This window comes from Hyperolius riggenbachi, chromosome 11, assembly GCF_040937935.1.
Source record: "Hyperolius riggenbachi isolate aHypRig1 chromosome 11, aHypRig1.pri, whole genome shotgun sequence".
NCBI classification, from domain to species: Eukaryota; Metazoa; Chordata; class Amphibia; order Anura; family Hyperoliidae; genus Hyperolius; species Hyperolius riggenbachi.
In genome coordinates this window covers 27,486,844-27,775,201 of record NC_090656.1, presented here as the reverse complement: position 1 = coordinate 27,775,201, position 288,358 = coordinate 27,486,844, and the positions used below count along the sequence as shown (strand labels likewise).

At 45.5% G+C, this 288,358-nt stretch overlaps 1 protein-coding gene across 1 annotated transcript in view; it reads right to left on the bottom strand.

Annotated features, from left to right (window-relative positions):
* Positions 1-875, bottom strand: part of LOC137538675 (uncharacterized) — a 3,081-nt gene extending 2,206 nt beyond the window's left edge. Inside the window, exon 1 of the mRNA XM_068260961.1 lies at positions 526-875. Coding sequence (XP_068117062.1) covers positions 526-811 — 286 coding nt within the window. The 5' untranslated portion in view covers positions 812-875. The remainder of the gene's footprint in view (positions 1-525) is intronic.
* Between the last annotated feature and the right edge of the window lie 287,483 nt (positions 876-288,358).

Here is a 288,358-nt window from a genome sequence, read left to right as displayed (position 1 = left end):
AAGGCCACATGTGTTTTACACAATTATGTAAGAACATTAGATGGCATGCACACAGAGGAGGAGGAGGAGATTCCACCCTGTGCTCTTCAAAATGTTGCCCCTTCTACCTTACGTGGGCCTATTTCTGCCATTCAAATGCGAGATAAACTCGCAGATTACTTTGTGCCATAACCGATAAGTATGTAAATATTACAGGTTGACATTTAATTTGATTACATTATGATCTTTACTTTACTATTAAAAAATAGGTCAACCTCTTTGTATGTGTTAATCTATGATCATGTTCTTTACTGTAATATCACAACCGCATGCAGAATACATGTGCATACATAGACACACATGTACGTGCTGTTCCGATTGAGAGATGCCTATACAGAGACACAGACTGCAAGAGAGACATGTGGTAATGACACTTAGGATTAGCTAATTAACCTTTCAGGGGAGGGGTCTTCACATATTGTCAGCACAGTGCCAAAAGAGTCAACCTAAAAGAGTTAACAACACATGTTTAACAAATACACTCACCTTTTGCTTCTTGAGTCTTTGGTGACAATTTTTCCCATTTTTCACCCAGGAACTCATGGGCAATGTTTCTCCAGATGTCATGCAGCCTTTGATGATCTTTGTGTCCAGGCAATGTCTTGTCATACAGCTCTGGACTATTCTGTATTTTAATTATTAAATTTTCTGTGGTAAACCACGTGCCAGACATCTTGCACAAACCTTCTCTGCAATCCCTCATGCAAAGCAGAACAACAGGAAGTACACTTTGACCTGGAAGAGCAGATTCTGACAAAAAACGCATCTGCATCCGCTTCCAAAAACGCTATACCAAGCGGTTTGACAGGCGGTTTGCGTTTTTCCTATACTTAACATTGAGGCAAAAACGCATCCGCAATCCAAAATCTGCTGCAGCCCGGGAGTATGCGTTTCTGCAAAACGCCTACCGCTCTGGTGTGCACCACCCCATTGAAATGCATTACCCTAGCAGATCCGCACCCGCAAGCAGATCGCAAACCGCAGCGGAAACGCTCCGGTGTGCACTAGGCCTAATTACTGAAAATGACAGTAACACTGGAAAAAATACAGTTATAGTTCATTTTACTCTGGCTATTCCAGCCTACATGGGGCACATTGGGTTAAAGAGGCTCGGGAGGGAGAACCCATGTCATTTTTTTAAAATATATTTTCCACACTCTGAACATAAATAAGAAAAAAAATACATTTATATCCATGTTAATACATGATTTTAGCACAGTAAGTGTGCTACTTTTTTCCTTTAACTGTAACATCGATTTTCTCCAAAACTATAAGGTAATTTTGATTAGTTTTTACTCTTGTTCCCACTGTTCTTAACATAACCTGCAAATTTGGTGTTTCTAGCACTTACGGAGACCTTGCTATTAAAGCAGTTTAAAACCCTGACATAATATTCAATAAGGGTACAATGGTTAATTTGCATATATTCAGCAGTGATGCACTGGGAGACATCTCAAGCTCACTCCAACCTGAATTATCGCAAATTCTTTCTGTTTTAAGAAAGCAAACTTTTGTTTTTCTTAACATCTTAGTAAGGGGGCTTTTAGGACCATTGTAGCCCCTTACACACTCCAATGAGTTCTGGGTCACCATGAGCTTGCTGGTTAGTCTGTACCTCTCGGATTTACAAGCCCTACTCCATAGAGCCAAATTAATCCATGCCATGCACTGATGAGGATCAAACAATCCGAAACAGTCTGTATGCATGTTGGATTATTATGGCTCTGTACAAATTAACAAGCTGACACATCATTGTATTCCAGCGGTTCTGGAGGTGTGTTTAGCTTCTAAGGGTACAATGGTTGATTTGCATGTATTCAGCAGTGTTGCACTGGGAGACATCTCAAGCTAACTCCAACCTGAATTATTGCAAATTCTTTCTATTTTAAGAAAGCAAACTTTTGTTTTTCATAATATTCAATAAAAACATGTTTTTCTACTTTTTATATGCCATACGGTTAGCATATTTACTTTTGTGCATAAGTATTATTATTCATTTATAAGTTATAGGTTCCCAAAAGTACAGTTTTTTGCTTTGTGAGCTGACTTTGCATTTTATTAATAACTGGTTGTATTCATTCAGTCAGGCAGACAAGCTTTGACTCTCTCTCTGTGTCCACCAGCTTCTGCACAGTCAGAGAATGTGTCACATTCCTCACTTGATACATTTAAGTAAACACAAGATTACATTGTTTAACATTTGGATGGCAGCTCTACTGGCAGGGGAGCTTCTAAAGCATGTGAAGAAAGAAAAAAGGGAAAAACCGAGAGCCCCCAATAGTGTATTATTGTTGGTTTGATTGACGTGAACGAAATAAATGGTAAAATATACTCACAAATATGGGTTGCTGGGTCAGGCAACCACTTGTATCACAGACGCGGAAATTAGACCTGTCCCCGCTCAGGCTAAAAAGTCGCTCTCTGTGTAGAAGAAGAAGAGGGTGTCCACACCCATCCACCAGGTGGATATCACGTAATGAGAAAATGGTGGACTTGCCTACCCCACAATAAGCAAAAGACCACTTTGTACAGAGGCGCCACGCCAGTACGGACTACTACTTGGTTGCTCCTGCCTGTATGTGCTTTGCCTGAGGAAGCGGGCTTGTGTCCCGTGAAGCGCGTTGCAAAGTAATTGTTTATTTGGAGTACTAAAACTGATTACATTTATATTGTTAACCATACAAAGTGGTCTTTTGCTTATTGTAGGGTAGGCAAGTCCACCATTGACACCCACATTTTAATTGGTTTTAATTGGAATCATATTTTACTCTATTGGCGCCTCTGTTTTTCTCATTCTAAAGCATGTGATTAACCCTTTGAATGATGTTCTAGTAAAAAAAAAAAATGCTGGTTGTATATAATATGCTGTGAATATTCTATTAGAGCAAAGAAGAAATTCTGGGTTATATTCCGCTTTAATTGCTAAAGTCGGTGGCAACTGAAACATTTCCCACACTCTGCACAAGGACTTTAAAATTGATTTTCTCAAAAACTAGAAGGTCTTTTTGAAAAAGTGTTTTCCCTCTTGTGCAGACTGTCCTCCTCCGCATACCCTGTAAATTTGGTGTCTCTAGTACATAAGGGGGATTTGCTATTAACCGCTAAAGTCGGCAGCCAGTGACTTTAATGTAAGAAATGCAAATAGGTGCAATTTTTTTTTACGCACGCACACGTAAATTACGTGTAATTACAGGCGTAATCACAATTCATAATCATAGTAGGCTGTATGTAACGTAATTGCAATTATGCAATGCTTAAACGTGAAACATTACGCAAAATGTTGCGTAATCGTAATTGACCCATTACAAGCACCACCATTTGCTAGCATAACCCTCCTTCCTCTCCCAGCATGTGTATCTGACTTGTCTACGTAATCTCCCACATGCAACCTTTCCATTTTCAACCCTCTGTCCAACTTCAGCAAAACCTTCTAACATGTATTAAAGGGAACCTTAACTGAGAGGGATATGGAGGTTTCCTATTAAACAATATCAGTTGCCTGTCAGTCCTGCTAATCCCTTTGGCTGCAGTAGTGGCTGAATCACACACCTGAAACAAGCATGCAGCTAATCCAGTCTGACTTCAGTCAGAGCACCTGATCTGCTGCATGCTTGTTGAGGGGCTGTGGATGAAAGTATTAGAGACACAGGATCAGCAGGCGATTCAGGCAACTGGTATTATTTTAAAAGGAAAAATCCATATCCTTCTCAGTTTAGGTTCCTTTAAGCTTGCCTCATCAGTGTTCAGCACCCCCAACTGCAACACTGACCCTAGGCCACTGCCCATGTGACCTCTGTAAAACTCCAGCCAGAATAGGGTTAACAAGGCTTCTTCCCTTATCTCTGTGCCAAGCAGGAGCTGCAGCAGACTCTTCTAGTGACGACGATGCTCTCTTCTTAATCACAAGACTGACTGCACTAAATTACAAATCTTGTGGCGTAGAGATAGCTGATCTAGGCTGCGTGTATGTCAGCGGTGTATTTAGCAGTCTGCCTGTCATGATACGGCTAAAGCTGGGCTCATTGGTGAGTATTATCCAGCGAAGCTCAGGTCATCCGACTCCGCCATCTAATCTTGATGACTCTTCTTCATCGGAACTCTCCATCTGTATGAGCTGCAGATTAATTCCGCTGGTAAGACAGATCAGAGCCTTTTCGGCAGGTACTCTCATTTCCTATTCCCGATATTAATTCAGTGTTTTTAATGCAAAGCCACGCGCGGCGCCTGGCCCCTCAACACGCAAGGTTACAGAACAGAAACCTGCAAAATCTGACAGGTACCGCTGTACTTTTGTAAGGTCGTGCCTTCCTTATCAAGCCAGGCGCAGATGAAATCCTCACACTACCCACCAAGTTTCAGATTTTAGAATTGCTTTTTTTAAACTACTTACAGAACCGCTGATCCTCCAAACATCTGCATTGATGCCAGTAGCGTATCTGAAGAGCTTTGGGCCCCAGTGCTAGTTTTACATGGGGCCCCCCCAAGCGCTCTATACATAACAATTGATATGGCGTACCAAAACCTGCCAAGGACAACCACAGTATGAGGGGTGCAAGAAGGGGATAGGAACTGTTTGTGAATTCTTACCACTATTCAAAGCGTAAATAGACGTCATCACTATCAGCACAGGGCAAATAAAGTTAATACTGTGGTTGAGGGAGTGCCCCTCTGGCCCAAGGTCCCTGATGCATACTGCACCTACGCAGTACGTGCCTGATGACGTGGGTGTGTTCGCGTAGAAGCGCCGCCCATTTATGGGCAGCCAGCGTGACACTGGGGAGCACCGGAGGTGTGAAGAGGGACCCAAAAGACTTCTAGGGCTAGAAGAAGACCCAAGTAAGTAAATATTGATTGCATTTTTCACCACGGGAGTCCATTAACCATTTCACTACTGAGGGGCTTTTCCCCCTATGAACCAGAGCAATTTTCACATTACAGCACTCCTCCCATTCAATCGCCAATAACTTTAACACTACTTATCACTACAAAACGATCTACCATATATTTAGTTTTTTTGCCATTAATTAGACTTTCTTTGCGTGGTATATTTTGCTAAAAATTATTTTATTCACAATGTATTTTAATGGAAATAAATAATCAGAAAAAAATTCTCAGTTTGTGGCCATTACATGTAGTTTTAAAGTAAAACGTGCTGCTGTGAATAAAATCCACACATTTTATTTGCCCATTGTCCAGATTATTAATTAATGTTTAAATTAAGTCCCTAGTGTTTAATTTTTATAGCGATGAGAGGAGAGGTAAGGGGTTAATTTAAGGGGTGTTTTATGTATTATTAAATGTAGTTTATGTAGAATGCATTTTTACTATTTGGCCACTAGATCAGCCACCACGTTATCTTCTGGTGCTTACTGTTAGTACGCTTACAGGAAGTAATGTGAGTATGCTTTTACATTCAGTTTGTCAATGACCACAGCTTCTCATTGATGTGGGTGATCATTGATCACTGGCACTTAGATTGGTGAATGGGAATTGTGTTCCCATTCACTAATCTGTGTACTAATGGGCGGCAAGTGGAACGCGCGGGAGCGCGCATAGATGCGTGCGGCGCTCGATTGCTGTGTCACCCGTATAGCTATGCCCCAGGATAGGAACTTAAGTCATGGATATACTGCTGCAAATGGCATAAATGGTTAATACAAATTATGTGCAGTTTCAAACTGGGCTGTTCAAAGTTATTTTCTGGTTGAACTCAATGGGCGCTTGTCTTTTTTTCCAACCCAAATGAATATGCAAAGTCAACAGTAAGTGCATTTAATTGGAGGAGATCCAAGCTGCATACAATCTGCATTAAATGTGCAGGCAAGTTAGAATTCTTAGCTTATTATTAGATTATCTTATTGAGCAGCAATTTGTCAAGTTGGAAAAAAACTTTGATGGATTGCTATATTGTTTCCTTGTTTCAGGTGTGATCCAGACACTATGGAAGCCAAAATAGATCAGCAGGGCTGCCATGCAACTGGTATTGCATAAAAGGAAACAAATATGGCAGCCTCCATACACATAGTTACGTAGTTATTTGGGTTGAAAAAAGACATACGTCCATCGAGTTTAACCAGAAAATAAAGTACAACACCGCAGGCATGGTCCAATTAGCCCCAAAAGGGAAAAAAATTCCTTCCAGACTCCAGATGGCAATCAGATAAAATCCCTGGATCAACACCACTCGGCATTACCTAGTAATTATAGCCAAGGATGTCTTTCAATGCAAGGAAAGCATCTAAGCCCCCTTTAAATGCAGATACAGAATTTGCCATAACTACTTCTATGGCAAAGCATTCCACATCTTAATCACTGTTACTGTAAAGAACTCTTTCCTAAATAAATGGCTAAAACGTTTTTCCTCCATGCGCAGATCATGTCCTCTAGTCCTTTGTGAAAGCCTAGGGACAAAAAGCTCATCCGCCAAGCTTTATATTGCCCTCTGATGTATTTATACATGTTAATTAGATCTCCTCTAAGGCGTCTTTTCTCTAGACTAAATAAACCCAGTTTATCTAACCTTTCTTGATAAGTGAGACCTTCCATCCCACGTATCAATTTTGTTGCTCGTCTCTGCACCTGCTCTAAAGCTGCACCTGCTCTTTCCTGTAATGTGGTGCCCAGAACTGAATTCCATATTCCAGATGTAGCTTTACTAGAGAGTTAAACAGGGGCAATATTATGCTAGCATATTGAGTTTTTATTTCCCTTTTAATGCATCCCAAAATGTTATTAGCTTTAGCTGCAATGGCTTGACATTGAATACCTCTCACTTCAGTTGTCCTTTAAACTTACATGCAAACAAGAAGTATACTGTAACAAACATGGAAGAGACAGCTGCGGTGAACAGTGATACCACCGCAGCTGCCTCCATCTCCCTGCCTAGCGATCTATCCGTGCCTCGGGCGTCTAGCATGCCGAGGACGGGTTTGTCAGCAGCACATAGGGTCGCATTGTCGCGTGCGCTCGCGCACAGATAGGACCTTTATGCGAGGAGGTAGCGCGTCAGCTGACCGGCCGGTCGGCTGACGTCAGAGGAGACGCTCGCCACTCCTCATTGGTTGATGGGAGTGGGTGTGCCGGAGGGGTCTTCTCTGCTTCTTAAGCCTTGCCGAATCACTCGCAACTTGTCTGCTGTTGCGAATACTTGGTGTTAGCGCTCAGACCTTAGCTAGATCCGGTGTGCTTTGATCCGGGAGGAAACCAGGGATTTCACACAGTGATAGGAATTGTTTGATAGCTATAATTATAATTGATATACTGTATATTATCTGTGTTTGACTCTGGCTCGTTCTGACTACTCTTCCGCTCAGTGATTCTGTACTTCTGCCCATCTGATCTTGCTGCCGACTCTGCCTGTTATACCTTCTTGCCTTTGCCTTCTGATTTTGTACTGTATCTGTCTGTCTGTTGCCGAACCCGATCTTTCTGACCACTCTACTCTCACCAGAGGGCCCTTGTCTCTGGTGAGGGGCTCTGTACTGTTAGTACCCACCAGCTCCTCTGGTGAGGTATAGCTAAACTATCAGTACTACTGTTGCACCAAGCACTACACCTTGTTACTTGCTACCACGTTAGCTGTCTTGTATACTTGTATTATTGGTGATTCTGCAGATCACCATATAATCAGGTATATATCTGTATTATAGGTGATACTGTAGATCACCTAATAATCAGAACTCTGTTACTTGCTGACACATATCGTTACATATACGCATCTCTTTGACCATCTCTGTTGTAGAGGACTCTTATCAGGTAGAACAATGACACATAGTAGACTGTCACCTGAAATGATCGTTAACAATCATTTAGGGCGATGGAATGGCACAGTGTGTACATAGCCTTCATCTGCCTACCTACAGCAGTAACCTAATAAAATATCTCCTGGCCTCTCTGGGGTCCAAGGAGTAATAGTGGATCTCTTCATCTTCCATATTCAAAAGTAAAAAGAAAAAACGCAAAAAACTGTAAGTTAAGTGGCCTAAAGTATATTTCATTTGCCTGCTCAGTTTTTATTTATAACCCCTATTTTTAAAGCCTATGTATTCCTCACTTTGAACATCGCCATCTGTTCTCTTCATTGCCTTTCTGTTCCAGCGAAAAGAGCATCTAAGGGATTTTCTTTTTTGTCTTTGTTATGTTACATTTCCCTTGTTTTATGCTCTGCATTTCAGCACTACCAACTGATGGACAGCTACTATATAAGCCTTTAGTCTCCTTCCGCTGCATCTCCTTGTTGACTTTTAAATCGTCTTTTTCTGTAGACATTGAATTTTATTTTTTCTTTTCTTTTTTTTTTTCATTCCCTGCTATGTTCGGATAATAATGTCATCGAAAGGAATACAGTTTCTCCCCCCTCCTGATCGCTGCCGAGAAGAATACAAGTCCTGCTTTCGATTGTACTGCAGTATAAAGAGACTAAAAATAGGTTTGTGTTACTCATTGTCTGAGCCGAATGAATTTACATACTGCTTAAGCCCTGCTTCCCCTTAACCTTCCCTCAATGACTAGCACAACAAAACCAGGAGGTTACGCTGCGCAACAGAAGGACGAATAAATATTTACAGCTTATACTCTTGCGCGTGTTACAAATGGCAGTTTATTTTTAATTGCTTTAATGGTTGTTGTTTTTTTTTTTTTTCTGTGAAGCCCGGAGAACTTTGGTTTCGACCTTGAAATTTTTACTTTTTTTGGCAATTAAACACCGCATTGTTTTGCATGCCTTTTTTTTTTTGCCGTGCCATTCTCTCAGTCATCCTACATCACGCTTTGACGGTAACGAAGATCGACTCGGTGTTCATTCAAATTTAGCCATCCGGCCATCACTTTCAGGCGGCGTTTTTTTCATTCGAAAATTCCTCTCCGAAAGGGAGCATGCCTCATCTTTTTGACAAATAAGGGATTGCTGCGATTTCGCATCCGAGTTTCCTACTAGGCTTGTCAGAACATAGCCGGAGATCTAGACAAAGCACGGTGATGAATCAACGGTGTACAAAAACAAGATGGTACAAGCGAATGTAAATTGATATTGACGTGAGAGGAACGGGGCAATATAGACCAGATTTTACTTGTTAGAACTGCAGGGGACTTAGATGCAAAGCAACCATTTGTCATCTTGCCATAAAGCCTTATGTATCATTTCAGAAAAGTACGTCTACCAGGAGCCCTTGTTCCTGCATGTGGGACTCGGCATCCCAGGCGCTATAAATATTATCGTAGCTGCAGGCGCACAGAAGTCATTCCTCTTGAAGTGTTGCAAATGTCGTTACCACCAGCCCAGCGATACGTGCTTTTAAGACGGGGAGCATGTCCTTGGCATTTAAATCAATGCAATAAAACAACAAAATTTCAAACAAATTCCCCTGAGCAAAAATGTTTAGGCTCTGGAAATTGAGTGTGGGACATGCCGTGCTTTCACAGATGACTGTAAGGGAGGGAAGGAACATTCAGTTTCTAAATAAAATAACTTGAGGCCTTTGTTCACAAGACGGTATTTACTTTAGACTGTATATTTCTTCTGTTTGTGACTTTGATTTTGTTTATAAAGGGAGAAGACGGTTTCTTAGGTCTAAATGGGTTCAAGGGATGAAAGGAAGAAGTCTACCGTAAGGTCTAGCAAGTAATGGTGCAGGAATGGCTGAAGACACCTGTAAGGTGCAGGGGTGGACTATAGGGGGAGCCATCAGTCCCAGAACTGTGGGGGCTCTACTTTTCCTCCCTCTGATGCAGGGGCTTATCCTCCAGACCTGGTATTGTCATGGCCAAGCTCGTTTTGGACCCTTGGCAGTTTTGCATCAAGGCTGTTGGGGTCACCACATGGAGGTAGGTTACATTTTTTCTGGGGATCTCCATGAAGACCTTAAGTTATGCCCCTAAAGGAAGATACTTCAACTCTCCACAAAACTCACTCTAACACAGAGTCAGACCAATCAACGTGACAAACAGTACAGAAGGCTCATGGATATCAAACCAGCAAATGGTCCTTAAGGGAACCCCGAGGTGAAAAAAAACTGATGAGATAAACAATTGTACTCTATCTATTATCCTGCTCCTAAACATGCTTTTTGTAGAAACCCAGATTTATTATTGATACAGTTTTTCCTTCAGTCTGAGTGAGTTCTAAGCCAAAATGTATATACTATTGTCTTTTTTTATCTATCCCCTACACTCAGAAGCTGTTCTCTGCTAGGAAGAAGATTTATGACCGTAATTCCTTATCAGTGCGTATTATACTATAGTCTAACTGGATCCTGACTGGAGAGAGGCTGTCACTGGCTTTCCGGCAGAAAAGGAAGACAGCCTAGTTATTTATATGCTTGGCACTGTACATACTCATGTTTATCGCATCATACCACATGTCACCTCAGGTAGACTGTAATGATAGCTTATGAGACTGTATGTTAAAGTGTATCTGTAGTGAAAAAAAGTGCCCCAAGGGATACTTACCTTGGGGGTGGGGGCTCTAGATACGAAAAAGAGGCTTCCCCTGTCTTCATCACCAGAGGGGATACAGCTTTGGCTCCCCTGAAAATCCCTTTGTCAGGGAGCCTCGTGCAGGCACAGTAGACTCATTAGGATCCAGAGGTTTTAAGTTCACCTCCGGCATTAAGTATCCTCAAGAGCTTTTTTTCCTTACATATTTACTTTAAAGAGAACCTGTAACAAAAAATCCCTCTGGAGGATACTTACCTTGGGAGGGGGAAGCCTCAGGGTCCAAATGAGGCTTCCCTGACCTCTGAAGCTTGGAGGAACCTGGCGCTGTGTCCCTGAAACCTCCCCCGATAAGCTTGACCAGTGGTGATATTTTTACCTCTCTGCGATCCTGTGCAGGCGCAGTAGCGGCTCTTTGTTTGGGCTAGGCAGAAATAGCCGAACCCGATCTGATTGTATCCTCTCTACTGCACATGCGCAAAGGACTCGTGTCTGCGCAGTAGAGCGGATACGATCGGGTTCGGCTATTTCCGCCTTACCCGAACAAAGAGCTGCTAGTGCGCATGCTCAGGATCGTGGTAGGTAAATATTTACCTTGCCGCAATTTGGGGGGTCCCGGCACTTGAATGGAGGGATAAAGGAGAACGGGGAGGCCTCGTTAGGATCCAGAGGCTTCCCCCTCCCAAGGTAAGTATCCCCCAGAGGTTTTTTTTTCCAGTTTCAGATTCTCTTTAAAGAGGTATGTTATGGAGAACAGTGGGAACAAGAAGGGAGACGGCTTCCATTAGTCCCCTAAACTTTCTCCAGGCTAAACTTATTGCAAAAAGTACAGGAAAATGTTAAACATTATACATGCTCACTAATGTACATTTAACATCATAAGCATTAAACAAAAATGGAGGCTAAAAAGTGAGGACGAGCTCTGCAATGGGGACTTCTCCGAAAAAGTTTTGAACACCTTTTTGCTTTATTCTAAACTAAAATAGAAAAAAAAACCTGAAGATGTGCTGTAAGCAGTTTCCAGTATCTTTCATTTTTGTGTTCAGTTCTTATTTATAACCCCCATTTACAAAGCTTGTCTATTGTCTGTTCTTTCCTTTGAACACCACCATCTGTTGTCTTTATTGTCTGTCTGTTCCAGCGTGGGGAACATCTAAAGAACTTTTTTTTTTTCTTATATTTCCCTTGTTTTATGCTCTGTCTGCACTTCAGCATCACCAACTGATGGACGGATTCCATATACAAGACACAGAACATTTAAATTGCGCTGCTCCCCTCCTGCTGGAGGGACACCTGCCTACATATATTTGGGACACCTATAAACCTGGCTATACTGGGGACACCTATACACCTGGCCACATACACTGGGGACACCTATACACCCCGCTCCCGCTGACGTCACCGGGAGCGGGGACATGGCCGCGCGGGCGCAGTAGTTTTACGACTCTAAAGTTGGAAATTCCAGAAGTGAAACAGAGGCAGGGACCAGAGCATTGGTGAGTGGCTGCGCGGGCACAGGACGTCTGCGGGGCACATTACAAGCCCCAGGTAAGTTCAACTCTTTTTCCCCGTACAGTACTCCTTCAAGTCTAAACTCAAACAAAAACCCTAGCAAGGTGTAGGCAGCACATCGCAACTGATTTCAAAACTGGCGGCTCGCAGCAAAGCTCCCGTCACAGCTCAGGGTACATCATTAACAGTTATTTTCAGCATAGTCAAAATGTGCACAATATCCATTCCAGCACCCATTGCTATTAATATTATTTAGTATTTATAGATCACTGACATCTTCCGCAGCGCTGTACACAGTGTAGATAGTCTTGTCACTAACTGTCCCTCAGAGGGGCTCACAATCTAATCCCTACCGTAGTCATATGTCTATGCATGTATTCAGGGGTCTAGTCCTGCGTGAACGCTAGTGGACGATGTCCACCTACTTTTTTTGGAGAGTGAACGTTGTCCACCCTAGCATGTGGAGGGGAGCAGCGCAGAGAAGAGGGAGCAATGGGCACAGCGGTGGGGAAGGGGGGATGTCTCCTCCCCTTCCCTCACCTTGGGGCTCCCCCTCCCTCGCTCTCCCTTCCAGAACTAAACAATTGCGGTGGTGGGCATCAGCGGGCGGGGACTTACCACCTCCTCATTCCAAGCGCTGGAAGAAGTTCTGTGTGCCGCTGCTCTGGTCTTGACGAGACCAGACTAGCGGCACGCACAGCTTCAACTCACGCCGGAACGAGGAGGAGGTAAGTCCCGCACGCTGATGCCCGCTGCCAGCCGCCGCAAATGTTTAGTTCTGGAGGAGAGAGCCAGGAAGGGGAGTCCCAAGGTGAGGGAAGGGGGATGAGATGTCCCCCCCCCCCCACTGTTCCCAATGCTCCCCTTCACTGCGCTGCTCCACTTCTGCTTGAGGGAAATCTGCCTACATATATTTAGGACACCTATAGACCTGGCTATACTGGGGACACCTATACACCTGGCTACATATACTGCTGACACCTATACACCTGGCTACATACACTGGGGACACCTATACAGCTGGCTATACTGAGGACACCTGAAAACCTGGCTACATATACTGGGGACACCTATGCACCTGGCTATACTGGGTACACCTGAACACTTGGTTACACATACTAGTGACACCTGAACACCTGGTTACATATACTGGGGACACCTATAGACCTGGCTACCTATTCTAGGGACATCTATACACCTGGCCACCTATTTTGGGAATATCTATACACCTGGTCACCTATTCTGGGAATATCTATGCACCTGGCCACCTATTCTGAGGACATCTATACACTTGACTACCTATTCTGGTGACATCTCTACACCTGGCTACCTATTCTGGGGACAACTATACACATGACTACTTATACTGGGGACACCTATAGACCTGGCTAGCTATACTGAGGGTACCTATTTTGGGGGAACTGCTGTCAGATCTGTATTTTTGGGGAACCGCTGCTGCCAGATTACGTGTATTTTGGGGAACTGCTGCCAGATTGTGTATGTTAGGGGATCACTGCTGCCAGATTACATGTATTTTGGGTATTACGTGTATTTTGGGTGATCCACTGCCAGGTTTCGCGTATTTTGGGGAACTGCTTCCAGATTATGTGTATGTTGGGGGAACTGCTGCTGCCACATTGTCTATTTTGGGGGAACCACTGCCATATTATCTGTATTTTGGGGGAACCACTGCCATATTATCTGTATTTTGGGGGAACCACTGCCATATTATCTGTATTTTGGGGGAACCATTGCCATATTATCTGTATTTTGGGGGAACCACTGCCATATTATCTGTATTTTGGGGGAACCACTGCCATATTATCTGTATTTTGGGGGAACCATTGCCATATTATCTGTATTTTGGGGTAACCATTGCCATATTATCTGTATTTTGGAGGAACCTCTGCCAGATTACGTGTTTTTTGGTAAAATGCTGTCAGATTACATCTATTTTTTGGGGATACACTACGGCAGAGCTCAAACTTCCTCCGGCAGACCTTTTACACTACTGGTAAGGTCATGTGTATTTGGCCCCACCCATGACCACGCCCACGCTATGCTTGACTGCTCCCATTTTTGGCGGGGGTATTTAGGGTGAGTCCACTCACCTCTTTTCCCAGAACTAGACCCCTGTATGTATTGTGTAGTCTATGTATCATAGTCTAGGGCCAATTTAGGGGAAAGGCAATTAACTTATTTAGAGGCGTAACTAGAGGGCAACAGCTCCAGCGATCGCAGGTGGGGCAAGAGCAGTGGGCGGCCCCAACTACCAACCTTCCCTTCCTCTGATACAGGGGACTATACTTCAGATCAGGAGTTTTAGTAGCTACACTTTTTATGGGTGTGAAGATCATGATGGCCACACCTTCTTTTATGACACTTGTGAGATGGGCCTCCAGGCTGTGAGGGCCGGGCAGGCAAGGGACAGCATGTGAGCATTTGGGGGGGAGGGGGGGGGGAGGGCCCATTAAAGTTTTACTAGGTGGCCTCATCATTTGTAGTTATGCCAGAGACAGGACAAGGTCCTCCAGCACCCAAGGCTGAGACACCAAAGTGCTCCATCCTTCCCACCCCAGCCATCACACACTGATTGCTATTAGACTAAAAGGCGCCCCAGTTCCCCCAACACCTTAATCTCTAGTTATCTGGCTTGCAGTCACTGCCATGTATCTCCTTTTCTTATTTCTCTCTGCTTCAAACACAATAGGGGAATGATAGCTGAGTGAGTTGTGCACCCCCTCCTACACTGCGTCCTGAGGCTGGAGCCTCTCTCGCCTCTGCCCCAGCCCGCCCACTCCTACACTGCGCCCTGAGGCTGGAGCCTCTCTCGCCTCTGCCTTGGCCTTGCCCTGAGTTACGCCACTAATCTTATCTGTATGTTTTTGGGATATGAGAGGAAACCGGTATGCCCAGAGGAAACCCACACATACAAACTCAGTGCAGATATTGCCCTGGCTGGGATTTGAACCAGGGACCCAGGGCTGCAAGGTGAGAGAGCTAACCTCTACTCCACCGTGCTGACGCATCCCACCACAACGTGATGATGTGAATGAGGCCATTGTGGTATTCCTATTAGCGTGTTGCTAGGCAATTCAATCCTGCGTCACACCCCATAGCGTGAGTGTACCCCAAGTGCCCAGGATTGTTTCAGTAGCAGGGAAGAAGAGCCCAGAGCTGATCATTTCTTATTATATAAGTCAAACTGCTTCTGGGTTACACCGGCAGGTTCCTATTTATAAGTTAAGATTAACGGGATGTGGGGGGAAAAAAAGAGAAGAGAAAAAAAGGAACCAATTAGAATGAAAGAAACCAAAGCCATTTCATCAGGCCGATAAATATCTCTGTAATTTTGTGCTTGTGTGGGAAGGAATAGGATTAATCCGGTGTGAGCTAGTTTCTTTTAATAATAACTTTCCAGTAGCTTTGCATCTTTAATTAAGTACCTACTTGCAGGAGAGTCAGGGGATTTACATACTTATTTGTGGCAAAAGAAGAAGAAAGTTTCCCCCGGCCTGAACTTTCCTGCCCAGCATTGTAATTTGCTTCTTCTGTTTGCAAATGTTTGGCTTGTGCCCGTAAGCCGGGTGCTATTCAGGGAGGCTGGCAGGAAAATCCGTTACTTTACACTGAAATGATTGCTTTTATGTTTCATGGAAAATAATAGCATCGGGATGATGATATTTAAAGCCAATGTAAGCAGTCAGCTAAAAAAAGAAACCGGCTACTTACCTAAGGAGAGGGAAGGCTCTAGGTCAGGCATGGGCAAACTTGGCCCTCCAGCTGTTAAAGGATACCCGAACTGAAATGTGACATAATGAGATAGACATGTATATGTACAGTGCCTAGCACACAGATAACTATGCTGTGTTCCTTTTTTTCTTTCTCTGCCTGAAAGAGTTAAATATAAGGTATGTAAGTGGCTAACTCAGTCCTGACTCAGACAGGAAGTGACTACAGTGTGACCCTCACTGATTAGAAATTCCCCTTTTAACCTCTTTCTTGCTCTCAGAAGCAATTTTCTGCTAGGAAAGTGTTTTAAAGTTGGAATTTCTTATCAGTGAGGGTCACACTGTAGTTGCTTCCTGTCTGAGTCAGGACTGAGTCAGCCACTTACATACCTTATATTTAACTCTTCCAGGCAGAGAAATAAAAAAAGGAACACAGCATAGTTATTTGTGTGCTAGGCACTGTACATACACATGTCTATCTCATTATGTCACATTTCAGTTCGGGTATCCTTTAAGGAACTAAAAATCCCACAATGCATTTGCCTTTATGAGTCATGACTGTGACTGTTAGACTCCTGCAATGCATTGTGGGACTTGTAGTTCCTCAACAGCTGGAGGGCCAAGTTTGCCCATGGCTGCTCTAGGTCCTAATGAGTCTTCTCTCTCCTCTGCCGGTGCCCTCGGTGCAGCACTGGCTCCCCCGTTCACATCCCCTGCCGCGGGGGACTTCGGGAGCCAAGTCCTCCTGAAGACAGGCGGCTCCATACTGTGCATGCGCGATTGCGCAATAGAGGGCGCTCGCGCGGGCGCAGTGTGGAGCGGCCCGTCTTCGGGAGGACTCGGGCTCCCGAAGACTTTCTGAAGTCACCTTCGCCGGCGGAAGGAGCAGTATTTGACCAATTTAGTCAAGTACTGCTCCAGGGGACAGCGCAGCACCAAGGGCATCAGGAGAGGAGCAGGAGGGCTCATTAGGATCCAGGGCCTTCCCTCTACTTAGGTTAAGTATCTGGTTTATTTATTTAGCTGATGGGTTACATTGGCTTTAAAGAAAACCTGTAAAGAAAAAAAATCCCTCTGGGATTATCTGGGATAACGAGGCTTCCCCCATCCTTCTCGGTCCCGGCAATCCAGCACTGCGACCCCCGAACAGTGGCGAGGTAAATATTTACCGTGATCCTACGCAGGCGCACTAACAGCTCTCTGTTCGTGTTAAACCGGAAAAAGCTGAACCATTTTGTATCCACTGTACTGCGCAGGCACGAGTCCCTTGCTCCTGCGCAGTAGAGCAGATACGATCGGGTTCAGCTATATCCGCCTTTACCCGAACGGAGAGCCGCTAGTGCATCTGCGCAGGATCGCGGTAGTTAAATATTACTTGTGCAGGCGCACCCTTGTCAGTATTTGTCAAGGGACTTTTGGGGGAGCCAGTTCTGGATTCCCCCAAGCTACAGGTAAGTATCCCCCAGAGGACGTTTTTTTTTTCTGTTACACGGTTTTGTAAAAGGTCTGATATAAATAAATATACTTGCAGTATTTGTTTTTTCTTCATTTTAGAATACAGGCATATCAACTGTAGTATGAACAGTATAAGTTACTCTGTGAACAGAGGGGCACCTGATGAGTCATAACTGACGAAACATGTTGGGCAGAGCCTGGATGCGGAAATGAGAGCTCACGTGTAGAGGGAGAATTGGAGTAGCGTCTGCTGTCACTGAGGTAGGTTGGAAACGTTGAAATCCATCTAGGGTGAGCAGCGACAGGGCAGCCGGTGCCCACACACAGGGGAGAGCCCGTTTTAAAAATCTATACAATACTTAAAGGGAATCTGAAATGAAAATAAACGTATGATATAATGTTTGTATGTGTGGTACAGCTAAGAAATAGAACATTAGTAGCACAGATATGAGTCTCATATTGTTTCCAGTACAGGAAGAGTTAAGAAGCTTCAGTTGTTATCTATGCTAAAGAGCTTCTCTGATCTCTCTGACTAATTTAGACTAAGAGAGCAGTGCTATTTTCTGAAGCACTTATCTCAACCTGTCTCACTGTTGCTCCTTAACCGCTAGACTCATCAAAGTTTTTTCAAAAAGACCTTATAGTTTTGGAGAAAATCGATTTTAAAATTATGACAGATTATGTATTAACGTAATGGTAGTGTAAATTTACATATATGAAAAGAAAGCAATACATTTCATGATGGGGTTTCCAGGGAGTCCGTACTAGTGATGTTGTGAACTTCAAATTTTCGGTTCACTAAGGCAAATTTGCCGCAAACATTTGCGAACCGTGTGAACGGCATAGACTTTAATGGGCAAGTGAATTCTAAAACCTAGAGGGACTTTTTCTGGCCACAAAAGTGATGGAAAAGTTGAAAAGTTGTTTATAGGGGCCTAACACCTTGACCGTGACATGCCGGAGGGGGATCCATGGCAAAAGACCCACAAAAATTACATAGTTGACCCAAAGTTGTGTTTTAATCTCTAAAGGGCAGAAATCACATTACATTCCTAAATTTGTGGAATAAAGTGCTTTAAAACGTCTAGTTTTGCCAGGGATTTTTATACAGGGGTCTTTTGCCATGGATCCCCCTCCGGCATGCCACGGTCCAGGTATTGGGCCCCTTGAAACTACCTTTCGATCACTTTTGTGGCCAGAAACAGGTTTTAGAATTCGCTTACCTATTGAAACATATGGCGGTTCGCACGGTTTGCTGGTTTGCGAACGTTTGCAGCAAATTCGCAATAACGAACCAAAAAGTTTGCAACATCACTAGTGTGGACCCCCTGGAAACCCCAACATTAAATGTAATGCTCTTTCTTTTGATATAAGTAAATTTACACTACCGTTACGTTGCTACATTATCTGTCAGTTACCGCAGTTAGATGTATACTTTTCTCCTACTGTAACTTTAAAATTGATTTTCTCCAAAACTATAAGGTCCTTTTTGAAAACTTTTTTTTCTCTTGTACCCACAGTTCTCCCTAACATATCCTGCAAATTTGGGGATTCTGGCTGGTAAGGAAGCTGTGCTATTAACAGCGAAATTTTGCAGCTATTAGGAAAAAAAAAAAACTAAACTATTCGGGCAAATTTTCGCTCGTTTTCGCAAAAATAAGGCGAAAAGAATATTAAAATTTTCGCTCATCACTGGTACATACCGACATTGCTCCGCAACCTCTGCAATGACCTGTGGTGATTGTGTGCGGTGGACTGGAAGTCATGTAAGTCTATGGCGATGCAGGAATTTAAAGGGATACAGTAGGGGGGTCGGAGGAAAATAAGTTGCACTTACCCAGGGCTTCTAATGGTCCCCCACAGATATCCTGTGACCACGCAGCCACTCCCCAATGCTCCGGCCCCGCCTCCGGTTTACTTCTAGAATTTCAGACTTTAAAGTCTGAAAACCACTGTGCCTGTATTGCTGTGCCCTTGTTCCCGCTGATGTCACCAGGAGCGTACTGCGCAGACACAGACCATACTAGGCCTGCGTAGTACGCTCCTGGTGACATCAGCGGGATCGAGGACACTGCAACGCAGGCGCAGTGGTTTTCAGACTTTAAAGTCTGAAATTCCAGAAGTGAATGGGAGGCGGGGCCGGAGCATTGGGGAGTGGCTGCGTGGTCACAGGATATCTGTGGGGGACCATTAGAAGCCCCGGGTAAGTTCAACTCATTTTCCCCCGACCCCCCTACAGTATCCCTTTAAGAAATGATGGCGGAGTGCGGAGCACATGCGCGGAAGCGTATTTCTGCAATACGCTTCAGCACACTTCTGTATTTCTAAAACAGGGAGTAACCGTTGTGAGCCAGAAGGGGATTGCCCCGTATTTATGCAGTAATCCCCGAAGGCCTGTTTTTGGCAGTGCGCACCAATCCACAGTCTGCAACCGGCCTCAGGTTAATAACTTATTCTAAACCTTCAGCTCGCAATTACTTTAAAGCATAGCTAAAGTCAGTAACACAAGACTACAGTTTTACCAGCAGGGGCGCAACTAGAATTCACGGGGGCCCCCTGCAAAACTTTGGATGGGGCCCCCTCCCGCCTTCTCTCCGTGTCCAGACTCCTCCAGCACCACTACAGTACACAGCACTTGGGAAGTGGTGGAAAGGCTGGAGGTAGAACAGCTGTACACATGCTGCACACTGAATAGGGACTGTTTACAAACCTTTGTCTGCAAAACTTTGTATTATTCCTTATCAGTGATAAGTGAGTAGATGGAGTCATTAGAACAACTGAGTAAAGAGCAGAACGTTTCTTTCTCTCCTAGCCCTTAGTTGTCAGTCTGTCAGGATGGGGCCCCCTGTGGCTTCTGGGCCCCCCTGTGACTGCATCTCTTGCAGGGTCTATTGTTACGCCCCTGATTACCAGGGCCGGTTCTAGACTTTTTTGCTGCCTGAGGCAAACTTGTGAGGATGCACCTCCCCCCCATTTGGAATGATTACACTGTACCTGACAATTTACTATGCTCAATTTAATGTTCTCACTTGACATGCTGCAGCACAACACAATAGCACACTGACTGGCTGCGAGTCTGTGACAAACAAACTGCTCACTCTCAGCCACTCCATTCCTCCTCAGTCAGGACAACAGTGCCACCTCCTCCCTTCTGCTGTGCAAGTCAAATACAATGCTGCTGCTCTCCAGCCTCCCCCTCCTCACTCACTGTCAGACTCCTCACACAGCACAACAAGCTGCTTTTCCCCAATGATGACCTCTTCATCTCGCTCTCCTCTCACGTCTCCTCATACTCTGACTGCATGCTGTTAGTGTAAACACAGTAGAAACATGTCGCCCCTGTAATCTCTACGCCTGATGCAAGTGTTTCACCTTGCCTCAGGAGAGAACCGACCCTGAGTATTACTGATCAGAGCCTCCTTTTAAGAGATTTTAACTCCCATGAATATAAGCATGTTAACACGCTCTCCTCTCACGTCTCCTCATACTCTGACTGCATGCTGTTAGTGTAAACACAGTAGAAACATGTCGCCCCTGTAATCTCTACGCCTGATGCAAGTGTTTCACCTTGCCTCAGGAGAGAACCGGCCCTGAGTATTACTGATCAGAGCCTCCTTTTAAGAGATTTTAACTCCCATGAATATAAGCATGTTAACACTTTAAAACAGTAATAAAGATGTAAAATGATGATGATATTAATAAATTGATGTCGTGCAATCATTAGAAGGAATTGCCCTTTTATAACTTTGAAAGTTTGCAGAAAAATGTTGTTAAGCAAACTTCAGCTGACACTAATCGTCTTCAGAAAATAATAAGCAGTGGCATTTTGCTTAAGGGTAGTCAATAAATCACCGGGCTGCAATGGCGGATGTTTGTACATTGCAATGAATGCTAATATTAGCAAGCAGATGTGTGTTTGCTCTGTGTATTCATAATTGCAGCAGCCAGAAAGAGGACTCAGGAGAGGAAGAAGAATCTAGGTTTTCCTATGCTGGCCTAGTTTCATGTCTTCCGTGTGTAAATCTCTGAACTCGATTTTCACGACGAGTGTCAGGGAGGACACAGACATCTCCCACAGCAACCAATCAAATCTCGCCCCTCATTTCAATATCTGCAAGTGTGGAATGAACAGCTTCTTGGCTGAACTTAACACCTGTCGGGGGGTTCAGACTTCCATCTGTCGGCCATTAGGTGCCTTCACAACGGCAGCATTTGTAACCCCATGTGTGTCAATGCCGGCAGCTAAAACCCAGTCTAGTCTTAATAGTAATAATAATACGAACATTTGTATAGCGTTTTCCTCCTGTTGGACTCAAAGCGCTCAAGAGCTGCAGCCAATAGGACACGCTCAAGAGGCCACCCTGCAGGAGTTCCAGAGGAATCGCCTGGAGACTTGGGAGCAGGATACAGCTTATCCTGCTCCTGCACAAGTTCCCGGCGGCGTCAAATACTATTCCCCCTCTAGGTTCACGTGGATAGTGGGAGAATGAAATAATTCGGCTTCCAGAAATTGCTGGAGGCCGAATTATAGTGTTTTATAAGTAACTTCAGCGTCGTCTTCTGATGGCGCTGAAGTTACTCACTGTGCTAATTCCTATTACGGTCTATGATGACGCCGGCTCTGCCCAAGTCTTCTGCGCTGGATTGGAAGTGTTCGCCCTGCAGTATTAGGAAGTCTTGCCTTAAACTCCTTAGGACCTATTTCCACTACACGCAGATTCTGGATGCAGAAAACTGCCTCCAATGAATGCCTATGGGAAATCTGCATCAGAAAAATCGCGTTTAGTGGAAACAGTACCATAGGCATACATTGGAGTCAATTTTTCTGCATCCCTGAATAGTTACTGACCCTAGCCAGGATTTGAAATTTGGTCTCCCATGTCAAAGGCGGTGCCCTTAACCAGCACACTATCCAGCCACTCTTGCTGGACAGCTCATGAGCCTCACTATATATTTCAGCATTTCCAACCCATAGAAAATCCAGTCTAGCCTTGCCAGATCACTAATGGACCTCACTGTTCTCCAATGTTCTCCAACCTTGGCAAAACCATAGAAAATATATTCCAGCCTGCGCCAGGTCACGTATGGGCCTCATCCTCCAGTGTTTTCCAGCCTTGGCAAAACCATAGAAAATCGATTCTAGCCTGGATAAACTTCACTATTCTCCAGTGTTTTCTAAGTCTGTCAAATCATAGAACATCCAGTCTAGCATTGCCGGATTACTTATTGTCCTCAATATTCTCCAGTGTTTTTCAGCCTTTCCTAACTATAGAAAATCTCTTCCAGCCTTGCCAGATCACTTATGGGCCGCACTGTTTTGCAGTGTTTTTCAGCCTTGGCAAGCCATAGAAAATCTATTCTAGTCTTGCCAGATCACTTATGGACCTCACAGTTCTCCAGTATTTTCCAGCCTTTCCAAACCATAGATAATCTATTTTAGCCTTGTCGGATCACTTATGGACCTCACTGTTCTCCAATGTTCTCCAACCTTGGAAAAACCATAGAAAATCTATTCTAACCTTGCCGAATCACTTATGTGCCTCACTATCCTCCAGTATTTTCCAGCTTTACCAAACCATAGAAAATAGACTCTAGCCTTGCCAGATCACTTAAGAGCCTCACTATCCTCCATTATTTTCCAGCCTTTCCAAACCATCAATAATCAATTTTAGCCTTGCCAGATCACTTATGGACCTCACTGTTCCCCATTGTTTTCGGGTCTTTTCAAACCATAGACCACAGGTGTCGAACTCCATGCCTGGAGGGCCAGATCCATGCCAGTGTTTAGGATGGACAGAGAAAGAGAGGAATGTGTTCTACCTGATGGACCACACCTTTCCTGATTCAGGCCCATCAATTAATTTGAGCGGTGTAAAAAATGTGTGAGGACCTCGGCCCTCGTAGGACCGGTTTGACATCCCTGCCATAGACAATCCAGTCTAGCCTTGCCGGATCACTTATGAGGCTCGTTACTCTCCAGTGTTTTTCAGCCTTTCCAAACCATAGATAATCCATTCTAGCCTTGATAGACCTCACTATTCTTGAGTTTTTTCTAGGCCTGGTAAACCCTAGAACACCCAACCTATCAACACCAGATTACTTATGGGCCTCACTAATCTCCAGTGTTTCCCAACCTGTCCAAACCATAAAAAATCCACTCTTGCCTTTCAAATCACTTATGGTCCTCAATATTCTCCAGTGTTTTCCAGCTTTGACAAAGCATAGAAAATCCATTCTAGCCTTGGCGGATCACTTATGGGTGGTTTTTCAGCCTGGGCAAACCATAAAAAATCAGGACTAGAGTCTCTGAGGAAAATAAGTTTACTTCTTTTATCATAAGACGCATTCTGAGTCGCAGTTTGAATATTCTGGAGAATGCGAAGCCTACGTTTACATAAGCGATCAAAGGAATGTGTTTTATTGTCCGCTGCAAGCTACCATTTTTTAACCATTCATAAATATCCTTTACTGTGATATTTAAAAATTTGATTTCTTTTTATTGCCGTGTTACCAAAATGTCTGCAACAGAGAAAGTTTTGTGTCAGGCGCCATAAAACCCCATCTAAAAAGCTGATTTGTTTTTCATTTTAATACCAATTAGTTTGATCTCCTCTGGATGGAGAGAAAGGGAAGGAAGGGGAGATTTAGAGCCGGGGTGTGGAATTTGCTTCTCGAGTTGTAAACAGTAAATGGCAGCCGTTATAAACGTCCCGGCTTTCCAGAATCAGCGGCAAAGCGCGCTTTATGGCGTCTGCAAACAAGCATTAAAGTTACTTTACCCAGACAGAAATACTAGATCGTTTAACACGTGTAAATTTATGTGGTGGAGAGAGCATGAGAGTCAAAATTACTTTTATAGCTCAAGAATGAAAATAATTTCAAATGCCTTGTAAATACTATATAGAATAATAAATAACAAAAAGTATCTCTTATGCTTTTGTTAAAGGATCTCCGAGGTAAAAAGAAAAAGCACCAGAAAAGCGTGCATGTAGCAAAGTACCCGTTATCTCAAACTCAGGCACCTGGAAATCTCAACTAATTGGCATGGCTGAGGGATAACGTAGATTTTGTTATTTGGGGTGTGTTTGCGGCCTTTTGAATACTCACCTAGCCTCCAGCGATGTCTTGCAGCCTTCCTCTTGCTCCTAGCGGTTTCCAGCATCCGTGCAGGGCTTTCGGCATTTCACGTGACCCGATGCGGGTCACATGACATGCCAGCTTCAATGCACGGATGCTGGAAGCTGCTAGGAACCTCATAGGAGCAAGAGACAGCCAGTCATTTCTTGGGCAGTGCAGGCAAGGAGACTGCCCTAGGCGCACACCCGCAAGAAGGGGGGCGCAGGCAGAAGGATATAACTGCTAGGGAGCTGGTGACACACAGTGCAGCCAAATGGAAGATTACCAACTCGATCTCCGTCCTTGACTCCTCCTAGGCTGCCTACGCCAGACATCAAGTCATCATCACGTCACCACCGCATGATGACACCTGATGTCCTGTAGCGGTACTGCAGGCTGTCAGCGCGTGGCGCCTATGGAGGAGTCTACTTTCCGGGCTCTCTTCACCTGTGTGTTCTCCTGGTCCCTGCTTCCTCCTGGATGAGCGGCTGGTCACTAGTAAGTAGGCAGATCTGCTTGTGACCTGTGGATGTGTGACTGTCCCTAAAGAGTAAGGGTTCGCAAGTCAACAGGGGTCGGGGGGAAGGGGGCACACTTTTTACACCTTCGCCCTAGGTGCAATTTGGCTTAGAAACTGCCCTGGCAAGAGGAATACTGCAAGTGTTCACTGTAGGCTCAGTGAGTATTTGAGGGGGAGGTTAGTGCTTTTTCATCTGGTTGCTCTGGTTCAAGGGTCCTGACCACTTCTAGTTGGGGGCCTAGTATGGAATGAATGGTAGACGATTTGAGCCTGGGGGGGGGGGGGGGGGGGGGGGGGGCAGACCACTATTTCCAGGAAGGGATACCACTCTGGAGGTAACTATAAACTCTTTTTGGGTCGTTTTTTAACCTCACATAAGGTCCACATCACTAATTTGTAACACCCCCTCTTCCTTGCACCCCACTGAAACGCTTAACAGAAAAGTAGGGTCCAACGCTCAAACTTCCCCCACCCCCATACTCACTTATTCACAGGGACCTCAACTCTGAATGTAATACTAGCAGACCAAATTCCTCCTCCCTGCAGAAGTGCCAACTTCCTGTATCCACATGCTGCTTCCATTCCCAGACCATGATCTCTCAACAGGAAGGCGATTGAGTGGACAGTAAGCCTGCCCTCTCCCACATCATTCTGCCTTCCATAATAGAGGGAAAGGAGACTGAGAGCCCAATCTGGTGCAATATGTTATGATAAGAAAAAATAATTATTGTTTGAGTAAGAGTAATACAAGTGTGGGCTACCACAAAGAGCAAAACGTTGCTCTCTGCAGCTGGAAGGATTTCGGGGGCTACACCCATTCACCAAGGGTGAAAAACAGTAGACAACAATAGTAACAGAGGCGCCAATCAGGATAAAATATGTTAAAAATTGTTTAAAAGGGAGGTAGTGGGGGACTTACCACCAGGTAATTGGACACTCTATGTCATACCGCATTTATTGGAAAGAAAGAAGAGAAGTAGAAGGTTAGATTCTGGAACAACACTCCCTTACTACTGTAGTAGCCACTGGCGTAACAATAGGCCCTGAAGCCCCTGCTCCCGTTCGGGGCTCGGGGTCGTTTTGTGGGGGCTGGAGGGGTGGCAGCATGAGGGGAAAGCCTTGGCCACAGTCGGCGGGGAGAGGGGAAGTTCCCCCCCTCTCCCTCACCTTGGGGCTCTCCCCTCTGCGCTCCCCTCCAGCTTAAGTTACAGTGTGGGCAGCGGCGGGCAGATACATACCTTTCTTGTGTTCCACTGCATACTCCTTGTTCTATCGTCTGACGTCACTTCCGCAAGTGGCATCACTTCCGGAAGTGACGTCAGCCACTAGAGCGAGGAGTATGCGGTGGAACGCACGGAAGGTATGTATCTGCCCGCCGCCCGCTGCCCATACTGTAACTTAAGCTGGAGGGGAGCACAGAGGGGAGAGCCCTGAGGTGAGGGAGAGAGGGGGAACTTCCCCTCTCCCCGCCGACTGTGGCCAAGGCTTTCCCCTCATGCTGCCACCCCTCCAGCCCACACAAAATGACCCCGAGCGTGCCTCAGAGAGGGGCACGCTCTGAAATTCTGCAGGGGGGCCCGGTGGGGCCTAGTTACGCCCCTGACTGTAGATCTAAGACAGAGGGTTCGTGGCATCTGAGCCATGGCCTCCTTCTAAAAAACACTGACGATGACTGAGGCAACCCTCTTCCAGAAGACATTGGGCACCCAGGTGGTAGCAACACTGTAATATCATCATCAATAGAGCTCCAGGAAGATATTGGAATAGGTGTATTTGTGGGGGATGAGGGTTCCTTTGGGAGTTTAGGGTAAGTATGATATTATGCCACATGTATATCCATAAGTATATTGGCAAGTATATTGGCTCCCATGTTGTCTTTGCAGTTACCCTGTGACTGGCGGGGGCTGAGTCCCAGCTGCTATGGGGGGTGCAAGGGGGAGAAACTACGCTATTGCGGGAACTGGGCACCTGTGATCTTATGCAAAAAGTATTTGGTAACAATATTTTACATATGCATTGTTTTAGCCAATGCTCATTAACAGCATTCATAGAAAACTGAAGCTACTGTTTATTTTTTGCTACAACTGTCAGGGACCACCTCCTGACAGTTGGAGCAAAAATACAGTACCCGTGCTGGGAGTAGATGTAGGTTAATCTTTCTGTCATTTCCATGTTCAGGCCATTTTTGCCTCAAATTTCTTTCGGATCATTTTAATGAGCATGTTGGGTATATATTTAGCTCAGTAAACACTTAAGTTAATTAATGTATATTTCTGGAGCCTGCTAATGGGTGACCTTTTAATATGATTTAATTTAACCTAATGACTTTATATGCTCTTAAGGGATTTCTCTTCCAATGGGTAAGGCAATCTTGTTTCTAAACATAGTTCCTGTATCTTGTAATTTATATCCTCTATGCATCCTCTAATAAATTAGTACAGTAGTATCAGTGTCTGCATTCCAGCATGAGAGGAGGTGCAGTGTTTTCCCTCCATCATCCTATACTACGGACCAGATTCACTAAGTGAGCGCTGTTAATACAGCGCAGTAGATTTGGTTGCAGCTGTCACCCCCACAGGCCATAATAGGAATTACGGATATATCGGAGCTCAGTGAGTAATTTGGGCACCATCAAAAGACGGAGCTCAAATTGCTTTTAAGAATGCCAGCAATAGCTGGAAGCTGAATTACTTCTTTCCTCCACTATCCATGGCGGCCTGGAGGGGGAATAATATTTAACGCCGCCGGGACTTGTGCAGGAGCAAGGTAAGCCGTATATCGGCTTTATCCTGCGCCTAAATCTCACTAAGGCATCTCCAGTAATTCCCAAAGGTGCCTATTGAAGGAGATTGTATAAGTGGTTCAAAAATCTGGACTGTTTTTTTTTATTTTTATTTAAGTGTTTGCTTGTTTGCACCCTAAAGGTGGCCACACACAACATAACTAAATGATCTGATTTTATAGCAATTCGATAAAAACATTCATTTCTACAGAAAAGTTGGAAGCTTTTTTTTTTATTATTCAAGGGAACATTCCGACAGGATTTCACGTTTTTTTCCGATGTTTCTTGATCGAGAGTGCCGGAAATTTCTGATCAATTTTTTTGCAAGATCTTATGGTGTGTAGTAGATTGACGTTTTCATAATGCAAGCAATTTTTTTTCATAATCCGTGAAAAATTGGTTTGGTACACTGGGCAGATTTTTTTTAAATGAAAAAAATGACTGGTACTATTAAACCCTTTTAAACATTAGAATTCTCTTCAGCAAAGGGTCCAATAGTTATTTAAAGAGACACTGAAGCAAAAAAAAAAAATTATGAAATAATGATTTGTATGTGTAGTACAGCTAAGAAATAATACATTAGGAGCAGAGACAAGTCATTAGGCAGCCATACACTGGTCAATTGCCACCAGATCGACCAGCAGATAGATCCCTCTGTGATCGAATCTGATCAAAGAGGGATCTATTGGCTGCCTACACTGCAAACAGATTTTGAATCGATTTTACTATGAAATCGATTCACAATCTATGGAGCTGCCGCTGCCGCCACCCCCAGCATACATTACCTGATCCGGCCGGCGCAAGTCCCCCGGTCTCCGCTGTCTCTTCTCCGCTCTGGGCTTCAGCTTCACTTTACTTCCTCTCGGGGGAAGTTTAAACAGTAGAGGGCACTCTACTGTTGAAACTTCCCCCGACAGGAAGTAAGTGAAGCCAGCCGGAGCCCAGCGCGGAAAAGGAACCGCGGGGATAGTGGGGACACGTGCCGGCGGAACAGGTAATATATTGCCGCTAGCATCGGTTGTCGGACATTCGAACGCTGCTGTCGACGCACTCCCGACCTGCCGGCGATCAAGCGAAATTTTCCGCGCAGACAGATTGACAGGATCGATCGATTTTGGATGGAAAATCGATCGATCAGCGTGTGCACATCGATTTCACAGCAGATTCGATCACAGTGATCGAATCTGCTGTCTATCGGCAGGAATTCGAGTACATGTATGGGCACCCTAATATTGTTTCCAGTTCAGGAAGAGTTAAGAAACTCCAGTTGTTATCTATGCAAAAGAGCCACTGAGCTCCACGACTTTCAAAGTCACAGAGAGCTCTGTCTTCTGAAGCATATTTTATCAAGTGTCTGGCACTGTAATGTTTTTTTTTCCCTGCAGAGAACAGTTCAAAAGTTCACTAGCCTGCTCTGTGAAATCATTTAGAATACTGAGTAGTGTTTAAATTGCAAATATTAGCGAATGATGCAATGTTAAAAAAAACTCTATATAACTGAAAATAAAAATATGAGAATATTTGCTTTGCTACTAATGTTCTAGTAATTATCCATACTACACATACAATTCATTATATCATATATTTTTGTCCCCCTGCTTCAGTGTCTCTTCAAGTCAAGTAGTTATTTTGTAGCAGCTCGTTGTTCGAAAGAAGCACCACCATCTAAGCAGAGGTGGCGTCTCTGTCCCCGGCGATGTCGCACTGCGTGGGATGCTGGGAAGCGCTCTTTGAAAAGTGCAGCCGTGCGTCTGTCTGCCTCATTAGAAAAATAATCCCATCTTGGTGTTTACGATCACAGATTGCAAAAATCTCCCAACAAGCACATCCTATCGCCCTCGTCACCCGTGCCTTTTTCTCAATTTCGGTTTAGCGCCGACGTGTAATTACTGTGATCTGGAGAGTCAGAATATGAACAATTTTATTTCCCTCCTCCGCCCGGTTTTTCATTTTGCCACCAAGATTCCCTTAAGTCTCCGGCTAAATGAAGGAAATGAGAGAGACAAGTGTTCATCAGGAGGAGATCACGATCTGACATTTGTGGAAGTGCTTGACAAGAGCCGAACGCCCGGTGAGGCTTTGTCTCTGCCTAAGAAGCTATATTATATGTATTGAGCGCGGACGCTGAAATTCACACTTCTCTTTATTTCAATCAATATTTCCTCTTTTTTCTCCCCTTTCTATCCCGAGAGCTCTTGTGTTCAGCCCTTTTTGTCTCTGGCGGCCATTGACGTGCTCTGCATTAATAAACGCTGCCATTTTTGTTTGTTATTGAGCTCTTCGAACAAAGACTTATCCAGGAACTTTTTATAGCCAAGGGGCCACTTGAGCAGACTGAGACAACGAGAACTCTCTGAGGTCATCACCGGCAGACTAAAAACAGTTATCCCCTGGATTCTGGTGAAGAGTTTGAGGATGGGGTACAGGGTGCAGCTTCTTGGGGTTGTCCTACTACTAGGTTTAGTCAACTAAACTCTAGTAGACTCCACTCACTGTCCAGCCTTCTGAAGGTCCGTACAAACTGCCAACAAAAGTCACCAAAAACAAATGACCTTACCTCCCCAATAGACAATCAGACACAATCCTGTTATTTTAAATTACAAAGTAGCAATAATTGGATACTTCACATTGCAACGTGTTTCGCAGGTTAGATCCGGCTTCATCAAGAAAATCAAGGAGAAAAAGCTAGGAATATGGCAGCCTCCATATTCTTCTCATTACAGTCGTTCTTTAAGTTTTACAAGTCCCACCTACAGTAAGTATCACTATGGTACATTTTGCAGCAAGTAAATTTATTGCAACAACGTTGCAACAACGTGATCAACTACTTTGGCCCCACAAGGGTGAAAATGAAAATTTTAGCTCACACGTACCAAAAGGCTAATCCTGACACATCTGATGAATACAAAATCTGTTATACATCAGGAATATGATCAATACTTCCCAGAAATCTATTGTTTCCCTGGTTTACCAGTTTGGGCCACATTATACCACTTTTGCCGCCATTTCCACAAATACGAGTAGCTTTGTTCTGTCCAATGCAAAGCTGAATGAAAAAACACTAGATAAACCTTATTCGGAGATTGGTTATAGTTAATAAAACGTAGCTTTTAATAAATTCGGGTTAAAATAAATGGTTCGAACAGATTATACTACTCCTTAGTGCAAAACGTGATACATTGGGTTGGGGATAAAGGTCATTTGTCTGTCAGACTCTCCTCCAAACTCACAATGCATGTATATTAACAACCCCACACACAACCCTACATGGTTCGTTTCCTTAATTGGAAACATCGTCAGGGGTAACCAAAGTGCTAAGTGCCTAGAGTGCCTAAAGTGCTAAAGTATATACATTATAAAACATCACATATTACACATATCAAGGTAGCTTAATAAATAGATTAGGCCACTACCAGCAGCCAAAAATGCAAAGCTGGGTGTTGTGAGGGACACTTGTAAAGAGGAGCTGTCAGCCATACTATCACTATTTCAGAAAAAACACATATATAAGTAGATAAATACTTGCTCTGCTAACATAACATATGTATTAAACTGTCCACATTTTGATTTTAGTGATTTTTTTATAGTAAAAAAATAGAAAATCGTTCTTAGGATTTTCCATTTTGACTGTGTCTGTCTTGAAGCCAATCCTGACATAATTTCTTCCCTAATCTGTCTGTGTATCATTGCCCGCCCTCCTCCCAGTCTTCAGACACTCCCACCCAGCTCTGCAGTAGAAAGTGTCTTGTCTCAGCATGAGAAGTATTGGCCAATCAGAGAGCAACAGAGATGTGGGAGGGGAGGGGAAACAGGAGGGAAAGAGGCTTCAGCCAATCAGGTTGGATTAGTTATGTCTAAGGGGAAAGTAAAGAAGAAAAAAAGAAAACCCAGCATGCCCTGCAACTTCCCTTGTATGTCAATGTACCAAATAAGAGTTAGGGAAACTGGGAAATGATCATATATCAACAAGAAAAGTAAGAGTGACTTTTAACTTTTAGATTGCCTGGTTACCATCCTTATTACTTATTTACCAGATAAAAATAAAGAATTGATTTTTGATTTTATGTCTGACAGTTTCACATTAAGTCACACTCAAGCCACACTTCTAATCATACTAGAGATACTTTTAAGACACCCTGCCATACCTCTAAACACACCCCCTGCCACACCCATTCTTGTGTGCATGTTTTGTTCTGCCCAATGCAAAGCTAGATCTTGTGAGGGACACTGTTAAGACACTGCTCTGCCACACGTTTAATCACAGGAGAGACACTTTTAAGACACATATCTGCCAAAAGGCTGATCACATCCCGTGCTGCACCCATTGTCATGCACATCTCTAAGAATTCACAAGCAAAAGATTCAGGCTAGGTTCACAGTGGATGGAGACTGGCCATAGACTTTCATACAAAGTCTGCATGCAGCGAGTTAGAATAACACAATCAGTTACAAAGCAGTACTGTGAACAGCAGGAGACATTGGCAGCGCTTCCAAACAGAGGCTGCACCTGAATTGACTACCTGCAATAGATGTGCAGAGCTCCACAATTGTGGACTAAAATACACAACTAGCATTCAAAACAGGTACAGCAAAGTAGGACGTTAGCTTCAGTATAAATAACATGTGCACAAATTATTCCCTACTAGACTTCCCCACAGCGGTGACGAGTCCTCTCGGGGAAGACCTACCGCTAGATAAAAACACATTTTTTTCCTAGTGCTGCTAGTCATAAATGGTATACACATTTCTCTCAGACATCAAACAAATGACAGTGCTCATAGGCTGCAACTGAATTGTAGACCAACAGAGGCATGCAGAGCCCCACAGGGCTAAATACATGCCTTGAATGCAAATCAGATGCAAATTATGTACTAGCCCCTAATCTATAATTTGAATGCAAATTGATGCACATGGATGCAGCTAGCCATAAGTATACTTACATGAGTTTTGTACAGCAGGAGACATTGGCAGCGCTTCCAAACAGAGGCTGCACCCGAATTGACTACCTGCAATAGATGTGCAGAGCTTCACAGTACTGTAAACAGGCCCATAGAACTGTATGGGCAGTAAGCGGACATGTAGAATTATTCTGAAACGCAACTGATGATCACTGTGAACAGGTTCTCAGTTTTATAATGTAAACCACACCGGTCCTTTCTATCATTAAACATTTCCCTTTCATATTATTATTTGAAAATAAGAAATATATTAATTAAAAGGATGGGAATAAAGTTAGAAGTCAATTAAACACATTTTTTCAGTAGACAAATATATATTTGAGCGGTAAGAATGCAGTAAATAAATAATAGTAGTCTTTAACTGTCTTCCATAAGTTAGGATAGTCTTTGGAAGATTTTTTTTGAGGAGGGGAAGGTGTATTTGATTATGTAGCTACCTATGTAAAGTATATTACTTATTTATATATAAAGTATATATATAAAGTATAGGCATCGCTTGTAAACTGATCGGTAAATTATGTGCTAACATGCCCCCTAATTTCCACGAGAATACCTTTTTGGTAAAATGTATGCAAATTATCGCAGAAATTACAGCATAATTTACCACATATCGTAATTCATGACTAAAATTTACAGCATGAGGTAAAACATGACTAAACCCTACCAGAATTGCTAAATGTCATTACCTCATGAGATAAATTACCGTACATGAGGTAATTTGTTTGAAAACCCTACTAGAATTGAGGCCATTGTTGTTAAATTTGACAAGATGTGGTTATTTTGGAAACAATCAACCTCCCCAAAATTTTAAACTTCTCTCTCAATTCTGCATAATTCTATTAGAGATGGCCCAAATGATTCGCTGGCGAACGGTTCCCGGCGAACTTCCGGGGTGTGCGATCGCGGAGAACCGCAAACTTTTCCGGATGCTCAGTTCGCCCCCATAGTGCACCATTAGTGTCAACTTTGACCCTCTACATCACAGTCAGCAGGCACATTGTAGCCAATCAGGCTACACTCCCTCCTGGAGCCCCTCCCCCTTTATAAAAAGGCAGGCACCGCCGGCCATTTTACTCATTTGTGCGCCTGCAGTAAATAGAGAAGGGACAGCTGCTGCTGCTGCAGACTCCCATAGGGAAAGATTAGTTAGGCTCTTGTAGGCTTGTTAGCTTGCTCCTTGCTGATTCTTATTGCTAAAATAGAACACCACAACAGCTCTTTTGAGAGCTAATCTTGTTTTTGTGATCTATTTTTTTTTCTATGTGTCCCACTGACACTTGTGTTGCATAGACAGCCTTGATAATTCATACTGTGTGTGTGCCACTGCCAGGCCCAGCACATTCAGTGACTACCTGTGTGTGTGCCAGGTGCACATTGTGATACCCACTGCATATACCTACCTACCTGTTGTTCACAGTGCACCCACCTACCTACGTGAGCGCACGCAGTGTCACTGTGCCTGTCCACTACCTGTCTGTGTGTGACAGGTGCACATTGTAATACCCATCACTGCATATACCTACCTGTTGTGTTCAGTGTACCCACCTCATCACTGCATATACCTACCTGTTGTGTTCAGCGCACCCACCTACCTACGTGAGTGCATGCAGTGTGATATACCACTCCGTGCATACCTGTTAACTGCACCTGTGTGACTGCACATTGTATTAGTCAAGTCAGTGCATACCTTTCACTTGAATGGATGGCAGACTAACCCTCCATAACAGATTCTCATTAAAGGATTTAAAGTTGATTAATCTCACATATACAGCAGGGCCTCGAAAGTCCTCCTCCTGTATTGTTATTTTTGGTCACTACCTCGGGACGTGCATGTCATGCCTGCTGCCTTTCTTGGATGTGTGTGGTAGGTGTTCCTGCTCCTTTGCCCACAGCGTGCCTGCTGGCTGCTGCCTTCTTTCGATGTGTGGTGGTGGTAGATGTTTCTTAGGCTCCCACTCCGGACCGGAATCAAACCAGGCTTTCCCAGCCATTACCCGTGGTCACTCGCAATGGCAGACTTGCCCTCCATAACAGATTCTTGTTAAAGGTAGTACAGTCTACAGTATCAGTGTCATATACAGCAGGGCCTCAAAAGTCCTCCTGTATTGTTATTTTTGGTCACTACCTCGGGATGTGCATGCCATGCCTGCTGCCTTCCTTGAATGTGTGGTAGCTGTTCCTGCTCCTTTGCCCACAGCATGTCTGCTGCCTTCCTTGGACGTGTGGTGGTGGTGGTAGCCATTTCTCAGGCTCCCACTCCAGACCGGAATCGAACCAGGATTCCCCGGCCATTACCTGTGGTCACTCACAATGGCAGACTTGCCCTCCATAAAAGATTCTCGATGTAGGTACTGAACAGCAAGCGGAACAAGAATTTAAAAAAATAGATGTAAGCTTTAACAATGGTAGAGAAAGAACTATCGAAAGTTGATAAGGCAGTCAGACATTACCTGACATCACTGAGTGAGGAAGAGCAATCTCGCCATGTTGCGCACCAGTCCAGCACGGCCGTCACTACGCAAACAGCTGTTTGCGGTGCGTTACACAGTGAGTTTGGTGTGTCAGTGTGAAGCAGTACTCTAATTACACTCCCTGATTGATGCATACACATGCAAGATGTTTTAAATCACTTTAGGCCTGCAATTTAGCATTCAATGTGATTTCTGCCCTTAAAACGCTGCTTTGCATCAAATTCAGAATTTCCCCCGGGACTTTTGGCATCTATCCCACTCATCCATGCAAAAACTCAGATGTTAGACCCCTTGAAACACCTTTTCCATCACTTTTGTGGCCAGCATACATTTTTCTAGTTTTCAAAGTTCGCCTCCCCATTGAAGTCTATTGCGAACCTAAAATCGGAGGTTCGGGCCATCTCCAAATTCTATGCATTACCTTAACTAGATATAGGGCATAGCTGTTTTTCTTATTATTTGTTTGTACTTTTGTAATGTATACCTAACTATATCCTTTATCCTTTTTCTCACTGCTGACAATTTAAAAATACCTGAATTTAATATTGGTTAGTTGCCTGTCCCATGAGTACAAACTGAAATATATGGGAAACAATTTTGTGAATAGTATATTTGGGGAGGCTTCTTGAGAGGCAGAGTTGACCCCTTACATCACCCACAATTTTCAGGGTGACATTATGGATCAACTAAAAGTGCAAGTGTAACGATGACGGAAATTTCTCCGTGATCCGCGCACAACGCGTGCGCTGACACGGCGGAAATCCTCCACAAGCGTGTAATTGCAGGCACCCAGCAAAAGGTGCTACGCACCTGTAGAGGGAAATTCCTGCCGGCAGATGGCGCTGGGGAGTGCAGAGGAACCAATCCTCTGTACCTCCACAAATGCCAGACAGGAATTGTACGAAGCGCAGAACGCAATCGCAAGAGAGGCGATTGCGAATGAGAATGAGCAAAGGGACAGGTTGTATGTGTGTGCGCCAATCCAGTCGCCACCCCGCGACCGCGCACACACAACAGCAGATATGAAATAGGAACGCGATGGCGAGAGGTGCGATCGCCAGACGTGACACAAGGCAGATCAGGACAGAATACGAGGGTAGCAAAGGCACAGTAAATAATACAATGAGAAGATGCGGAAAACAACAAACGCTAGCTAACCGCGAACACCGCACTCATTCGCAACAGTGCACGCGGTTATGCGCGGTCTCCACATGATAAGCACAATAGAGACAAGCACGCCTAACTAAACATCGACAGACAAACATGAAACAGAGGACGCGAACGCTTGCTTAACGGTTACCTCACCGAGCCTCCAGCAAGCGGTCGTAGCAGATAAGACAGACACACGAAAACAGGGACAAGCGAGAGATAGGATCCACAGCACTAGCGAAAAGTGGCTAGCGCGATCCAGGTACAAAGTAGCAGAACAGAAGGATCCCCAGCGCTAGCGAAAAGTAGCTAGCGCGATCCCAGGAGACAGAACAGAAGGATCCCCAGCGCTAGCGAAAAGTAGCTAGCGCGATCCCAGGAGACAGAACAGAAGGATCTCCAGCGCTAGCAAAAAGTAGCTAGTGCGATCCCAGGAGACAGAACAGAAGAGATAGCTGGTAGCAACCGCTGCACCAGCTATACTCCAAGAACAGAGATCAGAACCATTTCCTGTCAACCACCATAGGGACAGGACAATGGCAACAGGCAAGACAAGACAGAACAGGCAATACAGATAATACAATCCTAACTGCACTAGGGAAATCTGCCTAGCGCAGATTCAGGAATTACTCTAAGCTGATGTTCAAACAGAGAGCAAGGCTGACACCCCACCAGGAGTGTTACATAGAACGAAATCCTTATGAACAGCCAAGCATTGTGGGAAAGACATAGTACTTATAGTACACGCCTCCAATGAATATGGCCAGGCAATTTGCATGACAACGTATGCAAATTCCTCTGCAAGCACAAGCTGCAAAACTGACAGAAGCTCTTCTTTCCAGAGTCCTGCAGCATGCAAACCTACACAATGGTCAAAAGGCTGGCTGCCTGCACAGGCAGCTGAGCAAATCATCACAGCAAGTAGCTGAATCAGATGGCCTCATAACCCCACCCACAACAGTTTCCTGGTGGGTAATGCCCTGACAGGTAATAAACAGGTAATATTAACTCTGTAGTAGTAGATTGAACTGTAGCTTTAAGGAAAAATACTTGCCGTTATGGGTTGCAAGAAAATGATACGTTCTCATAAGTTTCTTTTGTAGTAGTACTCCATTCTAAAAGGTACGGCAAGGTTAGAATCATCATTAATTAATTTGTTGTGACACACTCTCAGAAGTAGTGTCAAGGATAGGTTACTACAGAGTATATTAACAGTTGTACGCTATAGCATTAGTGGTTTTAGAACCAGGGAAGAAAGTAGAGAAGCTAGTGAAAGAAGAAAAAGAGACTAATAAAGTAAAAATGATGGAATGTTATAAAAAAATGGCCGCCGTTACGCCACATTACACACTTCCTTTATATCATACGTGTTGTCAACATAACAGATTCCCAGCATAACAGGTCCTCATAAAAATATTTCTCACAGCTCCATGGAAATGGAATGTACAGCTGGGGGTGGCTTTGCTGTCTTGTAGATAAAACACAACACAGTGGGCTCGATTCACAAAGCGGTGCAAAGTGTTTGCACGCTGGTGAAAAGGCCCTTATCACGCCTAAACTCACTTTAGGCATGATAAGAAGAAACTCGAGCGAAGTTACCGCGCGAAGCTCCCATTAAGCCCTATGGGACTTTGCGCGCGCGCGTACGCGCGGTAACTTCGCGCGAAGAGCAGGAAAAAGCGGTGATAACTCAGTGGTGAAAAGGTCATCACGCCTAAAGTCTTTTAGGCGTGATAACTGGGTTATCACCGCTTTGTGAATCAAGCCCAGTGTGTCTAAACTGTCTAACAAGCTAAATGACCTTGAGTTACAACGGACTATTGTCCATAACACATATCTATGAACCCTAACAAGCTTACCTACTTAGATATTCATAAATATTCATGTATTCATGTGCATATTTTTGTATCATCCAATGGGCTCGATTCACAAAGCGGTGATAACCCAGTTAAAGACTTTAGGCGTGATAACCATTTTTATCATGCCTAAACTCAGTTTAGGCATGATAAGTTTAGGCATGATAAGTTTAGGCATGACAAGTTTAGATAAGTTTAAATTGCGCGCAAAGTCCCGCACGCAAAGCAGCGCCATTAAACTCTATGCGAAGTGCACCAGACTTTGCTAGCGCAAAACTTTTGATCAGCTGTGCACTGCGGTGCTAGCCCAGTTGGTGCTTAAACTTATCACACCTAAAAACTTATCACACCTAAACTTATCACACCTAAACTTATCACACCTAAACTTATCACACCTAAACTTATCACACCTAAACTTATCAAGCCTAAACAGAGTTTAGGCGTGATAAAGGGCTTTTCACCACGGTGCTAACTGTTAGCACCGCTTTGTGAATCAGGCCCAATGAGTTAGTTAGCTCCTATGTTGAGGATCCAGCCGGGGTCGTGGTAGATGGAATAATTATAATCTGTAATTCATTCCAAAGTGATTATCCATCTGTTCCAAGCCTTCTTTGGGCAGACATTGCTATTCAGTGTATGTCTGATGTACAGTAAATAAACCTGACTATACTTCCAAGAGATTGATTTGTGTTTTCCTGAGAACGACTGTGCAGTGTGCAATGCCGAAACTGGTAGGGGAGAGAAAGTGGGCATTCTCTATTGAAATGAGTGACTCTTATGACTATATGCATACTGTGGTTATGCTTGAGGCTATTTTCAACTGCTGAGTCCTTGTCAAAGAGGCCCACAATGTAAGTGTTCTGTACATTGTAGTTTAGATGCTTAAAGTGAACCTAAAGTCAAAAAAAAAATGAGATTAACTTATCTGGGGCTTCCCTCAGCCCCCTGCAGACGATCGGTGCCCTCGCAGCTCCGCTCCGATGGCCCAGGACCCGCCGGCGAACACTTCCGGTTTGGCCGTCACCGGCCGACAGGCATGGGAACGCGAGTGATTCTTCGCGTTCCCAGCCTGTATATCGCCCCCTATGCTGCTATTATGGCCAGGAGGCCGCAATAGCAGCATAGGGGGCGATATACAGGCTGGGAACGCGAAGAATCACTAGAAACTTTACATGGGGCCCCCTCCTGCCTTCTCTCCACACCCAGACTCCTCAAGCATCACTACAGGATACAGCACTTGGGAAGGGGTAGAAAGGCTGAAGGTAGAACAGGCTGTACACAAGACCCTGATGCACACTGAATAGGGACTGTCTACAAATCTTTGTATGATTTCTTATCAGTGGCTGAGCAGATGAAGTCATTAGAAAGATCAGAAATATTTTTTCTCTCCTTGCCCTTAGTTCAGTCTGTCAGGATGGGGCGCCCTGTGGCTTCTGGGCCCCCCTGCAGCTGCATCCCTTGCAGGGTCTATTGTTACGCCCCTGATAAAAATGATAATAATAATGGTAGGACATTAGACGATGACTGGTAGGATTAGGTTGTGAGCTCCTCTGGAGAACAGTCAGTGACATGACTATTTACACAGCCGTATAAATGCATAGTAATAAAAAGAGGCCACCATTTTTACCTCAATTTTTTGATCTTTATTTTTCTGAAACCTAGAGCTAAAGGAAAATGTAGCATCCAGTCGGGTGTTGTAGTACGCCTAAAGGCAAAACATTTCAATCAATAATCCTCATAAACAGACCCTTTAAAATCAAATGGCAGAATAGAAAGCAGAGGCTGGCAGTGTCGGGCGCAGCAATTTATAGCGGTAAGAAGTGCCAACCAAAAATACATCAAGGCCTGGCAGCGGCACGTTGATAAATAAACAATGTTTTCCCATCTGTAAAATTAATAGCATTATGTATAAAAACAATACAGTGTCAGGAGAGCACAGTGACATTACCGAGCGCTGCACTAAACCTTTACAAACGGATTGATGTTCCTCTGTTAAATTAGAGCGCAACAGGTTTTTAACGAGCGTAGGAGCGTGGAGGGCGGGTGCTGGCGGAGGAGCTCGGCCCGCCATGGCTTTTGTTAAGATGAAATATGTTACGTTTAGCGGCTCTTTAACGTCTGTTCGTGGGGCTGTGCCCTCTATGGCGCATCCGACTAACAGCCGGAAAAGATAGAGAGCTGTGATTTAAAAATAAATGTATTGTTTACCGTTAACGGCAGAGGGAACAATAAACCGGATGGCAGCACAAGGGCCAATAAGAGGCAACGGACAAGGGCTATTTGTGAGATAAAAGACATAGGAATTGTGCATGGCTTACGCCTAACCATAGTGTGCCTATCATCTTTCCCAGAAGAGGAAGCGGGCCTTTTTCTTTGCAAAAAGTTGTTTGAACCCCTCCGCACCACACCCCCAGCCGTGCATACTGTGTATTCAGAGCTGGGACAAGGTTCTCCAGCACCCAAGGCTGGGACCAGTCATGATCATAATCAGCTAATTACGATTACGCTAAATGTCATGTACATTTTCGCAATTACACCTATACGTAATTGCGATTTGTAAATTCAATTGATTTCGTATAGTGATTCATAATTTTGCGTAAAAATTTTGTTTCATTTTCGCGTAATTTCGTGCCGACTTTGGCAGTGAATAGCAAAACCCCCAAACATGCTGTTTAAACCAACATTTCTACATATGTTAAGGAAAAAAGTGGGTACAAGTCAGAAAAAGAATTTTCTAAAAAAGACTTTAGTTTTTGAGCAGGGATGGTCGTAGGCAGCCAACTTCGCTATGCTGGAACTACGCGTATTTTTACGCAAATACATTTCACATCTACGGCTCTGAAATCAGCCACTTCGCTACGTTAGCATACCGTAGACTACGCATTAAAATACGCAAGCTTCACGCAGTGCGTAGCGTAGTTGATGCGACCGCTTATGCCCTTATGCAGAAAAATTTCCGCAATAATCTGCTAACTATGCGCATACACAAACTAATATAAGCATACATTCCACCATCCAATGCGGAATTGTATGCGTATAAAGGGCAATCAAATTTCTGCGCATGCGCAATGAACCATATAAATGCAGTTACCGCACGCGTAGTTGACTTCGCAATACATACGTCAACTACGCGTATCGGGCGAAGCTTCGCATAGCGGGACTATGACTACGCGGAAATGCGTACGTGTAGTTCTTAAACTTCGCCTACGAACTACGATGCGTAGTTGCGTACTACGATGCATAGATTCGCGCTAGAGTTGTTTTCGAGAAAATCGGTTTTAAAAATGCAAAGAAAAAATGTTTTTTAAACTCAGAAAGATGACATTTAAAGAGACACTGTAGCGAAAAAAAATATTATGATATTATGATTTGAATGTATAGTACAGCTAAGAAAAAAAACATTAAGATCAGATACATCAGTCTAATTGTTTCCAGTACAGGAAGAGTTAAGAAACTCCAGTTGTTATCTCTATGCAAAAAAGCCATTAACTCTAGGACTTTGAAAGTTGTGGAGAAGGATGTTTTCTAACTTTTTTATTATCTCAACTGTTCCTGAACTGTTTACTTTTTCTCTGCCAGAGGAGATGTCATTAGTTCACAGACTGCTCTGAAAGAATCATTTTGAATGCTGAGTGTTGTGTAATCTGCACATATTAGAGAATGATGCAATGTTAGAAAAAACACTATATACCTGAAAATAAAAATATGAGAATATTTTCTTTGCTGCTAATCTTCTAGTAATTATTCATAGTACACAACCAATTCATTATATCATATATTTTTTTCTGCTTCAGTGTCTCTTTAAAACCCATTTTTCTTAGCTTTTTGAAAAATTCTTTTTTTGTCCTGTTCCCACTATTCTCCTTAACATGTGTAGCAATTTTGGTAGCAATAGCACTTATGGGGGGCTTTGCTATTAACCGCTAAAGTCGGCACAAAATGAAATTTCAGGAAAATTATGTGATATTGTATGTGAAATGATTCAATATTACTATTACATATGAAATGAATTATGATTTTCTCAGAAATTTCGCATTACGATTATGATACATAATTGCAAATTTCGATGCAAAATTTCGCAAATGCGAAATTTCGTCCCACCACTGGCTGGGACACCAAAGTGCGCCCCTCCATCTCTCCCACCCCAGTTGTCACACACAGATTGCTATTAGACTAAGAGGCACCCCAGGGCCCCCAACCCCTTAATCTCTAGTTATCTGGGTTGCAGTCACTGCCATGTATCCTCTTTTCTTGTTTCTCTCTGCCTCAAACACAATAGGGGAATGATAGCTGAGTGAGTTGTGCGCCCCCTCCTACACTGCGTCCTGAGGCTGGAGCCTCTCTTGCCTCTGTCTCGGTCCTGCCCTGTATGTATTATTCATGTTCAAAAGACTATTTCATTTTTAAAATCTAACCTGGTGTTGTGTTTTATCATTAGCACAGTGTTTCCCCAAAAATAAGACATCTCTCCCTCATCTGTGTCTAATATTAATTTTTGCTCTAAAAGATGTGCTAGGGCTTATTTTCAGGGGATGTCTGTCTTCTCAGCAGAACATTTCCTGTTCCTTTGTACTTTGCTGTTCCTGTGCTGTGTGTCCTCCGGAGTCCTGCCTTCCTCACTGTGCCACCTCTTCATCTGCTGGATCTGAGGGTATGCTACTGTACTGATTGGGCACCTGCCCTGTCCCTGCACACAGCTGATAACCTTGCTATGTGGTTGGATGACAGGACCGGTGCCCGTTCAGCAGTGGCATAGCTAGGGTATTTGACACCCAGTTCGGATAATTTACCGACACCAGTCCCCCCTCCCACACACACACACACAAAAAGCTGTGTAATAGTTAGGTAGAGGGCTAATATAGGTAGCCAGAATAGTTGCCCCAGTTTAGGTTAGATAGATAGGTGCCCCCAGTATAGGTTAGTTAAGTAGGTGCCTCCAATATAGGTAGCCAGTATAGTTGCCACCAGTATAGGCTAGGAAGGTAGGTAGGTGCCTCTAATACAGGTTAGATAAGTAGGTACCCCCAGTATAGGTTAGATAGGTAGGTGCCCCCAGTATAGATTAGATAGGTAGCTGCCCCCCAGTATAGGTTAGATTGGTAGCTGCCCCCCAGTATAGGTTAGATAGGTAGCTGCCCCCCAGTATAGGTTAGATTGGTAGGTGCCCCTCAGTATAGGCTAGATAGATAGCTGCCCCCCAGTATAGGTTAGATTAGGTAGGTGCCCCCAGTATAGGTTAGATTAGGTAGGTGCCCCCCCAGTATAGGTTAGATAGGTAGCTGCCCCCCAGTATATGTTAGATACAGGGCCGGCCTTTGACCTGAGCGACCGGAGCGGTCGCTCAGGGCGCCGGCTTCCAGGGGGCGCTCCTGGCCGCATACATTATCCGGCTGCAGCTGCAGGCTCCAGATGGGGTCCGTCTCGCTGAGCGTCTTGCTTCGCCCCTTGGTGCCGCTGGGGGCGAAGACCAGCAAACTGCCGCTGTGGGTTTCAGAGCATGCCATGCCTCCCCTCCCGATGCCGCCTCTGCCCCCGCCGCCTGTCCCCGACAGACCTCAGACCGCAGCGACAAAGAGTTGCTGGCTGTGCACGCTATCCACTAGTGATGGGTCGTTTGCGAACGAGCCGGCTCTAAGAGCCGGCTCTTTGCTGTGAACGACAAGAGCCGGTTCTCAGTTTTTAAAGAGCCGATGCCTCAGCCGCCCCACACAGCTCTGATTTGCTGTGTAATAAAGGGCGCTGAGGCATGCTGGGAGATGTAGTCCTGTAGTTGCAGCTTGTAGGTGTGTATGGGGCAGAGCAGAGCAGTAGCAGGAGGGATTGCCCCAGTCAGCGAAGCAGTCTGGAGTTGTCATGGAGACGGGGGCGGGGCTTTTACTCCGATTCTGAGTGGTGTCCAGTGATATTTAATGAAGAGCCGATTGAGAGCCGTAAGAGCCGGCTCTTTCATGGGAGCCAATTCAGATGAGCCGATTCTCCGAGAAGAGCCGGAATTCCCATCACTACTATCCACGTTGAATATATTCCAAATGCAGAAGTGACGTCATTGACCTCTGACGTCACTTCCGTATTTGGAGTACATTGAGCGCGGGTAGCGTGCACGGCCTGTGACTCTGCTGTCGCTGCCATCTGAGGTCTGGCAGTCACCATGAGAAGAGCGGGGACAGGCTGCGGGGACCGGTCGCCGCGAGATCTGAGGTCTGTAACAGCCACAACTACCCACCCTGCCACAGCTGCCCACACTGCCCGAGCTGCCCACCCAGCCACAACTACCCACCCTGCCCCAGCTTCCCACCCAGCCACAACTACCCACCCTGCCCCAGTTTCCCACCCAGCCACAACTACCCACCCTGCCCCAGCTGCCCACCCAGCCACAACTACCCACGCTGCCCACCCTGCCCCAGCTGCCCACCCAACCACAACTACCCACCCTGCCCCAGCTGCCCACCCAGCCACAACTACCCACCCTGCCCCAGCTGCCCACCCTGCCCCAGCTGCCCACCCAGCCACAACTACCCACCCTGCCCCAGCTGCCCACCCTGCCCCAGCTGCCCACCCAGCCACAACTACCCACGCTGCCCACCCTGCCCCAGCTGCCCACCCAGCCACAACTACCCACCCTGCCCCAGCTGCCCACCCAGCCACAACTACCCACCCTGCCCCAGCTGCCCACCCAGCCACAACTACCCACCCTGCCCCAGCTGCCCACCCAGCCACAACTACCCACCCTGCCCCAGCTGCCCACCCTGCCCCAGCTGCCCACCCAGCCACAACTACCCACCCTGCCCCAGCTGCCCACCCTGCCCCAGCTGCACACCCAGCCACAACTACCCACGCTGCCCACCCTGCCCCAGCTGCCCACCCAGCCACAACTACCCACCCTGCCCCAGCTTCCCACCCAGCCACAACTACCCACCCTGCCCCAGCTGCCCACCCAGCCACAACTACCCACCCTGCCCCAGCTGCCCACCCTGCCCCAGCTGCCCACCCAGCCACAACTACCCACCCTGTCCCAGCTGCCCACCCAGCCACAACTACCCACCCTGCCCCAGCTGCCCACCCTGCCCCAGCTGCCCACCCAGCCACAACTACCCACGCTGCCCACCCTGCCCCAGCTGCCCACCCAACCACAACTACCCACCCTGCCCCAGCTGCCCACCCAGCCACAACTACCCACCCTGCCCCAGCTGCCCACCCTGCCCCAGCTGCCCACCCAGCCACAACTACCCACCCTGCCGCAGCTGCCCACCCAGCCACAACTACCCACCCTGCCCCAGCTGCCCACCCTGCCCCAGCTGCCCACCCAGCCACAACTACCCACCCTGCCCCAGCCACAACTGCCCACCCTGCCCCAGCTGCCCACCCAGCCACAACTACCCACCCTGCCCCAGCTGCCCACCCAGCCACAACGGCCCACCCTGCCCCAGCCCCTGCTGCCCACCCTGCCCCAGCTGCCCACCCTGCTCCAGCCACAACTGCCCACCCTGCCCCAGCTGCCCACCCTGCTCCAGCCACAACTGCCCACCCTGCTCCAGCCACAACTGCCCACCCTGCTTCAGCCACAACTGCCCACCCTGCCCCAGCTGCCCACCCTGCTCCAGCCACAACTGCCCACCCTGCCCCAGCTGCCCACCCTGCTCCAGCTACAACTGCCCACCCTGCCCCAGCTGCCCACCCTGCTCCAGCCACAACTGCCCACCCTGCTCCAGCCACAACTGCCCACCCTGCCTCAGCCACAACTGCCCACCCTGCCTCAGCCACAACTGCCCACCCTGCCCTAGCCTCAACTGCCCACCCTGCCCCAGCTGCCCACCCAGCCACAACTGCACACCCAGCCACAACTGCACACCCAGTCACAACTGCACACCCAGTCACAACTGCCCACCCTGCCTCAGCCACAACTGCCCACCCAGCCACAACTTACCACCTTACCTCAGCCACAACTGCCCACCCAGCCACAACTGCCCACCCTGCCTCAGCCACAACTGCCCACCCTGCCTCAGCCACAACTGCCCACCCAGCCTCAACTGCCCACCCTGCCCCAGCTGCCCACCCAGCCACAACTGCACACCCAGCCATAACTGCCCACCCTGCCTCAGCCACAACTGCCCACCCAGCCACAACTGCCCACCCACCTGCCTCAGCCACAACTGCCCACCCAGCCACAACTGCCCACCCTGCTCCATCCAAAACTGCCCACCCTGCCCCAGCCACAACTGCCCACCCTGCCCCAGCCACAACTGCCCTAACCAGCACCCTGTCCCATCCTGCACACTGCCCTAACCTGCACCCAGCAAACACCCTGCACCCAGCTAGCAATTGGGGGTCCGCTATGGCTACCTAACATCTAGGGGCACATATTTCTACCTACTGATATGTATGGGCACATAGCTATCTAATTATTTTATTTGGTGAACATGGCTGTTTAATTTATGTATCCAGGGTGGACTTGGCTACTAAATTGTTTTATCTTGAGGCATCTGTCTATGTAATTTGTTTATTGTGAGGTACCTGGCTACTTAATTATTTTATCTGGTTGACTGTTACAGCTTTATTTTTATTGGGCAGCATGTGACTACTTGATGAATTACCTGATGGCATGCCACGATTTGATGAATTATCTGATGGCATGTGACTACTTGATGAATTATCTGATGGCATGTGACGACCTGATGAATTATCTGATGGCATGTGACTACTTGATGAATTATCTGATGGCATGTGACGACCTGATGAATTATCTGATGGCATGAGACTGCTTGATGAATTATCTGATGGCATGAGACTGCTTGATGAATTATCTGATGGCATGTGACTACTTGATGAATTATCTGATGGCATGTGACGACTTGATGAATTATCTGATGGCATGTGACTACTTGATGAATTATCTGATGGCACTGAGTCTGCAGACTGCTCTGCAGACAGTAAGAATATAAGACCAGCAAAAAGTAAGGCTCCCCAACCTCCCTACGCTAAAGGGGGAATATGCCTATGCTAGATACACTAAGACGGGAGGGGGGGATCGGCTGCCTAAATACACTAAAAGGGATCTGTAACTGCAAGACTAGTAGCCTAAGCCTATATGCACTAAGGGGGATCTGCCTATATATACATTAAAGGGGGATCTGCCTACATATGCAAGACTAGTAGCCTATATACACTAAGGGGGGATCTGCCTATTATATGCACGCAATGCGATGGGGATGAATGGGGGGGGCGCCAAAATCTGGTTACGCTCAGGGCGCTGAAAAACCTAAGGCCGGCCCTGGTTAGATAGGTAGCTGCCCCTCAGTATAGGTTAGATTGGTAGCTGCCCCCAGTATATGTTAGATAGGTAGCTGACCCCCAGTATAGGTTAGATTGGTAGCTGCCCCCCAGTATAGGTTAGATAGGTAGCTGCCCCCCAGTATAGGTTAGGTAGGTAGGTTGTTCGGTAGGTGCCCCCCCCCCCCCCATAATGGCAGGGGGGAATCAGCCGCGGCTTGGGCAGCCCAACCTCTCCCTCCCTTCCTCTCTGACTGCAGAGTTAGCGCAGGGAAGCGCTGTAAATAGTCAGTAACTCACCTCCCTGGTTCCAATTGCTGATCGCTTGCCGCTGGTCTTCTCCAGTACATAGACGCTTAAACACACTATACTTCTTGTTCAGCAGGAAGCAGCATGTGTAAAAGTATCTATGCAGAGGAGGAGACTAGCGGCGAGTGAGCGGCGATTGGAACCAGGGAGGTAGGTTGCTGACTATTTACAGCGCTTCCCTGCGCTAACTCTGCAGTCGGAGGGGGAAACACAGAGGGCGGCCCGGGGGAAAGGAAGGAAGGGAGGGAGAGGTCGGGCTGCACTCCCCGCGGCTGACTCCACCTCCATTACAGCGCCCCCCCCTCTCTCAGCGCGGCCAGGGTCACCCCACCTGGTGCGGGTCGTACTCCCTGACCCCCCGACGATGTGCCGCTGTGTTCCCCACTTGCTGGCTTCCTCTTCCTCCTTTGCAATGTAGTGATCAGGCACCTGCCCTGTCATCCTTGCACTCAGCTGATAACCTTGCTGTGTGCTGGGATGACAGGACCTGGACCTGATCAGCACTGCATCACTGTGCTCCTGCTTGCTGGTCGCCTCTTCCTCCTATTTAACTTTCGCTAGGGCTTATTTTCGGGGTAGGGGTTATATTACAAGCATTCTCAAAATACTAGCTTGGGCTTATTTTCAGGGTAGGGCTTTTTTTTCAGTGAAACAGGATAGTGGAATATTGATGCTTGGCGGTTTTCAGTAACCTCTGAGAATCTGCATGATTGAGAGAGACCTGGAGCCCAATGGTGCAATATCACTAGTAATGGTTGGTATAGTGTGAAGATAACTTGCGTCCTTACTAGGCAACCATGTGGGGCGCCCGTGTATGGACAGTGGACGGAGTGAACCCGGAGCAGTGGAGGACAAGCACAGGCCCAGCCAGGACAGGTAATGTATCACTGGGCACCGGGGGGGGGGGGGGGGGGGGGGGCATTTAACATTAGGGGGGACAGCGCCAGGGATTTTGTCTCGTTTGTTGATCGTCCCGAAATTCTACGTTGTTATCGCCGCACTACCGATCAAGCAAGTCGGCCCAAACAAGTGGTGGTACGCAGCACTGGAACGCAGAAGGAAGAGGTGAGTAATTACTTCCCCGTCCGCTGCCTGATTAATTAAATACTGCGCACATAGCTGGAGGTGGAGAGCGGACAGGGGGGAACCATGTGAGAGACGGGTGTCCAACCCCCCTCCCCGCCGCTGTACCTGGCTGCTACCCCCTCTAGCTCAGTTCACCCTCCCCCACTTTGCTGCCTAAGGAACCTGCCTCACCCCGCCTCATGGGCGGCCAGGGTCTGTGTAAGTCCATGGGGCTGTTGAGCCCACTGGAGCAATTGCATTTAGGGCTTACCACCAGCGAAGATCGTAATCAGCAAAATTACGATTTCGCTAAATTTCGCATAATTTTCGTAATTAAGCCCATATGTAATTATGATTTGCAAACTAAATTGATTTTGTAGTCATTCGTAATTTCAAATAAAAATTTGCGTAATTTTGTGCCGACTTTGGAGGTTAATAGCAAAGCCCTCATACATGCTACTGACACCAAAATTGCTACCTACAGTATGTTAAAGGGAATAGTGGGTACAAGGGAAAAAAATAATTTTCCAGAAAGACCATAAAGTTTTTGAGAAAATCAATTAAAAAAATGCAAAGAAAAATGTTTTTTAACTTGGAAAAATGACAGTTATAAACCATTTTTCTTTGCATTTTTAAAATCGATTTTCTCAAAAACTAACTAGGTCTTTAAAAAAAAAAAAATTTTTTGACTTGTACCCACTATTCTGTTTAACATAGGTAGCAATTTTGGTAGCAATAGCTTGTATAGAGACTTTGCTATTAACCTCTAAAATCGGCACAAAATTATGCAAAAATTACGCAAATGAAATTATGAAATGCTACTATTACATACAAAATCAATAACAATTTTCCCTGAAATTTTGCATTATGATTACAATGCAGAAATGCGAATTTCGATGCAAAATTTTGCATATGTGAAATTTCGGCCCATCACTGCTAATCGCAATCGCAGAACATGCAGAATTTTGTGAGCATTTGGGCTCAATACAATGCCTAAATCACCAGAAAATGCACCTCAAATCGCTTACAAATTGCTTACACAAATCGCTAGCGATTGCAATAACTCTTTGCGATTTGTAATGGGTTCCTGGCCTTATACATTGGAACAGTACTTAGTAGTGTACTGGTTAACAGCGCTGCCTCTGACACGGGACACTTGGGTTTGAAGCTCAGCTCTGCCTGTTCAGTAAGCCAGCACCTATCCAGTGAGGAGACCTTGGGCAAGACTCCCTAACACTTCTACTGCCTATAGAGTGCACCCTAGTGGCTGCAGCTCTGGCGCTTTGAGTCTGACATGAGAATAAGACAAAATAAATATTTGTTTTTTTTCTCCTTAGCTCCCCTTTTCAGTGTAGCTTTCCCCTATGCAGCCAATCACCATGTGGCTCCCGTCATGTGACAGGCATCATGAGCCACATGGTGATTGGCTGCCAGGTGTGCAGCTACACAGCAGAGGACTGAAGAGAACCTGTCTTGCCACCGTAAGCAGGCAATGTATCACATCTGCTGACAGGAGCAAACAACCTTATCTCTCCGACCCTCTCCCTACAATTGAGAGTCCCCCTACTGACATAAGGATGAAATGTGTTTTAAAGTGTAACTGTTGGGCATAACATCAAAAATCAATTCTTTATTTATATCTGGTAAACAAGTAATAAGGATGCTAACCAGGCAATCCAAAAGTTAAAATCACTCTTACTTTTCTTGTTGATAAATGATCATTCCCCAGTTTACCTGACTCTTATTTGGTACACACAAAATTTGGTACACAAAAAGAAAGTTGCAGGGTATGCTGGGTTGTCCTTTTTTGCTTCTCTACTTCCCCTAAGACTTAACTAATGCAGTCTGTTTGGCTGAAGCCTCTTTCCCTCCTGTTTTCCCCTCCCACACCTCTGTTCCTCTCTGATTGGCCAATATTTCTCATGCTAAGACAATGCACTTTCTATAGCGAAGGGTGGGCAAATCAGGCAGAGAGGAGTAAGGGAGGAAATGACATCAGGATTGGCTTCAAAATGGCCACATTTAAGATGGGAAATGCTAAGAAGTATTTTCTCTATTTTTACTGTAGAAGAATCGCTAAAATCAAAATGTGGACAGTGCAATACATATGTTATGTAAGTAGAACAAGTATTTATCTACTTAAATATGTGGGATTTTTTCTGAGATCGTATGGCTGACAGCTCCTCTTTAAAATCACTTTCAGGTTAACTTTAAGCATTACTGGGAGGATATGGCTACATACCAATATACAGCAATCTATATATACTGTATGAAATCAGATGAGTGTATCTGTGTATGTACGTGCCGCAATCACTCGAAAACGTCTTGCAACAAAGCTTGGTATACAGATCCCTTACTACCTGGGATCATATGTTCTGGGAGTCTCACATACATCCATCCCCTGCACACCCGGGCGGAATCACAAACAGCCAAACAGATTTCATCCATTCACATTTATGGGAAAAGTTATAAGGCTGCCATTCTCACAGTAATAAAGCCAGAGTCCCCAAATTTGACATAATTGGTCACTTGGTGACTGAGGTTAACAAAAAAAAAAATCAGGAAAGTGGGCAGGGCATAAAACAGCCAATCACATTTTATCCATTCATTTTAAATGGGAAAATGTCAACTGCAGCCTTTCTTAGTCTGTTAATGACAGGGTCATAAACTTGGCACAGTTGGTGACTGGGATTACTATTCAGGAAAGTGGGTGGAGCCTACAACAGTCAATCAAATGTCACCTATTGAGTTTCAAGGGGAATATTTAAACTGCTGCTATTCTTATGCTGGAAAAGGCCTCAATCCTGCTACAGTAGGACTGGGTTTAAAAAAAATCAGAAAAAGGGGGGGGGGGGGGAGGGGAGCATAAACAGCCAATCAGATTTGCTTGATTGATTGATTTTAGTGGGAAAATGTAACTGTTTCCGTTCTCACATTATTGATGCCAAGGACCACAAAGCTCACAAACTTGGTCATTAAGCGACTAAGTGTCAAGGTTAGAAAAAGTGGCCGGTCCCAACAACAACCAAATGCATACCTGGGCAACGCTGGGTCATCAGCTAGTATATAGATATAAGAATAATTTCTGATGCTGAAATCAAAATTATCAAGGTAAAAATGGGTATCCTAATAATGTATTATGTTTTGTCTTATGGTTCCTCTTTACTCCTAGCTGCTAGCCATGTCTGCCTTACTTACTTGACTTTAGAGATCTGTTTTTCGCATTTGTATTCTGCAGATCACAGCACCTCCGGATGTTTCTGTTCATCAGTTTTTTTTCACTGAGGTGGACTTTGCTTGCCTTATAACCTGTAGGCAGATGTGGTCTTTATGAAGATTGTATGAGGATATGAGGAACACTCAGGTCAGTAGCAACTAATAAGAAAGGAAAAAGTCTTTACTTGTGCACCACAATGGGATAACAGCAATAGAGCAAGAACATCTCCCGCAGGGGAACAGAAGCAATTAAAAACTGAGTTGCACAGCAGCATATAGCACTGAACATGCAGATTAAATATGTGCAGTGTCATTTTGTGACCTTTTAATATACACAAAGTCTAAGCATGAAAGCTGTTGCATGCAGGGATGAGCAGAGACTACGCCAGTGCGAATTTACGCATCGTAGTTCGCATCTACGTAGTTCGTAGGTGAAGTCTCAAAACTACGCTTACGATTTTACGTGTAGCGAAGTACTGTTACGTGTAGTTTACGCCCTTACGCGTAGTTCTCATGTGTATTGCGAAGTAAACTACGAATGCGTTATTCGCGTCTATTTTTCCGCGTACGATTGTATGCATACAAAATTACGCATTGGAAAGGGGAATGTACGCATAGAAGAGATACTAGTACAAGCATTTGTAGAGGAATTCTTGCGTACATTTTTATGCATAATGGCATAAGCGTCCGCATGCACTACGCTATGCACTACGCGTAATTGCGTGTTTTTAACGCGTAGTCTACGAAATGCATACGAAGCAAATATTTGATTTTGAAGCCGTAGTTTGGCGAAGCGTAATTGCATAAAACTACGCGTAGTTCCAGCATAGCAAAGTTGGCTGACTACGACCATCCCTGGTTGCATGGATATATTCCAAAATCTTACCTCACCCTGATTTACATAACATTTTTACGAGGTGACTAACTGGAATTTTTGTCCCCTCTGTGATGTGGGCAGGAACAGAAGCTGGGCTCCCAGAGTGCTCTGGGGCAGAATGCTGCATGGCATCATTACCTAGCCTAAAAATCACTAGGGTGGAACTATATACAGACTAGCTGATGGCCCAGTGTTTCCTGGGTATGTATTTGGCTGATGTTGGCTCTGCCCACTTTTTCTAACCCTGACACACCATTACTCAGTTACTCAATGACCTAGTTTGTGAGCTTTGCGGTCTTTGGCATCAATAATTTGCATTGAAATGAAACATATCTGATTGACTGTGGCTCCACCCCCTTTTCTGAATTTTAACCCCAGTCACCCAATGACCAACTGTACCAGGTTTGAAGCTTGAGCCATTAGCAGTGCAAGAATGACAGCAATTAAATATTTCCCTTGAAAATTAATAGGTGAATTTTGATTGGCTTTTGTAGGCTCCACCCACTTTTCTGAATATTAATCCCAGTCACCCAGTGACAAACTGTGCAAAGTCTGAGAACCCTACCATTAACAGTGTAAGAATGGCTGCTGTTTACATTTTACCAGTGAAATTTGTATTTGTCTCCACCCCCTTTTTGGTTATGTGGATAAAAAGTATCCTATATGTTATTCCAGGTAATGTACTATGGGTGTGCCAAATGTCATTTAAATCTGTTCAGCCATTGTTGTGTGATCGAGTAACAACAAACATCCAAACATTCAAACTGTTGCATTTATATTAGTGAGATATACAATAATATATTGCTTATAATATTATAGTACTGATGTTCTACTATTACACACCATAACCTCTATTTTTACATCTTAAATCTAGTAAAACGACCACCATGAAAAGTGATAAAATGTCAGTTAATTTACCAATATTGTACGACTTCATTTATATAGTAAAACATTAGTAATAATTGCCTATATTGTACTATGACCTAACTTACTCTCACACAGAACCCCCACAGTGGTGCCAAACCTTGCCAACCCCTCAATGGGGCCTAACTTTAACCGCCCCTGGTGGTGCTTATAACTTTAACCCCCCCTTGGTAGAGCCTTACTGTACCCTTACCCCTCGATGGTGCCTAACTTTAACCCCCCCCCCGGTGGTGCCTAACCATAACACTCCCCCCCGGTGGTGCCTAACCTTATCCCCACCCATGCTACCTTACCTTATCCCCACCCATGCTGCCTTACCTTAGCCCCCCAGGTGTGGTTCTTAATCAGGTTTTTTTTGTTCAGGTGTGATTGAAACACTCTATACATGCCTGGGCACCTATCCCAAACCCTACTACTAAATTGCTTTACAACATTTGAGCATGCGTCACGGAGCAGCCCAGCAGAAAGTGCTAACAGCGGGCTCTTTGGTGAAATGCTGTTGCTCCTGCTGGGTTCAGCCTAATGATGCTGCTCAAGCTGCTGGGGGGGGGGGGGGGGGGGGGGTGGAGGGAAGAGGAGGCATGTACATCTCTAAAAAGCTCACAGCCTGCTGCCCTGAAAGCCTGCAGTACAAGAAATGGCAGTTGAATATAATCTTGATCAGATATTGTTGAAGCTATTTATTTGATGCTGTCTACATTAGGATCTTCGGTGCAGCTAACTACAAGCTTGGCCACAGAAAATGCTTGGGGGGGGGGGGGATCTTTGATTGTAGCTTCTTGAAAAGCTCCCATGATGATGCCTGGTCACCTGACCTTCTGGCGGTAAATGTCAGCAATGAATCAGCGGTCCTCCAGACAGAGCCTAGCGGGATGGGGAATAGCATTAACTACATACATTAAAGTGCATTTCTTCATCACGAATCGATTTCAGCACAGGAATCATTTTTCAGATCCATCCTCTTCTCTCTCCCAGCCAATATCAATAATTATACCGCCAGACCTATTTATTATCCTTATAAACAGATACATCTCAAGTCACGCTCCTCACTTATTTCCAGAACAAGGGGATTTTGTGTCTTGCCATGAATCATGATACAGTGTCTTCTCATTGCCTCTACTTTATGCCATGATACAGTGTCTTCTCATTACCTCTACTTTATGCCATGATACAGTGTCTTCTCATTGCCTCTACTTTATGCCATGATACAGTGTCTTCTCATTACCTCTACTTTATGCCATGATACAGTGTCTTCTCATTACCTCTACTTTATGCCATGATACAGTGTCTTCTCATTGCCTTTACTTTATGCCATGATACAGTGTCTTCTCATTGCCTCTACTTTATGCCATGATACAGTGTCTTCTCATTACCTCTACTTTATGCCATGATACAGTGTCTTCTCATTACCTCTACTTTATGCCATGATACAGTGTCTTCTCATTGCCTCTACTTTATGCCATGATACAGTGTCTTCTCATTACCTCTACTTTATGCCATGATACAGTGTCTTCTCATTGCCTTTACTTTATGCCATGATACAGTGTCTTCTCATTACCTCTACTTTATGCCATGATACAGTGTCTTCTCATTGTGTCTACTTTATGCCATGATACAGTGTCTTCTCATTGCCTCTACTTTATGCCATGATACAGTGTCTTCTCATTACCTATACTTTATGCCATGATACAGTGTCTTCTCATTGCCTCTACTTTATGCCATGATACAGTGTCTTCTCATTACCTCTACTTTATGCCATGATACAGTGTCATCTCATTGCCTTTACTTTATGTCATGATACAGTGTCTTCTCATTACCTCTACTTTATGCCATGATACAGTGTCTTCTCCTTACCTCTACTTTATGCCACGATACAGTGTCTTCTCCTTACCTCTAATTTATGCCATGATACAGTGTCTTGTCATTGCCTCTACTTTATGTCATGATACAGTGTCTTCTCATTGCTTTATGCCATGATACAGTGTCTTCTCATTGCCTCTACTTTATGCCATGATACAGTGTCTTCTCATTACCTCTACTTTATGCCATGGTACAGTGTCTTCTCATTGCCTGTACTTTATGCCATGATACAGTGTCTTCTCATTGCCTCTACTTTATGCCATGATACAGTGTCTTCTCATTGCCTCTACTTTATGCCATGATACAGTGTCTTCTCATTACCTCTACTTTATGCCATGGTACAGTGTCTTCTCATTGCCTGTACTTTATGCCATAATACAGTGTCTTCTCATTGCCTCTACTTTATGCCATGATACAGTGTCTTCTCATTGCCTCTACTTTATGCCATGATACAGTGTCTTCTCATTGTCTGTACTTTATGCCATGATACAGTGTCTTCTCATTGCCTCTACTTTATGCCATGATACAGTGTCTTCTCATTGCTTTATGCCATGATACAGTGTCTTCTCATTGCCTCTACTTTATGCCATGATACAGTGTCTTCTCATTGCTTTATGCCATGATACAGTGTCTTCTCATTGCCTCTACTTTATGCCATGATACAGTGTCTTCTCATTGCCTCTACTTTATGCCATGATACAGTGTCTTCTCATTACCTCTACTTTATGCCATGATACAGTGTCTTCTCATTGCCTCTACTTTATGCCATGATACAGTGTCTTCTCATTGCCTCTACTTTATGCCATGATACAGTGTCTTCTCATTGCCTCTACTTTATGCCATGATACAGTGTCTTCTCATTACCTCTACTTTATGCCATGGTACAGTGTCTTCTCATTGCCTGTACTTTATGCCATGATACAGTGTCTTCTCATTGCCTCTACTTTATGCCATGATACAGTGTCTTCTCATTGCCTCTACTTTATGCCATGATACAGTGTCTTCTCATTGTCTGTACTTTATGCCATGATACAGTGTCTTCTCATTGCCTCTACTTTATGCCATGATACAGTGTCTTCTCACTGCCTCTACTTTATGCCATGATACAGTGTCTTCTCATTACCTCTACTTTATGCCATGATACAGTGTCTTCTCATTGCTTTATGCCATGATACAGTGTCTTCTCATTGCCTCTACTTTATGCCATGATACAGTGTCTTCTCATTGCCTTTACTTTATGCCATGATACAGTGTCTTCTCATTACCTCTACTTTATGCCATGATACAGTGTCTTCTCATTGCCTCTACTTTATGCCATGATACAGTGTCTTCTCATTGCCTCTACTTTATGCCATGATACAGTGTCTTCTCATTACCTCTACTTTATGCCATGATACAGTGTCTTCTCATTGCTTTATGCCATGATACAGTGTCTTCTCATTGCCTCTACTTTATGCCATGATACAGTGTCTTCTCATTGTCTGTACTTTATGCCATGATACAGTGTCTTCTCATTACCTCTACTTTATGCCATGATACAGTGTCTTCTCATTGCCTCTACTTTATGCCATGATACAGTGTCTTCTCATTGCCTCTACTTTATGCCATGATACAGTGTCTTCTCATTGCCTCTACTTTATGCCATGATACAGTGTCTTCTCATTGCTTTATGCCATGATACAGTGTCTTCTCAATGCCTCTACTTTATGCCATGATACAGTGTCTTCTCATTGCCTCTACTTTATGCCATGATACAGTGTCTTCTCATTGTCTGTACTTTATGCCATGATACAGTGTCTTCTCATTACCTCTACTTTATGCCATGATACAGTGTCTTCTCATTGCCTCTACTTTATGCCATGATACAGTGTCTTCTCATTGCCTCTACTTTATGCCATGATACAGTGTCTTCTCATTACCTCTACTTTATGCCATGATACAGTGTCTTCTCATTGCCTCTACTTTATTCCATGATACAGTGTCTTCTCATTACCTCTACTTTATGCCATGATACAGTGTCTTCTCATTGCCTCTACTTTATGCCATGATACAGTGTCTTCTTATTACCTCTACTTTATGCCATGATACAGTGTCTTCTCATTACCTCTACTTTATGCCATGATACAGTGTCTTCTCATTGCCTCTACTTTATGTCATGATACAGTGTCTTCTCATTGCCTCTACTTTATGTCATGATACAGTGTCTTCTCATTACCTCTGCTTTATGCCATGATACAGTGTCTTCTCATTGCCTCTACTTTATGTCATGATACAGTGTCTTCTTATTACCTCTACTTTATGCCATGATACAGTGTCTTCTCATTACCTCTGCTTTATGCCATGATACAGTGTCTTCTCATTACCTCTACTTTATGCCATGATACAGTGTCTTCTAATTGCCTCTACTTTATGCCATGATACAGTGTCTTCTCATTGCCTCTACTTTATGCCATGATACAGTGTCTTCTCATTGCCTCTACTTTATGCCATGATACAGTGTCTTCTCATTACCTCTGATTTATGCCATGATACAGTGTCTTCTCATTACCTCTACTTTATGCCATGATACAGTGTCTTCTCATTGCCTCTACTTTATGCCATGATACAGTGTCTTCTCATTACCTCTACTTTATGCCATGATACAGTGTCTTCTCATTGCCTCTACTTTATGCCATGATACAGTGTCTTTTCATTACCTCTGCTTTATGCCATGATACAGTGTCTTCTCATTACCTCTGCTTTATGCCATGATACAGTGTCTTCTCATTGCCTTTACTTTATGCCATGATACAGTGTCTTCTCATTGCCTCTACTTTATGCCATGATACAGTGTCTTCTCATTGCCTCTACTTTATGCCATGATACAGTGTCTTCTCATTACCTCTACTTTATGCCATGATACAGTGTCTTCTCATTGCCTTTACTTTATGTCATAATACAGTGTCTTCTCATTACCTCTGCTTTATACCATGATACAGTGTCTTCTCATTGTGTCTACTTTGTTTTCCGGTCAGTAAGAGATACTGTATCTGGAGCTAAATGCCGACAAAAGGCCGCCATCTCAAGATTATGCTACCCTGATAAGGCATGTACACTTTGATAAGGCGTGTTATCTTTGATAAGGCGCACTATCTCTGATAAGGTGTGCTATTTGTCATAGGTAGCACTGTTTAGGGAATCAACCCCCAAGTGTTCTAAAATGGCAATGTACAAATAATATCTAAGTAGCTGTGTAAACATTTTCCTACTATTCATGTATCTTTTGTAACTCTCTTGCAACTGGCAGAGTCCCAGTGGATTGGTGTACAGCCCACGTTTTCCCATTATTTAGGAGGGGCAAAAAATCAGATCCCGGAAATTATAGACCTGTAAGCTTAACATCAGTTGTATGTAAACTATTTGAGTGGTTACTAAGAGATACTATACATGACTTCATAGTAGAAAATAATCTTATTTCTCAGCATCAACATGGGTTTACTAAAGACAGGTCCTGTTTGACTAACATGCTCAGCTTTTATGAGGTAGTGAATGCTAATATGGATATTGGGAATGCCGTAGATGTGATATAATTGGACTTTGCAAAGGCCTTCGACACTGTTCCCCACAAAAGTCTGGTGCAAAAGTTGAGGATGCAAGGACTGGGGAAGAGTTTGTGTGCATGGATAGGGAACTGGCTAATGGACAGAAAACAAAGAGTTGTGGTCAATGGATCGTACTCAAAATGGGAGACTGTTAGCAGTGGGGTCCCACAGGGGTCTGTACTGGGTCCAGTGCTCTTCAATTTATTTATTGATGACCTAGCAGATGCAGTAGTGAGCAATGTTGCTATTTTTGCAGATGATACAAAATTGTGCAGAATCATCAACTCTCAGGTAGATAGTGTCATATTGCAACAGGATCTGGATAGGATGGCTATATGGGCACATACATGGCAGATGAAATTCAATGTTGAAAAATGTAAAGTCATGCATTTTGGTCGTACCAATGGTCTAGCACCATACAAAATAAATGGGATACAGTTGGGGACATCAAACTTGGAGAAGGACTTAGGAGTACTCATCGACAACAAGTTCAATAATTGTACTCAATGCCAAGCCGCTGCAGCTAAAGCTAACAACATTTTGGGATGCATTAAAAGGGAAATAAAAACTCGAGATGCTAGCATAATATTGCCCCTGTTTAACTCTCTAGTAAGGCCACATCTGGAATATGGAATTCAGTTCTGGGCACCACATTACAAAAAGGATATTACAGTTTTAGAGCAGGTGCAGAGACGAGCAACAAAATTGATACGTGAGATGGAAGGTCTCGCTTACCAAGAAAGGTCAGATAAACTGGGTTTATTTAGTCTAGAGAAAAGACGCCTTAGAGGAGATCTAATTAACATGTATAAATACATCAGAGGGCAATATAATAGCTTGGCGGATGAGTTTTTTGTCTCTAGGCCTTCTCAAAGGACTAGAGGACATGATCTGCGCATGGAGGAAAAACGTTTTAGCCATTTATTTAGGAAAGCGTTCTTTACAGTAAGAGTGATTAAGATGTGGAATGCATTGCCACAGGAAGTCGTTATGGCAAACTCTATACCTGCATTTAAAGGGGACTTAGATGCTTTCCTTGCGTTGAAAGACATCCATGGCTACAATTACTAGGTAATGCCTAATGATGTTGATGTTGGAGTCGGGAAGGAATTTTTCCCTTTTGGGGCTAATTGGACCATGCCTTGTAAGGGTTTTTTCGCTTCCTCTGGATCAACAGGGATATGTGAGGGAGCATGCTGGAGTTGTACTTTGTGCTGGTTGAACTCGATGGACGTATGTCTTTTTTCAACCAAAATAACTATGTAACTATGTTAAATATCAGAGGCAAAAGCTTTAATTCATCGTGTGTCGGATTTAGCTCTATTGGGACAAATCATTCTCAAAATGGGTGTCTGCTTCAATGCACAGCCAGTGTTGTTTTTTTGCATATCAGACTACAGAGTATTTTTCTCTGAAAGCAGAAAAAAAAAGTATGAAAAGTTGTGGTGTCACAGACAATTACAAATGTTTATAACAAGTTACATTTTACTCTGCTCTCTTCAGACGTGTCAGTCAGAGACAAAGACACAGGACACAGGACTTTCTCTTGCACACACAGGGTTAACAGATGTACTGTAAGGGAATTCCCCCTCCCCTCGTGGTTCACTCTGCCTTCAGATTAGAACAGACTGTCGTCAGTTCAGAGTGGAAGGAGTTTGTTACAGTAAACAAAAGAGATAAACAAATGAATACATCATTATTTACCAGCACTTCAGGAACTCTCTCAATCCCAGGTTCAAAAAAAAATGCTGTCTACATTAGGATCTTCTGTGCAGCTAACTACTAGTTGTGCCACAGATATGTGTAATATGCATTGTGTATATTTTCAAAGGTACTTTTTAATTTTAATATGATTTTATTTTGAGTTTCATCTCGTTTAAAGTACATCTGAAGTCTAAAAAATAAATTAAACTTTAGATACGAATTTTAGCAGTGTGAAACCTCAACATGGTCCAAAGGTTTCCTGGACCCTCCAGCAGCCCACTGATCCAGCATAGGGACCCTTTTTAAAAGCAGCAGGAACAGCCATACTATTCCAGGAAAAAAAAATAGTAGATAAATACTTGTCTTACTTACATAACCTATGTATTGTTTTGTATATGTCCACATTTTTATTTCAGTGAATGTTATAAAGTAAATAAAGAGAAAACTGTTCCAGGCATTTCCATCTTTACTGCTTCTAACTGAAGTCTCTCCTGATGCCATTTCCTCCCTTACTCTTTTTTTCTTCTGTGCCTGAAATGATATGTTCATTGCCAGCTTTCCTCCCCACCGAGCTCCGTAGCAACTACATTGTCATATTTAGTTTGCATTGTTAACACATGTGAGTACAGCATAGATCATATTTCAGCAGCTTCTGCAGAGGGGTGAGGTGTATTTCCATCGTCAGCCTCCTGTCACACTGAACTGCTCTCAGCCACTTAGTGAGGAGCAGGAATGTGGGAGGGGTGATGACAATCTTCCCTCTCCCTGACTGAAATAAGATTCATTACAAAAGGCATTTATGATTATATTGGAATGCTTGCAACTCAGGGTCAGGATGTACACTACATAATAAATGCAGAGCCCCCCCTCCCCCACCCCCCGTGACCAGGCAATTTTTTACAATTTAGGGCTCTGCAGCTTTAACTGCTAGCTGCAGAGCCGTACAACCGCCCACACAAATGAATCCCCTCCCATTTCTTGCCACCAACAGAGCTTTCTGTTGGTGGCACCTGATTGTCGCTGCAACCTTTTTTAATTAATTTGTTTATTTTAATTAATTTAAATTTGTTTAAAATTATTTTTATATTTCCCCCATCCTCCCTCCCCCGGAGATCTAATCAGCGTGATCTCTCTCATAGGCAACAGCCTACGAGAGGGATCACTTTGTGTGCCTCCCCTGAGGAAAGCTCAGCGACAGAGCTGTCCCCCGTACAGCGATGTAGTAGATTGCAGCGCTGTACAATGTAAAGGTCGCCGTTGGTAGACTGATGGTGGAGCGATGCTCTGTCACTCAAGCGAGGATGCACATGCATCGGTGCGTGCAATCCCCTGCAAAACCCCGCCCCATGACTTGACGCCTTTCGGCATTAGGCGGTCCTGGGGTTGCCACCTTCCCGACCTCTATCGATGGTCGGGAAGGAGTTTGCCAAGTCAAATAGGTAAAAAGGCTTCCCACACTGGATCTGTTGCCTACGTAAGGGTCCAGGAAGCCTCTAGAGTCTGGACCATTACACTTCTGAACTTAGTATCTCTCTTTTTTTCTTTTTTTGACTTTAAAAGACTCAGAGATTACGCTTTCTGAGGCCTTCTGAACTTGAAAGCTCAACCCATATACAACTGAACAACACAGGGGAGCATTGAGATTGTTTTGCTAATACAGATCAATGTCACTATAGTGCTGTGAAATTATTTACGACAGCCAGATAAAGCCTCTTGAGAACTCTTACCTTGGAAAGTCTGACCTGGCATGAAAGGATCGTAAATCCTGGATGCACAGAATAGGAGTGTGACTTGGCTTCCTGGATAGTAAGGAGATGCTGTATTTGGAAATAAAACCAGGGAAGAGAATGCCTTATAAAGATTAAGGGCCTATTTCCACTAGCATGCGTTTTAATCGCGTCCGGAAATCCACATCCGTTTTTATAATGCGGATACGCGTTACGCATACGCGTTTTCTTACGTAAATTTGCATTGCGATTTGAAAACTGCCTAGCAACAGGAAGACAGGCCAAAGGAAATGACGTTGGGCATTCTGGATTTCTGAACATTTTGCGATTGATTAGCGGTTTTTAAAATCGCTCCCATTCACTTTCATTAAAATTGCGGGAAAAATTGCTGTGATTTTCACGCAATCGCTGCGCTTTTTTCCACAATTTTTGCTGCGATTTTAATGAAAATGAATGGGAGAGATTTAAAATAAACGCTGATCAATCGCAAAACACCCAGAAAAGCGCTTCTAGTGTGAACGAGCCCTCAGTGAACATATAGGAGGATTTTACAATCCATGCAATAAATCTTTCTGAGAAAATCAATGCTATACATGCTGATAAACTGCAGACCTTCAGAGTTCCCCAACCCTGTCCTCAAGGCCCACTAACAGTGCATATTTGGCAGGAAACCACAAACGTGCACAGGTGAGGTAATTAGTGTCTCAGTATAGCTTATTAACTACCTCTGTGGATTTCCACAAAACATGCACCGTTGGTGGGCCTTAAAGGAATACTGTAGGGGGGTCAGGGGAAAATGAGTTGAACTTACCCGAGGCTTCTAATGATCCCCCACAGACATCCTGTTCCCATGCAGGCACTCACTGATGCTCTGGCCCCGCCTTCAGTTCACTTCTGGAATTTCAGACTTTAAAGTCTGAAAACCACTGCGCCTGTGTTGCCGTGTCCTTACTCCTGCTGATGTCACCAGGAGCGTACTGCGCAGGCCCAGTATGGTCTGTGCCTGCGCAGTACGCTCGTGGTGACATCAGCGGGAGCGAGGACACGGCAACACAGGCACAGCTGGAATTTCAGACTTTAAAGTCTGAAATTCCAAAAGTGACCCGGAGGCGGGGGACCATTAGAAGCCACGGGTAAGTTTAACTCATTTTCTCCCGACCCCCCTACAGTATCCCTTTAAGGACAGGGTTGGGGAACACTGTTTTATAAGACCTGGAATCCATGGATTGATAGGAGAAGTGCTCTGGAAGATGAAACCTGGTAGCACCGTCTTATGTGTGGTGAGCAAGACCCCATTCAAGTAGTGGGAGAAGAGCCATGTGTTTTCCTCTTTAATATCATAATGTGAAGATGGTTTGAGGTGGCAATACACCCTGGTATACTAAAGATGTCCATGCATCTAGCGATGATGGGCATATTCAACCAAGAGACAATCCTCTCTGATCGAATCTGATTAGAGAGAAATCTGCCGTAACCCTCCAGTATATGAATGTGCCCACCCACCTGATTAGCTGCAGGGATCGCCTGAGGGCAGTCTCCTTAGATGATACACACACTGCAGCTCCTGGACAAAGGGAGAGTGATCCTAGCCAGCACAGGGGGACACTTTTTAAAGGGGAGACAGAAAGGACACAAGGGGACACAGCAGGAACTGTGGGGGACAATGAAACGACTGAGGGTGACACTGGAAGGACTGAAGGACCACTCCCCTCCCCGAGTTCCTCCCTCCCTCCTACCCTATGCAGAGTCCTGAGCAGAGGGTAAATGAGAAGTTTCTCACCCTGCATTCGGCATTCCACTGACAAGATCTCCCTTCAGTTGGGTCACCACTAGCTACTTAATATTGAGGTTACCTCAGGCTACCTGATACTTAAAGACACCTGTAGCTACCTATGGTGGGCAAGGGAAGTAAGGAAGAAGCGACAGCTAGACCAGAGACCACACTTGCGGTGTGGTTTGGCAGGGGTTTGTAGGGTCATTGAGGGCATAGTCTAGGGCAGGCATGGGCAAACTTGGCCCTCCAGCTGTTAACCCCCTTGCCATTCCAATTCTGACAGCAGGGGGGCAGCGCAGCACTTTTTTTAATACATTTTTTTTAAAATCATGTAGCGAGCCCAGGGCTCGCTACATGATAGCCGCTGACAAGCGGCATCCCCCTACCCACTTTGATTGCCTTCGGCGATCAGAGTACGCAGGAAATCCCGTTCAGAACCGGATTTCCTGACGGGCTTCCCCGGTCACCATGGCGACCGGGCGGGATGACGTCACCGTTGGGACGTCAGAGGGAATCTCGATCCACCCCTCAGCGCTGCCTGGCACTGATTGGCAAGGCTGCACAAGGGGTCTGGAGGGGGGGGGGGGTAGCGGCGAATCGGCGGCGAGCGGAGAATCGGCGGCGAGCGGAGGCGAGCGGAAAATGCACGCAGCTAGCAAAGTGCTAGCTGCGCGCAGTAAAAAGAAAAAAATTGAAAATCGGCCCAGCGGGGCCGGAGAAATCCTTCTGCGCAGGTTACCCCGAGCTGAGCTCGGGGTAACCGGCAAGAAGGTTAAGGAACTACAAATCCCACAATGCATTTGCCTTCATGAGTCATGACTGTGGCTGTCAGACTTCTGTAATGCATTGTGGGACTTGCAGTTCCTCAACAACTGGAGGGCCAAGTTTGCCTATGCCTGGTCTAGGGTGCTTGGACATCTGTGCCTGTAAGCTCCTGTGATGTAAATCCGGGCCTGGCCTTTTCCATCCAAAGCAACAATCATGGGGAAAAAGCTTAGAGAGAGACAATCCCAGGACAGGTAAGGGTCGGTGTGGGGGCAGGGTTCATGGACTGCAGCACTGTCAATGGTACTAGCAGCTGCATTTGGCCCCTCCCCCAAATTCCAGGCCAGCCAACTGTTTAGCAATCATATTTGTCCCACAAATGGTATATTCCGAGCTACTATCCTGATCGCTATTATAATTTTGGATTTAATGACATTTCAATCCCCCTAAAAAAAAACTTGTTTTCCAATTTTTATTTTTACGTTTTATTTCTTTACTATTTTTTGGGAGTTTGTACTGCTAGGTGGTCATCTTAATATTTCGGGGAGTTTAATTTCTGGACAGAAATAGACGACCTATGCAAATGAGTAGGGAGGCACATTAGTTATGTCTCTCCTCGTTTCATGTTGCGTTATGTGTTTTACCCCCAGTTATTTAATTCCTGTCTAAAATTTACTGATGTCTTCTTCCTGGTACACGGCTCCAGGCAAACAACGCTGCGATGTTCCCTCGTCCGCGTGGACGCCGCAGCCACGGAGAATAATAAGGATGTTGTTTCCTCTTTCAGGCTAACAATACAGTCGCAGCTTAATTACTCTCCCAGGCACACTTCATGATGTATTGTTTTAATCGAAAATAAGAATCTCATAAATAAAAAGAAAGAGGACGTTAACGGCAAGGAAAGCCGTGAATTAAATTTCCACATCATTCGATGCTCGTGGCTGCTGAAGCCATATTTAATGTAATGTAATTATGATGGCCTTCTGCATTATATCAGAAGAACTCTGGCCTAATTGAAAAAGCAGGTTACTGTTGTTAAAATGGAGCAAGTTTATGATTTCTATGCATGAGTGGTCTGTGTATAGGGAAATGCATGGGTAATCACCAGATGGTTGATTTGCTGTGATCACTTCCTGTTTTAGCCTACACAAGACAGGAAGCAGAAATGACACATGACTGTGATCAACAAATCAGAGCTTTACAAATCTACCACCTGTTCTATGATTACATGCTCTTCCATGACTTCTCTTAAAGATAGAGATGGAGCGTGGCTCAGTGAGAGCAGTAGCAGTGTGTGGCCTCTGGTCAGCTATTGGAGAGACCCCACAACTAGCTGTTAGCATGACCTGGGTGAAGTGGATCAACAATTCCACCCAGAAGTGCACCTACAGGTAGCATTAATGGAGTACTGAAAAAAGACAGCAGCAGTGAGAGGTGGAGCATGGGTCAGTTAAAGCAGTAGCAGAGTGAGACCTCCGGTCAGCTATCACATGACTAGCTAGCAGACAGGGCCATAAGGCACTGTAGGCCCGTGCCTACAAGCACCTGATAATGAAAAGGCGGCTCACTCTCCTCCCCAGGTGCTTCCCTCCTGCCTTACCTGTGCAGAGTCCTGAGTAAATGAGAGGTACTCACCTGGGTCTTTGCATTCCAGTGACCAGATCTCCCTTTTGTCAGGGGTGCCTCTAACTATCTAATACTTAGGGGCACCTCTAACTACTTAATACTGAGGATAGCTCTTGCTACCTAATGCTACTTATGACGGGCAAGGAAACTAAGGGAGAATTGACAGCTGGGTCAGCTAGCATACTTCAGATGCGGTTCGACAGGGTTTGTGGGCTCATGGAGGGCAAAACCTAGGGTGCTAGGATATTTGTGCCTACAGGCACCTATGATGTAAATCCATGCCTGCTAGCAGAATGACCAGTTTCATCACCCCAATCCTGCTCTGTGGCAGTGAAGTATGGGGCCGGCCCAGTCACCTACCCTGACCATTTAAAATGGGACTCCAGCCCAGCATAAGTCTTCCATGCAGAGTTCTGCAAGTATCTTCTTCAAGTCCATCACAGCACTTCAAACTCGGCTTATCATGCAGAGCTAGGAAGATTCCCACTATCGCTGACTATCCAGCTGAGGGTACTGTCATAATGGGATCACATACAGAACAGCAGCCCCAGCACCTACTACCATAAAGCCTTGCTGAACCATGGCGCCCAGGAATACCATGTGCTCTGAAGCAAAGCTTCAGCAGTGCATCCAGCCAGCATTCTGAACTCAGCCTGGCAAAAGCCCAAACAAAAGGGACTATAGAAAGCTGGGAAACGTGATACCTAGAGAAATGGAGCAGCGACATAAAGAACTTCCAGAAGCTCACCATTTACCAATCACTGCAGAGGGAGTACACAACAGCCCCATATCTGGAGAGGCTACACCACCACCACAAAGACAGACAGACCCTGAGACAGACCCTGAGCCTGTACCGTCTGAGTGCCCACAGCCTGGAGACAGAGACAGGGTGGCACAGACAAACATAGAAGCCCCGGGAGGAGAGTCTGTGCAGACAATGTGACCAGGGGGTCCTGGATAATAAGGAGGGCTGCCATGATGAGACATATCGTCTTAGCTTGCTGAATGCTCACTGAGAAACATGCACTAGTGCTGGTGGCCTAGCAAGGGCTTTAAGCCTGTACACAGTTATAAACCTAAAGCTGTTCAGTGATAAACCCATTCACTACTATCACTACACTATTGTTAAATCGTTAATTAGCTTGATTGATGTCATAGTGTGACAGTCAGAGTGTGTGCTCCAGTGCTGCTGGCCTAGCAGTGATACACCGAAAGCTGTTCAGTGATTAACCCCTTTACTATCACTACACTATTGTTAAATCATTAATTAGCTTGATGTCATTTGTGTGACAGTCAGAGTGTGTGCTGCAGGCAGCTGCTATGTGTCTGTGTTTGTGCTGTGCACAGACCAAGCCAGCTGCTGCCTGCTGGCCAGCTATTAGCCTTAGGTATAGGCTAGGTTAGGGATAAGGGGATAGGATTACTGTGTTATTGTGTAGTTGGTACTGTAGTACTGCAGTCAGTGCTAGTAGTTGTTAGAGTAGTAGTACTACTGTGTTAGCTTTCTACAGAACTGCTGGGATGTTAGCAGTGCCAGTGTGACAGTTAGTGTGCACTAGTGTCTTCTCCTCTGCTGTCTGACTGTCACTCAGCACTTGGCATGTGTCACATGGCACTTGCCACATAAGCGGGCTACCTATACTGCGGTCCTTCTTCCACTTGTACTGGTGGACCTCAGGCTATCTATACCAAGATGGCTACTTATAACTACCTATGTGAGGACCCTGTAGCTACCTATCTGAGCAGGATACTTCTGGCTATGTATACAAGGTAATCTATGATTACCTATACTGGGGGGGGGGAACAATACTTCTGGCTACCTACTCTGGTGGGTGGGTCTTTTGGCTACCTATATGGGTCTATTTGGGGAGTACCTCTGGCTATTACTGAAAAGCTACTTAATTGCTGGGGGGGGGGGGGGGGGGGGCTTTGGCTACCTAAAATTGGTGTGTGTTTGTGTGTGTGTGGGAGGATAACAAATGTGCCATATAAGGGGAGGGAGGGGCCCAAACAAGACTGCTATGAGGCCCCATGATTTTTAGCTGCACCCCGGAACTTGGGGGATATAATGAGTTAATTCTTCATGGAATTATTTTCTAAGGTGACACTAGGCCAGCAACGGTTGGGAGCATGTATGAGAGAGGTGTAGGAGTTCCTCTTTAAAAGATACCCGAGGTGACATGTGACATGATGCGATAGACATCTGTATGTACAGTGCCTAGCACACAAATAACTATGCTGTGTTCCTTTTTTTCTTTCTCTGCCTGAAAGAGTTAAACATCAGGTATGTAAGTGGCTGACTCAGACAGGAAGTGACTACAGTGTGACCCTCACTGATAAAACATCCCAAGTATAAAACACTTTCCTAGCAGAAAATGGCTTCTAAGAGCAAGAAAGAGATGCAAAGGATCAATAGTTCATAGATTTTAACTCTGGCATACTTCAATGAATGTGTCATTGAGCAAAAACAATAAAACAGTTAAAACTTAAAAAAGTAGATTTAGACATAAAATAAAATGTGGGATATCTTAAAAAGTCATTTTTAGGAGAAAGAAGATAGATACAATTGTTTATTTCATTAGTTTATTTTCGCCTCAGGTGTCCTTTAAGTGTGCCTAATAACTGCATTGACATGTCCTGTGCTATTGTTTTATAGTTTACAAAGACGTGACATTAAGAACATCATTAATCTACAAAAAAAAAGTACTGAGACAAAAACAGACTCTTTGCTCAGACTATGATGCAAATTACCCATTGAGAGCAAATACGTTGTAATAATAGATTAACTGAATTAAGTGGCAATTCATCTTCTTAATGTAATTACAAAGAAACAATATCTGATTATCTCGCAGCTTCAGTAGATCATGTGGATAAGATTATCAACAATGTACTTTAAAGTGGGATTACTGTGTCAATGTTTGTATTGATTGTAGAGGCAGCGCCAGTGCGTGCAAGACACTGCAAAGGCTCATGGGATTAAACCTGTCTGGAAAAGTTTCAGATGCAAGAGTCGCCATGGCTCGACCAACTACAAGGATGACGATGAGGCTAGTGACAATTATCATCATAACAATAATAATTCTACTTACTGCCTCTGCAAAAATGCCCTTTAACCCTGCTGCATTATAGTTAAAGTGACACTAAAGCAAAAGAAAAAAAAAAAAGAAAAAAACTTATAACTAGTGGTGCTCAAATACCCCTTTTTAAAATTCGAGTTTGGTCGAATTCGAATAGTAAATTATTCGAGGTCATTCGAATATTCGAGTCGAATAATTTTTACTATTCGATTCGACCTCGGACTTCGAGCTCACTATTCGAGTCGGTATTCGAGCTAACTATTCGAGCTGACTATTCGAATTGGCCTTAAATAGCTTCCAACACTTGTTTTGAGGGTGAATGATGCAAGAAACCTCTTTTTTTCCAAGTAACAACAGCAAGTGATTATGTGGGGATGTTCCTTTAAAAAAAAATGTGGAAAGAGAAGTTGTGTCCTTAATTTTGTTCAGTAGTGTTACTGTATATACTTCTTCTTCTTCTTCTTCTTCTTCTTCTTCTTCTTCTTCTTCTTCTTCTTCTTCTTCTTCTTCTTCTTCTTCTTCTTCTTCTTCTCCTTCCTTTTCAATATCGTCTTCTTCTTCTTCACTAGGGATGCTCATTCGGATTCCGCGGAAATGCAATTTCCGAAATTCCGATCGGAAATTGCATTTCCGCATCGGAATGCGGAAATCGGTAATGTAAGTGCCTTAGGCGGATTTCCGCCGGAAATCGCGGAAATTTCCGCCGGAAATCGCGGAAATTCCACCCGACTTTAACATTGATTTTCTCAAAAACTATAAGGTCTTTTTGAAAACTTTTTTTTGCATCTTGTTCACAAGATTCAGTTTAATAAACCCTGAAAATTTGGTGTTTCTAGGACTTAAGGGGGCTTTGTTATTAACCATTAAAGTCGGTGGATTTTTACTGTAATGTAAAATGCAGAAAATCTGCATCTGCCTATTTTCTGCATTTTATATTACAGTAAAAATCCGCCGACTTTAGCAGTTAATAGCAAAGCCACCGTAAGTCCTAGAAACACCAAATTTTTAGGGTTTATTAAACAGAATCTTCTGAACAAGATGCAAAAAAAAGTTTTCAAAAAGACCTTATAGTTTTTGAGAAAATCGATGTTAAAGTCGGGCGGAATTTCCGCGATTTCCGGCGGAAATTCCGCATTGGAATGCGGAAATTGGTAGCGGAAGGCGGAATCGGTAATCGGTACATGACGGAATGCGGATTTACCGCGGAATCGGAAATTGGCATTCCGACCATCCCTATTCTTCACGTATTTCTCTTTTCAATTTTTTTTTAAAGAAATGCAGCTATTTTTGAGCGTAACAAATAGCTGGTGGGCGCACGCATGTTGGAAGCGCCATTGTATGTGCTCCCTGGCAGTGGAAACACAAAGACAGCAGGAGGTAAATTCATCAGCAGGAGGAGGAGGATGAGTGTGTGGCAGCAGGCAGTCAATGAGGCAGGCAGCTCGCCGTGACATAATAGCCCTGGTACCTAGCGGTGATACCAGGGCTGTAAATAAACACAACAGGAGGTCCCAGACAGCGGTCGTGCAGCCCACATTGTGTCCAATACACAACTGGGACAACACAGTTTTCAACCCGGGCACCTCAGAAAAATTAAACCTTTTTTTTTTTTTTTAATGGTTTGTTTGGTTTTGGTTTTGCAACCAATATAGCTATTGTTTGACGTAATAGCTGGTGGCAGAGTGGCAGCAGAAGGTAAATCATCTGTGTACCCTGGCAGTGGGAAACACAGACAGACAGCAGCAGCAGGAGGAGGAATGGAGGAGTAGGCGAGCAGCTATTGTTTGACGTAATAGCTGGTGGCAGAGTGGCAGCAGAAGGTAAATCATCTGTGTACCCTGGCAGTGGGAAACACAGACAGACAGCAGCAGCAGCAGCAGGAGGAGGTATGGAGGAGCAGTGTGAGTGTGGCAGCAGGTAGGCAGCGTGACATAATAGCCCTGGTACCTAGCGGTGATACCAGGGCTGTAAATAAACACAACAGGAGGTCCCAGACAGCGGTCGTGCAGCCCACATTGTGTCCAATACACAACTGGGACAACACAGTTTTCAACCCGGGCACCTCAGAAAAATTAAACCTTTTTTTTTTTTTAATGGTTTGTTTGGTTTTGGTTTTGCAACCAATATAGCTATTGTTTGACGTAATAGCTGGTGGCAGAGTGGCAGCAGAAGGTAAATCATCTGTGTACCCTGGCAGTGGGAAACACAGACAGACAGCAGCAGCAGCAGGAGGAGGTATGGAGGAGCAGTGTGAGTGTGGCAGCAGGCAGGCAGCGTGACATAATAGCCCTGGTACCTAGCGGTGATACCAGGGCTGTAAATAAACACAACAGGAGGTCCCAGACAGCGGTCGTGCAGCCCACATTGTGTCCAATACACAACTGGGACAACACAGTTTTCAACCCGGGCACCTCAGAAAAATTAAACCTTTTTTTTTTTTTTTAATGGTTTGTTTGGTTTTGGTTTTGCAACCAATATAGCTATTGTTTGACGTAATAGCTGGTGGCAGAGTGGCAGCAGAAGGTAAATCATCTGTGTACCCTGGCAGTGGGAAACACAGACAGACAGCAGCAGCAGCAGCAGCAGGAGGAGGTATGGAGGAGCAGTGTGAGTGTGGCAGCAGGTAGGCAGCGTGACATAATAGCCCTGGTACCTAGCGGTGATACCAGGGCTGTAAATAAACACAACAGGAGGTCCCAGACAGCGGTCGTGCAGCCCACATTGTGTCCAATACACAACTGGGACAACACAGTTTTCAACCCGGGCACCTCAGAAAAATTAAACCTTTTTTTTTTTTTTAATGGTTTGTTTGGTTTTGGTTTTGCAACCAATATAGCTATTGTTTGACGTAATAGCTGGTGGCAGAGTGGCAGCAGAAGGTAAATCATCTGTGTACCCTGGCAGTGGGAAACACAGACAGACAGCAGCAGCAGCAGCAGGAGGAGGTATGGAGGAGCAGTGTGAGTGTGGCAGCAGGTAGGCAGCGTGACATAATAGCCCTGGTACCTAGCGGTGATACCAGGGCTGTAAATAAACACAACAGGAGGTCCCAGACAGCGGTCGTGCAGCCCACATTGTGTCCAATACACAACTGGGACAACACAGTTTTCAACCCGGGCACCTCAGAAAAATTAAACCTTTTTTTTTTTTTTTAATGGTTTGTTTGGTTTTGGTTTTGCAACCAATATAGCTATTGTTTGACGTAATAGCTGGTGGCAGAGTGGCAGCAGAAGGTAAATCATCTGTGTACCCTGGCAGTGGGAAACACAGACAGACAGCAGCAGCAGGAGGAGGAATGGAGGAGTAGGCGAGCAGCTATTGTTTGACGTAATAGCTGGTGGCAGAGTGGCAGCAGAAGGTAAATCATCTGTGTACCCTGGCAGTGGGAAACACAGACAGACAGCAGCAGCAGCAGCAGCAGGAGGAGGTATGGAGGAGCAGTGTGAGTGTGGCAGCAGGTAGGCAGCGTGACATAATAGCCCTGGTACCTAGCGGTGATACCAGGGCTGTAAATAAACACAACAGGAGGTCCCAGACAGCGGTCGTGCAGCCCACATTGTGTCCAATACACAACTGGGACAACACAGTTTTCAACCCGGGCACCTCAGAAAAATTAAACCTTTTTTTTTTTTTTAATGGTTTGTTTGGTTTTGGTTTTGCAACCAATATAGCTATTGTTTGACGTAATAGCTGGTGGCAGAGTGGCAGCAGAAGGTTAATCATCTGTGTACCCTGGCAGTGGGAAACACAGACAGACAGCAGAAGGGCAGTACACAGCAGCCCACTGTAGGTGTAAAATGTGTGGCTGCAGGTGACGTAATAGTCAAAGTGAACCAGGCTGGCTTAGTGAGCAGGAGCCAGGAGGTGGTAAAGGGTGGTAAGGCACATTAACGATGGTTCCGGCAGCCAGTTCATGTCCCCCTCTCGCCGACAACAGGGGCCAGGAACTCGCCTTCCACCCACGCCTGGTTCATCTTGAGAAACGTCAGTCTGTCCACAGACTTGTGAGACAGACGTGAGCGTTTCTCGGTGACCACGCCACCAGCTGCACTGAAGCAGCGCTCGGACAGCACGCTGGAAGGGGGGCAGGACAGCACTTCCAGGGCGTACTGCGCCAGCTCGCTCCAGATCTCCATGCGCTTGACCCAATACTCCATGGGATCAACAGGGGCATCGCTGTCAAGCCCGCTGTACGACCCCATGTAGTCAGCCACCATGCGGGTCAGGCGCTGGCTGTGACCGGAGGAGGATGCTGCTGCATGCATCTCCTCTCTAGTCACTGCTGCCGGAGCCTCTACAGTCCTGTAGAGCTCGTGGCTGAGAGACAGCAGGTCTGTGGGGCGCTTGCTGCTGCTGGATGCAGGCACCTGCTGCTGCCTCTGTGCTGGCTGCTGGACAGTGGGGGTGGAAGGCTGGGGAAAGGCTTCCTCCAAGCGCTCAACAAGGGCCTGCTGCAAGCTCCTTATTTGTTGCGCTGGGTCTCCTCCTGCAGGCGGCAGGAACTGGCTCAACTTCCCCTTGAGGCGTGGGTCCAACATCATGCTGATCCAGATGTCCTCCCTCTGCTTCATCTGGATCACCCTGGGGTCCCTGCGCAGGCACGTCAGCATGTGCGCTGCCATTGGGAAGAGGCGGGCCACGTCTGCTGGCACATCGACGTCAGTGCTGTCCTCATCCTCCTCCTCTGCCGCCTCATCCTCTCTCCACCCCCGCACCAACTCAGCTGCGCTGTGCTGATCCCCCTCATCAGCTGCCAGGTCAGGGACCTCCACCAAGTCCTCCTCCTCCTCCCCCTCAGAGGTGGACTGCGCAGCTGGTTGCCGCTCCTGCTGGTCCAAGGCTGCCGCTCCCTGTTCCAGCAAAGCATCGAGGGCCCTGTTCAGCAGAGAAACCAGGGGCACCCACTCGCAGACCATAGCATGGTCCCTGCTCACCATGTTTGTGGCCTGCAGGAAGGGAGCCAGCACTAAGCACACCTGCTGCATGTGCCTCCAGTCATCATCGGGGACGATGGACGGGATGTTGCTGGTCTTGTCCCTTCTCTGAGCTGCGGAAACATTGGCCAGGGCAAGGTACTGGTTGACAGCGCGCCTCTGTTCAACCAGACGCTCCAACATCGCCAGGGTGGAGTTCCAGCGAGTCGGAACGTCAAGGATCAGCCGATGGCGTGGCAGATCCAGCTCCTTTTGCACGTCTTCCAGGCTCGCACAGGCTGCAGCCGAGCGCCGGAAGTGACGCACAACATTCCTTGCCGTTTCCAGCAGTTCGCCCATCCCCTGGTAGGTGCGCAGGAACTTCTGCACCACCAGGTTCAGCACGTGGGCAAGACAGGGGATGTGGGTCAGGTTTCCCCTGTGTATTGCGGCAACCAGATTGGCCCCATTGTCGGCCACCACCTCTCCGACTCTGAGGCCTCTGGGGGTCAGCCAAATCCTCTCCTGCTCCTGGAGTTTGGCCAACACATGGGTTGCCGTCAGCTTGGTCTTCCCAAGGCTGACCAAGTGCAGCAGCGCTTGGCAGTGGCGGGCCTTCACGCTGCTGCTGAGGCGGGGGGTTTGGCCAGGTGTGCCGGAGGATGGCAGAGGATCGGAGGAACCTGCTGCAGTTCCCCTGACCCTGCGGGGTGGCACCACCCACTGTGTTGCTGCTGCTGCTGTGCCCGCTGCTGCTCTCCCATCCTCACCCCCTTCCACCAAGCTGACCCAGTGGACAGTGAAGGACAGGTAGCGGCCTGTCCCGAAGCGGCTGCTCCAGGAGTCCATGGTGACGTGGACCCTTTCACCAACCGCGTGCTCCAGCCCTCGCTCCACATTGGCCATCACAAAGCGGTGCAGTGCAGGAATGGCCTTGCGGGAGAAAAAGTGTCTGCTGGGGAGCTGCCAGTCTGGGGCTGCGCAAGCAAGCAGCGCACGAATGTCGCTCCCCTCCTGCACGAGCGTGTACGGCAGGAGTTGGGAGCACATGGCCCGTGCCAGCAAGCCGTTCAGCTGCCGCACGCGACGGCTGCTGGGAGGCAGAGCCCTAACCACCCCCTGGAAGGACTCGCTCAAAAGGCTCTGGCGTGGCCTTTTGCTGACACGGGAATCAGCAGACACAGCAGAGGAGGCCACTGAGGACTGGCTGCCAGAACAGGCCTCAGTTTCGGCGGCAGGAGTTGCAGAGGGGGGAGGAGCAGTGCGTTTCCGCACTCCTGCTGGTGCTGCTGGAGGAGCAGGAGGGCGGGTGGCTGCTGTTGCTGCTGCTGCTGCTGAAGGCTGTGCAGTGATGGGTGTGGTGCCACTGCCAGCACCAGATGCCTTCAGCCTCTGGAACTCCTCATGCTGGTGGAAATGTTTAGCCGCAAGGTGGTTGATGAGCGAGCTGGTGCTGAACTTTAAGGGGTCTGCACCTCTGCTCAACTTCCGCTGACAGTGGTTGCAAGTGGCGTACTTGCTGTACACAGTGGGCATGGTGAAAAAGCGCCAGATTGGTGACAGAAACATCCCCCTACGGCATGGAAGCGCTGCTGCCTGTCTCCCTGTGGTGGTTGGGGGGGGGGGCTTGGGTGCGGCTGGTGGTGGTACTGGCTGATGCTGCTGCTGCTGCTGCTGAGCCTGAGACACCAGCAGGGTGTGGGACGCTGCCAATGCTTGCAATGATGCGCCTCCTTGCAAGGCCCACAAGCGCATCCTCCTCCTCCTCCTCAGAGCTGCTGAGGACGACATCCCCTGGAGGTGGTGGCACCCAGTCTCTGTCTGTCACCGGGTCATCATCATCCTCCCCCTCCTGAAACATGTCCTGCTGGGATGAGGACCCCCCAAACTCCTCTCCTGATGCATGGATGGGCTGCTTGACTGTCGCCACAGTCTTGCTGTCCAATCCCTCATCCCCCAAAGTGCCCATCAGCATCTCCTCCTCAAGATCGCCAACAACAGCAGACAATTTACTCATGATGCCTGGGGTCAAAAGACTGCTGAATGACAGGTCGGCGAGTGACGGTGAACTGGCCTCCTCCCCAGACCCTGCTGGGCGGCTGCTGCGAACAGGGGTGGTGGTGGTGGTGAGGGTGGAGGCCTCGGATGCAGAGCTGATGGCGGGCTGCTCATCCTCCGTCATGAGTTGCACCACAGTGTCTGCATCCTTTTCCTCAATGGGACGTTTCCGACCCGGCTGGAGGAAAATGGGAGCAGGTGCTACACGCTGCTGCTGCTGTGTCTCTGCAGCGTGAGTTGCAGATGCTCCTGCTGGGCGGCGCCCAAGGCGTCCACGGCCAGTGGCTATGGGAGGAATGTTAGCCACTGACGCTGCTGCTGCTGCTGCGGAACTGTGCATGGTGGCGCGCCCGCGGCCGCGGCTTGCCACAATGCTGCTCCCTCTCCTCCTGATTCCCTTGCTGCCCTTCCCCTTGCCCAAACCGCGCTGGCTGCCACTTCCAGACATCTTCAATGTTTTGGGCGTATAGACAAAAGTTTTTTAAAAGGGCGGGTGAAAAGTGGGGTACTTTAATGGAGTGGGTTGGTTGGTGAGGTGACTGAGTGAGTGTCCCCTAGTACAGTAAGTAAGTAGTAACAGTCAGGAAGTACAACTAGCAGTTACAATAATCAGTAGTAATCACAAGTAAATTTAGTGTGTGTACACTCAGACAGTGAGTGACCGCACGCAGGAGCTAGTAGCCTATGAACACAGTGACTGAGTGTCCTAGACTCCTAGTACAGTAAGAGTAAGTAGTAACAGTAAGTAGAACTAACTAATTACAATAATCAATCAGCGATCAGAAGGAAATGGAGTGTGGGTGTTGTGTGTACACTCAGACAGTGAGTGACCGCACGCAGGAGCTAGTAGCCTATGAACACAGTGACTGAGTGTCCTAGACTCCTAGTACAGTAAGAGTAAGTAGTAACAGTAAGTAGAACTAACTAATAATCAATCAGCGATCAGAAGGAAATGGAGTGTGGGTGGTGTGTGTACACTCAGACAGTGAGTGACCGCACGCAGGAGCTAGTAGCCTATGAACACAGTGACTGAGTGTCCTAGACTCCTAGTACAGTAAGAGTAAGTAGTAACAGTAAGTAGAACTAACTAATAATCAATCAGCGATCAGAAGGAAATGGAGTGTGGGTGGTGTGTGTACACTCAGACAGTGAGTGACCGCACGCAGGAGCTAGTAGCCTATGAACACAGTGACTGAGTGTCCTAGACTCCTAGTACAGTAAGAGTAAGTAGTAACAGTAAGTAGAACTAACTAATTACAATAATCAATCAGCGATCAGAAGGAAATGGAGTGTGGGTGGTGTGTGTACACTCAGACAGTGAGTGACCGCACGCAGGAGCTAGAAGCCTATGAACACAGTGACTGAGTGTCCTAGACTCCTAGTACAGTAAGAGTAAGTAGTAACAGTAAGTAGAACTAACTAATTACAATAATCAATCAGCGATCAGAAGGAAATGGAGTGTGGGTGGTGTGTGTACACTCAGACAGTGAGTGACCGCACGCAGGAGCTAGTAGCCTATGAACACAGTGACTGAGTGTCCTAGACTCCTAGTACAGTAAGAGTAAGTAGTAACAGTAAGTAGAACTAACTAATTACAATAATCAATCAGCGATCAGAAGGAAATGGAGTGTGGGTGGTGTGTGTACACTCAGACAGTGAGTGACCGCACGCAGGAGCTAGTAGCCTATGAACACAGTGACTGAGTGTCCTAGACTCCTAGTACAGTAAGAGTAAGTAGTAACAGTAAGTAGAACTAACTAATAATCAATCAGCGATCAGAAGGAAATGGAGTGTGGGTGGTGTGTGTACACTCAGACAGTGAGTGACCGCACGCAGGAGCTAGTAGCCTATGAACACAGTGACTGAGTGTCCTAGACTCCTAGTACAGTAAGAGTAAGTAGTAACAGTAAGTAGAACTAACTAATTACAATAATCAATCAGCGATCAGAAGGAAATGAAGTGTGGGTGTTGTGTGTACACTCAGACAGTGAGTGACCGCACGCAGGAGCTAGTAGCCTATGAACACAGTGACTGAGTGTCCTAGACTCCTAGTACAGTAAGAGTAAGTAGTAACAGTAAGTAGAACTAACTAATTACAATAATCAATCAGCGATCAGAAGGAAATGGAGTGTGGGTGGTGTGTACACTCAGACAGTGAGTGCCCGCACGCAGGAGCTAGTAGCCTATGAACACAGTGACTGAGTGTCCTAGACTCCTAGTACAGTAAGAGTAAGTAGTAACAGTAAGTAGAACTAACTAATTACAATAATCAATCAGCGATCAGAAGGAAATGGAGTGTGGGTGTGTGTACACTCAGACAGTGAGTGCACGCACGCAGGAGCTAGTAGCCTATGAACACAGTGACTGTCTGACTGAGTGTCCTAGACTCCTAGTACAGTAAGAGTAAGTAGTAACAGTAAGTAGAACTAACTAATTACGATAATCAATCAGCGATCAGAAGGAAATAGAGTGTGTGTTGTGTGTGTACACTCAGACAGTGAGTGCAGTGCGCACACGCAGGAGCTAGTAGCCTATATGAACAGTGACAGTGAGTGTCCCTACGGGTACAGTAAGAGTAAGTAAGTACAACTAACTAACAATAATCTATCAGTAATCAGAAGGAAATAGAGTGTGTGTACACACAGACAGTGAGTGAGTGCACACACGCAGGAGCTAGCTAGTAGCCTATAAACAGTGACAGTCAGTGAGTGTCCTACTCCTAGTACAGTATAACTACAATACTATTAGTAAAGGACAGCAGAAATACTGGTATAGATGAGAGAAATAAACAGAGGACAGCTGCCCACAGAGGCAAGGCCCCCCTGAGGCCTAAACCTGTAAGCTTGCAGCAGCTGCCTGTCTCTAATGTAACACACAAGCTACTAACTAAAATACAATGTCTATCTAACTAACAACAATATAGGTGTATATGGCAGGTGTAGGTGAGCAAAAACGCTAGGTAAATGATCACAATAGAGCACTTGCTAAGCCAAAGCACAAAGGAGCAACTCTCTCTCTGTACAAGTCTCAGGCAAGCATGGAGAAACGGAACATGGCGGCCGCTATTTATAGGGTAGGGGCTGGCCAGGGTCCCCCTCTGTGATTGGCTGCCGTCAGAGGGCCTGGGAGCCCTCTGATTGGCTCTAAGGACATCAATCTGGGCTATGACGCTATTCGAGCTCGGTACCGAGCTCGAATAGCGCCGTTTGCTCGAATAGCTCGAATAGTGAATGGGCTATTCGAGTGTACTCGGATAGCCCATTCGAATAGCTACAGCTATTCGGAGCTCGAATACCGAGCTCGGATAGCTGAAAAAGAGCTCGAATATTCGAGCTACTCGAATATTCGAGCTCTGCTGAGCACCACTGCTTATAACATAATGGACCTGATTCACAAAGCTTGTCTGTTAAATTATCTCCCCTTACTTATTAACTCACAATTTATATCCCCTTAAATGACTTAAAGGGACACTTAAGCCAGAAAAAAAAATGAGTTTTACTCACCTGGGGCTTCTACCAGCCCCCTGCAGCAGTCCTGTGCCCTCGCAGCCACTCACTAATCCTCTGGTCCCCCGCTGCCAGCTAGTTTCGTTTTTGCCAACAGGCCCGACAGGACTGGCCACGCGTAGCTTTCTCCGCAGTCCCGACTGTAATTAGCGCTATTGCGGGCCGCAACGCGTACAAAGATACGCGTTGCTGCATTACCTACACATACATATGCATATCTTTGTACGCGTTGCGGCCCGCAATAGCGCTAATTACAGTCAGGAATGCGGAGAAAGCTACGCGTGGCCAGTCTTGTTGGGCCTGTCGGCAAAAACGAAACTAGCTGGCAGCGGGGGACCAGAGGATTAGTGAGTGGCTGCGAGGGCACAGGACTGCTGCAGGGGGCTGGTAGAAGCCCCAGGTGAGTAAAACTCATTTTTTTTCCTGGCTTAAGTGTCCCTTTAACTCATGGTTTAGCTCTCCTTAACTGACTTAATTCATTGTATAACTCTCCTTAACTGACTTAACCTCCCTGGCGGTTTATTTATTTTGCCAGGGAGGCTGCAATGTGGTTTTTTTTTAATAAAAAAAAAAATATTTCATGCAGCCAACTGAAAGTTGGCTGCATGAAAGCCCACTAGAGGGCGCTCCTGAACCGTACTTTCGATCGCCTCCGGCAATCGAAAGTAACAAGATAGGCCACAATGAGCGGCCTATCTTGTTTCGCTTTCCTCGTCGCCATGGCGACGAGCGGAGTGACGTCATGGACGTCAGTCGACGTCCTGACGTCAGAGCCGCCCGATCCAGCCCCTAGCGCCGGCCGGAACTGTTTGTTCCGGCTGCGCTGGGCTCGGGCGGCTGGGGGGACCCTCTTTCGCCGCTGCACGCGGCGGATCGCCGCGGAGCGGCGGCGATCGGGCAGCACACGCGGCTGGCAAAGTGCCAGCTGCGTGTGCTGCTTTTTTCAGAACTAAAATCGTCCCAGCAGGGCCTGAGCGGCGACCTCCGGCGGCATACCCCGAGCTCAGCTCGGGATTACCGCCAAGGAGGTTAAAGTGGATCCGAGATGAAAAACTAACTATCACAACAAGTAATTTATCTATACAGTATATAAGTAGATAAATACTACTTCTACTTACATAACAGATGTATTATGCTATCCATGTAATGATTCCTGTGAATTATATAAAGGAAAAGCAGAAAATCCTATTCTAGGCAGTGACCATCTTGCCAAGCTAATGCCGACATCATATCCTCCCTGACTCTTGTTTTCCCCTCCCCCCCATCCCTTCTCTTGCTCATTGTGTATTTATTAGCTGTCCTCCTCCCAAAGTCTTCAGACACTCCCACTGAGGTGTATACTAGGAACTTTTATTTACTCCTCCAATCGCTGAGTCACCTCAGCCTTGCTTGTGAACACAAGTGATCACAGGGTGTTTCTGATAAGCAGCTAGGCAGGGAAATAAATGGAAGAGGAGGAATATATTATAGATAAAAAGAACTCCCAGCATTCAACTGTTTGGCTATGACTACTAAAGGGCCAGTGATAGCTCCAAATCATAATAGCAGAAAACGTTTTGCAAGTTTTGAATGCAGGATTAGCATCTTTATCACTTAATACACTCAGACCAGTTGCTGTTGAAATTTGATTTTTATGGTGACAATAACGCTTTAAGGTGAAAAATAAGTAACCTTTGTGAATCAACCCTAATGAATTGTATGTGTAGTACAGAATACAGATAATAAATACAACATACGTAGCAAAGAAAAGAGTCTCATGCTTTTATTCTTAGTTACATAGCTTTTTTTTTATAACATGACATTACTCTGTCATATTTGCAGTTTACAATCAAAACTCTGTATTTTAAACTATGAAACAGAGCAGAGCTAATGAACATTTGAACTCTCCTGCAGTAAAACCTTATCTGAAGCTGATTCTCACTGTTTCCTTGATGTATAAGTGCTTCAGAGAAAAGGACCGTCTACCACCCAAGGGTCAGAGAGCTCAGAGAAGCTCTTTTTTGCACAGATAAGAACTAAAGTTTTTTTAACTCCTCCTGTACTGGACACAAAATGAGACTCTTTCCTTTGCTACTGATGTTCTATTTCTTAGCTGTGCTACACATACAATGTATTATCTCATAAGTTTATTTTAGCTTCAGTGTCACTTTAAGGCTATGTTCCAACAATGAGGAAAGTCCGCACTACCAGCTTCTTATAAAAATGGGATGTGCCTGGAACTGGAGTTGACAGCAAACAATTCCAATCTTATGTAGGTAAAGATGAGTCCGGCACCATCCACTTGAATGCTCTTTTATCTTTATTGTCAGTGATCTGACATCACAAACACGACGTTTCGGAGGACAAACCTCCTTTATCAAGTACAGCCAGTATCTGACATATAGCATTACTAATGCTTCTCATATACATCCTGATTTGTAAACTGACCAATCAGCGCAGTCTGCCGCTCTGTGGCGACCAATCCCCTTACGTCTGCCAAGCGGACCTGATGGGGAACTTCTAATTTACATACTAGCGCTGTGTCTACCAATTGTAGAGCAGGGGGAGCGGCTATCTACGCACGGAGTGAGGACGGACTCCAGTGTCGCCACGCGCAGCGACGACCAATAAGGAAGCAGTCTACGATGACATCATGCCAGGCTCCGCCCATCCAGAGAGCGGACCTGACAGGAGACTGCCTCCTTGAGGACGGAACTCTCCGCCCTCAGGTTGCGCCGCGTCACAGCGTTGCAAGGCGGATGCATCATCATCCGCCCGCACACTGTAACTAGGCGACAGTAGAGACGCCCCAGACCAGCGCAAATATGCTCACATATAAACAGACTAGAAACTCAATGCGGTGACCATATCTAAATAGCTCAATCTCAGAGCTGTAATCATCTCAATAATACTCAACTAGTCCATTCTAGCAGGGCACTAGTCCATTCTAGCAGGGCACTAGTCCATTCTAGCAGGGCACCATACGCAGCAACGGGAAACCTATAATTTGAAAAAATAAAAAATAAAATTACATTTAAACAAATGGCAGCATATCATAGTCCCTATTCATACCTCTGGGTTCTAAAGTATCAAGCCTACATATCCAAACCGCTTCTCTATATAATAATTTTTTGATTCTATCTCCACCCCGTCTCAAGGGTTGAACTTGTTCTAGAATTTGAAAGCGCAGCTGACTCACTAAATGTCTAGCCTCTGCAAAGTGGTTGGGTACTGACAATTCTACTGCATTATTTCTAATAGTGCTTTTATGTGCTGATAATCTAACTTTGATAGGTTGAGAAGTTTGTCCTATATACAATAACCCACATGGGCATTTGAGAGCATACACCACGAAACGTGAGTTACAATCAAATTGACCCTTGATGTAAAATCTTGTCCCCAAATGTGGATGACAAATATAGTTCCCCTTGATAACACTATGACAGTGTACACAATTGAGACATGGGTAAGTACCATTGGGTCAGATTGACCGGATCGTATTCCGTCTTTGGGTACCCATGTCTGCCCGAACTAATCTATCCCTTAGCGTTGGAGCGCATTTATATGACATAAGAGGTAGATTTTGAAATTCCTCAATATGAGGAAATGCTGTTTTTAATAGATTCCAGTTACTGCGTATGATGCCCGAAATCCTATCACTATAAACATTAAACTGACTCACAAAAGTTATTCTCTTGCTAAAACCAGGCCTATAGTGTCCCTGTCTATTGACAGGCGACTGGATTTTATCCCTGGCCTTACTCAGCAGACTCCGTGGATATTGTCTTCTCGTGAACTTTTCTTGCATTTCATTTAATCTAATTTCCCTATCATCTGTGTCATCTACTATCCTTGAGACTCTCTGAAATTGACTCATAGGGATTGAACATTTTGTGGCCAACGGGTGGAAGCTCCCATAACACAACGTAGAGTTAGTGTCTGTAGGCTTAATGTAAAGGTCTGTGCCTAGCCTACCTTCAGAGACACTTACCATTGTGTCAAGGAAGCTCACACTCCGCATGTCACTATGAATCGTCAAGCGTATAGCTGGACATTGTAAATGCAAAACATCAACAAATTGTTGTAATCTCGAATGTGACCCCCTCCACACGCAAAAAATATCATCTATGAATCTAAGCCAACACATGGCATTATTTGTAAATATATCATTTGTATAAACAAAAGTCTCCTCATATGAATTCATGAAGATATTAGCGTAGGAGGGGGCCACATTCAAGCCCATCGCCGTGCCCCTCAGCTGCAAGAAAAATTGGTCTTCAACTAAGAAATGATTACATGTCAATAACATCTAAGTAAATTACATAGAAATTTAATCTGAACTCGACTGAAGTCAGATGCACATGTCAAGATGGATTTGATCACCTCCACACCTCCATCATGTGGGATGGAGGTGTAGAGGCTCTCGACATCCATAGTGACCAATAGTGCCCATTCAGGTATCTCAGGTAGCCTCTTGATAGTCTCAATGAACATAGTAGTGTCTCTCAAATACGATTTACCTGCTATCACATATGGTCTAAGTACCACATCTAGATATCTAGCTATAGGTGAGAAAATAGAGTCTATCCCGGCCACAATGGGTCGACCCGGTGGCCGGGATAGACTCTTGTGTATCTTAGGACAGATGTAGAAGACCGGTATAACCGGACATTTTTGGATAAGAAATTCCATAAGCTTATCATCAATTACCCCTTCCTCTACTGCCTTTTTCAATATCAACTCAATTCTCCCTTGATATTCTCTAGTTGGATCTTTGTCTAATCTCACATAGGTAGATGTATCTGCCAACAATCGATATATCTCTTTCTTATACTCAACAGTATCCATAATCACTACTGCCCGCCTTTATCGGCCTGCTTAATAGTAACTTCTGGATTGTTGGCAAGTTCTTGAATTGCTCTTCTCTCATCTATAGTGAGGTTATGTTTAATTGAAACAGTTCTATCCATTGACACAGTCCGAAGCATAACGTCAATTTGCTCATTGGTTTTTTTCATAAACTGATCAATGATTTGACAAGAGGGGGGATTGAATCTACTCTTAATTCTCAGTGGGGTACCATGTAGAGATAGTAATTCTTCATCCGAAGCCTGAGACTGTCCAAATAAGCTAACCTGGGGTGCACTAAAATAATATTTCAACCGTATCGATCGATAAAACCTCTGAAGATCTATATCAAGGTCCACAAGTTGGGGCCATGCTGTAGGGGCAAAGGAGAGTCCTTTTTCCAACAGTGACTGCTGGGCCAATGTGAGATCTGTTGAATAAATATTGACTACTATGGTCTCCGCTATGTGTTCTTGTGTACTGTTTTCTGCTGTCGTGGCCGTTGCCTCAATCGATTTTTTATATTTGTGCCGCCTGCCCCCTCTACGCGCTCGTCTGCGCTTCCTGGGGGGTCTGAGGATGATTGGGAATTGGACACCAAAAAATCAGGTGAATCCTCTGATGGTAGGCCTCCTTGTCCCCCAGAAGGCTTCGGTCGCAATGGTTTCCTACGTTTTGTCATAGATTTTTGCCATGGGTATATATAGCCAGATGTATAGTCAGTAGCATCTCGTTGGAATTTGTCCCTCTTGATGACTTGTAGTTGTTTTTTATGTGACTCTATTTTTTTATCCATTTCCACAGTAAATTTGCCACATTCGTCTATACTCATACTATCCATGAGTTTCCGTTTAAGTTCTACTATCTGTGCCTCCAATTTAGGTATCTCCTCCATAATCCGATCGATAGTTAAAGTCATCGAATCAAATGAGGCCTTATTCCAAATTTTGGTCCATGTAAGGCAAAAGTTGGCATCATTGGGGAACATCAGTGGACTGACGTTAGACCGTATCCCACAAGGTATCCTTCCCACTTTAAGGTATTCTGCCAAAGTAGTGGCATGGAGCTCTAGTGAAGTGCGTGTTTTTAGCAATTTTTCCAGCTGTTTAGCAATAGCTTTCTCTTCAACTGTGCTTAAGAACGCCACTTCTGATGTGACTTTGGCCACGATTCTAGCAGTGTCCTCCGGTGTATAGGAGAAGATATGCTCATCAATCGAAGACGTGGTCATGATGGCTGGGTGCAGTCATAAAGCTGAATCAGATCAAACAATGAGGAAAGTCCGCACTACCAGCTTCTTATAAAAATGGGATGTGCCTGGAACTGGAGTTGACAGCAAACAATTCCAATCTTATGTAGGTAAAGATGAGTCCGGCACCATCCACTTGAATGCTCTTTTATCTTTATTGTCAGTGATCCGACCGACATCACAAACACGATGTTTCGGAGGACAAACCTCCTTTATCAAGTACAGCCAGTATCTGACATATAGCATTACTAATGCTTCTTATATGCATCCTGATTTGTAAACTGACCAATCAGCGCAGTCTGCCGCTCTGTGGCGACCAATCCCCTTACGTCTGCCAAGTGGACCTGATGGGGAACTTCTAATTTACATACTAGCGCTGTGTCTACTAATTGTAGAGCAGGGGGAGCGGCTATCTACGCACGGAGTGAGGACGGACTCCAGTGTCGCCACGCGCAGCGTCGACCAATAAGGAAGCAGTCTACGATGACATCATTCCAGGCTCCGCCCATCCAGCAAGCGGACCTGACAGGAGACTGCCTCCTCGAGGACGGAACTCTCCGCCCTCAGGTTACGCCGCGTCACAGCGTTGCAAGGCGGATGCATCATCATCCGCCCGCACACTGTAACTAGGCGACAGTAGAGACGCCCCAGACCAGCGCAAATATGCTCACATATAAACAGACCAGAAACTCAATGCGGTGACCATATCTAAATAGCTCAATCTCAGAGCTGTAATCATCTCAATAATACTCAACTAGTCCATTCTAGCAGGGCACTAGTCCATTCTAGCAGGGCACCATACGCAGCAACGGGAAACCTATAATTTGAAAAAATAAAAAATAAAAAATAAAATTACATTTAAACAAATGGCAGCATATCATAGTCCCTATTCATACCTCTGGGTTCTAAAGTATCAAGCCTACATATCCAAACCGCTTCTCTATATAATAATTTTTTGATTCTATCTCCACCCCGTCTCAAGGGTTGAACTTGTTCTAGAATTTGAAAGCGCAGCTGACTCACTAAATGTCTAGCCTCTGCAAAGTGGTTGGGTACTGACAATTCTACTGCATTATTTCTAATAGTGCTTTTATGTGCTGATAATCTAACTTTGATAGGTTGAGAAGTTTGTCCTATATACAATAACCCACACGGGCATTTGAGAGCATACACCACAAAACGTGAGTTACAATCAAATTGACCCTTGATGTAAAATCTTTTCCCCAAATGTGGATGACAAATATAGTTCCCCTTGATAACACTATGACAGTGTACACAATTGAGACATGGGTAAGTACCATTGGGTCAGATTGACCGGATCGTATTCCGTCTTTGGGTACCCATGTCTGCCCGAACTAATCTATCCCTTAGCGTTGGAGCGCATTTATATGACATAAGAGGTAGATTTTGAAATTCCTCAATATGAGGAAATGCTGTTTTTAATAGATGCCAGTTGCTGCGTATGATGCCCGCAATCCTATCACTATATACATTAAACTGACTCACAAAAGTTATTCTCTTGCTAAAACCAGGCCTATAGCGTCCCTGTCTATTGAGAGGTGACTGGATTTTATCCCTGGCCTTACTCAGCAGACTCTGTGGATATTGTCTTCTCGTGAACTTTTCTTGCATTTCATTTAATCTAATTTCCCTATCATCTGTGTCATCTACTATCCTTGAGACTCTCTGAAATTGACTCATAGGGATTGAACATTTTGTGGCCAACGGGTGGAAGCTCCCATAACGTAGAGTTAGTGTCTTTAGGCTTAATGTAAAGGTCTGTGCCTAGCCTACCTCCAGAGACACTTACCATTGTGTCAAGGAAGCTCACACTCCGCATGTCACTATGAATCGTCAAGCATATACCTGGACATTGTAAATGCAAAACATCAACAAATTGTTGTAATCTCGAATGTGACCCCCTCCACACGCAAAAAATATCATCTATGAATCTAAGCCAACACATGGCATTATTTGTAAATACATCATTTGTATAAACAAAAGTCTCCTCATATAAATTCATGAAGATATTAGCGTAGGAGGGAGCCACATTCGAGCCCATCGCCGTGCCCCTCAGCTGCAAGAAAAATTGGTCTTCAACTAAGAAATAATTACATGTCAATAACATCTGAAGTAAATTACATAGAAATTTAAACTGAACTCGACTGAAGTCAGATGCACATGTCAAGATGGATTTGATCGCCTCCACACCTCCATCATGTGGGATGGAGGTGTAGAGGCTCTCGACATCCATAGTGACCAATAGTGCCCCTTCAGGTATCTCAGGTAACCTATTGATAGTCTCAATGAACATAGTAGTGTCTCTCAAATATGATTTACCTGCTATCACATATGGTCTAAGTACCACATCTAGATATCTAGCTATAGGTGAGAAAATAGAGTGTATGCCAGCCACAATGGGTCGACCCGGTGGCCGGGATAGACTCTTGTGTATCTTAGGACAGACGTAGAAGACCGGTATAAACGGACATTTTTGGATAAGAAATTCCATAAGCTTATCATCAATTACCCCTTCCTCTACTGCCTTTTTCAATATCAACTCAATCCTCCCTTGATATTCTCTAGTTGGATCTTTGTCTAATCTCACATAGGTAGATGTATCTGCCAACAATCGATATATCTCTTTCTTATACTCCACAGTATCCATAATCACTACTGCCCCGCCTTTATCGGCCTGCTTAATTACGGTGACCATACGTCCTGCTTTACCCGGGACGCATCCCGCCTTTGGGGGGCGCTGTCCCAGGCTGCATGAGGTCCCAGGAAATGTCCCGCTTTTAGCAGCGGGACGTCCCGGCCTCGGGACTCTGGCCACCGTACAATGAACTAGCCGCAGCGTCTACTAGACGCTGCGCTAGTTCATTCCCCGCAGCCCTGCTCCAGCCTGCATTGTCCTCTTCCGGCAGGCACAGGCAGAGCAGGGCTACGGGAAGATGGCGTCCGGAGGCAGAGCCCTGTACTGGAGACTTTGTGTCTCCAGTACAGGGCTCCGCCTCCGGACGCCGTCTTGCCGTAGCCCTGCTCTGCCTGTGAGAGGCTGAGCGGGAGATTGAAGATCGTCCAGGCCAGGGGGAGCTGCACACACCAGAGGCACCAGAGGCCGGCTGCATGAAGGGATGTCTTCTGCCAGGTGAGTAAATGCTTTTTCTTGCAGGTGAAGTGTTTGCCCACATTGTGTACATTTTGTACTGACATGTTTGCCCGCAGTGCGTTTATCTTGTACTGACATGTTTGCCCGCCGTGCGTTCATTTTGTATTGACATGTTGCCCGCCGTGCGTTTATTTTGTACGGACATGTTTGCCCAAATTGTGTTCATTTTGTACTGACATGTTTGCCCAAATTGTGTTCATTTTATACTGACATGTTTGCCCGCAGTGCGTTTATCTTGTACTGACATGTTTGCCCGCAGTGCGTTTATCTTGTACTGACATGTATGCCCGCAGTGCGTTTATCTTGTACTGACATGTTTGCCCGCAGTGCGTTTATCTTGTACTGACATGTTTGCCCGCAGTGCGTTTATCTTGTACTGACATGTTTGCCCGCAGTGCGTTTATCTTGTACTGACATGTATGCCCGCAGTGCGTTTATCTTGTACTGACATGTTTGCCCGCAGTGCGTTTATCTTGTACTGACATGTTTGCCCGCAGTGCGTTTATCTTGTACTGACATGTTTGCCCGCAGTGCGTTTATTTTGTACTGACATGTTTAACCGCAGTGCATTTATTTTGTACTGACATGTTTGCCCGCAGTGCGTTTATTTGGTGCTGAAATGTTGCCCCATTTGCGTTTATTTTGTGCTGACATGTTTGCCCCCATTGCGTTTATTTTGTGCTGACATGTTTGCCCCCTTGCGTTTATTTTGTACTGACATGTTTGCCCCCATTGCGTTTATTTTATGCTGACATGTTGCACGCAATGCGTTTATTTTGTGCTGAAATGTTGCCCGCAATGCGTTTATTTTGTGCTGACATGTTGCCCATTGCGTTTATTTTGTGGTGTCTGGGGTAACTGTTGCTGCATTTATTATTTAATGGTCATAGTTGGCTGTGTTTGCTGCTTTGGGGTTATGGCATACTATTAAATAGCATCACACAGTTTCTGCACACCTATGATGTGAATCCACGTTTGACCACATCACGGAGTAAACACTGCTTTCTTAAGCCTCGCTGTTGCATCATTACGTTAGCTCCGCCCACAGAATGTCATGGCCACGCCCATTTTTCGCGCGCGCTGCAGACACCACCTATTTTTCGGCACGGCGCGCTCCGCGCGCCTCAGCCGCCCCCCCCCGCCCCTCCCAATTCCCCCCATCCCAGGTTGAGCCTACAAAAATCTGGTCACTCTAGCTTAATAGTAACTTCTGGATTGTTGGCAAGTTCTTGAATTGCTCTTCTCTCATCTATAGTGAGGTTATGTTTAAAGTGGTCTAACACCCAGCATTTCAACTTTGCTTTAAAAGATTGCTTACAGCTTATAAACTATTATGCCAGATTTTGTTTTTTAGCAGAAATTCACTGAATGGATTAAACATGACATTTTAGTGCTGCATTTAGCTAGAAATGCTCCTCGTGCTTGCTTGTTTAGTTACAAATGTATCTATCTACAATGTAACAAACAAACACTGCTCTGAGAGAACAAAGAGGGCTTCCCCTGCAGGCTTTTCAAAGGTCTATTTGTATTACAAATAAAGATACATTTTGTAACTACAGATAAGAACGGATGGATTCCTAGTTAAATCCAACACTAAAATGTCATGTTTAACCCATTCAGTGAATTTCTGCTTAAAAAAAAATCTGGCATAATAGTTTGTAAGCTGTAAGCAATCTTTTAAAGCAAAGTTGTAATGCTGGGTGTTAAACCGCTTTAATTGAAACAGTTCTATCCATTGACACAGTCCGAAGCATAACGTCAATTTGCTCATTGTTTTTTTTCATAAACTGATCAATGATTTGACAAGAGGGGGGATTGAATCTACTCTTAATTCTCAGTGGGGTACCATGTAGAGATAGTAATTCTTCATCCGAAGCCTGAGATTGTCCAAATAAGCTAACCTGGGATTAGGGATGCTCGGAAAATTCCGCGGAATTATAAATTCCGTGATTCCGGCCGGAATTAGGTTAATTCCGATTCCGGTAGTCAAATCGGAATTCCTATAACTCTCAAACGGAATTCCGCGGAAATTTTATAATTCCGACGGAATTTTCCGCAATAGCATAAAATAATCTCTCTCTCTCAATCTCTCTCTCTCTCTCCTCCTCCTCCTCCATCCATCCATCCATCCATCCATCCATCCATCCAATGCAGTAGGGAATTGCAGATTTTCAAAACAGCTTATATACCATAGCTGGGATTTGAACCCAGAACCTAGTGTGTAGTAGGTATCTGTCTTACCCTCTAGACCATGACCCACACTACATGCTAAAGCTGCCGGTAGCATAAACCATACTTCCATTATGATCAATTCGATAGAAAAAGTAGCATGATTAAGGATTTGTACTTTTTGAAAAGCATGCTTATTTATATACCATAGCTGGGATTTGAACCCAGGACCTAGTGTGTAGTAGGTATCTGTCTTACCCTCTAGACCATGAACCACACTGCATGGAAGTAGGTATCTGTCTTACCCACTAGTAAGGCTGAGGCTGGAGAGGCTGCAGCCTCAGGGCGCAGTGTAGGAGGGGGTGCACAATTCATTCAGCTGTCATTCCCAATTGTGTTTGAAGCAGAAAGAAATAAGAAAAGGTGATACATGGCAGCGACTGCAAGCCAGATAAGTAGAGATTAAGGTGTTGGGGGTGGGGGGGGGGGCCCTGGGGCACCTCTTAGTGTAATAGCAATCAGTGTGTGACAGCTGGGGTGGGAGGGATGGGGGGGCGCACTTTGCTGTCTCAGCCTTGGGTGCTGAAGGACCTTGTCCCACCTCTGACCACACTACATGCTAAAGCCTGGCCCTGAGTGTGGTTGATGGTCTAGAGCAGTGGTCCTCAAACTAAGGCCCGCGGGCCGAATGTGGCCCCCTAAGGCTTTCTTACCGGCCCCCCACACAGAAAATGTATTGCTTATAAATGCAGTCAGCTACATCTTTAAATATTGGTGGTCCACATATGGAATAGCAGTGCAGCACCCCCCATCCACATGGAAGCCAGAAAGCAGAAATTTTGCTGGTTTCCAATCAAATTCCACATCAGGTGACACTGCTGTCCAATTGGCTTGCAGATTGTCACCTGGGTATGCTTCACTGTCTGGTCCGCAAAGACTTCTACATCATTTTATGTTTACTCCGGCCCACCAGCGGTCTGAAGTATGTTGACCCGGCCCTCAACCCAAAATGTTTGGGGACCCCTGGTCTAGAGGGTAAGACAGATACCTACTACACACTAGGTTCTGGGTTCAAATCCCAGCTATGGTATATAAATAAGCATGCTTTTCAAAAAGTACAAATCCTTAATCATGCTACTTTTTCTATCGAATTGATCATAATGGAAGTATGGTTTATGCTACCGGCAGCTTTAGCATGCAGTGTGGGTCATGGTCTAGAGGGTAAGACAGATACCTACTACACACTAGGTTCTGGGTTCAAATCCCAGCTATGGTATATAAATAAGCATGCTTTTCAAAAAGTACAAATCCTTAATCATGCTACTTTTTCTATCGAATTGATCATAATGGAAGTATGGTTCATGCTAGTCAGAGGTGGGACAAGGTCCTTCAGCACCCAAGGCTGAGACAGCAAAGTGCGCCCCCCCATCCCTCCCACCCCAGCTGTCACACACTGATTGCTATTACACTAAGAGGTGCCCCAGGGCCCCCCCCCCCCCCACCCCCAACACCTTAATCTCTACTTATCTGGCTTGCTGTCGCTGCCATGTATCACCTTTTCTTATTTCTTTCTGCTTCAAACACAATTGGAGAGAGAGAGAGATTTTAAAAATTTTCCGACGGAATTCCGTGTAAATCGGAATTCCGCGGAACTGACCCGGTATACTGTCGGAATGGAACGGTAACGGAATTTCTATATGTCGGAATGCGGAATTGTGCCGGAAACGGAAATCGGCTATTCCGACCATGCCTGCCTGGGATGCACTAAAATAATATTTCAACCGTATCGATCGATAAAACCTCTGAAGATCTATATCAAGGTTCACAAGTTGGGGCCATGCTGTAGGGGCAAAGGAGAGTCCTTTTTCCAACAGTGACTGCTGGGCCAATGTGAGATCTGTTGAAGAAATATTGACTACTATGATCTCCGCTATGTGTTCCTGTGTACTGTTTTCTGCTGTCGTGGCCGTTGCCTCAATCGATTTTTGATATTTGTGCCGCCTGCCCCCTCTACGCGCTCGTCTGCGCTTCCTGGGGGGTCTGAGGATGATTGGGAATTGGACACCAAAAAATCAGATGAATCCTCTGATGGTAGGCCTCCTTGTCCCCCAGAAGGCTTCGGTCGCAATGGTTTCCTACGTCTTGTCATAGGTTTTTGCCATGGGTATATATAGCCAGATGTATAGTCCATAGCATCTCGTTGGAATTTGTCCCTCTTGATGACTTGTAGTTGTTTTTTATGTGACTCTATTTTTTTATCCATTTCCACAGTAAATTTGCCACATTCGTCTATACTCATACTATCCATGAGTTTCCGTTTAAGTTCTACTATCTGTGCCTCCAATTTAGGTATCTCCTCCATAATCCGATCGATAGTTAAAGTCATCGAATCAAATGAGGCCTTATTCCAAATTTTGGTCCATGTAAGGCAAAAGTTGGCATCATTGGGGAACATCAGTGGACTGACGTTAGACCGTATCCCACGAGGTATCCTTCCCACTTTAAGGTATTCTGCCAAAGTAGTGGCATGGAGCTCTAGTGAAGTGCGTGTTTTTAGCAATTTTTCCAGCTGTTTAGCAATAGCTTTCTCATCAACTGTGCTTAAAGAGACTCTGTAACAACAAAAACCTCCCCTGGGGGGTACTCACCTCGGGTGGGGGAAGCCTCCGGATCCTAATGAGGCTTCCCACGCCGTCCTCTGTCCCACGGGGGTCTCGCCGCAGCCCTCCGAACAGCCGGCGACTGTGCCGACTGTCAGTTCAATATTTACCTTTGCTGGCTCCAGCGGGGGCGCTGTGGCGACTTTCGGCACGGAAATAGACGGAAATACCCGATCTCCGTCGGGTCCGCTCTACTGCGCAGGCGCCGGAAACTTGCGCCTGCGCAGTAGAGCAGACCCGACGGCGATCGGGTATTTCCGCCTACTTCGGCGCCGAGAGGCATCAGAGCGCCTGCGCAGGAGCCAGGAAGGTAAATATTGCGTCACGGCTGTACGGAGGGCTACAGCGAGACCCCCGAGGGACGCAGGACGGCGTGGGAAGCCTCATTAGGATCCTGAGGCTTCCCCCACCCGAGGTGAGTACCCCCAGGGGCCGTTTTGTCGTTACAGTTCCTCTTTAAGAACGCCACTTCTGATGTGACTTTGGCCATGATTCTAGCAGTGTCCTCCGGTGTATAGGAGAAGATATGCTCATCAATGGAAGACGTGGTCATGATGGCTGGGTGCAGTCATAAAGCTGAATCAGATCAAACAATGAGGAAAGTCCGCACTACCAGCTTCTTATAAAAATGGTATGTGCCTGGAACTGGAGTTGACAGCAAACAATTCCAATCTTATGTAGGTAAAGATGAGTCCGGCACCATCCACTTGAATGCTCTTTTATCTTTATTGTCAGTGATCCGACATCACAAACACGACGTTTCGGAGGACAAACCTCCTTTATCAAGTACAGCCAGTATCTGACATATAGCATTACTAATGCTTCTTATATACATCCTTATTTGTAAACTGACCAATCAGCGCAGTCTGCCGCTCTGTGGCGACCAATCCCCTTACGTCTGCCAAGCGGACCTGATAGGGAACTTCTAATTTACATACTAGCGCTGTGTCTACCAATTGTAGAGCAGAGGGAGCGGCTACCTACGCACGGAGTGAGGACGGACTCCAGTGTCGCCACGCGCAGCGACAACCAATAAGGAAGCAGTCTACGATGACATCATGCCAGGCTCCGCCCATCCAGCGAGCGGACCTGACAGGAGACTGCCTCCTCGAGGATGGAACTCTCCGCCCTCAGGTCGCGCCGCGTCACAGCGTTGCAAGGCGGATGCATCATCATCCGCCCGCCCACTGTAACTAGGCAACAGTAGAGACGCCCCAGACCAGCGCAAATATGCTCACATATAAACAGACCAGAAACTCAATGCGGTGACCATATCTAAATAGCTTCTCACTGTTTCCTTGATGTATAAGTGCTTCAGATAAAAGGACTGTCTACCACCCAAAAGCTCTTTTGCACAGATAAGAACTAAAGTTTTTAACTCCTCCTGTACTGGACACAAAATAAGACTCTTTCCTTTGCTACTGATGTTCTATTTCTTAGCTGTGCTACACATACAATGTATTATCTCATAAGTTTATTTTAGCTTCAGTGTCACTTTAAGGCTATGTTCCCACTTAAGCTGAGAATGGACATCTTCTGCTCAGTCTTCATTCATTGCAAATCTGACAGTGAATGACTCCTGCTTTATATATATAGGAACGGCTCACACTTTTCACTCTGCAATGTATCCATTGGATCTGCTGCGGTAAGTGGGCTGCACTTCTGTGCCATCCATGTCCACACAGGAATGGATTAAGATAAAATGAGGCTTTATGCCAGATAGCAGTTTTTGCCCACCGCTGAAGGTCATCTGGCTTTTTAAGTAAGATTTGTTGGGAGCTAATATACAGCGGGCCCCTAGACTCTCTCCAAGCCCTAGGCAACTGCCTAGAATTTTGTACAGCAGGGGACAGCGCTTCCAGACAGAGGCTGCATCTGAATTAACTACCTGCACAGATGTGCAGAGCTCAAAAAATGGGAAAATTACACCACTTGCATTGAAAACAGGCACAGCAAAGGAAAGAGTTAGCTTCAGCAAAAATAATATGTGCACAAATTATTCCCTACTAGACTCTACCACGGTGATGATGGGCCCCCACGAAAGAGACCAATCAGTGTGTGATGGCTGGGAGGGTGGAGGGGTGCACTTTGGTGTCCCAGCCTTGGGTGCTTGAGGAATTTGTCCCGGGTCTGGTTGCACTGTTGGATGCAGTGCAAAGCTATAGGCAATCTATCTGCCAATGCTCTTCCCCCACTCCTAATTGTTTTCCATTTTCCATCCAGCAGAGGAATCACTGATGAATTGAATCTCCAAGGAATCAAATTAGAAAAACAAAGAGTGTATGGGCAGGCACATACCTTAACTTGGTAACTGCCTACAGTCATCTCTGTCTTAAAAATATATTCTGCATCTGTCTTCCTCACTCATATAATTCTGTCTTTATTACTGCAATATCCTCTTCTGTGACCTAATAACTAATAGCCCGGTACATAGCTACTTTGCATTTCAGAGAAGGCCTGTTTAAACAACTCAGGGACTCACTAAGTCTCGTAGCCTAGGAGAGCAAACTACAGGGCAAGGACAGCAAAAGTAAATGGCAAACTTTTAAGCAGATTCTTAATGACTGTGATAGTATGTACAATCCTTATGAGAACACAGATTCTCAGTATAAAAAGGCCACTATGGATAAGTAAAAATGTCTTGGACATGATGAAATGTAAAAAGAAAGCATTTTGGGACATTGAAACGCCAGAAGACTGAATCTGCAAAAAGAAATATAAGAAATGTAATAAAAAGGTAAAAAGGAATATTTAAAAATACATACCATATATATTCGAATACAAGTCGACTTAAAGGGAACCAGAGAGGAATGGGGGGTGAAAAAAGGAAATATTTTATACATACCTGGGGCTTCTTCCAGCCCCATAAGCCTGAATCGCTCCCACGCCGCCGTCCTCAGCTTCCTGGATCCGCCGATACCGCAGGTAGGCGGCCGCATGCGTATGTGTATGGAGAGAGCACCCTGTGATGCGGAGAATTGGCCGCGTCCGCCGGCCGACTCGCCGACTCTCGGCAATGACGGGACCCGGTGGCGGCGGATCCAGGCAGCGGAGGACAGCGGCGTGGGAGCGATCCATGCGTATGGGGCTGGAGGAAGCCCCATGTATGTATATTGCATCCTCTCTGGTTCCCTTTAATGTATAAGTCGACTCCAAAATTCAACCCTCTTCAGCAGGAATTTTTGCATTTTTAATGACTCAAGTATAAGTCTACCCAGCAAAATTAATGGCTGCACTTGGGGCTAAGGAGGGGTTAATGATTGCACTGCATACAGTATTGCAGCCATTAACCCCTCCTGTCCCTTAAGTGCAGCCAATACTCCATCCAGGCCCAAAAGTGCTGCAGTTATTCACTCCCTTTTATGCATCCCAGTATTTTCCCCCTGCCCCTTTCCTGGCTAATTGTTGTGGCCAGGACTTTCAGACCTTTTTTCTCTTGGCATTTCCTTTCTTCAAAGTATCACTTACCACTGTGTTAATTGCTGCAAATGGGAATGTCACCATTAGTACACACATTACTCAGCGTGCTCAGTGCTGCCCCTGACTCATGTATAAGTCACCCCTGTACTTTTATGAAGTGAATCTAGACTTATACTTGATGCCTTTTATTGTAATTTCAACAATAAAAGGCATTTGAAAATAAAGGAATAATCAATAAGAAGAAGGGACACTTTAAGACACACCCCTGCCACACGTCTAACCACACCCCCACCACATCCCTCGCCATGTATATCACAAAGAATTCAGAAGCAAAAGATGTTGTTTTATCATTCAAACCACACTGGTCCTCTCGATTACCATTAGTTTTTCTTCATTCTTACAATTGAAATTAAGAAATATATCAATGTATTTAAAAACCACTTAAGGACCAGCCTATTTTCCTAAGATCGGTGCTGCGTGGGCTCTCCAGCCCACAGCACCGATCAGGATTGAGCCAGGGCGATCAGGCTTCCACCCTTTTTTCCCCATTAGGGGGATGTCCTGCTGGGGGGGTCTGATTGCCACCTTGCTGTGCTTTGCGGGGGGGGGGGCTCTTCAAAGCCCCCCTCCGCAGCGATTTCCGCCCTCTCTGCCCTTCCCACCCTCTCCCTGTACCTGTGGGCTGCGCAGGACGGATATCCATCCTGCGCCGGATAGGATAGGCTTTAGTCTATCAGATGCCGGTGATCCCCGGCCAATCAGAGGCTGGGGATCGCCGATCTCCTTTACGGCGCCGCTGCGCAGCACCACCGTATGGTGTAAACAGCGGGGATTTCTTCTCCGCGTGTTTACATTACGCGTGCGAGCTGCCATCGGCGGCTCGAACACTGTTCACGGAGACACCCTCCGTGAACTGGCATGGAAAGGCCGCTCGATTTCGAGCGGCCGTTTGTTTCCATGCTATACCACTAACGACCCGCCGACGCCTATTGGCGTTAGGGGTCGTTAAGTGGTAAGTTTAGAGTCACTAAAATGCATTTTTAAGTAGAAATCTACATAGTTCTGTAATTCTGTACATTCTCTACGTCTTGAAGAAGGAAGAAAGAGGGAGAGAGGGATTTGGTTCCCAAAGAGGGACAGTCCCTCCAAAAAAGGGGCAGTTGGGAACGATGATTATCAGTTGCGTGTAAACTGCTTGAAGGTATTGTAAGTAGTGCTATACAAACTCTTACAGCACAGAGTAATCTAATTTCAGCTCATCAGCATGAGTTTACTTAACGGTCTAGAGGGAAAAGGAAGAGCTCTATGACGCATTAACTGGGTTTTAAAGGATACCCGAAGTGACATGTGACATGATGAGATAGACATGTGTATGTACAGTGCCTAGCACACAAATAACTATTCTGTCTTCCTTTTTTTCTTTCTCTGTCTGAAAGAGTTAAATATCAGGTATGTAAGTGGCTGACTCAGTCCTAACTCAGGCAGGAAGTGACTTCAGTGTGATCCTCACCGATAAGAAATTCCAACTATAAAACACTTTCCTAGCAGAAAATGGCTTCCGAGAGCAGGAAAGATATAAAAAGGGTCAATAGTTCATACATTTTTTGAGCAGTTTGAGCAAAAACAATAAAACAGTTAAAATGTAAAAAGTAGATTTAAACATTAAAAAAACTGTGGAATATCTTAAAAGTCATTTTTAGGAGAAGGAAGATAGATACAATCATTTATTTCATCAGTTTATTTTTCCCGTGCACTCGTATGTCCCGCTGTGCGGGACATCATTTCAGCGGCGGTTTGCAGGCACATCTGTGGGGGGCAAAGTCTGATCTCTCTCCCCCTGTACAGTGGGCATGTAAGAGTACATGCCCATACAGGTGATACCCGCCTGCCCCAAACAGGAAGTGCACGATCAGCGCTACCAGGAAGCGACCAATGCATTGAATTTTCTTTCCTGATTCCTTGCAGATTCCTTGCTTATTCCTTACTGGTTCCTTGCTTATTCCTTCTTGCCGATTCCTTCCTGTAGATTCCATGCAGATTCCTTGCAGATTCCCTGGCTATTTCTTACTGTTTCCTTGCTGATTCCTTCTTGCAGATTCCTTTCTGCAGATTCCATTGCAGATCTCTTGCAGATTGCTTGCAAAGTTGCATGGAGGATCAATGGCATCCTATGCAATGGACGTGGAGGAGCGTCTAAATAGTAGCCAGCATTTCATTGCTCTAATTCCCAATCGAAATACCAAAGATTGCATCGTGTGTAGTGACATGAAGACACCGGGTGGCAGGCATAAAACCACCTATTATTGCTAAACTTGCTCATGCAAGCCAGGATTACACCCAGGAAATTGCTGTAAAATGTACCATACCTTAGCTTTCCTCTCTGCTACCAGCCAATAGAAGATGCCAAACTGTCCAAACAAGGTATTAAATTAAACGTTATAATGTAAAAACAAGGAACACCAAGAGCCCCAATAGTGTAATATGTACTGGTAAATGAACACAGTAAAAAAATCGCGCTTAAGATTTAGCAGTGGTTAGCAATGTCCTACAACCTTATGAAATCGGTGGAGTGCTCTGGAAAAAAACACCTCAGTTTCCAAATCAGTTCAATCCACTTCCACTAGCGCTCAATGTTCAGCAGTATCAACCATTCATAGGTGCTTGAATCCTCTGATCAATGATCATATATACACCTTAAAAGAAAAAAACACATATCATAGTACAGCAAGCGTATCATCAGCTGACACCTCCGTGCACCCTTTACACACTCTGCTAAGTCCAGGGATGTGCAGGCAACCACCTTCACCGGGGATGGGAGTACTCCCCCAGTTTCTTTCCCGGGTCACCAAATGGATTCTTTTTACTATACGTATCTCTCCACGCAGTTCTCATGTGTGTCAATACCTCATAATATAAAAAAGCTTGCCATGTGTAAAACCGTTTAATAAAACACTTGCCCTGCTAAAATGCTGACTCATCAGGGGCTAGAGTCCCTGTTGCTGACGAAACCGGTAGGGCGGAGTCTAGGAGTGATGCGCTGAAGCAGGAAGAGAGACCCAGAGTGCCGTGGCCGGACCGCTTCTGGAGAATAACGGTGAATATTTGTTGGGCTTTGATACAAGTTTTTATGATGTACGCATATGCATTTTAGCAGGGCAAATGTTTTACTAAACAGTTTTACACATGGCAAGCTTTTTTATATTCTGAGGTATTGACACACCTAAGGACGGCGTGGAGAGATACGCATAGTAGAAATAATCTATCTGGTGAGCGGGGAAAGAAAGGGGGGGAGAGTTTCCATCCCCGGGGAAGGTGGTTGCCTGCACATCCCTGGACTTAGCAGAGTGTGTAAAGGGTGCACGGAGGTGTCAGCTGATGATACGCTTGCTGCACTATGATGATATGTGTTTTTTTCTTTTAAGGTGTACATATGATCAGAGGATTCAAGCACCTATGAATGGTTGATACTGCTGAACATTGAGCGCTAGTGGAAGTGGATTGAACTGCACTGGTAAATGGTTACTAGATAGAGTAAATATTAATACTCACAAACCAGAGTTACCATTAGGCAACCACTGTAAAGGCAGGTGGGGAGATTTTCCTGACCCAACTCAGGAATTAGAAGTCGCTCTCTGTAGATGAGAAAAAGGGGGTTCAACCCTCCAGCCAGGATGGACTCAATATTATTGTCACGCTTGGTGGTGTATTCTCCACAGTCAGCATGCAACACATAAGCTGAAGGAGGTACACACACCAGCACAAGGAATCAGGATATCCCCAGTTTAGTGGAGGAGAGGACTGACTCCAATAGGAGATTGTGGCGCACAGAGCCGGTGCAGATCCGAACAGCCACAAACAATACTTTCGTGATAACGTCTCAGTGCAAAGTAGCGCTGAGCGCATAAACCAGAACTGAGGAGATCAGGACAGGTAGACAGAATGAACACTTGCTTAACTAGCTTCTACTTAGTGACAGCAAGCGTCCACAACAAGACAGACTGGAATGAGGCAGCCAATGCGTTTGCAGCGATGGCGTGCCTCACAAAGACAGGACAGGATAGTCAGGAAATAGCAGGATCAAGATAGATGAACGTAACACAGACAAAAATACAATAAGTATGTTTTCCTAGCATATTACAATTACAGCTATCAATGAAACTATTTGTAACGTCTGACTAACATATGTATATATCGGCAATGAACCGATATATGACATAAACAGGAACACTGACTAGGACTGGAGCAATACAGGGAACAGGACTCAGAAGGATTCGCTATCTCTTCGCAGAGATGAACGCAATCCACAAACGGTAACAGAACAGGATTCAGAAGGATTCGTTATCTCTTCGCAGAGATTAACGCAATCCACAAACAGAACCAGGAGCAGGATAACTAACTCAGCACGGGTGATCATGATATGCGCAAACTACCAAAACGTGCTGGAAAGCTGACTAACTGAACACAGGATATAAACAGTTCGTGTACGTATACATCAGCGACACTGATGTATCAACGTAACACGAATACAAGGAAAATAATAAACGTGCTGGTATGCATATATATTGGCAATGAACCAATATATGATGCAAGACCAGCAAAGTGTCTTTAGAACAAGAAACACGATCTGGGGCTGAAGCAACAGCAAGACAGGCTTAAACTGAAGCTATGATAGCCCGAGGAGTCATGCAGGAAGCAGATCTTTATACTGAGGTCATCCAATGGGAGCAGACATGCAGATTCCCACACAGGTGAATGATAATCAGTCACAAGCTGACAGCAGGGAAAGACAGACAAAGCTATGCAGCTTGCATGGAAAGAGATCAGAACTGCCTGAGCTGCAGCACTACTACTGCCAGCAGCACCTGCTGCAGCAGCGATCATGACAGTACCCCCTCCCTTAAAGGCGGATACCAGACGCCTCTCAAAACTGACATTCCCAAGGAGACAACCTAACTGATAATTCATGATGACCGGGACAGCCCGGCAAGACCAAATTCCACAATCAGTCATCACAAGACTGGACCCATCAGAACCAGAACCTACAGATCCATGCCCATCAGTACTACATGTCTCAGTGTGACACCCATCAGAACCATGATTTCCAGAAGAAAGCCCCCCGAAGCTCTCTGAGCGATACCCACTGCCTTTCAGGGACTGTCCAAAAATGCCAAAGCCTTTGCAATGCCCACCGGAACTGTCTTTACCAGCACAAAACCCACTGTTGAACCAGTCCAAGGTACCAGGACAAGCTTCCTCAGAGAACTCCCAGAACACTTTGAAGCTCCAAAGAGATCCCAAAAGGTCAGAACGCCCTTTAGGCTCACATGGAGAACTATCAAGAACCCCCATGGAACCTATGGCAATTCCCGAGTCAGGGTTACAAGGACAAACATCAAGATCAGGGCTTTCAGGGACCAGAACCATCTCTGGGCATGCAGGCAGACTGGCAACATCAGAACATGTCTCCCCTAAGGAAGCATCTGAGTACGCTAACACCTTAGACACACTTGGGCATTCTGGCACACAAAGCACATCTGGGCACACTGGCACAAGAGAAACCTCTGGGCATGTCAAGGAACTATGAACCTCAGGGTCAGTCAAGATAGGACCGAAACCAGGACTGGACAAAAATTCATCATGACTAGACTTCACAAGCACTGGACTCTCACTAAAGAATGCAGGAACAGACTTGGATGTCGCTGATTCTAGCAAGGTTATTAACAAATCAGGTTCAGGGGCATAAACAAGACAGGACAAGTCTTCTGATGTATGAACTGAGCTAGATAGGGATTCCACAACTTCCTCTGGACTGGACAGAGACTCATCTAGTACCTGGGATTGGGGCTCCAAAGTAGCTGCTAAACAAGTCAATATTACAGCATCCCCCACTGAACTGGGCAAATCTGAGGAATTCACTGGACAGGAAGGGAACTCCGGAATCTCTGCCCCACCGGCCAGAGAATCAGAATTTTCCAAGATACAAGGCAGGGTTTCAGGAACGCTTACTAAATCAGACTGAAATTCTGAGACTTCTGTTATTTTGACCAGAGAATCAGAATTATCCATGTTACAGGGCAAGACTTCTGAAACATTCAGAGGACAGGGCTGGAGTTCCTCGGCTGTTACAACACTGGAGAGGGACTCAACAATATTGGTTAAATCAGACTGTGTACAGGGCAAGGTATCTAAGACACTTGCTGACAAGGACAATATTTCAATTACTTCTGCTTCCTTAGACAAAGATTCATCAAGTTTATTTAGAGTGGACTTTAATTCTAAGACAGCTGCTAAACAAGTGAATATTGCTGCAACACCCACTGAAGTAAGCAGTGCCTCAGAGTGTTCTGCTAGAGGGTTTGAAGTATCCAAAGTACTGGGTGAAGCATAGGACTCTGCGACCCCAGCTTCACTGGACAGGATCACTGAACAGTCCATATTGCAGGGCAAAACCATGGAAGCACCTGCTGGACAGCATAAGGATTATGTGACCTGAGCTTCATAGGAGAGATCTACTGCACAATTCATGGTACCGGGCAAATTTACTGGAACATTTTCTGAACAAGGGAATAATTCTGTGATCAAAAAATTCACATACAATTGTGTGCTAAGCACACTATGACACTAATGAAAAAAGTTCAAAAACCCGTAATTGCAAAAGTATAAATCCATTTATTGCTAAATATTCTATAAAAGATAACGCAGTGTGAACCCCAGAGTGCAAACCCCCCCCCCCATATAAAAAGACCCAGGATTCAAGCCCCAACGCCACCCACAAGCAATACCCCTGACATGGGAGAGAAACCACCACAGGTAGACCTCCCTGTCTTCAACCCTCAGAGCTCTTATGGGACAGGCCTGCCCAAGAAAAAGTTCTTGATGTTGTCAGCAAAGCAACATGCTGTGTGGCATCCAGCTGGAGAAGTTCATATTATGGCATGTAGCACAATTCCTGCATGCAGACTAGAGAAGCAAAACGCTATCATTCAATTCACTGATACTGATGAAATTTCTCAGCTTTTGATTCTGAGGAAAGCTGGCTCACAGCTGAAACGTCAATCCTTTGTGGTTGTGCAGAGCCACCGTAGGAGGAGAGTGAGTGATGTCACTAGGAAGTTCATGCTGACTACAGCGTTCGATTGAACTGTGTGAAGAGGGGAGAGGCTCTGGCGTGTCCCCTGGTTATCTCCACATCTACTTTTCCCTGTGACAGGGAGACGTCCCTGACAGGGTAGAAAACCAGTTGCTATCTGGACTCACTTTCTGTATGGTGACTCAGCCACCTAGCCCGGATCCTTTGCTGCAGCACTCCCACAGCACACCCAGGAGGGAGCTGGTAAGCAACAGTATAACTCCATTGTGGATTACAATTGCATCATGTCCATATATTTGAATTATGAACTGTTACCTGCCGCTTAAGCAGTGCATAGCAATCGTGCTGGATGAATATTTGTGCCATCATTATTGGAGAGACTGAGAAATTTCATCAGTATCAGTGAATTGAATGATAGCGTTTTGCTTCTCTAGTCTGCATGCAGGAATTGTGCTACATGCCATAATATGAACTTCTCCAGCTGGATGCCACACAGCATGTTGCTTTGCTGACAACATCAAGAACTTTTTCTTGGGCAGGCCTGTCCCATAAGAGCTCTGAGGGTTGAAGACAGGGAGGTCTACCTGTGGTGGTTTCTCTCCCATGTCAGGGGTATTGCTTGTGGGTGGCGTTGGGGCTTGAATCCTGGGTCTTTTTATATGGGGGGGTTTTGCACTCTGGGGTTCACACGGCGTTATCTTTTATAGAATATTTAGCAATAAATGGATTTATACTTTTGCAATTACGGGTTTTTGAACTTTTTTGAATAATTCTGTGACCTCAGGTTCACACAGCAGATGCTCTGAGCTATTCACAATATAGGGCAAATTTACTGGAACATTTTCTGAACAAGGTAATAATTCTGCGATTTCAGGTTCACATAGCAGATGCTCTGAGCTATTTTATGAAACTAGAGCGAGGTGTAGAAACAGGAAGATCAAGACACAATGTTTGCGCATCTGAATCACCATTCAATTGTAAAATTGGGAAATTCAGATGCTGGGGTTCTGAGGTTTCTAGACAGGATTGCTGGGACTGAGAAGATAATGTAATGCATCTATTGGCATCTGCTGGATCAGACAGGAGTTGAACTTTATTAACATAGGTAATTTCTACAGAAATGTTTGCAGAGGCAGGCAAGATTTTTCTGATGTCTGTTTCACTGAACAAAGACTCATGAGTACTGGCTAGGCTGGACTCAGAAGTCAGCAGGACCTCTGGAACCTCTGCTGATAAATTTGTGCAGGGCAAGGTTAAGGAAATATCAGTAGCTTCTGTTTTACTGGGAAGTAACACTGAGTTATCCATGGTACAGGGTGGAATTGCAGGAACATTCACTGGACAAGGTAGGGACTCAGGAACTGGAGAAGTGGGACAGTCTCCAAATGACAGGGTACTTTCCCTGGTATCAACTGACTGAATCATATAAAAATCATCCAAAATCATTTCCCACGCATCGATCAACGGAGCCACAAAGTCATACCCACACACACCAGTTTTTATTAGGTTATAGGCAGACTTAATGCACGCATTCAATACTAATTCACTTTTTGCACTGTAGAATTGACAAAATGAACTTGAATCATGCTTCCATTCACAGACCAGGGCTTCCATCTCTCCTTTCTCAAATGGAGGATCCCATGTATACTTAACATCTGAACCCGGCTGATCACAGATTGTGGCAGGAACATGTATAGGGTTATTTAGCAGGCGATTGGCAGATTTCTTATTCCTAAGGATCTCCAATACTTGTAGCAAGTGTTGAACTGTAGTGTATGCAAATTTCCCTTGCTGCACGAATAAATTGATCTGTTCAATACTCTGTAATATCTCTTCATAATTATACTCAGATAATTCTTTTAGACACAAATCTTTATTTTCCTTGGCCAGTGATGAAAGTTCATTAGTAGTTTCATAAGTCCATTTAACTCCCCCGAAAGACAATTGCATTTCATTATCTGTTAATGGCTGAATCTCATTACAGGTCTGATGCGCAGTCGCTAAAGATAACGACTCTGCTGATCGTACACGTTTCTTAGAACGTTTACGTTTGGCTTTAGACCCTGCTGCCTTTGACGATTTATTCAAAGCTGAAGGGAAATTATCAGAACTACTCTCTGCTTGCTGATTATTTTTGCAAGCAATTGAAGGAGCAGCTGATTGACCTGCTTCCAAAAGCTCATTAAGAGGAAAAGGCAATGGATCTATGCGCAACCAATTGTGAATTACAAAAGCTATAAATTGCAAAGGACTTTGTCTAAACTGAGTTTGATCTAAAACATCGATTGCCCAATCAAAAAGCTTGCCCTTAAAAAGAGCGCAAACGATCCAATCAGACCAGATAGAAATTGAAGAAGCCCGAAAGTCGGGATTGGCCAAAACCTTAACCAATTCTGTTATAAATGTGTCTGTAACTTCAGGGCCAAGCTTTTCAATTTTTTTAAAGGAGCAGGACCCCTGACAAACAGTGTCATAATTTCTGGAAATCCCCCCCACAATGGGGATTGGTAATGGGGCTATCATAATGTCACGCTTGGTGGTGTATTCTCCACAGTCAGCATGCAACACATAAGCTGACGTGAAGGAGGTACACACACCAGCACAAGGAATCAGGATATCCCCAGTTTAGTGGAGGAGAAGACTGACTCCAATAGGAGATTGTGGCGCACAGAGCCGGTGCAGATCCGAACAGCCACAAACAATACTTTCATGATAACGTCTCAGCGCAAAGTAGCACTGAGCGCATAAACCAGAACTGAGGAGATCAGGACAGGTAGACAGAATGAACGCTTGCTTAACTAGCTTCTACTTAGTGACAGCAAGCGTCCACAACAAGACAGACTGGAATGAGGCAGCCAATGCGTTTGCAGCGATGGCGTGCCTCACAAAGACAGGACAGGATAGTCAGGAAATAGCAGGATCAAGATAGATGAACGTAACACAGACAAAAATACAATAAATATGTTTTCCTAGCGTATTACAATTACAGCTATCAATGAAACTATTTGTAACGTCTGACTAACATATGTATATATCGGCAATGAACCGATATATGACATAAGCAGGAACACTGACTAGGACTGGAGCAATATAGGGAACAGGACTCAGAAGGATTCGCTATCTCTTCGCAGAGATGAACGCAATCCACAAACGGTAAGAGAACAGGATTCAGAAGGATTCATTATCTCTTCGCAGAGATGAACGCAGTCCACAAACAGAACCAGGAGCAGGATAACTAACTCGATACGAGCAAACTACCAAAACGTGCTGGAAAGCTGACTAACTGAACACAGGATATAAACAGTTCGTGTACGTATACATCAGCGACACTGGTGATGTATCAACGTAACACGAGTACAAGGAAAATAATAAACGTGCTGGTATGCATATATATTGGCAATGAACCAATATATGATGCAAGACCAGCAAAGTGTCTTTAGAACAAGAAACACGATCTGGGGCTGAAGCAACAGCAAGACAGGCTTAAACTGAAGCTATGATAGCCCGAGGAGTCCTGCAGGTAGCAGATCTTTATACTGAGGTCATCCAATGGGAGCAGACATGCAGATTCCCACAGAGGTGAATGATAATTAGTCACAAGCTGACAGCAGGGAAAGACAGACAAAGCTATGCAGCTTGCATGGAAAGAGATCAGAACTGCCTAAGCTGCAGCACTACTACTGCCAGCAGCACCTGCTGCAGCAGCGATCATGACAATTATGCAGGAGAACAGAGGCGCCAAGAGGATAAAAGGAAGCTAAATGAGCTTAAAAAACCAAATTCTTGGTAAATAGAGGAGGTAGTGGTGGACTTACCTCCTCCAAGTAGACACACAACGACTGTAGTAAAGACAGTCAATATATTTTTTTTATGAACTCCAAATATGCAGCGCGTTTCGCAGGTTTGGTCCCGCTTCATCAGGCAATAACAACGGAGCAATAGCATATGTGGTCAGTAGATGAGCCAGGCACCTCTTTAAAATAAGATATACCATGTTACTATGTTATGTTCCATGTTAAAATGGGAGAGAGAGTAGGAGGGATAGTGCATTTCTGTAAAAAAAAAAAAAAAACCTCAGAGCAGAAACGACTCCATTTAGGAAAAAACTCAGAGTGGAAAGGGTTAATGAGAGATGGAAATGTAGTGCACTTACAACAGGGTAGAAGTAAAAATGGGAGTAGGATCCTCAAATCTTCCATGGTGTCCCCCTCTCTCTCAAGTGCTTTGGCCACAGATCCTACTCAGATGTCTACATGCGTTTTACTTCTACCCTGTTGTAAGTGCATCACTTTTCAATCTTTCATTAAAATCCAGTTAATACACCATAGAGCGCTTCCTTTTCCCCCTAGACTGTTTTACACTGCCCAGATCAGGAAGCAGCTTATGGATCATTAAAACCACAGTCCTTGCAGAAGGAATTCTTTGCAAAATTTTGGAATTTCTTCAAATTCAAAATTTGGCACTTTCGACCATCCTTATTGATAGTAAGTTAAAAATCCATATTCAATACTGTAATAGATAGCGGAGATACCGCCGCAGAGACAAGCAGCATGGCGGCTATCTCCGCGTATCAGCCGGTGGCCTCTGGTGCGCAGTTACATGCTGCTGCTCTGCCTGGTCCTTCCATTGCACATAGATTGAGGGCTATGCGCACGCGTGCCAGGCGACAGGACCTTTATGCGAATAGAAGGGGAGTCAGCTGATCTGCCAAGTCAGCTGACTCCAACGGTACTTTGGATTGGCTGAGTGATGGGGGCGGCACTGCGGGGCATCTCTGTATATATAGTACTAGTATGTCAGTTGGCCCGTGTCTGCTGTTGCGAATGCTAACGTGTTAGCGCTTAGACCCTACTCAGATCCCAAAGTGTGCTAGAACCAGCTGGAGCTGGGGATCCACACTTAGCCAGATTCTGTTGATAGCTTAAAGTACTAATTGCATTGTATTATCTGTTATGACCTTCTGCTTCCTTTGACTACCCTCCTGCTTGTTGATTCTGTACCTCTGTCCATCTGATTCCTGTTGCCGACTCTGCCTGAGCTTAACACTGAATCAGCCTTTTGTCTTTGTACTTTATCTGTCCGTACGTTGCCTACTCTGCTTTGTCTGACCTTCCTGTCCTCACCAGTGGGCATAGCCACTGGTGAGGGATCTGTAGTAGCCTTTACCTACTCCCCAGCACTGTCTGTAACACCTGCTCCTCAGGTGTCCGCTAGCTGCAGTATAGTCTTAATCACCTGCTCCTCAGGTGATCAGCCTTTGCAGCACTGTCTGTAACACCTGCTCCTCAAGTGTCCACTAGCTACAGTATAGTCTTAATCGCCTGCTCCTCAGGTGATCATCCTTTGCAGCACTGTCAGTGGTCCCTGCTCCTCAGGTGTTCACTAGCTGCAGTATAGTCTTAATCGCCTGCTCCTCAGGTGATCATCCTTTGCAGCACAGTCAGTGGTCCCTGCTCCTCAGGTGTCCACTGGCTGCAGTATAGTCTTAATCGCCTGCTCCTCAGGTGATCATCCTTTGCAGCACAGTCAGTGGTCCCTGCTCCTCAGGTGTCCACTGGCTGCAGTATAGTCTTAATCGCCTGCTCCTCAGGTGATCATCCTTTGCAGCACGGTCAGTGGTCCCTGCTCCTCAGGTGTCCACTGGCTGCAGTATAGTCTTAATCACCTGCTCCTCAGGTGATCATTGGCTGCAGTACTGTCTGAGTCACCCGCTCCTCGGGAGATCTCCTCTTCCTCATTACTGTTGCACCAAACACTATCTCACATTGGTTGTCCTGTGTCTGGCTATACTAGCATTATTGGTGATTCTGCAGATCACCACATAATCAGGTATAGCATCTGTATTATTGGTGATACTGCAGATCACCAATAATCAGAAAATCTGTTTTGCTGACACCAATCGTTACAAATACAAGTAGTTTAAAGGACAACGGAGGTGACATGTGACATGATGAGATAGACATGTGTATGTACAGTGCCAAGCACACAAATAACTAGGCTGTGTTCCTTTTTTTTCTTTCTCTGCCTGAAAGAGTTAAACATCAGGTATGTAAGTGACAGTTTCTGTCCGGGTCGGACTGGGGCAGACTATAGCTTAACCCTCATTGATAAGTAATTGCAGCGCTGCTTCTTTGTCCTCTGTGCTACTTGCTGCCGTCAGAGCCACAAATAGGGGACAGTGTAGCACAATGGAGAGAAGCCCATCCAAAACAGAGAACAGGTAAGTAAAAGGATCAGACAGTACACATACTGGCATAGATGTAGTGTAATGCTAGGTACACATGATGCAATTTTCTGACAGATTTACTGTCAGGTCAATTATTTCCATCATGTCTGATCTAATTTCAATTTTTCGATCAATTTGCTGTTCACTTCTATGAAAAATCTTTCAGAAAATTGATTGGAAAGCAGATTGGACATGTAGGAAATAGTCGATCTGACAGTAAATCTGTCAGAAAATTGCATTGTGTGTACCCAGCATAAGCTCAGGTGTACTTTACACAGTGTCAATTTAGCACTTAAGACAGATCTTAAAATCAGCCAGCAGGAAGTTTTGTAACAGAATAACACTTTTTATTGGCTAACCAAAAGAAAAACAATGAGCCTTTGGTTAATGAGCCATCTTCAGTCTTTGTTACTGTGTACAAGATGTTAGGCACACAGCTATATATACAGTCAGCAGGAGATGCATTGATTGTTTTGTAAATATAAATAAATGTAACACAGTTGTCATTATGTTTCAAAACATCCTGCTTTCACTGATGGTCAACACAGTACTTTGCTGGCAAAAAAAAAGCCAGGAAAGAGTTAAACTGTAGCACAAAGAATGTTGCTGTCATTCTCTAGGAGGAAAAAAAAAAGCCATACATTTTACAGATCTGAGGTCTTTAACAGCACTGACCTATAATAAACTAACATCAGTCAGGGAGGGGGAGAGCTGCTAATTGCTGCCCGTGAATGCGTGCTGCATGAAAAAAACTAATCCGAACTCAAGAGTTCTGCTACTTGAGCCCATATATTTTTCTTCTCACAGCAGATTGTTTGTCCCCTCTCATCATACAGGTAACAGCAGATGCTGACTGCCATAACACACACTTTGCACAAGTAAGAGAGATGCAGGGATCTCTGGAATTCAGGCAGACCAGAGAAAAGTAGGAGAGGTGATTTACTTTGACATGTGACCTCTTATCTCTCCAAGTCCTGCTCCCTGCTAATTTTTATCGCCCTAGGCCATGGCCTCTGTGACCTTCCCAGAATTCCGGGCCTGACTGTGGAGGAGGGGTAGAGAGGGTGGGGTTAAACAGCATGAATAAAGACAGCAAAGACACAGTGGCTCAGAGATACTTTGGCTTCAAATCTGTCAAGAAACCTGAAAGACCAGGACCGTAACTTAGAGGGAGCAGCCCCTGGACTGCAGGGTGGCTCAGAGCTGTACGGGGGCCAAACTACTACTCCATTCTCTCCAATAAAGGGGTCCATCCTTTAGGTTTTTTTGAGGCTACACTTGTTACAGGTGTGAGGATTTCCACACTTGTTTTATGACCCCTGCAAGGTGGGCCCCCAGCCTGTGAGGGTCACCGGAGATACGCAAGGGGAAGGGTGTGAGCATTGGGGGGCGTCATCAAAGTTTTGATGGGGGCCCCATGATTTGTAGTGACTCTACTGTAGTGATAGGCAAACTTGGCTTTCCGGCTGTTAAAGAGAATCTGTAATGAAAAACAATCCCCTGGGGGGTACTCACCTCGGGAGGGGGAAGCCTCCGGATCCTATTAAGGCTTCCCCATCCTCATCCCTCCCGCGGTGGTCTCTCTCTGGCCCTCTGAACAGCGGGGATGTAAATATTTACCTTCCCGGCTCCAGTGCAGGTGTAGTAGTGGCTCTCCGCTTGGAAATAGGCGGAAATAGCCGATCGCTGTCAGGCCGCTCTACTGCGCAGGCGCAAGTCTCCTGCACCTGCGTATTAGAGTGGACCCAACTGGTATCGGCTATTTCCATCTATTTCTGTGCTTAGAGCCGCAACAGCGCCCCTGCTGGAGCCAGGAAGGTAAATATATCAAGCCTTGACAGGCTTGTCGAGCCAGGATTGCAGGAGACTTTGGAGGAGCCAGCGCTGGACTGCCTGCAGCTACAGGGACGGGGGAAGCCTCATTGGGACCATGGGGCTTCCCCCTCCCAAGGTAAGTACCCTCCAGGGGACTTTTTTTTTTAGTACAGAGTCTCTTTAAGGAACTACAAGTCCCACAATTAATTTGCCTTTATGAATTATTACTGTGGCTCTCAGACTCCTGCAATGCATTGTGGGACTTGTAGTTCCTTAACAGCTGGAGAGCCAAGTTTGCCTATCACTGTGAAAGACCCTTAAAGGTGATATGAGGGGTCTAAGGGGTGGGGATATATGGATGGATTTGTTCTTGAGGGAGGGAGGGGTTTATAGTCTAAAAAAAAAAAAGTCTTGCACCAGGTTTAACATTAATTTCAGTGCAAGTAATTGAGTAATTTTCTTGTTTTTTAAGATACACAGATTTTTTTCTTCAGTCTGAGGTCAGGGAGAAGTCAGAGTATGACCTGAACCTAATATTCTTTCTACAGCAATCTATAAAGTGATCATTACCGAATCTCTTTAATAACAACATAGTTTACTTTTTTTCTTTTGTTCTTCAGAGACCAACTTTTCTCCGTTTTATGTCTCTTTTTTTTAATTTCTCATCATTAACCATCTCTGTCTACAGAGATTGATAATGGCTGTGTTCTGACAGTTTAAGTATAGTATTAACACGAAAACTACAAAAAACAAGTCACAAACAAATAAACACAATAAACAACTTTGGTTAAAATGATTCCTACTCAGAAAGAAAACATAAAAAAAAAGAAAACTAATAATTAACTGCGTTATCTTGCGTTGCTGCGACTTGAAAGCAATCCCGCTAATTACTCTAGTAAGTACATTCTGTATTTTAGCGCTTAATTTAACTTTTTTTTATGATTGATTTGCTTTCATTGTGCTCGTTCGACTTGGGCAATCTATGCACATAAAAGGAACGCTGCCAACTGTGTTAATTAAAATGAATGAACGCACACGGAGAACACTTGTATGTGATATATCCGCTTGTGCTTTGAAAATGAAATAAAACAATCAAACCAATTACGAATCGGGAGAAATACTGTGATTGCTAATTTTTAGATCTAATACGCGGTTTATATAATCACACCTCTGCGGCGTGTCACCTGCTTTTCTCATTTGTCATTTTTTGGCCAGGAAAGGTTAGAATCAATGCGCCAACATCGATTGGCGCTTCGCTGGACGGAATTTTTCTTCCAGTACCGATAGCTCTTTTTCTAATGTGATTCTTTGAAATTGATCCCGAGTCGTCAATGGGCCTTGCTAAAATTACATGATATTTGTTTAGTTTAATAAGAGTCTTTTGAGAGGATCGATGGGATCAGTGAGTGTGTAGATAGCTGCTAGCACCATACATGCAATACAGGGAGAGTATAGTGTTTTTAAATTCCATGGGCCTATCCTATTGTGTAACTCACCAGCGTTTAAGGTAGCCATACATAGAGTTGAGCTGAAATTTTCGTAATTTCGCATTACTATAATTACGCATGCGAAATTTGCGATTACGATGCGAAATTAGCGTAGCGAAATTGCCATTAAAATCGTAATTGAAAATACCGTAAGCGTAATTTTCAACGCGAAATTTCGCGTTTCGTTCATGCCGTAATTTCGCATTAAACGCTACCGTAATTTCGCGTTAAACCGTAACGCTCCGTATAATCTAAAAAAGCCGCCGACTTTAAGGGTTAATAGCAAAGCCCCCTTAAATGCTAAGAGCCTCAAATTTGGAGAATATATTAAGGAGATCAGGAGGAATAAGAGGAAAAATTTTTTTTTCAAAAAGACCTTATAGTTTTTGAGAAAATCGATGTTAAAGTTTCAAAGGAAAAATGTAAACATTTAAAAACCCGCCGACTTTAACGGTTAATAGCAAAGCCTGCTTAAAGTTTAGGAACACCAAATTCCCAGGGTATATTAAGGGGATCAGTGGGAATAAGAGGAAAAAATTTTTTTTCAAAAAGACCTTATAGTTTTTGAGAAAATCGATTTTTAAGTTTCAAGGGCGAAAATGTCTTTTAAATGCGGAAAATGTCAGTTTTTTTTGCACAGGTAACAATAGTGTATTATTTTCATAGATTCCCCCAAGTGGGAAGAGTTTTACTTACTTCGTTCTGAGTGTGGGAAATATAAAAAAAAAACGACGTGGGGTCCCCCCTCCCAGACCTCTTTAACCCCTTGTCCCCCATGCAGACTGGGATAGCCAGAATGCGGAGCACCGGCCGCGTGGGGCTCCGCACCCTGACTATACCAGCCCGCATGGTCCATGGATTGGGGGGTCTCGGAAGGGGAGGGGCAGCCAAGCTTTCCCCTCCCCCTCCGAGCCCTTGTCCAATCCAAGGACAAGGGGCTCTTCTCCACCTCCGATGGGCGGTGGAGGTGGAGGCCGCGATTTCCTGGGGGGGAGGTTCATGGTGGAATCTGGGAGTCCCCTTTAAAAAGGGGTCCCCCAGATGCCCACCCCCCCTCCCAGGAGAAATGAGTATAGAGGTACTTGTACCCCATACCCATTTCCTTTAAGAGTTAAAGTAAATAAACACACAGACACTTAGAAAAAGTATTTTAATTGAACAAAAAACATAACCACGAAAAAAGTCCTTTAATATTCTTAATTAACCATTAATACTTACCTGTCCCTTTAAATAAATGATCCCTCGCAATATCCTCGGAAATGTTCTATCAGTTACAATGTAACAAAGTTATTACAATGTAACAACTTTGTTACATTGTAACTACGCCACACCCGACGCCACTCGCCGCTCAGCCGCCGCATACGCGTCCGTGCAGGACGCTAAGTCCCCGCAGCTCCCGCTGTCCACCCCGCCCACATCTGTCACCCACATGTCACCCACATGTGGGTGACATGTGGGTGACATGTGGGAGAGGCGGGGAGGGCAGCGGAGCCGGCGGGGACTTAGCGTCCTGCACGGACCCGACAGAGCTCTGAGCTATATAGCTCAGAGCTCTCTAAGCATCTTTGTATTTGGGCTCCAAGGAGCCCCATTGGTCCTTAGCAGACCAATGGGGTTCCTTCAAATCAGAAGGAACCCCATTGGTCTGCTAAGGACCAATGGGGCTCCTTGGAGCCCAAATACAAAGATGCTTTCGAGAGCTCTGAGCTATAGCTCAGAGCTCTGTCGTGTCCTGCAGCGCAGACGCGGCGGCGGCGGTGAGTGACGTCGGGTGCGGCGTAGTTACAATGTAACAAAGTTGTTACATTGTAATAACTTTGTTACATTGTAACTGATAGAACATTTCCGAGGATATTGCGTGGGAACTGGCTTTTAAAGGGACAGGTAAGTATTAATGGTTAATTAAGAATATTAACCACCCTGGCGTTCTATTAAGATCGCCAGGGCGGCTGCATGAGGGTTTTTTTGTAAATTAAAAAAAAACTATTTCATGCAGCCAACTGAAAGTTGGCTGCATGAAAGCCCACTAGATGGCGCTCCGGAGGCGTTCTTCCGATCGCCTCCGGCGGCCAAAATTAACACGGAAGGCCGCAATGAGCAGCCTTCCGTGTTTGGCTTCTCCTGTCGCCATGGCGACGAGCGGAGTGACGTCATGGACGTCAGCCGACGTCCTGACGTCCGCCGCCTCCGATCCAGCCCTCAGCGCTGGCCGGAACTATTTGTTCCGGCTGCGCAGGGCTCAGGCGGCTGGGGGGACCCTCTTTCGCCGCTGCTCGCGGCGGATCGCCGCAGAGCGGCGGCGATCGGGCAGCACACGCGGCTGGCAAAGTGCCGGCTGCGTGTGCTGCTCTTTATTTCGTCAAAATCGGCCCAGCAGGGCCTGAGCGGCAGCCATCGGCGGTGATGGACGAGCTGAGCTCGTCCATACCGCTAAGATGGTTAAAGGACTTTTTTCGTGGTTATGTTTTTTGTTCAATTAAAATACTTTTTCTATGTGTTTGTGTGTTTATTTACTTTTAACTCTTAAAGGAAATGGGTATGGGGTACAAGTACCTCTATACTCATTTCTCCTGGGAGGGGGGGTGGGCATCTGGGGGACCCCTTTTTAAAGGGGACTCCCAGATTCCACCATGAACCTCCCCCCCAGGAAATCGCGGCCTCCACCTCCACCGCCCATCGGAGGTGGAGAAGAGCCCCTTGTCCTTGGATTGGACAAGGGCTCGGAGGGGGAGGGGAAAGCTTGGCTGCCCCTCCCCTTCCGAGACCCCCCAATCCATGGACCATGCGGGCTGGTATAGTCAGGGTGCGGAGCCCCACGCGGCCGGTGCTCCGCATTCTGGCTATCCCAGCCTGCATGGGGGACAAGGGGTTAAAGAGGTCTGGGAGGGGGGACCCCACGTCGTTTTTTTTTTATATTTCCCACACTCAGAACGAAGTAAGTAAAACTCTTCCCACTTGGGGGAATCTATGAAAATAATACACTATTGTTACCTGTGCAAAAAAAACTGACATTTTCCGCATTTAAAAGACATTTTCGCCCTTGAAACTTAAAAATCGACTTTCTCAAAAACTATAAGGTCTTTTTGAAAAAAAAATTTTTCCTCTTATTCCCACTGATCCCCTTAATATACTCTGGGAATTTGGTGTTCCTAAACTTTAAGCAGGCTTTGCTATTAACCGTTAAAGTCGGCGGGTTTTTAAATGTTTACATTTTTCCTTTGAAACTTTAACATCGATTTTCTCAAAAACTATAAGGTCTTTTTGAAAAAAAATTTTTTCCTCTTATTCCTCCTGATCTCCTTAATATATTCTCCAAATTTGAGGCTCTTAGCATTTAAGGGGGCTTTGCTATTAACCCTTAAAGTCGGCGGCTTTTTTATATTATACGGAGCGTTACGGTTTAACGCGAAATTACGGTAGCGTTTAATGCGAAATTACGGCATGATACGACTGTAATGCGAAAATTACGCGAAAATTACGCTTACGCGAAATTTCGCGAAATCCTTCTTCATTACGATTATGTACTTACGGCCATAATCGTAATTACACTAATTACGCGAAATTTCGCAAAATCGTAATTAGGTCATTACGCTCATCTCTAGCCATACATTTACCGATGATGATCAATTTCAGCATTAAATCTCTTGGGAATCGCCCGAGTCCTCTGTGTTTGCCTCATCCGTTGCCTCACCACTGCCCCCCTAGTGTATACATGTGCAGGGCCGGATTTACCATAAGGCACTGTAGGCACGTGCCTACAGGCGCCTGATGATGGAAAGGTGGCTCACTCCACTCCCAGAGCACCTCTCTCCCTTCTTTCCTATGCAGAGTCCTGAAGAGAGAGTAAATGACAGGCTACTTACCCAGCTCTCTGGCATTCCACTGCCGAGATCTCCCTGCAGTCAGGGGCACCTCTAGTTACTTAAGTCTGAGGTTCCTCTAGCTACCTAATACTTGGGGCACCTCTAGATACTTGATACTTTAGAGCACCTATACAAGGCCGGATTTGTACTTTTTACTGCCCAAGGCCAACTGTCACCAGCCCCCTCAACAGCATCTCAACCAAGCATCCCTTCCCTTTAAGTATAGGTAGCCAGATGTTTCTCCATCCTCCCCTATAGGTAGCCAGATGCTTCTCCATCCTCCCTTATAGGTAGCCAGATGCTTATCCCTCTCCCCTATAGGTAGCCAGATGTTTCTCTCCCTCCCCTATAAGCAGCCAGATGCTTCTCCCCCTCCCTCCCTCCCCTAAAAATAGCCAGATGCTTCTCCCCTACCTATAGGTAGCTATATGCTTCCCTTCCCCCTATAGGTCGCCAGATGCTTCTCTATCCTCCTCTATAGGTAGCCAGATGCTTCTCCTTTCTTCCCTATAGGTAGCCAAATGCTTATCCCTCTCCCCTATAAGCAGCTAGATGCTTCTCCCCCTCCCTCCCCTAAAGTTAGCCAGATGCTTCTCCCCTACCTATATGCTATATGCTTCCCTTCCCCCCTATATGTCGCCAGATGCTTCTCTGGAGGCGGGTAGAGGTGAGTGACTGATCCGATCATAGTTATAAGGGGAGAGGGAGGCCAAAGGTGGAGTTGGACTAGGTGAGAGGAGTGACAGGCATCATTGCCTTACCTGCTCTGCTTCTCATCAACGGCACTGCCGAGGTTCTCCTGACTGCCAGATGCACTCAGGGAAGCAGCACAGGGCACAGCCACAGGCAGCTGGCAGAAGAATACAGTGTCTCACTGCACCTCTCCAGCCTCCTGCCCACATGCCCTTACTCCTGTGGTGCCCTAGGCCATGGCCTATGTGGCTTTGGCTTAAATCCAGCCCTGCACCTATAGCTACTTAATATTGAGGGTACTTCTGGCTACTCAATACTTAGGGGCACCTGTAGATACTTATGTCAGGCAAGGGAAGTAAGGGAGAGGTGACAGCTGGGACAGCCAGCACACTTGCAGTGCAGTTTGGTGGGGGTTTGTAGGGTCATGGAGGGCGAAGTCTAAGGTGCCAAGACATTTGTGCCTATAGGCCCCTGTGAGGTAAATCCGGGCCTGTACATGTGCCTCACATCACACCGCCGAAGTCACACGAGCCAAACGCAAAATTTCGGCTGCATGAGAGGGCCAAATAGAAGAGGAAGAACTGGGAAATGGATGGGCACCACACAGTGGGCAGCACAAGTCAGGTAATGTATAACTGCACACGGGGGGCACATTTATACACTATCAGGGTGCTGTGGGTGCTCCAGGGTGACGGTATGGGTGGGTGTGATAGGTGCAGTAGCCAGGGAGGAGAGCGGGAGCCATGCAGGAGGAAGTCTGGAGCGGAGCTTTAGCTATACTAACTATAACTAGAGCCAAAAGCATCTTTAAATTTGGCTCCAAAGCTCCCCATTGGTCTATTAACAGACCAATGGGAGTCCCCAGACCAACGGGGAGCCTGGGAGCCAAATTTAAAGATGCTTTTGCTCTAGCTATACTTAGTACAGCTAGAGCTGCGGAGGGAGCAGTGGTGTGTGGCAGCGGGTACATGGCGGAGATCTTCAATCAAGGTTGTAAGATTTGAGGATTTTGGCGTGGGACATTTCCAAGAATATTGGCTTGGGAACTTTTTTAACCTCCCTGGCGGTAATCCCGAGCTATGCTTGAGCTAGCCGCTGGGAGCTCTATGCAGAGTATAGTATATAGCAGGCATTTTTACTCACCTCCTGAGGCATCCAGAGGTGGGTAGCCATTCTGCTTCCTGTCCATGGAGGCTCTGAATCACTCTGGTGAGATCAACGTCATTGATCTTACCAAAGAGCTACAGCGCCATCCGAAGGACAGAGGTAAGCTGGAGCCCAGGGAGGTGAGTGAGAGCAGGGGCTGCTGCTGGCTCTTTGGCGGTATGATTTTTTCCTGATTTTAGGATCTGAAACCTTTTAAAAAGACCTTCAAACCCAGAAATAATCATACCACCAGAGGGGTTAAAAGGGGTTTATTGTTAACCATTTCAGCCACCCAGACGTGAAGCTCACGTCCGGGCGGCTGCTCTGATGTGCTCCCGCGCTTCGGCGCGTTCCCGTGCGTGATCGCGGGCACGCCCCTGTGTCCACGCGGTGTCCCCCGGTAGCCCTGGGATCAGTGAAAGGGAACATGGTTCCCGATCACCGATCCCTGTTCCCCGCAGAAAAACCGAAGCGCTCACTCGTGAGGCTTCAGTTCTTCTGCCCGGAAGAATTTCCGCATCCCCCTTGTACTTCCGCTTAGCGAGAAGTACAAGGAGGGAAAACAAAAATGAAGGTGGCCATCTTGTGGCCAAAAAGTAAAACTACATCTACACTTTTTTTACATTACAATTTACACATATAGCAACATAAAAAATTGACTGTTTATGTCCCACACCAAAGTATTCCCCAAATAAAATTGTTAATGGAAAAAAAAATTACACTAAAAAAAAAAAAAGACATAAATAGTTACCTAAGGGTCTGAACTTTTTAAATATGCATTTGAAGGGGGTATACTACAAACATTTTTTAAATTATAAGCTTGTAAATAGTGATGGGCGCAAAACGGAAACAATGCACCTTTATTTCCAAATAAAATATTGCCGCCATACATTGTGATAGGGACAAAATGTAAATGGTATAATAACCGAGACATATGGACAAATAAAATACAGAGGTTTTAATTATGGTAGCATGGATTATTTTAACCACTTGCCGACCGCACACTCATAACGTGCGTCGGCAAAGTGGCAGCTGCAGGACCAGCGACGCAGTACTGCGTCGCCAGCTGCAGCCTAATTAATCAGGAAGCAGCCGCTCGTACGAGCGGCTGCTTCCTGTCAAATCACGGCGGGGGGCTCCGTGAATAGCCTGCGGGCCGCCGATGGCGGCTCGCAGGCTAGATGTAAACACAAGCGGAAATAATCCGCTTTGTTTACATTTGTACGGCGCTGCTGCGCAGCAGCGCCGTAAGGCAGATCGGCGATCCCCGGCCAATCAGCGGCCGGGGATCGCCGCCATGTGACAGGAGACAGCCTGTCACTGGCTGCACAGGACGGATAGCGTCCTGTGCAGCCCGGCTTACCAAAGGGGGCCAGGTAGGAGAGGGAGGGGGAGCATTTCGCCGCGGAGGGGGGCTTTGAGGTGCCCCCCCCGCCAGCCACTCGCAGGCAGCAGAGATCAGACCCCCCCAGCACATCATCCCCATAGGGGGGAAAAAAGGGGGGCAATCTGATCTCCCTGCCTGCACCCTGATCTGTGCTGGGGGCTGCAGAGCCCACCCAGCACAGATCAATCAAACTAGCGCTGGTCCTTAAGGGGGGGTAAAGGGTGGGTCCTCAAGTGGTTAAAGCCATAATGGCCGAAAACTGAGAAATAATGAATTTTTTCCATTTTTTTCTTATTAATCCTGTAAAAATGCATTTACAGTAAAGTGGCTCTTAGCAAAATGTACCACCCACAGAAAGCCTAATTATTGGCGGAAAAAACAAGATATAGATCAATAAATTGTGATAAGTAGTGATAAAGTTATTAGCGAATGAATGGGAGGTGAAAATTGCTCCAATGCATAAGGTGAAAAATCCCCGCTGGCTGAAATGGTTAATTAAAAACATTAAAGGACTTTTTGCCTTTATTGTTGTGTTATTTCTCTTAACTTTTTGTGGAAATGGGTAAGGGGTACTATGTACCCCTATACTCATTTCTCCCGGGGGGGGGGGGGGGGGGCTGGCATCTGCGGGTCCCCTTCTTAAAGGGGACTCGCAGATGTCACCATGAAGTAAAGATATGAGTCTTTCAATTTTTTTCTAGTACATGGAGAGTTAAGAAACTTCAGTTGTTATCTGTGCAAAAGAGATGTTGCGCGCTCTCCACTCAACTCGGGTCAAAGACAATGTGCCACGTTGTGGGAGTAAGAGAATTTTCTGCAGAGCATCCCAAGCACTAACACATACAAGTTAATGTCAAATCGTATATAAAAAGAGCTTTGTTCAAAACATAAAAACATTGACAAAAAATAATAGAAATGCAGGAGATGACCATCCATCACAACAGCCAACAACCCACGCTCAGATGCACACACGGCCGGCCACATGCACCCAGGACTAATAAACTAAAAAGAGTACTGGAAATATTGTCAGAGAGTAACACGAGCACTTGTTAGTAGCATCAAAGACAGGCCTGTTTTCTGAGGCACTTATACATCAAACAGTGGCGTAGCTAGAGATTATGGGGCCCTATAGCAAAACTTTCATGGGGACCTCAGATGTAGGCACTCTTTAGCTATGCCACTTGCCCCTACACTATTGACATGAGTTAATCGGCAATCTACACTGCATATAGTCCAAGGGCACTGACAGTCAAAGGGTGAAGGAACACAAGACTTTTAAAGCGGAACTGTAAATAGATTAGAAACAAACTGTTTCACTTACCTGTGGCTTCTGCAAGCCCCCAGCAGCCATCCTGTCCCGCTCCGGTCCTCCACGAGCCTCCGTACTCCTGCCGCCAGCTACTTTCGGTTTCGCCGTCGGCCCTTTCGCCTGCGCGGCTCTGGCCACGCATATCCTTTGCAGTCTGCAATATCGCAATTGTAGATAGGAACGTGTAGAAAGGATACGCTTGGCAGGGCTGCGCTGGCCTCGACTTTCAAGTCGAGGAACGGAGCGGCAGCGGCAGAACGGAGACTCGTGGAGGACCGGCGCGGGACAGGACGGCTGCTGGGGGCTTGCAGAAGCTCCAGGTAAGTCAAACAGTTTGTTTTTAATCTATTTACAGTTCCGTTTTAATCAGGGATGAGCAGAAACTACGCCAGTGCGAATTTACGCATCGTAGTTCGCATCTAGGCATCGTAGTTCATAAGCGAAGTCTCAAAACTACGCATACGATTTTACGCGTAGCGAAGTACCGTTACGCGTAGTTTACGCCCCTACGTGTAGTTCTTATGTGTATTGCGAAGTAAACTACGAAAGTGTTATTTGCGTCTATTTTTCCGCATACGATTGTATGCATACAAAATTACGCATTGGAAAGGGGAATGTACGCATAGAAGAGTTACTGTTACAAGCATTTTGAAGTGGAATTCATGCGTACATTTTTTTGCATAATGGCATAAGCGTCCGCATGTACTACGCTACGCACTACGCGTAATTGCGTATTTTAATGCGTATTCTACAAAATGCATACGAAGCAATTATTTGGTTTTGGAGCCGTAGTTTGGCGAAGCGTAATTGCGTAAAACTACGCGTAGTTCCAGCGTAGCGAAGTTGGCTGACTACGACCATCCCTGGTTTTAATAATGAAGTACCACCTGAGCCCCCTCTGCTCCAGGGCCCCATAGCAGATTCTATGGCTGCTGTGGCTATTGCTACGCCCCTGACATCAAAGAAATAGTGAGAGACAACTTCAAATAAAATTTTACTACAGGGAAGGGTCATTAGCGCTGCTTTGTTTTATAGTTTAGAATAGAGTGCGGTTTGTAAACTTCAAATATTAGAGAATGATGCAATGTTATTTATAAAAAAAAAGCTGCATAACTGAAAATAAAAATATGACTCTTTTCTTTGCTTCTAATGTTCTATTAATTATCCTTACTCTGCATACAATTCATTATATTATACGTTTATTTTTTTTGCTTCTGTGTCGCTTTAAGTATGCTAACAATTTAATAAAACTCCATTTAGTGCAGTCTGAAAAAAAATGCATTTCTAAAAAAAAAAAAAAAAAAAAAAGTCGATCTGCAGAATGTAGTTATTCGTGGTTGCCAACCAATCAATATCCGCCCATCAGATATAACAACAAGGCAACATGTGACCTGCTTCTGTGCAATCTCGCTCTCCATGGCAGCCATATGTCTCCGGGAAACGTGGTGGGCTCCGTAACGATCGTCCCCATAGATCTCTGGTCCATTTATCACGTTTCACCTTATTATCTCATTTATTTCTCTCTGCTCACCCTCCCAGGTGACACCAGCAATGACTGACAGATCTATACATTACATAGGAAGTCTTTGTCGCCCCTCCGCTCTCAGCTATACGATTAGCTGTCACTTAGACAATGCCCCGTGCATTTTAAAAAACACGAGGATGTTTGGAGACTGGGATCCGGGGCCGGCTTGTGCTGGAGGAATATTAATACAGGAGCAGAAATTACTGTTCAAGTGGTATTTTTAGTTTAAATGTCCCTTTCCCCATTAATCTCCTCCAAGGCATTCATGTCAATGGAAGTAGTGATTTCTTTGCTTGAACTTTGATTTAAAGCAAACCTGGTCTAAACCATAGCGACATAACATCATTTTACCAGAGCACAATGTCACCTTGCTGGTCAGTGCAGCCAAACATGCTGCTGTCTCCCTTTCATGGGCAGTGGCCATCTTGCTTTTTGGAAACTCAGGGAATAAAGTTCTGAAGTTCACAAGTGACACCTGATAGTGATAATAAACATGAAAGGGTGCTTCTGGTATGTATGGATTCAGCATTGGGGTAAGCAGAGAATTGGCAAAGCCATTACCAACACTATTTTGGGGTTTGCAATGATGTTGTATCATTTGTGTTTTGTCAAATCTCCCCCATTGCTGGTCTAAACCTTACCTATCTACCCTGCATGCTAAGTCACCTTCTTGATGTCTAATCCCCCTCAATGCTAATGCTTCATACACACTTGAGATAAAAGTCTTTGGAAAAGGCAAGATCACAGACCAATTTTACCCCCTTCCATGTATTATGAGAGCCATACTCGACACAGTCTATTCTATGGAGCTGAACTCCCCATCAGATAGAAATCTCTGCAAGATGCTGCACACAAAGATGCTGCACACATTCAACAGATCAGTATCTGCAAAAGATCTGTTCCTGCAAAAGATCCATTCCTGCAAATTGCATACATAGTCTATGAGATCTGCAGATCATCATACACACCTTGTTTAACAGAGACATTCATCTGCAGATCAGATCCACCAGGATGGATTTTCAGATCTGCAGATGATTGCCAGATATGCAGATGAAGTCTGTTAAACAAGGTGTGTATGAGGATCTGCAGATCTCATAGACTATGAATGCATTTTGCAGGAATGGATCTTTTGCAGGAACAGATCTTTTGCAGATACTGATCTTTTGAGTGTCTACAGCATCTTTGTGTGCAGCATCTTTGTGTGCAGCATCTTGCAAAGATTGTATCTGATGGGGAGTGCAGCTCCATAGAATAGACTGTGTAGGTGTGGCTCTCATACTACATGGAAGGGGGTAAAATTGGTCTGAGCCTTTTCCAAAGACTTTTATCTCAAGTGTGTATGAAGCATACTGTAAGTCTCCTTCCTAATGCCTAAGACATACAGGGCCATATCCTATTGCTGAACTTGCCAATCACCCCCAATGCTAATGCTACGTACACACATGCGACAACGATCGTTCGTTGAGAACGACGAACGAACTTTTAATTGATGAAAGAATGACCTAAGTAAAGATAGTTTTAAAAGGTGTGTAACGATTTGATCGTTAGAACGAACGTTACATCACGTAAAGCAACTATTGCGCCTGCGCATAAAAATGAGAAGTTTCACAGAGAAATAGTGAAATGCGCATGTCAAGCCTAGTACGAACGACCGTTTCCAACGATGTACTACTTTTGCAAACGATCGTCGTTGGTTAAAATGCGCCGAGACAGAACTTTCTTTTGTAGCGATTTGGCTCGTTCGTCGTTGGCCTTAATAGTCGGTGGTTCGTTTTTTGTAACGATCGTTGTTGGTAAAGATCGGGGAACGATCGTTACAAACGACTATAGTCGCATGTGTGTACGCACCTTAAGTCTCCTTCCTAATGCCTAAGGCCTCTTTCACATCTACACAGCGCAGATGACTGTGTAATTTGAACACAACGCATACGATCGCACGCCATCTGCGCCGCTACCCGCTGCGCTGTTGATCCCATCCATTGACAGTGATGGCTGGGTCAGCTCTGCGCTTGCAGGCAAAATGCAGGCAGCAGTAGGCAAGCGCACCATAGCGCATTGTACTGCTGCACAGCGCATATGGGACTTGATTCACTAAACTGTGATAACTCATATAATGGCCGTTGTCACGCGCATTTTCACGTTTGCATGCGCTTGCAAATTTTCACGCACAAACACAAATTTCTGTGCGCAATCACAAATTTTTGCACGAAAACGATTGTGTTTTTGCGCAAAAATTGGCGATTGCTAAGCACTGGCGAGTTCCAAATATAGGCAATGGGGGCATCGCCTAATCCTATTAAATGTAAGCCCCCCTCCCAGGTGGCAAAGAACTCGCTTGTGTGATATAATCGCCTAACGAGTTCTTTACACGCTATCCTATTGCCCTTTTCATGTCTCTGGGAAGCGATGCTTCCTGGCAGACATGAGCGAGCGTTAGCTTAGACCTGCAAAGAGCAGGTCTAAACATGCTAACACATGTGTTGCATCGCTACATCTGGGGGTCTCCTTTAATAAGGAGACCCCCGGAGCTCCCCGTCGGGTCGCCACACATCTCTAAAGCCCCCCATGTAGCTGTGCTGTCACCCGTCATTATACATACCGCCGCTAATTACCCGCCGCCTCTCGCCACAAGTTATGTTGCGTAATTAATGTGTGCTTCTTAGCCCGGCAAAGTATCTTTGAATCTGCAGCCGGGGCTCCCCATTGGTCCACTGTCTGAGCCAATGAAATGGGCTCATATTTAAAAAAATAATGTCTCATATTTTTATTTCCAGTTATAAAGCTTTTGTTTTTTTAACATTGCATTATTCTGTCCTCTTTGCAGTTTACAAACCACACTCTGTATTTGTCTGATGTAAAAGTGCTTCAGAAAACAGGATTTTCTCAGACTCAAGTTGGGCTGAAGAGCTCAGGGAAGCTCTTTTGCATAGTTAACAACGTAAGTTTCTTAACCCTCCCTGTACTGAAAGCAATATGAGACTCGTTTCTTTGCGACTAACGTTCTGTTTCTTAGCTGTACTACACATACAAATCATTATCTCATAAGTTTATTTTCACTTCAGATCCCCTTTAAGCCACCAGCAAACTAGAAAATACCCAGAATACTTATGACAGTACTTTTTCACATACCTTTTCAATTGCAGAGTGCTACAAAGTTATTTTAAACAGAAGCGAAGAAGGAGAAAACTTAGGAGAAAAACTGAATTTGTCCTGATTATTACATGCTTGTAGTGTGCAATGGTTTGTACATGTGGATACTGATCAGCACAATTTAATTGACTCATGTATAAGCCCCCTCCCCAGTATAGTCCTCTCCACAGTAGCCTGGTGTGCCCCCGGGTGCAAGTTAGACCCTCTCCCCATGTAGCTAGATGTGCCCCAAGGATGATACAGCTGTGTCTCAGGACGCCACTAGATGGTGTCATAGATATGAGACACAGCGATTGCCACACAGGAAGAATACCCGATCATTACACCGCTGACACTTTGCTTGGACGCTCCGCTCCACAAGCCGGGGGACACAGATAGTCTTGAGCAGCGCACTCTGCACACCAAGGGAGGGCGGGGGCACGGAAACAGCAGCGAGCCAGATGGCAAGAGCAGGATCACTAGTGCACAATCCTTACGCTTCTCTGCCAGTAACAAAACCTTCTCCGCCATCCGTTCTGCTCCACTGACTCGCATATAAGCCGAGGGGGTAACTCTCCAGCACATTTCTTGCGCTGAAAAATTAGGCTTATACGTATGTATATATATATATATATATATATATATATATATATATATATATATATACAGATGTGTTCAAAATTGAGTGTTTTGGCCAGTTTGACATTGATTTTGATCATTTCAGTCATCTTGTTTACAATTAAATCAAAGAGGCACTTGTAAGTCAGACAAATACAACATTTATAATGAAATAACCACAGATGTCTTTTCTGTGCTAACGTTATCAGTTTTATTCAACCCCCAAGTGACATTCATTCTTAGTACTTAGTACAACATCCTTTTCCAGTTATAACAGCTTTTAAACGTGAAGCATAGCTTGACACAAGTGTCTTGCAGCGATCTACGGGTATCTTAGCCCATTCTTCATGGGCAAAAGCCTCCAGTTCGGTCACATTGTTAGGCTTGCGCACTGCAACTGCTTTCTTTAAGTCCCACCAGAGGTTCTCAATCGGATTTAAATCTGGTGACTGCGATGGCCACTCCAAAATGTTCCAGCCTTTAATCTGCAGTCATGCTCTACTGGACTTGGAGGTATACTTGCGATCATTGTCCTGTTGAAAGGTTCAATGTCTCCCAAGCCTCAGGTTTGTGTGACAGACTGCATCACATTTTCATCCAATATCTCCTGGTACTGAAGAGAATGCATGGTACCTTGCACACGCAGAAGCTTCCCTGTACCTGCAGAAGCAAAATAGCCCCAAAGCATGATTGACACCCCCCCCCCCCCCCCGCCATCCTTCACAGTAGGCAAGGTGTTCTTTTCTCCATAGGCCTTGTTCTTCCTACTCCAAATATAGCATTGATCCATTGGCCCAAACAGTTATACTTTTGTTTCATTAGTCCACAGAACACTATCCCAAAACTTTTGTGGTAGTGTTCTGTGGACTGATGAAACAAAATTAGAACTGTTTGGGCCCATGTATCAACACTATGTTTGGAGGCGGAAGAACAAGACCTATGTAGAAAATAACACCTTTCCTACTGTGAAGCATGGTGGGGCGTCAATCATGCTTTGGGGCTGTTCTGCTTCTGCAGGTACAGGGAAGCTTCAGCGTGTGCAGGGTACCATGAATTCTCTTCAGTACCAGGAGATATTGGAAGAAAATGTGATGCAGTCCGTCACAAACCTGAGGCTTGGGAGACGTTGGACCTTTCAACAGGACAATGATCCCAAGCATACCTCCAAGTCCATTAGAGCATGATTGCAGATTAAAGGTTGGAACATTTTGGAGTGGCCATCGCAGTCACTAGACTTAAATCTGATTGAGAACCTCTGGTGGGACCTAAAGAAAGCAATTGCAGCACACAAGCCTAGGAATGTGACTGAACTGGACGTTTTTGCCAATGAAGAATAGATACCCGTAGATCGCTGCAACACACTTGTGTCAAGCTATGCTTCATATTTAAAAGCTGTTCTAACTGGAAAAGGATGTTGTACTAAATACTGATAATGAATGTCACTTGGGGGTTTGAATAAAACTGATAATGATGTGAGCACAGAAAAGATATTTGTAGTTATTTCATTATAAATGTTATGTTGTATTTGTCTGACTTCCAAATGCCTCTCTGATTTAATTGTAAACAAGATGACTGAAATGATCAAAATCAATGTCAAACTGGCCAAAACACTCAATTTCAGTGGGGGTTGAATAATTATAAACACAACTGTATATATATATATATATATATATATATATATATATATAGTATATATATATATATATATATATATATATATATATATACTTCATGGGGCTCACAGTTCCCCACTGCTCACATCACATTTTTTTCACCTTTATTTTGGCTGCAGTAACATTCACAGCATGCACGGCGGATTGTCTGCAGCCTGTCTGACCAGAACGTTCTGAGGACGGGGAATTTAATGCTGATTTTCGCCTTGGGCAGAAAATTGTCTATTTACACATCTGAGATTGAAACAAAACTCATTTTACAACCTTTGATACTTGGCAATAAAATGCAGAAATATGAGTTCTCTGTGAGAGGAAAAGCTCTGCCTGTTTGTATATATAGAAATGATTAAAATATTGATCAGATAATTACGTTGTTATTTAAAGAATAGAACTTAATTTCTTCTGGAATCAATAGCTGAGACCAGAGGAAGTTGTGAATTCCTATCTGCCCTCTGGACACAGAAAAGTTCCTCATTCTTCTTAGCTTTAAAGAGAGTCTGAAGCAAAAATAAAAACAAAAAACAGATACTTATCTATGGAGAGGGAAGGCTCTGGGTCCTGTAGAGTCTTCCCTTTCTCCTTACATCAGGGGCATTGCTAGGATCCTTAAAGATCCGGGGCGCCATGGGGAACCAAGGATGGAGAGTGCGCTACGGCAAAAAATGGGCGTGGGTATGACGTTGCCGCTGAAAAAATAGGCGTTGGCGTGGCGTGCTGGTGGGGGTAGGAGAGGTCAGTGGGTGCAAGGGTAGGAGAGGTCAGTGGGTGCTGGCGGTGAGAAGGAGAGGTCAGTGGGTGCTGATGGAGGGTAGGTGAGGTCAGTGGGTGCTGTCGGGGGGGGGGGGGTAAAAGAGGTCAGTGGGTGCTGATGGAGGGTAGGAGAGGTGAGTTTGTGCAATAGTAGGAGAGGTTAGTGGGTGCTGATGGAGGGTAGGAGAGGTCAGTGGGTGCTGATGGAGGGTAAGTGAGGTCAGTGGGTGCTGATGGAGGGTAGGAGAGGTGAGTTTGTGCAATAGTAGGAGAGGTCAGTGGGTGCTGATGGAGGGTAGGAGAGGTGAGTTTGTGCAATAGTAGGAGAGGTCAGTGGGTGCTGATGGAGGGTAGGAGAGGTGAGTTTGTTTCAATAGTAGGAGAGGTTAGTGGGTGCTGATGGAGGGTAGGAGAGGTCAGTGGGTGCTGATGGAGGGTAGGAGAGGTGAGTTTGTGCAATAGTAGGAGGGGTTAGTGGGTGCTGATGGAGGGTAGGAGAGGTCAGTAAGGGTTGGGCTGCTAGTCAAAGGTAGGAAAGGTCAGTGGGTGCTGGTGGAGGGTAGGTGAATTCAGTGAGTGCTTATGGAGGTAGGAGAGATCATTGGGTGCTGTGCTGCTCACATGAGGTGCAGTAGAATGGGTGGGTGGAGAGCAGCCGATGGATGCTGAACACAGAGACACATCGCGGGAGCCTGTTGCAGGTGAGTGAGAGCTGCTAATCGGGCGTCTGCTGCGCTTACTCAGCATAAGGTGCCCTGGACAGACAGGCAATGCACACACTGGCTGTCACTCACCCCTGTTGAGCTGCTGATAGGCCACTCGCTGCGCGGACAAAGGGGGCGGGGAGGTGATGGGATTCCGAGGAATAAAAAGAGGAAAGCGATGTTGGTGTCTTAGCAATGGACGCTGACTGCTCTTAAGTTCTGGGCACTATGATGGACACTACATACCCTAACATATGGGGCACAGTGGATGGAGATTCGGGGCTAGAGGTCCGGATCTTCAGCCCTAAGGACGCACCTGCCTTAGCATTCTCCGCTGCTGCCCAATGCTTTGAAAGTCTTCTGGAGCCCCAGTGCTCCCAAAGATGGGCCTCTCCATACTGTGCATGCGCAAGCACGCTGTCTTGTGCACTGGCGCATGTGCAGTATGGAGCCATCTGTCTTCAGGAGCACTGACTCCTTGCGGTGGGAGATTTGAACCGGGGATCCAGTGCTGGAATGCAGGGATGGTAAGGAGAACTGGAAGGCTCTATAGGACCCAGAGCCTTTCCTCTCCTTAGGTGAGTATCTGTTTTTTTGTTTTTAATTTTGTGTAGTATGTCAAAGAAATGTGAGTATAGGTTCTTAGTGTTAAATAATACAAAGGTTGGTTACAACACAGAAAACCACTGTATAGGTAGGTGGGGAAATGAAGCTGACCCCACACAGTTTAAGAAGTCGCTCTCTGTAGATCTGAAGAAAGGGGGAACACCCCTCCACGAAGGGTGGAACAGAAGTAGTAGTACAACAGAGGCACTAAGAAGATTAATCTACACTAAAAACAGTGTAAAAATTGAGGTACTGGTGGGTTTACCTCCCCATAGATGACTCGATTTGATCGATTTCAAATAAGTTTATTATATACTCTAATGTGTGACACATTTCACAGGTACAAACAACCCACTTCATCAGGTAAAATCAGGGAGTAACTGAAACAAGCTCTGTACCAAGCAGAGGCGCTCAGCTTGTTACAGAGCTCGTTTAAGTTACTCCTTGACTCCTTCAGGAAAGTTACATATAAGTTTTGAAGGACAGAAAATAAACTTGAACAGGTTAATGTCCGTCCAGTCCGAGAACACTTTGCGGAAACAACACCGTTGTACTTCAGTGCTTTACAATCTTTATCCCAGTTGAGATAAGTGAGGGCACACCTGCTAATGGTACCAGATCACACTGATGTTATCCGCGCCCCATGCGGCACTCAGCGCCAGAGTCTGGTTTATCTGTGTACAAATCCCTTGAAAAGCTCATGTAAAATATAAGACTTTTGAAGTAGCCGGACATACTATATTCTTATCAGGTCCGGATTTACATCACAGGAGTCTATAGGCACTAATATCCTGGCACCATAGAATTCTCCCTCCATGAACCTACAAAACCCCTCTGAACCACACCGCCAGTTTGCTGGCTGGCCCAGATGTCACCTCTCCCCTATTTTCCCTGCTCAGTGTAGGTAGCTACGGGTGGCCCTTAGTATTAGGTAGCCAGAGGTACCCTCAATATTAAAGGAATACTATCAATGCCCAAGTGTTCTAAAATGACAATGTACAAATCATGTCTAAGTAGCTGTGTAAGCATTTTCCTACTGTTCATGTTAAATATCAGAGGAAAAAGCTTTAATTTATTGAGAGTAGGATTTAGCTATATTGGGACAAATCAATTGCAGAAGGGGTGTCTGTTCAATGCACAGCCAGAGTTGCATATCAGACTACAGAGTATCTTTCTCAGAAAGCAAAAACAGCATGAAAAGCTGTGAGCCTTCTCTCTCTCTCACACAGAGTTACACACAGGGTTAAATGATCAAGTGTGAGGGGAATTTCCCCTCTCCACATGGCTCAGTCTGCCGTCAGTTTTGGTGTCAGCAAAGTTTGAAAGTATTTTGATAACAGTAAACAAAGAGGTTGCCAGTGAAATGTATACACCAGTACTTAGCAGCACTTCCCAAACAATTCCTATCTCAATTGAAAAAAATATGTAGATCTATAGTGTTCCTTTAAGTAGCTAGAGGTGCACCCAAGTATTAAGGCCTCAATTCATCATTGTCTTTGCGATAGCTTTTTCCAGTTCGTTAAATTACCGAATTCGAAGTTTATCGATTTCTAGTTGTATTCATCAAGGTTTCCACATTCGGTGTGAATTCGATAACAATTCACGTTCGGTAACGTGTCGATATTTCCATTTTACAGTGGTAATTTAACAAAAGGCCATAAGATTCCCATGGAATTGTGGGTAAAAAGGCATTGAACACCACATAGCAACTGTTAAGCTTGGAGGTGTATTCTCCACAGTCAGCACACAACACATAAGCTGACGTGAAGGAGGTACACACACCAGCACAAGGAATCAGGATATCCCCAGTTTAGTGGAGGAGAGGACTGACTCCAATAGGAGATTGTGGTGCACAGAGCCGGTGCAAATCCGAACAGCCACAGACAATACTTTTCGTGATAACGTCTCAGCGCAAAGTAGCGCTGAGCGCATAAACCAGAACTGAGGAGATCAGGGCAGGTAGACAGAATGAATGCTTGCTTAACTAGCCACTACTTAGTGACAGCAAGCGTCCACAACAAGACAGACTGGAATGAGGCAGCCAATGCGTTTGCAGCGATGGCGTGCCTCACAAAGACAGGACAGGATAGTCAGGAAATAGCAAGATCAAGATAGATGAACGTAACACAGACAAATATACAATAAGTATGTTTTCCTAGCGTATTACAATTACAGCTATCAATGAAACTATTTGTAACGTCTGACTAACATATGTATATATCGGCAATGAACCGATATATGACATAAGCAGGAACACTGACTAGCACTGGAGCAATACAGGGAACAGGACTCAGAAGGATTCGCTATCTCTTCGCAGAGATGAACGCAATCCACAAACGGTAACAGGACAGGATTCAGAAGGATTCATTATCTCCTCGCAGAGATGAACGCAATCCACAAACAGGACCAGGAGCAGGATACTAACTCAGCACGGGTGATCACGATACGCGCAAACTACCAAAACGTGCTGGAAGGCTGACTAACTGAACACAGGAAATAAACAGTTCGTGTACGTATATATCAGCGACACTGATGTATCAACGTAACACGAATACAAGGAAAATAACAAAATGCGCAAGTATGCGTATATATTGGCGATGAACCAATATATGACACAAGACAAGCAGAGTAACAACTTCTAGAACAAGAGCAGAACTAGGAGGACTCGCTGACCCCTTCGCAGGAGTCAGCGCAGTCCACACGGACTAGGAACGAGGTGGGGCACGAGCAGAGTAACAGACAGAATCTGAGACTATGGTAGCCCATGAAGCATTGCAGGAAGCAGTTCTTTATACTGAGGTCATCCAATGGGAGCAGACCTGCAGATTCCCACACAAGTGAATGGTAATTAATCACAGGCTGACAGCAGGAAAAGGCAGACAATGATATGCAGCCTGCATGAAAGGGATTGCCACCCCATTGCAGCAGACAATGTTTGTTTACACAAAAGCATATTAAACTGTCATTAACTTCAGAGCGACTGCAGATGGAATCAGCAACTAGTTTGAGTGCAAACCAAACTATGCAAGCAAATGCATGTAATGACATCAAAAACTGCTTGTCTTCAATCAAACTGCAGCCAACAATACATGCTGCAGACATGATCATAACAGCAACATTCCGAATATGGCTTAACACCTGGACCAGGATTCTGGAAGGGGCTTGGGACAATCCCACAATTGCGCCAGCTACGGCTTGATAGGAGCTTTTTCTGAAAAAATGTAGTGCAGCTAGCAAATTAGTTAACCCTGACACTGCCTGTGTTCTCTTACAAGATGATTCAAGAGAAATGCCGATGTCCTGGTATAGCAAATAAATCTATTCTCTTGCAAATTGATATGGTTCTAGACCTTATTCTTGCCCTTCTGCGCCTTTGAATCACTCTCAGCTGATACATAACCACTTCAAATGGCTCCATCTTCTCTGTCACCAATGATCTGACAGGAATAACGACAGAGCAGTGAATCAGAATCAGAATCAGAATCAATTTATTTTCGCCAAGTAAGTTTGCACCTACAAGGAATTTGTCTTGGCAGTTGCTTAACAAACACAAACAAAAAACAATACAAGGACAGACAGTGTGAATATTACAAGTTAAGGACATTATAAGTATAGTGGCAGTAAGCAATGTGAGAATTGTTCATGTTTAGTTCTGTGCTGATTACTTTCAGTCCTAGCAGCTCTAACGTGGTTCAGCATTAAGTATGGCTACCGCTTGAGGAAAAAAACTGTTCCTGTGTCTGGAGGTTTTGGTAGCGATTGACCGGAATCTTACTCCTGGAGATAACTAATCCTAAATGTAACGCTAAATCACGTCTACTTTCATTTTCATGAATTGTACTTTCTTCCGTTTTAATGCATTATTACTGAATGATTACCGAATGCTCGCTAACAGCTGTAGATGAATCCTAAAATCAACTTATCGAGTTCAGTATTTTACTAAGCTGTCGGTAATTGATTCGATAAGTCTTGATGAATCGAGGCCTAGGTAGCCAAAGCTATCCTCAGTACTAAGTAGCTACATGGGCCCCTGCCTGAAGGTAGATTTTGTCAGTAGAATGTTGAGAGTCAGTATGTTTGTTTAGGCTGAAGTCCCCCTTTAAGAATTCAGGGTGTGCTATCACTAGATAGCATGCTGCAGTTTCATTTGCCTGGAAACCGCTGAATTCCTCCCATGTCTGGAAAATCATACTTAGACAACAAATAACACTCAAAGGGGTTCTACTCCAAAATCAGGCCACATAAGAGAGAATCAGGGTCAGGCAGAAGGAGGAGGGCACTCATACAGTAATTTACGCATCAGAATTTCAGAATGTAACATTAGAGCAAACATACGTACCAGTACAGTACTAGTGAACATATGCTATCAGATTTCTGCTTATTCACAAGAAAAGCAATACTATCCTCTTTTGTGGCTGGAGTGGTGCTTTAACTTCCATCATTCTTCTGTAATCGGACGTATCGGCTATGGGATTAAACATATGTTGTTTTATGTTGGGCACATATTTGCATTAGCCTCATTATCCTTCATACGAGAATTCTCACCAATTTGTCCCCCATGACTTGCCTCCTCTTTAACTTACGTAAGATAAATCGGAATATTCGAGTGTAGATGCCGATGTCTAAAAATACCCATCCCCCCCCCCGCAACGTGAGAGCATTTGGGAATCCTCCCTTCATTATTTATGTGAATGCAGAAACACTGGAATAAGTGAGGATGGGAACAGTTCCCTAATGATGCTGAAGCTGCTAATGTAACATCTGTACTTATCTCTCTGCCTCTCCGGCCCTGCGGCTGTTTGTCACATCAGCCCGTGATCGAGAACTCTGTGAACACACCAACCATCCACGGGGTATTTTTGCAGCTTTACTTAGTAAGTTCTACATGAAAAGAAAACATTGAAGAAAACAGTCGTAACAGTATCATTCTCATTTACATGATGCGCCGTGACTGTGAAGTCAATACATATTTCTATATCTAGTCTCTAAAGTCTATCTGAACTTTTTTCTTCTACCAAAACATAGAATATTCCTCACAGACCTTTACTTGGTACTTCTGAAGAAACCTTTTAGAAGATATTGATCTCTTTCCCCGTTGGCTTTTTCTATAAGTGCCTGTGAAGTCTACAGTACGTGTACATGTAAAAAGGGAACCACAGTAATTTGGGCGCTGGTTACAAACACTAGTGCAATATTGGTAAAAGTAGTCAGTGGCTACCATATATCTTCGAATTTAAGCCGCATTCTTGTATAAGTGCACTCCAATATTTAACCTTCTTAAGCTGGAATTGTTTACTGACTCAAGTATAAGTCTACCCAGCAAAGTTAATGGCTGCACTTGGGGAGCAGGAAGAATTAACAGTTGCACTTGGGGACCAGGAGGGGTTAATGACTGTATTTCATACAGTATTGCAGCCATTAACCCCTCCTGTCACTCAAGTGCAACCAATGCCTCCTCCAGGCCCCCAAGTGTAGCAATTATTCACCCGCCTTCCTGCAGCCAAGTATTTCCCCCCTGCACCTTTCCTTGTTAATTGTTGTGGCCAGGACTTTCACACGTGTGTTTTCTTTGCATTTCCTTTATTAAGAAAGTGTCACTTAGCACTGGGTAAATTGCTGCTAATGGGAATGTCACTAATAGTACACACATTGCTTAGTGTGCTCAGTGTTACTCTTAACTAGTGTTGGGCGAACGTCTAGATGTTCGGGTTCGGGCCGAACAGGCCGAACATGGCCGCGATGTTCGGGTGTTCGACCCGAACTCCGAACATAATGGAAGTCAATGGGGACCCGAACTTTTGTGCTTTGTAAAGCCTCCTTACATGCTACATACCCCAAATTTACAGGGTATGTGCACCTTGGGAGTGGGTACAAGAGGAAAAATTTTTTTAGCAAAAAGAGGTTATAGTTTTTGAGAAAATCGATTTTAAAGTTTCAAAGGGAAAACTGTCTTTTAAATGCGGGAAATGTCTGTTTTCTTTGCACAGGTAACATGCTTTTTGTCGGCATGCAGTCATAAATGTAATACATATAAGAGGTTCCAGGAAAAAGGACCGGTAACGCTAACCCAGCAGCAGCACACGTGATGGAACAGGAGGAGGGTGGCGCAGGAGGAGAAGGCCACGCTTTGTGAGACACAACAACCCAGGCCTTGCATGAGGACAAGAAGCGTGCGGATAGCATGCTTTGTACCGCCATGCAGTCATAAATTTAATAAAGATAAGTGGTTCAATAAACAGGGACCACGCGGCAACGCTAACCCAGCAGCAGCAGACGTAATGGAACAGGAGGAGGCGCAGGAGGAGAAGGCCACGCTTTGTGAGACACAACAACCCAGGCCTTGCATGAGGACAAGAAGCGTGCGGATAGCATGCTTTGTACCGCCATGCAGTCATAAATGTAATAAAGATAAGAGGTTCCATAAACAGGGACCGGCAACGCTAACCCAGCAGCAGCAGCAGCACACGTGATGGAACAGGAGCAGGCGCAGGAGGAGAAGGCCACGCTTTGTGAGACACAACAACCCAGGCCTTGCATGAGGTACCGCCATGCAGTCATAAATGTAATAAAGATAAGTGGTTCAATAAACAGGGACCACGCGGCAACGCTAACCCAGCAGCAGCAGCAGACGTGATGGAACAGGAGGAGGCGCAGGAGGAGAAGACCACGCTTTGTGAGACACAACAACCCAGGCCTTGCATGAGGACAAGAAGCGTGCGGATAGCATGCTTTGTACCGCCATGCAGTCATAAATGTAATAAAGATAAGTGGTTCAATAAACAGGGACCACGCGGCAACGCTAACCCAGCAGCAGCAGACGTGATGGAACAGGAGGAGGCGCAGGAGGAGAAGACCATGCTTTGTGAGACACAACAACCCAGGCCTTGCATGAGGACAAGAAGCGTGCGGATAGCATGCTTTGTACCGCCATGCAGTCATAAATTTAATAAAGATAAGTGGTTCAATAAACAGGGACCACGCGGCAACGCTAACCCAGCAGCAGCAGACGTGATGGAACAGGAGGAGGCGCAGGAGGAGAAGACCACGCTTTGTGAGACACAACAACCCAGGCCTTGCATGAGGACAAGAAGCGTGCGGATAGCATGCTTTGTACCGCCATGCAGTCATAAATGTAATAAAGATAAGTGGTTCAATAAACAGGGACCACGCGGCAACGCTAACCCAGCAGCAGCAGACGTGATGGAACAGGAGGAGGCGCAGGAGGAGAAGGCCACGCTTTGTGAGACACAACAACCCAGGCCTTGCATGAGGACAAGAAGCGTGCGGATAGCATGCTTTGTACCGCCATGCAGTCATAAATTTAATAAAGATAAGAGGTTCCATAAACAGGGACCGGCAACGCTAACCCAGCAGCAGCAGCAGCACACGTGATGGAACAGGAGCAGGCGCAGGAGGAGAAGGCCACGCTTTGTGAGACACAACAACCCAGGCCTTGCATGAGGACAAAAAGCGTGCGGATATAGCAGCAATGCTTTTTGCCGCCATGCAGTCATAAATGTAATACAGATGAGAGGTTCAATAAACAGGGACCGGTAACGCTACACCATCCCAGATGTTCATTGGTCATGTTACTTGGTTGGGGTCCTGGAGTGTTGCGTAGTCGTTTCCAATCCAGGATTGATTCATTTTAATTTGAGTCAGACGGTCTGCATTTTCTGTGGAGAGGCGGATACGCCGATCTGTGACGATGCCTCCGGCAGCACTGAAACAGCGTTCCGACATAACGCTGGCTGCCGGGCAAGCCAGCACCTCTATTGCGTACATTGCCAGTTCGTGCCAGGTGTCTAGCTTCGATACCCAATAGTTGAAGGGTGCAGATGGATTGTTCGACACAGCTACGTCATCTGACATGTAGTCCTTGACCATCTTCTCCAGGCGATCGGTGTTGGAGGTGGATCTGCACGCTTCCTGTTCAGTGGGCTGCTGCTGCATGGGTGTCAGAAAATTTTCCCACTCCAAGGACACTGCCGATACCGTTCCCTTTTGGGCACTAGCTGCGGCTTGCGTTGTTTGCTGCCCTCCTGGTCGTCCTGGGTTTGCGGAAGTCAGTCTGTCGGCGTACAACTGGCTAGAGGAGGGGGAGGATGTCAATCTCCTCTCTAAAGTCTCCACAAGGGCCTGCTGGTATTCTTCCATTTTGACCTGTCTGACTCTTTCTTCAAGCAGTTTTGGAACATTGTGTTTGTACCGTGGATCCAGAAGGGTATAAACCCAGTAATTGGTGTTGTCCAGAATGCGCACAATGCGTGGGTCGCGTTCAATGCAGTCTAGCATGAATTGAGCCATGTGTGCAAGAGTCCTACCAGAATCCTCATCATCCTCTTGTGAGCGTTGTGATAGTTGTTGTGATGCATCATAGTCGTCACCTTCCTCCTGGTCTGCTTCTGCTGACCATTCGCGCTGAATTGTGGAAGTCCAACGTGCACCGCTCTGGCCCTCGTCAGTGGTGGCATGAAATTCCTGCTCCAACTCCAGCTGTTCCTCCTCCTCTTCTTCGTCATAGCTGCTGGGGCCAGCGTTCCCTGAGGCGGATGGCCTGATGTTGGTACCATCACGCTGATCATTTTCTCCTTCAGATTCCCCCAGTTGCATCATGACAGCTGTTTCCTTGATTTTCAACATTGACCTCTTCAGTAAACACAGCAGTGGTATGGTAATGCTGACTGAAGAGTTGTCACTGCTCACAAGCAACGTGGATTGCTCAAAATTTTGGAGGACTTGGCAGAGGTCCAACATGTTGGCCCAATCGGATCCACAGAAGCTTGGCAGCTGGCCGGATGCGCCTTGGTACTGCGCCGTCATGTACTGGACCACTGCACTCTTCTGCTCACAAAAGCGTGCTAGCATGTGCAGCGTAGAATTCCAGCGCGTAGGGACATCACACAGCAAGCGATGGTGGGGGAGATTGAAGCGCTCCTGCATCTTGGCGAGTGCCCCCGAAGCAGTACTGGAATTTCTACAATGTTTGGCCACTCGACGCACCTTCAACAGAAGATCGGCCACGCCTGGGTATGTCCTCAGGAACCGCTGAACTACTAGGTTCATCACGTGCGCCAGGCAAGGGATGTGTGTCAGCTTAGCCAACCTTAAAGCGCGAATGAGATTACTCCCATTATCACACACAACCATGCCCGGTTTCAAGTCCAGCGGTGCCAGCCACAAATCCGTCTGTTCCTTTATTCCCTTCCAAATTTCCTCCCCTGTGTGCTGCTTATCCCCAAGGCAGATCAGCTTCAGCAACGCTTGCTGACGCATGCCAACAGCTGTGCTGCACTGCTTCCACGATCCTACTGCTGCTGGGTTAGCGTTTCCGGATGAGGTACAGCTTTGAGATGCGTTGGAGGAGAAGGAGTCAGAGAGGTAGGTGCTGCTGTTGTTATCCAGTGGGAGGGACGGCGGTGCAGCTGTTTGCGGCGTGGGCAACACCCGCGCCGTAGCAGGTGAGGAATCGCTGCCAGGCTCCACAAGGTTCACCCAGTGCGCGGTAAGGGAGATGTATCGACCCTGGCCGAACGCACTCGTCCAAGTGTCAGTGGTGAGGTGAACCTTGCAGGCAACGGCATTCTTCAAGCTTCGGGTTATTTTGCTGACCACGTGCTCATGCAACTCAGGCACTGCAGAGCGCGCAAAGTGGTAGCGGCTGGGAACCACGTAACGTGGGATGGCCACTGACATCATGCCCTTGAAGCTGTTTGTCTCCACCACTCGATATGGCAGCATTTCGCAGGCCAGAAGCTTGGCTATGCTGGCTGTTACTGCCACGGCCCGGGGGTCATTTGCTGGCAATTTCCTCTTGCGCTCAAACATCTCCGACACAGACAACTGAACCATAGCGCTGCACACGGAAGGGCTGTTGGTTGTTGTGTTTGATGAACACTGGGAGACCTCAAGAGCACTACTCCGGGAAGTGACAGTGTCAGCGTCGTCTGATGTTTGTGAATGTTGTGAACCACGCAATGGCTGGGCTACTGCTGCTGCTGAGGCGGGTCTGGTGGTGAGTCTGGTGAACCCAAGGGAGGCAGTGTTGCTGGTACCCTGTCCTGCCGCGTTTGCCCACAGAGTGGGATGTTTGGATAGCATGTGGCGGCTCATGCTGGTGGTGGAGAGGTTGTTAATACTTTTCCCCCTGCTCAGGCGAGTCTTGCACACTTTGCAAATCGCCATGGTAACATCCTCAGTGCAGTCTTCAAAGAAAGCCCAGACTTTGGAGCACCTGCCTCCTTGCTGGCGATTTCTGTTTCCTCCTCTTTTGCCTCTCACTCTAACTTCCACGCTTGTGGTGCCTGAAATTGCGCGCCGCCTACCTTGTGGCACAAGGCGAACTCGTGCAGCAGTGGGTTCTTCAACAGACTCATCTGTGCTGCTGCTACGACGGCGATGTTCTCGTTCACAAATAAAATCTGGGTCTCTGTCCACATTGTCCATACCCTCCTCTTCCATCTCCTCAAACTCGTCATATGTCATTGTGGGGGGCCGCCGCCGTGGAGTAGAGCTCCCCAGAACAACCTCTGCGCAGCTCACTCCAACGTCGTCTTCCAGATCTTGTCGGCCGACCTCCTGCAATTGCAACCCCTCCTGCTCAACTTGCTCTGGGATTTGGGTTTCCGAGTCCTCCTCGGACTCGCCTTGTATTTCAGTGCGCGGTGCATTTCCCACAGTTAATGGTTGTGAATCCGGGCACAACATTTCTGGCTGTTCCTCCATTGACCTTTCATAGGTGGAAGTTTGTTGGGCTGGGAATAGCTCCTGCGAATACCCCATTGTGTCCTGAGGTAATTCATAGGACTGGTTATCTGGCAGTTGTGTGCGTGGTGTCGCTGCCGGTTGTGTCAGCTTTGTGCCCACTGGCTCCTTGTAACTGGCTGAGGACTCGGACCTCGTGCGTGATGTGCTGGTGCTGCTTAACCCACTGCTGGACGCTTGAGAGGTCATCCAAGTAATTATCTGGTCCTGTTCTTTTGGATTTGTGAGGGTTGTTGTCCTGGACAACATGGGCGGTATTGAGTGGGTTTTCTTGGGTGCTCCCCTGTGGCCTGTACGTGAACCGTCAGGGGAAACACCTCTTCCCTTGCCCCTTCCTCTTTCACCGGATTTCTTCCTCATTTCACTTATCCTTACAGTACACGCTGACTGGCAGCAGTACAGTGGCAGTACAGAAATGCTATACAGTACCACTATTCCCAGCAGCGACACAGAGCACAATGCTATACAGTGGCGGGTGAGCGGTGTACTACTGTTCCCAGGCCCAGCAGACACAGAGTGGAAGTAAACACAATGCTATATAGTCTGGCTGAGCGGTGTACACAGAGTGGCAGTACACACAATGCTATATAGTCTGGCTAAGCCGTGTACACAGAGTGTCATTAAACACAATGCTATATATAGCGTGGCTGAGCGAGGTGCACAGTGGCAGTACACACAATGCTTTATAGTCAGGCTGAGCCGTGTACACAGAGTGTCAGTAAACAATGGTATATAGTCTGGCTGAGCGGTGTACACAGAGTGGCAGTAAACACAATGCTATATATAGCGTGGCTGAGCGAGGTGCACAGTGGCAGTACACACAATGCTATAGAGCCAGGCTAAGCCGTGTACACAGAGTGTCAGAAAACACAATGCTATATATAGCGTGGCTGAGCGAGGTGCACAGTGGCAGTACACACAATGCTATATATAGCGTGGCTGAGCGAGGTGCACAGTGGCAGTACACACAATGCTATATTAGTCAGGCTAAGCCGTGTACACAGAGTGTCAGAAAACACAATGCTATATATATAGCGTGGCTGAGCGAGGTGCACAGTGGCAGTACACACAATGCTATATATAGCGTGGCTGAGCGAGGTGCACAGTGGCAGTACACACAATGCTATATATAGCGTGGCTGAGCGAGGTGCACAGTGGCAGTACACACAATGCTATATATAGCGTGGCTGAACGAGGTGCACAGTGGCAGTACACACAATGCTATATTAGTCAGGCTAGCCTAAGCCGTGTACACAGAGTGTCAGAAAACACAATGCTATATATATAGCGTGGCTGAGCGAGGTGCACACAGTGGCAGTACACACAATGCTATATATAGCGTGGCTGAGCGAGGTGCACAGTGGCAGTACACACAATGCTATATATAGCGTGGCTGAGCGAGGTGCACAGTGGCAGTACACACAATGCTATATTAGTCAGGCTAGCCTAAGCCATGTACACAGAGTGTCAGAAAACACAATGCTATATATATAGCGTGGCTGAGCGAGGTGCACAGTGGCAGTACACACAATGCTATATATAGCGTGGCTGAACGAGGTGCACAGTGGCAGTACACACAATGCTATATATAGCGTGGCTGAGCGAGGTGCACAGTGGCAGTACACACAATGCTATATATAGCGTGGCTGAGCGAGGTGCACAGTGGCAGTACACACAATGCTATATATAGCGTGGCTGAGCGAGGTGCACAGTGGCAGTACACACAATGCTATATATAGCGTGGCTGAGCGAGGTGCACAGTGGCAGTACACACAATGCTATATTAGTCAGGCTAGCCTAAGCCGTGTACACAGAGTGTCAGAAAACACAATGCTATATATATAGCGTGGCTGAGCGAGGTGCACAGTGGCAGTACACACAATGCTATATATAGCGTGGCTGAGCGAGGTGCACAGTGGCAGTACACACAATGCTATATATAGCGTGGCTGAGCGAGGTGCACAGTGGCAGTACACACAATGCTATATTAGTCAGGCTAGCCTAAGCCGTGTACACAGAGTGTCAGAAAACACAATGCTATATATATAGCGTGGCTGAGCGAGGTGCACAGTGGCAGTACACACAATGCTATATATAGCGTGGCTGAACGAGGTGCACAGTGGCAGTACACACAATGCTATATATAGCGTGGCTGAGCGAGGTGCACAGTGGCAGTACACACAATGCTATATATAGCGTGGCTGAGCGAGGTGCACAGTGGCAGTACACACAATGCTATATATAGCGTGGCTGAGCGAGGTGCACAGTGGCAGTACACACAATGCTATATATAGCGTGGCTGAGCGAGGTGCACAGTGGCAGTACACACAATGCTATATTAGTCAGACTAGCCTAAGCCGTGTACACAGAGTGTCAGAAAACACAATGCTATATATATAGCGTGGCTGAGCGAGGTACACAGTGGCAGTAAACAATGCTATATATAGTGTGGCTGAGCGAGCGGTGTACTACTGTTCCCAGCAGCGACACACAATGACTGGGGGGGACCCTGGCTAGCGTGGCTGGAGAGCGAACTACCCTGCCTGCCTACCCAAAGCTAAACCCACAGACAAATGGCGGAGATATGACGTGGTTCGGGTATTTATTTACCCGAACCACGTGACCGTTCGGCCAATCAGAGCGCGTTCGGGCCCGAACCACGTGACCCGTTCGGCCAATCACAGCGCTAGCCGAACGTTCGGGGAACGTTCGGCCATGCGCTCTTAGTTCGGCCATGTGGCCGAACGGTTTGGCCGAACACCGTCAGGTGTTCGGCCGAACTCGAACATCACCCGAACAGGGTGATGTTCTGCAGAACCCGAACAGTGGCGAACACTGTTCGCCCAACACTACTCTTAACTCGTGTATAAGTCAACCCCTATACTTTTATTTGGTGAGTCAGACCTAAATTTCAACTTATAGTCAGGTATATATGGGAATTCTAAACGTTTACTGATACTTTACTAACACTTAACCCTGCTCTCACACCAGCCTTCTTTCTACCTATACCTAACCCTAACCATCCCCCATGCAAATTCAACTGATAATAAACTCTGAATGTAACCCTATTCTCACCCCCAATGGCAAAATCAGCCACAATTAACACTAAACCTTACCTAACCCTGTCCTCAATCAAGCCCCCCCCCCCCCCCCATGCCTAACCAACCCACCTATGGCAAATCCACCAATATCTGAGCAGTCTTTGCTTCTACCAGCCCCAATATCTGTATACAAGCATCAGAAATAGACACAATTTTGCACTTACTGCTAGAGCTTGGCACTTCCAGGAATCCGATTTCCTGTTAGGAGCCAGTATAGCTGCAACTAGCAATGCAATTTATGTATCACCCATTTTATCAGGCACTTACACTTGCCCAAATTATCTGCTTCATACAGCACTTCCTGACTGCTTGACCTTGATCTCTTTCTCAAACATTAACAATTGACATGTGAGCGGCAGAGGCACAGATAACCCTTTTTTATATTTGCAGTACCTGTTGTTTGGGATGCAACTAAGATGCCTTATGCTGCAGCATGTGACGTATGCAGCTCATTCAGCACTGTAGAGGTGGACTGGTCCTATCCTGTGCCTTATGGCACTGTGACTTCTGTAGCTCATTCAGCACTGTAGAGGAGGACAGCTCCTATCCTGTGCCTTATGCTGCTGTGACTTATGCAGCTTATTCAGTACTGTAGAGGTGGACAGCTCCTATCCTGTGCCTTATGCTGCTGTGATTTATGCAGCGTATTCAGTGCTGTAGAGGTGGACAGCTCCTATCCTGTGCCTTATGCTGCTGTGACTTCTGCAGCCCATTCAGCACTATAGAGGTGAACAGCTCCTACCCTGTGCCTTATGCTGCTGTGAATTATGCACCTCATTTAGCACTGTAGAGGTGGACAGCTCCTATCCTGTGCCTTATGCTGCTGTGATTTATGCAGCGTATTCAGTACTGTAGAGGTGGACAGTTCCTATCCTGTGCCTTATAGTGCTGTGAATTATGCACCTCATTTAGCACTGTAGAGGGGGACAGTGATTCTCCCGTGCCTTATGCTGCTGTGAATTATGCAGCTCATTCAGCACTGCAGAGGCAGATAGCTCCTATACTGTGCCTTATGGTGCTGTGACTTATGCAGCTCATTCAGCACTGTAGAGGAGGACAGCTCCTATCCTGTGCCCTATGCTGCAGCCTGTGACTTTTGCAGCTCATTCAGCACTGTGAAAGGTGGACAGCTCCTATCCTGTGCCCTATGCTGCAGCCTGTGACTTTTGCTGCTCATTCAGCACTGTAAAGGTGGACAGCTCCTATCCTGTGCCTTATGCTGCTGTGACTTATGCAGCTTATTCAGCACTGTAGAGGTGGACAGCTCCTATCCTGTGCCTTATGCTGCTGTGACTTCTGCAGCTTATTCAGCACTGCAGAGGAGGACAGCTCCTATCCTGTGCCTTATAGTGTTGTGACTTATGTAGCTCATTCAGCACTGTAGAGGTGGACAGCTCCTATCCTGTGCATTATAGTGCTGTGACTTATGCAGCTTATTCAGCACTGTAGAGGTGGACAGTTCCTATCCTGTGCCCTATGCTGCTGTGACTTATGCAGCTTATTCAGTACTGTACAGGAGGACAGCTCCTATCCTGTGCCTTATGCTGCTGTGACTTATGTAGTTCATTCAGCACTGTAGAGGTGGACAGCTCCTAATTCTTACCACTGTGCTGTAGGACACATTCAACACCAGAGACTTTGGGCCATATGCAATTCACTTTTCACCTGGGGTTTTTTTTCTCGTATATTTTGAAAGCTTGCCATAAAATGACTTTTAAACTATCTGCAAACAAACAAATACTCAAAATAATGTTGACATTAGTTGTTCACCTTCTTTTTGGTACTTTTCCCATTGTAAAATGCTAAAAAGTTATTTCAAATTGAAGATGAAAAATTATCTCCTAGGGAAAAGTCAGGTGAAAAAGTGAATTGCATATGGGCCTTTGATAGTTGCTCGATCACCAAGGCCACTTTTGAAACAGAAGGCTGAACTTCATGCTTCCTGGGTGGTTCAGCCACCAGTCTGCTAGCCAATTTAGTGCAGCTAAATAACCCTAAGCATCTCAGCTTTTGACATTTTCTGCAGTTACCCAGTAGCAAGAAACTGCCACATCACACATGAGTGTGACAGAAGCTGGGTTCCGAGGTGCCTACATGGAATGGATGTCTCTCCACTGCCTGTGCAAGCTCTAGCAAGCACCCAGCTGGAACCTGGGATACCTTTAAGCACAATTGAGGTGGATGTCTCCTCTACTCAATACTTCTGTGCTGTATGCAGTACAGTCACAGGGCCATCTCTTGGGTAGTGTGGCCAGGGCGACCGCCCTGGGCGCAGACTGGCAAGTAGAAGAAGGGGGCGCAGGCAGAAGGATATAACCACTTGGGAGCTGGTGACACGCAGAACAGCCAAATGGAAGAAGAAAGAAGATTACCAGTGTGGTCACCTTCCTTGACTCCTCCTAGGCTGTCTGCGTCCAACATCAAGTCATCATCAGATCACCCCCACCTAGAGTTGAGCTGAAATTTTCGTAATTTCGCATTACTATAATTACGCATGCGAAATTTGCGATTACGATGCGAAATTACGGTAGCGTAATTGCCATTGAAATCGTAATTGAAAATACCGTAAGCGTAATTTTCGACGCAAAATTTTCGCGTTTCGTTCATGCCGTAATTTCGCATTAAACCATACCGTAATTTTGCGTTTAACTGTAACGCTCCTTATAATATAAAAAAGCCGCCGACTTTAAGGGTTAATAGCAAAGCCCCCTTAAATGCTAAGAGCCTCAAATTTGGAGAATATATTAAGGAGATCAGAAGGAATAAGAGGAAATTTTTTTTTTCAAAAAGACCTTATAGTTTTTGAGAAAATCGATGTTAAAGTTTCAAAGGAAAAATGTATACATTTAAAAACCCGCCGACTTTAACGGTTAATAGCAAAGCCTGCTTAAAGTGTAGGAACACCAAATTCCCAGGGTATATTAAGGGGATCAGTGGGAATAAGAGGAAATTTTTTTTTTCAAAAAGACCTTATAGTTTTTGAGAAAATCGATTTTTAAGTTTCAAGGGCAAAAATGTATTTTAAATGCGGAAAATGTCCGTTTTTTTTGCACAGGTAACAATAGTGTATTATTTTCATAGATTCCCCCAAGTGGGAAGAGTTTTACTTACTTCGTTCTGAGTGTGGGAAATATAAAAAAAAACGACGTGGGGTCCCCCCTCCCAGACCTCTTTAACCCCTTGTCCCCCATGCAGGCTGGGATAGCCAGAATGCGGAGCACCGGCCGCGTGGGGCTCCGCACCCTGACTATACAAGCCCGCATGGTCCATGGATCTCGGAAGGGGAAGGGCAACCAAGCTTTCCCCTCCCCCTCCGAGCCCTTGTCCCTTGTCTCCGATGGGCGGTGGAGGTGGAGGCCGCGATTTCCTGGGGGGGAGTTCATGGTGGAATCTGGGAGTCCCCTTTAAAAAGGGGTCCCCCAGATGCCCACCCCCCCCCCTCCCAGGAGAAATGAGTATAGAGGTACTTGTACCCCTTACCCATTTCCTTTAAGAGTTAAAAGTAAATAAACACACAAACACTTAGAAAAAGTATTTTAATTGAACAAAAAACATAACCATGAAAAAAGTCCTTTAATATTCTTAATTAACCATTAATACTTACCTGTCCCTTTAAATAAATGATCCCTCGCAATATCCTCGGAAATGTTCTATGAGTTACAATGTAACAAAGTTATTACAATGTAACAACTTTGTTACATTGTAACTACGCCGCACCCGACGTCACTCGCCGCTCAGCCGCCGCATACGCGTCCTGCACGGACCCGACAGAGCTCTGAGCTATATAGCTCAGAGCTCTCTAAGCATCTTTGTATTTGGGCTCCAAGGAACCCCATTGGTCCTTAGCAGACCAATGGGGTTCCTTTTAATCAGAAGGAACCCCATTGGTCTGCTAAGGACCAATGGGGCTCCTTGGAGCCCAAATACAAAGATGCTTAGAGAGCTCTGAGCTATATAGCTCAGAGCTCTGTCGGGTCCGTGCAGGACGCTAAGTCCCCGCCGGCTCCGCTGCCCTCCCTGCCTCTCCAACATGTCACCCACATGTCACCCACATATTTTTCCTTTGAAACTTTAACATCGATTTTCTCAAAAACTATAAGGTCTTTTTGAAAAAAAAAAATTTCCTCTTATTCCTTCTGATCTCCTTAATATATTCTCCAAATTTGAGGCTCTTAGCATTTAAGGGGGCTTTGCTATTAACCCTTAAAGTCGGCGGCTACCTAACATTGATACATTGCGTCAACTTTTCCGCTTGGGAGCATGGCCATACGCATTCATTTCGTAATACCGACTGTAATACGAAAATTACGCGAAAATTACGCTTACGCGAAATTTCGCGAAATCCTTCTTCATTACGATTATGTACTTACGGCCATAATCGTAATTACACTAATTACGCAAAATTTAGCGAAATCGTAATTACGTCATTACGGTCATCTCTACCCCCACCTGATGACACCTGATGTCCTGTAGCGGTACTGCAGGCTGTCAGTGCATGGCGCCCATGGAGGAGTCGGTTTTCCAGGCTTTCTTCATCTGTGTGTTTTCCTGGTCCCTGCTTCTTCTTGTATGAATGACTGGTCACTAGTAAGTAGGCAGATCTACTTGTGACCTGTGGCTGTGTGACTGTCCCTAAAGCGTAAGAGTTTGTTAGTCCACAGGGGTGGGGGAAAGGGGTAGTGTTGGGCGAACACCTGGATGTTCGGGTTCGGGCCGAACAGGCCGAACATGGGCCAGATGTTCGGCATGTTCGGCCCGAATGCCGAACTCAATGGGAGTCAATGGGACCCCCGAACATGCCCATTTTGGGGGCCCTATGGGGTCGCAGGCATAAGGGGGGGAGCATGCCCCGGTCGCGGGGGGGGGTCGGAAATTCCCCCCACCCCCTCCGCTAGCGCTCCCCCCTCTGCCCGCTTCCCCATACAAAAAGTTTAAATCAAGTTCAATAGTACCTGGGCTGGTGGCATTGGCTGGCAGTGGAGTGAGGAGGAGGAGGAGTCCGAATAGCAGAGTGACGTTGAGGCCGGGCAGCGGGCGGTTCAGCGCTAGTACCCTTGTGGTACTTCCGCCCTTTCTCTGACCTCACGTCCTCTGCGTGATGACGCATACGAGGGTACGCGTGATGCGTACCCTCGTATGCAGAGGACGTGAGGTCAGAGAAAGGGCGGAAGTACCACAAGGGTACTAGCGCTGAACCGCCCGCTGCCCGGCCTCAACGTCACTCTGCTACTCGGACTCCTCCTCCTCCTCACTCCACTGCCAGCCAATGCCACCAGCCCAGGTACACTACTATTGAACTTGATTTAAACTTTTTTTATGGGGAAGCGGGCAGAGGGGGGAGCGCTAGCGGAGGGGGTGGGGGGAATTTCCGACCCCCCCCCCCGCGATCGGGGCATGCTCCCCCCTTATGCCTGCGACCCCATAGGGGGGCCGTATTGCGGCCTGTTCGGCCGAACAGGGCCCTGTTCGCCCGAACAGGGGCCCTGTTCGGCCCTGTTCGGGGGCATACAGAAGTTCGGGGCGAACCCGAACTTAAAAGGCCGAACACCATCAGGTGTTCGGCCGAACTCGAACATCACCCGAACAGGGTGATGTTCTGCAGAACCCGAACAGTGGCGAACACTGTTCGCCCAACACTAGAAAGGGGCACAATTTTTACACCCTCGCCCTGGGTGCAATTTAGCCTAGAAACTGCCTTGTACAGTCAGCACCAAAAAGTGTACTGCTGCATCTTCTATCTCGTACTGATGTGACTTCTAAAACGTATTACGCTCCATAGATGTGGATAACATTTCTTCCCTACTTCATGCTGCTGTGCTGTGTATATCTTTTACCCAGTCGTGTTTGGCAAAGGAAAACGCTGCAGCTTTGCCAAATCAAAGGGCACGACTCCTGTCGCTATATCAAACACTTGATAGGCTATAGATTAGAAACATGTGCTGCAGTGCCAAAGCAAATTAATGTTGTAAATATTAAACCAATCTTGCATCCAGTGCTTTAGTGGTGAGAGCGTGTGCCAAACATTTCGGAGGATACTGAAACAGCCGGGAGTGAACAATATCTATCGTTCTCCTGTATCATTTATCATGGAGGGGTTTTTGGGCTTAATGAAACAAAATATCATTGCAGATCATTATTCTTAGTCTTAAAATGCTACTAAAATACAACAGAAAACCTTTAAAGAGACTATAGTTTTTCTTTAAGTGCTTTGCAGTCATTTACGACTTTATTTATGCACATCGTGTATTTGACGTGCATCATCTTGAAGTTATTTCAGAAGAATGACAGTGATTATGCGACTGCCTCTCTAAGTGCAGACCCCCTCCACAGCACTTTCCAAGGGCTTGGCTGTTAGAATTCTGCCACATTTACAGCTCATTCCTCCTCATTAGCCTGAGGAAGAGTGATTGGCAACTGCACTCATGTCCACAATCCACTGCATGTTTTCCACAATGTACTGCAGGAGACAGGGTGAGCAGCTACAGGAGGCAGGATAAGTGCCTGCAGGAGGCAGGGGGAGTGGCTGCAGCAGGCTGGGGGTGTGGCTGCAGTAGGAAGGGTGAATTAATGCAGGAGGCAGGGCACGAAGCTGGGATTCTCCCTTCTCAGCAAGTAATAAGCTAGTGTAATTTGAGCTCCCAGCTGTCTGCCAAGTTGAGAGACAATATGTAAACACAGAAGTTTAACCCTTTCTATGCTCCCAGCAAACCAGGATATAACTACACTGCAGCATCTCTGAAGGAGTTCTATAAGCTTTACAAAGGAAATGCTTTTCTTCCAAGGTTATTATGCTGTGCCTTATCTTTTAGAGCAGAGAGGAAGTTCTGAATTCAGGTCCGGTTTAAGGGATATAAATGGTTGATCTAGACTCACTTGTTGACTCTTTTTTAGACAAATCTTCTCATTACCGGACTCCGAGGAATTCTTCTCAGGGCCGGCGCTGCCATAGAGGCAAAGGGGGCAATTGCCCCAGGTCCCCTGCTTCAGATTGCTCCAGGGCCCCGGAGCCCTTCACCACTTTAGTGGTAACTCCTAGTCAGGCTCGGGGTTAGAAATCCACAGCTCAGAGCGGTAACCCCGAGCTTGAGTCGTGGTGACCACCTCAAAGTTGTTGCAGAGCAATGGCATGCAGCGGGTCGCTTTCACTCACCTTTCTGGGGATCCATACGCCGGCAGCCATTGTTCCTGTCCTCCAAAGCTCTGCATCCCCCTGGTGAGGACGGAGGAAGAACTACAGCGCTGGATCCCAGGGGAGGTAATTCATATACAGTGGGTTGCAAAAGTATTCGCCCCCCTTGAAGTTTTCCACATTTTGTCACATTACTGCCACAAACATACATCATTTTTATTGGAATTCCACGTGAAAGACCAATACAAAGTGGTGTACACGTGAGAAGTGGATCGAAAATCATACATCATTCCAAACATTTTTTACAAATCAATAACTGCAAAGTAGGGTGTGCGTAATTTTTCGGCCCCCTGAGTCAATACTTTGTAGAACCACCTTTTGCTGCAATTACAGCTGCCAGTCTTTTAGGGTATGTCTCTACCTGCTTTGCACATCTAAAGACTGAAATTCTTGCCCATTCTTCTTTGCAAAACAGTTCCAGCTCAGTCAGATTAGATGGACAATGTTTGTGAACAGCAGTTTTCAGATCTTGCCACAGATTCTCGATTGGATTTAGATCCAGACTTTGACTGGGCCATTCTAACACGTAGATATGTTTTGTTAAAACCATTCCATTGTTTCCCTCGCTTTATGTTTAGAGTCGTTGTCCTGCTGGAAGGTGAACCTCCGCCCCAGTCTCAAGTCTTGTGCAGACTCCAAGAGGTTTTCTTCCAAGTTTGCCCTGTATTTGGCTCCATGCATCTTCCCATCAACTCTGACCAGCTTCCCTGTCCCTGCTGAAGAGAAGCACCCCCAGAGCATGATGCTGCCACCACCATATTTGACAGAGGGGATGGTGTGTTCAGAGTGATGTTCAGTGTTAGTTTTCCGCCACACATAGCGTTTTGCATTTTGGCCAAAAAGTTCAATTTTGGTCTCATCTGACCAGAGTACCTTCTTCCACATGGTTGCTGCGTCCCCCACATGGCTTGTGGCAAACTGCAAATGGGACTTATTATGTTTTTGTGTTAACAATGCCTTTCTTCTTGCCACTCTTCCATAAAGGCCAACTTTGTACAGTGCATGACTAATAGTTGTCCTATGGACAGAGTCTCCCACCTTAGCTGTAGATCTCTGCAGCTCGTCCAGAGTCACCATGGGCCTCTTGACTGCATTTCTGATCAGCGCTCTCCTTGTTCGGCCTGTGAGTTTAGGCGGATGGCCTTGTCTTGGTAGGTTTACAGTTGTGCCATACTCCTTCCATTTCCGAATGATCGTTTGAACAGTGCTCCTTGGGATGTTCAAGGCTTTGGAAATCTTTTTGTAGCCTAAGCCTGCTTTAAATTTCTCAATAACTTGATCCCTGACCTGTCTTGGACCTGTCTTGTGTGTTCTTTGGACTTCATGGTGTTGTTGCTCCCAATATTCTCTTAGACAACCTCTGAGGCCGTCACAGAGCAGCTGTATTTGTACTGACATTAGATTACACACAGGTGCTCTATATTTAGTCATTAGCACTCATCAAGCAATGTCTATAGGCAACTGACTGCACTCAGATCAAAGGGGGCCAAATAATTATGCACACACCACTTTGCAGTTATTGATGTGTAAAAAATGTTTGGAATCATGTACGATTTTCGTTCCACTTCTCATGTGTACACCACTTTCTATTGGTCTTTCATATGGAATTCCAATAAAATTGATTCACGTTTGTGGCAGTACTATGAAAAAATGTGGAAAACTTCAAGGGGGCCGAATACTTTTGCAAGCGACTGTAATAGACAAAAATATGTGCGCTGCGTGTTACAACCAGGACTAAAGGTTATGTCCAAATAAGTTCTCCAATGCCAGTGTCCGACAATGAAAGGAGGAAAGGTAGCATCTAGTGCAGCTCTCTCAACGGTGGGATTTGACTAATGTCTGTATCAGAAAAAAAGAGAGAAGAGAGTGCCTCTATGGTGCAATACCTTTAATTCAGTTTGCAAATTGCAAAAGAAATGCACATACAAGATCGCATAAATTTGCAAGCATATCTCACATGCTCAATGTTCCACTCCTCGGATGTCGACCGTGGCCAGCGGGGGACATCAACAAGTGTCCGTGGTAGGTCTGGAGTCCAGGCAAGCTCTGTGTGCTGGGACATAATGACAATCCCGGCACACAGAGCTTGCCTGGACTCCAGACCTACCACAGACCCTTGTTGATGTCCCCCGCTGGCCGCGGTCGACGGCCGAGGAGTGGAACATTGAGCATGTGAAATATGCTTGCAAATTTATGCGATCTTGTATGTGCATTTATTTTGCAATTTGCAAACTGAATTAAAGGTATTGCACCATAGAGGAGCTCTCTTCTCCATTTCTTGAGGTAAGTAATATGCAGGGGCTGCCGCAGATCTCTCTCCTGTATGATTATTTACGCATTTTAGGGTATGAAAGAGTGCAAATTACACCGCTTTTAAGGTTTGTACAGACATCAGATTTTTCCAAACGGCCGGTCATTTGGACATCAAATCGGGCGTGTGTACAAATGGTCGTTCAGCTGATAAGACTGGTTTTGATGGATCCGCTTGGCGAAGCAGTCAAATCCAATTTTATCAGCTGAACGACCGTTTGTACACACGCCCAATTTAACGTCAAAACAACCAGACATTCAGACGTCCAAACGACCGGTCGTTTGAAAAAATGTGACGTGTGTATGTACCTTTACACCGTAAAATGTGGAAATAATCTTACCGCCAGGGAGGTTAAACCAGCCCTGATTCTCCCTATCTGCTTACCTTGTATTGATAATAATGTTTCCTAGGCTGTGTTTACCTTTTTTTTTTGCAGGGAGGAGGGAGCAGATACAGAAACAATACTGTGAAAATGTCACACACATGAAATAAAAGGGCTGTCAAGAGTGGCTTGACCTTGCAGATCTCTTTGCGCTATGTTATTCCTGTAAGTAGATTGCGTCGCAACCCCATCTCTTCCCATTTACAATTTCCGCGGTCTCTCCTCTTCACAACGCTTTTATATATCGTGGATCGTTTATGTTTGATTTGTGCCACTTTCGCGACAAAAATACACTTTTAGCTCTCTTCCATTTCTAACTGTAATGAGAAGTCACCGGTCAGACCGGAGTCCGCTTACTCTGAAGCATTATGGAAAATTGAAGGCGTACTTCTGCACTCGCAAATGTAACGTCTCCGGGCTTCTGCTATCTAGTAATTAATTTCCCTCTTTTATGCGGTGGCGGGCTCCGGCGGTGATGTTAAGCCCTGTGATATCACTCACTTCTCTACGCTTATCAATCCGCCAGGACTTAAGAGCTGCTTCATACTATCAACACAGTCGCACGGTCACCTGCAGCGCTGTGCGCCTGAACGCTGGCCTCGTTCATTACGTTGAATGGGGAAGAGCACAGAAAGGTTTGCAGATGCAGAGGAGGGATCTCGCCTAGCAGCAGAAAAGCAATGATGTAACAGGAAAGTCATGCTTTGCTTTCCAGGTAGGGCCGGTTCTACACTTTTTGTTGCCTGAGGCAAACTTGTGAGGGTGCACCCCCTCCCCTCCCGATTTGGAATGATCGCACAGCACCTGACAATTTATTCCGCTTCATTTAATGTTCTCACATGACATGCTGCAGCTCAACACAATAGCACACTGGCTGGCTGTGAGTCTGTGAAAAATAAACTGCTCCCCCTCACCTACTCCATTTCTCCTCAGTCAGGACAGCAGTGCCACCTCCTCCCTTCTGCTGTGCAAGTCAAATGAAACACTGCTGGTCTCCTGCCTCCCCCCTCCTCACTCACTGTCAGACTCCTCACACAGCACAACAAGCTGCTTTTCCCCAATGAACTCTTCACCTCGCTCTCCTCTTACTTCTCCCAAGGCCTCATTCACACTAGTGTGCTTCTGTCCACTTCTGTTTGCTTTTCAGCAACATGTATCAATCTGTTACATTGATGTGCTGATAAAAAGCGGACAGAAGCAGACATGGGGCTTGATTCACTAAACCACGATAATTCAAATATCACACCTTATCAACGGTATCGCACCTTATCGAAGTTAACACGCCTTATCAAAAATATCAAAGATATCACACCTTATCAAAGTTAACTTGCCTTATCAGAGTAGCATAGCAAGTGCTATGAACTTATGCCTGTTAATTGGCAATGGCAGTTGCCCTGCCCTGAGCCCCTGCAGGTTCATATTGCTCCCTATGCTACTCTTATAAGGCTTGTTAAGTTGTGATATCTTTGATAAGGTGTGATATATTTGATAAGATGTGACATCGTTGATAAGGTGTGATATTTGAGTTATCACGGTTTAGTGAATCAAGCCCATAGTGTGGATGAGGCCTTACTCTGACTGTATGCTGTTTGTGTAAACACAGTACAAAAATGCTGCCCCTGTAATCTGCCCCTGTAATCTCTGCGCCTGATGCATATGTTTCACCTTGCCTCATGAGAGAACCAGCCCTGTTTCCAGGCAATATCGGGTGCTTGGGATAGTAAATCACATGCTAGAAATTCAGAATTGATACCCATTGTTTGCTAGTTTTGTGCAAATCTTTGAAAAAGGACCAATCACATGTAGTAGCTGCAGTCCATTCCTAAGCTGCATATATTTCCATGAGATTAGCATAACATGTGCATACAGTTGATGCAAAATTTGCAATTGCATTGGCCGTGTCAGTCCGGTGTCCAGAAAAGTTGTACTGGGCGGAACTTTGCGTTCTGACCCTGCAATGAACGCCATGGACAACGGGTGGAACAGACATGTCAGCACATGCCTGAACAAATCCTGCACTTAAAGGACAACCATCAAAGCTGAGGTTTCTGTTAGAACAGCAGTAATTGAACACAGCAGCATAGACAAGATAAATGGTTTGCCCCCCCCCCCCCCCCCAACGTACTGTGGAGAGTGTCTGGGGAGAGGGAGCGAGAATGGTTGTCTCTTGCTCCTTTCACTCACAGCGGTGGAGGGGGGAGGGGGAGTGTTGGTGCATATTTTTCAGGATCCAGCACTGAAGCTGTATAAAATAACAGTCTCCCCTCATGCACATGGTTTCTCCTGCTTGTTGATGCCCACATCAAATCTAGTAAAATATAGAGAAACCGAGAGCCCAATATAGTGTAGTATGTTAAAACATAAACAAAGTAAGGCAAATCAGTGAGAAGAATATACTCACAAACGTGGGTTACCACACAGGCAACCACTGTATAAGCAGGTGAGGAGATTAGACCTGTCCTCACTCAGGATTAAGAAGTCGCTCTCTGTAGATGAGAAAAAGGGGTAGATCACCCCTCCACCAGGGGTGGACACGATTTTGCAGTAGGAGAACAGAGGCGCCAGCAGAATGAAAGTGGATAAAACCTTTAAAATTTGCTTGGAGGAAGTGGTGGACTTACCTCCATAAAGCAGACACGAAAGACTGTCTGAAAAGTAGCAATCACATTTATTATATGGTACCCCAAAAGTGCAACGCGTTTCGCAGGCCGAGCCCGCTTCATCAGGCAATAAAGTGGGGACAAAACAGAATTCCAGCAGTAGCAGGTGTAGCGCCTGTGATTGCTACTTTTCAGACAGTCTTTCGTGTCTACTTTATGGAGGTAAGTCCACCACTTCCTCCAAGCAAATTTTAAAGGTTTTATCCACTTTTATTCTGCTGGCGCCTCTGTTCTCCTACTGCAACATCAAATCTAGTGGCTCCATTTGCACAGTATTTTAGGGTACGGGGCGGGGAAGGGACAAAACATTTTATCTTGTCTATGCTGCTACATTCTATTACTGCTGTTCTGACAGCAACCTCAGCTTTGATAGTTGTCCTTTAGCATAAGATCTATGGGCTTATCTGTTGGTTTGTTTGTTCTATCAAGCCAACTGATTACAAGCTTGGTGTAAGCCTAACCTAATGCCTGCTACACACCTTCAACTCTGATTGGCTAAGCACTGACCAAGTTTACCATCTCCATATAGTATGAGGGTTCACCTAGTCCTACACAATCTGCCCATAGCATTCAAAGCCTGTTGACTTCCTACTACATACTAAAATTGGCCAACCATTGGGTAATACAAATTGAAGGTCTTCTTGTCTCCCTCTATCGGTCTGACTGTCTCTCTCTCTCTCCGGCTTCCTCCCTCTCTCCCTCTCTCTGCCTGCCTGTCGCCCTCTCTCTCTGCCTGTCTACCTTTATTGGCCTCCCTTTCTCTCTGCCTGTCTCCCTCCCTCTCTTGGTCTCCCTGTCTCCCTCTCTCTCTGCCTGCCTCCCTCTCTTGAGTTGCCTGCCTCCTTCTCTTGAGTTGCCTGTCTCCCTATCCTAGTCTGCCTGTCTCCCTTTCTCTGTGCCTGACTGTATTCCTCCCTTGGGTTGCCTGTCTCTCTATCCTAGTCTGCCTGTCTCCCTCTCTATCTGCCAGCTTGCCTCCTTCTCTCTCTGCCTGCTTCTCTCTCTTCTGACCTGCCTCTCTCTCTCTCTGCCTTCCTGTCTCACTATACTAGTCTACATGTCTCCCTCTCTCTAGCTACCTGTCTCCCTCTGTCTTTACCTCCCTCTCTCTCTGCCTGCCTATCTCCCTCTCTTGGGTTGCCTGTCTCCCAATCCTATTCTGCCTGTCTCCTTCTCTCGGTCTGCCTTTCTCCCTCTTTCTCTCTGCCTGCCTGTCTTCCTCTCTTGGGTTGCCTGTCTCCCAATCCTATTCTGCCTGTCTCCTTCTCTCGGTCTGCCTGTCTCCCTCTTTCTCTCTGCCAGCCTGTCTTCCTCTCTTGGGTTGCCTGTCTCCGTATCCTAGTCGGCCTGTCCCTCTCTCTCTCTGCCGGCCTGTCTTCCTCCCTTGGGTTGCCTGTCTCCATATCCTAATATGCTTGTCTCCCTATCCTAGTCTGCCTGTCATTCTCTCTCTCTGCCGGCTTGTCTCCCTCTCTGTCTGCCTGCTAGTCTCTCTTCTGGCCTGCCTCCAGCTCTCTCTGCCTCTCTGTCTCCATTTTTTTGGTCTGCCTGTCTCACGCTCTCTTCCTGCCTGACTCCCTCTCTCGGTCTGCCTCCCTGTCTCCCTCACTCTCTGCCTGCCTGTATCTCTCTCTCTGTCTCTCTCTCTCTGCCTTTCTGTCTCTCTCTCTGCCTGTCTGTCTCTCTGCCTTTCTGTCTCTCTCTATGCCTGTCTGTCTCCGTCTGCCTATTTTTCTCTCTCTCTCTGGCTGCCTCTCTCCCTCTCTCTCTCTCTCTCTCTCTGGCTGCCTCTCTCTCTCTCTCTCTCTCTCTCTCTCTCTCTGGCTGCCTCTCTCTCTCTCTCTCTCTCTCTCTCTCTCTCTCTCTCTCTTTCTCTCTCTCCCTGCCTCTCTCTCTCTTCTCTTTCTATCTCACTATCTACAGTATATGTCTCTATATAAAAATACATGTGTTGTGTGCGGTGTACAATCTATCAGGACAAATCAGATATCAGGAATATGGCTAGGCCAGCGGTGATAATAATGATGTAAATAAAGCAGACATACATCTCACAAGGTCAGTTATATCACATTTATAGGAAATAAAAAGTTACTGCCTGCCATAAAATTATTCACTGGCAGATGATGTTCAAGGTCAGAGGGTCCAATAGGAGCTCTAATATGTGAAAGCTGCCTGCACAAGGATGACAGTTTTTATAACAATCCATAATGTGGAACAATCTTGACGTTCCAGTTACAGGTGGAACCTTCATCAGTTTGTGAAGGAAATCTATTGCTCTCTCTCAGTTGCGGGTGGAGATACCGATGGGCACAGAATGTACATTTTTATTTCATTGAGATAGAGAGCTGCTTCAGGCATAAATATTTTCCTAAAACGGTTCAGAACCAATTTCATATAATCCACTTTTCAATTACCTAACCAGGAGCCCCCACACCAGCCACTTCCTGCTTCACTGCAGCATTTTATTGGTCCGTCTCCCAACTGCAATTATTTCCATAAATAATAAAAGATGCATCTGCTTGGGGTATTAGCATGCCATTGACCAGGGCTGGGACAAGGTTCCCCAGCACTAGAGGTGTTACCTCCTTCAAAGCCAAAAAATTACATGTATCCATGGCCCCTGGTGGTGAAACTCAGCGGCAGCAGGATGAGGACTAAAGCGGTCAGTGTGGCAGCTCAGAAAGACCATGGCACCACAGCAGGAGGAGACGTGTGCTGCTGCTGCTGGGAGTGCTGCTTACAGCGGAGGTTTGGGATAAAGTCATGATGGGCTGCACCTCCATCATCATTTCCATCAATGCCTGTGAGTGACTCTTCTGAATGACCACACGGCAACCTAAGGTTCTGAAAATGGGTGCCACCAGCGTCGGCTGACTCGGCCCAGGCTGTGCTGCTGATAGACGCCTCTCTGCTGCACCCCCTACAGCTGAGCACCCTCTCCCTGGCCATGGACCAGTCCCAGAAGTAGCTGAGGCAATGGCACTCCCTCTCCTACCACCACCCCTGCCAGAAATGCCAATCACAACCTAATCACGAATTTCCAGCGCGATCACTACCGTGATCGCTTTCCGAATGTTTGCAATCACGGAATTTCCGTGGCCGATTTCCGTGTCCCAGAATTATTCATGGGATTCGAAGTCGAATATTGAAAAAGTGCTTGTGAATCACAGGTATTTCGTGAACATGGAAATTATCTGCCCATCACTGGCACTGGGGCCCCAAGACTAGGGGCCATCCTTCATCCATCTTATTAGCTTTTTATTGGTGCTATGCTGGTGATAAACACCTCTTTATGTCCATTGCATAGTGGTAATCCTTAAAAAATGGTTTCCTTACTCTGATTACACCCCTTAGACACTGCAGTGACTTTGGTTAGTTTTAGGGGACATTGTGTCCCCCCCCCCCCCCGGTCCAGATGCAGAACCAGATTTACATCACAGGAGCCTATAGGCACAGATGTCCTGGCACCCTAGGCTTTGACCTCCATGAACCTACAAATACCCAATGAACTGCACTGCAATGTAATAGGTAGCTGCAGGTGTCCCTTAGCATTACGTGACCAGAGGTACCCTCAGTATTAAGTAGCTAGAGGTACCCTTGAATGAAGGGAGATCTCGTCAGTGGATTGCTGAGAGCTGGGTGAGTAACCTCTCATTTACGCTCTGCTCTGGACGCCGCATAGGGAAGGAGAGAGGGAGGCACTAGAGAGGGGAGTGAGCCGCCTTTCCAGCATCAGGCGCCTGTAGGCACATGCCTACAGTGCCTTATGGTAAATTTAGCCCTGGCTTCAGGTAAACTTGCACCAGGGCCCCAAGCAATTTAATTACACCACTGGAGTTAAGCTATTTGTGTAATGAGCATTCTACAATCAATGCACACGTTATGTGTACAATGCAAGTCATGTCAACTACCTAAGGTAGGTCACATTGCTTCCATAACGCCCGGAAAAATGTACATGCTTTGTCTCGCGCTCACATAAATGCTACTAACCTTTTGTGAATGACAGCGCTTAGAAACATGCACAGTATGAATTTGTACTACGAGATTGCAAAATCACATACATGAACACGTTAATAAGCATGAATGAGACCTTACTGTCAAAGTAGGTGGATAAATGTGCACCTGAACTACATATAACTATTCTAGCACTTTCAGGTCAGCTTGGCTTAGCTGGAAATCACACCATGCTGATTTTCAGCGACCAAAACAGTGATTAAATATTTTTCTTTGTTCAGATATGTTATTTGCATTTTGTTGATAGGAGAGAAGAGGAGGCAGCAAAAAGCGCGACGCTCTCTAAACAATATAACCGAATAAATCCAACGATGTCCTTTTTGTTTCAGTGTCCCGGCCATCGTTAAGGTCATGTTGATTACGGCAGAAGCAGTAATTATGCAGTCCAGTGCACATCAGAGCATCTGAGTGGCAACACGCTATCTCCTAAGAATACTTTTTATCTGCTTGTTGCAGTTCCCCTGGAACAATCAATGTTTAACGCTTATAAAAGTTTGTACCGTGCCTGCATGGTAGTTACAGAAGTCAACAAAACGGTTATTGGCAGAAAAATATACAGTGTCCCTGAAGCTTATCATCTGTTCTGATTACCAACACTGAAACCTTAAAGTAATCCTCCGGACTAAAAATTAACTTAGCAGAACTGAAAAGGCTTGGTGTTTCTTTAACAGTTTCACAGCATCAGAACTTTGTTTTTCTTACCAAAGCATCATTTTAGCTGCATTTTTAGCTAAGCTCCACCCATCAAAGAAAACTGCCCTGGCTTTTTCCCCCCCTGATGCTTTGCAAAGCATGATGGGATTTCCTATGTTGTTGTTCATGTTGCCTAGCAACTGGGAGGCGTGATCAGCACACAGGACAGTTGGAACTGTGTCTCATGCTCCCTGTCACCTCCTTTCAACCAAAAAGATGGCTGCCCTCATGAAATCAAACATTTGCCTGTTCTTTTAAAACAGGGTGGGTAAGAGATTATATTACCTATCTATTTTAATTAACATAACTAATGTAACTTAATGACAGTATGTTTGTTTAGGCTGAAGTTCCGCTGCTGGTGATTTAAAGCGGACTTGAACTCTCTGGCCTCAAAGATGTACTAATCGGTCACAACCTGTAAGGGTCCGTTCACACTAGAGGAGGTTTTTCATTTTTTTAAGCGCTGGCGATTTTTCAAAATCGCCCTGAAAGTGCTTACACAATGCTTTCCTTTGCGCTAGTTCAGATTGGGGTGTTCCATTCACTTTCTGATCAGAAAAGCGTTGCATGGACCATTTTTGGGGCATTTTGCGATAATTGGAGGTATAGGAAAAACGCAAAGCGCTAGAAAAGCGTTTTTGCTAGTGATTTTGTGGGGTTTTTTTGCCTGTCAATTTAAATGTGAAGTGTTTCCGGGATCCTTAGGGCCTTTTCCCTTTATAAATAAGGCCTAAGAAACTTAGAAATCACAAAATGCCCAAAAAAGCTCTTACAAAAACGCTCACTTAAAACTCCCAACGCACAGAAATCGCTGGGAATGGCAAAAAGCATTCAAAAACGCAACGCGAACGCTAACGCAATCGGAACGCAATGTGAACAAGGCCTAACACCTTAGGAAAAAAAACACATAAATCCAGGCACATCACCTGGAGTTAGGACATTAACATAAGTTATTAAGGAGGTGCTAAAGGGGGTGTGGCCAGCAAAAGGGCAAAGACAGTTAACCCTTTGCACACTCACATGCAAACATCTGAAAACACGCCTGTTCAGACAAGCCTATCGTTTGCTATAGGCAGCACTAAGGCTAGGTCCACACTAGGCACGGTTGCCTGCGATCCTAGTGGTCCACGATCCTAGCCAAATAAACGCAAACAGATAAATGCTGCCATTTTTGCAGCATACGTTTTCAATCTGTTTGCGGGTTTTTTTTAGGGGGGGGGGCCGAGGGGGTAGCAGGCAGGACGGGGTGGCAGTTGTCAGCGGGGAGTGGGGACGCCCCCCCTCCCTCACCTTTGTCCCTCGTCCCCGCTACCCCGTCCAGCTACATGCTGAAAAAATGTAATGTATAGCAGCGGCAAGCGGGGAGCTTACCTTCTTCTCCTACTACTTCCTCCACTTGCTGCGTCACTGCCTGCAATGCCGCCCTCTATACTTTGGAAGGGCGGCACTGCAGGCAGTGACGCGGCGAGCGGAGGAAGTAGGAGGATGAGGTAAGCTTCTAGCTGGAGGGGGTAGCGGGAATGGGGGACCCAGGTGAGGGATGGGGGTTGAATGACGCCCCTCCCTGCTGACCGCTGCCACCCCCATCCTGCCTGCTATACAGCTCCAGCATGGCAGCCCCCTCTCTCCCCACAGGCTGTGACACAGAAACGGATCCATTTCTGTGTCTAAATCTGCCTGTGTAGAGGGGGATCCGTTTTCATATTGCCTGCCACTACCCCTGTGTGTATCAGGTTCCAGATTTGTTTTGGGAAAATGCAGCAGATCCGGAGCTTCCGGGATGGTTTTAAAAACAGGTCCCCACACACGCCGACGGATCCGTTTTTTTGTTGGGTAGAGACAGCTGCTACTCTTAACATTGCCATCTGTGGCTCCGGTTTTGATCAGTTTTTAAAAATGGAGCCACGGATAAGTTTCCGGACCTGGTGTGAACTAGCTCTAAAGGTTCACTGCCTCACCCATTAACCTCTGTGTCTCCTCCCCTGTTGTTTCCTCCCCACTACCCTCTAGATCTGGGGTCCCCAAACTTTTGTAGTCAAGGGCCAAGGGTCAACATACTTTAGAATGCTGGGGGGCCGGAGTGTGCATAAAATGATGTAGAAACACATTGAAGCTAGGTAGTGTAAACAATGCCTGAAACACAATCCCCCCACATGCAAAGCAATTAGTGTTCAATATACATATTTCCAAAAGTCCCCACAAAACAACGACACCTGAGGAAGGGCAACACCCTAAACATGTTGTGTGTATCTTGCTCCAACACAGTTTTATGCTGAACCTTTGGTGTGCCGTCTCCGTTCTTGAATTGTATCCGATGTCCTGCAGGAGTGGTATACCTGCTGGAGTCTAACACCGGTGAACCGGCCCTGGAAATACTGGCCAGTGTGGTGGAATAAGTGTGATTTTACCTTACAAACCCCCAAAACAACCCTCTTCAGTGCTGCTCGTAATGGAAAAATCTACTCTTACGGATCATTACGCGTAACTTTACGCTATTACGCATTACGCAATTACGGTTACGGCGTAGGAAATTATCTACGGTACATCACTGTAATTACGCGTAAACTTACGCAATTACGCGTAAGGATACCGTAATGAAGGCGCTTACACTACGATGTTACGAGTAGTGCCGTAATAACCATTAATGCGTATTTTTTGATGCATGCGGACTATATGTACGCAATAGCCGTCAATGTGACAGTTATTGCGTACATATCATTCGTATGCGTCAAAACGTACGCTTATACTGAAGGGGGGGAGAAGATACTATTGGTTGCTTAGGATGTTGACTGATTGGCTACTCTTAGAAAATGGGAGATTTTACGTTAGTAATTACGCGTAAAATTACGCGTAAGTGTTCGTAAAATTACGCATGCCTAGCAATTACGGTAGACAGTGTAATTACGATACCACTTAAAGTCTTACGCGTAAATAATTACGCGTAAGACCGTAAGTTACGCGTAACGCTTACGCGTAAATTTACATTGAATTACGATGCGTAATTACGCTCATGTGTAATTTCGGCCCAGCACTGACCCTCTTTCCCCAGTAATTGCAAGGACTGCAAATTATCCACCCCTACACATGCGCGCGCACACACTGCTTTCACATTACCTCTAACCACCCAACTCCCCCACCACTACCACAATGTTTTTGCGCACCAGACAGTGAAGCATACCCAGGTGACAACCTGCAATACAATTGGACAGCAGTGCCACCTAATGTAGAATTGGATTGGAAGCCAGCGAATTACTTCTTGCTGGATTCCATGTGGAAACGTGCTGCCAGCACTGCTGCCGCATCTATAAGTAATATATTTTGTGTGTGGAGGGCCGGTAAAAAAGCCTCAGGGGGCCGCATTCACCCCCCGTGCCTTAGTTTGAGGACCACTGCTCTAAATTGTGAACTCAGGGCTGAATTCGGGCTAAAATTGGTAGCATTAATTGGTTGGGTGCATGTGTTGGTGGTGCAGTTTTTCTCAGGTCAGTCTGATCGAACATAGAGATTTAATGAGGACCTCTATCATTGGGACCACAATTTAATATGGAGAGAGCATATTTAGGAGCTCTATTATAACAGTATAATACAAGACAGGACACAGAACATTTATATCACACTTTTCTCCTGGCGGACTGAAAGCACCACAGCTGTAGCTGCTAGGGTGCACTCTATTGGCAGTAATCATGTTAGAGAGTCTTGCCTAAGGTCTCCTTACTGTATAGGTTACTGAACAGAATAAGACATGATTTGAACCCTGGTCACCTGTGTCAGAGGCAGAGCCTTTAACCAGTACACTATCCAGGAAATAGTATAATTAGGAGTTCTATCACTGGGAAGGGTAGTACAGTACAGAGACGGGGGTGGGGGCACTCATGGAGCGCTAGAGAGAACTTTGAAACCTTTAATGTTTTTGTTTTTTTGCAGAGAAGTTTCACCCAAACCTTTGAAATCCGCAGCTCAGAGAGGTAATCCCGTGCCTGAGTAAGTTATATGCAGGAGCTGCTGCAGAACTCTCTGTGGTATGTTATTTTTTTCTTGATTTTAGGGTCTAAAAGCTTCTGAAAAAATTGCACGGCTTTTAAACCAGGGATGAGCAGAAACTACACCAGTGTGAATTTACACATCGTAGTTCGCATCTACACATCATAGTTCGTAGGTGGAGTTTCAAAAATACGCTTACGAATTTACGCGTAGCGTAGCTTACGCCCACTATGCGTAGTTAACATGTGTATTGAGTAGTGAACTACAAATGCGTTACTCGCGTGTAATTTTCCACGTGCGATTGTATGCTTACAAATTTACGCATTGGAAAAGGGGAATGTACCCATAGAAGATTTCCTGGTATAAGCATTTATGTAGGAATTAATGTGTAAAATTTTCTGCATACGGGCATAAGCATCCGCATACACTACGCTTCGCACTACGCATCATTGCATATTTTAACGCGTAGTCTATGAAATGCATACAAAGCGAATATTTGATTTCGAGGCCGTAGTTTGGCGAAGCGTAATTGCGTAAAACGCATATTTCCAGCGTAGCGAAGTTGGCTGACTACGACCATCCCTGTTTTAGACCCTAAATCTGGAAATAATCATAACGCCAGGGAGGTTAAGGTGATGTTCCATTTTAACTGGAGATATCACTTTCCAAAATGTCCCACAATATATTGCCATATATTTTAATGTAAGAAAAAATAAAGAAATCCCTGTCCTCTAGCAACCCACAGCTCCTGGGTCAGCTAGCCTGAGGCCAGGCACCAACCTATTCACTGTAGAACCCATATGTAGAGTGTAATATTATGCAAAGTCAGCATGACATTTTTACGCAGTGCTGTCTGGACCTGGATCTATACCAGGGCTGGGCAATCTACAGGCACTGGCCCAGTCTGGCCCGTTAGGCCACGTTCACATCATCAAACGTGGATGGCTGTGTGATCGGAACGCAACGCGTAAGAACGCACGCCATTTGCGTTTGTATGCGTTGTGTGGCTGATCCCATTCACTGAAAGTGAATGGGTCAGCCACACATTTTGTTAAAAAATACGCGCAGCATGCGTTCGCGGACTGCCCTGGTCCGGAAAGCCTACAGTGCGAATATCAGACAGTGCAGTCTATGCACTTTCTGATGTGTGTGTCTGCCTCCTGCATGCGTTCCCGAAATCCGGACAGTGCAGTGGGCCTTAGTGTTTTAAATCCGGACCGCCAATAGAGGGCCAGATTTTTCAATTCTCCCCGCCTTCCTCCCTGCAAAGTTGTGTGTGATGCATAATGAGAAGTTTAACTCACCAAAACGCACTTTCCAGTGCTGATCTCCATGGCCACATGTGACCCGTCTTCAGTACAAGCCAGCATGTCACATGACACCACAATAGGAAAATATATGCACGCTGTGTGTTACAACCAGGACTAAAGGTAATTATGTCCAAAGTGAATCAGTTCTTCAATGACAGGAGGAAAGGTAGCATCCAGCGCAGCTCTCTCAGTGGTGGGATTTGACAAGTGTCTGTATCAGAAAGGCAAGCTCCGTGTGCCGGGTTATAATGACAGCGCATTTCGACACGCCAGTGTGTCTTTGTCAAGTCAGGATCATTATAACCCGGCACACGGAGCTCACCTGGGCTCCAGACCAACCACGGACCCCTGTTGATGCCCCCGCTGGCCACAGTCAACATCCAAGGAGTGGAACATTGAGCATGTGAGATATGCTTGCAAATGTATGAGATCTTGTATGTGCATTTCTTTAGCAATTTGCAAACTGAATTAAAGGTATTGCACCATAGAGGTGCTCTCTGCTCTCTCCTTTTTCTCATAATGTCACATGACACAGCTGTGTCCATGGAGATCACCACTGGAAGATGCAATTGGGTGCGTTAAACCTATTGTTATGCAACTCTGCAGAGAAGGAGGAGAGTAGAGGAGAGGCAGGCGGGCCGCTAGAGGAATGCGATCTGCAGCAGAAAATATATGCCCACCCCAGATCCAGTTGCGTACCTACCATAGGGCTGCAGGTGCTCACAGAATTGGGTGTAGCCATGGCTAGGTGTGCAGCTGTGGTGCTCAGTCACTGTGTTCTTCCACCTGGAACCTTTTTTCATAGTTTGGGCAACATTTGGGAAAATAGCAGCAGGCAGTACATGGGACTGTACTACTTCCTGCAGTAGATGTAGCACCCCTCCCCCTTCCTGTCCCATGGGCAATGTGCCTCCTCGCTCTCTACACACAGTGAGTGAATGTTCAGAGCTGCAGGGTGAGTAGAGAGAATGATTGCTGTGCTGCAGCTGGGACATTAGCAGGGAGAGGTGGCAGGATGTGTTTAATGCTTCAAAGTTTCATAATTTTAGCTCTGTCCACATCCTGATGACTTGTTTTCTCCCAAAATCCCCCAGAATTTGCAGCGACATGCTCAGCACCCCAACTGATCAACCATCCTATAAAAAAAATTGTTGCCTGTAAATAATCAGCACCAGGTGTCAAATTTCCTAGGTTTGTCACTGCCCAGATCTATACAAAAACCCTTTCCACCATTCAGTGGTGCTCTATGAATACTACAAATTTTCTGTCACTTCCGGTGTCCAGATCTATAAACACGGCCATTGGTGTCTACATCATGCAGCCCCAGGCTGATGATGTCACTCTGTAGACATGTCTAGTTCCAACTGTAAGCTTTTGTGTCTAGAGAAGCGGTAGAGAATTTCTTTTTTCTTTTGAATTTTACTCATTTGGCCAGTTATAGATCTGATGTCGACAAATACAGAAAAAAGACAAGGAAAGGAGAAAAATTAATAATATCCTAGACCGACTTAATAGTATGAATAGGTAAAGAAAGGGTGTCCGCACGATAGCTATATGATGTGTGGCTTGGTGTGGATACGTCCATAATAAAGGAACTTGATGCAAGGGATATCGTGCAGACACCCTTTCTTTACCTCTACTTTCTTGGATTGGCCTGTCCTGGTTCCGGCACTGTCCCAGGGAGGTGTGAGCGGTTTTCTGGTGACTTCTATCTTAATAGTATGAATGTAATGAGTTGTATTATTTCTACCATTTAATTCGATACATTGTATACAAGTTTAGCAGAAGTTTAACCATCAGTACCTTGTTTTAACATGATGACAAAGAATCATTCAGAGAAGAGTTGAGAGGAGGAGGTCCTTGCCTTGGATGAGTTTATGAATGTACATTCATGCTAAAAAGAAAAGAAAAAAGAAAAACACCTTGACAGTGAATTTTAGAGGCCGGGGAAGAGAATCAGTCTCTCTCTCTATTCTCCTCGAAGGTCTTTATTCCCGAGGTGTAAGTCAGAAGCAGAACATATTGAAAGGTGGGTTACAGCTGTTGATGGATTTTTTTTTTCCTTTTATGCTCTTCTTGTACTTAGCCAACCACAATGATTAATTCCCTTTTTTTTCCATTCCATTTCAATTGCTTTCACTAACACCTTTCATATCACATCATTAAGTTACTACAAGAGCTCAAAGAGAGTACAGCCTTGTATAAAATTCTCTCTTTTCAGAAAACAGCTCGGAGATCTTCATAATCATTCAAAGGAGGTGAAAGTATCAGAATAAAAAAGGGGGAAAAAAGAAGAAAAACTTGAATATATTTCTACCTTTTGGAATGGTTTCAATTAAAAAAATAATATTTAGCTAACTTAATCATGTAAAATGATAAGATTATATTCAAAGGGGGTGAAAGCATCAGAATAAAAAAAAAAACTTTTTGTATTTCTTCCCTTTGAAATGGTTTCATTTCAAAGGTAACTTAATCGTGTAAGATTACTGTATATGTATAACAGTGTTCAGTTGTCAAAACTTTGCAGTTCATTTTAAAGGACCACTATAGCAAAAAAAAAGTAGGCAGTTAAGATCTGACAGAAGCATGGGGGATACTCAGGGTTTTCTTTGTTTTCAACAGCATTTCCTGAAAAGCAGTTGCAAAGTCTAACTGACAAAATAGTGTGCAAGTGAATAGGGAGGCTGGTTATTTTGGCAGTTAAACTGCTGTTCAGGAAATGTTGTTGAAAATTGCTTTATTTGATGTTTTTTTATTATTATTAAAAAATAATTACAATATTTTTAGTTAAGAAAAAAATTTGCTTCATAAATTAAAGAGGAACTCCAGTGAAAATAATGCAATAAAAAAGTGCTTCATGTTTACAATAATTATGTATAAATGATTTAGTCAGTGTTTGCTCATTGTAAAATCTTTCCTCTCCCCGATTTACATTCTGACACGTATTACATGGTGACATTGTTACTGTAGGCGCGGTTATGTAGCTGCTGCTAGCTGTTTTGGCTGTTAGAGATAGCTGTAAACAGCTAATTCCTGTCTGTGAACCTTGTTACATTGTAACAAACTGCCAAAAGTACTGCGGTCCCAGAGCTTCTTGTGGGAGGGGTTTCAGCACAAAATCAGTCATACAGCGCCCCCTGATGGTCTGTTTGTGAAAAGCAATATATTTCTCATGTAAAAGGGGGTATCAGCTACTGATTGGGATAAAGTTCAATTCTTGGTTGGAGTTTCTCCTTAAAGCTCCAATTCCAGTTTGTTTTCCAGAACACTGCAAGGATACAACTATAATATCAGTGATAAACAGTGACGGTGGAAAAAAATCATGTAATGCCTTTCAATGGTGACGAGCGCATTCCTTGTTTTCTGGCTACAATACAAAAACTGAATCCCTGCCGCATGAAATCGCAATGCGCTCACAATTCCCATAGACTGGTTGCAGCCGCTATCCCTCGATGGTGGACGACAAGCGGGTGAAAACGCGCAAAGGATGCAAAATATTGTCAATGGGAAAACTGGAAAGCGGAGGTGTGTGCCGTGGACACAAGTGTGGCCTCTCTGTAACTCTCAGGTGACAGGAGCTGCTGTAAGGTATCATGCAAGGGATCATGTAAATTTGGGCATGGTGCGCACTGATAAATTTGGGTGCCGCTATAGGTGCCTATGTAAAGCACCACTAATATCGGTTATATAATTAAATTCATTCACCAGAGTTGCCCAATAACATAGTGGGTGATGGGACTGCCCGCTAAAGAAACTGTGGCTATCAGGGCCGGATTTACCATAAGGCACTGTAGGCTCGTGCCTACAGGTGCCTGATGATGGAAAGGCGGCTCACTCCTCTCCCCGAGCTTCTCTTTCCCTAGGCAGAGTCCTTATGAGAGTGTAAATGAGAGGTTACTGCTTTTGGCATTCCACTGACGAGATCTTCCTTCAGTCAGGGGCAGGGACGTATCTAGGGGGGGGGGGAGCGGGGATCTTGCCCCTGGCGCAGTTTGTTGAATTCTTAAAAAGGCAGCAAAATTTGGATGCGGAATGGCGGTTTAGGCGCCAAAACCTGACCTTGCCCCAGGCGCAACTTGGTCTAGATCCGTTCCTGGTCAGGGGAACCTCCAGCTACTTAATACTGAGGTTCCTCTAGAACCTTATACTTGGCATTACCTGTAGCTACTTAATATTGTAATATTGAGAGTACGTCTGGCTACCTAATACTAAGGGGCACCTGTAGCTACCTATGACGGGCAAGGGAAGTAAGGGTGGCGCAACAGTTAGGCGGGCCAGCCAGCACACTTGCGGTGCGGTTTGGGGGATTTGTAGGTTCATGGAGGGCGAAGTCTAAGGTGCCAGGACATGTGTGCCTATAGGCTCTTGTGAGGTAAATCCAGGCCTGGTGGCGATAAATATAGACGTAGTTTCTATAGTGGGTGGTCCCGGTGCCTGATATTTTATCGGGTGACTCCGGCACCCAAACTTACTGTTATAGCCTCTGTTGGTGACATTTTACATGGGCGCCTATGGCAGTGCCCATTGGTGTTAAGTATCAGAGCCGACCAAGGTTCTCCAGCACCCAAGGCTGAGACACCAAAGTGCGCCCCTCCATCCCTCCCACTCCAGCCGTCACACACTGATTGCTATAAGACTAAGTGGCGCCCCAACCATCCCAACACCTTAATCTCTAGTTATCTGGCTTGTAGTCACTGCCATGTATCCCCTTTTTTTATTTCCCTCTGTTTCAAACACAATAGGGGAATGATATAACTCTATAAAGTCAGTTGTGCACCCCAACCTATGCCTCTGCCTTGGCCCAGCCCTGTTAAAGCGGAATATAACCCAGCATTTCAATTTTGCTCTAAAACCTTATTTACAGCTTATTATATGCAACCAGCATTTTTTTATTACTAGACCAGCATTGGAAGGGTTACACACAGAGTTTTAAAGTTCGGTGGAGAGAACTGCAGACGCATCCAAAGCTTACATAGACACATTTAACTAAACAGAATGTAACAACTGTGGAATGTGACTCACTCTCTCTGAATGTGCAGGAGCTGGAGGACAGCCTAAGAGTGTGTAACATTCCTCACTTGTTACATTTTGTTTAGTTAAATGTATCTATGTAAGCTTCAGATGCATCTGCAGTTCTCTCCACAGAACTTTAAAGCTCTGTGTGTAACCCTTCCAATGCTGGTCTAGTAAAAAAAAAAAATGCTGGTTGCATATAGTAAGCTGTAAATAATGTTTTAGAGCAAAGTTGAAATGCAGGGTTATATTCTGCTTTAAAGCGGAATATAACCCTGCATTTCAACTTTGCTCTAAAACATTATTTACAGTATATTATATGCAACCAGCATTTTTTTTTTACTAGACCAGCATTGGAAGGGTTACACAGGGCTTTAAAGTTCCTGGAGATTTCTGTAGACGCATCCGAAGCTGACATAGATACATTTTGTTTACATAAATGTATCTAAGTGTTGAATGTGACTCACTCTCAAGGAGCTGGAGGACAGCCAAAGAGTGTTTAACATTTCTCAATAGATACATTTAACTAAATAGAATGTAACAATCTGAACTTCTGCATATCTCTCCACGGAACTTAAAACCTCTGTGTTTAACCCTTCCAATGCTTGTCTAGTAAAAAAAAAATGCTTTTTGCATATAATATGCTGTAAATAATGTTTTAGAGCAAAGTTGAAATGCAGGGTTATATTCCGCTTTAAGTATAGATTGGGGATTATAAGTGTTAGGAGTCTGCGTGGGGTGGCCAGGGTTAGACATAGATAGGGGAGAGTCAGTGTTAGGCATAGATAGCGTGTATCAATAGTAGCGCCACAAGGAAAAATGGGTTCAAAAATAACTGTAATAGGCCCAAAATATTGGTAATAGGATATCGTTAAGTTTACCAATATTCTACTTTCACCCACTGTGCCCTAACTCTCACCTGAACCCTTCGCTAAGTGTGCCTAACCCTGACCACCCCTCAACTACCCTTAACCCTAACCACCTACCAAGTACTCCTAGCACAACCATCTCCTATCTGAATAAACTGCAAAATAAAGCCACACATGCACCTTGAGAATAATGGATTGTTGCGCTTCAAGTTAGTTATCAAATGACAAATATATGACCTAATTTATATAATACTATAATAATAATAATAATAATAATAATAATAATATTAATAATAATTAGTTGTAGAAAAAATTTTGATGACTTGTGTCTTATAGCTTGGACCCCTGTCACATAAAAATTAGGTAGGGACAAACTCAATTCATCATTAAAAATGTCATTTTCAAAATTATGATCAAACTTAAGAACGTTTCAGCAAAATTACACAAGTCAGTAGCTTATAAAACACCCACTTTTAAATAGCTCTGGTTGCTAGATTTCCATAAATGGACATTTTCTGATGTCCTGACTCTTCTATGCAAAATACCTTTTCAGCACTCTGCAACTGAAATAGTACCAAGATGTAGGTGAAAGAGTACTGTCAAAACTTTTTTTTTTGCTAGCTGGGCATTTTTGATGAGATGTAAAAATATCACCTAGGAGAAAACTTAGGAGAAAAAGTAAATTAGATTGGGCCCATAAAGTAATAAGGTGCCTGTTAATGGTACAAGTTTTCCTTCAGATTCGATCTTACAATGCAATTTGAATGATTAAAGCTAATCAGAAGGCAATTATTGATTGTTCCCATTAACGAAATAATTTCAGGTTTTACATTCCGATTTGATCATAAAATCTTACTTTTGGATCGATATTTTTTCCTTTTCCAATCGACCAAGGAATTGTTTAACATTGATTTGAGCCACACACAACGCAGTTTTCTATACAATTTAATCATAAAAAATTGTGTCAAAAGATCGGATCTGAAGGAAAAATTGTACCCTTGCAGCTTGATTCACTAACCGGGCCTAAGCCAGTTAGTGAGCCTAAAGACATAGTGGGCACAAACCACGGAGTTAAGTGGTTTGCGCCCATACATCGCGTACAGCCCAGGGCAGTGCGCGCGCAGCCAGTAATAGTACGCGTTGCGACGATAACGTCGTACACGCTGCCCTGTAAATGAAAATGGCTTCGGGGCACCCGATGCGCTGTTTTCAGGGCAGTGGGTGCGACATTATTGTCGCACTGCGCACTATTACCGGCTGCGCGCGCACTGCCCTTTGTTGTGCGCGATGTAGCTTTGCAGGGCTATTAGTGCCCGCAAAGCTACTTTTCCAGCAAGTGAATCAAGCCCTTAATGGGCACCTTTAGGTTAGGTGTCTTTGCTGAGAATCTACTATGTGTACAGCCTTAATGAATCACTGAGGGATCTGGAGTGCTGGATCATTACAGCTAAGTCCATTGTTCTCCTCTTTACCTCTCCCACTGGAAGCTGACCCATTGTCCTCCACCCCCTGTATAGCAACAGAACAAGTTGGGAGTACAGCACTAAGCCCCAAACCTTCACTCAAGGGATCATGTTCTGGCCACTGGGGGTGACATTTTTTGTGCATGAACATGCAGTTTAAATAAGGAGTAATATTTCATGAGATTAGAAAGACGACTGGAGGAGTCTGAAGAACCTTCAAAAAAAAAAAACCCCACATAACCCCCAGGAGCCTAGTATAGTGTAGTAGTTACCAGGGCCGGATTTCTGGGAAGGCCAGTAAGGCCATGGCCTAGGGCGATAACATCAGATAAGGTAAGAAGGGCGGCAGGACTTGGAGAGAGAAGAGGTCATATGTCAAAGTAAATCACCTCCTCTCAGTCCCGCAGCACAACCATCCAGTGGACTGCTTTGCACTAATAGCTGAATCCCAGAGTTCCCCAATCCCTGCATCTCTCTCTCACATTTCCTGATGTGTTATGACAATCAGAATCTGATGATCCATTCCTCTGTATGATGGACATAGAAGTTGATGTGAGAAATACCAGAGATTTACATTACAAAGCAGATAGAACTAAGTTCTGCTGAGTTTTAATGCAGGCATTTACAAACATCAGTGAGCTCTGCTAGTTTCTTCACCTCTTTTACAGCTGTGACACTGACTCCAGCAGTTGTTAATTACTTTATTTATCCCTAATTTATGACTGGTTTCTCTTTTTTTTTCCCTAGCTAGCAGTGATCTCTTGTCTGCTTCAGTTAACTCTTTCCTGACTCATGTTTTGTCCTTCAGCTCCTACCATCTATGAGAACTGCAGGAATAAAAATATTGTTTGCTTCCCTTTCATCGCTAAACTGTCACCTGAGCTGTTACTACCTCTATGCGGTTCTATGAGGTTGGTGACAGCAGGCCTAGGGCACTGGAAAATACAAATCTGGCCCTGGTAGTTACACAAGGTGGAGTAATGAATGAATCGGGTGTATAGGAGGTATACTCAAAAGTGTGGGTTGCAGAACCATCAACCACAGTATGAAGGTAGGTGAGGAATGCCCGTTCTTTCTCACTTGGGTTTTGTCTTCTTGAGGTCTCTTTTATGAGTCTACATAAAGAAGCTTACTAAAAGTTCTACAGAACTGGCTTAGAGAAAAACTTAAGTACAAACCCCTCAATGACAAAGTGGGGATGGTGGTGTGAGTAACATCTGAATAGAATAGATCGGATCAGTGAATAATGGCGCACAGCGCCTATGCATAAAAATGGTGCCACATTAAAAAGATACGCTTATCGCTATTTATTGTTAGTACTTCATAATAATGGCGCTCAGGGAAAAAAGAAGAAAAACGGCACACAGTAACGTTATTTATCAATAGCGCCCTACATAAACCAAACTGCCGAAGCTATTTAACTGCAAAATGGTGAATGGATTTAATGTAACACTGTCAAGGTTAGGGTTAGGCACCACCAGGGGGTCTTAGGGTTAGGCACCACCAGGGAGCTCTTAGGGTTAGGCACCACCAGGAGGATGGTTAGTGTTAGGCACCACCAGGGGGTCTTAGGGTTAGGCACCACCAGGGGGGTTATTAGGGTTAGGCACCACCAGGTGGGTGGTTAGGGTTAGGCACCACCAGGGGGTGGTTATGGTTAGGCACCACCAGGGGGGGGGTTAGGGTTAGGCACCACCAGGGGGGTGGTTAGGGTTAGGCACCACCAGGGGGTGGTTAGGGTTAGGCACCACCAGGAGGGGGTCTAGTGGTTAGGGATAGGTACAGACTGTTCTGTGTGTTAAAGTTAAATAACAATAAGGCTTTAACATTAAATAGCGATAAGCGACAAACGGATTAGCGGCAACACCGTGCGCCATTATTCGCAGGCGCCATTTTCAGATGGATCCAGAATAGATGCCCCAAAAAAATAGGTTGTAGGCAATTAGAAAAAATATTAATAACATTTGCTTACCTCAAATGAAGAAAGTAACTTACATGTTGGCACCTACGGCTCCAGAACAGTTTTTTCTTAAACACTGTGTATGGCTACTGTTGAGCCAAAATTTTCGTAATTTTGTGTTTCCTTAATTACGGATGCGAATTTTGCTGCTACGACACAAATTCATAATTTCGTAATTGCCACACAAACCGTAGTTTGAAATTCCATAAGCAAAATTTCAGTTTTGTAATTTTGCGTTTTTGGTGCAAATTCGCATATAATGCGCAATGTTGTGTTTTCTTTAAAAACAAAATTATTTTAATTATGAAAATGGACGTCATTTCATTTCTAATAGTAATTATGCACATTTAGGTAATGACTAATGTCAGGAAAGTCACTCATTGATTGCAATTATTGATAATGCAAAGTCCCCTGCACATGCTGTCGCTTTGAATGTATCAGGAGGCTCTATCTGCAGCCACTTCTAAGACAGGTGCTCTTTGCCATGGTGCACTTAGCAGTCATGTTGAGACACTTGGTTTTAGGCCTTGCAATATCTGATAATGCAAAGGTCCCTGCATGTGCTGTCACTTTAAATGCATCAGGAGGCTCTATCTGCAGTTACTTCTGAGAAGGGTGCTCTTTGTCAAGTTGCAATTAGCGGTCATGCATGCTGAGACACTTGACTTTGAGCCTTGCAATATCTGATAATGCAAAGGTCCCTGCCATTGCTATCGCTTTAAATGTATCAGGAGGCTCTGGACTGAAACACAATTTCGAGAATGGACAAATTTCTGTGTTAAACACGAAATTCTGATTTGTTTGTGTTATGTAAACGATCATAATTACGAAAAAATACATTGTACCGCATTTTTCGGACTATAAGACGCTCCGGACTATAAGACGCACCTAGGTTTAGAGGGCAAAAATTAAGGAAAAAAAAATACTAAACCTGGTGCGTCCATGGTACAGGGGCGTGTTATGGACCTTTTTGTCTAATTATTATGCCTCCCTTTATGTCCTTCTTGTACTTGTGCCCCCTGTGTTCACCTATGTCCCTCTGTGTCCACTGTCCGCCAATGTCTCAATGTCTTCTGTCCACCTGTGTCCTCTGTCCTGGTGTCCGATGCCTTGTGCTCTGTCCCCTTGTCCACTGTTTCCTCCATGTCCAGTATTTTCTATCCCCATTGTCCTAAAGTTTGCTATCCCTGTGTCCCCAGTGTCTGCATGCCCCCCTGTGCCCCAGTGTCTGCGTGTCCCTGTATCTGCATGTACTCTATGTTCCCAGTGTCTGCATGTCCTGTCCTGTTCTGCATGTCTGGTGTCTTAAACATACACTTCATCATCAGGCTGTCCCCCCGCAGTGTCTCAAATACATGCCTCTCTTTCAGCTTGATCATCTATGTATGCATGCCCCCGTGTCAGCATCTCCCCTGTTGCAGCGTCTGCCTGCACTCTGTGTCCCCGTGTCTGCATTTCCCCGTGTCTGCATTTCCCCGTGTCTGCCTGCACTTCCCGGTGTTCATGTGTGCCCGGTATTTGCTTCACGTATCCCGTGTCTTAACACATATAAGTAGCTGTCACATAGTCCTCAGTCATCAGGCTGTCCCCTGTTATCCAAATACGTACCGCTCTTGCAGCCTTGATTATCGCTCTGTTTCCCCGGTAGCGCCGTAGCTTGTATCAATCAGGAAGTTCCAGCCGCCTTTGCAGGGAAATGCACCAATCAGGCGAGGGGTGCTGTGATTGGCCCCAATGATGGAGAGGTGGTCCCACCCTCAACACCATTGCTCGAGCATTGCGCAGCGTGATTGGCGGTTGAGGCTAGCGCCCCCACCTGATTGGTGCATTTCCCTACAAAGTCGGCCGGGACTTTCTGATTGATACAAGCTACGGCGGTACCGGCAGACAGCGCGATAATCAAAGCTGCAAGAGCGGTACGTATTTGGATAACAGGGGACAGCCTGATGACTAATGACTATGTGACAGCTACTTATATATGTGTTAAGACACGGGACACGCAAATACCAGGCACACATTAACACCGTGGAGTGCAGGCAGACACGGGGAAATGCAGACACGGGGAAATGCAGACACGGGGACACAGAGTGCAGGCAGACACTGCAACAGGAAATGTAGCATTCGGACTATAAGACGCACTGACTTTCCCCCCCCCCACTTTTGGAGGAGAAAAAGTGTGTCTTATAGTCTGAAAAATACGGTAATTACAAAATTTCCTATAAACGAGGCGCCAGAGTAGAATAAAAACATTTAAAAACCGTCTAAAAGAGGGGGATGTTCAGGTGGACTTGTTCACAGAGGTGCTTACTTCTGCATTTAGACCCATTGAGTTATACTCCTGTTTGCCTGATGAAGCAGGACCATACCTGCGAAACGCATTGCACTAAGTGGAGTTAAATAAAATTTTTGTATTTTGTGACTCAATTGAGTTTTATATTTTCGAGGGAGGTAAGTCCACCTGAACATCCCCCTCTTTTAGATGGTTTTTAAACGTTTTTATTCTACTCTGGCGCCTCTGTACACCAAACCTTGCTGAAATCTTGATTCCACCCTCGGTGGAGGGGTGCTACCCCATTTCCTATCTACAGAGAGCGACATCTTAATAACCTGAGTGGGGTCAGGTTCTAATACTCCCCACCTGCACTTGAAGTGGTTGCCTATGGGTAACCCATGTTTGTGAATATAGCTAAATATTTTTCTTTAAACCACAACCAACTTAACAATACTACACCATATTGGGCTCTCGATTTCTCGAGGTTCTTCCGAGGTAAAACAAGTGTTTTATTTTGTTAACACTAAACAGATAAGGCGTTTTGCTGGTCTCTGCCCACTTCCTCAGAGCCATACTAGTGATGATGAGCGTAATGACCTAATTACCGTTACGCAAAATTTCACATAATTCATGAAATTACGATTATGGCCGTAATCACAATTTTGTGAATTTCCCAAAATTATGTGAAATTTCACGTTTATAGGAAATTTTGTAATTACCGTATTTTTCGGACTATAAGACACACTTTTTCTCCTCCAAAAGTGGGGGGGAAAAGTCAGTGCGTCTTATAGTCCGAATGCTACATTTCCTGTTGCAGTGTCTGCCTGCACTCTGTGTCCCCGTGTCTGTATTTCCCCGTGTCTGCATTTCCCCGTGTCTGCCTGCACTCCACGGTGTTAATGTGTGCCTGGTATTTGCGTGTCCCGTGTCTTAACACATATATAAGTAGCTGTCACATAGTCATTAGTCATCAGGCTGTCCCCTGTTATCCAAATACGTACCGCTCTTGCAGCTTTGATTATCGCGCTGTCTGCCGGTACCACCGTAGCTTGTATCAATCAGAAAGTCCCGGCCGACTTTGTAGGGAAATGCACCAATCAGGTGGGGGCGCTAGCCTCAACCGCCAATCACGCTGCGCAATGCTCGAGCAATGGTGTTGAGGGTGGGACCACCTCTCCATCATTGGGGCCAATCACAGCACCCCTCGCCTGATTGGTGCATTTCCCTGCAAAGGCGGCTGGAACTTCCTGATTGATACAAGCTACGGCGCTACCGGGGAAACAGAGCGATAATCAAGGCTGCAAGAGCGGTACGTATTTGGATAACAGGGGACAGCCTGATGACTGAGGACTATGTGACAGCTACTTATATGTGTTAAGACACGGGATACGTGAAGCAAATACCGGGCACACATGAACACCGGGAAGTGCAGGCAGACACGGGGAAATGCAGACACGGGGAAATGCAGACACGGGGACACAGAGTGCAGGCAGACACTGCAACAGGAAATGTAGCATTCGGACTATAAGACGCACTGACTTTTCCCCCCCACTTTTGGAGGAGAAAAAGTGTGTCTTATAGTCCGAAAAATACGGTAATTACAAAATTTCCTATAAACGTGAAATTTCACATAATTTTGGGAAATTCACAAAATTGTGATTACGGCCATAATCGTAATTTCATGAATTATGTGAAATTTTGCGTAATGGTAATTAGGTCATTACGCTCATCATCACTAGTATGGCTCTGAGGAAGTGGGCAGAGACCAGCAAAACGCCTTATCTGTTTAGTGTTAACAAAATAAAACACTTGTTTCACCTCGGAAGAACCTCGAGAAATCGAGAGCCCAATATGGTGTAGTATTGTTAAGTTGGTTGTGGTTTAAAGAAAAATATTTAGCTATATTCACAAACATGGGTTACCCATAGGCAACCACTTCAAGTGCAGGTGGGGAGTATTAGAACCTGACCCCACTCAGGTTATTAAGATGTCGCTTTCTGTAGATAGGAAATGGGGTAGCACCCCTCCACCGAGGGTGGAATCAAGATTTCAGCAAGGTTTGGTGTACAGAGGCGCCAGAGTAGAATAAAAACGTTTAAAAACCATCTAAAAGAGGGGGATGTTCAGGTGGACTTACCTCCCTCGAAAATATAAAACTCAATTGAGTCACAAAATACAAAAATTTTATTTAACTCCACTTAGTGCAATGCGTTTCGCAGGTATGGTCCTGCTTCATCAGGCAAACAGGAGTATAACTCAATGGGTCTAAATGCAGAAGTAAGCACCTCTGTGAACAAGTCCACCTGAACATCCCCCTCTTTTAGACGGTTTTTAAATGTTTTTATTCTACTCTGGCGCCTCTGTACACCAAGCTTTGCTGAAATCTTGTTTTACATCAGGCAAGTTACTTTCTTCATTTGAGGTAAGCAAATTGCAATAATATTTTTTTCCAATGACCGACAATGCTTTTTTGGGATGTGCCTTTTCCCTCAAAAACATCATGAAATTAGTTTTGGAAAATAAACCTATTGTAAGGTATAGTTTTTATCAAAAAAACACATGCAATCCCCTTGATTCGCCAGCTCAACTCCGCCTTACTTCTCACATTTTGGTTTTGCGTTTTAACGTGTTGAAAAACAAAAGACAGAAGTTACATCTTGTGTTATGCCTCACTTAACCTCCTGTTTGTTCACATTCTCACCAATGAAAAATTAATCAAGGGTATCCAACCAGCCTGTACTTTTCTCCAAAACACCCTAAAATACTTTTCCTTGCAATAAAGGGCGCGCTTTTAGCAAGCTGAAAGGATCGAGCTTCCTGTCATCTTGTTAAAGATTTGTACTGTGCACTGAAACGGAAAAATCTAATTGTTTTCGTCTGTTGCTGTAACTGTCCGAGTAAAAGTTTTTTCTTGTCTTCACTCAATCACTCTTTTTTTCTCTACCTTTTTTAAACTTTTATCTGCACTGAAAACAATGTAATTTAATGGACAGTTAGAGTAAACCTGTCACTGTCTTCAACAGAACAAAGAAAGGCCAGCACTAGGCAGGCAGTCTACTAGGGATGAACAGGCAACATTTGCAGCAAATGTGGTTGATTCGATTATTGAGGCTAATTTTATGTAGATGTTTATAGCACTGACTTTTAGCAAAGCCTTTATACATGCTATTGTTGTCACCAAATTTGTTATGTATGTAAAGGACAATATTGGGAACACGTTAAGAATAAACAAAAAAATGACCCTGCAGTCCTTCAAAAAAAAAAACGATTTTAAAGTTTAGGTGGAAAAACACATTTTTAACAGCAGCAGTGTCCCAATGGGTGACACTAATATGCATAGCAAATGTGGTGATGATAGACTAGCAGGGCTGTTCGGATACCACTTTTTAAAATCCGAATTGATTCGGATCCGGATACCCAAATATCCGAACTTTTTGGTATCCGAGTAAACTCGGATATCCGAACCTAATATCTTGGATATCTGCCGGATTCGGATATCCGGATAGAAAACCGGAAGTGACCTGAAAATGGCTTAAAATGCTTCCAAATGTCTCTTCAAATGGCAAAAAAACCTTTTGGAGGTCTCTCTCTCTCTCTCTCTCTCTCTCTCTAACTATCCACCCGGATTTCGGATTTTAGATAGGAAATCCAAGTTTGCTCGGAAAGCCTATTCGGATTTTAAGAAATAACCAAATTGCTATTCAAAGTTCGGATAGTAGAAAACTTTTGGATTATCTGGTTAGTTCGGATATCCGAAATCTTGCTGAGCACCACTGTAGACTACAATGTTTGGGTAGGCAGTGTCTTCAGGTCATCTTCTCCAGGCTGGATAGGCAGTGATCTTGCCTGATCTAGGTTGGGTAAGCAATGTTCTTTCCTACTCTGCTCTAGGCTGAGTAAGTAGTGTTCTCTCACATTATCTTCTCCAGGCTGGGTGGACGGTTATCTCATCATGTCTGATGTAGGTTGACTAAGCAGTGTTCTTTCCTCCTCTGCTCCAGGATGGGTAAGCAATGTCCTCACATCACCTTCTCCAGACTGGGTGGGCAGTTATCTCACCGTCTCTGATCTATGTTGACTAAGCAGTGCTCTTTCCTCCTCTGCTCCAGGATGGGTAAGCAATTTCCTCACATCACCTTCTCCAGACTGGGTGGGCAGTTATCTCACCATCTCTGATCTAGGTTGACTAAGCAGTGTTCTTTCCTTTTCTGCTCCAGGAGGGGTAAGAAGTGTCCTCACAACATCTTCTACAGGCTGGGTAGGCAGTGATCCCTCCACCTCTGATCTAGCTTCTTCACTAAGCAGTGTTATTTCCTCCACTGTTCCAGGTTGGGTAAACAGTTTGCTCACCTCACATTCTCCTGGGTAAGCAATGCCCTCATGTCATCTTCTTCTGGCTGGGTAGGCAGTGATCTCACTATTTATGATCAAGGTTTTCTAAGCAATGTTCTTTCCTCTTCTGCTCCACTTTAGGTAAGCAGTGTCCTCCTATCATCTTCTCCAGGCTGGGTAGGCAGATTTCTCCCTTCTTTGATCAAGGTTAACAAATCAGTGTTCTTTCCTCCTCTGATACAGGATGGGTAAGCAGTGTTCTCAAGTCATCCTCTCCAGGCTGGGTAGGCAGTTATCTCACCATCTCTGATGTAGGATCCATCACCATCTCTGCTCCAGGATCGGTAAGCAATGTCTTCACATCATCTTCTCCAGGCTGGGTAGGCAGAGTTCTCCCTTCTTTGATCTAGGCTATGTTAGCAGCATTCCTTCCTCCTTGAAACCAGACTGGGTAGACATTGCTCTCCCATCACCTTCTCGAGGCTGTGTAGGAAGTGTTTTCTCCCTCTGTACTCCAGGTTTTAATAAGCAATGTGCTCTACTCCTCTACTCCCAGTAGGGAACCCACATTTTAAACTACATAAAATCACAAAAATAATGATTAAATATATTTCCATTCTAATGGAATCAAGGCCCTCAGTGATTCATCACTAGGAGATTTGTGCTGATGGCTTCAAAATACTTAAGATAATTGTAGACTATCAAAGTCCGGCACATCAGAGAATGCTAAAATTATAGCCGAGATTACAATTAACAGTAACTTTTTCAGATATATCCAGTCGTGAACGGTGATGGCTCTTGTTTTAGAGAGATGTTTTAAAGCAATAAAATTCAAAACTGCAAATTCATTTCATATCTCATTAAATACTATTCTTTTTTGGCTGTGTTTTCAAGAAGCTGTAAATTTAAGATTCTGCAGTAGACGCAGAAGAAAAGAAGATGTGCTTTGTGGCTTTTTCTAAAGAGGGGCTCTGGTAAAGTAAGGACACCCTGTTTTTAGCAGATATGACTAGAGCTAGATTTCTGGAAAGGCCACCAAGGTCCAGGCTTAGGGTGAGCAATGCTCAAGGCGGAGGCTAGACATGAATGAGGGATTGTTGCATCTCGAAAAGGAGGATTGAAATGGAAAAGGGAGGCTGGAATTGGGGAACAACACATGGAAGAAGGAATCTGCTGCCTATAGGAGCTGTACATGGAACAGAGGGTTAGCATCACCATTTGACAATGGATGGTCACACTGTCCGAAATGGCTTAGTCCGTCAGAACTCCACTGCAATCTGACACCACCTCTCTCAGCAGGGCTCACTCCATTGCAGGCAGCAAGAGCTTTACAATGAGTTATAATTACATCTACGCAATGTTATGGATGTTGTTAAATACTTTGTTCACTTATTCGTGTGACAAAAGGTACTATTAGAGAAGTTTTCTAGTGCTGCTCGCTTGTGGATTTACTTTGAAGAATTGGTCTGTCCTTGTCTGACGGACGGGATCATTGCACAGATTGAACATTAAACTTAGGTGTGTCTTCTAACATAGACAATACTATGGAGGAGAGGGTCTGCACATGGAGTGGGAGGAGTCTGCTGTACATGGATTTTATACAAAGAGGAGGATGTTGCATGAAGAATGGGAGGGGCATTGCTGCACAAGGAAGAAGTCTACAAGAACAAAGATAAGCGGAGGAAAGTATACTAATCTGGCCTTGATTAAGAGGACTGCTTACCTGTAGTTATTTCCTTGCCAACATAGTCAATAATATGTCCTCCCACTGTAGTGGTCTTGCTAGACTCAAAAATATATGTGCGTGAAAATAAAACATTTTCAAAAAAGTTTCTGATTTTCACAAAAATATCTATTACAAAATAGAGTCAGTCAAAAATGAACATGTTAATGGAAATATGGCTTTGTTGAACATGTGAGCTTATCTTCCCTATCCAGCCCCACTTCCTGTTGACTGTCTTTTAGCCACTGTCTGTGGGCCAAATAATCTACTATGGATGTACATGACTGGACGTCCATGGAGAACATAAGTTATAATTAATGCAAACCTGTATTAACCTTTTGTACACTCATACATGTACAGAGGCCAGGGCTGGATTTACCATAAGGTGGTGTAGGCACGTGCCTACAGGTGCCTTCTGATGCAAAGGCAGCTCACTCCCCTCCCCTCCTTCCCTATGCAGAGTCCTGAGCGGAGCGTAAATGAGAGGTTACTCACCCAGCTCTCTGCATTCCACTGACAAGATCTCCGTTCACTCGGGAGCACTTCTAGCTACTCAATACTGAAGGTATCTCTCACAACCTAATGCTAAAGGGCACCTGTAGCTACCTATGGCAGGCAAAGGAAATAAGTGACAGCTTGGCCAGCCAACACACTTACGGTGAGGTTCATCGGCGGGGGTTTTTAGGCTCATGGATGGCAAAGTCTAGAGTGCCAGGACATCAGTGCCTATAGGCTCCTGTGATGTAAATCAGGGCCTGATAGAGGCCCATTGTCCAATAGGTCCCAAGAATGCAGTTCATTCAAAGCTCTGCATCTTTACATAAAATAAATTAAAAGACCGTTGCTAGATTTAAAAACATACATCATTCTATGTAATCACGCACGTCACATAGAGGCACCTCTGTTAACTAAGCGTCCTAAAGTTGGCCATATATAGACTAGTAGTCAGCCCATCAACCATCAGATTCTATTATTATAATTGAATCTGATGAAATCGGGGCTGCCAAGAGCATGGCTGATCAACAATTCAACCTTTTTTGGGTGGTAAGTGGTTGGTTGTATGTACTGATTGGACATGCTGGAAAATCTCGGACTGAAATGCTCAATCTGGTGCGCAGCTGTAACAGCGTGCAATAAAAAATCAAATGCAAGAGAAACCCCCGGCCGCTGTCCCCCCTAATGTTTTATGTCCCCCCCCTAGTAGCTATACTTTACCTGTCATGCATTTGGGCCTCAAGTGACTACCAGAATATAGCAAGTTGGGGGGATTATGTGATGTCACACATGTGCACCACTTGCTATAATGTCGGCAACCACGTGGTGGCCCAAATGTGGAAATCATGTTGAAATCGATTGGGAATCAGTCTGAGGTTTATGGCATACAGCTTATTTCTCTCCAATTAGAATCAATCAGAGAGAGATCTGTTTCTTGTTCGATCGGCCACCAACATCTCTAGATGTATGTCTACTAGTGATGAGCAGAAATTACACCTATGCTTAATTATGCATCGTAATCCGCAATTACGCATCGTAATCATACGCAAAATTTTGGGGAAAATCGTAATTAATTTTGTATTTAATTGTGAGCATTCCTAATTACGCATGCATTTACACGTAATTTACTTGTAATTTTATGCCGATTTTGGCAGTGAATAGCTAATCCGCCATACATGCTTTTGCTACCAAAATGGCTACGTATGTTAAGGAGAATAGTGGGTACCAAAAAAATAATTTTCCAAAAAGACCTTGTAGTTTTTGAGAAAATCGATTTTAAAAATTCAAAGGAAAAATGGTTTTTAAACTGTCACTTTCCATTTTTCCTTTGCATTTTCAAGATCGATTTTCTCAAAAACTACAATGTCTTTTGAAAAACTATTTGTTCTAACTTGTCCCCACTATTCCCCTTAAAGTGGACCCAAACCAAACATTTTTTTTAATTCAAAATATTTAGTTGCACCACTCTGACACATACAAAGATAAATAAACACTCCTTCAAGCCTATGAGCATTTCAGTGCCTGCTTTTCACCCTTCTCTTTTCATAACTAGGGTTATACAGGTGGCAGCCATTAGCAATTCCTCCTTTGCCAGACACCTGCTACTCACCAGTTTGCCGGATTCTGTCCCGGCAATATGAAAGGAAGGGAGGGGTTCCTCCAATAAATGTAAAATATTTTATATTTGTCATCATGCAGCTGAAAAAAGGCTGCTATTTATTATTATAATTTAGAAAATAGATTTCATTCCTGAAATGTTGTATTTTTAATTTGGGTCCACTTTAACAGACTGTTCCCCAACCTTGTCCTCAAGGCCCACCAATAGTACATGCTTTGCAGGAGACCACAAACATTCACATGTGAAGTAAATTAGTGTCTCAGCAGAGCTGATTAACTACCAAACATGCACTGTTGGTGGGCCTTGAGGACGCGTGTATCAAAAAAGGACGCTTGGAAAAAAGAGTGCAGGATATAGCCGAAACTATAAGTTGCAATGTAAAACAATATTTTTTGTTTATAGCTTATAAACAAAAATCTAGTGCTAAATAGGTTGTATAAACGGAAAAGAAACAGCAAAATACCGTCTATAACAACAAACGATACCAGAAATGAAACATCAAATAGCGTCTAAAACAAAAAATGATATTTACACTTGTATTAAGCATAGTAATACACTGGTAGATTTTACAGCTATTTTACTGCAATTATACCTAACTGTAGGCTCACACAGATCTCTCCCTATCCCTATCCCTAACACCTAGACCCCCCTTTGTGTAAATATACATAATTTAATAAATTGTATATATTACAAATATTGTACTGTAACTATACCTAACCCTACTCTCACACAGAATCCTTCCTGTACCTATCCCTAACCCCTAGACCCCCCTGGTGGTGCCTAACCCTAACCACCCCCCTGGTGGTGTCTAACCCTAAGACCCCCCTGGTGGTGCCTAACCCTAACCACCCCCTGGTGGTGCCTAACCCTAACCACCCCCTGGTGGGGCCTAACCCTAACCACCCCCTGGTGGGGCCTAACCCTAACCACCCCCCTAGTGGTGCCTAACCCTAAGACCTCCCTGGTGGTGCCTAACCCTAAATCTCCCCTGGTGGTGCCTAACCCTAACTACCCACCTGGTGGTGCCTAACTCTAACCATCTCCACTGCACAAACACCCTTACATACATATAAACAATAATATATTTAATCCTTAAAATACTTCACTATAAATAACATGAATAGAATAATTTATATATTTGTAATAGAATAAATGGCCTTAAAATCACGTACAAATTAATAATATTATAAATGGAAAAAAAAAAAAAAAAATATATATATATATATATATATATATATATATTAGAATAAATAGCCATACAATCACGTACGCTTTAAAAATCTTAAAATAACGGTAACATTAAAAGTGATATATTAGTAAGTTAACCCCCTTGGCGGTATGAAAAATACCGCCAGGGGGCAGCGCAGCAGTTTTTTTAATTTTTTTTTTTTTAAATCATGTAGTGAGCCGAGGGCTCGCTACATGATAGCCGCTGCTCAGCGGCATCCCCCCGCCCGCTTCGATCGCCTTCGGCGATCTCCGATCAGGAAATCCCGTTCAAAGAACGGGATTTCCTGGAGGGCTTCCCCGTCGCCATGGCGACGGGGCGGGATGACGTCACCGACGTCGGGACGTCATTGGGAGTCCAGCTCCAACCCTCGGCGCTGCCTGGCACTGATTGGCCAGGCAGCGCACGGGGTCTGGGGGGGGGCGCGCGCCGCACCGGATAGCGGCGATCGGGCGCGCAGCGGCGGCGATCGGGGTGCTGGCGCAGCTAGCAAAGTGCTAGCTGCGTCCAGCAAAAAAAAAATTATTTAAATCGGCCCAGCAGGGCCTGAGCGGCACCCTCCGGCGGCTTACCCCGTGTCACACACGGGGTTACCGCTAAGGAGGTTAATAAATCTGAAAACTATAATCTAGGCATTATAAGTGTAAAAAACAAAGTTAATACCAGAAGCGATGTATTTGTAATAGAATAAGGTTGAAATCGATATTTAAGCATTATACGTATGAAAACGAATTTTAAAATGATAAAATAAGTGTAAACGAACAGTCCTGAAAGCGAAATTTAAAAACGAAAAAATACGTAAAACCTCCTATAAGCGAAATTTAAAAACGAAAAATAAGTATAACACGAAGTCAAAACAAATTTGTAAACGATATTTGTAATAAACCTTATTCTGTAATTGAAAACTTTTGCTAACACGATCCCTGCAACCGTTTTTTCTCGGGCGCCCAAATTCCCTGTCGGGCGCCCAATAGCCGATATTTTGCATTGCAGTCTATGGCCACGCCCTTTTTGTCCATTAGCCATATGCGCCCTTTTTTACTGCTTCCCTTGAGGACAGGGTTGGGAAACACTGTGTTAACATACATAGCCATTTTGATGACAATAGCATGTATGGGGACTTTGCTATTAACTGCTAAAGTCAGCACAAAATTAAGCAAAAAATTACACTAAATTGCGAATTACACATAATCCAAATCGAAATTATGTATGGCCGTGATTGCGAAGATTTACGTAAAATTTTGTTTTATCGAAATTAGCAGATTACAATTATAACTACTGATTGTACAATGAGTTGAACTACTCATGCATCTATGGTCTCCACTACTGTCTACTTTGTACTCTGTAAAGCGCTATGGAATATGATGCCGCTATATAAATAATAATAGCTTTATAGATTATGTAAATGATGTGAATGGAGCGTATGTTTGTACAGCACTGATAAAGCTGCACTAATTTGAATCCCTGTTCTATTCTAACAGGCTTGGCTATGTGAAACGGATTACTAAACAAAGCAGAAGGAAAGAATAGTTTGAAACCCGAAAAAAGTAATATTTCACTTTTATTGCAAATGGGGTAACTGTCAGACTTAATAGCCTGGAAATCCCTTATCATCTGACTTCTCCATGTACAGGATCACATAATTCCCTGTAACAATAGGTGGAACATCCCTTTAAAAGGAGATTATTGCTAATTAGCTGCTATGGTGATGCACTGATGTGTTGAAGAGCAGATTTTGCTCCTAAGCTTAAACTGGTCTTTTCATGTGTTTAATTAATCTTCTAACACATATGGAACTCCATTGGGAGAACAGCCATGGAGATACTGTTTATGGAAGCTAAGCGTGGTTTATTGGCCTTGTTGGGTCACAACAGCTCAGAGACTATTTCAGGGGTGTAAATTAAAACCGCTTTCAAAGATGTCTTAACTTTGATTGTATCTGGTGTGGCATATAATACTGAAAGGTCACTGATTCATCTTACGTGGTCTCTCTGCTCCTTTTGTACTTTGTGTAGCGCTCTGAAGAATCCACAGTCCCCACAGACTACATTAGTACATTCTTAAAAGAACCCTGATGTGACAGGATGAGATAAATGTATTTATTCATAGTCACTCCCAACCCTACATAAAACTAGGCTATGTTGCTCTTTAGGGTTAAAGAGACTCTGTAATAAAAAGAAATGTCCCCTGGGGGGTACTCACCTCGGGAGGGGGAAGCCTCAGGGTCCCAATGAGGCTTCCCCCTCCCCTGTAGCTGCAGGCAGTCCAGCGATGGCTCCCCCGAAGTCTCCGGCAATCCTGGCTCGACAAGCCTGACAATACTTGATATATTTACCTTCCCTGGCTCCAGCAGGGGCGCTGTTGCGGCTCTCAGCGAGATAGGCAGAAATAGCTGATCTCTGTCGGGTCCGCTCTACCATGCAGGAGCAGGAGACTTGCGCCTGTGTAGTAGTGCGGACTGACGGCGATCGGCTATTTCCGCCTATCTCCAAGCGGAGAGCCGATACTGCGCCTGTGTTGGAGCCAGGAAGGTAAATATTTACATCCCCGCTGTTTGGAGAGGCACAGCGAGACCACAGTGGGACACAGGAGGACGGGGGAAGCCTCAATAGGATCCGGAGGTTTCTCCCCTTTCAGCGCTCCTTCCATTCATTCGTCTATAACTTTATTATTACTTATCGCAATGAAATGAGCTATATCTTTTTTTTTTCGCCACCAATTAGGCTTTTTTTAGGTGAGACATTATGTCAAGAATTATTTTATTCTAAATGTGTTTTAGTGGAAAAATAGGAAAAAATGTGGGAACAAATTATTATTTTTCAGTTTTCGGCCATTATAGTTTTTAAATAATGCATGCTACTGTAATTAAAACCCATGAAATGTATTTGCCAATTTGTCTCGGTTATAAAACTGTTTAAATTATGTCCCTATCACAATGTTTGGCGCCAATATTTTATTTGGAAATAAAGGTGCATTTTTTTCAGTTTTGCATCCATCCCTAATTACAAGCCCGTAGTTTACAAAGTAACAGTGTTATACCCACTTGACATAAATATTTAAAAAGTTCAGTCCCTAAGGTAACTATTTATGTTTTTTTTATTGTATTTTTTTTTTAATTACAAAAAAAAATTGGTGAGTGTAGGAGGTAATGAGTTAATTTATTGTGTAAAACTAATGTATTTGTATATGTAAAATGCTTTAGAGTGCAGTTTTACTATTTGGTCACAAGATGGCCACAGTGAGTATGTTGTCATGCTTTCCGGACGCTTACAGGAAGCAGTATGAGGCTGGGAAAATCACAATGATCGCGCTGTTTCTAATAGAAGCAGCAGATCATTGCGGGGGCTTAGATGAACAAACGGGAAGGGATTTTCCTGTTCATTGATCTTCGTGGGAGCGGGCGGCGGCGTGCAAGAGCGGCAGGAGCACGCGCACGAGCGGCGGGAGCGCGGACAGCGGCGGTAGCGCGGGAGGTACGGATTTCTCCGTCCATTGATTTTTTAGGGGGGGAAAGGGATGGAGAAATTCGTACCGCGGGGGGTAAAGTGGTTAAACACAGCAAAAAAAACAAAACAAAGCATGAAAAGACTAAAATGCAGGTGTACATGTAACAGAAGCTAATTGATAATGTTACAGGACACATTTCTAATTGTCTTGTAACTAAGTAATTGCTATGCAAAGTAGAAAGTTCTCTGCTCCAAACTTCTTTTCTCAATACAACATAATCTATCCTGCATTGTTTACACAGCATAGTATAGCTCATTCTATCAAGTCATTCTGATAAAGCCAATCTTATCAATTAGCTTTCAAGTAATGAAGAGGTTTAAGTATTAACACCTCCAGTAACTACCTTTCATAGAAGGTAGTCAAAATCTGACAGAACCGACAGGTTTTGAGGTAGCCCATCTCCTCACGGGGGGTTCTCTGGGATTTTTTTATTTACAAAAGCACTTAGCGAATGGCGGTTGCTCTGTCCAACTGCCAAAAAAGTGTGAAGCTTGCAGGGAGGATGGCCAGCATCTCTAAATAAATCCTTTTCAGGGACTGTCTCTTTATAAAGAAAAAAGGTCATGCTAAGAATCTCCAATGAAGAGATGGACTCACCCAAAACCTGTCGGTTCTGTCAGATTTCTACTACCTACTGGAAGTGACAGCAACATAGGAGAAAAGTAATTTATGGCTCATTTTACTCTGGAAGAAATGTACTTTTTATTTTTATGTTTAATATGTATTTAATTTTTTTTTTTTTGCAATAGTGGTCCTTTAAAGAGACTCCGTAACAAAAATTGCGTCCTGTTTTTTATCATCCTACAAGTTCAAAAAGCTATTCTAATGTGTTCTGGCTTACTGCAGCACGTTCTACTATCACCATCTCTGTAATAAATCAACTTATCTCTCTCTTGTCAGACTTGTCAGTCTGTGTCTGGAAGGCTGCCAAGTTCTTCAGTGTTGTGGTTCTGCTATGAACTCCTCCTTCCAGGCCCCTCTGTGCACACTGCCTGTGTGTTATTTAGGATTAGAGCAGCTTCTCTCTTCTCTTTTACAAGCTGGATAAATCGTCCTCTGAGCTGGCTGGGCTTTCACATAGTGAGGAATTACAGACAAGGGCAAAGCTGTTTGCAGGAAGAAACAAGCAGCCTGAAACGTCAGTGCATGAGAAATGCAGGGGGAAAGAAACACACAAATGATCTCTTGAGATTCAAAAGGAAGGGTGTATACAGCCTGCTTGTGTATGGATGTATTTTCTATGTGTGGACATGCTGTACATCAACCTACTTCCTGTTTTGGTGGCCATTTTGTTTGTTTATAAAAGAACTTTTTAAAACTGTTTTTAACCACTTTTAATGTGGCGAGGAGCGGCGAAATTGTGTCAGAGGGTAATAGGAGATGTCCCCTAACGCACTGGTATGTTTACTTTTGTGCGATTTTAACAATACAGATTCTCTTTAAGATATTAAAACAAGCACTCTTCAGGTATAAGTACACCCAGGGCCGGCCCGCCCATGAGGCGGGGTGAGGCGGGTTCCTCAGGCGGCAAGATGTGGAGGGGCGGCATCAGGCATAACAGGAAGTGACTGCGCCTGGTCCTTGCCACCTTCTAGTCTGACTGCCTGGAGAGGAGCATTCTGCGGGGCTGTCTCTATTTGGGGGGGCTCTCCCGCAATCCCGGGAACCCCCCCTTCTGTCCCGGTGGCTTGGAAGAGTTGGGGGCGAAAAAAAAATGATCACGGAGCCAGCAGCTCCATTACGGCAAGCAGGAGCTTCATTCCTCCCCCTACTGTGTGTGCGTGTATACAATTCACACTCCGCCCCCTCGCACATTGCGGGAACATCAATACTTACTCCTCTCAAATGGAAATGCTGCTTGCCGTTCTCTCCCGGCTTATTGCTGGACTAGTTTACCTGTGTATCAAGCAGTGTCTCTGGGGAGGGGATGAAGCAGAATGGAGGTTTCACACGGAGGTTTTGCTTCAGATGACGGAGCTGGGACGAGTAAGCAAACAGATGCAATATATACTGTCTGCAGATAAGATCACTTTGCAGGGGCAGCTCTATGCTTTGTCCCACTCTCGGCCTGCCTGATTTATTGCCTCAATAAAAACGTCCTATTTCCTCCTTCACTCTTTTCACTTTCCTTCACTCTCTCACTGTTTCCTTATCCTATCTTGTTTTTTTTCTTCGTCTTTCCCTTCCTCCCCATCTCTATCCTTTGCTTCTCTATTGCTCCTCTCACTCCCCTTTCCTCTCAATTTTGAGGAGAAGGAAACCTGATAATCTGCACTGATATCTCACTCTCTGTCCCCCTCTTCTTCTCTACCAATCTCTCTTCTTTCCTCTGCTCTGTGTCCTCATTCTTTCCTTCTCTTACTCCCCACCCCCCTTGTTTGCAATAATTGTCCCCTCTTTTGCTCTTTTTCTAATCTTCCTTTCTCTTATACATAGCTCCCAACAGCCTCTTTTGGAGGGACAGTCCCTCTTTGAGAGCCCTGTCCCTCATTCCCTCTTTCCTCCTCATTTGTCCCTCTTTCAGGACTTTGTCACTCTTTCTATGTAAATATATATATATTTCTCTACTAAAAAAAAGTGTTCAATTGACTAAACTTTATTCCCATCCTTTAAATTGATATATTGCTGATTTTAAAATGTTAATATGAAGGAAAATTAACCAGGATAGAAAGGACCAATCTTTATGGTATACGTGACTTGGGGTGTGACGAGGGTGTGATCAGGGTGTGTGGCAGGGGCATGGCTTAAGTGTCCCTCTTTCTCATCTCAAAAAGTTGGGAGGTATGGGAGAGCGAGTGCTGGTTGATTGGCTGCTTCCTCAATTTGCCTGCAGGCTGCAGTGCAGACTCTGCAGTGAAGTCCTGGCTGTGACGCCTCCGTGCCTGCACACACCGTGAGTCATTGACCCGGCCGCCCGGACTGTGTTCTGCCTGGGACCCGCCCCCAACTAAGCTGTGCAGTGCACCGCATGTCAGTTCTGCTGCCACGTGCCACCCACCGTGATGCCGCCGGGCCAGCCGCCCTAGAGGGGGTGCACTGTATGGAGGGGAGAGCCGCAGCCGCGGGGAGGGCAGCCCGACCTCTCCCTCCCTCCCTCTCCCAGGGCTGGTCTCCGTGCTCCCGCCTCCAGACTTGACATAGAGCAATGTGCAGGGAAGCCTGTACTAAACGACTCACCTCCCTGCGTTCCCATCGCCGCTCAGTCGCCGGTGGTCTTCTGTTCTCCGCATACGCTGATACACACACTGCTTCCGGCTACAGGAAGCAGTGTGTGTATCAGCGTATGCGGAGAGAAGAAGACCAGCGGCGACTGAGCGGCGATGGGAACGCAGGGAGGTGAGTCGTTTAGTACAGGCTTCCCTGCACATTGCTCTATGTCAAGTCTGGAGGGGGGAGCACGGAGACCAGCCCTGGGAGAGGGAGGGAGGGAGAGGTCGGGCTGCCCTCCCCGCGGCTCTCCCCTCCTTTAGGGGGGCAGCTACTTATCTAATCTATACTGGGGGGCAGCTACCTATCTAACCTACACTGGGGGCAGCTACCTATCTAACCTATACTGGGGGGCACCTACCTATCTAACCTATACTGGGGTAACCTACCTAATCTAACCTATACTGGGGGGCACTTACCTAATCTAACCTATACTGAGGGGCACCTACCTATCTAACCTACAATGGAGGTACCTACCAATCTAACCTATACTGAGGGCAGCTACCTATGTAATCTATACTGGGGCACCTACCTATCTAACTTGTATTGAGGCACCTACCTACCTACCTAGCTAGCCTACCTAGTGGAGTGGGACCGAGTTGGTTTGCTGAGACAGTGTGTTGGTTGGGTCAGGTGCACCGTGTGGAGAGGAATCGTCATGATTCCTCTCCACACCCAACCAACACACTGTCTCAGCAAACCAACTCGGTCCCACTCCCTGGATTATACATGATTCATTTAAATCCTCTAACACATCCACTTCTAAGATGAGGGCTAAAGCCTGGTACACACGTTTAATTATGATTGGCCAATCACTGACCAATTTTACCACCTGCGTCATGTAGTATGAGGCTGGGCAGCAGATATTGCACACTATGAGCAGATTTTGTAGGTATCCTTTATACTACATGAAGGAAGGTGGTAAAATTGGTCAATGATTGGCCAATCGTAATTGAAAGTGTGTAATCAGGCTTAATTCCGCTAAGAAAGACAGGAGGGAGAACAAGCAGATGGAGACAGACAGGGATATAGGGGGGGTATCAGCTGGGGGTGGGGGGGTATCGGGGGGGGGGGGGGGGGGCGCCTTCACGATCTTTGCCTCAGGCAGCAGAAAGTCCAGGACCGGCCCTGAGTACACCAACACTTTCTATAAACTTTCGTGCATCAGTAGGCAGCTGAGCAACTGCTATCGCTTTTCCTCTCCATCACCTCTTATGCTTGGATTGGAATATTTCATTCTACAGTATACAAACCAAATATCAGAACATCAATATTTCTGAGTCAGACGGAGGTTATTGACAAGCATGGAAAGTCCACTTTAATGAGGCTGTTCCTCTTCAGGTGAGAGTGTGTGGAGATGTTTGCTGAGCTGAGGCCTGTTGGGTAATTGTGAATTACACGGCTGTCAGTCAGGCAGCCACAATCACACAGAGCGCTCGCAGAAAGGCGCGGATAAGTCCGATAAGGCACAAACGATTTTGGATAAGTGACAGGGCCAGCAAGAAGATATTGCCAACGCTGATAAGCCATCCTTCACTCTCTGATGTCCATCCAATCGTCTGTTTAGGGTGCAGATTATTAAAGAGAACCTGAACTGAAAATAAAAAGTCAAAACAACCATACACAAGTCATAATTACATCCAGTGGCGTAGCTAAGGAGCTGTGGGCCCCGACGCAAGTTTTACAATGGGGCCCCCCAAGCACTCTATAGATAACAATTGATACGGCACACCAAAACCTGCCAATAGCAATTACAGTGTCAGAGGTGCAAGCAGGAGGTGGGGAGCTGTGTGTTAATGATCCCTACTATTCAAAGTATCTATAGAAGTGATTATTATGAGCACAGGACCAATAGAGAGCTAATACTGTAATTGAGGGAGGGCCCTTCGGAGCCCCTTTGGCCCAAGGGCCCCGATGCGCTGGCTACCTCTGCACCCCCTATTGCTACGCCCCTGCTTACCTCCTGTGTAGTCTACTTCTCAATCACTTTCTCCTCTCCTGCATCCCATTTGTGCACTCTGATCAATGGAATTCTCCGTCCTCCATTTTAAAAATGGCAAATACCCCATAACAGCTTCCTGGTCAGCACACTGTTAAACTGTAATATCATCCACTTAAGCCATAGGGAAACATAGACATTACCTTTCACATTCAGTTGTAACTCACAGCAACTGATATATAACTGACAGCAACTGATATATTTCAGACCTGACAAAATATTGTCAGAACTGGAAGGGATCACTGTAAGAAGAAAATGGTGAGCTTCTGAGAGGAACTGACCGTGGGGTAAGTATGTAATATTCATTTGCAGCTACGTCGTGTGTTTATTTTAAATCATTTTACTTGCTTCAGGTTCCCTTTAAATATGTATCTATCTGTGATCACAATAACATTAAAATAAGTGATATTGAAGTAAACCACGCAATCGCTAATGAGGAGCACGAATTTCACATAATCGTAATTTTGCATCATAATTCACAATTACAATGCAGAAACACAACGCAAAATTTCAGGTAAAATCGTAGTTAATTTTGTTTGTAAACGTAATCAGTAACCGTAATTTCATGTAATTTTTGCATCATTTCATGCAGCCTTTACCAGTTATTAGCACATGTCCAATACATGCTTTCACCACTAGAGATGGCTCGAACCTCCGATTTTAGGTTCGCGGACCTCGAATGCGGACATGTGAAAAAAGTTTGCAAACCGGCGAACTTCGCGAACCACCATAGACTTCAATGAGGATGCGAACTTTCAAAACTACAAACACTAATTCTGGCCACAAAAGTGATGGAAAAGATGTTTCAAGGGGTCTAACACCTGGAGGGGGGCATGGCGGTGCAAAACAGCTGTCAGGCTCCTCTCCCTCTGCACCCACCGCACCTGACCCACCTCCACCTTGGGTATGTGGTTCTTTTTTACATTTCAATGTGAGCTTTCAGCTTTATCTTATTTTGGATCCATCAATAAAAGTAATTACAGCAGTGCCGGTGCTTTTCTTCTCCTTCTTATAGGAGAAAACTAACAAGAATAAGTGAATTGCACTTACGTTTCTGTGTACAAATTTGTGGTAGAAAGTAAAACTGTGAAAACTTTATACGGATTGAAAGGTTAATATTGCCCCGGGTACTGTTGCTTTTCTTTGCTGTGAAACTGCCTGTTTTCTTATGTGGACGGAGAGACTTCAGGTAGCCATACATCAGGCAACTTGGTCGGCCAATTGACCATCCGATTTCATTATTATAATTGAATCAAATGAAAATCGGTGCCACCAAGTGCATGCCCAACCAACAGTGCGACCAATTACAGGACAAAATTGGTTGCATATGTCGATCGCACATGCTGCAAGATGTTGGGCTGACTTGCTCGATCGGGTTCACAGTGGTAATGGCGTTCAATTTTGGGGCGATCAACGAACGAGATAAAACCCCCGGCGCTGTCCCCCCTAATGTTAAATGTCCCCCCAGTGCCCCATGCATGTTATACATTATCTGTCCACGGCCTCCGCTTGTCCTCAGTTGCTCTGGGTGCCCTCCACTGTCCATACACGCACACCCCACGTATGTTTCTAGTAAGGGCCTGCGCATGACGTCAGACGGCATACTCGCGCCCACGTTACTAGGCAACCTCGTGGCACATGAATAAAGAATAAAGTGCGCCCGGAGCCAGCGGGGACAAGCAGAGGCCACGGACAGGTAATGTATAACATGCACGGGGCACTGGGGGGGACACTTAATTAGGGATGCTCATTCGGATTCCGCAGAAATGCAATTTCCGAAATTCCGATCTGAAATTGCATTTCCGCATCGGAATGCGGAAATCGGTAATGCAAGTGCGTTAGGCGGATTTCCGCCGGAAATCGCGGAAATTTCCGCCGGAAATCACGGAAATTCCGCCCGACTTTAACATTGATTTTCTCAAAAACTATAAGGTCTTTTTGAAAACTTTTTTGCATCTTGTTCAGAACATTCTGTTTAATAAACCCTGAAAATTTGGTGTTGCTAGGACTTACGGGGGCTTTGCTATTAACCGCTCAATTCGGCGGATTTTTACTGTAATGTAAAATGCAGAAAATCTGCTTCTGCCTATTTTCTGCAATTACATTACAGGAAAAATCCGCCGACTTTAACGGTTAATAATAGCAAAGCCCCCGTACGCCCTATAAACACCAAATTTTCAGGGTTTATAAAAAGGAATCTTCTGAACAAGATGCAAAAAAAAGTTTTCAAAAAGACATTATAGTTTTTGAGAAAATCGATGTTAAAGTCGGGTGGAATTTCCACGATTTCCGGTGGAAATTCCGCATTGGAATGCGGAAATTGGTAGCGGAAAGCGGAATCGGTATTTGGCAATGGTGGAATGCGGAATTACCGCGGAATCGGAAATTGGCATTTCCGACCATCCCTACACTTAATATTAGGGGGAAGGCGGTTTGTTGCAGTGTTACAAGGCCGATTCTGGATCGATTTCAGCATGAAATTGTTTGGGAAAGCTGCCTGCGGTGTCTGGGCAGGTGACAGATCTCTTAGGCTTAGGCATCAGTTGAGGAGGTCAATTAGGGTCAGGCAGCGGTTGGGAAGTTCAGTTAAGGTTAACCAAATAGAACAAACTAATATTTTACTACCGTTCTTATATAGATCCTAATAGTAGATTTTTGGTATTTTTTTCCGATATTTTTTTTGCATGTACCTTTCAACAAACCTTGCTATGAATGATCTAATATGACCCAATCAAGTGATGAAATGCTACCGATTAATTAGGTTCTTCAACATTCCCAAATCAACCTATCATACATGATGACTGTGATTTTTCTACAAACTGAGTGGCCACAGGAAAAAAGGGCACTGGAGGGTGGACGAAAAGAGCACTGCCATAGACTGTAATGCAATTATCGTTAATACAGCGAAAAAAGCAGGAAAAAGGGTGTCGTGATAAATATCATTAACAACATTAGAACATTAAAGTTTTTGAAGTATGTTATCGTTTTAGAAGCTTGCAACATTATAGTTTTTATCATATTAATTTGTTTTTATGTATAGATTTTACGCTATCAAAAATATTATCGTCTCTATGTGTAAACGGGTGTTTCTGCAGAGGGAGTAGTAAGGGTCAGGCCCCACCAGGGGAAGTGGTTAGGGTTAGGCACCACCCGGGCGACAGTTAGTTTTAGGCAACACCAGGGAAAGTAGTTTGGGTTAGGCACCACCGGGGGGTAGGGTTAGACACCACCGGGGGTGGGGAGTGGTTAGTGTTAGGCACCACCGGGGGTGGGGAGTGGTTAGGGTTAGGCACCACTAGGGGAGTGTTTAGGTTTAGGCACCACCGGGGGAGGGTTGTGTGTAAGAGTAGGGTTGGATTAAGCTGTATTGTTGAATTACGTAACAATTTTTAACGTTAATATCTTTTTGTTATTATTTCCCATCTGTTTTTACAACTGTATTTATCGTTAACTAAGTTTGACAATGATGTTTATCGTTATCCACCAGCGCCATTTCGTTATCTCGTTATTTTGGGCCCTTTTTTCATGCACGCAGCTGAATTGCTTGCTATTCTACTTTCGACTTCATCCCCCCTTTTAGGAACCTGTTAGCAGCCATCTCCCAGGTGCAGTCAGAATGTAGGATTGTGCAGGGATCTCAACAAGCACTGGCTTCTACGGAGGCAGCATGGCCACCCGTAAAGTATCTGAGAGCGCCAGGAGTGCGCTCATTTCTCAAGTACCGTGTCGAGACTGTGCTGCCTTCCTCAACATCTGCCTCTCCTCGCCTCTTTGTAGAGCAAATGTGTCATTTCTTTTTTTTTATCCCAGACTCTCCGCTTCAAGTCACAACAATGTGCAGCGCGGGGACCGCTGTACAAGGCGAGCCGTTTGATACAGCGCCTGTTATTTTCACACCGCTGAAAATGGCAAATGGCGAAGGCGCCGCTTTCATAAGCCGCAGCTTAGAGAATCTCTGCAATCTGCTTTCTTTATTTATTGGCTCTCGCAGGTTATATCAGAGCGGAGGGGCTGTGGCGGGTTTGGTCACAGCGAGTCGCAGCTTCTGTGAAGACATTACAGGCCCTCCGGCTATTAAGCAATGTGTGGAGATAAAACACAAGCGAGGCAGAGGCTCAGGAGGCAGACACGACGCGATGCTGATCCACTGATCGACATTCCCGGGGTTACAGGTGATTGTTCCTTCATGTGGATGTAGAAAATGGCAAACAGGTTGTTTATGTGTCTCTGCAGAGGACATCATCTCCTGACACAGATGTAAATATATTATTTGATAGTTCAGAAATCACAGCGTTCAAATGTTACCTTTTAATGTGAAATATGAGAGTTCATAGATACAAGTGCAGGCTGTTGCAATCACTTTCTCATTCAGTGAAAAGGCCCCATTTCCGAGGCAGATGGCTTCGGCACATGGAGCTCAGTGCCTAGTGCCGAAACTAGGCGCCGCCATAGCAGTAATGTTATACTGCGCAGGCCATAGTTAAAGGAATACTATCAATACCTATGTGTTCTAAAATGACAATGTACAAATAATGTCTAAGTAGCTGTGTAAACATTTTCCTAATTTTCATGTTAAATATCAGAGGCAAAAGCTGTAATTTACTGAGGGTAGGATTTCACTATATTGGGACAAATCAATTGCAGAAGGGGTGTCTGCTTCAATGCACAGCCAGTGTTGTATATCAGACTACAGAAAGCAAATATCAAACATGTCAAACTCTGAAAGCAAAAACAGTATGAAAAGCTGTGACAATTAGTTACATTTCCTCTGCTCTCTTTAGACAGGTCAGTCAGAAACAGAGCTCCCAACAGCTGCAGCTCCTGTATCCTGTCTCTCTCTGTCACACACAGAGCTACATATAGAGTTAACTGATCAAGTGTGAGGGGAATTTCCCCTTTCCTCATGGCTCAGTCAGCCATCAGTTTTGGCGTCAGTAAAGTTTGAAAGTATTTTGATAACAGTAAACAAAGAGTTTGCTACTAAAATGTACACACCAGTACTTAGCAGCACTTCCCAAACACTTCCTGTGTCAATTGAAAAAAATATGTGAATCGATAGTATTCCTTTAAGGGTAATTTAACCTCCCTGGCGGTATGATTATTTCTGGACTTTAGGGCATTTTCTGAACGTTCCAGACCCTAAAACCAGGAAAAAATCATGTCCCCAGAGTCTCTGCAGCAGCCCCAGCTCTCACTCACCTCTCTAGGCTCCAGCACTTCAATTTTACCTCCGTTCCACGGGTGGCACTGTAACTCTGTAATAAGATCACTGACGGCAATCTCCCCAGAGTGATTCAGAGCCTCCGTGGTGAGGAAGTAGAATGGTTGCCTGCGTCTGGAACCAATGGGGGGTGAGTAAAAATGCCCGCTACGCTCCCTCGTTGTGCATTGAGCTCCCGGCAGTTAGCCCACCAGGGAGGTTAAATCCCTTCTCTCTCCGAGTTGCTATGACTTGGAGGGGTAATAGTATTTATTCAACCAATCTTTTCTGCTGCCAGATATATTTATTATTCAGCTCCAATTTATATATTTTTTTGTATAGTTTTACAATAAAACTAACAATTTAAACATTCCAGTTTGCCCTTGTTACTTGATTATTCTAATCTATTCTAGAACTCTATATCCTCAAAAAGGAGACATAGTACCACGTTGTGTTATTTTTATAAATTGTTTATTTGTTAGCTAGGTTGCAAATATCCGTTGTCTTCCTTTTAGGAATAGCCAGCCTAGGTCTCTTTGCCTTGTTCAATACGAAGAGTGGTGGGAGCATATTACCCTCAATTTCTATTGCAAAATCAATAACTTTCTTTTACGGATTGTACATACCATTGCTACATTCGTATGCAAGGTTCCATGCTATCAGCAAACATCATCGGCCAAGACCTGATGTCTATGTCCTCACGCCCATCACAGAGGTATACTAAACATAATGATGCCTACTTGTTTACCTGATAAGACCACGTCTCTGTAACAACTAATGCTGGGAATACACGTGTCGATTTTGCCGCTCGATTCTCCTGCTCGATCGTTTCTCCGCTGGATTCCGCAGTCAATTCTCCTATGTTCAGCTAGTTTTTCTTATATTTTTCCATTCACTTCAATCCGGAATCCAGCGGCGAAACAATCGGGTGGGAGATCAGACATGTTGTAAATTATGTATCGAGCCATCTTAATGGCTCAAAATCGAGCCGTGTATTCCCAGCATAATATATTCGGCATGGGAGTCCTCACATACGAGACTGCAGTACCCAAGTGGACAAAGATCTGGGAATTTACACAATAGAAATCTCCTACAGGAAAGAAATAACACTGAAGATATAAGAATTGACTCGCTAAAACTTTTCGGAAGAATTATCTTGCTTTATCTGTTCATCACCTTATCGATACAAACCTTCTAAACACCCTAGAAGCAAAAAAGTTATAAAAAAAAGCAAAGGATTACAGAAGTTATGTTATCTGGAACAACTTACTTTGAGTGGTTATTTTACCTGGAGCATGGAATACTTATAGATAAGGTGAGAAAAAGGTAGGGAGAGATAAATCATTAGATTGCTCTGTATGTCTATAAGCAGATAGCATTGCCTAGTGTGAGAATAATGCGGAGGCTGCCATATCATTATTAAAGTTTAGCCTCTTGAGGACCGCAGTGTTAAACCCCCCTAAAGACCAGGCGAATTTTCTCAAATTGGGCCACTGCAGCTTTAAGGGCTCGCTGCAGGGCCGCACTACTCAGCACCTGAGTGGTTCTCCCCCCCCCCTTTTCTCCCCAACAACAGAGCTCTCTGTGGTGGGATCTGATCGTCCTCCAATGTTTATTTTTTTTTGTAAATGTTTGTTCGATTATTTTATTAATAAATTTCTCTATTTTCTTTTTACTATTTTGTCCCTAGCCCTCCCCCAGCCAGCCAATCAGCATGATCGGCTGTCATACGCTCTGGCTGGTTTCTCCCAGTTCCCTCCAGCTACACCCTCTAAGCTCTGCCCCCTGCGCCTGCGCAATAGTTTCTGACAGGCCACAAGGGGCTTCTGGAAAGTTCCAGCAAGTTCCCCTACTTTGCATACTCTGGTCGCCTGGCAACAGTCCATGCAACCTTTACAGCATCTCCTCTCCCATTCGCCATTTTGGTTCCACAGGCGAACATCTAAGACGAAATTTAGCCTTAGATGATAAAGTTACCTTACACACAAAAATATAGTAGCAAAACTTGTGAGACCCTCTTTTAGAGGGTTACACATACATGACTTGATTTGCAGCATAGATATCCAGTCGATATCCAGGCGTTCAATTTCCCAACAGGGAAATTGATGGACCTGAAGGACCCCTGGCCAGTTTCTCTCATGTAAAGTATGTACCTACTGGGCCCATGGTAAGTGTCGTGGACTCTGGGGCTCCTTCTCCTGGGTCTCACGTCTTTCTCCATGGCCAGTCAGTACATGCGGTGGTGTCACAGGGTACCCCCAGTGGCCATGAAGAAAGACGTGAGACACAGGAGGAGGTGTGCACTGCTAATCAATAGACAGATCATCCTGCAACACTCACCCTGGACCCAGGTGGTCTTAGTACCTGGGAGGCCTTGCAGGCGGTGGTAGCTTCACAGATTTCCAATAGATTTCATGCTGAAATCTATTGAAAACTTGTTTACACTACACTGGCAGCAACTTATTCCTACCTGACCAGATTCGTTCAGACTGGCCTCTGTCTGATGACCGAATATGTTGACCCTCTGCCAGTGTAAGCACACCACATATTGGTCCAGATTCAAAAAAGTCCTCTAAAACTGACTGCGCACATAGAGCGTGTCAGCTTTAGCGGTGTTCACGTAAGCCATGTAACTTGCCTTGCACAAATAGCTCAATTTTGTTATGTACACATCATATACATTGATTGTGCAACATGTTATGCAAGGAGAAAATCACATGTTATACTAGCCACGGGCACGTTTGTGCAAAACGTAAATTGTGCTATTTGAACGATGCCTGCTATAATGCTTGTAAAACGCTGCTAAAATTGACATGTGCGTTGTGTGCATAAGGGAGGAGGATCGTAATTTGCTAATACAGATTTACACAAAATTTTGCAATTACATCACACATAATTACGATTTGGAAATTCATTTGATTTTGGGTAATCCATTTGTAGTTCTGCGTAATTTCATACCAACTTTAGCGGTTAATAGCAAAGCCCTTATACTTGCTATTGTCACCAAAATTGCTATACCTGTTAAGGAGAATTGTGGGAACAAATCGCATTGCAGTTGTGAAGTACAATGCAAAATTATGATTATGAAAAATGTGTGCTGATTTTACATCCTAGATCTGAATGAAAGAAATATTCTTAGTAAAGAGGAACTCCAGTTGAAATAATGTTATAAAAAAGTGCTCAATTTTTACAATAATTATGTATAAATGATTCGGTCAGTGTTTGCCCATTGTAAAATCTTTCCTCTCCCTGATTTACATTCTGACATTTATCACCTGGTGACATTGTTACTGCTGGCAGGTGTTGTCACAGGAAGAAGATGTTGCTTGCTTTTTTGTCCGTTGTAAACAGCTGTTATTTCCCACAATGCAACAAGGCTCCCACAGTGTGATGTCAGGTGCTCAGTGCTGTGAGGAGCTGACATCACACTGTGGGAGGGGTTTCACCACAATATCAGCCATACAGCGCCCCCTGATGATCCGTTTGAGAAAAGGAAAAGATTTCTCATGGGAGAGGGGGTATCAGCTACTGATTGGGATGAAGTTACAATTCATGGTTATGTTCTCTCTTTAAATACTTCTTTCTTTACATAGTTGAATGTGCTGACAACAAAATCACACAAAAATGATCAATGGAAATCAAATTTATCAACCCACGGAGGTCTTGATTTGGAGTCACACTCAAAATTAAAGTGGAAAAAAGCACTACAGGCTAATCTAACTTTGATGTAATGACCTGAAAACAAGACAAAATGAGGCTCAGTAGTGCCTGTAATCTCTGCGTGCCTGTCTCACCTCCCTACAACGCCTGGGCATGCTCCTGATGAGGTGGAGGATGGTCTCCTGAGGGATCTCCTCCCAGACCTGGACTTAAGCATCCACCAACTCTAGAAAAACACTGCACTCATGCAGGACCGACCAAGGGAGAGTGTTGGGACCCTTGGTCGGTCCTGCCTGCATGCAGTGTTTTCCTAGAGTTGAAAGTGGTGATTCCTGGCTTGGTTGCTGTTCCAGTCATTGCCCTATCCACATTGCAGATGGATATTCCTGGCTTAGTTGTGATCCAGAGGGTTTTCCACCCTATGCTGTGTGTATAGTGCAGATGTACACAATCGTTTGTGAAGGCCAGAAGAAGGGTTTATCCAAAACAAGTCGACATTGTCATCTTCTGAAAACAATTAATCTTACTGTTTTGATATCGCACCTATTATGGAATGTTGTGTCTTAACCACTTGAGGACCACTGTGTTAAACCTCCCTAAAGACCAGGCCCTTTTTTGTAAAATAGGCCACTGCAGCTTTAAGGCCAAGCTGCAGGGCCCCACAACACAGCACACAAGTGATTCTCACCCCCCCCCTTTTCTCCCCACCAACAGAGCTCGCTGTTGGTGGGGTCTGATCGTCCCCAGCATGTTTGTTTATTTTATTATAAACATTTATGTGTACTTTTTTTAAGTTAAAAACAGTATTTTTTGATTCACTTTCCCTCCCTTTCCCAGCCAGCCTATCACAGCGATCGGCTGTGATAGGCTTCAACCTATCACAGCGAATTGCTCCTGTGTCCCACAGGGGGACAGACGTGTCACACGGCTGTCCCTAGTACAGCGCTGCTGTAGATCTGTGTGCGATCTCCTGCAAAACAGAGCCCCAGGACTTAAGTCGGCTAGTAGTTAAGATGAAACTTTTTGGATATATTAAAAATTCAAGCTCATCTTTATAAAACACTTTTTGGTCTCTCCACTTGTGTGGGCTGTAGACTCCGGCTCATGCTACCACTAGAGTGAAAACACCACCAGCATTCAAAAGTGACGAAAACATCAGCCAGAAAGCATAGGAACTGAGAAGTGGTCTGTGGCCACCACCTGCAGAACCACTCCTTTATTGGGGATGTCTTGCTAATTGCCTATAAGTTTCACCTGTTGTCTATCCCCTAGGTTCTCAACATGTGGTACGTGTACCCCAGGGGGTACTTCTGATGGGTCCAGGGGGTACTTGGGCTTGATGTATTTAATTATGTTTAATAAATCTATGGTTTCAGAAAATAATAACTCCTATATAAACAGCAAAACTAGAATTTCAGCTAATTTAAAGCGATAGCAAATGCTTGGAAACAGTTTAGAAACCATTATCAAGTACTACAATTAAGTGTATCTGTATTAAGGGGTACTTGAGATAGTCTTTAGCATATCAGGGGATATCTGGCCAGCACAGGCTTTCAAAAGGGGTACATATCAATAAAATGTTGAGAAACACTGGTCTATCCCATTTGCACAACAGCATGTTAAATTCATTGTCAATCAGTGTTGCTACCTAAGTGGACAGTTGGATTTCACAGAAGTGTGATTGACTTGGAGATATGTTGTGTTGTTTAAGTGTTCCCTTTATTTTTTGAGCAGTGTATTAACTCCTTTGTTTCACAATACTTAGCAGCTTTTCGGTTGACCAGCATCTCTTGCTGTTGTTGGAAATTATCTTAATATAACAGTCCGTCTAAATCGTCTAGTTTCTTTTATTAACCCCCCTCCTTTTTTTTTTGTTTACTTCTGGAAGTTCTATCTTGGGTCTGGAAGGCTTCCATCACTTTTACGGACAAAGTTTAACATGAATAACTGTAAATATAATGGCTACAGGGAAGGTCAAGCCGCCAAGACCAGAGCTCTCATCGCTTCTCCCGTGGATTTTATTGGATTCTCGAATTGAAAATGTTGCTTGGTGACACCTAATGTATATCAGTCATAATTTAGATCTTCTCTTTAGGCCTCTGGGGAAAAGATTACACATCTGTTGTAAAAAGGAAATTCTTAACCAGAGATTCTAATCAAAATAGACTTTGAAAACAGACTTCACGGAGCGCTTTGTGAAATCGTTTTCAGATGGGAAAAAAAGAAACACTTATGGATGTTGTAATGCAAAAGAAATATTTTAATGTACACATGAATTTATACACATAAAGTATGCTTTAAGTGGACCTGAACCTTTGCACAGGACAGAAGGTAAACATAGAGGAATGCACCCTCTATGTACTTAGAGAGTTTAGCCTGTCTAATTCCCCCTCATCTGTGACTAATCACAAGTTGTAATTTGATCTCTCATCTCTGTCAGCTCACTGCCAAGGCAGAGAGGTAGTTGGTAAACACACGATGTTAACAATATGTCTACTTTCATGAAAGCAGGAAGTAGAAACACTGCTGATTTATTGCAGGATATGTATCAGCTGTAACAAAGAAATGTTTTTCTTTAAAGGTTATTATGCTGTTGCTTATCTTTTGGAGCAGAGAGGGAGTTGTGAGTTATGGTCCACTTTAAAGTGAATCTGAGCTGAGTAAAATTATTTAAAAGAAACACATGATGTACCTGAAAATGAATATTCCATACTTACCTCACCGTCAGTTTCTCTCAGAAGCTTACAATTTTCTTCTAACGATGATCCCTTCCAGTTCTGACAAGAATTTGTCAGAACTAAGATATATCAGTTGCTGTCAGATATAACTGAAAGGACAACTGATGAGCAAGGTAATGTCCATGTTTCCCTATGGCTTAAGTGGGTAATATTACAGGTGATAGTGTGCTGACCACGAAGCTATTATGGGGTAATGGCAATTTTTAAAATGGAGGGAGGAGAGCTCCATTGATCACAATACAAAAACAGAATGCAGGAGAGGAGAAAGAGAATGATAAGTAGAGTACATTTGGGGTAACAATGACTTAGGTGTGTTTAGTTTGACCTTTAATTTTCAGTTCAGGTTTGCTTTAAATGCCCACTATAGCAAAAGCAGTAAACAGTTAAACTCTGACAGAACCGACAGGTTCTGTACTAGTGCATTTCTTTGTTTTCAAAAGCATTTCCCAAATGGCAGTCAGTAACGTCTAAATGCCAAAATAGTGAGTAGGGAGGACGGCTGGTGGCTTACTATTTTGGCAGTTAGACTTGACAACCGCCACTCACTTGTCAATGTGGCCAGCAGATAGATCCCTCTAAGATCATAATTTGACCAGTGTTGCTCGGATACAATCCGTGAATCAGGAGCATTATTTTCACTATCCGACATCGTGATCCAAATCCGTGATCACGGCAGTCAATCACAAATTCGGGATCAGTGAATAATGGCGCACAGCGCCTATGCATAAAAATGGCGCCACATTAAAAAGATACGCTTATCGCTATTTATCGTTAGTACTGCATAATAATGGCGCACAGGGAAAAAAGAAGAAAAACGGCACACACTAACGTTATTTATCAATAGTGGCACACACTAACGTTATTTATCAATAGCGCCCTATATAAGCCAAACTGCAGACGTTATTTAACTGCAAAACGGTGAATGGATTTAATGTAACACTGTCAAGATTAGGGTTAGGCACCACTGGGGGGGGGGGGGGTCTTAGGGTTTGGCACCACCAGGATGGTCTTAGGGTTAGGCACCACCAAGGGTGTGGTTAGGGTTAGGTACAGGGAGGGTTCTGTGTGAGAGTAGGGTTAGGCATAGTTACAGTACAATATACACCACCAGGGGAGGGGTTAGGGTTAGGCACCACCAGAGGGGTGGTTAGGGTTAGGCACCACCGGGGGGGGGGTGTTTATGGGTTAGGGATAGGTACAGAGAGGGTTCTGTGTGTTAACGCTAAATAACTATAAGGCTTTAACGCTAAACAACAATAAGGCTTTAACGTTAAATAGCGATAAGCGGCAAACGGATTGGCGGCAACACTGTGCGCCATTATTCACAGGCGCCATTTTCAGATGGATGCCACAAATTCAGCCGTTATGTCCAAGTATTTGGCCCATGATCACGGCCGTGGTCCATGAACAAGGGGCTCTTCCCTCACATTCGGTGCCCCAGGAGGAGGTAGGGGCGATGACTCCCTGGGGGGGAGGGGGGTTTTATGGTGGCATCTGGGAGTCCCCTTCAAGAAGGGGACCCCAGATGCCTGTCCCCTCTCTCAGGACCCCTTACCCATTTCCACAAAGGGTTAAATGAAATAAAAAATATAATAAAAAAGTACAAAAAAAGTATTTTAATATTCTTAATTAACCAGAATTACTTACCGGTACCTTTTTAAAAAAGATTCCCACAACTATATCCTCGGAAATGTCCCACGCCAATATCCTCTATCTTGCGATCTTCTGTTACATTGGATTGACGATCTCCGCCGACCCGCTGCCACACACACCACCGCAGCTCTCAGCTCTACTAAGTACAGCTGAGAGTGCGTCCTATGCGGATGCTATACCGCCAGCTCCCGCTGTCCTCCCTGCCTCCCACACCTGTCACCCCATTCCATGCTGGCACCCAGTGCACCCATTTTTTCAAAGGTACAGGTAAATATTTCTGGTTAATTAAGAATATTAAAATACTTTTCTCGTGGTTGTGTTTTTACTTCATTTACTTTGTAGCCCTATACTCATTTCTCCTGGGAGGGGGGCAGGCATCTGGGGTCCCCTTCTTAAAGGGGACTTCCAGATGCCATCATGAAACCCCCCATAGGGAGTCGTCGTGGATGGATGCCCATGGATTGGACAGGGCTCCAAGGGGGAGGGAAAGGCTTGGCCGCACCTCCCCCCTGGAGCCCCCCCATACTATGGACCATGTGGGCTGGTATAGCTCAGGGTGCGAAGCCGCGGTCGTGCGAAGTCCCTGTGTGTGAAGCCCCTGGCTATCCCAGCCTGCATGGGGGACAAGGGGTTAAATATGCTCGGTAGGGGGGACCCCACCTCATTTTTTTTAATTTCCTAGTTTCTGAACATTAAAAAAAAAAGTAAAAAAAAAATAGGAAAAGATTATATTTCCCACTGTTCTTTTTTTAACATATCCTGCAAATGTTGTCTTTCTAGCATGTGAGGGGGCTTTGCTATTAACTGCTAAAGTCGGCGGGTTTTGCTTGATTAACTAACTGTCATTTATGCATTTAAATGTATACATTTTTCCTTTGAAATGTTAAAATCAATTTTCTCAAAAACTATAAGGTCTTTTTGGAAATAATTTTGGAACTGCCGTGGCCAGATTTATTTGAATCTGTGATCGGGGGTTACATAGTTACATACTGTAGTTACATAGTTATTTTGGTTAAAAAAAGACATACGTCCATCGAGTTCAACCAGTACAAAGTACAACTCCAGCCTGCTCCCTCACATATCCCTGTTGATCCAGAGGAAGGCGAAAAACCCTTACAAGGCATGGTCCAATTAGCCCCAAAAGGGAAAAAATTCCTTCCCGACTCCAGATGGCAATCAGATAAAATCCCTGGATCAACATCATTGATCCAGGGATTTTATCTGATTGCCATCTGGAGTCGGGAAGGAATTTTTCAAGCAACACTAAATTTGATAAGGGGGATCAATCTAATCAAATTCTTCCACACACTGTAGACGAATTTTCAAAAGAGTTCAGCATGCCTGCCAGGCAGAATCGGTGGTGTCACAACACCGATTGTTGAGAGATTTCATGCTGATAAGTAATCCCTAACTGATAAGTAATTACAGCCATAAAACATTTTCCTGTCACTAAATGGCTTCTGAGAGCAGGAAAGAGATAAAAAGGGTTAATAGTTCATAGATTTAAGCTCTGTCATACTATAATGAAGGTGTCATTGAACAAAGACAGTGAAACCGTAAAAATGTAAAAACTAGAATTAAATATAAAAAAACAAAAAACAAAACTGTAAGATATCTAAAAAAGTCATTTTTAGGAGGAGGAGGAAAGACACAATTGTTTATCTCATCACTTTATTTCCACCTCGGATGTCCTTTAAGCATTTATTGTGCTGCTAATGCATGAATGGCCGTGGAATAGAATAATGTGCAAACAAATATTTAAGTGTACCTTTAAGCCATAAAGTAGCAGGCAGTGAAATGGAAAAAGGGCCAAAAAAGCCAGCATTTAATTTCATTTGGAAAATATGTTTCACACTCGATAAAAAAGTGCCAGTGCCGACGTAAAACATACATCCCTCGAGCTAAACTAAATGAGCATAATAAGCAGGCAAGTTAATTACTTATTTGTAAATGTTCCATTACTACAAGGTGACAAACTCCTCGCTAATGGGGAACTTTCATAATTATAAGATTTACAAGCAGGCATGTCTGTAATGAATGTAAATCCCCCAGAGTTCAAGCCTCAAATATATTTAGGAGGGGAAAAATCTCCCTCGCGTCTCCTGGAGGAAGGAGTCCTCCCGAATAACGTACCTCTGACCTGCTCTAGCGGTGTTGGCGTCTCCTGGAGGAGGGAGTCCCCCCGAATAACGTACCTCTGACCTGTTCTAGCGGTGTTGGCGTCTCCTGGAGGAGGGAGTCCTCCCGAATAACGTACCTCTGACTTGTTCTAGCGGTGTTGGCGTCTCCTGGAGGAGGGAGTCCTCCTGAATAACGTACCTCTGACTTGTTCTAGCGGTGTTGGCGTCTCCTGGAGGAGGGAGTCCTCCCGAATAACGTACCTCTGACCTGCTCTAGCGGTGTTGGCATCTGAGTCCAGATTTACTAACGGCCTCCTCTGCAGAGATCTCCCCATGGAAATATGAAAAGATATCCAGAAAACTGGGCCAGATTAACTATAAGGCTTTGGGCCTTACCATACCACACCATACGGATTTACCATAGGCATAGATTTACCTTGGGCTTCTTCAAGCCCCCATAGTCTTGTCAGCCCCTTTCTGTCCTTCTGGTCCTCTTCCTCAATACACCACTGTAGGCCCCCGATAAAGTCCTCAGGTCAGCCGAGTCGTGCACTGCTGCACATGCACTGATCTGGCAGTGCGCATGCTTGATTGCGCTAGAGGGGCTTGGGCTGGGAGTGTTCTGCATAAGCGTGGTTACAAGTCTTAAAGTGGATTGAAACCCAGCATTTCTTCTTTGCTCTTAAAGATTATTTACAGCATATAATATACTAACACAATTATTTTTTTTTTGTAAAACAGCATTCAAAGGGTTAAATCACAGGATTTACTTTTTCTCCTGCAGGGGCAGCCACATCCAAACTGGTGATAACCTTATCTTGTGTTTACATTCTTCCCTTGATACAATTAAAGCGGAATGAAACCCAGCAATTCTTCTTTGCTCTAAAACATTATTATATACTACCAGCTTTTTTTTTTTTTTAATAGAACAGCATTCAAAGGGTTAAACACAGGACAGAAAAGCTCCATGCCAGGAAAGCTGGAGGAATCCGAACTCGAGATAATGCTATGTTGTGTTTAATTGTATCAAGTGAGGAATGTAAACAAACACTTCTCTGACACTGCAGAGTCTCCTGAACAAAGACAGACAGCCAGAAAGCATTTCTGCTTATATTTCAACATGAAAAAAAAAAGGTTATGATTAAAATGCCACGTCAGCTCTCAAAGCAAAAAAGCGTACTTTGGAAACTTGTAATTTCGAAATGAATAATAATGCTTATGCACAAAAGCAAATATGATAACCGTATGGCATATAAAAAGTAGGAAAACATGTTTTTATTAAATATTATGTCAGGGTTTTATACCACTTTAAGTAAACATTCTCTAACTATGCAGAAACTTCTTCTAATGAGTCCTGAACTGAAACACTGCTCAGAAATCATTACTGGGTGCATTTAAAAAAGAAATACAACAGTTATGAATAAAATGCACCAGCAGCTTGCAAAGGGAATAAACTGAACTTTGGGAACTTATAACTTCTAAATGAATAATATTACTTGTGTACAAAAGCAAATATGATAATTGTATGGGTTCTAAAAAGTAGGAAAACACATTTTTATTGTATAGTTTAGTTTAAAATTTAGTTTGAATATTTTAGTTTAAAACCGCTTTAACCTTCCTGGCGGTAACCCCGTGCGCTGCCTGGCCAATCAGTGCCAGGCAGCGCCGAGAGGTGGATCGGGACTCCCAATGACGTCCTGACGTCGGTGACGTCATCCCGCCCCATCGCCATGGCGACGGAGGAAGCCCTCCAGGAAATCCCGTTCTTTGAAAGGGATTTCCTGATCGGAGATCGCCGAAGTCGATCGAAGCGGGCGGGGGGATTCCGCTGAGCAGCGGCTATCATGTAGCGAGCCCTGGGCTCGCTACATGATTTAAAAAAAAAAAAAAAAACTGCTGCGCTGCCTCCTGGCGGAATTTTTCATACCGCCAGGAGGGTTAATGTGCTTTGCATGCGCAGAATGCTCCCTGAAACAGGAACACAACTTGGCCGACTTTTGCGCCGTGGACGTATAGGGCATCGAGGAAAAGTACTGGGAAGACAGTGAGGTACCTGTAAGACTATGGGGGCTGGAAGAAGCCCCAGGTATTATAAGGGGACACATTACATTTGCCTTGGGTATCCTTTAAGTAATCACTGGATAATGCTAGGAACTCACCATACAATTTTGTATTAGATAAATTGTTTGATAGATCATTTCCGTCATGTCCGATATTATTTCCGATCATTTTTCTGGTTGATTTCTCATAGAAGTGAATGGAAATTAATAAGAAAAGATAAGCGAATCAAGAAGGAAATCGAATGGAAAAACGAATCGAAAATCGGTCGAACAGAAAGTCGATGGGAAGAACGCATTGTGTGTTCCTAGCATTAGTGCAGATGTTAATGATGGGTCGCAGACTCCTGCTCTGTGCAGATAATGATTCCTGCAGCAAGATAAGAATTGTTGAGGTTTGTACTCGAGAGACAGAGAATACAGATACTGGACTTGCCAATATGTAAAATCTGAGCTTACAGTCAGTTTTAGCAAACTAATTCCTAGTTCAAGTTGGAATGAAAAGATAATGTTTAATAACAGTGAACTACAAAAAAAGCAACGCTGTATGTTTGTTTCTAGCAATCTCCTTTAATGAAAGCAGAATTTCTCTTTAAGGGTAATGTAATTTTATCGCTCCTGTTCTGTCTAGCCACTCTGTGGTGCTGCGCTGATCCTATTATCCCAATACTTCTGTAAACACGGATCTGTAAGCTTGTTTTAGCTCTACCGCTAAATGCCAAACCAATATTAAATGATTAGAGGTGTCAATCATGGTTACACCTTTGTTATCTGAGTGACATTACCTTTGCTGTGTGGAAGTGCTGCAGTTCAGCTCTGCTTTATAAGGAAGGTGATCCAGTTAATTGGCTTTGCACCACTCTTATCTCTTACGTTAATGGAATAAAAGTGTTGGTGGACTTATGGTTAAAGTAAATGTAACAAAAGTCAGATACTTACCTATGGACAGGGAAGGCTCTGAATCCTATAGAGCTTTCCCGTTCCTCTCTTCCTGCACTTGTTCCAACGCTCTTACTCCCGTTGTATGTACTTGACCAATTGGGCGAATGCACATCTGTGAACCCTGTGGTGGCTTTGAAAGCTCTTGTGTCTCTGAGTGCTTCTGAAGTCGGGAAGCTCCGTACTGTGAATGTGTGGGCACGCCTACACACAGTACAGAGCAGCCCGTCTTTGGAAGCACTCGTGTACCCACCCAAGGTGCAAATTCACCAGGGGTGATGGCTCTGGAACGAGGGGTACAAGAGAAGACAGGGAAGGCTCTATAGGTTGCAGAGCCTTCTCTGTCCATAGGTAAATATCTAACTTTTTTGGGCTTTACACTCACTTTAACCTCCTGAGCGATAATCCCGAGCTGAGCTCGGGGTATGTCATGCAGGAGGAGTTCTCAGGCCCTGATGGGCCGATTTGCATAATTTTTTTTTGTTACACGCAGCTAGCACTTTGCTAGCTGCGTGTAACTTCCGATCGCCGCCACTCGCCACCGATCCGCCGCTACCTGCCGTGCTGCGCAGCCCCCCCCTCCCCGACCCCTTGCGCAGCCTGGCCAATCAGTGCCAGGCAGCGCTGAGGGGTGGATCGGAACTCCCTCTGATGTCACGACGTCCATGACGTCGGTGATGTCATCCCGCCCCGTCGTCATGGCAACCGGGGAAGCCCAGCAGGAAATCCCATTCTGAAAGGGATTTCCTGCTAACTCGGCGATCGGAGTGGGTGGGGGGATGCCGCTGTGCTGCAGCTATCATGTAGCGAGCCCTGTGCTCGCTACATGATTTAAAAAATAAAAAATTTAAAAAAATAGTGCTGCGCCACCTCCTGGGCGATATATTTGTATCGCCCAGAGGGTTAAAGAGGAGCTGTCAGCCATACTATCTCAGAAATAAAACACATACCGTATATACTCGCATATAAGCCGACCCGCATATAAGCCGACCCCCCAACTTTTCCCTGAAAAAACAGGGAAAAATGATTGACCCCCATATAAGCCGGGGGTAGGAAATTCTGGATTGGTGCAGCCCCCCAGTGTGTCCCAGTATAGCTAGTATAGTGCCCAGTATAGGTAGGTAGTGTCCAGTATAGCTAGTAAAGTGCCCAGTATTGCCAGTATAGTGCCCAGTATAGCCAGTATAGCGCCCAGTATGGGTAGGTAGTGCCTCAGTTTAGCTAGTATAGTGCCCAGTTTAGCTAGTATAGTGCCCCAGTATGGCTAGTAAAGTGCCCAGTTTAGTTAGTATAGTGCCAAGTTTAGCCAGTATAGTGCCCAGTTTAGCTAGTATAGTGCCCAGTTTAGCCAGTATAGTGCCCAGTTTAGCCAGTATAGTGCCCAGTTTAGCTAGTATAGTGCCCCAGTATGGCTAGTAAAGTGCCCAGTTTAGTTAGTATAGTGCCAAGTTTAGCCAGTATAGTGCCCAGTTTAGCTAGTATAGTGCCCAGTTTAGCTAGTATAGTGCCCAGTTTAGCCAGTATAGTGCCCAGTTTAGCCAGTATAGTGCCCAGTTTAGCTAGTATAGTGCCCAGTTTAGCTAGTATAGTGCCCAGTTTAGCTAGTAAAGTGCCCAGTTTAGCCAGTATAGTGCCCAGTTTAGCTAGTAAAGTGCCCAGTTTAGCCAGTATAGTGCCCAGTTTAGCTAGTATAGTGCCCAGTTTAGCCAGTATAGTGCCCAGTTTAGCCAGTATAGTGCCCAGTTTAGCCAGTATAGTGCCCAGTTTAGCCAGTATAGTGCCCAGTTTAGCTAGTATAGTGCCCAGTTTAGCTAGTATAGTGCAGCCAGTATAGTGCCCAGTTTAGCCAGTATAGTGCCCAGTTTAGTGCCCAGCATAGGTAGGTAGTGCTCCGCCCCCCCGCCCCCCGCTGCTGCTATTACCTGTTTAGGAAGCGGCCGCTTCCTAATCCGCGTTCCTTCTTCTCAGAGTATCACAGCAGCGCGCCCGGCGCTGCTGCTGTGACGATGTAGAGTGCAGGAAAGAGCGCGGCTCCCTATAGCGGCGATCTGTATCGCCGTTGCCAAGGGAACCGCTCTTTCCTGCCCCCTGCATCGTCACAGCAGCAGCGCCGGGCGCGCTGCTGTGATACTCTGAGAAGACACTTAAGAAGAGGAACGCGGATTAGGAAGCGGCCGCTGCCTAAACAGGTATTAGCAGCGGCGGCCGGGGGGGAGGGGGGAGCGGGGCGCGGACCACCCACCCACCCACCACTAGACCACCAGGGAAGACTCGCATACAAGCCGACCCCCCAACTTTTGACCCCCATTTTGGGGGTCAAAAATTCGGCTTGTATGCGAGTATATACGGTATATCAGTTGATAAATACTTGCTCTACTTATATGTATTGCACTGTCCACATTTTGATTTTAGTGATTTTTCTATACTAAAAAAAAAAAGAGAAAATCCTACTTAGGATTTTCCATCTTGACTCTTTCTATCTGGAAGCCAATCCTGACATAATTTCCTCCCTTACTCTGTCTGTGCTTGCATTGGCCACCTTCCTCCCAGTCTTCAAACACTCCCACCCAGCTCTGCAATAAAAAGTGCATTGTCATTATGTCACGCTGCAGCTTCTCGGCATGAGAAATATTGGCAAATCAGAGAGGAACAAACATGTGGGAGGGGAAAACGGGAGGGAAAGAGGCTTCAGACAATCAGGCTGCATTAATTAAGTCTGAGGGAAAGTAAAGAAGAAAAAAAGAAAACCCAGCATGCCCTCCAACTTCCTTTGTGCGGCAAATGTACCAAGTAAGAGCCAGGGAAACTGGGGAAAGATGTTTTATGGAGAAGAAAAGTAAGAGGTATTTTTAACTTTTGGATTTCCTGGTTAGCATCCTTATTACTTGTTTACCAGATAAAAATAAAGAATAGATTTTTGATTTTATACCCAACAGTTATGCTATAAAGTCTAAACTAACCTCAAAACTAAACCAGGAAAACTCTCAAAGCAGTCCTCATTTTTGTAAATTATAAGTGTCTAATAGGAGAGCTATCAGAGCTAGCTTTTTTTTAACCACAGAATCTAAAGCAATAATATTGGTGCAGTCAATGTCAGGCTCTTCTGCTGCTTGGATTGCATCATCCTGATGTACAGGCTGCAAAGAGGTGGGCACAGAATGAGTTTCCAAAAAGAGTGAATCCTACAGAGTCTGTGGTACAAGAAAAGGCTAGCTTCTGATCACATACTAAAAAAGTGTATTTGACATCAGCCAATCAAGATGCATAAAAACACTGCAGCTGAGAAGTTCCACACATTTATAAATCACACACACACACAAAATAACAAAAACATAAAAAGTCCTTTATATACAATGCTAAAAAAAATAAAAGTCTTAAAGATTATAATATGCTACTTAATCTTGTTTTATGAAAGACTTGGCAGGGAGAACTGAATACCTGTTTTTTTTTTCTTTTGATTCTTGAAACCCACTTATCGTGCTGAATTACGATGAATTGTAAAGCACCTCGATAATTGGACAAGTTTTAGCTTAACGGCCATAATTGAAAAGTCTAATAAATGGGATCTCTGATCAATATCCATTTTTCCTAATTCTCTGCTATTCTCTTAACAGGCAAAATAAATTAAAGCAAGTATCTAATGCCAGCTTTGCTTGGCTCGTTCTATTGATGTGAATAAAGTTCTTATTATGAAGCTTATTTGTTCATGTGTTTATTTTTATTTGCTATTTAACCACTTCCCAACCACAGGTTTTTTCGCTTTAAAAACCAGAGCAATTTTCACATCACACTCCTCCCATTCATTCACCAATAACTTTTTTGTTACTTATCATGCCAAAATGATGTATATATTAATTTTTGCGTCACAAATTAGGCTTTCCTTGGGTGGTAACTTTTGCTAAGAATTATTTTATTTTATATGCATTTTAAAGGGAATCATAAGAAAAAAATGAAAAAAAAAATCATTATTTCTCAGTTTTCAGCCATTACAGTTTTAAAATAAAATGTGCTTTGATAGATAAAACCCACATGTTTTATTTGTCCCAGTTATTATTACAATGTTTAAATTGTGTCCCTATTACAATGTATGGTGATAATATTTTATCTGGAAATAAAGGTGTACAGTATTTTTTTCTGTTTAGTGATTTTTTAAAATGATATCAATAATTATGAGCCGTTATTTGCATATCAAAATAACAAGTAATATACCCTCATGACATACATATTAAAAAGTTCATAGGGCTTGATTCACAAAAGAGTGCTAACTGTTAGCACGGCCGTCTTCACGCGAATTTTCGCATTGCGCGCGGTCGCGAATTTTCGCGCAAAACGATACCGTTTTCGCGCGCAAACGCAAATTTTACCGCGAAAATTTGCGATCGTGCGCAATGCGAAAATCCGCGTGAAAACGGCCGTGCTAACAGTTAGCACTCTTTTGTGAATCAAGCCCATAGAGTAACTATATTTTTTTTACAAGTGTTATTTTTTTTGTAGCTATAGGGTAGGGGTGTAAAGGGCTAAAATTTATAAAAAATGTATGTATTTCTATATATATAGTAGTGTATATGGGTACAATTTAACTTTTTGGCCGCAAGATGGCAGCACACTTAGTTCCCATGTACTGTAAATAGCACAGCAAAAGTATTACTGTATATACTCGCATATAATACTCGCAAATTTTACCTAAAAAAAACAGCAAAAAATTATTGACCCCCATATAAGCCGAGGGGTTGGAAATGCTGGCCGCCTTATTCCCCTAGTGTGTCCCAGTATAGCTAGTATAGTGCCCAGTATAGCTAGTATAGTGCCCAGTATGGGTAGGTAGTGCTCCAGTATAGCTAGTATAATGCCCAGTATAGCTAGTATAGTGCCCCTGCATAGCTAGTATAGTGCCCAGTATCGCTAGTATAGTGCCCAGTATCGCTAGTATAGTGCTCAGTATTGCTAGTATAGTGCCCACTATAGCTAGTATAGTGCCCAGTATGGGTAGGTAGAGCCCCAGTATAGCTAGTATAATGCCCAGTATAGCTAGTATAGTGCCCCCGTATAGCTAGTATAGTGCCCAGTATCGCTAGTATAGTGCCCAGTATTGCTAGTATAGTGCCCAGTATAGCTAGTATAGTGCCCCAGTATAGCCAGTATAGTGCCCCAGTATAGCTAGTATAGTGCCCCAGTATGGCTAGTATAGTGCTCAGTATAGCTAGTATAGTGCCCAGTATAGTCAGTATAGTGCCCAGTATAGCCAGTATAGTGCCCAGTATAGCTAGTATAGTGCTCAGTATAGCTAGTATAGTGCCCAGTATCGCTAGTATAGTGCCCAGTATCGCTAGTATAGTGCTCAGTATTGCTAGTATAGTGCCCACTATAGCTAGTATAGTGCCCAGTATGAGTAGGTAGAGCCCCAGTATAGCTAGTATAATGCCCAGTATAGCTAGTATAGTGCCCCCGTATAGCTAGTATAGTGCCCAGTATCGCTAGTATAGTGCCCAGTATTGCTAGTATAGTGCCCAGTATAGCTAGTATAGTGCCCCAGTATAGCTAGTATAGTGCCCCAGTATAGCCAGTATAGTGCCCCAGTATAGCTATTATAGTGCCCCAGTATGGCTAGTATAGTGCTCAGTATAGCTAGTATAGTGCCCAGTATAGTCAGTATAGTGCCCAGTATAGCCAGTATAGTGCCCAGTATAGCTAGTATAGTGCTCAGTATAGCTAGTATAGTGCTCAGTATAGCCAGTATAGTGCCCAGTATAGCCAGTATAGTGCCCAGTATAGCTAGTATAGTGCTCAGTATCGCTAGTAAAGTGCCCCAGTATAGCTAGTATAGTGCCCAGTATAGCTAGTATAGTGCCCAGTATAGCTAGTATAGTGCCCAGTATGGCTAGCATAGTGCCCCAGTATAGCTAGTATAGTGCCCAGTATAGCTAGTATAGTGCCCCAGTATAGCTAGTATAGTGCCCAGTATAGCTAGTATAGTGCCCAGTATAGCTAGTATAGTGCCCAGTATCGCTAGTAAAGTGCCCCAGTATAGCTAGTATAGTGCCCAGTATAGCTAGTATAGTGCCCAGTATTGCTAGTATAGTGCCCCAGTATCGCTAGGTAGTGCCCCCCGCCTCCCCTCTCCCCCGCGGCCGCTGCTGCTTTTACCTTAGCCGGCGCCCCTTTTTCTATTCCCCCCCTCTCCGGCTCCGTAGGACAGCATCACTCTTCACAGCGGCTGCTGTGATGAGACAGGAAGCAGCAGAGAGCGCGGCTTCCTGTAGCGGCGGTTGCTATGGGAACCGCTCTCTCTCTCTACTGCAGCCGCCGTGAAGAGTGCTGCTGTGAATTATGGAGCCGGACAGGAGGGGAATAGAAGAAGCGGCGCCGGGTAAGGTAAGTGCATACAAGCCGACCCCCCAACTTTTGACCCACTTTTTGGGGGTCAAAAATTCGGCTTGCATGCGAGTATATACAGTATGTGTATCTGTTTACTTTCACTTTGTTAATGAATGCTGGCGTCTCGCTGATGTCGATCTCATTCATCGCAGGCACTGTGATTGGGTTTAGGTACAAGCTGTTCCTAACTTCTCATTCACCGATCATGGAATGGCGGGATTGCGACGTAAATGAGAGGCAGCGGCGTGGCGATCGGGAACGGCGAGGTAAACAAATACACATATCTACGCCCCTAGTGCTGAAGTGAAGTCCACAGGGGCGTAGATATGCATAGCAGTGGTCGGGAACAGATTAAGCAGTTTTTTTTTGTCAAACACATTTTTTTTACTTATTAATTATCACATAAACCCATAGGTCATTGCTGCCAAGATTTTAAGATCAATGTATGTTTTTTTTTTTTTTTTTATCAAATAATGGATTTGTTTTCTTTATTTGTTATATTTAGTATTTAAAATAGCTTTTAAAGCAAAGCGGAGATCAATCGGTCAAAATGATTTTCACTTACCTGGGGCTTCCTCCAACCCCCTGTAGTCTGTCTGCTTCCTCAATGTCCTTCTGGTGGCCTCTGTTGGGCCATTGTAAAGTCTGCAACCTAACTGGGTTGACTACTGCACATGAGCTGTGCACGACACCCGATTCTGTTGCCGGGACTGTCCTGGGCAAGTACAGTTACAGGCTTAACGCACTGCACAACATGTGCACAATGCTCCAGGTCACGGGACTAAGCAGGGTCATTGACTTTACGGAGTTGACAGCGCTACAATGAAGGGGACCAAGAAAACATCAAGGTAGATGATGGACTACAGGGAACTGGAGGAAGCCCTATTTAAACATAAATCCTCTTAACCCTTTCAGCTCAGGTACACTTTAAGTGCTCTGGCACTTATTAGACTTCTGGCATCGTTCTCCTGATTCACCCTTCCCACTTTGTGCACTCCTTCGTATGCCTCCTCCTCCATAGCAACAGGATGGGTCGCTAATCTGGAGGCTATTAATGTGTCTTTACAGCCTCAGTCCTGCACTGAGAGATTGAGACCCGAGAAATGCCAGAAAATGGCATAATACCCACTCCAGTTTCCTGTTGTAATACAATATAAAGGCACATTGGTTTGATTAGCTAAACACTTCAAGGACTTTTGAAGGCACATAGGATGATCTAAAGAACACTTGATGTATTTTTGAAAATTCTTTAATTCTCTTACATTTGAAAACTCAACAAAAGTAAAGTTTCTCTGGCAAAAAAAAAAAAAAAAAAAAAAGCTGAACTTCAGTGAAGCTTCCACATTCCAGTAGTGATTAAATATCTGCAATTTGCAGTTTTTAATTAACACTGTTTCTCTCAACTTAAAATTGTTATAGTTGGTGTAAAAATAACTGTCCGAAAAAGCTTTCATGTTTTTGAAAACCAAGCCTGATACATTTTGATGGAGAGATTCATTAAGAAAAAGCTGTAACTCCGAAGTAATCATCTAATTAGGAAGTAATTTCGGGAAGTGGTTTTGAAAAAAAAAGGAAAAGAACTTGCAGCCTAGGAGAAAACAGGGCAGTGTTGTGGAAAGCACAAAGTAACTGCACATTATAGACTTGCCGCGCCGCCACGGATGTCTAAGGTAATGAGGCAAAAAAGGCATAAAGTAGAGATGAAAAATGATAACATATATAGAATTTTTACTGCAAAAATATTTACCGCTCTCATTTCTCTCGGATGGGTCTAAAACTTTACAGTGTTGTAAAATAAAATTTAAGCTAAATTTCAATCTGTTCGATATATCATAGAGGAAAAAGAGGAAAGAGCCCTCTGGAATTCTCGAGCAGAATTTCTAAGATCTGTACATTGTGATCCTACAGAATTATTTTGCAGGGATATACTGTATATCTATATCTATATATATATATATATATATATACAGTATATTCCTGCGTATAAGACTACTTTTTAACCCTTGAAAATCTTCTGAAAAGTCAGGGGTCGTCTTGTACGCCGGGTGTCATTGATGCGGGCGATACACCCTATCCTGTTACCGCCTCTCAGATATCGCTGCTGAGGACTGTAGTGAGGCGGCGTAGGCAGTAGGCACACATGTGCGAGATCTGAGAGGCACAGAAGGAGGTAAATAGGATATAAGGGCGGGCCAGAAGGGTAAAAGAGGCGTGTTTTATGGGCACATCACAATCTATTCTTCCATACCGCTCTGATAAACAGACCAGGAGAGCTGACCAATACACTCAGGGAGAGTTGATCAATCCAAACAGTCAATTGCCTATATACTGTTATATACTGGGTACCACATACAGTACAGCACCAGCATCTGTTCATACATAGCACCAGTATATGATGCTTTTTTTATTTTCATTTGGTGTGCGTTGGAAGAGGGGTAGTCTTATATGGCGAGTATATCTCAAACTTTATATTTTAACTGTGAAAGTTGGGGGACGTCTTATACGTCCAGTCGTCTTATACGCCGGATTATACGGTATATAAAAGCTTAAAGTGAAATTCCATCATTATGTTACAAAAAATGTTGACTTGTTGACTTGTTTCATTGGTACACAATCCATTTTGTAATGTAATATTTTTAAAAATTACCTTAGCATTTTAGCTTTTAGCTTGCTGTGCATGTTTTAAAGGTCCCTCGATGCTAAAAATTGTAATGTGTGTCAAACAACAAATCTACTTTTTAGGGATCAGTGTCTAAAACTCCACTCCATGCAGGTATAATAATCTGCACACCGCAGACTCTGGAGGAGTATTACCTGCAGGCAGGGCTGGTTCTAGTCAGAATGGAGCCTCACTGTCTAAATTAATATGGGGTCCTCTCTGATGTCCCACCATAGGCAGAAGATCTGATGCAACACTTACCTAAGATGCAGTTGCGCACTCCAGCCAGGGCTCTTCTCCGCATGTTTCGTCCTCTGTCTCCTCCCCTTCCCACCCAGGAACAACATGGCGCCTCATACTTATTCGCAGTCATGTGCTTGACGTCACATGCTTTCATTACGTCAGGTAGAATGCTGTTTCAGCAAGCCATGACACTCCAGGAAGTGAACCATGGCAGTGGGTTGTGTCAATGTCATGATTCACGCTGGATGAGGGGCCAGGACCCAGCGGTGGAGGATCAGGTAATGTATAGATGAACAATGTTTCCATGCCTGCTGTTACCTAGTACCCTGTCCCAGTCCCACCACACACACCGCAACTACTCGGCAGCTGCGTCCAGCCAAATTGCAAGCAATTGCCCCCTTTACCATAATTGTAGCGCTGGCCGTTCCTGAAGTGGAGTAACTACAAAACCTGGGGGCCCCCAGCAAAACTTTGATGGACCTTGAACACATGCATTCTCTTACTGCTTCCCCAATAGTGACCCACCCCATAACCTGAAGGCTCGTCTGACAGGTGGGGCCTTTTATAATTCTCTCTCTCCCCCACCAAATACAAGTGTGGACACAACTTCTACTTCTCCTCCAGAGGTCTTCTCCTCCAGAAGTTATACCTCTGATTTACTGAGCAAATCTGAAAACCGGCACTGCCAATACTCACTGTGCTGGCAGGAAGGCTCAGCTGTGCATGCAGCTTTCTCTGCAGGTACAATTACTGTGCAACAGGAAGTGACTGGAGATGTGCAACAGAAACCCAGACAGAAATAAAAACCAGAAAACAGTTATAGCCTTGCCCCGCTGGGTAACTAACTGGGCACCCATGGCTGTTATGTAGCCAAAGCCCATCTTGGCTATTGGTTAGCAGTGTTGAGTTAGAATTTTTGATTTTGAAAATATGTCAATGAACGTATATACAGTATATAAAGGTAATTGCAAATGCAAATTTGGGTTCTCAAAAGAAAGGTCAAATTCAAAATGTACTTGCTAATGTGAAAATTCAAAAAACAAACAGGAACTAATGTCCATTTACTCCATATTAGGGCTGCTGAGTAGAAAATCTTGCTTTGTGACACATCAGCCTTTGTTGGAAAGAGTCAGGTGATCAGCAGGGAGTGGGGAGAGATATGTGCTGATAGAGGGGAATTGGAGGGGCTGTCAGGAAAAGCATTGGGATTTAAGCTGCTATTCTTATCTATTAACAGTGGCACAACAGGAATGGATCATCCACAAGGCAAGCTAGGCAGGTTCTTGTGGCCTACTGGGTTTCAAAGGGCACGATAGCCACCCTCTCTTACTCCTCCACCACCTCAACCTACCAAAAAGACTGATAAGAGGAGCCTACATCTACTACTTTACCCTGAGCCCCATTTTGTCTTAACCCATCCCTGAACAGTATGGGCCTGATTCACAAAGCGGTGCAAACACTTTGCACGCCTGTGAAAAGCCCTTTATCACGCCTAAACTTAGTTTAGGCGTGATCTGAAGGAATTCGCGCGAACTCCCGCGCGCAAAGCTTTGCGCACCGTGCTCTACGCGCGCAGCGCACCGTGCTTCGCGCGAAGTGCCCATTAAGCCCTATGGGACTTTGCGCGGGCGCGCGTACGCTAGTGTTGGGCGAACATCTAGATGTTCGGGTTCGGGCCGAACAGGCCGAACATGGCCGCGATGTTCGGGTGTTCGACCCGAACTCCGAACATAATGGAAGTCAATGGGGACCCAAACTTTTGTGGTTTGTAAAGCCTCCTTACATGCTACATACCCCAAATTTACAGGGTATGTGCACCTTGGGAGTGGGTACAAGAGGAAAAAAAATTAGCAAAAAGAGCTTATAGTTTTTGAGAAAATCGATTTTAAAGTTTCAAAGGGAAAACTGTCTTTTAAATGCGGGAAATGTCTGTTTTCTTTGCACAGGTAACATGTTTTTTGTCGGCATGCAGTCATAAATGTAATACATATAAGAGGTTCCAGGAAAAGGGACCGGTAACGCTAACCCAGCAGCAGCACACGTGATGGAACAGGAGGAGGCGCAGGAGGAGAAGGCCACGCTTTGTGAGACACAACAACCCAGGCCTTGCATGAGGGCAAGAAGTGTGCGGATAGCATGCTTTGTACCGCCATGCAGTCATAAATGTAATAAAGATAAGTGGTTCAATAAACAGGGACCACGCGGCAACGCTAACCCAGCAGCAGCAGACGTGATGGAACAGGAGCAGGCGCAGGAGGAGAAGGCCACGCTTTGTGAGACACAACAACCCAGGCCTTGCATGAGGGCAAGAAGCGTGCGGATAGCATGCTTTGTACCGCCATGCAGTCATAAATGTAATAAAGATAAGTGGTTCAATAAACAGGGACCACGCGGCAACGCTAACCCAGCAGCAGCAGACGTGATGGAACAGGAGCAGGCGCAGGAGGAGAAGGCCACGGTTTTTGAGACACAACAACCTAGGCCTTGCATGAGGACAAAAAGCGTGCGGATATAGCAGCAATGCTTTTTGCCGCCATGCAGTCATAAATGTAATACAGATGAGAGGTTCAATAAACAGGGACCGGAAATGCTACACCATCCCAGATGTTCATTGGTCATGTTACTTGGTTGGGGTCCTTGAGTGTTGCGTAGTCATTTCCAATCCAGGATTGATTCATTTTAATTTCAGACGGTCTGCATTTTCTGTGGAGAGGCGGATACGCCGATCTGTGACGATGCCTCCGGCAGCACTGAAACAACGTTCCGACATAACGCTGGCTGCCGGGCAAGCCAGCACCTCTATTGCGTACATTGCCAGTTCGTGCCAGGTGTCTAGCTTCGATGCCCAATAGTTGAAGGGTGCAGATGGATTGTTCGACACAGCTACGTCATCTGACATGTAGTCCTTGACCATCTTCTCCAGGCGATCGGTGTTGGAGGTGGATCTGCACGCTTGCTGTTCAGTGGGCTGCTGCTGCATGGGTGTCAGAAAATTTTCCCACTCCAAGGACACTGCCGATACCATTCCCTTTTGGGCACTAGCTGCGGCTTGCGTTGTTTGCTGCCCTCCTGGTCGTCCTGGGTTTGCGGAAGTCAGTCTGTCTGCGTACAACTGGCTAGAGGAGGGGGAGGATGTCAATCTCCTCTCTAAAGTCTCCACAAGGGCCTGCTGGTATTCTTCCATTTTGACCTGTCTGACTCTTTCTTCAAGCAGTTTTGGAACATTGTGTTTGTACCGTGGATCCAGAAGGGTATACACCCAGTAATTGGTGTTGTCCAGAATGCGCACAATGTGTGGGTCACGTTCAATGCAGTCTAGCATGAATTGAGCCATGTGTGCCAGAGTCCTACCAGAATCCTCATCATCCTCTTGTGAGCGTTGTGATAGTTGTTGTGATGCATCATAGTCGTCGCCTTCCTCCTGGTCTGCTTCTGCTGACCATTCGCGTTGAATTGTGGAAGTCCAACGTGCACCGCTCTGGCCCTCGTCAGTGGTGGCATGAAATTCCTGCTCCAACTCCAGCTGTTCCTCCTCCTCTTCTTCATCATAGCTGCTGGGGCCAGCGTTCCCTGAGGCGGATGGCCTGATGTTGGTACCATCACGCTGATCGTTTTCTCCTTCAGATTCCCGCAGTTGCATCATGACAGCTGTTTCCTTGATTTTCAACATTGACCTCTTCAGTAAACACAGCAGTGGTATGGTAATGCTGACTGAAGAGTTGTCACTGCTCACAAGCAACGTGGATTGCTCAAAATTTTGGAGGACTTGGCAGAGGTCCAACATGTTGGCCCAATCGGATCCACAGAAGCTTGGCAGCTGTCCGGATGCGCCTCGGTACTGCGCCGTCATGTACTGGACCACTGCACTCTTCTGCTCACAAAAGCGTGCTAGCATGTGCAGCGTAGAATTCCAGCACGTAGGGACATCACACAGCAAGCGATGGTGGGGGAGATTGAAGCGCTCCTGCATCTTGGCGAGTGCCCCCGAAGCAGTACTGGAATTTCTACAATGTTTGGCCACTCGACGCACCTTCAACAGAAGATCGGCCACGCCTGGGTATGTCCTCAGGAACCGCTGAACTACTAGGTTCATCATGTGCGCCAGGCAAGGGATGTGTGTCAGCTTAGCCAACCTTAAAGCGCGAATGAGATTACTCCCATTATCACACACAACCATGCCCGGTTTCAAGTCCAGCGGTGCCAGCCACAAATCCGTCTGTTCCTTTATTCCCTTCCAAATTTCCTCCCCTGTGTGCTGCTTATCCCCAAGGCAGATCAGCTTCAGCAACGCTTGCTGACGCATGCCAACAGCTGTGCTGCACTGCTTCCACGATCCTACTGCTGCTGGGTTAGCGTTTCCGGATGAGGTACAGCTTTGAGATGCGTTGGAGGAGAAGGAGTCAGAGAGGTAGGTGCTGCTGTTGTTATCCAGTGGGAGGGACGGCGGTGCAGCTGTTTGCGGCGTGGGCAACACCCGCGCCGTAGCAGGTGAGGAATCGCTGCCAGGCTCCACAAGGTTCACCCAGTGCGCGGTAAGGGAGATGTATCGACCCTGTCCGAACGCACTCGTCCAAGTGTCAGTGGTGAGGTGAACCTTGCAGGCAACGGCATTCTTCAAGCTTCGGGTTATTTTGCTGACCACGTGCTCATGCAACTCAGGCACTGCAGAGCGCGCAAAGTGGTAGCGGCTGGGAACCACGTAACGTGGGATGGCCACTGACATCATGCCCTTGAAGCTGTTTGTCTCCACCACTCGATATGGCAGCATTTCGCAGGCCAGAAGCTTGGCTATGCTGGCTGTTACTGCCACGGCCCGGGGGTCATTTGCTGGCAATTTCCTCTTTCGCTCAAACATCTCCGACACAGACAACTGAACCGTAGCGCTGCACACGGAAGGGCTGTTGGTTGTTGTGTTTGATGAACACTGGGAGACCTCAAGAGCACTACTCCGGAAAGTGACAGTGTCAGAGTCGTCTGATGTTTGTGAATGTTGTGAACCACGCAATGGCTGGGCTACTGCTGCTGCTGAGGCGGGTCTGGTGGTGAGTCTGGTGAACCCAAGGGAGGCAGTGTTGTTGCTGGTACCCTGTCCTGCCGCGTTTGCCCACAGAGTGGGATGTTTGGATAGAATGTGGCGGCTCATGCTGGTGGTGGAGAGGTTGTTAATACTTTTCCCCCTGCTCAGGCGAGTCTTGCACACCTTGCAAATCGCCATGGTAACATCCTCAGTGCAGTCTTCAAAGAAAGCCCAGACTTTGGAGCACCTGCCTCCTTGCTGGCGATTTCTGTTTCCTCCTCTTTTGCCTCTCACTTGAACTTCCACGCTTGTGGTGCCTGAAATTGCGCGCCGCCTACCTTGTGGCACAAGGCGAACTCGTGCAGCAGTGGGTTCTTCAACAGACTCATCTGTGCTGCTGCTACGACGGCGATGTTCTCGTTCACAAATAAAATCTGGGTCTCTGTCCACATTGTCCATACCCTCCTCTTCCATCTCCTCAAACTCGTCATATGTCATTGTGGGGGGCCGCCGCCGTGGAGTAGAGCTCCCCAGAACAACCTCTGCGCAGCTCACTCCAACGTCGTCTTCCAGATCTTGTCGGCCGACCTCCTGCAATTGCAACCCCTCCTGCCCAACTTGCTCTGGGATTTGGGTTTCCGAGTCCTCCTCGGACTCACCTTGTATTTCAGTGCGCGGTGCATTTCCCACAGTTAATGGCTGTGAATCCGGGCACAACATTTCTGGCTGTTCCTCCATTGACCTTTCATAGGTGGAAGTTTGTTGGGCTGGGAATAGCTCCTGCGAATACCCCATTGTGTCCTGAGGTAATTCATAGGACTGGTTATCTGGCAGTTGTGTGCGTGGTGTCGCTGCCGGTTGTGTCAGCTTTGTGCCCACTGGCTCCTTGTAACTGGCTGAGGACTCGGACCTCGTGCGTGATGTGCTGGTGCTGCTTAACCCACTGCTGGACGCTTGAGAGGTCATCCAAGTAATTATCTGGTCCTGTTCTTTTGGATTTGTGAGGGTTGTTGTCCTGGACAACATGGGCGGTATTGAGTGGGTTTTCTTGGGTGCTCCCCTGTGGCCTGTACGTGAACCGTCAGGGGAAACACCTCTTCCCTTGCCCCTTCCTCTTTCACCGGATTTCTTCCTCATTTCACTTATCCTTACAGTACACGCTGACTGGCAGCAGTACAGTGGCAGTACAGAAATGCTATACAGTACCACTATTCCCAGCAGCGACACAGAGCACAATGCTATACAGTGGCGGGTGAGCGGTGTACCACTATTCCCAGCAGCGACACAGAGCACAATGCTATACAGTGGCAGGTGAGCGGTGTACTACTGTTCCCAGGCCCAGCAGACACAGAGTGGAAGTAAACACAATGCTATATAGTCTGGCTGAGCGGTGTACACAGAGTGGCAGTACACACAATGCTATATAGTCTGGCTAAGCCGTGTACACAGAGTGTCAGAAAACACAATGCTATATATAGCGTGGCTGAGCGAGGTGCACAGTGGCAGTACACACAATGCTATATAGTCAGGCTAAGCCATGTACACAGAGTGTCAGAAAACACAATGCTATATATAGCGTGGCTGAGCGAGGTGCACAGTGGCAGTACACACAATGCTATATAGTCAGGCTAAGCCGTGTACACAGAGTGTCAGAAAACACAATGCTATATATAGCGTGGCTGAGCGAGGTGCACAGTGGCAGTACACACAATGCTTTATAGTCAGGCTGAGCCGTGTACACAGAGTGTCAGTAAACAATGGTATATAGTCTGGCTGAGCGGTGTACACAGAGTGTCAGTAAACAACGGTATATAGTCTGGCTGAGCGGTGTACACAGAGTGGCAGTAAACACAATGCTATATATAGCGTGGCTGAGCGAGGTGCACAGTGGCAGTACACACAATGCTATATTAGTCAGGCTAAGCCGTGTACACAGAGTGTCAGAAAACACAATGCTATATATAGCGTGGCTGAGCGAGGTGCACAGTGGCAGTACACACAATGCTATATATAGCGTGGCTGAGCGAGGTGCACAGTGGCAGTACACACAATGCTATATATAGCGTGGCTGAGCGAGGTGCACAGTGGCAGTACACACAATGCTATATTAGTCAGGCTAAGCCGTGTACACAGAGTGTCAGAAAACACAATGCTATATATATAGCGTGGCTGAGCGAGGTGCACAGTGGCAGTACACACAATGCTATATATAGCGTGGCTGAGCGAGGTGCACAGTGGCAGTACACACAATGCTATATATAGCGTGGCTGAGCGAGGTGCACAGTGGCAGTGCACACAATGCTATATTAGTCAGGCTAAGCCGTGTACACAGAGTGTCAGAAAACACAATGCTATATATATAGCGTGGCTGAGCGAGGTGCACAGTGGCAGTACACACAATGCTATATATAGCGTGGCTGAGCGAGGTGCACAGTGGCAGTACACACAATGCTATATATAGCGTGGCTGAGCGAGGTGCACAGTGGCAGTACACACAATGCTATATTAGTCAGGCTAAGCCGTGTACACAGAGTGTCAGAAAACACAATGCTATATATATAGCGTGGCTGAGCGAGGTACACAGTGGCAGTAAACAATGCTATATATAGTGTGGCTGAGCGAGCGGTGTACTACTGTTCCCAGCAGCGACACACAATGACTGGGGGGGGACCCTGGCTAGCGTGGCTGGAGAGCGAACTACCCTGCCTGCCTACCCAAAGCTAAACCCACAGACAAATGGCGGAGATATGACGTGGTTCGGGTATTTATTTACCCGAACCACGTGACCGTTCGGCCAATCAGAGCGCGTTCGGGCCCGAACCACGTGACCCGTTCGGCCAATCACAGCGCTAGCCGAACGTTCGGGGAACGTTCGGCCATGCGCTCTTAGTTCGGCCATGTGGCCGAACGGTTTGGCCGAGCACCGTCAGGTGTTCGGCCGAACTCGAACATCACCCGAACAGGGTGATGTTCTGCAGAACCCGAACAGTGGCGAACACTGTTCGCCCAACACTAGCGTACGCGCGTACGCGTGCAAAACTTTGCGCGCGGTAGCTTCGCGCGAGTTAGAGCACAAAGCGGTGATAACTTTGCTAGTGCAAAGGTTATCACGCCTAAAGTCTTTTAGGCGTGATAACTGAGTTATCACCGCTTTGTGAATCAGGCCCTATGTGTCTGTCTTTTTAACCCTTAAATCGGAATATAACCCAGCATTTCAACTTTGCTCTAAAACATTATTTACAGTATATTATATGCAACCAGCAACCAGCAAAAGTTGTGCTGAAATAAATTGTCCTGGAGCATTTGCAGGCCTCTAAATAAATTGGCTGCTTAAAGTGGAATATAACCCTGCATTTCAACTTTGCTCTAAGACATTATTTACAGCATATTATATGCAAAAAGCATTTTTTTTTTTTACTAGACCAGCATTGGAAGGGTTACACAGTGCTTTAAAGTTCCTGGAGATTTCTGCAGACGCATCCGAAGCTGACATAGATATATTTTGTTTACATAGATGTATCTAAGTGTGGAATGTGACTCATCTCTCTGACTGAGAAGGAGTTGGAGGACAGCCAAAGAGTGTGTAACATTTCTCAATAGATACATATAACTAAATAGAATGTAACAATCTGAACTTCTGCATATCTCTCCACGGAACTTTAAACCTCTGTGTTTAACCCTTCCAATGCTGGCCTAGTAAAAAAAAATGCTTTTTGCATATAATATGCTCTAAATAATGTCTTAGAGCAAAGTTGAAATGCAGGGTTATATTCCACTTTAAGCAGCCAATTTATTTAGAGGCCTGCAAATGCTCCAGGACAATTTATTTCAGCACAACTTTTTTCCCTTGCTACTAAATAGTACTGCTGTAATGTGTATTTACAGCCATTTGTCACTATGGAGCAGTGTGCGACAATAATAGAGGACTTCTGCTTTCAGTTTCTATATTTGCTGCTAGCGGAGAGACATGCAAGCATTCTAAGAATTTGTACCACGATACGTTCTACTGGTTGAGGTCAAAAGCAGTGCACTATCTCAAATGAGATACTGTTACTCTATTGAAGCTGCTCGTGGGGTAAAAAGGCATAACATAGAGTAGGCTGAATTTTTGTTCTGTTGAGTGTTGGCTTTAGCTCTGCACAAATACAAGCTAGAGTAGGCTGCATAATAAATATTATAAACCAACAGTCTTTTAAAGACAATTTTTTGTGTGTTTCTTTTGATTTCAGAGTTCAGCTGAGTTGGTTGAAGCTGATATTAGGGAAAGGTAGAGGCTTTTATTAAAGGGATTTGAAAATATTGCCCGCTATGGTGGGAGATTAGCATGTGCCGGCGCTTCTTGCTATGCAAACTGCGGCTACAAATAGCGGGTGCAAGAAATTTCCCACCATAGACGATGGCAGTGACCAAACCTCCGCAGTACCACCGGCACCCAAATTTCCTGCTTCCAGGGGGAGGTTACTGTTAGGTTAGTGTTAAGAGGGGGTGAGGTTTAGTGTTAGGCATAGGAAGCAGAGGGTTAGTGTAATGTTTAGGTTACGTAGATAGTAGAATATAGGTAACATTACCAATATTTCACTTGGTGGAATATTCGTAGTGGGTAGGATAGAGGCGCCCAATGTGTGTCTATTTGAGTATGTTAAAATATGAATAAAAAATATATAATAAAAGGAGAGGTAATTGCTTACCTCTCCTGAAGATATAGACACCAGTCCAACTGGAAAAATGTTTTTATTGAAAAAGCAATCTGACAATGCGTTTCACAGGTCATGGCCCGCGTCTTCAGGTCAATACAAAATGCCTTGATAGCATAGGGGATATGCTAAAAGAATAGCTTTGCAGTTTTTCTGGAAAGTCTATCGTACTACAGGAGAGCGACCATCCAGTATCCAGCAGGACCTGGAGTACCGAGCAGGGCTACAGGAGAGCGACCATCCAGTATCCAGCAGGACCTGGAGTACCGAGCGGGGCTACAGGAGAGCGACCGTCCAGTCTCCAGCAGGACCTGCAGTACCGAGCGGGGCTATAGGAGAGCGACCGTCCACTCTCCAGCAGGACCTGGAGTACCAAGCAGGACTACAGGAGAGCGACCATCCAGTCTCCAGCAGGACTTGGAGTACCGAGAAGGGCTACAGGAGAGCAACCATTCAGTATCCAGCAGGACCTGGAGTACCGAGCGGGGCTACAGGAGAGCGACCATCCAGTATCCAGCAGGACCTGCAGTACCGAGCGGGGCTATAGGAGAGCGACCGTCCACTCTCCAGCAGGACCTGGAGTACCAAGCAGGACTACAGGAGAGCGACCATCCAGTCTCCAGCAGGACTTGGAGTACCGAGAAGGGCTACAGAAGAGCAACCATTCAGTATCCAGCAGGACCTGGAGTACCGAGCGGGGCTACAGGAGAGCGACCATCCAGTATCCAGCAGGACCTGCAGTACCGAGCGGGGCTATAGGAGAGCGACCGTCCACTCTCCAGCAGGACCTGGAGTACCAAGCAGGACTACAGGAGAGCGACCATCCAGTCTCCAGCAGGACTTGGAGTACCGAGAAGGGCTACAGGAGAGCAACCATTCAGTATCCAGCAGGACCTGCAGTACCGAGCGGGGCTATAGGAGAGCGACCGTCCACTCTCCAGCAGGACCTGGAGTACCAAGCAGGACTACAGGAGAGCGACCATCCAGTCTCCAGCAGGACTTGGAGTACCGAGAAGGGCTACAGGAGAGCAACCATTCAGTATCCAGCAGGACCTGGAGTACCGAGCGGGGCTACAGGAGAGCGACCGTCCAGTATCCAGCAGGACCTGGAGTACTGAGCAGGACTACAGGAGAGCGACCATCCAGTATCCAGCAGGACCTGGAGTACCGAGCAGGGCTACAGGAGAGCGACCATTCAGTATCCAGCAGGACCTGGAGTACTGAGCAGGGCTACAGGAGAGCGACCATCCAGTATACAGCAGGACCTGGAGTACCGAGCAGGGCTACAGGAGAGCGACCATTCAGTATCCAGCAGGACCTGGAGTACTGAGCAGGGCTACAGGAGAGCGACCATCCAGTATCCAGCAGGACCTGGAGTACCGAGCAGGGATGGCTTATTCCCTGCAGGCCTATTCGGTGGTTACTGGAACTGCAACCCACCTTTGTGAGTATATATATATATATATATATATATATATATATATAACTTTATCCCCCCTATCCCTGACGATACTGCACCATTGGGCTCCCGGTCTCTCCCTACTTCTCATCTAGGTAGTCTGGGCCCTTACAAGAATCACTAAAAAAAACCTATATATATGGTGGAATATTGGGCATTACCTTGTACCCAAATAATTAAATGTACGATTCGCGTTTTGGAAGATCAGTGGTTTACCAAATACACTCCATAAGGGCCCTTTTCCACTAGAGCGATTGTGATTGCTGAATCGCAAAATCGCAAATCGCTAGTGATTTTTAAATCGCTAGGGTTGTTACTTTATCATAGAAAGCATGAGAAGTATTTTCCACTACAGTGATTCGATTTAGAAATCGCTAATCGCAAATCGCAATCGCTTGCTGGAGCGATTTTTACAATCATAATGCAATGCAAATCGCAATCGCATAACAGAATTAATGAAAAAGCGCAATCGCAATCACTGGCGTTTGTGATTTGTGATTGCGATTGCTAGTGGAAAAGGGCCCTAATGGAAAAGGTTAATCATTTGCTGATTTTTGTGCATCATTTTTTCATTACTATTATATTTTATAGGGTTTATATCCCATTTCTGAAATCCTATCTTTAAATGTCAACTGCATTATCATCAAGGAAAAAAGCTCTTCTGAAGATAACCTTGAAATTGTTCACCCTGCACTGATGGCGAATGTCCGTCCTGAGCGTGTCCTGCCATTTTACATGCAATAGACAAACATAGTCCATTAGTCTCCTCATATTTATTAGCTGAATAGTGTCTTCCCCAGCAAAGGTCCTCAACCCCTTCAGAGAACAGCCCCGAGCCTCACACAGCTCTATTCAGAGAACAACCCCGAGCCTCACACAGCTCTATTCAGAGAACAACCCCGAGCCTCACACAACTCTAATCAGAGAACAACCCCGAGCCTCATACAGCTCTATTCAGAGAACAACCCAGAGCCTCACACAGCTCTATTCAGAGAACAACCCCGAGCCTCACGCAGCTCTATTCAGAGAAAAACCCCGAGCCTCATACAGCTCTATTCAGAGAACAACCCCGAGTCTCACACAGCTCTATTCAGAGAACAGCCCCGAGCCTCACACAGCTCTATTCAGAGAACAACCCCGAGCCTCACACGGCTCTATTCAGAGAACAACCCAGAGCCTCACACAGCTCTATTCACAGAACAACCCCGAGTCTCACACAGCTCTATTCAGAGAACAACCCCGAGCCTCACACAGCTCTATTCAGAGAACAACCCCGAGCCTCACACAGCTCTATTCAGAGAACAACCCTGAGCCTCATACAGCTCTATTCAGAGAACAACCCCGAGCCTCACACAGCTCTATTCAGAGAACAACCCCGAGCCTCACACGGCTCTATTCAGAGAACAACCCCGAGCCTCACACAGCTCTATTCAAAGAACAACCCCGAGTCTCACACGGCTCTATTCAGAGAACAACCCCGAGCCTCACACAGCTCTATTCAGAGAACAACCCCGAGCCTCATACAGCTCTATTCAGAGAACAACCCTGAGAACAACCCCAAGCCTCACCCAGCTTTATTCACAAAACAACCCCGAGCCTCACACAGCTCTATTTAGAGAACAACCCCGAGCCTCACACGACTCTATTCAGAGAACAACCCGAGCCTCACACAGCTCTATTCAGAGAACAATCCCAAGCCTCACACAGCTCTATTTAGAGAAAAACTTACAATCTAGAGGGAGAGGTAAGGACACGAAAGGTAGGGGCTCAGAGGTTAGCTTAGAACACTTGTGAGGGGTGGTAGGTCAGAGTGAAAAAGTGAGTTTTGAGGGCCTTCTTGAAGATGTTGAAGGAGGGGGCTTCCCTAATGGGTGGAGGTAGGGAGTTCCATAGTGTTGGAGCAGCTCTTGAGAAGTCCTGGAGGCGTGCATGGGACTGGGTGATGCGGGGGGCGGTTAGGCGAAGTTCATTGGAAGAGCGGAGTGAGCGGCTAGGTGTGTACCTCTGAGTAAGATCGGAAATGTAGGCTGGACAGGTTTTGTGGACAGGTTTGTAGGTCAGACACAGTGTCTTGAATCTGGTTCTGGACTGGATAGGAAGCCAGTGGAGGGATTCAAGGAGGGGATCCGCCGTGGTGGAGCGATGAGAGCAGTGGATAATTCTGGCTGCCGCATTCATGATGGACTGGAGTTGGGCTATTTGGGTCATAGGGAGACCAGACAGAAGGGCATTGCAGTAGTCAAGGCGGGAAATTATTAGGGCATGGATGAGGAGTTTGGCGGTGGCAGAGGTCAGGAAAGGGCGAATCTTACAGATGTTATGAAGGTGGAAGTTGCAGGACTTTGGGAGGTTTTGGATGTGGGAAGTAAAGGAGAGTGCGGAGTTCAGGGTGACACCCAGGCAGCGGGCTTGAGAGGTAGGGCAAATGGTAGTGTGGTTAACAGTGACATGCACATCTGGGAGGTTCATGGATGGTCGGGGTGGGAAGATCATAAATTCCGTTTTGTCTAGATTTAGTTTCAGGAACCTAGCGGACATCCAGGAGGAGGTGGCTGATAGACAGGAGGAGACCTTTTCCATGGTAGTGGTGGGTGTCTCCTGCATACAGATGATAGTTAAAACCCATGGAGGAGATAACCTTGCCAATGGAGGATGTGTATAGGGTGAACAGTAGGGGGCCAAGGACCGAGCCTTGGGGGACTCCCACCGAGAGGTGGTTGGTGGTGGACGAGGACTCATTGAAGTAGGTTGTGAAGGAGAGGTTGGAGAGGTAGGATGAAAGCCAGGTCAGAGCGAGATTGTGAATGCCCAAAATCTGTGCGATTTTATAATATATATGGTTTCCATACATATGTGTTGTGTATCTTATTGCTTATTACCTGTATTGTTGTATCTATTGTCTATTACCTGTATTTTCAAAAAAGCTTTCCTCTGTAAAGATGCCGTCCTGCCGTATTCGTCACCTGAAAGGCGCGGCTAAGTGCCGAAACCGGTAGTGACGTGATACGGCACTTTGCGCTTCTCTCCCCGCCGAGCAGACGTTCCCTGTACAGTTCCATCTACACTGCCAGCCCTAGCCAGGCTGAGGCAGACAGTGGTGCTCAGCAGAGCTCGAATATTCGAGTAGCTCGAATATTCGAGCTCTTTTTCAGCTATTCGAGCTCGGTATTCGAGCTCCGAATAGCTGGAGCTATTCGAATGGGCTATTCGAGTGAACTCAAATAGCCCATTCACTATTCGAGCTATTCGAGCTAACGAATAGCGTCATAGCCCAGATTGATGTCCTTAGAGCCAATCAGAGGGCTCCCAGGCCCTCTGACGGCAGCCAATCACAGAGGGGGACCCTGGCCAGCCCCTACCCTATAAATAGCGGCCGCCATGTTAGGTGTTTCCTTGCCTGACTTTGTACAGAGAGAGATCTGCTCCTTTGTGCGTTGGCTTAGCAAGAGCTTTATTGTGGTCAATCACCTAGCGTTTTTGCTCACATACACCTCCTATATACACCTATATTGTTGTTAGTTAGATAGACATTGTATTTTAGTTAGTAGCTTTTGTGTTACATAGAGACAGCTGCTGCAGGCTTACAGCTTTAGGCCTCAGGGCCTGCCTGTGTGGGCAGCTGTTCTCTCCTGTCCTCTGTTAGTTTATTTCTCATCTATACCAGTATTTCTGCAGTCCTTTAGTACTGAGTGATTGTATTTTGTATTGTAGATATATACTGTAACTGTACTAGGACACTCACTGCCACTGTTTGTTCATAGCTCCTGCGTGTGCGTGCACTCACTGTCTGTAGTGTACACACACTCTATTTCCTTGTGATTACTACTGATTATTGTAACTGCTAGTTGTACTTCCTGACTGTTACTACTTACTTACTGTACTAGACACTCACTCATACACTGTTCATAGGCTAGCTCCTGCGCGTGTTTGCGCGTGCGTGCACTCACTGTCTGTAGTGTACACACACTCTATTTCCTTGTGATTACTACTGATTATTGTAACTGCTAGTTGTACTTCCTGACTGTTACTACTTACTTACTGTAGTAGGGACACTCACTCAGTCACTGTTCATAGGCTAGCTCCTGCGCGTGTTTGCGCGTGCGTGCACTCACTGTCTGTAGTGTACACACACTCTATTTCCTTGTGATTACTACTGATTATTGTAACTGCTAGTTGTACTTCCTGACTGTTACTACTTAATTACTGTACTAGACACTCACTCAGTCACTGTTCATAGGCTAGCTCCTGCGCGTGTTTGCGCGTGCGTGCACTCACTGTCTACACACTGTGTACACACACTCTATTTCCTTGTGATTACTACTGTTTATTGTAACTGCTAGTTGTACTTCCTGACTGTTACTACTTACTTACTGTACTAGACACTCACTCAGTCACTGTTCATAGGCTAGCTCCTGCGCGTGTTTGCGCGTGCGTGCACTCACTGTCTGTAGTGTACACACACTCTATTTCCTTGTGATTACTACTGTTTATTGTAACTGCTAGTTGTACTTCCTGACTGTTACTACTTACTTACTGTACTAGACACTCACTCAGTCACTGTTCATAGGCTAGCTCCTGCGCGTGTTTGCGCGTGCGTGCACTCACTGTCTGTAGTGTACACACACTCTATTTCCTTGTGATTACTACTGATTATTGTAACTACTAGTTGTACTTCCTGACTGTTACTACTTACTTACTGTAGTAGGGACACTCACTCAGTCACTGTTCATAGGCTAGCTCCTGCGCGTGTGTGCGCGTGCGTGCACTCACTGTCTGTAGTGTACACACACTCTATTTCCTTGTGATTACTACTGATTATTGTAACTGCTAGTTGTACTTCCTGACTGTTACTACTTACTTACTGTACTAGACACTCACTCAGTCACTGTTCATAGGCTAGCTCCTGCGCGTGTTTGCGCGTGCGTGCACTCACTGTCTGTAGTGTACACACACTCTATTTCCTTGTGATTACTACTGATTAGTGTATTTTCTAGTTAGTGTACTAGGGGACACACTCACTGTTCACTGTTCACACTTACTGATTACCGATTTTTGTATTTTGTATTTGTACTGTAATAATCACTTAGCGATCTAATCACTTAGTGATTAGTGTCACCTCACCCAACAACCCACTCCATTAAAGTACCCCACTTTTCACCCGCAGTTTTAAAAAACGTTTGTGTTTACGCCCAAAACATCTAAGATGTCTGGAAGTGGCAGCCAGCGCGGTTTGGGCAAGGGGAAGGGCAGCAAGGGAATCAGGAGGAGAGGGAGCAGCATTGTGGCAAGCCGCGGCCGCGCCACCATGCACAGTTCCGCAGCAGCAGCGTCAGTGGCTAACATTCCTCCTATAGCCACTGGCCGTGGACGCCTTGGGCGCCGCCCAGCAGGAGCATCTGCAACTCACGCTGCAGAGACACAGCAGCAGCGTGTAGCACCTGCTCCTATTTTCCTCCAGCCGGGTCGGAAACGTCCCATTGAGGAAAAGGATGCAGACACTGTGGTGCAACTGATGACGGAGGATGAGCAGCCCGCCATCAGCTCTGCATCCGAGGCCTCCACCCTCACCACCACCACCACCACGCCTGTTCGCAGCAGCCGCCCAGCAGGGCCTGGGGAGGAGGCCAGTTCACCGTCAGTCGCCGACCTGTCACTCAGCACTCTTTTGACCCCAGGCATGATGCGTCAATTGTCTGCTGTTGTTGGCGATTTGGAGGAGGAGATGCTGATGGGCACTTTGGGGGATGAGGGATTGGACAGCAAGACTGTGGCGACAGTCAAGCAGCCCATCCATGCATCAGGAGAGGAGTTTGGGGGGTCATCATCCCAGCAGGACATGTTTCAGGAGGGGGAGGATGATGATGACACGGTGACAGACAGAGACTGGGTGCCACCAGCTCCAGGGGATGTCGTCATCAGCAGCTCTGAGGAGGAGGAGGAGGATGCGCTTGTGGGCCTTGCAAGGAGGCGCATCATTGCAAGCATTGGCCGCAGTAGGCAGGTCCCACAGCCTGCTGGTGTCTCAGGCTCAGCAGCAGCAGCAGCAGCATCTGCCAGTACCACCACCAGCCGCACCCAAGCCCCCCCCCCCCCAACCACCACAGGGAGACAGGCAGCAGCGGTTCCATGCCGTAGGGCAGTGTTCCCCAACCCTGTCCTCAAGACCCACCAACAGTGCATGTTTTGTGGAAATCCACAGAGGTAGTTAATCAGCTCTGCTGAGACACTAATTACCTCACCTGTGATTGTGTGTGGTTTCCTCCAAAACATGCACTGTTGGTGGTCTTTGAGGACAGGGTTGGGGAACTCTGCCGTAGGGGGTTGTTTTTGTCACCAATCTGGCGCTTTTTCACCATGCCCACTGTGGACAGCAAGTACGCCACTTCCAACCACTGTCAGCGGAAGTTGAGCAGAGGTGCAGACCCCTTAAAGTTCAGCACCAGCTCGCTCATCAACCACCTTGCTGTGAAACATTTCCACCAGCATGAGGAGTTCCAGAGGCTGAAGGCATCTGGTGCTGGCAGTGGCACCACACCCATCACTGCACAGCCTTCAGCAGCAGCAGCAACAGCAGCCACCCGCCCTCCTGCTCCTCCAGCAGCACCAGCAGGAGTGCGGAAACGCACTGCTCCTCCCCCCTCTGCAACTCCTGCCGCCGACACTGAGGCCTGTTCTGGCAGCCAGTCCTCAGTGGCCTCCTCTGCTGTGTCTGCTGATTCCCGTGCCAGCAAAAGGCCACGCCAGAGCCTTTTGAGCGAGTCCTTCCAGGGGGTGGTTAGGACTCTGCCTCCCAGCAGCCGTCGCGTGCGGCAGCTGAATGGCTTGCTGGCACGGGCCATGTGCTCCCAACTCCTGCCGTACACGCTCGTGCAGGAGGGGAGCGACATGCGTGCGCTGCTTGCTTGTGCAGCCCCAGACTGGCAGCTCCCCAGCAGACACTTCTTCGCCCGCAAGGCCATTCCTGCACTGCACCGCTTTGTGATGGCCAATGTGGAGCGAGGGCTGGAGCACGCGGTTGGTGAAAGGGTCCACGTCACCATGGACTCCTGGAGCAGCCGCTTCGGGACAGGCCGCTACCTGTCCTTCACTGTCCACTGGGTCAGCTTGGTGGAAGGGGGTGAGGATGGGAGAGCAGCAGCGGGCACAGCAGCAGCAGCAACACAGTGGGTGGTGCCACCCCGCAGGGTCAGGGGAACTGCAGCAGGTTCCTCCGATCCTCTGCCATCCTCCGGCACACCTGGCCAAACCCCCCGCCTCAGCAGCAGCGTGAAGGCCCGCCACTGCCAAGCGCTGCTGCACTTGGTCAGCCTTGGGAAGACCAAGCTGACGGCAACCCATGTGTTGGCCAAACTCCAGGAGCAGGAGAGGATTTGGCTGACCCCCAGAGGCCTCAGAGTCGGAGAGGTGGTGGCCGACAATGGGGCCAATCTGGTTGCCGCAATAGACAGGGGAAACCTGACCCACATCCCCTGTCTTGCCCACGTGCTGAACCTGGTGGTGCAGAAGTTCTTGCGCACCTACCAGGGGATGGGCGAACTGCTGGAAATGGCAAGGAACGTTGTGCGTCACTTCCGGCGCTCGGCTGCAGCCTGTGCGAGCCTGGAAGACGTGCAAAAGGAGCTGGAGCTGCCACGCCATCGGCTGATCCTTGACGTTCCGACTCGCTGGAACTCCACCCTGGCGATGTTGGAGCGTCTGGTTGAACAGAAGCACGCTGTCAACCAGTACCTTGCCCTGGCCACTGTTTCCGCCGCTCAGAGAAGGGACAAGACCAGCAACATCCTGTCCATCGTCCCCGATGATGACTGGAGGCACATGCAGCAGGTGTGCTTAGTGCTGGCTCCCTTTCTGCAGGCCACTAACATGGTGAGCAGGGACCATGCTATGGTCTGCGAGTGGGTGCCCCTGGTTTGTCTGCTGAACAGGGCCCTCGATGCTTTGCTGGAACAGGGAGCGGCAGCCTTGGACCAGCAGGAGCGGCAAGCAGCTGCACAGTCCACCTCTGAGGGGGAGGAGGAGGAGGACTTGGTGGAGGTCCCTGACCTTGCTGCTGATGAGGGGGATCAGCACAGTGCAGCTGAGTTGGTGCGGGGGTGGAGAGAGGATGAGGCTGAGGAGGGAGAGGAGGAGGATGAGGACAGCACTGCCGCTGATGTGCCAGCACACGTGGCCCGCCTCTTCCCAATGGCAGCGCACATGCTGACGTGCCTGCGCAAGGACCCCAGGGTGATCCAGATGAAGCAGAGGGAGGACATCTGGATCAGCATGATGTTGGACCCACGCCTCAAGGGGAAGTTGAGCCAGTTCCTGCCGCCTGCAGGAGGAGACCCAGCGCAACAAATAAGGAGCTTGCAGCAGGCCCTTGTTGAGCGCTTGGAGGAAGCCTTCCCCCAGCCTTCCACCCCCACTGTCCAGCCAGCACAGAGGCAGCAGCAGGTGCCTGCATCCAGCAGCAAGCGCCCCACAGACCTGCTGTCTCTCAGCAACGAGCTCTACAGGACTGTAGAGGCTCCGGCAGCAGTGACTAGAGAGGAGGTGCATGCAGCAGCATCCTCCTCCGGTCACAGCCAGCGCCTGACCCGAATGGTGGCTGACTACATGGGGTCCTACATCGGGCTTGACAGCGATGCCCCTGTTGATCCCATGGAGTATTGGGTCAAGCGCCTGGAGATCTGGAGCGAGCTGGCGCAGTACGCCCTGGAAGTGCTGTCCTGTCCCCCTTCCAGCGTGCTGTCCGAGCGCTGCTTCAGTGCAGCTGGTGGCGTGGTCACCGAGAAACGCTCACGTCTGTCTCACAAGTCTGTGGACAGACTGACGTTTCTCAAGATGAACCAGGCGTGGGTGGAAGGCGAGTTCCTGGCCCCTGTTGTCGGCGAGAGGGGGACATGAACTGAAGAACCATCGTTAATGTGCCTTACCACCCTTTACCACCTCCTGGCTCCTGCTCACTAAGCCAGCCTGGTTCACTTTGACTATTACGTCGCCTGCAGCCACACATTTTACACCTACAGTGGGCTGCTGTGTACTGCCCTTCTGCTGTCTGTCTGTGTTTCCCACTGTCAGGGTACACAGATTTACCTTCTGCTGCCACTCTGCCACCAGCTATTACGTCAAAAAATAGCTATATCTGTGTAATTGGTTGTAAAACCAAAACTACAAAACCATTAAAAAAAAAAGGTTTAATTTTTCTGAGGTACCCGGGTTGAAAACTGTGTTGTCCCAGTTGTGTATTGGACACAATGTGGGCTGCACGACCGCTGTCTGGAACCTCCTGTTGTGTTTATTTACGCCCTGGTATCACCGCTAGGTACCAGGGCTATTATGTCACGCTGCCTGCCTGCTGCCACACTCACACTACTCCTCCATTCCTCCTGCTGCTGCTGCTGTCTGTCTGTGTTTCCCACTGCCAGGGTACACAGAATTACCTTCTGCTGCCACTCTGCCACCAGCTATTACGTCAAACAATAGCTGCTCACATAATTACTCCTCCATTCCTCCTGCTGCTGCTGCTGTCTGTCTGTGTTTCCCAACGCCAGGGTACACAGATTTACCTTCTGCTGCCACTCTGCCACCAGCTATTACGTCAAACAATAGCTATATATCTGTGTAATTTGTTTTACAAACAAAACCAACAAACCATAAAAAAAAAAGGTTTAATTTTTCTGAGGTGCCCGGGTTGAAAACTGTGTTGTCCCAGTTGTGTATTGGACACGATGTGGGCTGCACGACCGCTGTCTGGGACCTCCTGCCTGCTGTGTTTATTTACAGCCCTGGTATCACCGCTAGGTACCAGGGCTATTATGTCACGCTGCCTGCCTAATTGACTGCCTGCTGCCACACACTCATCCTCCTCCTCCTGCTGCTGAATTTACCTCCTGCTGTCTGTGTGTTTCCACTGCCAGGTAGCACATACAATGGCGCTTCCAACATGCGTGCGCCACCAGCTATTTATTACGCTCAAAAATAGCTGCATTTCTTTAAAAAAAAAATATAAAAGAGAAGTAAGTGAAGAAGAAGAAGACGATATAGAAAAAGAAGAAAAAGAAGGAGAAGAAGAAGGAGAAGAAGAAGAAGAAGAAGAAGAAGAAGAAGAAGAAGAAGAAGAAGAAGAAGAAGAAGAAGAAGAAGAAGAAGAAGATAAGAAGAAGAAGAAGAAGAAGAAGAAGAAGAAGAAGAAGAAGAAGATGAAGAAGATGAAGATGAAGATGAAGAAGAAGAAGATGAAGAAGATGAAGAAGAAGAAGATGAAGATCAAGAAGAAGAAGATGAAGAAGATGAAGATCAAGAAGAAGAAGATGAAGAAGATGAAGAAGAAGAAGATGAAGAAGATGAAGATGAAGAAGATGAAGAAGATGAAGAAGAAGAAAAAGAAGATGAAGAAGATGAAGAAGAAGAAGATGAAGAAGATGAAGAAGATGAAGAAGAAGATGAAGAAGAAGATGATGATGAAGAAGATGAAGAAGATGAAGAAGAAGAAGATGAAGAAGAAGAAGAAGAAGAAGACAATATAGAAGAAGAAGAAGATATAGAAGAAGATATAGAAGAAGAAGATATAGAAGAAGAAGATATAGAAGAAGAAGAAGAAGAAGATAAAAAAGAAGAAGAAGAAGAAGAAGTATATACAGTACTGAACAAAATTCTGGACACAACTTCTCTTTCCACCTTTTTTTTTTAAAGGAACATCCCCACATAATCACTTGCTGTTGTTACTTGGAAAAAAAGATGTTTCTTGCATCATTCACCCTCAAAACAAGTGTTGGAAGCTATTTAAGGCCAATTCGAATAGTCAGCTCGAATAATGAGCTCGAATACCGACTCGAATAGTGAGCTCGAAGTCCGAGGTCGAATCGAATAGTAAAAAATATTCGACTCGAATATTCGACTGAATTCGAATAACTTACTATTCGAATTCGACCAAACTCGAATAATAAAAAGGGGTATCCGGGCACCACTAGAGGCAGATATTCTCTGGCGGCTGTTGAGATGCGCTCACGTTACTTCTTAATTGTAAGTGTAATTCTATTACTTGCATTGATTTTACATTAGGTAATGCACTATTGGAGCACTCTCTCCCTTCCCTCTTGTCTTTATCATTAGTGACTGGCGCCACCCAGTTTTTGAGAGCAGCAGCCACATCCCAGCGCACTCACCTAAAGGGCCATACTGTTTAGTGGAGCGCAAGTTTTTTCTTTTTTGTCAGTTCAAGTTAAGGCTTGAAGTGCCAGACCAAGAAAAATATCAGATAAACAGAAGCCATGAATGGTGAGAACAGTCAGAGTCAACCCACAGACCAGCACCAAAGACCTACAACATCATCTTGCTGCAGATGTGCAATCCAGCATCACATTCCTCTTACCCTGCTCTTTCGCAAAGAAACAAAGACAGAGATTGAGCAATGGCGGGGAGGTCACTCATACAGTAGTTTGAAGATTAAAATGTCATTATATGTATAAAACAATGTATAATAATACCAGACTCCTACATTGTACACATAAAAAACAATACTTCTTCATCTTGCTGGCCAGAGAGACACTTTAAGTGTTGACAACTGACAAGCGTGTAATTTTTGAAGCTAATGAGTAGAGATTGAAACATTTGGCAACATTTTTCCTCTTTTGGATTGTTAGTTACACATACTGGCTGTTTATTATGATGTGTTTTGCGTGTTTGCAAAGCATTGTCAACAAAGAACAAACCTACAAAAAAATTCAGTGTAATTAGCACATTAATAGTGCCTGCTATATATAGGTGATTAGTCAGGTCATCGTCACTATGCTAATTGCCAATTAAAGTGTTAAAGCAGATGGCCATTTTCACAGCATCTCTCCCCCCACCCACCCGCCCGCCTATTATATCAGCCTCCCCCCCCCAGCCAAACAATTCTCACTTAAATAGTGAAATCCTTAGACATCTGAAAACACACTTGTCAGAACAACCACAGTTGATTCATGTAATAACTTTGAGGCCCTTTTTACACTAAATTGCATTGAGTTGAATTGTGTTTTGCGTTGCAGTGCGTCCCATTTTGGCAAATGGCATGCAATGCGTCGCAACTCAGCGCACCGCTTTCAGTGTAAATAGAGCTGCATGACAGTGAGTTTTCTTGTAAGCTTTAAAACTTTAAAAAGACTCTGTAACAAAATTTTGAGCCTTATTTCTTCTATCCTATACTTTCCTATACCTGTTCTAATGTGCTCTGCAGCCTTTTCTAGTTGCACTGTCTCTGTAATAAATCTTATCTACTTTCCTCTGTCGGCTCTGTCTGGCTCAGGCTGGGATGTGTGGAATGTGCAGCACTGCTTGTGATAGGCAGAAGCTTTACACACACTCTCCAAGCTCTCCTCTCAGCCTATCACACTCTAGTTAGCAGCCATGTCTTTTGTTTGTAAACACTGCCTAAAACTGGCAATTACAAGCCAGGATTGCAGCAGGGAGTGGCAGAAACAGCACAGAGAGGCCCAGGATAATATAATGAATAGAATGGTATGCTTTTTATTGTAAGAATTTTAGAGTACAGATTCTCTTTAAAGAGGGAATTTGTCAGCAACAAAATCAAATTCCATTTATTGTATTTTTCGGATTATAAGACACTGCTAATAGTGATGCTCGGATACCCCCGATCACGGATTCGACCATGGCTGAATCAAAATCCGGATAAGTCGTGATTTAGATCCGGATTTGATGGTGTTTATAATATGTAAGGGGGCTTTGCTGTTGACCATTATATTCGGCTGGTTTAATCGCGGATATTTTTTCCGTTCCAAATACTAGTAACCACAGCCAAATCCGTGATTGAATTCCGTGATCGATTCTCAATCATGGAATCAGATCATGGCGGCGGATAGTGAAAAAATGCTTGTGAATCATGGCTATTCCGTGATCACAAGGTCGTGATGAGCAACACTGGCTGCTGACCATAAGACGCACCTAGGTTTAGAGGACAAAAACCAGGGGGAAAAAAATCTATACTAAATCTAGTTGATCTAGTTAAATCTATGGTGAAGGGGCATCTTGTGGATTATGCCCCCTTTGTACCACTTGTGTCCCCCTTGTGTCCTCCTGTGTCCCCCTTGTGTCCTCTTGTTCCATGTTTCCTCCTCTATGCCCCTTTGTGTCCCCCTTGTGTCCTCCTGTGTCTACTTTGTGTGTCCTTCTGTGCCATGTTTCCTCCTCTATGCCCCTTTGTGTCCCCCTTGTGTCCTCCTCTATGCCCCTTTGTGTCCTCATTTGTCCCCCTGTGTCTTCCTCTGCATGCATGGGCACAGTACAGGGAGTTTTCGACATAGAGGAGGATTGAAGGTTCGTATTAACAGGCGTTCACAAGTCAGGAACTCCCTGCATTTGGATTATAAGATGTAGTGACTTTTTCCCCACTTTCGGGGGAGAAAAAGTGAGTCTTATAGTCCAAAAAATACCGTACCTACAGTTTTGTGTTTATTATGCAGCCTTCAGCCTTACCCTGCATTGCAAGCACTCCAATCTATTCAGAAATGTTTCTGCTGTAATAAATCTTGTCTATCATCCTGGCTCTCTTTGGTATATTTCCGACAAGAAGGAAGCCTGTCATCGCCCCTCCCACATCCCTGCTCCTTATTGATTGGCTGAGAACAGTTTCATGTGAAGCTGCTGAACTGAAATATGATCCTGCTGTGCTCACATGTTTACAGAGCAAGCTAGCTATGACAGTGCAGATTCTAGGAGGAAAAAAAGTAAGGGAGGAAATTATATCAGGATTGCTTCAGTCATAGGGAATCAAGATGGCAAATGCCCGGAACAGAATTCTGTTTATTTACTTTATAAATTTCACTGAAATCAAAACGTGGACAGTAGAATCCCTTTATTATTATTATTGATTTATATAGCGCCAGCATCATCTGCAGCGCTGTACAATAGCATACAGGGTATAACAGTACAAAGCATACAATATAAACAGTTTATACAAGACAAGAGGGTATAACAGCTAAAACAGTGAACAAACATATTTTACACAGAGGTGGGAGGTATGTACACCCATTACACAGCATTGTGAGACAAAAGGGAAGAGAGCCCTGGCCAAAAGGCCTTACAGTCTAAACATTTAAGGTATAGGACAGTTGGTAAAGGGAAGCTGTGTAAAGGGTGGTATAAATGGTGGTTAGTGGGCGGTGTCCTAGATAGGACAGTATGCTTGCCTGAAGTGGTGAGTTTTCAGATTGCACCTAAAAGTAGTCAGTGTGGGTGAGTGGCGGATGCAGTGAGGGAGAGTGTTACAGAGGAGGGGAGAGGATCCAGAGAAGTCTTGTAAGCGGGAGTGGGAAGACGTGATCAGGGAAGAAGACATAAGGATATCGTTAGCAGAGCGGAGATTGCGTGTAGGATGGTATCTAGAAATAAGTTGATTAAGATAGGAAGGAGCTATGTTGTGGAGAGCTTTGTAGGCGAGAGTAAGGATTTTAAATTGTATCCTTTGTGTAACTGGCAGCCAGTGAAGGGACTGACAGAGGGGAATTGGGCTGGAGAAGCGTGAGGAGAGATGGATGAGTCGTGCAGCAGAGTTCATAATAGAGTGTAGCGGGGCTAAACGGTTGTCAGGGAGACCGCAGAGCAGAGAGTTGCAATAGTCTAGTCGGGAAATGATCAGGGCATGCACCAGAAGTTTAGTAGTGTCCTGTGTTAGAGAAGGGCGGATGCGGGAGATGTTTTTTAGATGGAGGCGACAAGAGGAGGAGAGTTTGTCAATGTGTGGTTTAAATGAGAGACTTGAGTCCAAAATTACACCTAGACAGCGAGCCTGAGGGACAGGCGATATGGAAGTGCGATCAACAGAACAGACTTCTCCGCAGTGGGAGGGACGAGTACTTAACAAGTTGCATGCAAGCTGTTACAGGAAACCAACATTCTTCAGTTGTAGACAGGTTATGTGTATGCTAGGTGTGTATTTTATCCCACAAGTGGGGCTTGCACTCTCTTGCAGGTAGGCACTTATCTGTTTTTAAGTAGCGCGGTTCATTTCTTTGCTATGTACTAATTTAATTCATTTTTGGTCAGCTGCTCCCACTTGACAGCCTTGCTTTTGGTGTATATGTAGAGCTTCTGTTTGGGTTCAAGGTGCGTTTGCAGTTTCTGGGGGGGCTCAGCACATCTCTGATTGGAGGCCATTCGGAAGCGGCCTGGTGATGCGCTGATCCACCTTTTGCGCAATGATCAACAGAAATAGAGATGTCTGGCAGGGGCATTGATTTGTGAAGTGGGAAGACTACTATTTCAGTCTTGTCCATATTGAGTTTTAGAAAACGGGAGGACATGAAGGAGGCGATGGCATTGAGACAGTCTGGGACATGAGCTGTTAAGGTGTCCAATTCAGGTGCTGAAATGTAGATCTGGGTATCGTCAGCATATAGGTGACATTGGAAACCATAGGAGCTGATGAGCTGACCATATGTGTAGATGGAGAAAAGGAGAGATCCGAGGACTGAGCCTTGGGGAACTCCAACAGTGAGGGGAAGTGAAGAGGAGGTGGTGCTGGAGTAGGCAATTCTGAAGGTCCTATCTGAGAGGTAGGACGAAATCCAGGAGAGAGCAGGACCCTGAATGCCCATGGATGAGAGGATTTGGAGAAGTAGGGGGTGGTCCACAGTGTCAAAGACGGAAGAGAGGTCTAGGAGGATAAGAATAGAGTAGAGGCCTTTAGATTTAGCAGTCACCAGGTCATTGGCTACTTTAAGTAGTGCAGTTTCGGTTGAGTGGCTGGGGCGGAATCCAGATTGGAGGTCATCAAACAGAGAATTGACAGTGATGTGATGGACTAAGTCAGTGTAGACGTGGCGCTCAAGTAGTTTAGAAGAGAAGGGGAGGAAAGAAATGGATTGGTAGTTGGGCAGGGAAGAGGGGTCAAGAGAAGGTTTTTTCAGTATGGGCGTTATACCGGCTTGTTTGAAGAAGGATGGAAAAGTTAAAGAGGGTGGTTAAGGCAGGTGAGATAGTAGAGGGTAAATGAGTAATGAGTTGAGAGGGCATGGGGTCAAGGGGGCATGTAGTGGGACATGATTTAGAGATGAGAGAGGAGACAGTAAGTTCAGGTAGTGGTGAGAAGGTTGTCAGGGAGGATGTAAGGTGTGGTGTATGAAGGGAAAGAGGAGGCTGCTGGTTAAAGTTTTTTCGGATGTTAGTGATTTTATCACTAAAGAAGGAGACAAAGTCCTTGGCTGAGATGCAGGGAGTGGGAGGTGGGGGCCGGAGGAGGGAGTTGAATGTAGCAAAGAATAGTTTGGGGTTGTGGGAGTGTAAGGAGATTAGTGAGGAGAAGTATGAATGTTTGGCTGCTGTGAGGGCCTGTCTGAGTGTGTGCAAAGCCTCTTTGTATCTTTGAAAATACTCAGGCAAGTTATTTTTACGCCAGCGCCATTCAGCTCTCCGGGAGAGGCATTTCAGTAGTTTGATCTCCTCGGTAAGCCCGGGTTGCCGAAGGGCCCGGCATCGGTAGATTGTGGAGGAGTAAGACCCAGAGTCAATGGCTGAATTTAAGGTGATGTTATAATGATCAGCTGCTAGTTCAAGGTCAGTAAAATCTCAAATCCTCAAAATTCCCACAATACAGACGCTTATGAATGCAAAGTGCCATGTAACTACAGTGGCTTAGTCTCCCAAAATGCCTTCTGTGGAGGAAAAAGGCTGGCAATGTGTTTGCCCTGCTCATTCCAATTCTTGTGCACTACTGTAGAGGATGCCCAACTGGCCAAGCCAGACACACAGCGGGAGGCCCAGAACTGTAACAGGAGAATCACACCCACTTTCCCATTTGTTTGTATAGGAGGAGGTATGGTTGTGATGAGGGCGTACATAGTGGGGCATTGTGGAATGTGGTGCAGAGGGGGAGGGGCTAAACTGTAACTCAACACTTGGTTAACAGGAAGCTGGCATTTGTGAGTGCAAAGGCCAGGTGTTCTTTTCAAAATAAGTAGCAGGACCCCCTAAACTGAGGATCCTATTGTAAGGAGGTGGATGGGAGTGGAAGGATAGGCTGTAAAGCTATGCAGTAGCAAGTAGGAAGGATATATAATTCCTGGAATTTAACTTCAACAAGCCACTGGGCTGTCTAAGGTCTTAGGTTTAACCACTTGCCGACCGCACGCTTATACCGTGCGTCGGTAAAGTGGCAGCTGCAGGACCAGCGACGCAGTATTGCGTCGCCAGCTGCAGGCTGATTAATCAGGAAGCAGTCGCTCGTGCGAGCGGCTGCTTCCTGTCAATTCACGGTGGGGGGCTCCGTGAATAGCCTGCGGGCCGCCGATGGCGGCTCGCAGGCTAAATGTAAACACAAGCGGAAATAATCTGCTTTGTTTACATTGTACGGCGCTGCTGCGCAGCAGCGCCGTAAGGCAGATCGGCGATCCCCGGCCAATCAGCGGCCGGGGATCGCCGCCATGTGACAGGAGACAGCCTGTCACTGGCTGCACAGGACGGATAGCGTCCTGTGCAGCCCGGTTCACCAGGGGGGGCCAGGTAGGAGAGGGAGGGGGAGGATTTCGCCGCGGAGGGGGGCTTTGAGGTGCCCCCCCCCCCCGCAACACCCGGCAGGCAGGAGCGATCAGACCCCCCCAGCACATCATCCCCCTAGTGGGGAAAAAAGGGGGGCGATCTGGTCACTCTGCCTGCACGCTGATCTGTGCTGGGGGCTGCAGAGCCCACCCAGCACAGATCAGCTAAAACAGCGCTGGTCCTTAAGGGGGGGTAAAGGGTGGGTCCTCAAGTGGTTAAAACACACAGCATATGTTTCCCTGGAGGCGCTTGGATTCAGTTCCACCTGCTACGAAACTGAACCTGTTAGCAAGCATGGGTAGCAGTAGAGTGTTAACTCTTCTTTATCTCTGCCTCTCTCCGATGCGCTGCATACTGCACTCCATCTTCCTGACACTTCCACCCATAAAGCGGAAATTCCAGCCATGAAGGTAAAAGTGTCATCAAGATGGAGAGCACCATGCAACACATTGGTGAAAGGCGGCAAAATAGGTGATAAATAATCAATATTGCTTCTACGCCCAAAGACTTCCAGGATCAATCTTTACAAGTTAAGGATAAGGTATTGAAGCAGCTGCTGTCAGAATAAAATGTCCCATACACACAGTGTAATGAGATGCAGTGTTGCTTGAAAATTTTCGCCAAAGTCATTTTCGCATCGAAAATGCTATATTCGACTTTGAGAAAATATTCCCGGAAATACATTGGGCTTGATTCACAAAGCGGTGCTAACTGTTAGCACGCCTGTGAAAACCCCCTTAGCACGTCTTAACAAGCTTTTCGCGCATAAAACTTTACGCGCGCAAAACTTTATGCGCGTAAAATTTTACGCGCGTACTGCACAGAGCGCAGGGCGCACCGCGCGAAGTGCCCATTAAAGCCTATGGGACTTAGCGCGCGTAAAACTTTGCGCGCGTAAAACTTTATGCGCGCAAAGTTAGCGCGCGATCTGATTGAGAAATCCGGTGCTAACCTACTTAGCACCCTGGTTAGCACGTCTAAAGACTTTAGGCGTGCTAAGTAGGTTAGCACCGCTTTGTGAATCAAGCCCATTGTATTTTTGCAATATGGCAAAAATGTGCATAAATGCAAAAATTCTGTATTTTTACCATGAAAATGCGCGAAAAGCACAAAATTGTTTAGTGCGAAACTTCACACTAAAATTACAAACTTATTACAAAATGATTTTCCTGAGCCCTTTCGCTCGATAGTTGCACTTACATATATTTTCACAAAAATTAATGTGAAAAAAATATCAACATTTTCGCTCACCATTGATAAGATGCACAGAGAAACCTCAGTGCTGCAAGGTAGGAATTAGCCCTAAATCTCACAAGTAATTTGGTCCCAGCAACATATGAGGTAGCAGGTCATTCCAAATGTGTGTCATGCATCAAGAAAATCCCCTCACCCCCACCTACCACTTCACATTTTTCTTACTCTCATGAGGACATGCATAGATCAAGAAGAAAGTAGATATCGGGGGAGACCCTCTTTCATGTAAAACTAGAGAGTATTTCTTGATAAAACAAGTAAATGTTCAGATGCAGTACTTACATTTGGAGTCCTAATAAATAGGACCCAATGGGCCTGATTCACAAAGCGGTGCTAACAGTTAGCACGCTAGTGAAAAGCCCTTTATCACTCCTAAACTCTGTTTAGGCATGATAAGTTTAGGTGTGATAAGTTTAGGTGTGATAAGTTTTTAGGCGTGATAAGTTTAAGCACCAACTGGGTTAGCACTGCAGTGCACAGCTGATCAAAAGTTTTGTGCTAGCAAAGTCTGGTGCACTTTGCATAGAGTTTAATGGCGCTGCTTTGCGTGCGAGACTTTGCGTGCGATCTAAACTTATCTAAACTTATCATGCCTAAACTTATCATGCCTAAACTTATCATGCCTAAACTGAGTTTAGGCATGATAAAAACGGTTATCACGCCTAAAGTCTTTAACTGGGTTATCACCGCTTTGTGAATCGAGCCCAAAGTGTAAAAAGTGCATCCATTAAACATTAAAGAGGAACTCCAGCCTAAACAAACATAGGGCTTGATTCACAAAGCGGTGCAAAGTGTTTGCACGCCTGTGAAAAGCCCTTTATCACGCCTAAACTCAGTTTAGGCGTGATAAGAAGAAACTCGCGCAAATTTTCCGCGCGCAAAGTTTTCCGCGCGCAAGCTCCCGGCGCTTCGCGCGAAGCTCCCATTAAGCCCTATGGGACTTTGCGCGCGCACATACGCGCGTACGCGCGGTAGCTTCGCGCGAAGAGCAGCACGAATCGGTGATAACTCAGTGGTGCAAAGGTTATCACGCCTAAAGTCTTTTAGGCGTGATAACTGGGTTATCACCGCTTTGTGAATCGAGCCCATACTGTCATTAAGTTACAATAGTTATGCTAATTACAATAGATAGATAATATAATCTCCAACCCACCCTGTTTTAAAAGAACAGGCAAATGTTTGTGATTTCGCGGGGGCAGCCATCTTTTTGGCTGAAAGAAGGTGACAGGGAGCATGAGACACAGTTCCAACTGTCCTGTGTGCTGATCACTCCTCCCAGTTGCTAGGCAACGTGAACAACAACATAGGAAATCCCATCATGCTTTGCACAGCATCAGGGAAAAAAGCCTGGGCAGTTTTCTCTGATGGGGTGGAGCTTAGCTAAAAATACAGCTAAAAATTATGCTTTGGTAAGAAAAACAAAGTTCTGATGCTGTGAAACTGTTAAAGAAATACCAAGCCTTTTCAGTTCTGCTGAGTAGATTTTTAGTCCGGAGGTTCACTTTAATGATGTACACAATACATCAAGGATTTGCTCACTCTCAGTCCGACCGGTTTCGTCCTCCCAGCATCATAAGGGTGACATAGTTAACATTCTCTGATGTGTCCTGTGTATACCAACACTAAGGTTCGGTTTTCCTGCAGGCTCATTCCCAATAGTGAGTGCTTCATTTATGTACTTCATTTGTGTACTTGGCTTGGAGTTGCAGGCAAATACATTTTGAGCTACTCACAGCTCATGTGCAAACAAACCTAGTTTCAAAGAGTGAGGTGAGAGGCAAATCAAAGGAAAATGTAAGTCATGTTTATCTACAGCTACTGAAATCTTTGCAGTACTTATATTTATCTTGAAGATTTTTTCTCTTTCTAAATGAAAATACGGCTACATAAGCTCACAGGCACCAGATTTGGCCTGTTTGGCTCTTTAGGTCCACAATTTCCCAAATATGGTTGTACCAACACACTTAAGGACCGTGGTGTTAACCCCCCCCCCCCCCCCCCCCCCCCTAGTAACCAGGCCATTTTTAACAAAATAGGCCACTGCAGCTTTAAGGGCTTGCTGCAGGGCGGTACAACTCAGCACACAAGTGATTCCCCCCCCTCCCCTTTTCTCCCCACTAACACAGCTCTCTGTTTGGTGGGGTCTGATCCCTCCTGCCTTGATTATGTATTTTTTAATAAATATTAATTTATTTTCAAATACATTTTCCTATTTTTTATTTTTTTAATTCCCCTTCCCTCCTTCCCCCCACCAGCCAATCAACATGATCCTCTGTGATAGGCTTCAGCTTATGACAGCGGATCATTTCCCTGCCTACAGAGGGGACAGCCGTGTCACACGGCTGTCTCCAGTACAGCGCTGCCGCAGATCGCATCACTGTACATAGTAAATAGAGATAGCCCGACCCTCCGATTTTCGGTTTGCGAACTGGGTTCACAAACCTCCTGCGAAAGTTTGGTTTGCGCAAACTTTCGCAAACCACAATAGACTTCAATGGGGAGGCTAACTTTGAAAACTAGAAAAATTTATGCTGGCCACAAAAGTGATGGAAAAGATGTTTCAAGGGGTCTAACACCTGGAGGGGGGCATTGTGGACTGGGATAGACCGTAAAAGTCCCAGGGAAACATCTGGATTGGACGCAAAGCAGCGTTTTAAGGTCACATTGAATGCTAAATTGCAGGCCTAAAGTGCTTTAAAACATCTTGCACGTGTATACATCAATCAAGGAGTGTAATTAGAGTACTGCTTCACACTGACACATCAAACTTACTGTGTAATGCACCGCAAACAGCTGTTTGCATAGTGACGGCCGTGCTGGACTGGTACGCACCATGGCGAGAGTGCAGGCCATGGTGGTTTTCAAGCCCATATGGTCGCCGGGCTGTGGTAGCTCAATGATAGAACAACAGTGACTGTCCAGCTGATCAAATTTGGTCTGTCCACAATGAAGCAGCGACCTTATCATCTTTGGTGTGCCCGAGACACTCATATAGCCGGCGGTCAATCAATGATTTATTGTGATACGCAAGCCCCTTCACCGTGGCAAGGTAATGATCACAAAGGGGAAGGGGCACATGTACATGCCTTTTGTTTTGTTGTTGCAGCCACAGTGCAGCCAGAAAAATTAGGCAGGCCTGTATACGCACCAGAAACATTATTATAGCGGCCGCTGCTAGCAGCGGCCTTAAAAATTCAGGAATCCGCCTGGAGTCCTGGACCCTGTTGGTGGTGGCGGAGAAGGCAGTCAACCGGCCTGCGGGCAGATATGCTGTGTGGGGAGTGACTTAGTCTTGGGGCAGGCAGTCACACGGCGTGCAGGCAGAGATGCTGTGTGTGGGGACTGACTTAGTCTTCGGGCAGGCTTGAGTGTGCTTTGCAGACAAGGCATCCGTGGTCAGATGGACCCTTGACCCAACGCTGTGTGCCAGAGATGTCACCACTTGCCTTTCAACATCACGGTACAGTTTAGGTATCGCCTTTTTTGAGAAAAAATTGTGGCCTGGTATCTTCCACTGCGGTATGTGGCTTTGCTTTTGTGCACTGCATCCCATTGTAGTTTGTGCTTTGTAATCATGTGCCTCCGTAAGGTAGTAGTCCCTACGCGGGTCTTGGTCTTTCCACGGCTCAATTTTCGGTGGCAGAGAGTACAGATGGCATTGCTCTCATCTGAGGCAGACACACAAAAAAAAATTCCACACCGCTGAGCCCTGGGGTGATGGCACTTTGGTGGTGGTGGCCGACTGAGTGTTAAGTGGGGTGCCAGAATCAGAGCAGGAGGAGGAAGATATGTCACGCTTCAGTGCAGAAGCTGAGAAAGATGAGGTGTTCTGTGTTAAATAGTCAACTATGTCCTCCTGACAATATTGGGGGTTGATGGCACGTGCCTTCTTCTGAACACTGTACTTTGGTTGAGGGCCGCACAAAATCACGACAGCGCGACCTCGAACAGACCTGCCAGGTGGCCTGCCTCTGCCTTTTGTTTTGTCCATATCGGGGGGGGGGGGGGGGGGGGTGAAGTGAAAGGTATGCACTGACTTGACTAATACAATGTGCAGTCACACAGGTGCAGTTAACAGGTATGCACGGAGTGGTATATCACACGGTGTGCAGTCATGTAGGTAGGTGGGTGCACTGAACACAGCAGGTAGGTAAATGCAGTGATGGGTATTACAATGTGCACCTGTCACACACAGACAGGTAGCGGACGTGCACAGTGGCACTGCGTGTGCTCAGCTCTAGTAGGTAGGTGGGTGCACTGTGAACAACAGGTAGGGAGGTATATGCAGTAATGGGTATTACAATGTGCACCTGTCACACACACAGGTAGTCACTGAATATGCTGGGCCTGGCAGTGGCACACACACAGTGTGAATTATCAAGGCTGTCTATGCAACACAATTGTCAGTGGGACACACAGAAAAACCAAAAAGAGATCACAAGAACAAGATTAGCTCTCAAAAGAGCTGTTGTGGGGTGCTATTTTAGCAATAAGAATCAGCAAGGAGCAAGCTAACAAGCCTTCAAGAGCCTAACTCATCTTTCCCTAGGAGAGTCTGCAGCAGCAGCAGCTGTCCCTTCTCTATTTACTGCAGGCACACAAGTGAGTAAAATGGCCGGCGATGACTGTCTTTTATAAGGGGGGAGTGACTCCAGGAGGGAGTGTAGCCTGATTGGCTACAATGTGCCTGCTGACTGTGATGTAGAGGGTCAAAGTTGACCCTAATGGTGCATTATGGGGGCAAACTGAACTTCTGGAAAAGTTTGCGTTCACTGGCAAACGCAAACCACCGAATTTCGCCGGGAACCATTCGCCGGTGAACCGTCGATGTCTAACCGTCTCCTAGTGGCGATCGCCGCTGGGAGACTAATGAGCAGAGCTCTGTCATTCCAGTGGGGATGTGCACGCATCAGCGCATGCGCTCCCCTGCTATCTCAGCCCGCAGCCATTCACGCCACTCAGCGTGGAGTGATCCTGCGGCTGCCATACTGCTCACGCCAATCGGCGTGGAGCAGTCGCAAAGAGGTAAATCAGTGTGTTCAGACTGCAAGAAATAACAAATGATCATGCAAGGATCACATTGCTTCCTTTACATCCTTATCAAACCACAAGCACACAAGTTCCATATCTCCAGAGCTATGACCTCTTACAAGCTCTGCTATCAAGATGGACTCCAAGTTCGAGTTGCAGAACGTTAAATTTCAGCTCCCCAATTAACTTTGCTGAACTTTCTCTGCCTCGGTGATAAATGGATGGGTGAAATATTCGCAGAGTTACCATATATCACGGCCTTCTCTTGGCAAACGTTACTCGCGTGGCATATTTCAGGGAGAGCAGGGAAGGAAATATGGCGTGTTCACTAGTGCGTGATGCGAAATGTGTTGCAGCAATTTGATAATTTTACACCGTGATTTCATCCTCTCTGCATCTGGTGCAATATCGTATTAATTGATCTCTCACCTCCTTGTGGTGCTGAAGGGTGTAAATTTGCTGTTTGATACTGTTGAGATCATGGAGATATCATAGCACCTTCTGGATACAGCTCATGAGAGGCCTGCATTGATAACAGACACTCTGTTCAGGCTGCCTGGATACAGGACTGTACTGGGTATAAAATTATTATTTGGTGTATACTGGTTGGTTAGCCTAGTGACTCTAAAGGCTTAGTATACATATAGAATACATATGCATAAGCAATCCTAAATTAATACTGCTATTAAAGTCTATCACTGATGGCGCCACTGAAGAACCTGTTGAATATCTTTTGTCTTCAAAAAGCACAAATCCAGTTTGCTTCCGTTTGTTTCAACTGTACATTTAATAGGTTCTAAATCTGAACACTGTAGAAGCCAATGGAGAAAAATGGTGTTGGTTTTGTTCAAGGCCCAGTCTAGACTTGTTGCCACCTGAAGTAATACATTGTGAGGAAGAAACTAGGGATGATTGGAAATGTCGATTTCTGATTCTGCAGAAATTCCGATTTCCGGCAATGCCGATTACCAATTTCACGGATTTCCGATCGGTTTCCGATTGCTGAGTTCGGATTTCCGAGTAGTGGGTTTTTTGGTCATTTTTTGCATTCTCTGATTGGCCAAATACTTCCGAGTTGACTCTACATTCTCTAATTGGTCTAATGCTTCTAAATTCTGTGATTGGGCTAAAATAACTGAGTTGTGGTAATGCAGTATTTCTACAGCAATCCGATTTCCGATCAGTTTCCGATTTCCAGGAAGTGTTTTTTTTTTTTTTTTGCATTCTCTCATTGGCCAAATACTTTTGAGTTGTTTCTGCTTTCTCTGATTGGTGCATTGATTTTGAGTTCTATGATTGGGCTAAAATTACCGAATTGAAGTAATGCAGTATTTCTGCAGAAGTCCGATTTCCGAGTTCCCTCTTCCAATTTCCGTGTTCTATTTTCCGATTTCGGAGTTCTGATCGGAAATTCAGATTTCCGATTGGAAATTCAGAAATTTCAATTCTGCGAAATCTGAATGAGCATCCCTAGAATACCACCCCACCACATTGCAGGCACTGGCACTGCGCTTACCTCACTCTGCTTACTCCAAGACAGCATCTCCTCCCTGCTGGCCCGCAGCCTCTGATCCCCAGGATGCCGGGTATGTGCTGCACCGGCGTTCCATCACTCACCAGCTCTCAGCACATTAGTGATGGAATCACCAGCCACACGTGAAGTGCTTCTTCCTCTCTGACAGCGGCTCCTCATGTGACCCGGCAGCACGTAACAGGTCACATGAGGCCCCGCTGTAGTGATGGATACAGGAAACTGGACTGGCAGATGGAGACCCCCATCTCTGGAATGCTGAGAACAGGTGAGTGAAGCGGCACCTTGCATCTCGAAAGGAGGTGATCAGTGGTGAGCCGAAATTTTGCATATGCAAAATTCCGCATTGAATTTCGCAATTACGCATCATAATCGTAATGCGAAATTTCAGATAAAATCGTAGTTATTTCGAATGCAATAGAAATAGTTCATAATTTTGCGTCATTTTTTGCATAATTTTGTGCCGACTTTAGTGGTTAATAGCAAATCCCCCATACATGCAATACACCATTTTTCAAAAAGTCCTTGTAGTTTTTCAGAAAATCGATTTTAAAAATGCAAAGAAAAATGTTTTTTTAAATTGTCATTTTTCTTTAACCATTTTTCCTCTGCATTTTTAAAGGGCTTACGAGGCCAGATTTGTAAAAAATACATTAAAAAAGTTAGATACCTGTGTGTGTTTGCAAGGCACGGAGGACGCCGTCCGCGCCCTCCGTGCCGTTCCACCTGGTCCCCGCTGCTTAATATGCCCCCGAACGGTCCCCGACCGCGCGGCCGGGGTCGTGCTCCCCAGCCTGTTCCAAGATGGCCGCCGGAGCTGGCCGCGGCTGTGCGGACTGCGCAGCCGCGCAGCTCTAAGGCCAACCCCCCGATGCACGTAACAGTAGCGTGGATCGGGGAGTTGGCCTTAGAGCTGCGCAGCCGCACTCGCGGCTATGCGGACTGCGCAGCCGCGGCCAGCTCCGGCGGCCATCTTTGTGAAGGCTGGAAAGCCCGACCGGGGCCGTGCGGTCGGGGGTCGTTCGGGGGCATATTAAGCAGCGGGGACCAGGCGGAACGGCACGGAGGGCGCGGACAGCGTCCTCCGTGCCTTGCAAACACACACAGGTATCTAACTTTTTTTATGTATTTTTTACAAATCTGGCCTCGTAAGTCCTTTAAAATCGATTTTCTCAAAAACTGCAAGGTACCCACTGTTCTTTTTAACATATGTAGCACTTTTGGTGACAATAGGAGGTATCGGGGCTTTGCTATTCACCGCCAAAGTCGGCATGAAATTACGCGAAAATGCAAAATTCATACCAAATTAGGAATGTTTATACAAAATCAATTAAATTAACACGTTGTAATTACCTATAGGCTTAATTGTGAAAATGTAAACAAAATTTTGCGTAATTTCAAATAGCTGATTGCGATCATCATCCCTGCAGCAGGGTTGCAGTGGCCAGCAACTTGGGTGGATCGTGGAAAATATCCAATATTTAAAACAATTTAGTTCAGGCATCCCTAATGAGCAATATTTGTGACAAATTTGACTTTCACCTGATTCCAAACAGTAACACCACTAAGTTCTGTAAAATGCAGTGCTGGTCGTAATGGAAAAATCTACGCTTACGGATCATTACGCGTAATTTTACGCTATTACGCATTACGCAATTACGGTTACGGCATAGGAAATTATCTACGGTACATCACTGTAATTACGCGTAAACTTACGCAATTACGCGTAAGGATACCGTAATGAAGGCGCTTACACTACAATGTTACGCGTAGTGCCGTAATGCCCATTAATGCGTATTTTTTTACGCATGCGGACGATATGTACGAAATAGCCGTCAATGTGACAGTTATTGCGTACATATCATTCGTATGCATCAAAACGTACGCTTATACTGAAGGGCAGGAGAAGATACTATTGGTTGCTTAGGATGTTGACTGATTGGCTACTCTTAGAAAATGGGAGATTTTACGTTAGTAATTACGCGTAAAATTACGCGTAAGTGTTCGTAAAATTACGCATGCCTAGCAATTACGGTAGACAGTGTAATTACGATACCACTTACGGTCTTACGCGTAAATAATTACGCGTAAGACCGTAAGTTACGCGTAACGCTTACGCGTAAATTTACATTGAATTACGATGCTTAATTACGCTCATGCGTAATTTCGGCCCAGCACTGGTAAAATGACAGTTGTGAACAGGACAAATATTTCAGGGAGCTTGAATGGCAGACCAGCCCTGCTCCCTCACACCACTTGCCACATTCCAAAAAAACTACTATCCAGCATCCTAAAAGTTTATGCGCTGACCCTGTCCCATCTGCATCCTCTCTAGCGGGAGCAAATCAACAGGCATACCCCCCTCAGAGGCAGAGCGGAGAGGTAAAGTGGCACCCCCTTGGCCCCCTTTCTGAAGTCACTGAAAAAGCTGAGATGCTGGACATCGGGACCTCTGGATTTTATGACCATGGGAAGCTGTTGAAGGCCCCCCTCTGTCTGAGGTAGAAATGGAATAAAGGGAATCATGGAGTTTGGTTTTGTTCTCTGAATTCAGCAAAAGAAAATGTGTGATTGTTGAATGAATTGTTTGGAACAAGACATGGGTTGAGGGAGGCATTAGATCTCTGATCTTAGCAATGATGCATTGATTAGATCAGGAACTCCAGGCTGTGTTGTCAGCAGGGGCGTTGCCCCAAAGATCAGTGGCACATGCCTCGGATTTATTCTGGGGTGCCCATATGCCCCCCAGGCAGCGAGTGGTAGTACTCACCTCTGGCTACTTCAAGTAGTCAGAGGTGAGTACTGCCACTCGCTGCCTGGGGGCCTACTTGGTCTCCAGATTCTGTAGACATCTGCTCTTGTGGGCTTCTCCCCTAGTGTCTGAGAATAAATCAGATGCTAGAGTTCCTAGCGTCTTCTTGGATGCTACGGGGAGAATTGCCACCTACAGATGATGTCTCCAGACTTGGAGAGAGGATGGAGGAGATAAGTAGTTCCTCCACCTGAGCTACTCTCTTGGGCAGGGCCGGAGCTACGATAGGAAAAAATGGGCAATTGCCCCAGGGCTCCAAAGCCTGTAGGGGCCCCCAAGGTGTCCCTCCCTACTCTTAACTGTTGCTCCGCAGGGACTCTGCAGAGTCTGTTAAGTTGGGAGGTGATTGGGGGAGGGTCAGCAGCCAGCTCAGGGGAGCAGGAGGGAAATTTGGCTGAAACAAAGGGCCTCTAATGACGCTTTTTGGTCGGGGGTGTCTGTTGGGGGGGTCCCAGGCTAATTTTGACCTAGGGCCCAATTGTTACTTGAACCGGCCCTGCTGTGGGAGGGGGGGAGGGGCAGGGGGGGAGGAACAGTAAAGACACATATGTCACCACAACACCCAGCATGCACCATAGAGGTACCACAATGCCCAACATGGCACCACACAGCACCCAGCATGTCCCATATGTTTAAGTGACACTGCCTATTTATGTGATATGCCACTTTTTTCTGTATTTATGGAGAGGGGGCTTCAGCCAACATTTTGCTGGGCAGGCCTACTTAGACTGCTTTTAAGTTCATGTAAATTTGGCCCATGACCACACCCACATTCTGGTGCATGGCCACACCCATTTTTTCAGCTGGTGTGCCCAAAAGTGCCCCGGATCTCTTAGGATCCTAGCAACGCCCCTGGTTGTCAGTTTGACATTCTCGATGCTGGTTTGAAACCAGAGACATAAATTGTGCAGGGACAGTTTCCTTACACCTGAATATAAGTCAAGTGATTTACACTTTCTTTACAAAGTACAATGAACAATGCAGGCTGGGATGTTGAAAGGCCTAAATCCTAATGGAAGCTCTGCCTTAGAAATATTTAAAAAAAAAGCCTCCACATCCCCTTAAACGAGGATGGCATTTGTCATTATGTGCCTCAGTGTGTCACCTGCTCGTTTTTTTTCACACCGCCGGATAATGTCCTGTAGTTTTCTTTATGTAAATGACCTTCCATGATCTCCGCTTTCTTGCCCATTCAATCATTTATAAAGCCAAGTCGTTACTGTCTAATTATATCATTAACATTTTATGACATGAGATTCTCTAAACTTTGCATGCATCTGGAGTGTGCGCCCATTAATTCCAGCATTACGGCACGGAGACCGGAGCACCGCGGAATGCCAAAACAAAACGCCAACGCCAGCCGAGTTTAAAGGCTAAATAATCAGGGTAATTATGGGCTGGGATGGTGGATGGATGCAAGCGATTATTTATAAATGGGTCAGTGTCCTCTGCAATGTTCCTATTGTGTAGGGGGCAGGCTGAGGATTCTGCGCATTAGGTGCTTCTGATAGAGGGCTAAAGGAGAAGAGACACAAGTGAGGAGGGAGGGAAGGAAGGAAGTAAGAAAGGGAGGAAGGGAGGAAGGAAGGAAGGGTGAGAGGGAAGGAAGGAAGAAAGGCAGGATGGGTGGGAGGGAGGGAAGGGAGGGTGGCAAGGAAGGAAGGAAGAAAGAAAGGGAGGAAGGAAGGAAGGAAGGAGGGAGGGAGGGAGGGAGGAAGAAAGGCAGGATGGGAGGGAGGGAGGGAAGGAAGGGAGGGTGGGAGGGAGGGAAGGAAGGGAGGGTGGGAGGGAGGGAGGGAATGGAGGGTGGCAGGGAAGGAAGGGAGGAAGGAAGATGGGGAGAGAGAAAGGGAAGCAATAAGGGGATGCACAAGGGAAGGAAAGGAGAGAGGGTGGGTGGAATAAAAGGAAGGAAGGGTGTAGGGAAGATAGGGAGAGTGGAAGGAGTGGAGAGAGGGGGAGAGGAAGAAAGTAAAGGGGTGGGGGAGAAGGAGGGAGAGATGTACAGAGAAAGGGAGAACTATAGGAAGGAAAGGAAGGCGGCAGGGAGGGAGGGATGGAGGGATGGAGGGATGGAAGGAGGGGGAGGATAGGAGGGAAGAGAGAAGGGAAGAAGTAAGGAGTAAATAAAGAAATAAAGCTAAAGAAGGACAGGAAGGGAGAGATGGAGGCAGGAAGGGAAGAAGAAAGGAACAAAGGAAGTAAGAAAGGAAATAAGAAAAGACGGTAGGAAAGAAAGAAAGAAAGAAAGAAAGAAAGAAAGAAAGAAAGAAAGAAAGAAAGAAAGAAAGAAAGAAAGAAAGAAAGAAAGAAAGAAAGAAAGAAAGAAAGATGGAGGAAGGAAGGGAAGGGGGAGGGAGAAAAAAAAGTAAATAATGGAAAGGAGTGATATAGAAAGAGAGGTAGGAAGGATGCAAGAAACAGAGGAAGGAATATAGAGACGGGAGTATGGATGGAAGGAAGGAAGAAAGGAGAGAGACAGGAAGAGAGGCAGGAAGAGAATAAGGAAGAAAGAAAGGAGTGGAGCTAGAAAGAGAATAAGGAAGGAGTGAATAAAGATATAGAGGAAGAGGGTAGATGGATGGAGGAAATAAGGCAGTAATGAAAAGAAGGAGGGATATAGAAAGGTAGGAAGGATGGAAAAAATGGAGGAAGGAATATAGAGAGGATGGGAGGAAGGAAGGAAGAAAGGGAGCTAAGAAGAAAGAAAAAGAAGGAATGGAGATAGCGAGAGAATGGAAGGATGATAGGATGATGTGGAGGAAGAGGGGAGATAAGAAATACGGAAGAAAGGAAGGAAAGATACCAGGAAGAGATGGAGGGATGAATAGGGAAGGAAGGGGCTCAATGGGTTCTACATACAGACAAGCTTTTGAATAATTTTACCTGAATACTAAACAAAATCCTTTCCAAATGGAGATTCATTTAATGTTATAAATTAAAAGTTAAGGCAATTCTCCGCCTCAGTGACACGCGTAGCCATGTAAATGGATTCCCATTGCCTCTTCATTACAGATTCAGTCTGCGCAGGAGTCTCTGACATGGTGAATTAAATCTGTCCCTGCTGTACTTACACATCATCCAATATTTATTCCCTCTCCTCTCCAGCCTTCCCTGGCCTCAGATACAGTGATATAAATGACATGGAGGACTGCATGTAAATGTCGTCAATTGACATGTAATAAAGGAAGGGAATTAATTCAAAGGTAACTGGCTGGAGGTGACTCACTTACAGGCTTGTCACTGATACAGTCTACAAATGTATCATATCCGTGCCGATTACAACCCAACCATGCCGGTGGATGGAATTGAAAATTAAACTTAAAAGGTTTCAAGTGGGTTACTGAGCTGAACATTAGGGTGATAGCCAGGCCCGGTCCGCCCATGATGCCAAGTGAGGCGACTTTCTCAGGCGGCAGAAGTCTGGGGGCAGCACCAGGCTGAAACAGGAAGTGAAGAGAGTGCCTGGCCAACCTATGCTGGGGGAAACTGTACCTGGCCAACCTATGCTGGGGGAAACTGTGCCTGGCTAACCTATACTGGGGGCACCTATACCTGGCTAACCTATAGTGGGGGCTAACTGTACCTGGCTAACCTATACTGGGGGCAACTGTACCTGGCCAACCTATACTGGGGGCACCTATACCTGGCTAACCTATAGTGGGGGAAACTGTACCTGTCCAACCTATACTGGAGGCACCTATACCTGGCTAACCTATAGTGGGGGCAACTGTACCTGTCCAACCTATACTGGAGGCACCCATACCTGGCTAACCTATAGTGGGGGCTAACTGTACCTGGCTAACCTATACTGGGGGCAACTGTACCTGGCCAACCTATACTGGGGGCACCTATACCTGGCTAACCTATAGTGGGGGAAACTGTACCTGTCCAACCTATACTGGAGGCACCTATACCTGGCTAACCTATAGTGGGGGCAACTGTACCTGGCTAACCTATACTGGGGGCAACTGTACCTGGCTAACCTATACTGGGGCAACTGTATCTGGCTAACCTATACTGGGGGCAACTGTACCTGGCTAACCTATACTGGGGGCAACAGTACCTGGCTAACCTATAGTGGGGGCAACTGTACCTGGCTAACCTATACTGGAGGCACCTATACCTGGCTAACCTATAGTGGGGGCAACTGTACCTGGCTAACCTATACTGGGGGCAACTGTACCTGGCCAACCTATACTGGGGGCACCTATACCTGGCTAACCTATAGTGGGGGCAACTGTACCTGGCTAACCTATACTGGGGGCAACTGTACCTGGCTAACAAATACTGGGGGCAACTGTACCTGGCTAACCTATACTGGGGGCAACTGTACCTGGCTAACCTATACTGGAGGCACCTATACCTGGCTAACCTATAGTGGGGGCAACTGTACCTGGCTAACCTATACTGGGGGCAACTGTAACTAGCTACCAACACTGGGGGCACCTATACCTGGCAACCTACCTATACTCAGGGTGTTTTGTGGGGGGCTCACGGCAGCTATAAAGTGCAGGTCAAATTTTCGGGTGCTGTGCGATCTTTCCAATTCGGGGGGGGGGGGGGGGCATACTCACAAGTTTGCCTCAGGCAGCAAAAAGTCTAGAACCGGTCCTGGGGATAGCGAGATACATTCTAGCAACATAATAGATGTGAAATGCCCTACTTGATTTATCATTCTATACTGCCTGGCCTGTGATTCAGATAGACCAGGCACACAGCAACCCTATACAGCAGGGATGGTCGTAGGCAGCCAACTTCGCTACGCTGGAACTACGCGTATTTTTACGCAAATACGCTTCGCAATCTACGGCTACGAAATCAGCCACTTCGCTTCGTTAGCATACCGTAGACTACGCATTAAAATACGCAAGCTTCACATATTGCGTAGCGTAGTTGATGCGACCGCTTATGCCCTTATGCGGAAAAATTTCCGCAATAATCTGCTAACCATGCGCATACACAAACTAATATAAGCATACATTCCAACATCCAATGCGGAATTGTATGCGTATAAACGGCAATAAAATTTCTGCGCATGCGCAATGATCCATATAGATGCAGTTACCGCACGCGTAGTTGACTTCGCAATACATACGTCAACTACGTGTAGCGGGCGAAGCTACGCACAGCGGGACTACGACTACGCAGAAATGCGTAAGTGTAGTTCTTAAACTTCACCTACGATGCGTAGTTGCATACTACGATGCGTAGATTCGCGCTGGCGTAGTTTACGAACAACCCTGCTATACAGCTCTACAGCCTCACCTATCTCCTCTGTGTGACGCAGCACCGGCAAAGCACCCCACCCCCAAACCTGCTGATTGGACAACAAGGAAGAGCAGCATATGGATTAATCATCTTTCTGCCTTCCACATTTATTCTGTAAAAAAGAGGGGGTGGGAGAGTCTTAGACCTACACGGTAGCATGCTTTTCAGTGGAGTCCAGAGCCTTGGGGAAGAAAACCAACTGCCCACACTGGCTTTTTTTAGGAAGGTTCTCCTTGTGAACTCTGAACACAATTAACACAATTAATGTGGCTTTGTTTGTCAGGTCTCCCCTGTTTTGACCTTGCCCCCTTTCTTGACTGTCTGTTTTGCCACTTGCCTTGATCCTAGCCTGTTTTCAGCATAATTTGGGTGCTTGGGAAAGTTGGCAGTAGAAAAAAGTACTGATATTCTACTTTTGGGCAATGGTAATACAATACTAGAATATCTGTAATTTTTACCAAAATTTTACGATCTCTAAAACTAACCCTATTCTCACTTGATTGGCCTAAAAAGTCATGGTAGTGCGGCATCTCTGCGGAGTATCGTTTTCCGCATGCCAATCAGAGCAGGGACAAGGTCCTCCAGCACCCAAGGCTGAGACACCAAAGTGCGCCCCTCTATCCCTCCTACACCAGCTGTCACACACTGATTGCTATTAGACTAAGAGGGCCACAGGGCCCACAACCTCCCCAACACCTTAATATCTAGTTATCTGGCCTGCAGTCACTGCTATGTATCCCTTTTTCTTATTTCTTTCTGCTTCATACACAATTAAGAATGACAGCTAAATGAATTGTGCGCCCCCTCCTACACTGCGCCCTGAGGCTGGAGCCTCTCCAGCCTATGCCTCGGCCCGGCCCTGATGCCAATTTCTGCTGCCAAAAGCTGGTTTCCGGTCAAAAACTCAGAAACTGGAACTCCGCGGAATTCAGAAGCTCAACCCTACTCTGTACACCAGTCACGCCAATCTGCTGGAAAAATAATGTATAATTGGCAAAACAATTAAAGGACCAATGCAGAGAAAAAAGTATGTGACAGAACCGACAGGTTGTGGACTAGTCCATCTCATGGGGGATTCTCAGGGTTTTCTTTGTTTTCAAAAGCATTTCCTGAATGGCAGTTTGACTGCCAAAACAGTGAGATACCAGTCAGCCTCCCTATTCACGTGCACACTATTTTGGCAGTTAGACTTAACAACTGCCTTACAGGAAATGCTTTTGAAAGCAAAGAAAACCCTGAGAATCCCCAGGAGGATATGGACTATTCCAAAAACCTGTCAGTTCTGTCAAATATTAACTGCTTACTTTTTTTTTTTCTTTTTTTTTTTGGTCCTTTAAACATCAAACGAGGGTTATATATTAAAATGTAGATAGATAGATAGATAGATAGATAGATAGATAGATAGATAGATAGATAGTGATGAGCACAAATTTCACATAGACATAATTTTGCATTGAAATTCCATGATTACGATGCAAAATTATAATGCACATTTTTTGGAAAAATCGTATTCATTTAGTCTGTAATTGTAATTATTCATAATTTTGCGTACATCTTCACATACCGTATTTTTCGCCGTATAAGACGCACTTTTTCTCCCCCCAAAATGGGGAGAAAAAGTCCCTGCGTCTTACACGGCAAAGGCAGGGAATCCCCAACTTAATAACGCCCGCCGTTCCGAACCGCCGACCCGCCGCCATGTTGGGGATTCCCTGCCTGCTTTCCCTATGCCGGCCCGAGTCTCCTGGCCCCCCCCCCGGATGAAAATGTCAATAGCAGCGGCAACTTACCTTTGGCAGTCTCCTGCGCTGATCCTTTATCATCGCGCTGCCCCCCGCTAGCCTCCTCTGCCTCCCCCCTCTGTATCTGGCCCCCCTGGGTGAAGGAATAAGTATCGGCAGCTTACCTCCGCAGTGCGCCCGCGATGACTGCAGACGTCCGTCTTCAGGGCACTTCTCGCTCTAGTGACCGGCTTTGAACTGCGCGTCATCAATTCAAGCCGGTCACTAGAGCAAGAAGTGCTCTGAAGACGGACGTCTGCAGTCATCGCGGGCGCACTGCGGAGGTAAGCTGCCGATACTTATTCCTTCACCCAGGGGGGCCAGATACAGAGGGGGGAGGCAGAGGAGGCTAGCGGGGGGCAGCGCGATGATAAAGGATCAGCGCAGGAGCCTGCCAAAGGTAAGTTGCCGCTGCTATTGACATTTTCATCTGGGGGGGGGGGGGGCAGGAGACGCAGGTGGGAGGGAGGAAGGCTGGGGGGCACTGGAGGATATATGGGGGGCACATGAGGACACATGGGGGGCACATTAGGATACACAGGAGGACACATGGGAGGCACAGAAGGACATATGGGGGCACATGAGGACACAGGACACATGGGGGCACATGAGGACACATCGGGAGCACATTAGGTCACACAGGAGGACACATGGAGGGCACAGAAGGACACATGGGGGGCACATTAGGACACACAGGAGGACACATGGGAGGTACAGAAGGACACATGGGGGCACAGGAGGACACATGGGGGCACAGGAGGACACATGGGGGCACAGGAGGACACACAGAAGGACACATGAGAATATGGGGGGCACAGGAGCACACATGAGGACACACAAGGTTATGTACAAGACGCTCCTGGAATATGGACGCACCAGGTTTAGTATTTTTTTTCCCCCTGGTTTTTGCCCTCTAAACCTGGGTGCGTCTTATATTCCGGAGCGTCTTATACGGCGCGAAATACGGTAATTTTTCTGTAATTTTCACAAAATTTTGTGCCGAATTTAGCGGTTAATAGCAAAGCACCTATACATACTATTGCCACCAAAATTGCTACATATGTTAAGGACAATAGTGGGTAAAAGTAAAAAAAAAATGTTTCTAAAAAAAAAAAATTTGAGAAAATCAATTTTAAAAATGCAAAGGAACAATGGTTTTTAAACTGCCATTTTTCTGAGTTCAAAAAACATTTTTCTTTGCATTTTTACAATTGATTTTCTCAAAAACTACAAGGTCTTTTTTTTTTTTAAACTTCTTCTCTTGACTTGTACTCGCTATTCTCCTTAAAGGACTTACGAGGCCAAAATATAAACAAAAAAGTTTAAAAAGTTAAGTACCTGCATCTCTTTAAAAGTCACGGAGGATGCCACAGATCGGGGGGTTGGCCCTAGAGCTGCGTAGCCCCGGCCAGCTCCGGTGGCCATATTGGCAGAGGCAGGAGAGCCCGACCCGGGCCGTGCGGTCCTGACCGGACAGGGGGGGGGCTATTGAGCAGCGGGGGCCCGGCGGGACGACACGGAGGGTGCGGATGGCGTCCTCCGTGACTTTTAAAGAGATGCAGGTACTTAACTTTTTAAACTTTTTTTTGTCTATTTTGGCCTCGTAAGTTTTTTAACATACTGTATGTAGCAATTTGGTGGTAATAGCATGTATAGTGGCTTTGCTATTAACCGCCAAAGCCGGCATGAAATTACGCAAAAAAATTACAAAAGATTACAATTACATAAGAAATTACTTGCGATTTTCCCCGACATTTTGCATTACGATTACGATGCGTAATTGCGAATTACGATGACAAGACGTTTCACATAGGCGTAATTTCTGCTCATCACTAATAGATAGATAGATAGATAGATAGATAGATAGATAGATAGATAGAGCAAAGTAGTGCTGAGTATAGGGTTTTCCTCCATTCTCTAATTATAATTTGGTGAATGGCGGTAGAATGTCATTTACAACCAACTCTATCCTATTAACGCCATCATTGTTTCGGTAGATAAATACAATGTGGATCGGATGGCTGTTAAACTGCCACATGCAAAGTCTCTCCCGTGATCTGCTGACTCCTTCAAGGGCATCCATTACAATAACGATCTAGGTGGGCTCATCTCCTGAGCCAGTTCTGTGGGAAATGAATGCATTAGTCTTTGCAGGAAATAAACGCATCTGTGTCAAGCAGCAATTCCTGATATTGGAATAACATGTAATATGACCTTTCTGGGCTCTGTGCTCAGCATGTGGTGGTAATAACGTGCCTGGACGCCCCCAATCTCCTCAGCACACCCTCCCTGCATTTAAATAGCCTCTGCTCCCATATTGTTTTTGCTTTTTCATTTGTTTAATGTAAATTTCAGGAGATGGATGTATAAAACTGCTCTCGTTGTAGAATGTGTTTATCTGTTAATCCGCGAATGGTAACTCCCACCAAAGCAACGGAAAAATGCGGTTTGCTGTGGAGCTAGACGGACATCCAGCAGCCACTTAGGCCTTGTTTACATTGCGTACTGGTTGTTTTAGTGTTCACGTTGGGCGTTTTCGAAGCAATTTTTTGGGGCGATTCCCGATGCATGGGTGGGTGGTGTATGTTTGTTGAAAGAGCTTTTCTAAATGCTTTTCCAGAGCGTTTTTTTTTTAATTCACTCCCTGATGCAAGTCAGGAAATGAACTCTTTGACCCAGAAAAGCAATTTTGTGAGCGTTTTGCGTTTTTCTATACCTTCTATTGAGGCGGATTCACCTGAAAAATGGCCCATGTACCGCTTATCTGAGCGGCTCGGAAACAAACCGCTCAGATGTGAACTCTCTCATAGGGAATCATTGCACAAGCGCTTTCAGGGTGATTTTGAAAATTGCCAGCGCTTAAAAATTGTCAAAAACGCCCCTAGTGTGATCGAGCCCTGAAAGTAGCTGGCACCTCCTGAATGGAGGTAGGAGGAACACCCTTTTAGCTTTACCTCATTTGAGTTCATATAATCTTAGCTGAAACTGCCAATATTCTTTTCGTCTTCATTGTTGCAAAAATAATGTTACATTTGAGTTTGGAGCGAAAATGCCATTAAAAATCCTTTTGCAATAAGTTTGTGATTTTTTCTCAAATTTTTGTGCTAAAAATAAAGAATTTTTCAAGTTTTCTCTGTACAAATAGAGATTTTTGCTGTAAAAATAATGATTTTTCACGCTTTTGCGGATTTTCGCCATTTTGCAAAAATACAATGCATTTTCACAAAAATGTTTACGAAATCGAAAATTTCATTTACGATGCAAAAATAACTTTGGTGAAAATTTGCAAGCGGCACTGAAACTCGGGCAAGGCCGCTGATAACGACAGTCTCTGTCAAGAATCCAGCATGTATACGGCAAGCCCTGATGCCACCAGGACCACTCGGGCAGTGATCCATCCTGGCAGATCACTTTGGCCGAGTGACAGGGGATAGCATTGTTCTTCACTTACCCCGCCCATCAAGGACATTAGTCACACTCCCCTGCACAGCCTTGACCCTGAAATTTAGTCCAAGGGATTGGGTCCCAATCCCCATCAGTGGACACATAGATTGAGACAGTGAGCAGACCTTACATCTTACCTACTAAGGAGCCTTCAAGGGAAAAAAAATCAGAAGTAGGATCATACCTCGCATTGCCTCCCTGTGTGCTTTTACAATAAGGACTATACCCTAACAGCTGTATACACAAGTTTGGAAAGCTGGACACAGATCAGCTTCTAAAGGAATGTGTAGGATTTGTTTTTTGTTAATGGAAGGCTCATTGAAAACAAACAAACCTCCCCATAAGGGATTAGCATAATGGAGTGTACTGAAGGGGGGGTTGCCACTGGCCCGTATGGGATGGTCCATCTTGCGCCATCTTCTCCATGGCTAAGTGTCAAGCGCGCGCCTGCCACAATGCTGCCAGGAGAAGATGTAGTCCGTGAACGTGAGTACAGAGTTGTTCTCACATCCACGGACTACATTTCACGACATGCTTTGTGGCCGGGACACACAGGCGTAGATATTCACCAGAAGCAGTCAGCAGAAGTCTATCCGAGGAAGACATGGCAGATGCCAGGTGGACCGGGGCCCCACGCTCCAGGACAAACTTGTTCAAGATATAGGATCTGAGGCCAAGGAAACAGACGAAACATCTAAAAGCCAAACAGGCAGAGTCTAGGGTCAAGGTCAAAGGTCAAAAAAGGAGGTCAGGTGACTAGCAATCTAATGGTCAAATGAGCTCAAGCAAACTCAAAGTCAGGAACTAGTCAAGGGTCATACTACATGGTGGATCAGGTGGTCAGATGGTTCAGCCAGGGATGAGACATGAGCATAGTTAGAACAAGAAGTCCATACAGGCAGCAATCCAGAAATGTGATCAAAAGGTCAAGCAAGGCCATCACAGAAGAACACTCCAAAATCACACCCTAGCTAGCAGCTTAGGCACACAGCAACTTAACATTATCACGGGCAAAAGCATACTTACAGGGGCAGAGCTTACTGGGGCTGTGACCAATTAGGTGGGACAACAAGTAGGCTGCTGAAGTGATAGAGTTGCCTACTGATGACTCAAATGGTAATGCTGCTAATGAAGGGAATAAGACAGACAATACAGCAATGTATAGGCAGCACTCTGACACTGAAACCAGGATAATAAACACATAAATAGGTATCCTAAATAATTTAATACATTCAGCTATGAATCTTTAGAGCTCTGCCATATTGTAAATAATATTTGCATTTTTAAATAAGATTTTTTTTTTAATCTTTTGCTAGCTGTTTTCATACCTCCCAACATTTGAAATCAGAAAGAGGGCCACTTAGGCCACACCTCTAACCACACCCCCGACACACCCCTAGCCACACATATCATAAAGATTTCATTAGAAAAATATGTTTTATAATTCAAACCCCACTGGTCCTATCTTGGTCATCTATCCTGGTTTATTTCCCTTCATATTAACATATAAAACTAAGAAATATATACATGTAAAAGGGTATAAACATCTAGCGTATAATAAATAATTTTTTTTCAGTAGAAAAATACATATGTTTACATAGATCTTTACATGAGTCCTGAAAGAGGGACAAATGAAGAGGAAGAAAGAGGGACAGTGGGGTTGGGTTCCCAAGGAGGGACTATCCCTCCAAAAGAGGGACAGTTGGGATCTATGTGTTTTACATACATTTTCATCTTCAATATCTCAAGGGGACCAGCAGTCATTGTCAAAAACACTCGGAGGGAAGCAAATGCAGGGGGACACGCACTTCCTGTGCTCATGTTACCCTACAAGAGAGATTGAGAACATGAATGACAAAGTCTACAGACCACAAATAAGAGAACTGACAGTAGGCGAGTCCTTATTATCCCCCATTACATCTGTACATGCAACCAGCTCATCAAGCACATTTTTTGACACAGGTTTGTTTTAAGTGAAGAAATAAACAAAATACAAAAAAAAAATATCCAAATGAGAAGATTCCCTTGATAATCCCTTTGAAAGGCTGTGTGTTTAGATACTCGTTTTGTCTGATATTCACATCTCTCCAAGTACATGTCGGTCCTGAGGGCTTCAAAGTATTTTGTAATAATTACAGATCAGGGCACAATAGGTAGCTGACAAGCGAAGGATGTGTCGCTAACCTGCTGTATTTTTTTCCTCTGGCTTCGGCTCTCTCTCTCCCTTTTAATTTTTTGTATTCTCTGTCAAACAACACAAGCTATTTTATCTGAAAACAGCAGAGGGCTTACGGGATTTCACAGCGATGAATAAACAAAGGTCAGAAGTATTAGAGAGCAGACAAAGTTTGAAGAAGTGAACTTTGAGATGAAGTTGGCGGCGCTTCAAAACAGGATTAGACAACATTTAGTCGGAAACAAAAAAAGAAATCAGTATGCTTGCTTGATCAAATTGGGGCCCGGGCAGAGGGAATCTTACGGCTAGAAAATGTAAATGCAGTCGAAGAAATGGGACAGTAATACTTCCAAGGTGACCAAGGTGAAAAGCAATGGCCTTTCGTTGGTACACATTTTTTTTTTTCTAAAGAGACCTTACAGTCAGGTTTGCCAACATGCTGTCACTGTTTTTAAAGAGGAGCTGTCAGCCATACTATGGGCTCGATTCACAAAGCGGTGATAACCCAGTTAAAGACTTTAGGCGTGATAACCATTTTTATCATGCCTAAACTCAGTTTAGGCATGATAAGTTTAGGCATGATAAGTTTAGGCATGATAAGTTTAGATAAGTTTAGATTGCGCGCAAAGTCCCGCACGCAAAGCAGCGCCATTAAACTCTATGCAAAGTGCACCAGACTTTGCTAGCGCAAAACTTTTGATCAGCTGTGCACTGCGGTGCTAACCCAGTTGGTGCTTAAACTTATCACACCTAAAAACTTATCACACCTAAACTTATCATGCCTAAACAGAGTTTAGGCGTGATAAAGGGCTTTTCACCACGGTGCTAACTGTTAGCACCGCTTTGTGAATCAGGCCCAATCTAAGAAAAAAAAAAAAACATATATATCCTTTTTGATTTTTGTGGTTTTTCTATAGCAAAAAAGGAGAGAAAAACCTTCTTAGGATTTTTCATTTTGACTGTGTCTATCTTGAAGCCAATCCTGACTTCATTTCCTCCCTTACTCTGTCTGTGTATCAGTGCCCGCCCCCTCCCAGTCTTCAGACACTCCCACCAAGCTCTGCAGTAGAGAAATATTGGCCAATCAGAGAGGAACAGAGGTGTGGGAGAGGAAAACGGGAGGGAAAGAGGCTTCAGCCAATTAGACTGCATTGGTTACAGTGAACCTTAAGTCACAAAAAAATGAGTTTTACTCACCTGGGGCTTCCCTCAGACCCCTGCAGCTGTCCGGTGCCCTCGCAGCCTCGCTCCGATCCTCTGTCTCCGCTGGCGGCTACTTCCGGTTTCGGCAACAGGCGCCAACAGGCTGCGAACGCTAGTGATTCTTCGCGTGCCTGGCCACAATAGCGCCCTTTATACTGATATTGCGGCTCTTTTTTTTGTGACTTAAGGTTCACTTTAAGTCTGAGGGGAAAGTAAATAAGAAAAATAAGAAAACCCAGCATGCCCTCCAACTTCCTTTGTGTGGCAGATGTACCAAATAAGAGCCAGGGAAACTGGGGAATGATGTTTTATGGAAATGAAAAGTAAGAGGGATTTTTAACTTTTGGATTGCCTGGTTAGCATCCTCATTACTTGTTTACCAGATCAAAAATAAAGAATTGATTTGTGATATGATGCCTAACAGTTACGCTATAAAAGATATCTGAGGGGAGTAATACAATCTTTCTTTACTTAGCAGGGGCTTCTTCCAGCCTCTAGAAGTCATGTGTGTCCCTTACTACAGCTTCTGTCTTCCTCCCGTCCCACTGTCAACCTCTGTAGTATCCCCCCCCCAGGGGTCGGTGTTTTAAGTGCATGCGTGGGTGTGCGCCTGCACTAAGCGAGAGTGCATCCATATCACAGGAGCGACTGTGCCTGTGCAGTACTCACCCGATGACGTGGACGCATTAGCGTGGATGCATTACCGTATGCGCAGAGACTTGATGGGTTGACATCTTCTGTGCATGAGCAGGCCAGGCACAGTATGCAACCAATGATGTGGGGGCATTAGGGCGAGCGCCCACACATGGACAGGAGACGCAGCAATACTTCAGAGGCTGCCAGCAGAACCGGGAAAAGACCAGAGCTGCAGTGAGGGACACACATGACTTCTAGGGGCTCGAAGAAGACCTGGGTAAGTAAACACAGATTTTATTACTCACCTCAAATATCCTTAATGGACAAAGGGTTAAAAGAACTGTAGACAGTTTATGGGATGGAGGAGAGCTGATTTTCTAAGGATTTGGTCTTAAAGTGGGTATGCTCATGAGGACTCTTTCACATCTAACATCACGTGCAGGAGCCATTCTCCTGCACGTGTTGAATAGACTGCGGCGTGTCGTGGGGATGCTGCAGTGTGACGCAATCAGCGGCGGTAGCTATTTATTCACCCGACGGGAAAACGCCGGCTCCCGACGATTAAAAGCTCCCGGGTGCGTCAAACCGCAACGCACAGAAACACAGCGTCGGGTGTGAAAGGTAAAATGAAAGTCTATGGGCTTTCGTTTTAGCTTGGTGAACGCAAAGTTTTGACGTTACACAGCAGAAAACGGCTCTCGTGTGAAAGAGCCCTAAGGCATGGCTGAATAATGTTTTCAATGCCTGTAGCAGCTTTAATATTTTGCCCTAAGGCTGGGTTCAGACTATGCTGGATGCACAATGATGTGTTGACACCATGTCACCTAAGCACTGTGCCCTGTCACAGTGTTCTGCAAGATATTCGCTCTACTCACCATTGTGCATCCACTCCGCTACTACCATTCGAGTCTACCAGCACCACCTTTCAGCTGTAGTTTTTAAAGCAAACCTGAACTGAAAATTAAAAGTCAAAATAAACATACACACATCATACTTACCTCTTGTGTAGTCTACTCATCAATCTCTTTCTCCTCCCCTGCATCCTGTTTGTCCACTGTGATCAATAGAATTCTCCGCCCTCCATTTTGAAAATGGCTGCTACCCAGTAACAGTAGTGTTGGGCGAACACCTGGATGTTCGGGTTCGGGTCCGTTCGGCCGAACATGGGCCAGATGTTCGGCATGTTCGGCCCGAACCCCGCACTCAATGCAAGTCAATGGGACCCCCGAACATGTCGGTTTTGGGGGCCCTATGGGGTCGCAGGCATAAGGGGGGAGCATGCCCCGATCGCGGGGGGGCGGAAATTCCCCCCACCCCCTCCGCTAGCGCTCCCCCCTCTGCCCGCTTCCCCATAAAAAAAGTTTGCGGAAAGTTACCTACTAGTGGTGGGCTGGCTGGCTGGCTGGCTGTGGTGAGATGGATCATGAGTGGAGGAGTCCGACTAGTCTAGGAGCCGCGTTGAGGCCGGGCAGCGGGCGGTTCAGCGGTAGTACCCTTGTGGTACTTCCGCCCTTTCTCTGACCTCACGTCCTCTACGTGATGATGCATACGAGGGTACGCGTGACGCGTGGTCAGAGAAAGAGCTGATAAGAGCTGATTTATTTACCTTTCCTGACTCCAGCGGGGGCGCTGTTGCGGCTATCCGCACAGAGATAGGCAAAAATAGCCGATCTTTGTCGGGTCCGCTCTACTGCGCAGGCGGTTAGACAGCGATCGGCTATTTCCGCCTACTTCCGAGCGGAGAGCCGATACTGCGCCTGCGCTGGAGCCGGGAAGGTAAATATTTACATCCCCGCTGTTCGCAGAGCTTTATCTCTGCTGCTGTGGGACCGAGGAGGACGGGGGAAGCCTCAATAGGATCCTGAGGCATCCCTCACCCCAGGTGAGTAGCCCCCAGGGGAGGTTTTTCTCATTACAGGTTTTCTTTAACACCTTATCAATACAGAAAGTACTCAAAATAAGCGCCAGTGCACACAAAAAAACACTAGCGTAATCGCAAACACTAGTTTTTCTAAACTATTCTAGGCATGTGCCTAGCGATTTTGTAATCATGCTTAGTGATTTTGGAGCATTTCAGTGACTGTAGAGTTTTTTTATTTTTTGTTACAGTAGAGCTGGAACTGAACAGCTTCTGTAACAAAAACACTTGGAAAATTGCCCTGTTCTAGCGCTTTTCAGAGCGATTTTCCACATTCCTATACTTAACATTGAGGCTGAATTGCCTTAGATATCAGCAGAAATGTTGCAGGACCCGTGTTTGCATTTGGGAGAAAATCACATCACTCAGGTGTGATCCATCCCATTTAAATACATTAGCCAAGCACTTTTCAAAACACTGACATTTTTAAAGGCACTCTAAGCACCTCTCATGGTATGTCTTTAAAGGGACTCCGACCAGTACTGTAGTAGATGCATACCTTTCTGTGGCTTGTGCTCTTCTCCTTCATTTGATGCCTGAATCGCCGTTCTACACCAAATAGTTTTCGTTCAATTTCAATTTAAAAATCACGGCTGCCATCTTGGCTATGTTATAACTTCTGGGTTTCCCCTGTCTTCTCTGTTAGAGAAGTGCATCACTGAATGAAGCAGGAAGAGGAAGTGACACGCATGGCCATTCCAAGAGGCTCCTCCAGAGGGGTGATAGCGCAACTTTGTTGGAAGTCGTCTGGCTTAAAGGCATCCCCATGAGAGGTGCATCAGCCCTACTTGTGACAGTTTATTTCCACCTACTATTTTGTACATTTTAAATTGCAAAATGCTGAAAAGTTATTTTGAACAGAGGATGAAAATGTACCTTATTGGAGAAAACTTAAGAGCAAAACGTGAATTGAATAAGGGTCATTGGCCCATATGCAATTAACTTTTCCCCTTAGTTTTCTCATAAGTGATATTTTCACACCTTGTAAAGAAAAGGCTTTCTAAAGCACTAACAAGCAAATACTCAAAATAATTTTGATAGTGTAACGATCGGTGAAGCACAGAGAGGTCTGATTACCGGTGACCTGCAGCGTCACGGGGAATACAGACGTATACCAGATTATATGTGATCTGCAGTATCACCGATAATCCAATATACTAGCTAACCTCCGTTCACCTGAGTAGAGTGTAGTGTTAGGTGTAACAGTAACACTTAGAGGACTAGGCCTCAGTACAGCAAGACGTACTGTACAGATTCCCTCCGCAACCGTGAGCTCTCCAAGACGGGAGGAGTCAGGCTGCCAGCAGGAAGGATCTTCTGGAAGTAACCCTCAGGCGGAAGGGTCACTAACAGAACAAGGAACCGCCTCCAAGAGTGAGGTCGGTTCTCGAGGTCGGACAAGCCAGGTCGTACACACACGGACAGATAAAGTACAATACAGTAGGCAAAGGCGGAGTCAAAGTACAGGCAGGGTTCGGCAACGAGGTATCAGATATATCGGGGTACAAAATCAGGAGGCAGAAACAGAGTCTAGGAACGAGCCGAGGTTCGGCAACAGAGTATCAGAAATATCGAGGTACAAGGTCAAAGTTCAAGAGAGTAGTCGAGCAGGCAAATTGTCATAACAGATAATCACAATCAAACTAGTACTTTAGCTATCAATATCTAGCTAAGTGTAGGATTACGGCTCCAGCCGGTCCCGGCACACTTAAGGATCTGACTACGGATCTGGGTGCTCCCACATATGTGATCGCAACGCCAGACAAAGCAAGAGTGAACAGCCGGCAGTATATATGCCCCTATGCATCCCCCAGCACCTCCCAGATTGCTGGACCAATGGGGAGCGGAGTAAGAGTCAGCTGACCTGCCTGATCAGCTGACTCTCTCCCGGGTGTCATAAGGCCTGTTTGAGTGCGCGCGCGCGCGTCACTCTAAACCCTGTGGGACTACGAGTCCCAGCCACCGCAGCCCCGCTCAGCGGTGTCTCCGCTGCGGGGACATGTGCGTGAACCGCCGCGTCCAACGCGGCGGTTTCGCCGCGTTGCCCCACCTGCTGCATGGAGGCAGCCGCCTTATGATGTGAAGAGGCGGCTGCCTCTCCGTGTGCTGCGGAAAGAGCCGCCCGCCGCTGGCTCATGGCGGCGGCTCTTCCGCGATTCCTCACAGTACCCCCCCCCCCCGAGGAGTGGACTCCGGACAGCTCCTTCTGGGCTTCTCTGGATGTAAAGCGTGAAATTCCCTTACTAGCTCATCCGCATGCATGCGGTTCCCAGGTACCCATTGCCTCTCCTCAATGCCGTACCCCTTCCAATGCACGAGATACTGTACCGAGTTCTGTACAGTACGTGAGTCTATGATCTTCTCCACCTCATACTCGGGTTGGACATCGATTAAGACAGGAGGAGGAGGAGTGGGACCCACCTGGGCTGCGGGTTTGAGAAGTGATACGTGGAAAGACCTCACTCCACGCATGCTGGCGGGAAGATCAACGGTATACGTGACATCGTTGATCTTCCTAGTAACTGGGAATGGACCCACGAACCTGGGACCAAGTTTGTCAGAGGGTTGTTTCAGGGTCAGGTGACGGGTTGAAACCCAAACCAAATCTCCTGGTTGAAATTTCCACTCTACCGAGCGTCTCTTATCAGCCTGACCTTTCTGACTCTGAAAAGCTTTAACGAGATTATTCTTGATGGTCCGCCACATGTCTTTAAATGATCTTTGCCAGGCCTCCAAAGCTGGGAACGGAGTGGATGCAACTGGCAAAGGAGAGAATTTAGGCAGTTTACCTGTCACAATCTGAAATGGACAGAAACCCGAGGAAGAGCTCTTCAAGTTATTGTGGGCAAATTCTGCATAAGGTATATATTTAACCCAATCGCTCTGTGTCTCGGCAACATAGCACCTCAAAAATTGCTCTAAGGATTGGTTAACCCTCTTCGTCTGGCCGTTTGTCTGCGGGTGGTACCCCGAGGAAAATGACAATTTCATGCCCATTTGGTGACAAAATGCCTTCCAAAATTTCGAAACGAACTGGACTCCCCGATCGGATACTATGTTTTCTGGAATGCCATGCAGTCTGAAGACATGGATGATAAATAAATCGGCCAGTTCCTGGGCCGAGGGGAGTCCTTTCAGAGGCACGAAGTGGGCCATCTTACTAAAACGGTCGACCACCACCCAAATAACTGACATGCCCTCCGATCTCGGAAGCTCTCCCACGAAATCCATGGACAAATGGGTCCATGGTTCACTCGGGGTGGGCAAAGGCTGTAAAGTACCTACAGGTGCCAGGCGGGAGGGCTTGCTTTTCGCGCACACCGCACATTCCCTGACAAACTCCTTACAGTCGGCGGCCAGCGAAGGCCACCATACACATCTGGCCACGAGATCTTGCGTTCTAGACGCTCCCGGATGCCCCGCGTTCTTATGGGAATGAACCATCTCCAAGATCTGGAAACGGAGTGGTAACGGAACAAATAATACCCCGTCCGGTTTCCCTTCTGGGATATCCTGCTGAAAAGGACTCAAAGTCTCTTTCCAGTCCTCCCAAGTCTCGGTGGCGGCTAACACCATACTTCGTGGGACAATGGTCTCGGGAACAGAGGGCTGTGCTGTCTCTGGCTCAAAACACCTAGAAAGTGCGTCCGCCTTGGTATTCTTACTACCTGGCGTATACGTGATCAAAAATGTAAATCTCGAGAAAAATAGCGACCACCGAGCCTGTCTCGGGCTTAACCTTTTAGCCTCCTCGATGTATTCTAGGTTTTTGTGGTCGGTATAAACCGTGATCGTGTGCTCAGCTCCCTCTAGCCAATGACGCCACTCTTCAAAGGCCAATTTGATGGCTAGGAGCTCCCTGTTGCCTATGTCGTAGTTTCTCTCTGCCGGAGAGAACCTTCGAGAAAAATAGGCACACGGGTGTAGTCTACCCTGAAGACCAGAACGCTGGGACAGCACAGCCCCCACCCCGATCTCCGAGGCGTCTACCTCAACAATAAACGGAAACGAAGTGTCCACATGTCTGAGTATGGGGGCTGAGCAGAACAACCCCTTTAACTTAGAAAAAGCCTGTAAGGCCTCGGGAGACCAATGAGTGGTGTCTGCCCCTTTTTTAGTAAGGCTAGTGAGAGGGGCGACAACTGTGGAGTACCCCTTTATAAACCTTCTATAATAATTCGCAAACCCCAAGAACCGTTGCAATGATTTTAACCCCACCGGCTGTGGCCATTCCAGGACTGCAGAAACCTTGGCAGGGTCCATAGACAGACCTGAGGTGGAGATTATATACCCCAGAAAAGCCACCGACGTGACCTCAAAAATACATTTCTCGAGTTTGGCGTATAACCGATTCTGCCTCAGTTTGTCTAAAACCATCCTGACATGGGTTCTGTGTTCCGGGAGGTTGTTAGAAAAAATGAGAATGTCGTCAAGATAGACTAGGACGAACTTCCCCAAGACCTCCCGAAAAACCTCATTGATGAGTTCCTGGAAGACGGCCGGGGCATTACACAAGCCGAAAGGCATCACCCTATATTCGTAGTGCCCATCAGGGGTATTGAAGGCCGTCTTCCATTCATCGCCCTTCCTTATACGCACCAGGTTGTATGCCCCCCGTAAATCCAGTTTTGAAAATATCCTAGCCTCAGTGACCTGTGTGAACAAATCGTCTATAAGTGGTAACGGGTAACGATTCTTCACCGTGATTTTATTGAGGCCACGATAATCAATGCAAGGCCGTAAACCCCCGTCTTTCTTTTTACCAAAAAAGAAGCCTGCCCCAGCGGGTGACCGGGATGGCCTAATAAACCCCTTTGCCAAATTCTCACGGATGTACTCCTGCATGGCGAGTTTCTCGGGACCAGATAAATTATATAAATGGCCTCGAGGAGGCATACAACCAGAACGAAGGTCAATGGGACAGTCAAATGGGCGATGCGGGGGTAATTTATCCGTGGCCTTGGGACAAAACACATCGGCATAATCTGAATACTGTTCCGGTATACCTTCCACCTGTACCTTAGTTAGACCTAATGTTAGTCTCCCCAAACACTGCTGGAAACAATGAGGTGACCATGCTGTCAACTGTCCTGTGGCCCAGTCTATTTGTGGGGAGTGAACCTGCAACCAAGGCATGCCTAGGATTATAGTGGAGGTGGACATGTGTAAAACAAAAAATTGTAACTGCTCCTCGTGCAATACCCCTATGGTGAGCTTCACAACCGGAGTCTGTGACAGGGGACAATTCCGCTGCAAAGGGGAATCGTCAACAGCCGTAACCTGAATGGGGGGTCTCACGGGAGTGAGTAGTAGACCCAACTCCTGAGCAAACTCAAAATTCATAAAGTTAGCCGCTGAGCCGGAATCAATGAAAGCCTCAGTGGCAACAGACTTATCATCCCATGTGATAGTACAAGGGAGAAGTAATTTTTTCTCTTTAAGGGGTGAAGGTTGTGTGCCTAGGGTGTCACCCCCCACTACTCCTAGGCAGACCCGTTTCCCGCCCTGTTGGGGCAATTTCGCACCCTGTGCCCTGCCTCTGCACAGTATAAGCACAGTTGTTCCGTCATCCTCCGCCTTCGCTCCACCTGGGTCAGTTTTGATCGACCAATCTGCATCGGCTCTGGTGAAGGCAAGGCCGGAGCGGGCGAGACAGGCGGAGATGCTGTTACAGAGGATGCAGCAACCGGTGCTGCATACGAAGTCACCCTGACACGGTGACTACCCCTAGCCTGCCTCTGATGGCGTAGTCTGCGATCTACTCGAATGGCCGATGATATGGCCTCATCAAGAGTCTTGGGCTCGGGTACCGTTAACATTAAATCGGAGACCTCCTCCGTCAACCCAGACAAAAAATAATCCATTAGTGCGAAGTTATCAAATCTGGAGGTGACTGACCACCTGCGGAACTCCGCCGCATAATCCTCGACCGAACCCCTGCCTTGCCGCAAAAGTTTGAGCTTCCGCTCTGAGGATGCAGCAAGGTCAGGGTCATCATAGATTATGGCCATGGCCTTAAAGAATTCCTCTACCGAGGTCAGGGCGGTATCGGTGGGAGACAGGTTATATGCCCAGGATTGGGAGTCCCCAGTCAACAACGTTTTAATAAAGATGACCCGTTGGGTCTCAGTCCCCGAGGATCGGGGTCTTAATTCAAAATATGATAACACTCTACTCCTGAAATTCCGGAAGTCAGACTTGTGGCCGGAAAACTTCTCAGGGACAGGCATACGTATGTCATCACTAGGAGGGGATCGCACTGAATCAACTGATGTCTGGAGGGTTCTCACGGAGCCGGATAAGGCATCAATTAAGGCTTTGTGCTGGCCTAGTGCTTGGTGAATGCTATCCACCGAAGTGGCAAGCACAGTCAGAGGATCAGTGCGTTCCATCAGTTGTTTTGGTCTGGCGTTCTGTAACGATCGGTGAAGCACAGAGAGGTCTGATTACCGGTGACCTGCAGCGTCACGGGGAATACAGACGTATACCAGATTATATGTGATCTGCAGTATCACCGATAATCCAATATACTAGCTAACCTCCGTTCACCTGAGTAGAGTGTAGTGTTAGGTGTAACAGTAACACTTAGAGGACTAGGCCTCAGTACAGCAAGACGTACTGTACAGATTCCCTCCGCAACCGTGAGCTCTCCAAGACGGGAGGAGTCAGGCTGCCAGCAGGAAGGATCTTCTGGAAGTAACCCTCAGGCGGAAGGGTCACTAACAGAACAAGGAACCGCCTCCAAGAGTGAGGTCGGTTCTCGAGGTCGGACAAGAGAGGTCGTACACACACGGACTGATAAAGTACAATACAGTAGGCAAAGGCGGAGTCAAAGTACAGGCAGGGTTCGGCAACGGGGTATCAGATATATCGGGGTACAAAATCAGGAGGCAGAAACAGAGTCTAGGAACGAGCCGAGGTTCGGCAACAGAGTATCAGAAATATCGAGGTACAAGGTCAAAGTTCAAGAGAGTAGTCGAGCAGGCAAATTGTCATAACAGATAATCACAATCAAACTAGTACTTTAGCTATCAATATCTAGCTAAGTGTAGGATTACGGCTCCAGCCGGTCCCGGCACACTTAAGGATCTG